The following is a 219,072-nucleotide window of genomic DNA, read 5'->3' on the forward strand; positions in this document are numbered from 1 at the left end:
GATCATGGGCGCATGAGATGACAGAAGAGCTTCAAAAGACAGCTTCATGGAGAGCTGCTTTGATGTAGCTGGTGCAGGCGTGCTGAACCCCTCCTGCAGCACTGCCAGGGGATCTGTTCTGCCTGCAAATGGTACATCACCACTGAACAGACAGCTTCTCGAAATCCTGGTGATAACATGCTAGCTAGGAAGAGGAATAAGAAATTGAAGTGCAAGTAGATCTGAAATATCCTATCTGAATGTGTGGTTTTGCACAAACAACAGAAATTAGCTGAGTGGTTGCTTTTAGGAAGATTTGTTCCACTAGTGCTGCTGGAGGGATCAGTGTAACAGGTCTGAGCCCATGTAATGTAGCTCTTTAGCAAGAAGAAGAAAGTTTACGGATGGCTTTTGGCAGAGTCTATGATTTCTTACAGCAAAACAAATGCTGTGGTGGAGTGCCTGGGTCCCAGGAAGCCTCCTGGCAGTCCCTGAGGGGCCTCGCTGCCCTGTCGGCCCCAGGAGCAGCGAGTAGCTCTCCAAAAAAGACAGGTTGTTCCCATTCCTGAGGGGCATTTCTGAAGCTGTCTCTGGTTCAGGCTGAGAGAGAGCTTAAGTGTCTTCAGCTCTTCAGGAGAACTTGGGCCCCTGCTGACCTTTCCAATAACCCCTAAGGAAAGGTGGTGTCCCCCCTGCATCTTTCTGGGATGAAGAGGCCACCAGGAGCAGGAGCTGCGAGGCTGGTACATGCATGATAAGGCTGAGCACCCCAGATCCATGCGAGCTTGTGCTACTTCATCAACACAAACTAGCAGGGGCTCTTGTTTTGCACTTCCCACACGCCACCTCATCTTTCCTTCTAGCCAAGTCATTTTCCTCAAATGCTCTGTGGATGTCTGCAGGATGGGCTGCTTTTAAGGACATTGTAAAAATGAACAAAGAAATTCAGCCTATTGTTTAATGAGCCTAGAAGTCACTCCCCAGGTCTGCATGGACATCAAAAAGATTTTAAGGGTCTGTAAAATGAAAACCTGTGTTCTGCTTTCAATATGTATCATTGCTAAAACTGTCATGGTACAGGGCCGATGATTCATTCTGACTGTGGTGACTGTGGAGTGAGTTCCCTGGCTTTAACAGTGATGCTATTGTGAGGGATTGGGCTCTGGCTGCCTGGGCCCCCAGTCTGCTTTCCACTGTCGGGCACCAGCAATGACATGGAGCTGGTCCATGTGTGGGCTATTAAAATCTGCAGGGTATTTGGATGAGTTTTGTATGTTTTCCACATTTTCAAAAGTACTTTCCATCTGAAGAGTTGACAGAAATAACTTGCCACAAAAATATAAAAAGCAGCAAGTGTTTGTATTATGTGGAAATGTTAATTTAAACTTACTGGAGCTAGACCACATAGTTTACTTACTAGCACATACTGCATGGGTAGTGACATTTCTGAAGCACCAGGAGTCAATAAGGGCTGAAAGTCAGCCCAGCCACCTTTGGTCCCCTCACAGGTGTGACTGCAGGCAGCAAGATGCTGTGGCTGGGTGTAGGCAGCTCAGTGCCACGTATGCTGGGACAGCATGAAGCAGGGTAACAGCAGACCTGAACGCATCCTGACTAACTGCAGAAACTCAAATGAAGTCCACATAAGGAACCGAGCAAATGAGATCTGAGGGGGCTGCTTTATTCTCATGCAACGTCTCTTTGATTCTTGCAGTTCTGTGGGCCTCTGTAAAACCCAGACACAATGGGTATCTAGCGGTTAATTCCAGCCACAGATAGAAATTAGCACACTTCAGTTGCTAATTCCTTGAAGGTATGAGCTACTTCTGATATAAATATGAGCATGTGGCTCACTGCAAGGACTACCCACAAAATTACCCTTTTCAGTTATATTAAGCCAAAGCAAAGAAAAATGAAATCTGCAGAGGCAAAGATGCATCAGAAATTCACTGGAACTACCCCAAAGATGTATCCTGCATAAACAGCCTTAACAAACACTAATTAACACAGCCAGCATGTTTCATCATATTGTTAAAGAGAATAGAAATGGAGTTAGTTAATCCCATCTGAATTGTAATGTAATGCCATAAATCATGATGCAGTGTTCTTTCTTTGGACTGCTGGTTTTGTTTTAAATAACAGAATGCCTTCAGAGAGTCTAAATTAACTATTCACAGTGAAGCTGGATGATTCCTCCAGCACGTGATAGGATCATAATCTAATGAGGTTTTAATTAATAATAGAGTAAATCCTTAGTGAGTTTCTGAAATGTGAGACATGCTCTACACGTGCATGATGCCAGGAGATCTGTGAGAATACTGAGCTGTTTCTGATTAGGAAAGCAAGTAGGAGTCCTTGAATCCAGACCAACGATGATGGACTGAGCTCTTCTCTTGAGTCTACCCTTAGTGCACAGCTCTGGAAGTTCATAGCAATCCTAGAGCAGAAACGTAAATTCAGTGCAGCTTTGATGAAAGAAATACCGGTCTCCTTCACTAGCTGACTTTTGTCCCTTACTTGATATGATTAAATATAGAGCAGTAAAAAAAACCCCAAACCCAAAACTAGCAGAGGTTTTCGTTTGTTCCCTCCCATTCACCTTACAGCAGAGGGAGAATATCTAGTGTTTTGCTGTGCTAGAGATGTCCTCAGCTATCAGAATAATCCTCAGGACTCCTGGCTTTCATCAGCTTGTTATCTTGAAGCTGCTGTACGTACCAACACTGTCCAGACCACCTACCACAGGGCCCCAGAAATGTCAAGAATGAAAGCACAAAAGGAACTGTACATGAGAGAGAATTTACTGGAGTAAAGCAAAACCAAAATTTACATCTCTGTACACTGTTTCCCCTCAATATAAAGCCATTTCGATGCAGATGCAGTCCAAATTTTCCTGTGAAATTTGTTTTTCTATTTAAATACATGGTGCAGTCTGTGAGTGTCCAAGGTGAAAGGCACCAAGCCTCTGGGATATGGAATTGAAGGACACCACATCCACTTAGAGAGCAACATTTTACGGAGTTCAGTCTGCCATGATGTGTGACTTCATCAAGCCTCACCTTGAAACCAGCTCAGTGACTTGTTTGCGCTCTTCCAGTTAGGAAGCAGCTCCGAACCTCACTGCTCTTGTCCCAGGAAGCTTTCTGGGGGAACCTTGTTCTTTTTCCTCAATAGCCCTGCTGACCTGAGGGTGTCCTCTGAGTCTCCCTGCTCCAGTCATCACCCTAGAAGCCCTCCTCTGCTGCTTTCTAGTGCAAATTTACCTTCATTGAACACAGATGGTCATGGTTATGTATTGCTCTAGGTGAGGTCTCACTAGTCTTTCGTACAGGACTATTAGGATGTCCCTACCTGCTGAAAATCTCTCTCCTGCAGCCTGCATCAATCATCTTCCCTTTTCATGGTCACATCTCAGTAAGGGCTCACAGCCATCCTGTGTTGAATACCTGCAGTCTTGCCTCTCCCTCCTGCCTGGTGTGACTTTGATCTCTACACTATCCAACTTCACAGAATTTCTTCTGCTGTAGTTCTTCATGTCACCCCATGCTGCTTCTATAAGTCTGTCTCCACAGAGTGTAAAACATTTACTGATGACAGAAAAAAGAATTCTACCTTTAAGTCCTAAACCATATGGTCTCTGCAACCAAAAATAAAAAAAGCTGCTTTCAGCATTAAGCAAACACATAAATATAAACTGTTCCAGAAGAGGGGCCTGCACCTCACCAAGTTAATGCTTTCTTCTGCCACATTCCTAAATTGTCAGGGAAATGGGACAAGAACTGCAAGCATACACCTGTCTTCGAATTTTTCTTGTCTTTACGAGTCAATCTTTGTATCAGACAAACCAGTTACTCAATGTGCTCTGCTGTTGCAATAGCGTAGATCTGAGAAGGAATGTGGCACGGCCTCTGGCGATATCACTTTTTACCTTGCAAAAACCACAGCTGTGGTTAGTGGAAGATCCCCCACCTCCCCACCCCATAATGAAAATCTGAAAGATTATTTCCAGAAATTTTGTATTTTGAGAACAAAAAGCAAATGGAAGGAACAGAAGCACTGGAATAACAGTAGTAAATAGTCTTATGGTGTCTCTGAGCATGTATGTTTGCCTATTGCAGTCAGCTTCCCTGGAGCTTTCTGGAGCATATAGCAATCCTTGGACCCAGCTGGAGAAGCTGGCTGTCCATGCAAGCCTTTGCCAACAGCAGCGAAAGGCTTAGATCAGTGTGTTCAGAAGTAGTTCTGATTCTTAGAATCTCATACAAGCTCCTTGGGAACTTGCCATCAGAAAGTGTTAAAATTTCCACTGACCTCAACGTGCAATAGCATTTGATCAGGGAATTGGGGCAAGATAAGTGATATGCAGGCTACAAAGCTTGAATTGAGCTATCTATCACAGAAGATTTACTGAAAGGACAAACTGGAATCTGCATGCAAATCTTTTAACAGGTTCCTTTGGACTCTGAGGACCTCTTGTATTCAGTAAGAGAAGACACAATACAACTGGGATTTAAAGGGTGCTTTTTACAAAGCCCAAACGTGGACTGTCTTCAAAGTCCTTTCTTGAAAAGAGCAGGTTTACAAGGACTTTCTGCGCCTAAAGACACATTGAAATATAAAAGAAAAGCTGTTTGGGCACAGCAGGATGCTTGCTGTTAACAGGACCTCAGCACCACTGAGTGCTCACTTCAGCGGGAGCGAAGGGCAGGGTGCATTAACTGTGGGCAACCTCTGCTGCTGCCCTACGTCCTCTTCATCAGTAGATCCCTGCATAGCTGGATACACTTTTCCAGGTTTCCTCACGGCTCACCCAGAGTTGCTCCAACAGCTCTGTAGTTGTTCCGTGGGACACCAGAGGACTCACCCCTCAGCTTCAGCCACTGGCAGCCTCTCCCCCCTAGAATGTAAGTTGTTCATATATCCTCCCAAAGCTCTACACAAACAAGGAGGAAGACAACTCACTCAAGGGAAGGTGTACCTGATAATTCAGCTACCTGCTCACCGCGGGGGCAGCCCTGAGGGCCAGCTGAGCACGCTGGCTCCAGGAACTGCTCTCAGCTGATCTTGCAGAAAACTACAATCCTGAGTGGCAGGAGAAGGGAAGCTTGGCACTTGGGTACTCACAGCGTAGCCCGTAGCTAGTAGCAGGCAGAACCCTATAGAAGGAGCTGTTTGTGAAGGGCAAACCAGCAGTCTGCTGTCTGTGCTCTCACTAATAGCTCTTAGATATGTATTTTTCCAATTATCTGGTGAGTTCAAGAGGTAGGTGTTAGCATAGGAAGAGGGAATTTTAAACAAACTGTCTGTCATCCCAGGAGAGAGAGGTGTTACTATAAGAGCTCTACATGTTCGAGGTGTTCCTGCAGTGTTCAGAAATACTCAGAGGTTGGTGTGAATTAGAATGCCTTAATACCTTGCAAGAAAAGTGTTTATTTGGAGAGTGATTCTTAGCTTTTAAAAGAAGGTACTTTCTGACAAGTACGATTTTGATGCCTATAAAAATCACTGCCAAACTCCCTTTCCCTTTTTTCCACTCACCTAATCCAGCTATGTGTGTCTGTAATCCCAAAATACAAAGACTGTGTGCTTCTTCAGGTGCATGTGATGGACAATGTGATGCAATCAGAGGTACGTAGATCTCACCCTGTGTAAGAGGCATAAAGCTGGGCACAATTCCATGCTCTCTGCTACAAATACTACATTGTTTGGGCTGGGAAAACAAAGGTATCTTGACGTGATATGCTGTGATGTCATTTTGCTGTGTGCTACTTGGATCGCGTGGTTCAGGCACACCACTTTCTGTACTCCAGGGGTGGCTGGGCTTGTACAGATGTCTGAGCTGGCGCTAGGACAGCACAAGGACTCTGGCCGAGGTAGCTCCTCCAGAAAGCAGGTGCCTGAAAATCAGCACAGAGTAAACGGAGCCACAGCTAGAAGCTCCACTTCGAGGCATGCTGTAGACTGTCCCACAGAAATAAGGAATAAGCACGTCCTGGTTTCAGCTGGGATAGAGTTAATTTTCTTTTTAGTAGCTGGTGCAGTGATGTGTTTTGATTTGGTGTGAGAATAATATTGGTAACAGATGTTTTCAGTTGTTGCTGTGTATATTTATACCAAGTCAAGGATTTTTCAGTCTCTTGGGCCCTGCTAGCGGGAAGGCTGAAGGGGCATAAGAATTGGGAAAGAATACAACCAAGACAGCTGGCCTGAACTAGCAAAGGGATATTCCATAACATAGAACATCATGCTTGGTATATAAACGGGGGGGGGAAGTTGGCCAGGGACTGACTGGGCATCAGTCAGTGGGTGGTGAGCAACTGTATTGTACATTACTTGTTTTCTTTTTTCCCTTCCCTTTGGATTTAGTTCCTCACCCCTTCTCCCTCCTTTGCATTACAATTGTTATAGTTGTTATAATTATTATTGTTTTATTTCAATTATTAAATTGTTGTTATCTCAATCCTTCAGTTTTACATTCCTTCTTGATTCTTGTCCCCATCCCTCTGTGGGGGCAGGGAGTGAGCAAGCAGCTGCGTGGTACTTAGTTACCAGCTGGGGTTAAACCGTGACAAGCACTAGAGTAAAAGTGGCTTCTGTGCTTTCTGGGAGAAGGTGCTACTTTGCATAGCCGATGTCTGAATGTCCCACAGTGATCTTTAATAGTACTTCCTTGTGTTTTGTCTGGATTGGATAACCTTGCTGTTTTTGGGGGGATTTCTTATATGTTCATGTGATGTGAGGAGTTAAATTTATTTTGAATGATTTTTGTTTTAATTGGGTAACACTTGATCATAGAAAAATTCCCAAATTAACTTTCTAAACACACCTGTTAGCATTTGATCAGGCAAAACCCCAGAGCAACCACTGCGCTCCTTACAGGAAAACACTGCTGAAGAGCATCTAACCTGCTCTTTGAGGGTTTACTCCTTGGGTCACGTTTTCATACAGACAAACTAATTCCGTACAATATACCAACCTCTCTGCTTAATTTGACTGTGAAAGTTAAAATAGACAGGTTATATAATGATGTTTATCTTTACATCAGGAAGTCAACTAAGAAGCTGTTAAGCTGATATTATATAACACAGTCCTGATTATAGAAAGTGTGGAGGAAGACGATCTAGGTTGATGCACATCATATTGCCAGTAATTGTTAATAGTTATAATTAAAATTGGTTTGTGTGCTTTTGTTTTTGATGTTTTGCATCCTTCCAGAAGGCATCGGAGCATTAGCAGCCAGACGCTGCCCTTTGATTGTTTATAGAAATTCCAATTACACTATCCTCTACATTAGGTAAATGTATTTATATAGAACTTTCTAATAATGAAATAGAAGTCTCATAGCATTTCCTATAATGCTGTAGTTCCTGAAGTTGCTAGAGTAACAAAACTCATTCTTTTGTAGGATTGTGAACTCTCCCAAAATGAATAGATGTACCTTATTACAAGAGCAAAAGAAAGATGAGATGATTTTATACACATGGCATACAATCCCCAATTGAACAAGAGCTCAAACAACTTCAGGGCACACAAACTGCACAATGATAGGGGAAAAAAAACATAGGTTTTTTTTTAGTTTAGAAAAAAAGGCCAGTTTTCTCTTACTCTCCCCGTAAACAGGAACACGTCCGTCTACTAGTCATACTAGTCAGCTGAACTCCCTAACCCTAAGAATAAAGATGTCCTTAACATAAGACAAGTTTCAGTTATGAGGACAAACACTGTATACAGAGTTCACAAATTAAAAATATGAAGCTTGTATTACTGGGGAAACTGTCTTCTCTGTATAAGAAAGATTAAAATCAAAGAGAGGTGTGTAAGATGATCCCATAAGAATTCTGTTGAGGAGGCTTAATTAAAAAAGCTAAACTGTGACTTTTAATAAAACTTTGATTTTAAAGACTGGAATAAGATTGGCTCCTTCTGTGTGTGATAGGCAACAACTTATTTCACCCACAAGAATGAAGATGATAGAAAAGAGTGATCTGGTACTTTGTTAACAGTATATATGACAGGCACGTGACTCATTGGGTTGCGTGACACAGAAACTGCACAATATAATGAAAAGAGTAGCTCTACTCTTCAGTAGTCTCCTGAAAATTAACTATATGTAGTAGCTTTTCCAGAAAAAAGACATACGCTACCATGCCATGTTTTCATTCAAGCAGAATGCTTTTATAAATGGTTTGCATCTCTTATAACCCACAAAATTACAGATGATAGAGAAAAGGCACTCTCCTGAAAAGAAGGCTCCTGAAAGGTAAGGCTGTGGCGTGTGAGCCAATGATATCAGACATCAGAGAATACAGATGAGTGGAGGCATAATGAACAAGCTAACTTCACTCAGGCTTCATTCCTTATTATCCAGGGGAAATTAGGCTTCATTAGTTTCATTGCTTCCCCAGTTAGCTGTGAAGCATTGCACTGAGTTTGCAGGGGAAGTGAAGGTTTTTCTGCAGCTGTCAGAGGACCTCGTACAAGTAACAAACCCCAGTTGTCTATGAAAAAGGGAAATCACCTGCTCTGTATACTCTGTGGTGACTGCTATATTATACAGTGACTCTGGGCATTAAAACAGATGACAAACATCAGATAGAATCAGTTTTCTTGTTTATTGGTAACCCCGATATAAAAAGCTCTGGAGTTTTACTTGTTCTTCAACAGGCAGTAATTCCTTCTGCTGAAGTTAATATTATTGATTCTAGCAATATGCCACCTTACACACCAGTGTCCAACTTGAAAAGAATATGAATACATTTACCAGTATTTATTGAGTTTGTCTAACCCACCTTCTGCTGTAATGGAGTTTATCTGAGCTCGTTATAATTGTGTTTTCTTGGCCATACTAAAGACTGTAAACTCTTGCAATGTGGTGATATCTGCTGTCCTTTTTGTCTTGGCTTTCACATGGTTGTTGCTGTGTTATGTGTGGATCTAGTGAATGTTTATTGAAGGTTCCTGTTCTGAGTTCATCGTAACTCTCCAGTTACTGTGTGGGGTGCTACCTGCAACACCTCTACTTTTATTGATACTTTGAGGAGTCCATGTGGTTGTCAACTTGTTCCAGTGGGTCTTAAGGGGTCTGTCTACCAGGTAGCTGGCATGAAGTCAGACCCCTCCACGTCATGCTGCCCTGCCTGTGGCCAAAGTGTGACTGCTGCAAGACATAAGAAGCCTGATAGCATTCCTGTTCCCCATGCAGTGAGGTGCCAGCTGTGCAGGTGATGTTTCTAGAGTAGAAAGAGCTGTTTTTAAAGTGGCATCTGGCACCTGGCCTGGCTTGAGGAGGTAGGAGCTGTTATATGATCGGATACAAACCCCTGGCAGGGGTCACTACTGTAATCGTTTTCAGTGCAGGCAGGTGCCAGCCAGCTCTGGCATAGTTTCTGAAAATGGGAAAGCATTGTCTGTTTTGCTATGGGTTTGAAAACTAGGTTTATTAACTTCTCACACAGGGCCTGCTCTTCTCCATACGCACAAATGGCAAGATCTAGGATCAGGTGGCTGCTATGGAAGTTCCTCCACATCTGGGCAACACGCTTGTGTTGTGCTGGCCTCCTTGCCACCAAAAGCTGCCTGCTCCCACATTGCACATACCCCCTGAGCCCCGTGTTCTTCAACAGGCAGAGCAATACATGTATTGTAGCAAGCTGCCTGCCCCTGCCAGAGGTATGGCCCCACGCAGAGCATCCCACGCAGGCTGCTGGCAAGCAGTTGCAAAAGTAGGGTTTTTAACAGTGAGATCTGAGGGTGGGGAGGGGAGAGGAGGTCATCTGTCAGATCCTCAGCTGCTTCGGGGGCCAAGAAGGCTACAACAGAGACAGGCTGCTGCTTCGTGTAATTGTGTAGGAGTTCCTACGCCAAGGGTCATTCTGGAGCACAGCCAGGATGTGTTGAGCGCAGCATAATGCTGACTTGTATGCTGACCACACCAGTCACAATTTAAGTACAAGCCTTTCTGTATGCTGCCTATAATGGTTTGATTTAAATTATATTGCTTTAGCTGTGGCATAAACGATGCTCTGGTTCATACCCAGTTTTCCCCTCCTCCAAGGGAACTACACAATTTCCTGAAAACTGGAGCCTGAAAAACACCATGTGTAATACAGGACAGTTTTGCAACACTGACTCTTACTGCAATGTGCTAGTAAAAATGCCATTTTCCATTCACGGGTTATTTTCTATATGCACTGGAATTTCAAAACAACTTCATATACTGAAGTTTAATATGGTGCTTTCAGATTCAACCACTTTCAATCAACAAATATACTCCCAGAACTGAAACAGAAGTGCCAGGAACCAACATAGCTCTCTGAGGTACAATAAGGCTCACCTAATTGCTTCCTGGCTTGCTGATCCGTCATCCTGACCCCCTCTTTGATGTTTTCTTTTTTTTTCCTGGAGCATTAGTAACAAGTCAGAAATGCTGTCTCAGGGTATTATATATGGGTTTATTTCTCTGTCCCCAGTACAATGACCATATGTAATGGGATTATCTCTTATTTAAAATAAAAAAGCCTCGGAAACATCAAATCTTGTTTATGAAGAAGTAGTTTCTTTATGGTGGTTCCTTTAATTGCAAATTTCCTTTTCTTGCTTTGTAATAATACATTTTTGTCAGTCAGCAAAACCAACCTAACTGCTGCAGATGTCTCCTTTCTGCTAGCTAAATTTAGGCTGTTTCTTCCTCTCCTTCTGTATATATATTCCTCTGACATCAAGAGAACTATGGCCCCTTTAGAGTACATTTATTGCTGTTGTAAACAGTGAAAACTGATGAGGCCAGATGACGGCGGCTTCTGCCAACGTTCCTTCTTAGCATGCTTTCATTTCAAAATACATGAACTGGTACCAGTTAGTGCCAAAACTCTGAAAGTATGAAAATACAACTAGAGAAGAGGAAAATGGGAAATGTGCATCAGCACTAAATGTATATTCTGTTTTCTTCAATGAGATGTGAACTGTTTCACAGTACGTAGCTGTGGGAGGAAGGGAAACTCTTGGTGCAAACTGAAGTACAAAACATGGGAGTATTGGGGAGGGGGGAACAGAGAGAGAGGGGAGAGGCCTTTTCTAGGTCTGGGTTAGATTTGATGCAGTGTAAGCTTTCTTTAAGATTAGGACTTTTGCCACAGCCAAATCTAGTCCTGATTTTTAGACTGAGGATTTGCAGGAGTTGCCCAGGAGAATTTTTTATGGTACCTGGGGCAAGCTCTTGTACATTTTCAGCTGTTTCTAAAACAAACAAGTGTAAATGGAGATGCAAACTTGGATTGAAGAAAAATCACATCAGCAGGATTTGCTTTGAACTTCCTAGTGTCTCTCTGCCTCTCATATGCACATATGTACAGGGTTTGAAGTGTTTCAGATCTGAGGTTCTGGTTGATTGTCCATCTGATTGAGAAATAAGTGTTATTCCCCCTCAGTACAAGCGTTTGAGTTGCCTCTAAGTTCACCGGTTTTCCTGTATGTTTTCCCTTTAATGGGCACCTGGAATATACTGCAAAGACCTTTTACCTCATGCATGTTTCTGCCCCAGTCATCTGTTTCTATGCTTTGTCTCCTCTCCCTCACGCGGAGCAGCTGTTGGCTCCAATCCGTCCGGGCTGCCAGCCTATATGGCCCGTTTCTTGAACTTCCAAATCAGCAAGGCTTTCCATGCTTTTGCCCGGGATGTCCTCACGTTAACCTTATGTCCTCTGTTAACCGCGGCAAAGCTATTTCTTTATCCTCCTTCAAGTAAGCCCTTCCTCTCCTTCTCACACGTCCTTTGCCAGGATGACTGGAGGGAAGCAAACCCCAGCCACAGGTGGATGCCGGGGCGCGGTGCTGCCGCGCCGGCCGGGGCGGGCTGCCAGGTATCCCCCGCCCGCCCCGTGACCGTGCCTCACGTACTGGGGCTGCCGGCTTCCCGGAGCCAGGGGCAGCCCCGGCTGCAGCCGGCAGCGCAGCGGGAGCCGATCCGGCCGGGGCTCGCTGTGCCGGGGCTAACGCGGTCACTCAGTCCGGTGTTGCCCACTGGCTCCCGCCAGCGGCGCGAATACCGGGTAAGCGGCACCTGAGGCGAGATCACCGCCACGGCCCGGCAGCCCCGCGGTACACCTGTAGCTGTCCCGCCCGCCCCCGCCAGCCGTGCGCCCGGGAGAGCGGCCCCGCCGCGCCGGGGGGCGCCTCACGCCGGGGGACGCTCGAGGGCGGGTGTCGCCACTGGGACCGTCCCAGCCCGGTTCCCGTCTCGGTCGGCGGGAGGGGGCGCGCCGCTGCGCCGGCGGCCGCCGAGGGGCTGGGCGGGGCGGGACGCCCCGGCCTCGGCCCTCTGCAGGGCTCGCTCCGCTCCCGGGGCCGTCCCGCGGCGGCGGCACCTCGCGGGCGTCCTGAGGGCCGGGCCGGGCCGAGCCGCGCGGGCCTGGGCGGGGCCAGGTCGCCGCGCGCCGGCCCCTTTAAGGCGGGCGGCGAGCGCTCACCTTGCCTCCTCCCCCCCGGCCCCGCCGACTAGGTACCGGCCCCGAGCCGAGCCCTGATTGGACGGCCGCCGGGCCCGGTCACGTGGGGGGGGGGGCGCGCTCCCCACAGCCTCCAGGCCGCCATTTTGGCTAGAAAGTTTGGAATTCCCGAGCAGTGCGAGCGGGAGGCGGCGGGCGGCGCGAGCGCCTCAGCTCTGCCCGCCCCGGCCCCGTCCCGCCGCACCGCCCGGCCCGGCCCGTCTCGTCTCTCGCGGAGGCGACGCGGCGGTTGCCAGCGGCGGAGCCCCGAGCGGAGCCGCTTTGCTCGCCGGCTGGCCGGCGGGTGCGCGGGCGGGTCGGTCGGTGGGTCGGTCAGGCGGGGCGGCCGCCGCCGCCGCTGCCGCCCCCCCCCCTCCCCCGCCCCGCGCCCGGGTGGCACCGTGATCCGCCCCGCCGCCCCCGCCGCGCCGCCCTGAGTCGGGCTCAAAGTTTGTGAGGCGGAGTCCCCGCCGCCGGGGGAGCGGCGCGGCTGCGGAGCGCCATGCCCGTCAGGAAGCAAGGTGAGCGCCGCACGCCCGGGGCCCGGCGGCTGCCGGCTGCCGTTGCCTGACGGCCGCCGCGGCGGCGGGACGGGCGCGGAGGGGCGGCTGCCGGGCGGTGCGAGGGGCACGGTCCCGCCCGCGCTCCCCCGGCTGCGAACGAAGGAGCTGCCGGGCTGGGCTGGGGCGGTCCCGACCGCGGGGGCTTGTGGCGTCCCCGGCGTGTGCATCCCCCCTGCTCCTACCTGCTGCGCCGGGGTCATCGGTGTCTCTGGTCTCCGCTTGCAGATACCCAGCGAGCCCTGCGCCTCCTGGAGGAATACCGCTCCAAGCTGAGCCAGGCGGAGGACCGGCAGCTGCGAAACTCCATAGAGCGGGTCATCAGCATCTTCCAAAGTAACCTTTTCCAGGCTTTGATAGGTAAAGGCTGGCTTCTTTCAGTTTGCGCTCAAGCCTGTCAGTTCTTGCTTATGCTGTCACTTGCAGTGTTAAGAAGAGGTATTTTGTCCTTGCGTTAGAAGCCATGTGCTTTTTGCCATTGTGTCTCTGTTTTGCATAGTAACACACGTGCTGTTACAGATCAGCAGTTCACTTGTATCATATGCTTACTTTACTTGACGCTTCTGACTGGCCCAAACCGCTTAAAACTGCCGTACAATTTTTCCTTTTGTGGCATGTTATTGTAGATTACTTTAGACTGGTTTTCCACATATTTTTATTCACCTGAACAGTTTCTAAGGAGCAGGGTTTTATTTCTTTTCGTGAGTTGTAACAGGTTAATGAATGAATTGAAATGGTGTTAGTGTAAGGTAGGATTCAGGTGAATGTTCCTGCTGAAGAATTGCTAAAAACATCATAAAGCGTATATCTGAAGTGCAAAGTTAATGAGAAGAAGCCTTTAATGCTTCAGGGAATACTACAGTGATTTCTCCGTTGTTGCATATTAAAGTGTAGTGAAAGCATTACTGATTCTTAGCTTAGAGTATTTGTAATGCTTCACTTAAAATGTTCCCATCAGTATTGTTGAACTACTCATATATGATTTTGAATTTCCTGCGCTTCTGTTTGGGAAAAAAACCCCCAGCATAAATACAACTTGCAGAATGCTGACTTTATTTGGAAATGTCTGCAGGGAGGTAGTGAGATGTGGCTTCTCTTTGATTGATTGTCACTATATGACAGCTAATGAATGAAAGAGTTTTGTTAGTTTACCTTCAAGAGTAAAACTTGTGAAGTTCTGCATCCTTGTCTTGATAGCAAGGTAACCTATGCCTGAACTGTATTAATAAAAAGCACTGTAGCTAAATTTGTGATCTTACTGTATGGTTAGTGTACCTCTTACTTTATAGTACCACAGTTTCTTTGAATCTGTGTTGTGGTGGAAACACAGGGACAGGCAAAGCATAAACATGCATCGCTCCATGTGGAGCATTTTTTTCATCTTCTTATGTAGGTTTTCAGAAGATAGTAATATTGTGGTGGTGGTTTCTTTATCATGCGAGTTCATGAAAGTTAGCGATGAGAATAGGTCAGTTACAGAAATATTTTTCTTACAGGAACTGTGCATTTCTCTTCAATACTCACTTGATGGTAGTCAATTCCATAGTGAAAAGCCAGCCATGATCTTTTTGGGACGTGCGAATGGGATTCATTCATTTGTGGATCAGAATATGGAAGTTTTACATTAGAAGCACTGCAGTTGCACTTCATTTTCATCTGGAAAAATTTGATGTTGACTATTTTTCTGGTTCTGGATGCGTGTATATGTGTGGTTTCTTTTTAAAACTGTCTTGAAGTACTCTTGTTTTCTCCCCTTCATTGAGTAAGATAGCCTTTGATATTCTAACATGCAAGACAGTTTCTTCTCTTATCCACATATGGATCTTCATTGCTTTAATAACTACACCTAGTAGTAGTAAACTTGAAACAGCAGGCAACCTCATGTCTGCTGGCTTCATTCTGTAAGAGCAGAAAGCAGGAACGTATTGTTGTCTGGTTGGGCACCGTGGCCTGTTTTTTGGTCTTGCAAGAAGTTGTCCATTGCAGCCATATGACCCTAGTTTTTGTTGAGTTCAGTTCACCAATGCGTGCACAATAGGTGCCCTGCTTCTTGGGCTGCATTAACTTTGCATTTACCGGTTCGCTGTATGATTATTACAGAGTGTATGCGTATGTTCCCAAAGTGTGTGAAAGGTGGAAACAGAGAAGGCTAGTACTTTCCAAGCAATTTATGCTAGCAACTTAAGTCGTTAACCTGTTTCTTTCTGCTTGGGGGGGGTGTTCTTGTTCCTGGCAGGCTGCTCCTGGCTATTGTTTTCCTGGAAACATCTTTTTATGGTGTGATTACTGTATGGTGGGGGTAAAGAGTAGGGGGACTCACTGGAGTAGGTGTGATCTGGAGGATGGCTGAAGTTACTGGGATGACCTGGAGGCTGCTCCTGCCTGTCCTCTTTCCATGAGGACCTGGGAGCAGGCTGGATGAAGCATTCAGTTGTGCTTCAGGTTAGGCTTACCTGGAATACTGCGTTTCACATTGCTTGACGGCTGACTAAGTGTGTCTTTTAGAGAAGTTGTGATCTGTTGCCAACTTAAATAGCCAATGCTGTTCTGACAGAAAGTTTCAAGCTCAGCTACCAAGTTATTTCTCCTATAGACACTTCTTCCAGAAAGCGTGCTGCTTTTAGTTTCTGTTTTTATTATAAAAAAAATACTAAAAAAGAAAAAAAATTCATTTATTTTCTGCTTTTTCTGCCAAGTTACTGCACTATATCCAAGACCTGCCTGTCCATGGTAGGTGAGAATTTTTGTGAAGGCTGCAGTCAGAATCTGCTGTCAACTTCATGTATCTTGTTTTAGTATAATTTTTAACTTGGCAATCAAATTCTGTTCTTTCAAGCAATAAATAGACATTACGCACAGAAATATTTCTTTGGGTTTATAATGGGGACAATTAATTGTTCCCCAAAACTACAGAATTTATCAGTACTTCATGTATTTAGATACACATGAAGGAATTAAAAGTAATTTTTTTTCCTGAATTTCCATTTGGATGCTGAAGAATAAATGGTATTTTCTCATTTGAGCCTATTTTATGTTGTCCTCTCCTCTTACTTCTATCAATAAAATTTTAGTCCAGTAATCTACAAACATGACCTGGTTCTTATATAATTATTGCTTTAAATTATTTCAATTAGAGCAGTAACTAGTCAGTGTGAACAACCAGTGTTAGGAAATTGACATTGCAACAGTCAGTGTTACATTTTAAGTGAAATAACTCTAAGAACAACACATTAGTAACAGAATTGGTAACCAAATGTGACCTCCTTAAAAGAGTCTGTGGAAAAATCCCATTTTTTATTTTCTACGTCTTCTGTAATGTGGTATTTTCCCATTGCAGTTCCTTCAACCAGCCAAGTGTAATGATGTCTGGTACTTGAATTAAATGAATACCAAGAGCCTGTAATTAAAACCAGCTTGAGAATAGTGTCAGTTTTAAGTAAATTTCCTATTGTAGAGTCTCAGAATTGTGTGGTATCTTTTCTGGCTTATGATGTCTTGGCTGTAGGTAAAATGGCTTGTTATTGATATTCTGATAATTAGTGAGTCAGTTTATTAAGAGACCAACGTAACATATCCACATATGGAAGCATAAAATAGGCTTAATTTCACTGTGGTAAAGAATATGATACTTATTTTCAAATAGCATAGTAATAATTCTGCAGATAAGTCCTACTTGTAATTTAAGCACACTTTTACCACCGTGAAGGTACAGGTTAGATAAAGGTGCAGATAGATGATGTATTTATCTTACTGAAAATGTCAGAGGAGTAACACTCGCAAGCAGAAGTCTAACAATGGAGGGGAAAAACATGTGAAACAGACATGTTTATATACAGAATCTGTTTGTTTTAATTAAAGTCTGTTTTTAATGTGTTGCATGCTGTAGTCGACCATATTAAAATAGTCTTCTGAAATTAAAAATATTACTAGTTATAGCTAGAAACATGAAGTAGCTTACTACTTCAAAAAATATTCCTTTTCCTGACAATAACTAACTCCTTTTGTGCAGGTGTCAGAAAAAGGGAATTCTAAAAGACTCCCTACTTACTCTGGCAATGGAATTGGCTGTACTGCCTTTCTTGTCTTCTTTCTTGCCTTGTCAGTCTCAAGTGGTTTTCTTTTATTTTAAATATATATTATTTTATAACTGTGTATATAAAAGCTTTTTGGTATAAAATGACAAATTTGGTTAGGGAAGGTTGAAAGTGTTGAATTCATGTGTGTAAGCAGTCTCATTTCTTTCACTTGGAGTCCTTTTGCATGAAGATCCACCTTGAGAGTTTGGTTGTGCACTGGCTAGTCCTTATACACTAAATATTCAGTGTAGGAAATTTTGAAGAAAAATAATGTTGTTGTTTCAGTAATCCTTACTGAACCAGATAACAGGCTCCATCCTGGTAATCATTAAGGGTTTTTTAACTGTAGTTTGGATTCGTGAGCTTTATGAATTGGACAGAATATATTAAAAATGCTGTTACACACCAGAAAAAGAAGTCCTGTCTCTGAAATTTTGATAAAATCCATGGTTGCATTAAGGTAAACTCTGTTCAGGTGTATATCAGCAGTCTGACCAGGGCTATAACTTCTGGGAACATAAAACATATGCTGCAGCTTTCTCAGCTCTGTCCACACTGGCTTTCTGAACTGAACTGGGAAAACAACCCTAGATTTTAGACTGCAGTAGACTGGATTGGGTCAGCATTCCTACAAGTTGTTACCTTTCAGAGTGGACTGACCACATTGCTGCTAGATGGCATGTGGCTCCAGTTCTCTGAGCTGTGTGTGGCATCTCTGTAGACACTCTTGCTCTCTTAGCTCCCTCTCAATTAGCTAGCATTGACATATTTTCTGTGCTTGCCTGATAAATTAAAATCAAGCAGTTAAAGCAGAAGCTGCTCTTCATAACTAAAACTAAAAGTACTTGCTTTTGGGGAAGCATCAATATCAGCTTTTATTTCAGTGGTTTAGTTAGTTAATAGTGCAGATGGCATGTGACAGTTAACTTTTCAAATCAGCTCAAGCCTAGAGAATTTTTAGTTGCGGATATTTGTCAGGACTGCTCTTCAGTTAACTTAAGGAAGGCTACTTTGTGAACTGCTTCCCATTTTCCAAATGTTACTGAAGCCCCACTACAAGTTCTTTCAGACTCATAGAATAATGTTTACTTTAAGAATCCAGAAATTCTTGACAGTAAGTTGAGGATCTGGTTAGACAGTGAATATTATTTTGGGGTTTGGTTATTTTTTTGTTATTAGAGGAGAGTTTAGAGAGAATTGGTTCTTCTGTTGTATTGGATACCGCTGAAATTGTTGCAGATGCTTGACAGGGTATTTTCACATTGAAGCCTTACTGTTGCTACATTTTTGCGACTTTTCCACACCACCCCCCTCGCCCCCCCCGGATTGGAAATTCTGTAATACAACCTCTTTGCACATATTTGAGACTGAAACATCTGTGAATATAATTCTTGCAACTTTCAGGTGTGTGTTTGTTTTTCACTATGTTTATGTTTACTATATGGTCTTCTGAAACATGCAAAGGTTAGTCAGTTTCAGAGAGATTTGACCTAGGGTTGTGTTTACAAAGGTGTTTAAGTACTTGATTATTTTCATGTACTTTTGTTTTTCCAGGGTGGGGGGAAGGTAAAACATTTTAGTTGGTGTCCAGGTGGTTGCAGTGTGAACCCAGTCATTGTTAGTATGCTTCTGCTGTGTAGTCTGTGGTTGCTTCAGAATGTCCCAGCTTTTGGAAGAACTTCACATCTTCCTTTTCAAGGAACATAATAATGAGTGAAATGGTCTTATTGCCTCTCCTTTTTAAAGAATGACTTGCGGTTTTGTATGTATGTAGTGGAGTTTGGTAGTGTAGAAAGTTTTGGGGTTGTGTGCTTGCTTTTTGAACTGTTTTCTATGCTGCATTGCATGTCTGCCTGACAGTGCAATGTATTGAATTTTTGGGATTAGGTGCTGCTTTTGGTAGCCTAAAATAGCAAGTAAGACTCATGTAAGTTGAGTAGCTACTGGTATGCAGATAGTATTGTGGCAAAAGATTATCCTTGTGGTCTATATACTGACTGTATGCAGTGTTGAGTAGCTGCACTACAGAATTTATCAGTTACAGTATTCTCTTCAAAGGGTTATCATTAAAAGGGGCTATTGGCAAGAAAACTTTGTCAGTGAATTCATCCAGGAGCTGACAAGAATGTTGAAGTTTGGAATAATTGGTGTAGTTTTCAGGTTCTGGAAAAGTTTGTCTTTTGTCCTGTCCTTGCTTCACTTTATTTCCTGTGTTCTTACACTTGTGTTCCTTAGTTCTGATGCCTATATTCTCTTATGCTGCTGTGCACCTGACTTTGCTCCTAATCTCCCTCAACCTTTGTTTTAGTGCTTGGGTAGTGTGGAGGAAGGGGGAAAGCACAAGAGAGGATATTTGGTCTTAATCTTCAATGGTGATCCCAGCAGCAAGGGTGGAATGCTTTGTCCAGCTCTGCAGCTGGAATGCCATGTGCCTGCTGTGCATCTGGTTGCCTGCATTTTGAAGAATGGTGCTTGTTTTGGTGCAGGTGGAACAAATCTTCAAAGAAATGGAACTCTAGCAGCTGATTAGAAGTCTCCTTGCACAGATGGCTTCCTGAATTATAACTAGGCCAAATCTGCAGTAGTGTAAGAGACCACAGAAGGTGTAGGGCTCGCACTAGAATAACCTCCTTAGCTTCATGTTCCCTCTCCAAATTAGGGGAGGCTTTAGAGCTCTTTGGTAAAGCCTTTGTAGGAATCTTTTGATGTGCGAGTGTCTTCCCAGCCATGTCCTCAAAAAAGATGACTGACTTGGGCTTGAAATTAAAAGGTTGGTCTAAGACAGAGATGCAGTAAGGAAAACTTGTGGACACATTGTAGAAGCCTTGCAAATTTTAAGTCCTGTTTTGAGAAACTTGCATTAAAATTTGGCTGCAGGAAATGTGAAAGTGTTATCGCTGGTGGAGATGCTGGTATGTTGTGCCACCCATCCTTGTGTTGCCACTCGTGCAGATAATTACCCTGGAGAATATGAGTTTACCTTTGGTAAAAGAAACCAGTGCTTGTACTGTCTCGTCTAAGAGCTATGCACCTGTATGAAAGCTCAACTTTGAGTGCTAAGTGAACTCATCCCAAAAATAGTTATTGGATGTTTGGGTGTGGATTTTTTTGTTGTTTTGGTTTTAGTGCATTTGTCTGAAGACAAACCTCATCAGTCCTGTACTAACACTGTTTAGGGGACATCCTACAAATAAGACTTAACAGTAACACTTCCTTTGTCCCCAGCAGCTTTTTGTTACCACTAAAGACAGTAGTAAATACATCCTTTTAAGAAAAAAAAAAATAGTAGTACGTTGTTATACTGGCTGTTGATTTGGAACTGGGGTTGAGATATTTGGAGGGGGTGGATAGCTGGGAGTTTTTAGTTTGGGTTTGTTTTGTGTGTGGTGGTGGTGTGTTTTTTTTTTTTTTTTAAGGCTTAGGTTGATGACTTAAGAGTGCATGAGGTGGTATTAAATCCAAGAGTTTGGACAGCAGAAGATTGTTATGTCAGTTTTTGGCTGTGTGATGACAACTTTAATTTTTTGTAAAGTTTTTCCTACCTTAGCTCTGAACATAGAGGAGAAGATGACTCTGTGGGTTTCTGAAAGAGAATTGGGAAGAGGCAAAATAAAGATATGGTCAAGGAGTGATTAGTAAGCAAAGGGGAAAACATGAATGAACACTTTGGAAAGCATAAGTGGACACGCTGACAAGGAGTTAAACATGTCTGACTGTAAAAAGCAGCTATTGGAAGAAAAGCAAACAGCAAGATCCAAGGTTAGATGAGGGCAGTTTCAGCTGAGCACAAATCAAGGAACATTTGTGTTAGAAGTGGAAACTAGCATTTTTGGAACTTGAGTTAAGCAAAGAAGTGTGTGCAGAAGGGAGGTTTAAAGGGTAGGACACAGTTACTGAAATAAGTGGAAGGGCTGAGGATGAGCTGTTGGATGCTGCAGCTTATAGAAAAGGACCTTGTAGAAGAGAAGATGTGTGGTGAGAAAGTTGCACTGCAGCTTGTACCTTTCATTTTTAAGAAATTTTGATTGTGTGCCCCCCCCTCCCCCCCCCTTTAAAAACCTAAACCAACCAACACTGAAAGGGGCTTACATGGGTTCTGAATGAAGCTGCGTTTCACTTTTCATAGTATGAATGCAAACATTTATTTTTGACTGGATGCACATGCTGTGACATGAAACAACCAATAAACACACAAAGCAAATGCTTAGTTGACTCTTGTCATGGGCTTGGTAAATTACTATGAAGCTTTTCTTTGTGTTTGTATTTTCTTGTTGATCACTAACCTTACACTTTTCAAGTCTTGGTTTACTTGTGTTAAATGGATATTCTTAGCTTGATATAGCAGGTGAAGCAAGCTTGCAGGATTGAAACTTAGAATTAGTAGGATTTGCTTTACACCCGAAGAGTGCAAGTCTGTAGCATTGGCAGACTCTTTTGCTAGTTCTGACAGTGCTAGTGATCTACTCATGTTCTGTCTATACATTCATTATGCAGGGCTGCTAAGAATTTGGCGTATGCCATATATATCTGAAACTGCCCTGCACTGAAATAACATGTTGACCTTCGTTTTCCTTCCTAGTAGTTTTAAGACTTAAATTTTCAGTGCTTCAGGTGCTTTGGCAGGAAGCCCGAAGAAGGGCAGATTCTGCTCCCCCCCCTCCCCTGAATTAGAGAAGTTAAGTTTTAATGGCATTACACATATTCCTGGACAATGTACAAGTAGTCAAATTCCTAACAGACCTGTTTGTTTATGAAGTTACCCATATTTGAAAAAACAGGCATTTGCATGTGCTGTATTTGGATGAGCAAACGCCTGAGAAGAGGCAGACCAGATGGATCTTCAAGTGAAATACCAAGCTGAAATAAGTCATTTTCTGAAAGAATTCATAAGCTCCTTGGTTGCTTGTAAGCCTGAGAGAGCATGGGGTTGCACTGAAAGGTTCTGCTGAACAAAGCTGGTATTGAAATCTCTGTGCAGTTACACCTGTATGTTGATGCAAATATATCTAGTGGTTTGCTGACTCTGACATTGGATGAAATTGTTTTATTCTGCCGTTGAACATCTGTTAGAAGGGAATACCTGATCAATGTCAGTGCAGAATTAGCTGTACAGCTGGAGCACGTAAATCCTGGTTATGCTGTCATGCAGAGGGACCTTGACAGTCTGGAGAAATGGCCTGACAGGAACTTTATAGAGTTCAACGAGAACTGCAGAGTCCGGCACCTGGGGAGGAACAACCCCACGTACTGAGAGATGCTGTGTGCCACCCAGCTGGAAAGCAGGTGTGCAGGAAAGGACCTGAGGGTCCTGGTGGACACCCAAGTTGAACATGAACAAGCAGTGTGCCCTTGCGGCAAAGGCATTAATAGTGTCCTGGGCTGTGTTAGACAACGTGTTGTCAGCAGGTTGAGGGAGGTGACCCCCTTTGCATCCTAGAGCGCAAAATAGGAATTTAGAGTTTATAAAAAATGAGCAAACAAAACAAACATGGCGTTCCTAAATTAACTCCTGCTCATGCACAAAGCTGTTAAATACATTAAAACTGAAACTCTTCAAATGAGGATACAATCAATACAGCATATACACATGTGGTTGTTAATTTCATGTGTATTGTGGTAGCAGTTTACAACTTTCTATAGTGTACGGTGTAAGGGCAACAGTTCGCTCTTTCACATGCACAGTGTCCAGTGTGGTCTGTTGTAGTAAATGTGTGTGTTTTAGTCCATGAATTGTTAAGCTTGTCTGGAATTTCCTGGCATTTATTTTAGAAAAACTACCTATAACCCACAAATGGTCAAGATGCTTAAAGTGTGAAAAATGCAAAGCCAAAGAAGAGTATGTTACTGTGATCATCAAACGACTTCTTTTAATTAAAAGAAAAAAAAAGTCATGGGAGCATAGAATCATTTAGGTTGGAAAGCACTTTTAAGATTGAGTCCAGCTGTTAACCTAGCACTGCCAAGTCCACCACTGACCATGTTCCTAAGCACCACATCTATATGACTTTTAAATATCTCCAGGGATGGTGACTCAGCCACTTCGCTGGGCAGCCTTTTCCAATGCTTAATAACCCTTTTGGTGAAGAAATTTTTCCTAATAGCCAATCTAAACCTCCCTTGGCGCAACTTGAAGATGGTTCCTCTTGTCCTGTTGCTACTTACTTGAAAGAAGAGACCAACACCCACCTCACTACAACCTCCTTTCAGGTTGATAAGTAGTAAAAGCCAATGAAATTTTAGTGATTAACCTTCTACACCACAACATTAAAGCTCCAATATCAAAACCAAAGAACAACAACATGTAAAAAAAATTACAGCGAGTTGCTTAATACTTGTTAGAAAGTCAAAACATATTAAAATATGGGCAGGGAGGAGCAGGGAATGGGGGATTGAGTGGTACAGGGAATTGTTCCTGTGGAGTTGTACGGTGTTGATGGTTTCTTCCTCCTCACTGAGGAAGAAAACTGTGTTTTCCTGAGGTTATTTTTGTTTGCTAACATATTCTGTACTTCGTTCTTTCTTTATTTGCAGTTCTGTGTTACATTTGAATTTCTTGTATATTCGGTGTGTTTTACAGGTGCTGGATGCTTGTTCTTAGTACTGTTAATTCCCCAAACTGTTTTTGCCCAGTTCTGAAAGTTGGCTTCCTTTGACCAGTAATTAGCAGTTGGTGAATTGTTTATAGGCTTGAGAACTCTGATATCACTCTGTGCCTTTATTTTCTAGGCCTCTGCTGCCATTCAGTGCTTGTGCTCCTCTATGCAGCTTTTTATTTTGAGGTCATAGGTGATTAATTCCCTATAGAATAACTGTTTATTATTGATATCTATTAGCTACAGAAATACATATGCACATAGTCTCTTATTTGTATATACAAATAAGCGTGTGTGCATGTACTTATGTATAGTTTTTACTTAGCTTTGGACAATTGCTTTTACACATATTATTTATAATGTGTATGGAATATATATAACATTTATATATTTAAATATTACTTAGGTATAAGCTGTGTGTATGTTATAGGTAAATATTTGTAAAAATAGGTGTTACATCACACAATTGTCCAAAGCTAAGTAAAAGCTATACAAATTTGGTAAGTCACACGGTCTTTAGATAATTGCTGTTAGAGTTGTACAAACTAAAACAAAGCTCCAGACAGGCCAAGACAAGCCTAGAGGCCTGGTTGTTAGCTTAATATGAGGCCTGTGGCCTGTTACGAGCAATGTCAACTCCTTGTTTATGGTGTTACACTGTTCCCCTAAGAAAATGCAATTACAGATATCCCATCTCTGACTTACAGAGTTACAGTTATCAAAAGGTTCATGCGTAAGTGAATGTAGAGAATAGTTCTGCTCAGCTTTATTTTACTAGCTGACTACTAAAATTGCATATTCCTTTCAGTAGGAAAGGTGTATGTGCAGAGCTTGGCTTGACACTGAATCTTTCTAGAACATGCACTGATCTTAAGTTGTCCTGATTACAAGCGTCCTTTCTGTTGAATATGTAGCAAACTGTATCAGACACTCCACATACCAGTAGAAATGGCAAGCAGAGGTCTTATGTCTGATTTCTAAGGAGCAGGGAAGAAATCTATCTGGAGGAATGGTGTCATGTTGCTAGTAGGAATCCTTGTCCTCAAAGGCAGATTCTGTAGCCAGAAGTGATGTAGGCTCTTGAAGTGCCATCAAATATACTTAATTTAGGAGATGTAAGAATTCGCTTGCTTCTGCTGATCTAATTACTGTGTTGTGGTTTTTCTTGAGCCTGGAACTCCCTTGTGAAACTCATTTGGATTTCAGTTTATATTTGGTAGACAACTCTTGTTTGCTTTAAGAATGAGCAGTTTTAGCTTCTAGTATATCACTTCATTGGTGACTGAGTCTGTTCAAAGAACAAAACTAAGATGAATGGAGAATATGAGAAGGGGGGAGAAGAATAATATGTGAGCAAACTGCATGTAGTTGGCTGACTTCTGCTGTAATGAATACTGAAAAAACCACTGTATTTGTCACCATGGCTTAGCTTTTCACACTACTACTAAATTAAGAAGAATAATTTTGTAGAGTCCTCTTTTTCAAAACTCTTGGTCTGTCACTTGCTTTGTATAGACTTTTCTTGTTGCCATCAAACATATTCCTGATTTGGCTATTTAATGTGGTTTTACTTGTAAGCAGACAGGATGATTTTTCTTGTTGCCTACCATTCATTTTTTTGTCACTTCGGCTTCCCTGAAACTTTGCTCCTGTTTAAGTAATCAGTCAGCTGTTTTTTTAATGTTTTTCTTCTAGTTAGAAATGTTTCCCGTCTGTGTTTTCTTTTACTGTTGTGTGACAGCTGATTTGAATTATTTTTCTGTAACTTGGTTTGGGATATTATCTGTCTTGGAATTAATATGGGAGGAAGGGGCTGAGACATGAAAAAAGCACATCTAGCATGAAGAGGGAATCTACAACAAGTATAACTAAAAAATTAGTTTTTTACTGCCTGCTATTTGTAAGAATTGGGAAAATATTAGAACTTTTCATATGCTAATAATGCATCCACAGATTAATAAGACTTCAGTAGATATTTGGGTTCATATAACGAAATATTTTTCTGAGCTGATACTTAGCAGTAGACCAGAAGAAGAATTTTTTTAGGTTAAATTTACTATGGCCTTGGTTTCTGGCTTTAAAAAATGCAGATGGACAGCACTCACTTTTTGTGGACCTAATGCATTCAGGGTGCATAAAGTGCCTGTCTGTACTCAGAAATATTAATGTTTGTGTTCTGTATAGTAAAAATGTAAATGAATGTGGTTTTTTTTGTTTGTTTGGTTTTGGTCGGTTTCTTTTTTTTTTTTCTAAAAGTAGATGTTACAATATAGGTACCAAGTTCCTAGTTCCTAGAGATGTTTTTTGTGGATTCGGAACAAGTTCAGGATAAACAGAAACAAATTCCCATATTATGTGGTGTATATATTTCTGACATCTCAATAGTAAGTCTGTTGTGGTGTCCTTCATAGAGAAGTGGAGAAAGATGTATGGGAAATAATACGCTTCTTGAAAGAAGTGATTCTGCAGTATGAATAAATGGCTACCTCCGCTGGCAGGGACTTAGAAGAATAGTAGCAGAATTGAGAATTGGTGCCCTAGATTTCTGTTGCAAAACAGTTGCACAAACAACCCCTTCCCATAAATAATACAGTGATCTTCCTGGCTTGGTTGCTGTGGATTGCAGCTGTAGAATCAACTTAAACCACTGCCTATTTTAATATACAAAGTACTCTATCAGGAGTGGGGGGAAGCGGAATCTTTACTTGGTGTGCTTGATTGATGTATTAATGTTAATGCAGCTAAAGACAAATTTGCAACTGAGGGAGCTAATGTGAAAGATAGATTTAAAGGCAATTTGTATCTCTTAGGTTGCTTTGCTCCTGTGTATCTAGGTCACTTAACATCTTCTGCAGCCCTCACTGCTATTTCTTCCAATCAGGAGCGCTAAGAGCAAGTATAACTTTAAAAATTAATGTAAGCAGTTGATAGGAATTTGACTCTTGCTCAGAGAAAAGACACAAATGGAATTTAAGAATTGTAGTTTTCTGAACTGGTAGAAAGCAGGAGTGCAATGTCTATATATAAAAAAATTACCTTAAGACTGGAACACCAGCAACAGTAAGACTTTTCTTATTTGCATGGTCTTTTGTGGTGCAGCTCTATAAAGGAATTAGTTACTGTGCTCTATTACTGACTCTGAGCAGCTACTGAAAAGCTAGAGGTTTCTGCAGATTAGTCCTCCTTATTCATGGCAGGGTCTTACTTCTCGGGCTCACTGTGTCTTATGTTTGTCTTCTGTGAAGTTGGTGTAACTAAAAACGGAGTTTACAACTCCTGTTTAGCAGATTTTTACTTAGAAGAGAGTAAAAGCTTTACAAGGCAACTTCTTAATTTGTCTGCCCTTCCCCTAGCCTATGCCTTTTCCCAGTTTTTATTTTTTTTTTTTAGTGTGAATGTTTATGGATGTGATTACAATTGTGGTAGCAAGTTTGATGTGCTTATACTATCAGAGATGCTTTTTTAGGTTGGGTTATTTTTATTAGTCCTTCATGTAGAGGATAGGATGTCAATAAAAAAAACCAATGCAGCTAGATTCTTGTTACCCAGAAGTTTCCAGCTGAGTCCTCAGACTTACAGAAAACACTGTTTATTAGTTCATAAGTATGACTTGCAATTCATACTGGTAAGTTTCATCCTATTTCTGTTATTTAGACTGAAAAAGCAGGGTATGACCCATCCTGATCAATCGCCTTTTTCTTAACTCCTTAAAACTTCTGTCTCTTGCTGATTTCATCAGTGTACTTCTGTTTCTGTCCTGATTTAATTAAAATATATACCACAAAAAAGACCTTGAACAGTAGATTTCAGATAACCAAAGGCTACGTTAGCTGAAATTATGTATACCATAGCTTGAAGTATAGGCACCCATCCCTTCCACTATTCCACTGCAGTTATTCCATATGCTTCTGCTGTTCCTGCTGCAGATCATGCTACGGGGGTCAGTGGCAGAAGCCCAAAGTGGGTGGGGACACACAGGCTCTGAGATACTGGGTGCAGCGAGAGGGCTGTGTATCCTGTGGGGAGAGGTTCTTCTCATATAGTTATACAGCTTCATTTGTAATAGGTAGATATAGTAAGTATCTTACTTGTTTTGCAGGAGGAAGATGTTGTTAAAATCAGAATGTTATAGTATAGTAACTATAAAGCCTAACTTTTAATTTTTTTTCACATCTTTAGATATTCAAGAATTTTATGAAGTGACCTTATTGGACAATCCAAAATGCATTGATCACTCTCAGCCATCTGAACCAATACAGCCTGTGAACACCTGGGACTTCTCCAGCCTTCCAAGCACAACAGTGACATCAGAAACACTGCCAAGCAGCCTTAGCCCAAGTGTAGAGGTATGACAGAAATGTCTGTTTTGTTTTTCTTGTTGAGACTATTAGCTCAACATTGTTTTCTACCCTTCCTTAATTTTATAAAATATTTATTTACATAGAAAACTTAGCATTATTAAGATCAATAGTCATAGGGGATTTAATTATTGAAATGTTTAATAACAGATATGTCCATTTTGCTTAGTCAAAAATTTATAAACTTGTTTGTCAAATGTACCGTTAAGTGACCATTAAATTGGATTTATGCTCTGAATTTGAAACCTTGCTGACAGGCTTAGTATGCTTGTACTCATCCATACTGATGACTCTTCAGTCACTACTTCATTAATAATTTGGGAAATCTGAAGCTACGTCTTTCTGATCGTAAACTCTTTGGTCTGTTCATGAGAAACTCTCTGCTACTTATACAGCCATGTTCTTGAAGGACTTTTTTTTGGAAAACTACATGAATCCAGTTGTCATGAGTGAGTGGTGAGAAAACTGAACAGAGTAATGCACGTTGATGTATATTTTTGTTAAATTAAGATCTCCTTGCCTAAGTTAGGTACAACGTTGCTTGAACTTTTTTTGCATCAAACCTATTATTTGTCCTTGAAGAGGTGAACTTTGCTTCAAGTGTGCCCTCAATACTGACAGCATTTGAAAAGGTTTGAGTTCTCAGTAATGTGAAAGAAGTGTGCTGTGGGGACCCGTGTTCATGCAACGGCAATAGAACTCGGGAAGAGTGCTCGTGGACATCAGCCAAAGGACTAGTGCTACAGCCTGTAGGGAAGCTTGAAAGTCTGTACTATGCAGCCAAGATAAAGTGATTAGAATGCCTTACTGAGTGAACTCTATCACAGGCTGTTTTGTTTGGACTGTGTAAGAAAGTCCACCTAGCTGCAGAATGTAAGCGTGTGATGTGCTAGTGAGTTTGTGCAATTAAAAAAAAAATAAATCTTGTGCTTATTGTAGCTGTTCTGAGATTTGTCATATTGAAGCTAGTATGAAATATGTCAGAAATGCCGTAAAGGAAATTATAGAAGAAATCAAAGAGTTGCATTGTGTTCTCTCAGAAAATAGAAAATGGCTAGTAGATAAAAGATCAGCCTAGCCAGGGACAAGAGTTCTATATTGCTACGAACAGTCATTAAAATCTCTTTATGTGAAAAAAATGAGCAGCCTAGGTATACCATATTTTTCAGGGTTTTTTTTTCAGGTAATTGAACACTGAGGGCTTAAAAGTCTGGTTGAATGTGCAGTGTAGAAATAGATTATTTTCCTTTGACTTTTGTGAATCTTGATTGTACACTAGAAAACATAAATTGCAAATCTCTTTTGAATCTTAGTTGCCTGAAATTACATAGAGAAGGCCACTGTCACCATAGTCATCTTAATGAAAATTTTCTCAAAGAATTGTCCTCTTTGGAGAAAACAGAGTAACACTAGGATATATAAAAAATAGTATGGAAAACACCATTGTGCTATTTACTTGTATGCCATCATCTAAATCTTAGGCTTAGAGCTGTAGAACTTTACTTTCTGAAGGTATGGTGGAAATGGGAGTCTCTCAGAGGCAGGAGCAAAATGACCTGTAGGCATGGATAGGCAAAATTTATTTTGCCTGTTGAGGTGTTTTGAAATAAGCTGGTGCTAATACATTTCGTGTTTGCATGGGCAAAGAACTTAATGAGGCAATTTGAGTCATTACAGATGCCCTTAGTCAGGGAGGACAGATGAAGGTCCAGAAAACTGCAGATGGGCAAACGCTGTCTTTTAAAAAGGGTGCGTAAAGAAGTAGGGCAGGAAAGGAAGATCCAGGTTTAACAGGTACAGGGAATGATTCTGCAGTATTTTTGTAGCTCATTGAAAGTGATGAAGGAGCCAAATAATAGCCAGCTTAGTTGTTGATAACAGTTTTGTCAAGCAGTTTGTTTCTAAGGTGGTAATAGTTGTGGTAGGAAGAAGCAGTGAATGTGATAAATTCTGACTTCAGTAAAACTTTTGGCATGGTTTAACAGGCTGCTTTTTGAGATAACGATTCAGTTGAAGTTTCTAAAAAATGCATCCTAGTTTGAGCAGTTAGTGAAAATACCCTGATTAAATTAGAAATTAAACCATGGGAGGAGAATGGTGGTGTGTTGCTGCTTAAGAATCTAAGACTGGAACCAAGCCTTGAGCAGTTAAATTACTTAATGGGCAGGCTGTAGTTCAGCAGGACCAAAGTGCATCCTGCACTTTGTACTAAAATAGCGCCAATAGAAGCTGAATGATTAAGAAGAGGTTTCCCAGGAAAGATCTGGGTCATTTTTAGATCTCAAGGTGAGTCAACCAACTTACACTAATACACAAAAAGAAACACCTTATTGATATAGGGGTGTGCCGTAAAACTGTTCTGTTCTACTTAGTCTGCATAAGGCATTGCTGGAGATACTGTCAAATTTAGAGGTAGTATGGTGCAAAAAAGATGTATAAAAATTTAAGTGCCTAGAAGAGATTTCAAGCTTTACATCTGCCTTGTCAAAGAAATGAAGACGGATGGAAAGATTTGGTGCTGCTTAATTAAAAGAATTGTACACTTGACTGGGGAACAGATTTCCTGTACTTGCAGGCAAACGTAAAAAAAAAAAGATAATATTTTGTGCCTATACAACATATATTAGACCTTTGTTATAGTAATAGGGTTAGCAAAACCGTAAGTGTTTTACTAAGCACCAGAATAGTTGTACATGGGCAGTCTCCCTTATTGAAAGTCTTTAAAAGCAGCATAACTGTCTTAAACGTTGGTGTTTTTTTCCCCCTCTAATACACCTTGGTACAGTGTAGTGGGCTTGAGGATTTGTTTCTACCAAACCATTTTGTTAAACATGTTCCTAATTCTAGCAGTTGGGGTTGCAAAGCAAGTGTCTACTGTTAGCAGGTTTGTGTTACCATGATCCAGCTGCAGCAAATGTTTTGTGCTTCCCCTATAGGGGAAACCTGCTGAAATCTGAAGTGCAGAACGGTGCATACTGTTAAATCCAAGCTTAGTGATTATTCTCCTCCTGGCCCCCTCCAGAACCTGGAAAGTTTATCCTGTAAAAGTTTGCTTATTTTGTGGCCAAATGTCCACAATAAGAAACACTAACTTACCAGATAAAGGGTCATGTTGTCCCTGGATCTTTCTACATTTTACGTAAAGATGCATATAAGGGCGTAATTTAATTATGAAGTTGTGTCTTTAGTTTTTAGTCTTGTGCTATAGACTGCCAGTAATACAAGGGCTTGGCCAACCCAATGTACCAATGACAACAGGCACATTGTTAGTGACTTTGCCATGACATATTGAAAGGAAGAATGGCCTGATTTGAGAAGTCTCACCATAGACAAAAGTGTATGTTCTCAGCTGAACTACTTGCTAGATAACGCAGCTACCTCTCCAGTAGTCTGGTGGTTATGGTATGCAGTGTTACCTGATAGAACCTGATACAGTGTGGATTACTTTGTTATTTTTCTAAGTGGTCCAGATTTGAACATTTATGAAGAAGCCAGCTGTCTTCAGATTTTGTCTTGAGTATCATGTGAAAGTCAGTCAGTTGTTTGACATTCAGTATATGAAGGTCAGATTTTAAATCTACTGCCAGTATTTAAAAGCGCAGTTGCATGTATTTGCGTTGATCCTAGTTTATGTGAAACTGAAACCAAACTTGCCTCACAGTCACCTACAGTAAATGTTAAAAGCTATTTCATTAGAAACTGCTTCTGCATTATGGTTGTAAAGGTGGACAATTTTGAAGAGTGGTAGTTTTCATTTGCTTTTTCTAGTATACCTGAATGACTTAGTTTAGCTTTCAGATATATATGAAAATTGGTATGTAAACATAGAATCTTGTACATTTTATCAACCTTAATTCTTTCTTCTAAAGTGACTTTTTTTTTTTTCATATACCTGCAAGGCAATACTTTTCCCTCAATGTTTTGAAATTTAATAAAAAATAGGAGGAGAAATACTTACATATTGCCAGTTTATATTCCATGTACTTGCTTTGTGTAGTACATGAAAATGAATGTTTTTATCCTGTAAAACTTAATGCGTTTTGGTTTCAATAATATGCTTCTTTTTTAGGTAGTTTAGAGATTATTTTTTTTATATTTGGTTTTGTTCAGCGCAAGGGCGTAACAGCTTTGATATAGCATGTGTGTGATGATTTATTTTGCTTGTTGAAATTTACTAGAGATTGGAGTAAACTTGAATTTAGTGTGTAATGGGTTTTGTTCACTAGTTTTTTTTTTTTAATAGAAAATGCCTCTTCTTAGACGTGCAAGGCTGCTGCCTAGTTCAATATTAGTTCATTAACCAGGTGCATCTGATATGCCAACTTGGTTGTACTTTGAGATTGTTTTAGCTTTATTCTGTTGCTTGCCAGGCTGATAGGACTGTAGGTGATAAGAATAGCACAGGGTTTTTTTCTTGCTTGCAAATTGTTAGTCTTGGAAGTAATACCTTTCTGCCCTGTTTCTTTTATGTTAATATTTTGCTGTAGTTTCTCTGGGCCAAATGAGTATTCTTCCAGCTGACACTTTGATGGTACATGTGAGAGTTGCTTGAGAGTGGGAATATAATGCTCCCCTAAAGTGATTTAAGGATTGTATTACAAGAACTTTCTACACAGCTGACTTTGGGAATGACTTTTTAGCAATGTGTGCTTGTGTATATACATAGAATAGTGGTATACAAGCTTAGGTTGCCTGAGGACTTTTAATGGGACATAGCCTAGTTCTGCTTTTGCCTTTCTACTTCTTGATCAGAAGACTACAGTTTGTAATCCCTACGGGTATTGTATTGGAGAAAGTTAGAGCTATAGATTGCAGTTTTTCTGTTCACAGCAATCTGCTTTCCCCCCCCCATACTTTATATTTCCTGGAACCTTATTTGAAAGTTTTATTTGTTTTAATCTCCAGTACAAAAAGGTGATGAGGCAGGGGGAAAAAAAAAAGATTCAAGAGAGTGATAAGCAGGAAAGGAATGTTAATCCTTTCAGTACTAGGAACTGGCAAAAGAAAAGAATACAGATAAAATCTGAAAAGGGCAAAAGGTGCATACCTTTTTCTTATGTGCATTAAATACTGAGTTTTAGGTTTGCAGTGGCCAAGTAGCTAACAAATCTAAAGCAAGATCTTTTAAAGTTAGTAATCGTGTAAGAAGTATGTGTACAGGAGGGAGCAGTCTTTTTAAGCAATTAGCTGTGATCTGTAGTGCCATCTGTAGGTAGGATAGCTTGTGTTTGAGAAATGGGTGCTGAAACTTGAATCACTGGTAGAAATCTCATTTGGCCTAATTAAGTAGTGTATTGCTAAGGAAATAGTTGTGACATTCTTCTTCCCCCCCCCTTTATTCTGTAGGGTGTGTTTTAATATTGTAATAATTTTAAATCTGAGAAGTTAAGCAGTGTTTGCTGTTTAGCTTGAACTGGAAGTAGCCACAATAATTTCATTTTAGATGTTGAAACACACCACCACCACCCCCACCCCCCACCCCCCCCGAACACTGTCTCATAATAGATGTTTTGTCTTTGGAGGTGGAATTCAATCTGGAGCATCTTACTGTTACAGTTGGGCTAACAGATCAGATCTCTGTACTTAGCGAGTAATGGTAGCTGGAATACTTTGGTCTGATCTGTGGTTTCCCCACTTATCTGCACATGCCCATGTGCTTAGTGTCTTGTATGTAGACAGACTGGTTTGCTGTCCTCTAAGGCCTTTTGCCAATTTATTTTATTAAAAAGAAAGCAAAAGAGGAAGTAAGAATAATAGCTGTAATTATAGATGTCAGCTAAACTTGATGCCAAGGCAGGGTGGAAATTAAACTCTAAGCATCTTGAAATCATAAAATAATTCAGGCTTACCTGTGAGGTCAGTGAAAGAGTTCCAACCGGCTAAGCCTTGAAAACCTCCAAGGGTGACAACTGCAAAACTTCTCTGGCTGATCTGTTCCAGTGCTTGACTATCCTCATGGTGAAAATTTTTTCTTTTTCTGATTGAAATCCGTGTTTTAATTTATTTCAGTTTCTTATGTCTTGGATCTGTCTTATGGGTGACCTCATTGTAGGTACCAGAAAGCTGCTTTTAGGTTCCACTAAACTTTTTTTCTCAAAGCAAAACAAGCCCTGTGCCCTTTAAGGGGCAAATCTTCCAGCCCCCTCACCATCTTAATGGACCTCTGTAGAACTTGCTCTAGGTTATCAACATCCTTGTCATGTTGGGAGCCCCAAAACTGAATGTGGTATTCCAAATGCCTTATTAGAAGTGCCAGGAAAAGGGTAATAATAGTTTTGCTTGATACTACTGACTGTGATTCTGCTAATGCAGCTCCTGTTAACCTCCTTTGCTGTCAAGGCATTCTGCAGGCTCATGTTTGGTTTGCTCACTATCTGCAAAAAGGCAAATAATAGTCCATGTGAATATTTTGAAAAGGGTTAGAGTTAAGCTAACCTAATGTTCACCTACAACAAGGGAATTTGTTTTGTTTACAAAGCAAGCGGTAATGTCTTTTTAACCTTTGTAAGATTTTGATAGTTTTGTGTGACTTCTTAATATGATGAGCTGACACAGTCTAGATGAAGGAACTTTGGATGTATGGTTTTTAGTGGAATGAAAAAGTTTGTGTTTAATCGGTAGCAGTTTGTATTCAAAATGGAATGGAGCATCAAACAGTTAATGAGCATCTTGGAGGAAATCTCGGAAAGAGATCTCTGCGTATGTAGAGTGCATTATTAAAGCAGCAGGATACTCTAGTTCTGTTTTTCTGTTTCTCAATTTTAACTGTGATATCCTCACCTGGCCTTTACAAATGCAGTCGTACTTGTCGTAATAATAAGCTGTTCCTGGGAAAATTCCAGACCTCTTGCGCTGTCTTCAAATACCTTCTTTGCCTTAATATTTATAAAGGTTCAGTACTGGTAAGCTTGATGATATGCTGTGTCTCCCTGTTGTTGCACTGTTATCATACTGGTCCTTTACGCTTTTATGTATAGCCCATTGTTTACATCAGCTCCTTTTCTGCAGAAATGGTGTGCCTGTTTTATTTGAGCATCTAATAGTGTATAGTCTGGGGTCACTCCGGAGCTTCATTGCTTTCTCTGTGTTAACTTTACAACGGGGAAATGATACTTGGCTTGCTATGTATTTTGCCTTTAATTCTTGACATCCAGGCTGTTCATACAAATAAAAGAAGGGAAGTCTTGAACCAAAGCCTCAAAGGTGTTCCAGAGGCAGGCTTCTGGTCAAACTGAATGCAAAAGCAAACAAACAAAACCGCTGTGCTCGGTTCAGGATGCATACACAAGCAGGACAGATCTGCTGTTTCTAAAAACTTAACTTTCTCAATTCAGACGTAAATAGAGAACTTGGAAAAAATGACGTGAATGTGATCTCTAATTGTGGTGCGTTTTTAAAAATTGTAATAATTGCATCTTGCAGCCAGATTCAAAGGTAGCTGCATAAATTAGGTTATGGCGTCTTTAGAACTTTAATGCTTTCTTTACTAAAAGAGCTGAGAAAATGCTTGCAGTGATGACAGTGCTTGATCTTTACTGAGTCTTTGAAATGTCGCCTCAAATATTCTGAGGCTGGGCAATTGACAAACCCTTGCAAAACTGAGCTGAGCCTGCTTCTCTGGTTACACCTGTGACAGCTGTGTGTTACACAGGTTTTCTCATAGAATCTGAGTGCAAATTAGCATTTAAATAGCCATATGCATTTTTAAATTTGTGGATAGATGAAGAAATTACTAATCTGCAAAATCAGTATTTTCCAAAGCATTGTTTTAATTTCCATGGCATATCTGTCCATTAATTTTTCTTTAGTTATCTGGTGACTTTGTAGATGGAATCTCTCATGCTGGAAGAATAGGCCTGCAAAGGCACAAAAAGTGACTGCCAAAAGCAACATGAAAGAATTAATAGATAATTCAAGGCAAGAAGAAAACCATCTCTTCCCATTGTTTCTCACATGAGAATCATCCTTTGTTTTTGAATATTAATGCCGCATAGTGGTGAATGGAAATGCACTTTTTTCCTCTGGCCAGATTGTATGGAGTAGTTGTTGCTGTTACTGAGATCACTTGGAGCTGACGGGACAGAAAGGTTTATTTTCAGTAAGTATGAATGACATGAACATATCACAATGATTCTCACTAATTCAGTAGAATAATAGTGATTTTATTGGCTAACAGTACTATGTGGAAATGCCTTACTCTTCTGTGAATTAAAAATTAGGGTTTTCATGCATTTCGTGATTCTGATTCAAGTTTTGTTGTGTCCTTTAATATCTTGTTCCTCACAATACAACTTAAAGGAAAGAAGGTTTTAAATTACTTTATTGAATTTTTTAATTTGAGTAGTTTTAGTTCCAGCCTCATTCTTATTTTGAAAAAACTGTTTCTTCTGAGCTCCAAAATGTAACACATGCTTGCTCGTTCAAGGATTGTTAAAATTTGTCTTCAAGAAGCTCTATGACTGTTTCTTATGACAAGGCTAACCCTCATGCATGCTTGAGTCTTAGTCAATCTTTTTTGAATATTTATTTCTATGTGCAGTATTTCTAACGAAAAGTCTGCAAAAACTGCATTTGGGCTTAGGAAATACTTTTTTTAATGTACAGTGCTGTCAATTTGAGTGCTTATCCATCTGTGTACTATATTTACAAAAACGTGTATTACTGTTACAAAATTTTTTGCTCTACCGGTATGGTATGTGGGATTGGTGTCTGGTGGTTTTTTTTTTTTTCCCCTGTGTGTTTTTTTTTTTTTTTTTTTTTCTTTCCCCACCAGTGTGGACATTCTGTTGTTTGTGCTTAGCTGAAGATGGGTCTTGAGAACTGTGCAGATAGTTACCAGAAGGGCCTTTTAATCTGTTGTAGTGGTGCAGTGATTGGTACAGGGCTCTAATGTAGCTTGGTTGTACATGCTATTCTGATATATACAGTGGGTGAGTTACTACTTCTCAAACACGCTTGTTATGAGATGACTTTCTTTTTGTGCCCCTTGCTCTGAAGTTTTTAGTGTGCCTGTTCACGGTGAGCACTCTGATCTACAAATCCTCAGCAAAGAAATGCCTTTTCCCATCTCTGGATATGTCTCTTTTCCACATCTCATAGTCTGCGTCAACAACGTGAAAGACGTTACGTGCTTTCTATGACAAGATTAATGGGCCTCAGGTCTTGTTAAAGAATGATAGTGGAGGAAAAATGACATCATGATGATCCTTAGCTCTGAAAGAGTCCCGAAGAAGGCAAGAGGATAAAAAATTGAGGGAAGAGAAGAAAGTGATTGACCCTGAATGTAAGCTGGTTATAGCCAGGATTAGTCTGCAGAAGCTTAATCTTGAACCAAGGTGGCTGAGAGAAATTTGACTTTATAGTCAATATAAAGCTCTGGCTTGACTCGAATGCACAAGGTAAAAATCCTGGTCTTGGTGACTGAATGGTGTAAGATTTACCTTGACATTCCATTCAACGTGACTGGAGGGTTTTTTACTAGCATGCAATCAAGGTTTTCTTCTTTAGTGGTTGGGGATTTCTGGGGTGTAGTGATGTGTATTTTCTGTGTTTTTGTTTTTAAATCGGACAAGGATTTTGTCATGTCCTCTTTTCACTGTTTGTCCTGTAAAGGTACCACTTGCCCACAAAATAAAATGTGTAATTTTAGGAAGAATAGTTTCCCTATTTCTTAACTTTGCCTTTTCTAGCCTCCCCCTGCCCCTGCCACCCCTCTAATATACATGTGGCAGAGTCAGGAAATCGGGTGGAGTAAGTCGCAAAATCTTAAAGGGAATGCTGAGAATGCTCTAGATACATACTTAGTATATTCTAGAGTTCTTTGCTTATGCAAAATATAAGATTGGCTAGTTGTACATCTTAGGCTAAAAGCAAAAGGATGCAGATAAGTTTTAATAGTTTGAAATTATTTACTGAATTTTTTCAATATACTTCATTGTGTCTGCAGCAAAGGTGTTAGTGGGAGACCTAATAGGACAAGATAGCAGAAACAGAGTGAACTAGTTGCTTTTAGTGTCTCTTGTGGGAAATTAATGTAATAAGGTTCTTACCAAGGTATAAAACTGTCAGTTTAGTATTTCATAGTATGTAGAAGGTGGGTTTTGTGCCCAAGTGTTTGACTTTTCCCAGCTGTGCTAAATTAGGCTTAGAAGACAATGCCTGTGCATATAAACTTTGCCTTGTCACTGCATCACAGCCTTACAAAAGGAAATGAAATTCTAGGTTAATTTGAGGCTCAAAATAGCGTTTCTCTTGCAATATGCATTACTCTTTCCTTGCTGCTTTATTCTCTCCCTGTTCTACATGGAATATTCCATTCATTACTGCCTGAGAAATCAGTTATTTTGCAGTCTGCAAATGCTGAAATGACGTTAGAGGAGAAATACTTGCTGGCAACCAAAAATATTTTAGAACAAACACTTCATTTTAGAAATTGTAACCAGCTAAGGAAAGCTGAATTGAGATTTTTTTATCTGTAAAATAATTTTGTATTGCATTTCATCAAATGATTCCCTGTGATGCTCATGCGTTAGGTAATCCTCAAAGAGGAGTATATGAAATAGAATACGAGGAGGTACTTAACTGGCATGGAACAGCATTTGACATCTTTTGTAGGATATTTTCAAGGATAAATTTAAGTTTTTCAGACATAGATAATCAAAATAGGCTAAGAATTTTTCATGAAACTTAAAGCATTTGTATTTTAGCCTGCCTCATTTTCTCCACGGTCTTTCTACCTCTGAATGAATCCAAAGGGAAACCTGGCACACATTCTACTGTTTTGACTATTAAATAAGTGTGCTCTTTCTCATTCTGTTGAGATGGTATTTAGCTGTGATTGAAAAAAAACCTTTTACATGTTTGGAAAGATACCTGCTATGGTGAAACGATGGACTGCTTATGCATTGTGACAACAAAGGTAAGATGATAAAGCTTTTGATTAATGCTTACAATCTTGGAAGTTCTTGTTGAATCTGTCTTCTACTTTTCATCTACCTGTAACAAAAACATTTTGATGATTTTCTAGTGTTGAATTTTTTGAACTTAAAGTACACAGATTGCCAAAATAAATCATGTAGCTGTTGCTAAGATCAATCATAGATGTTAATTCTTCGAAGAGCTAATTATGCACATATCGAAAAACTGAAGTATAGGTAGAAAGATGAATTTTTTTTGTCATTCTGCAGTAAAACTCTCTTCTATAAAAATTCACTCTCTTTAAATGGGCTAAAATAGTAGTTTGCTTTTTTATTCCAGAATGAGGAATTACAAATGATGTTTATGTAAGTTTTATCAGGACATATTTAAAATAATTATCAAAGACAAGAAGATGAATCTGGGGAGTCCTGTTAGGGGTGAATGTGTTTCAAGATGCTTTGTTACTTTGACATCTTGCTGCTTTGATATGAAGACGCCCAGATAGTTTAGTGTTATTACTTCTGTACTAGTATAAAGCTTTATGTATGATTTTTTTAATACAGCCCATTTGTAACTGCTAAAGATAAAATCTGATGCATAACCAAACTGCATTAGTACTGTGCTTGTGAAAGACTGACTTCGTGAGCTGGGTATTTTGGAAGCTTTTTATTTTCCTGCAAATGGGTAAACTGTTGTTCTTTATCGTTACCTTTTCCCTGGATGTTCAGATAGTAGCAGGTTTCATTTTTTGTCGCTACTTTGTTTTCTGGCATTCTTCTGGATAATTTGAAACCATAAAACTTGCTCATACAAATGTTGTTCTCAAGAAGTATAATAGAACTGAACATATTTGAGAAGCTTATATGGGTTTAGTGGCAGCTTTTATAAAAGAAAAGGGTTAAGATGCTTATCAGTGTATTTGACACAAGGAAGCATAGGCTGAATTGGAAGGGTGTCTCTTGTCTCTCACCAGTAAAGGAGCCTTTCTGCTGTCTGAACTGTGGGTTGATTTTTTTGGTTTGTGGTTCTTTTTTTAAGTGAAATATACCTTTTTAAATCATGTTTGACTCATAACATTCATTTGTAGTATTTGTTTTATTTCTTTTACAGTATTCACTTTTGTACAGTGATATTAAGATTGGATATTAACTCCTCCACTTTGGTTATATTGATATGTACATTAATCTTGTACGCATTTTAAAAAAAGGAGGGGCAGTGCTATCATTTTTATAATTGAACTTTTCAAGTTCAGTTTTATTTTATGCATTTGTTTACCTTCCCAAATCTACTTATCTAAGCGTGGGACAGAAAGTTAAGTCAACAGAAAACATAATCTGGGGGGGGGAAAAAAAGTATTGTGTTTTAGTATGATTAGCCTAGCTCTATTAGTGCTAAGCAAGTGAGACTGCTCACAGAAGTGCTGCACGGGAGAGGAGGAGATAATCCTTTCTGCACAGCATAGTCTTGGATGGGCTTAGGCTGAACCTGCCGTTTTCAGTACTTAATCTTTCCTGCCTGTTTCACGTTAAGTTTTGGCCTCATTTAACTAAATGCTGCTGTAGTACCTTGTACCTTCAACTAAAGCTGCTTATTAAAAGTGGCACCTGTAAAAGAACTGTTTGCTTCCTTATGAACATGTGTGCATGGGATGGTTTGAAAGTTGTACTTTAATAAAAATACATTCCTTGGTTTTGTGCATAAACCTATTTCTCAGATGTAAAGGAAAATGAATGCATGTAAGAAAGACAATTTTGAAATCAGCATTAAAGAAATGTGCGATAGGATCAGTAATAGTGTTGAACGCTTCTCCTTTCTCCACCTTGAGTGGAGGAGTATTTGAAACAAGTCATTGTTACTTTTTATATCTGGCTAGGGAAGAGAAGAATTTGGTCAGTAAGATGAGTTTTCTAATGAATTTGAGAAATCCTTCATAACTGGATCTTTGATAATTGTTTTACTTAACTCGGAATTAAGATCTAGTCATGATGGGGCAAACAAGTCCTTAAACTACTTTCTGTACTGTCTTCTAAGGTCTAGCTCGTTTACTTTGCCCTAATCTAGTGCAAAGATACTGATTAATATGGTATTTTTTTTCTCCTTATGTGGGCACATTTGGTTTGATGTAGGTAGGCAAATTTGCATCACTGCAACCATGGATACTATTAAGAGCAGGCACGTGGGCTGAGCTTACGGTAATGATTTTTATTTAAGTAACATTTTTAAATGAATTCATGGCACTGAAAAATAGAGGATATGAAAAATACATTAACTTTTCCAGAAAAGCAACTTTTGAACAGTCATTCTTAGCTTGCTTGTTCAGTAGTATACTTTCAGTAAAACAGTTGAATTGGAAGTGATGTAAAATTTCTTCAAATAATTATTTTATAAGACTAGTGCAAAAGAATGACTGTTTTGTACTATTTTTATTTCAAAATACTAAGATACATGCTGCTTGGACTATACCAGAGCATATCGGTCTAGTCCAGTACCTTGTTTCTGACAGTAGCCAAAACATGGTATTTTGGGAGTGGGGAAGCACGTATAATGCATTAGCTTATTACCGAGGGAGAAAGATCAAGGCTTTTTCCAAAGTTGTTAGTCTTAAGTCATGAGTTCTTATAAATCCTGGGTCACCTCTGTTCCGGGTGAGCGCAGTGATGTGGGTGTGCAAGGTTGGAGGCTGCATGGTGCCTGAACACAGGAGCACAGCTACTGCCAGTGTGGCTGAAGTTGGAAAGATGACACTGAACTTGTGTGATTACTCAGATTTCCTCACTTGGTTGTGCAGTGTACTGTACTTCAGAGAGTCCATTGTTGTTACCAGATTTTGGAATTTCCCTCAAGTTCAGTTAATTGTGCCTCCTCACCTACCAGTTGCAAGTGCAAAAGGGAATGACAGAATCTCTTGCACTGGAAGTGATCTAGTCCAACTAGCTGCTTATGGAAGGGTCTCCACCAACTTCAGACCAGGTTACTTAGGGCTTTGTGAACCCACTTGCCCTGTCTCAGTTTAAGGTTCCTCTCTTGCTGTGCAGAAGGGCCAAGCTTTGTTTTTTTGCTAGTCTTCTCTTAGATATTAGAAGGCTGCTACTAGGTCCTGCAGAGCCTGCTTTTCTCCAGGTTGAACAAGCCCAGTTCCCTGAACTTTTCTGCGTTGTGCTTCAGCCACTTGAAGTCATTGTGTTGGCTTTCCACTCTGTACTTGGTTTCTATGTTCCAGATATGATCCAACAAGTGTTTGAAAAAAGCATAAGGAGAGGTTACAATACAAGTTTTAACCTTCCATTAAAACAGAAGTACTGTTTGCATAAAACCTGAAAAATTTGATTGGTAGGAAATAAAATGTGGTAGAGGCAATTGTGTGAAAATGGAAACAATATCTAAGCTTTTATGTATAAACTTGATGCAGGAATTACTTGGTGTACCCAAAGGAGGATAGTTTATTTAAGTGGAGGAACAAAGTATAGAATTTTGTGGGTTTAAAATTGTAGAAGAGATGGGAACACAGTTATATGGGAAATTATTATGCTAAAAGCTTAAGAAATACCTTGAGTGCTAAATAGTCCACAACAGCCCTTCCAAGTTGGCACATGTGAATGATGTGTCATGATGGGTTTTAGCAAAGAACTTCATTTTGCCAACATTCCATATCTGTACTAAAAAGCAAATTGCTTTCCAAACATATTTGAGTGGATTACATGTAAATTGTAGTTATCTGGTGAGCCAATTGACTAGTGCTAATAATACACTGCTTCGCTTTGGTATGCCATCTGGTTATAGTGTTGAAGAAATGCGTGCAGAATCAGTCATCATAAAAATTTTGGAAGTGAAAAAAAATGGTGCATCACTAATGTTGGCAGTGTCAGCAGATGGTATGGAATAGCTTTTGCATGTAATCTTGAAGTATAATGCAATGCCAAAGAAACAGCTGACTACTAACTAGATTGTTGGTAAGTTTCAAAATCAAAGATGGTTGTCTGCAGGCTAAAGGATTGACTAGCTTTCATTTGGAGTAGGGGTGTATGAGTAATGTATGCCACAGGTGGGTTTAAAGGGTATTTGAGGAAAATCAATGAGGAATACAAGCGGACAATACTGATCTTTTGGTCATGCAGTTGGGACAGCATTTCTGCTGGGCTGTATTTGGTCATGAACAAGCCTTTAAAATGGACAAAATGTCTCAATACACAGGATGGACTTTAGCAGGGGGTCATGCTTCTAACCTCTGCATGACAAATGAAGAAGCCCAGTGCAACACAAGATAGCATGAGGTTGGTTAAATCCAGAGGCTGTAGGTAAAGAACTTAAGAAGTACTGTATTTTGAATTCCATGGGTGGAACTGAAGGTAGCTTGTCTTGAGTTTTGAAGATGAATAGGTTTGAAGGTGATGAGTGAGTACACCAAGAGTGATGAAGTTGAAGGTGGCAGAAGGTGACAAGTGGTGGAAATGATAAAGGGACCTGATATGCAAAAATCTGGAAAGCTGTACTAAGAAAGCATGAGAAAATAGACTGTCTTAAGGCAAATCATTACTAAAGGTTTATGTTCTTACATATGTGTAAGATGTGTAATGTATTGATTACAAGTATATAATAAGCTTTCTGCATTTAACTTCTTTTTAAGGGGATTCTCTTAAATTCAGACTTCTCTTTATCTTAACATGTAATTTGATATTCTCCCAACCACCAATGGTTTGGGGACTCAAGGACTTCCTGGGCCAGAGCAATTGCTCTTGTAATCTTTGGCTTTCTTTTTACGTGAGTTAGTCTCACCAAAATGCACATAAAATACACACACACACACAAAAGTATAAATTTGTAGCACGTGCTTCATATACAGAGCATCTCTGGACATCATCTTTTATTTAGAAAGAGCAAGGAAATACATCTAAATGTCTGCAAGTATGCAGGGTCATTTCCTTAATAAATCAAATGTTATTAGGATTACATAGTTTTACTGGCAGAGACATCAGTAAAGCTTGTATTTGAGTTGGTTTGAAGAAACTGGATACCACATACCCGAGGTGTTGATATGAGGCTGATGAATTTTGGGTGAAGTTCTTGAGTGTTTGTGTTTAAGTTTGTACTTTCCCCCCCATTGTAAAAGTAAAAGCTGCTAATTAATACTAGTAAGTGACAAATGAATTGTATTTAGTTATTGTATGAGTTCTGGGCATGTTTGGTTAGGAATTGAGCAGTTAAAAATGCCTGTAAAATATCAGTATTTTTAGCAGTTGAGTTATACAACTTGTGGACTCACTTTGAGAACATGGTATGGAATATGTTTAGGTTGGAGATGCTGAATAGAGTGGTAAAAAAGGAAAATAACTCTCTGAAATCATTCCTATAAATAAGATGCCTTCAAAGCATTTTCACAACTCCATTTGCCTGCCTGGAATTGTGTGGGTTTATTTCAGAAGAACTGATGATCACAACCTGAGTAATTGTAGGATTAATGGGAGCAGGGCAGTGAAACATTCATTTCTGTTTGATTTTCCTTTGCTGTCCTTATTTGCTATAGGAGAAGAATTCAATCTGTGGCTTCATGGGTGATGGTGAACTGATCTGTCAGGTTGCTGCTACTGAGAATGCTTCTACCTCCTTTTCTTTACTGCTCACCTGCTAGGATCCTAGTAAAACTTTGTGTACTTTTCTGCAGGCTGGAGAGTGAAACCAGCTTGTGGAAAAGTGTAACGAGCACTACAGTTATTAAAATGGAGATGCTGGGATGGAGAGTTGGAAAGCATTGGACAGTTAAATTGACTTAGCTGCCCGTGAAAAGGCAGGTAAAATGATAAGACTTAACAACTCAAGAAGGAGAAGGGGAGGAGAGCAGTGATTCTCTCTGCAGCAGAATCAAAATGTTTGCTCTCACTGCTGCTCCTGAAACTGGACCCTCAGAGTGAACAGCTTTGCCATAGTTTCCTGTTGTAATGAAAACAGTGGGAGAAAACAGTGGGTGAATAGATGTAGGGTTGTTCCCAGTTGGACATATGGTCTCCAACACGATTCCTTCAGTAGGCAGAGGTATTTAGACTTCTTGATGACAAAAAAAAGCCAGCCCCAAAAGGCTTCGTCTCTTACTTGAAGTGAGATTTCAGGATGACTGAGCTCATGGCTGATCATCTGGTATGCCACTAGGCAGTTTTGTTTTACTAGCTTGCACTGCGCTTGATCACTTGTCTTCTGTGAATGCAGTAAGTTGCACCAAGGCTTTGTTAACATGGGGTGTGTTTTTACACTTTATTCAAGGCTTAATCATAGCCTGATTTATTGTCAGTGGGTATTACTCATACTTTTGTAAGTGTTAATAGAATCGCTTGAGTCTTATTCCTAGGACTGGTATTTACCAGACAAAAAAAAGTTAAACGTTGAAGACACATTCAGGTGAAGACTATCACTTGTTTGTGATACTCAGTCTTGCTAGGTTTTGCTGTTTGGTGAGGGTTTTTTTTTTTTTTTTTTTGTGGGGGGGAGGAGATGGTTCTTTGAAGACCGTATGCTGCTGCATCTTGGGTTTGGAGGTGGGAAGGACACACTTTAATGAAATTCTAATACATACTAAAAGTGTAACTGAGGGCAGCTGTCTTAAAGGTCAATGTGGGCAGGGATCATCAGCATTTTCTGAACTCATGTAAATGCCCAACAGAGAATGAACAGTCCTTAGGGTGTTTTAGGGACAAACCCATATTGACTGGAAGAATGATTCCTTCCCCTCCGTTCTATGAAAACATTGAGAACAGTAATTGCTTCCTTCTTTCGGTCTTTGTGTGTATGCTAACAGTGGGTTTATTTGTGCCCACGTATATTGAAGACATTTTTGCTTCTTCCTTGTCTTGGAGGAGCAGAGTATGCCCCCCGTTCAGGTTTCTCTCAAATATGCCATAGAGATGGAGCACTCCATTGCAGTGAATTTTCAACTCCGTTGTGGTCTATTCTTCCTCTCCTATTGGAAAAACAGTGTGATAGTTGCATTTAGCTGCCTGCATTTGGTGTGCCTTTGTTACCTAGTGAAGATACCACCACTGAGGAGTGCTTTTGTTTGCGTGTTGTATATGTGGTAGATGATGTGCAAGTGGCATAGCTCAAGATCCAGAGATTTTCTCTTAAGCAGACCCCAAGGGCTCTCCTGACTTGGGCTCTCGCAACTGCTGGGGGTGGTGGGTTAGCCATACCTGTAGTGGTGGATCTGGAACTGAACAGTCACGCTTCCTGCATTCTTCCACTTGGGGTTTTTTTTTTTTTTATCTTTGTAATAACTCTTGTTAGAAAGTGGAAGAGCTTGTCTTGATGATGTAGGGAATATGTTTCCAAAATCGAAAGGTGGCAATGACTTCTCAAATGATACAATGTTTAAAAGGGAACATAAGAGTTAAATCAAAATAAATCACAGCTGGAAATCAAAAGATGCCTTGTTGTTAAAGTGGTTCAACAAAAGCCTTTTGTAGCAGTAATGTAGGTAACACAAGATCATTATGATGTAGCTGGATGATTTTAAAGATTTTATTGTTGTTTATTAGGGGTTTAGGTTGCTTGAGAGACCTAGCAGAAAAATCTGTTTCCCTCTGCCTGATTTTGATGGAAAAGCATCAGATTGGGTCAGATCCAAAAAATGCGGATTGTTAGTAATCTAAAATTGTGTAAGCACTGTTTGTAGCTTATTCTAATGTAACTCTCCTGGTAAAAGGATTGTAAAACTACATATCTGATAATGTTAAATAGGTAAGTTAATTTCAAAATAAGACTGTTTCAAGTTCCTAAGTACTCACAATCTAAAAAACTTTATTTTTTATCCCATTAATTAAAAAGCTTCTTCATGTATTGATTCAGAGAACAAACTCAAACTGATTTTTTTTGTGCATCATTTCATCAATGCACCAGAATTTTATAAACAGCTTGTTGGAACAACTTTGGTAGCAGATTGTGACTATAATGAAAGAAATCAAAAACTTTCTGGCAGAATCAACTTGTATTTTCTCTGGCTTTGTCTCGAGTTCAGTTCTGATGCTTGGATATCAGAGTGGATTTTTGATTTGTCGGCTGTGAAGTGTATGTTTGTAAAATGAAGACTTTGGGAAAAGGCATGCCACTTACTCCAGGCTCTCGCACGTTAGTGCGGTCTGGGTGCCTCTGGCTGCGGGGGACGCGGGGCGCTGCTGCCCTCTGCTGTTGCCGAGCCGTTTCTCTCGGGTGAACCGTGCGGGTTTCTGTACTTTCTCGAGAACTTGGCAAAGCTTTCTCAGCCCTCCGAAGTTCGAAATATGTGAGGATGTCCTTTTGAAAGGCAGAGAAGATGACAGAATTTGCAGTATTAGCTTAGATGTTACAGAGCTAGAAATAAGTTGTTGGTTTGCTGATAATGAAAGTGTGAAATCTTGGTTGATACTATTGTGTTTTTCTTAGACCTGTATCATTTTGGGAATTCCTTTACGCAGTTAATATCCATCCGTATCCAGTATAAAAAATAAATACATGTAGTAATTTTTGTTAAAATTGGATTATCCCAGCCCTCATTAGCCTAGGTTATGATTTCCTGTAATATAAGAACTGGCAACACTAAACCATTTTTGTTCTGGTGTTCTGTGTTTTTTCTATGAAATGTTTTAAAAGGCATTTGCAAACTTTGGCAAGTAGTGTTTGTATCCTTTTCCTTTCTTAGTTTAAATTTTTGTGTCCTCAGTGACCCAAGTACTATGTAAGTGTCCACAACTCTATATGATGACTTCTCTTACAGCGTCAAATGAAGATACTAGAAATGTGAAAACTGTCTGACCTGCTTTTTGTGTTGTATGGCTTATGTAGACTCTACAATGCACAAGTGTGTTAAACCTTTTGTAGTTTTCTTTCCCTTTTCCCTTTTTGTTGTTTCTGTTTGTCATTGTATTAGCATCTCTTTAACCAATGCTCAAGATACCCAGTGGAAGCCTTGAGTTGATTAGAGTCTGATGTTCTGCCACTAGTAGGTGATGCAAATTGAATCCTTTTGAGTACAGATACTCTCTAAAAATGAAGTGCTGTCAAATGTCAAATACCATGAACCAAGAGTTCAACTGGCAAGGGTCTCGTCTTGAGCTTTGACTCCCCCAACTGATTTGGTGTTGTGAAGTGACTGAGTGTGCTGTTGCCCATCATGTATACAGCAATAATTACACCTTAGTTAACACTTTCTGCTTTCTTCATGCTGGATTGATCTCCAGAAACCACTGATAAATCCCGTCTCTCATGTGCAACAATACTTTTCCTCCTCTTCACTGCTTCCTGTTGGTTTAGTTCAGTTGTACCTTGACTTGGTTTCAGACAATGTGTATCAGAATTTTCAGAAATGAAGTCTTGGCTGATTTCACAACAGATGGCTTGTACAGGTTTAAAATATGCTTCCAACAAACTACTTGATTTTTTTTTTTTTTTTCTGAGTTACTGCTTTCTTAGCACAGGTTTAGTTGACAGAAGTCCTTACATCTTGGCTTTCATGCTTTTGGTCAAGTGCCAAGCATTCATAAGACTGCTTTGACTACTAGAGTTGGAGGAAATAGTTTGAAAATAAAGTTACAGGACTCTACTGGACACGAATTTTCCAGGTTCAAAGTTGCTCTTGAAAGATTATGATTTTTTTAAACCTCTTAAAGATACTATCCTTATTCCAGATTGAGCTCCTTGACTACCTCACACAGCCTCTTTTTGGTGTGGCAGTGGCGTAAGTGAAAGGAACCGAAGTCTGCTTTGTTGTGACCAGACTGTGTTATTGATGGATCAGATTGTGATGCTGTGGAGAGAGAGCGAGATAAGTGCTCTTATGTACTACCTGAAGTCACATATAGACAACCTCTGGTTAATGACTAAAAAGGAATTCTTCTGACAAAATAACAATAATGCAAAATTTTTCTTTTCTTCTGAACAGTTGGTTCATAGAAACTGAGTACAATGTATGGGAAAACATATAGGATGAGACCAAAAACTTCACATAGCCCAGGACGCTGTTTTTGATTGTGACTTAAGAAAAACATCATATGTAAAGGACTGATACCCACTTCAGCAGGCAGCATCTTAAAGATTTCCTGAGACAGTGATTAGACTTGCACATTTTTATTAGACCTTGGTCTACATTTGGTACACTATTTTTGTAGTTCCTTTTTGAACATTTCTTATCTTTGGCAATGAGTTCTACAGTAGTTTTTGTTTGCTTTAAAACATCTGCTGGATAATTTAATTGTCTGCTAATGCCTGTGTTGTCTTAAAGGCATATAAACAGAAATTATTAACTATTTTCTATGCCATTTATCTTTTTAAAGGTCTCTTATGTTCCTGTGCTCAGCTGCTTGCTTTAGAAGGTGCTTTGTCAGTTTAATCTTCTCAAATGGAAGCCACTGAGTATCTTCCCTCAGATAACAGTATCTTTGCTGTTATTCTCTTTACTTCAATTTGTGTTGCTACTTTTCTCAGATGGGATGATCAGAAATGTTTTCAATAGGCAAGATTTGTGAACACCTCAAAATTATACAGAGAAGTAATACTTTCTGGTTTTCTCCAAGTTTCTTTTTTGAAAATTGGAACTCTGTTCTTCTGTGCTAATAGCTTTCCTCCACTTGGTGATTTAAAAACTCCCCTATCTTTTTAGTTAAGGTACTATTTTCTAGGTGTTTTAAAGGCAACAGAGGGAAGGGGAGAATGACCTGCACTTGCTATAACATGCTGTCACGTTCATTCAGGTATTTGGGCCCAACTCTGAATTAATTTCAAAGCTGAAGTGAGGTACTACTTTCTGTAGCAAAGTATTGCATTTTGCTAAAATATACTAAGAAGAAATACTCAGTTGTGAAGAGTTGTTTTGTTTGCCAACAGCTGCTGGTGTTTCTTAAGGACTGGTGCGTGTGTTGTCCTAGATTTCTGCTGAAGTACTGTGATTTAGAAATAAGTTTTAATATGCAGAGGCTCTAGGGTTGTTAAGTAGGATTGAGTCTAGGATCAGTATATTGAAAGTTTGCTTCATAAACTGGATACAAATCGAAACCAAAGGTAAGTTTGATTTAAGCTACATTGCATATGTTTTAGTGAAGCTTAAAAACGATGATTTAATATTCATATGCTTTTAATAGTTGTATTTTGTACAAATGTTACCTGCTTTTGAAGATTACTTTCAGCAGGTTCAGGCCTAATGGCAAAAGTACCTACTGTTATGTTTTTGCTATAGGAAGGGGTGTTCTCCCTCTTCTGTGCCTTCTCTCAAACGGTGAGATTTTGGAGGGGGCCGGAAGCAGGATTTGAAAGCATTAGTGAGTGAAGTATAACCAAGGTAGACTGGAGTAAGCTTGTGGTCAGGTTAATGGCACTTGGTAATAGTAAAGTATGTAAAACATCCCTGTTTGAATTCATGGCAAAGTTGGTCTTTAATTTGACAGCAATTTTTACTGTGAGAATAAGTGTTAGCCTGCATTAAGTCAACCTGTTATAAGAAAATGTTATTTGAGGTTCCTTTGTGGAGCTCACGTTCAGCGCAAGTAACAGTCCTCATACTTCTCGCTTAAGCTGTTTTGTAGTGGTGATTAAGTTGAAACTTGCCTTTTCAGTTTTCGAAAGGCATAATGTCACCCCTCAACTCTTTTTTTTTTTTTCAGCTTGTTAATTGGTTATTTCCTCCTTATTTGCAAGCTCTGAGTGTGTTACTGCACTGGCTACCATATTAATGACCACCGCACGAGAGAATGAATCTGCTAATAATGGCAGAAATATTTGGAAAAATACTTTTTAAAAACAGGAGAGAATTGATACTTTTAACGGTATTGGCTCTGCCCTAAAATGCTTATAGCTTGCACTGTCTGTTACTCAGCCTGCTGTCCCCCATAACTGTTAGATGCTTCTTGGTACAGCTGTTGTTCCCAGTACCGATGCATGGGTTTGTTCTGTCCTTGCTGCAGAACTTGGCACATCTTTGTTGAGCTTCATGAACTGCCCTCTGACCCAGTCCTCCAGGTCAGAGGTCGGGGTTAAGGTCTTGCAGTTTCTTGTATTAACCACTTGAGCTAGCAGATCATCACCTGTGGGTTTTGTTGGGGTGTGCTGTGTGTAGTCATGCTAGCAACTAGTGAAAACGTTGAGCAATATGGGCCCCAGCATCTGTCTTCGGGGTGCTCTGCTTGTTGCAGCTGCTAGCCAGGTAACATGCTATCAGCAGTTTGAGCCTGGGGGTTCAGCAAATTTGCAACCTATGTAACAGTCTGTCTGTCCTGCCTGAGAGTCCTTAATTTGTGGATGAGAAAGCTTCAAGAGGACCTGTTAGAAGCCTTTCAAAGCCTTGGTCTCTACCTGTTTTTTCTGTGCCGCCTTGTAGTTCTCCCCTTTACCATTTTTCCCAGAAAATGGCAGGAGGGTCAGTGGTCTGCAGGCAATAACAGTTTTCCTTATATGTTCTCACTTAATAAAGCGTAAATCGCCAGTATCTTTCCTGTCTGGATTGAGATGGCAATCTTAGTCCTTTCCTGTAAGCAGATTTGCATTTTAAGGTGGAGAAAGTGATGGAGCTGCAATGAATGGAAACTGTAGGCCAGCAAATTCTTTTATCCATTAGAGTCGAATAGTAACATTATGGATCTTTTTCTTTTTAGAGGAAGGAGTCATCTCTGTTTTTGAAATGTTCAAATCTATTAGAATGACAAGAAGAAATGTACTACGGGAATTTCTCCTTTAAGCATTGTACCAACTTCGTTGTATGAAGAAGTCTTTTTGAAAACAGTTATTTCTTACAGAACCTAGCGACAATCCTCTGTGTACTCGGAAATGTATGGCAGATACTTGAACATGCACAAAACAGTATTGCTGCCTTGATTCTGTCCTGCTCTCTGTAAAGTATTTTATAGTTGAGACATGATCTGTTTTCACTGTCTTTAAAGCAGCAGGACTGGAGGAGTGATGTGTGTTTGTCATTGGGAACAACCTTCTGACTGCCTGCAGAGGAGGAAAAAACCACAGTTATCAGTATTGTGCTTCATTTCCACTGGCTATCTCTTGGCCTCTACTGTGTTGGTGCTACATCAAAGCAGTAGAGCAGAAACATGTCAAATGGCAGTCTTTTCTCGGTGTTGTGTTAAGGCAGCATGAATGGCTATTGAAGTGAAACTGGTGTAGTATGAAGCTTCAACAGATAAAAGGCATGTATTAGTGTATTTCCTCTCCCTCATTTTCACTTGTTTTTTACCTGTGCCCTTATTTTTCCAGTGGAGGCACAGGTGCTTGATTAATACTTTGAGAATTACTCAGAAGCAGAGCTACTTTTCTTGGCTGTGTTTCATTGATTGTTTAAAGGTATTCCACTACTGAAAACTGCTGCTGCAAAAGGAGTTCTTTCAAAAAGATAGAATGGATCAAACTGGACTTCTGTCTCACCCTGGTAAATGCTTCACGAAAATGATGTTTTGGAGGATATGCTAAGCCGCCTAGTCAGCCTGGGTCCTACAGGGAATGATCAAGGGTGATGAACAAGATCCTTGCTCCAGCCTGGTCTTTACACTGGGGAGAGCACTCCCAGATAATCCCGTGCTGCTGGATTCAATCTTTCCCACTGACTGTTGCCTTGAAAGTATAACCTCTCTTGGCTAATAATCTATCACTTGAGTTTATAGTCTATCCACTTCAAATACAAGTTGGGTGGAAGCTTCGTTGAGGTTGTGGGAGGCGATGAGACAATGGTGTAAAGCTTTTGCATCTTTCAGAAGGTCTGTTACTTACTGGGTTTTTATAGTTTATCAGTTTTATCTTTGGAATTTGATGGCTGTTGTTCACTAGAAATCTCATTGAGGGTTGGGTGGAACTATCGAGGGCTAAATATGTATACTTTTTTCTCCTCTGTGGACAGATGGGAGCAACACATCAAAGGCAACTTCAGAATAATCACATACTTCTATTTTAAGAGTGTTTTCAGCGGTGTTTTTTGAATGCAAAGATCTCTCAGTTGTTAATTATAAAGGGCTTTTCAGGTCAGACTGGTACTGGATTTGGGTGGGATGGAGTTAATTTTCTTCACAGCAGCCCATATGGTACTGTGTTTCAGATTGTGACAAACTGTTGATTAACACAGCAGTGTTAATTTAGCTGTTGCTGAATAGTGCTCACAGTGTCAAGGCTGCCTCTGTTTCTCACTCTGCTGCCCTAGCAAGTAGGCTGGGGGGGAGGTGGGCAAAAGGTTGTGAGGGGACGCAACTGGGGTGTCTGACCCAAAGTGACTGAAGAGGTACTCTATATTTTTTAACATCATGCTTGGCAATAAAACTGGAGGGAAGTCTTTCCAAAGTAGCTGTTGCTCAGGTTGGCTGTGAGTCTGCTGGTAGGAGATGGTTAGTGATGTGCCTTGCCTCACTTGTATGTGTGGTTGCTTTTTTTTCCCTTCACTTGTTTATCTCTACCTGTGAGGTTTCTCCCCTTGCTTTTGCCTTTCTGATTCTCTCCCTCATCCCTTGGGGTGGGGTGGGGGGGAGTGAGTGAGTGACTGGGTGGGTGCTTACTTGCCATCCAGACTCCAACCCACCAGACTGTTTCTAGACATGTTAAATATGTTTGAAGAAATGTAGTACTTCTTGGGTCTTAAGGATTTCCTAGTTGAGTTGTATTCTAATCACAGTATAGTCTATTCAGAATACAGTCACCTTCCCCCCCCCCCCCCCCCCCGAGATGTTGTCAATATAATGAAATTAATTTTCTGCAGTGTATTTAACAGACTGAAGCCTACCTGACCTCCTCGATCTGCTGCATTTACATCCTCTTTATTGGGTCAAACTTGAAGTCTTGCAAAAGGAACCATTTATTTTCAGTCCTTTCCTAGTCTGTTTTGAAGAATTTCTCCCAATTTTTGGTGGTTTCCAGCTAGGGAAAAGGTAGTGTTGGATTCCAGATTTCATAGTAGTCATACTAGCCAATTCGGTAACCCCCTTAATTCTTAGCAACTTATTGTGTGGAAACTAAATATGTAAAGGCATACTCTAGTAGTGCTAAAATATTTTCAAAACATCAGGAGAAGGGGAGGAGGTTCCACTCTGGGCCTTTTTAATTCCAAAACATGAAATGGCCTTGTACCTGCCTTACAAAGCATGACTTCCTGTAACTTTTTGTCAAGGTGTGCTACTGCTTTAATATAAGCTACTATATATATATATAGAGAGAGTTTTACTGTACACCCCCCAATATTCTTCCTATCTTTCTTGTTATATAAGTTCTGCCTGTTGCTGCTTAGGCAGCTGTACACCCTTCCTGCTCTCCCTTCCTTTATTGGAGATTTTTTGATGTTTATTCCCTTGCCTGCTACTTCTGAAAGTGATATTCTCAGACATCTCTATCCCTCCAGTCAGTTTGGCTGAAATGAACCTAGAGTGTTAGAATTACTAAGAGGCAGGGGGTGACAGATGAATGATATGATTAAATATCTTTGAAATCACACTCGGAATACATTGGGCCTCTATCCAGTGGTAATTGTCAGGAACGTCTGTGAAGTTTTGCTTCTGAATGCTCTTCAGTCTGTCATTATTTTGTATCTTGTATTTTGAAGCCTGACTATTTTTTGCATTTAGAGGACATCATAACACAGACCCCTCTGTTATATTTTCCTTCTCTGTTTTGGACTGAAGAGAACTCCAAAAGCAAGTTTCTCAAAATGCCCAGAGTGATGGTCACTCACTTGGGAAAGAAAGTTTTCATGTCTGTTTTTCAGCTTGACTTACCAAAGTTTATGATGGGCTTCATCGGAGTGATGTCCCAGATCTGTCTTATGCTTAACAGTTTAAGACTTGGAATAAACTGGGAGAAAAATCACAAACACCCACTGAAAAGTTTCTATTCCTAGGACCTATTCTAGGCTTAAATGCCATTGCAGGGCAAGTCTTAAAAAATGGAACTATTAATCAAAATTTCTCTTTCCAAAGTAACATTTCACCTTCTTTCTGAAGTTAACGAGACTGTGATATTACTCAAGATTTTGAAAAGACAGACAGCCATATTTACAACATGCTAATTATCCCAGAAAATATTTTTCTGTCGTTGATGTCAAAACAATAGAAAGGATTCTCTCAATTTTTGAGAGTTTGATGATGATTATTTTCAGCACATATAGGTCAGGTTGAGTGGGCACTGTAAACTTTGTATAGGAAAGTATTAAGCTTCTTAATAAGGGGCATATGCATATCAGCATTCTGAACTGGAGGTGCAACAGTGACTACTGGTTTAACTCCTGCAAACAAACAGGTTTACCTGCTAAGCTGACAAAAAGGTGCTTCTAAGGTATGTATAACTGTTAAAGATACCCTTTAGAAGGGGAATTTTCAACTCATAGTGTTTTTAGTAAATAAACCTGTTGGCCTCAAAGTACTGTGCAAACAATTTTTCTGGCAATTTAGGAACATGCAGGAACAAGAAGTACTCTTTTTTTTTTTTTTTTTTTCCCTCTTTTTTTTTCTTTTGGCTGCTTTCTCAAAATTGGCTTGGATGGTCATCTTGATACTTCAGGGAGCAAGAACCGCAAAGCCAAGGAGAGCTTCATGGGTGTGCTGATGGATGCAGCTTGCACCAGACGCTAATTGTATTGAAACTAGTGTTCAAATTTCAGTTACATTATAGAAAATGGTTATAAAATTACTAGTGCTGGAGCAAGGAATCATTACAGCCATTACATAAGAGCTCTCTGTTAGTAAGAGGTAATCCTAAACCAGCATTCAAGCTTCTTTACAGAGACTGATTTTGGAATTATGTATATTCTTTCAAGACCATGCAGACTAAGATTATGCAGAGCAGAGATTAAAATATATTTATTCAATTTAAATAATTCTGATGCTGAAAAGCATCTTTTCTTTTTTCTTTTGGATTGTATTAAGTATCCTGGAAGTGTACCGGTTCAGGCTTCTGGGGAAGAGGGATCTACACTAGTGTCCCATAGCTTGACTGGTATCTGCAGCGATACTACTTAAGGGACATGTTCTGTCTGAAGAAATAGAAAAGTTACTGTAGTCTTTTCCCCTTGGGTTTGGCAGTCTGAACAGCTGACACATTTGTCAAGTTAGACCTTCACTTAGTCATTTCTTTAAAAGCTCCAGGTCTTACTACTGATGAGATTGCTGTTTCCTAACCTGTCTTGTATTGATGATGTAGGTGAACACATGGATTGATGAAACAGGTACGATGTGTGTTCAGTCAAGAATAGCTGGCAAGTGCTGAACAGAAGCAGCATTCAGTTTCTGAAAGTGCTGTAGTGTGGTTTTTTGATGCTGCATAGCTCTTGCTTCTCTGTCCGATATTCATACTGCTCGAGGAGACTTGGAAGTAAGGGCTGTCTTATTTTATGGTAACAAAATCAGTCTTGCTCACTAATTAAAGATCGTAATGATGTTGATATTTTTATTGAGCACATGGGAGCCATGCATGAAGATGGGTTATTGCCAAGTAAATGTTCAAACAAAGCTTGAAATAAAGGCAAATCACTTCACGTAGTGTTTTCATAAGGATGGAACCGGTCAGCTTTTACTGGTAACACTTCTGAGTAAACACAAATTTTTAAAACTTTTGAATTGGTTTCTTTAGATTATTCTATCTAAAACTGTCATTTTAACATTTGTATAGCATCAGGAGGAAGCAATCCTGTGCAAGAAGTAAATTTAGGTGTGTGTCGTTGTCGTGTGTCGTCCCGTCCCCCCCCCCCATATTTAGTGAATGCTGATGTGTTTTTGGCTATCTATGTGGTGGCAGTAGATGAAGCCCTGGCACTGTGTGTATCTTGCAATCCCAGTTCAAAAATTGTTGCTTCGTGTAAACCAGCATGGAAACAGTGGGCTCTGACTGTAGGAGCTCAAGCTTGTATGTGTTGACACAACATACAGACTGATAAAATTGGGAGGGAGTATTGATTGATAGTTAAGGCCATATTCTTCTTATCAATGACATAGTCCTGTTAATAAATTGGTTTTTGTGTTTTGAAAGGCAACCTTCAATGTGAAACAGCAATAGTTAAATAAATGGGGGATATGCCTCTTCAGAGCTCAAAAGTAGGTTTCCAAATATTCTGTTGTTCTGTATGTTTCTTGATAACATATTATAAATTTGTATTTCGGAAAGCTTTAAGAAGGCCTTGAGTACCAATAATAGTACAAGTAGAACAAGTGAAATCTTCATTACAGTTAAATCTCTGGATTTACTCAGCAAAATATATGAGGATATATTTTAATTCTACAAGCTTAAGAGTTGTATTTTTAAGCTTGTGGGCAGCAAGCTGTGTACAAAAAAATAACAAAAAGTTCCATCTTTGTATAAAGATGAAGACAGTTTTGCAGTGTAACCAATTTATTTGTTTCCAGCTGCAAATATATGGCTGAAAGATTTGGATGTTTTCTGTAGTCTTCATCAACAGTGTAGATGTAATTGCCTGAAGTTACTTAAGCTTTCTCTTCTTTACTGATGGAATCTTTTGTAGATGTGTAGTCTATATCTTTCTCTTATTGATTCTTCTATGCCCATGGCACATTAGTTCTTATATTTTCTGCATCACAAAAAGCTATTTCTGCAGCATTCAAGAATTGCTTTTAGCTCTGAGTTTATTTGTTGTCATGAAATTGCCATGCATTTGACTTGTGTATAATTTTAGTGAGAAATTATATTATTACAGTGCGATTAGAGGTGTGGAAGTAAGATCTGTTGATTTGTGCTGCATAGAAAAGGTTGTTTTGTGGGATAGGAACATTTTTGTGTTTGGTAAGACACAGCACTCTTGACTGTGTTCTGTCCCCTTACACATTTTTTTCTTTTTTCATGTGTGGTGTTTCAGTATGTGTTCAGTTGTGCTTTGCCTGATTTCTTTGGACGAGAGGCTATGTACTGTGATCCCCAGCCAGCTGAAGGAAAATAAAGGGGTTCTAGGTTCATCCATCATTCATTCAGTTCTACTTAGGGCTACCATTGGATTTGAATGTTTTTGACAGAAAAACTTAACATGACTTAAAGAAGGTGTATTCTTTTTTTGTTGTTGGGTCTTTATAGCCTTTGTTACTTTTTCCATGATGATTAAGCAGGGTGTTAGTGATTGCTGCATTTGCATGCAGAAGTTGACCTACTGTGGGCAGTGACATCTAAGGCTATTTGGTGAAAAAATGTAGGTCATGGCATGTGGTGGAAATAAAGCTATACTTATTAGTGTGGAAATCCGGTCATCTGCAGTCCTTATTCTGCCTGTTCTACCAAGAAAGAGGTCCTCATGCAAATGAAGTGTATTTTGAGATTTACTGTGGGTTGTTACACACTTTTCTCCAGACATCTTGCTTTAGTTTTGGTTTCATCAATCTGCACATTTACATAAATTTACTGTCTCGGTGTAGTTCATGAAGTTACTAGTTTGAGCTGTACGTGTGGATGCCAGTTTTACACTACATTAAACTTTATGCCTCAAGGGGAGCTTATCAGGTGAACCAGATGAAGTAAAAGGGAGAGGACAGAAGGCTGCTATGGGTGTAAACTTAGGTGAACAGTCACATTCATAAAGAGGGTGTACCTAAAAAGTCTTCTCTTGGAAGTATTAAATGCTTTTTTACAATACTGTTAAGTACAATTAAAACCAGAAGTGATGTCTAACATTATTTCATTGAAGCTTTTTGCAAAGGTTTGTTAGTTTATGGTACAAGAGCAGAGAAATCACAGAGAGCGTGTTTTCGATCAAATTTTGTAATGCAATTTGTTGACATATAGAAATACATTGAAATCCTGCAGGGACCATTGTACTTTTAAAAAAGGAAATAAAGTTTGAATCTTTACGAGGCTTGATTGAAACACAAACCAAAACCCAAACAAACCATTTTAAAAGTAGTTCTGTGCCTTAGACTTGTTAGCACACAATAAAGAACACAAATCTTAAGGAGATGGTGAGTTCATTTTCCTTCAGTTCTGAGGAAAAAAGCTTTTTTGTCTTCAATTTGTTTTAAGTGGTCACATGTACAGTTGCTTGAAATGCTCTGCTGAGAGTTCCTCAACCAAATTGATGCGTAGCCTGGATTATTCATGATTTCCTAGAGATAACTGGGGGTGGGAAGCAGCTTCTGATTTCATTGTATGTCGAAGGTGGAGATTACTTATGTATTTCTGTAGCTGTTCCAGTATTGGTTTTGGTAGACCTTTATGAATTTTACTCAGCAGTTAGAAAACTTGTGGTGTTTTTCTTTTTCTTTTTCTTTTTTTTTAAAGTGTGTCAAATAACCTTGAACGTTTAAGATTTGAAAACGAGGATTAAATATCCCATAGCCATTCATTTTGTGGTCTGCTGACACTTCCTTGGAAAAGCTAGTGCAAACTGCAGATCAGCAAATTCCCTGCTGTTAAGCTTACAACTTCCCTGGTTTTATAATTACGCACAGCTGATTTTAAAACGAGTTTTCACATGCTCATTGGTGCAGTGCGAAAGCACCTTGCAGGAAGCGTTGGGTTTATCTCCATCGGGCCGTGTAACGAGTCCCTTGCTGCAACATCTCGCCCCTCCCCTAAGCAGCCAGCACACTGAGCAGAGTGGCTCTGCTAGAGTTGCTTCTGTTTTCATGGAGGAGATAGCAGCCCTTGCACTGCAGCAGGTGGAGCTGCCTTGGTGGATCTAACCCTGGGCTCTGGCTGAGAGGATCTGGGTATTACTTTGGGCTGTGAGACAGTTGTCACTTCAAGCTGATGCTAACGTAATTAAATGTAAAGCTGACTCGAAAATTTTAAAAATGGACACAGGATTTTTTCTTTGCTCTTTTTTTAAGATCTGGTTTCTAACGTGAAGCAAATTTTTCCTGAAGGATTCAACCTATTTATATAAAGGCTTATTTTTGAACACTATGGACCTAGATTAAATGTCAAAGACAGGCAGCAAGCAGCGCTTACAGAGGCATTTTTCTGGAATCTCAGTCACGGATCGATTGAAGTGCACAGGGTCTGAAAAAATGTCTCCTAGCATAAAAAACTTGGATTGTTTTTCTCCGATGCTATGCCACTGTAAAGTAGCATGTACCAACAACACAATATCTTTAATGTTTGGATGTAAGGTGGGTCTATAGAAGGACTTTCCTAGAAATGTAAGCTGCATTTAATGAATGATTGCCATTATGTCTAATGCAACTGTACCTTGAATTTCTGATTAAATAGTGTGTATTTTGTTCCATGCCTTACTCTGTTATCGGAGCTCTTGGTGATTGTGACAGAAGTAATGAATTATCATGCCTGCTGCTTAAAGATCCCTTTGAACAACATTTGGAATTTACTGAACACCGCATGTAAAATGTCGTCATTCTTCATTAATCAGCATTAATCATCATGTAATCAGTTTATTGCACTTGACTTTCATTTTCTTCAGCTGTAGAGAATTAAATACACAGGAGACTTGCACTGAGATGCAGGGCTGGAAATGCCTCCTGACATCATATTGATGGAAGCAATTGTTAGTGGCAGGTTTGGGTTTAACAGTACCCTCGGGCATTTAGTCATTTTAGGACTACATCAACTGTTTAGGTTTCAGAGTAATAAAACATGTATAATTTGGTAATCCTGACAATAGGAAACAGAATATGTTGTGTAGTGTCAAAAATGCCTTTTTCAGTAAAATTAACATGAAATCTGAAGGATATGAATAGCACACCAAGTACTGGGAGGCCCCTTTAAAATTAAAGGGATATGTATGTGGAGTTACTTTTGAGACAGAGATTCAGAAATCTTTCTCTCCAAAACTTATTTTGCATATTTGGTGTTTCCAAGTATCAATGTTTATTTTTGACAAAAAAAAATTATATTTTATAAACTGGGAACAGTTGTGCATATACACATATGTACATATGTGCGATGCATTTTTAGATAAATATATCTCACAAAATGCTGACGTTGAATAAATGTCAACCAGGTTGGGAGGGAGGAGTCTAAATTTTCATGGATCTTTTGATAGTGTGAGTGATTTGTTATGAAACTTAGTTGAATGCTTTATTTCCAGGAGAGAAGAATTTGCCTTGCTTTGAATCTACTTACCTTTCCTGTGTCCAAAGCATTTTTCAATTGAAAATATGGATATATTTATTGATGCAATTTGGAAACTATTTGCTATAAAATTCAGATTTCTTTCCTCCTTTTTGTGAAACTGCACATCCCTTTTTTATGACATTCTCATGTTTAAATAATGAGCTTGGGAAGAAAGCCGTAGAAGGAAAATGACTATTTTGATTTTAATTTTGCCAGGAGAACAGAGATGCTGTTCACTTTAAGACCAAACTAAAAATATCTAGCAAATATCCAGAATCCACTTTAGGCATTTTGTGTCGGATCTGAGCGATGGCGGCATTTTCTACTGGACTGGCACGTCAGCGGCTCTTTTTGTCTGTCTGAATGCATTAAGGACTCCTTACCTTGCCCTAGTTCAGCCAGCCTGGCCCCGGGGGAAGCCTGCCTGGGGGGGCTGGGGGGCAGCTGGAGGTGCAGGAGGAGGGTGGTTCCGCACCTCGTACAGCGCACAGTTGGCAGAATTCTTTATTACTGGTTTTATTCATGTCGTTTTGGCTGTATGCGAGTAGGAAGTGTGTCTTGCAGACTGACAGTTTAGTAAGCGCAATTAATTTGGTAGTGTTGTATTTTAAAGTACCTTAGACTATCTATGCACAGGCTTTAGTTATCTTGAAATGAAAATGTGTATTGCTGTTAATACAGAGTACTCACTCTATACTATCAGCATCCCAAACAAACAGAAGGATTTATGGTTAAATAGTTGTGACCCTCTGGTAGTGCAGAGAGATTTTGCACTAGGCAGGTGTCAGTCTTTCAAGAAAGATTGCAGGGTTGTATCACATTAAAAATAAAATACTCTGAGAAGATAGCCTTTGAATACTGAAAAAGTCAGTATTTAAATGACAGTGTGAAACAGTAGTACAGGATTACCTGTTCAGTCCTTTACATAAAGAAATGATCCCTCTCACACAAGTAATTCTGTGAAATACAATGTTTTCGTTACTGTTTCCTTTACTGTTTTCTGACCACATATGAAAAGAACATTCACAGTCTGACTGTTCCTTCTTTGGTCTCTTTTCCTTGGCATACTGGAAGAGTTGAACTTCTTCACTATTGAGTATTTTTGGTGTTTTTGTTAAATGTTTATGTGTATCTTACATTGTTTGTATTGTTTCTGGATATCCATAACCTAAAGTATTACATAAGTACTTCCATTTAACACTAGATGTGCATTTTGACATATAATGGAACACTGTGACCTAAATAAATATGTTATAAACAGTTTTATTCAAGATACAATGTCAAACTGAAACTGGTCAAGGGGGGTGAAATTGAAATGCCTTACGTTTTTGTCTTAGCTCTAGCTATTAAAAGCAAACTTGGTGCTTTTGAGTAACTGCTTCATTCTCAAAGTACTGAACTTGTGCTTAAAAATCCCAAGATCATAAAACCTGTTCTAATATTTCAAATCATCTAGCTTATTGTATCTTGAGGCCTAAACTGAAAATACTACTGAATGTCCTATCCCATGATAAGTGCAGAAGTTTTGAAAATACAGAACCACATATCTTTTCTTAAATTACTGAAGTTTCTTAGGTCCGCCACAGGCTTTCAGCTTTTCAGTGTGTACTGCTGTTCACCTGCAAAGAGGCTTTATTTGGCTTTCATAGTCTTCCTGGGTTTTACAGACAAAAAATTTGCAAGTTAACTTCAGTTCTGTAATAGGGCAGCATACTTTTTGTCTTGTCTTTCTCTCTTTCTGTATGAAGAGAGCACAATGATTTTTCCTAAACTTTAGCTTTTGGTTTAGCACTTTAACTGGACTATAGGGAAGACTTGTACGTAATGTGTTAGCATCTTAATATACTTACTGTTCATTTTGAATTACATTCATTTTAGCAAGATTATACAAAATTTGGTTGTATTGTTGCTTGTGTTGTTAAGAGTCGTTAGAGCTTGTTTTCTGCTGAGTGGTACCTGGAAGTCAGAGATGTGAAGGTTGCTTGTTTTTTTTGGAAGGAAGGCTGTGGTTATTTAGATTATTCTGTCCATCTGCTTTTGACATACTGCATCCTAGTCCTTTTATGCAGGAGTGGAGGTGTTGAATGTCAAATAGTGTTTCTCAACATCTTCAGTTGCTGGAGTGGTCTTTTGAAGGGTCCTTTCAGATTTAGTTTAACTCTTAAACTGGAGCAGTGACTGAACAAGGACAAGTATTTAAACTTTGAGGGTCAGATGCAAATGGTCTAAAGCCACTTTGTTTTATCATGCTGCTGTTCATACAGCATCAGAGAGGGTCGGGCCCAGTAAGCTTCTATACATTTATTGAATTAGAAAGATTAGACTTACTAAAATCCTCACTTATTCTTAATGTCTTTCAAAGCATGGGTTGGCCTTGTACAGTAAAAATTAAAACTTATCCGGGACAGACTGTATCAGTCAGGCTGCATGCTTTTCTGTGTTTCGTTTGTAGTTTTTGTTGTTTGAAGTGTGCACTAACCTGGGAGTGTATTGCTGTGTGGGTAGGGAGGGTTAAAATCTGGAGGAGAAAGGAAGTGAGTATAAGAAGGTAAACTTCTGAACCTTTTCAATGTTTTGTTTTTTTAAGCACTCTTTCACTTTTTCTATATTAAAGCTGTTCTAGCACAGAGTTCTATTTTCCTTTTGTGTAGAGAAGATACATTACTGTGCTTTCACATTTGTTTTCACTTAAGACAGTGGGTTAATGTGTATGTCTAATATGAATTGGATTTTGATACACATGCCATTTGGAAGAGAACTGTAGTTACCGCTTTCTTGTGTTTTGTTATTAAATTCTCTGGTAGTTAAGGGCATTCTTGCATAATTGATTTTTTGTCCATGAACATGACATTCTATATGGCTTGAATCTCTGGAATAACAGAGTTGCATAGTGCTGTGGGTATGGGTCACCGTTTTAGGGCATGGGAATATTTAAGTATTCTTTAAATAATTCCTGTTCACTTCTGTTTCAGTAAGGTTTCTCATAAGAATCTTTTAAAAAAATATAAAACCACAACTTAATTGTCTCTAGGAGGTAGATTATGTATGACTCTGAAATATCATCTTTTAAAAATTTAGGTAAGAGATTAGGCAGACTAAAGTGAACCTTTTTTTAGAATGAACTTTCTAAAGATTTTCTCTGCTTTTTCTGTGAACAGGTGATCTATATTGTGAAAAAGTGCTATAAAATGTCCAGAAAATCCTTGTTTGTCCTGTACGTTGCTGCAGATACTTTGTTCATCCTTATTTTTGTTCAACTCTGTTACGCCTGGGAATTGAAGTAAGGGGGGTTGTGGGACTAAACAACTGACACGAATAAATTCGCTGTGGTGAATTTGGACCATCTTCTTGTGTCATGTAAACTAGCACTGGTTTATTTAAGTAAATGGATTTTTCAGTATTTTACACCAGTAAATAATTTAGTCTGAAGTGTTTAGTGGCAGTTCAAAATTCTTTGCAGGTGTAATCTAGCCTGAAGAAATCTTGTTAACTATGTTGCATCAGAAGAGAAATATTGTCATGTTGGCACACCTATATACCTGCAACTGAATTCTATGAGGCAATATCTCTGTCAGAAGTATATGTTGAATGTCTAGCACTTGGTTGCTTTGGACTTTATGATTATAAATTATACAGCAGTCCATAAACCTTCTTAAAAAATAGTTAAATTGTTTGTCTAATAGTTAATTGAGTGCTGGGAAACTTCTGAGAGATGTGGCCGAGGCAGTTGGTCTGCAGGTTCAGAGTGGCTTTGCCACACCTGCCTTTTTTGCTTCCCTTTGATCTGTCTTGCCCATTGCTTGGCTGGCCCTTCTAAACTAGGGTCTCCTTAGAGCCTGGATTTGGGAGCAAGATTGGATTCTCCTGCTTGTAAGCAGAGAAATGGTTTTCTGCTAGTGACTAGGAAGGATGTTGGTGCAACTCACACCTGCTTTGTTCCCTGGTATGCCAGCGCTGCTGCATGTCTCATCTTGTGAGCTGCTTTAGGGAATTAAAGAAAACTTAATCTTGCTGGAAGAGGGAGCAAATGTTCTGCTGGATTAGCTTGCTGAGCTTGCTTGCCATCTGAAGTCAGATGTGTACTAGCAGCAAGGGAAAGGGACATATAGTTGTACAGCTTGGCCAAGAGAGAGTGAATGGGTCCTGCTCCTTTGGCCAGTAGCTGCCCTTTGAGTGAGCTAGGCTGTATTGTAAATGGTATCTTTGGACTCCGATGGAGGTTGAGTTGCATGGGATTGCACTTCATATGTAGCAGCAGAATTAACTTGACATGAAACAGTTGACTGAGTTCTTGTTCAAGGGATGGCAGCTCCTGGGAGAGGAGAGGAACAGGCAGTTTTGAATAGTGGCTGTTTGACCGTGCCGGATCTCTCGAATGCACAACCTCAGTCAAGGTGCATATTATTTCAGAGGTGATGCTCCATAGTAAAGTAATACAAAATGTTTCCACTTATATGGAGAATTAGCTGTTACAAGATACAGTATTTTGCTTTACTTGAAGTACTTTGCTCAAAAGTAATTTCTGCAAAGGGCAAAGATAGCGTAGTACCTTGCCAAATAGGAAGTATTGTAGATACATTTTCAAGCACTTTGTGTCCTTGTCTTCTGTTAGCTCTTTGAAACATTATTCTGTAAGTATTTCAGTTAGTGTATTTTAAACATTAATTCTGGGGGGTGGGTTTGGTAGTTTTAAGTTTGGAAATATTTTGCAGATAATAAAGTCAATCTTGAATATTGCATCAAAATCCAATTAGCAGTTCACATTCAAGATTTTGATTGAAAAGCTTATAGCCCTTGTCAGTGCCTTGTATGGGAGAGGATCCTTTACCACAACAATTCTTTCATTTTTAATCTACATAATGACATACTGATCTACTAGAACTTCAGATGCATTATGTTACTACGAGTACTGATACATTGTAGAATATAAACATACCTTTCTTAGTGAAATCTAGAGCCTGTTTATGCTTAGGCATGTCCAAATACCTGTTTCTAGTAAGTGTGTCTGGTTTCAGGAAAAAATCAAAGTAATTCTATGCTTTGCCTAAAGGTATTGACTGTTCTGTAAATGAAGTTAATTTTGGTTGATCCATGACTTTTTTTTTATATAATAAAACTGGAATCCACTTCTAGCTTTCTACAGGGTCTTTCTTGTCTGAGATGATCTGGGAACTTCATCCTCTTTCAGGTCCCATTTTTGTGTATTTCATAGTCAAATTAAAGCTTGAGACTGGGCAGGGACATTTTGGATCACAAGTCTAGCCAAATACCTTCACCAGCGGAGCAAGCTCCTTTAAGCTAGCAGAATTCCTACCTTGTCTGATGTTGCAAGACATTTTCTGTGCTTCTTGAAGCTTTAGTATTTGTTTTCTCCGATTTGTAATGTGAACTTATTTATGCTCTGATAATATTCGCTTGTATTTTTGGTCAACACTGTTGTTTAAATGATAATTCTTTACTGTTTCTGATGGCTTCTCTAGAGAGTTAATGTCAACTCCATTCAGAGTTTTGTTCTGATAAGTTAAAAACAAGTCAGTTTCAAAAGATAGATGAATGGCAGGAGTCTGAGGCTGAGCCATCTAGCATTTCACTGCTGCAGGGGAAGGAAGGAAAAAGAACTTTTATCTTCTGCTAGTAATGAGCTATTAAGTTGGCTTGGTCATCTCATGAAACTTCTCTGTTTAAGTTTTGAAAAATAAGGGCTTTTGAGAAACCATTGCCATTTTTCACAACTATGGGCATTCACCAGCTCTCCCTTGCCATCCAGTTGAGGAGGAGGTATGGAAGTGTTTGGAGGTTGGCTGTTGTAATAATGGAAGTCTTAATGCTCTTTGCTTTCCTCTTTGGAATTATTTCTTCTGCCTTGTGCTTCTCTGTTAATCATTGGTAGAGACAATACACTTGCATTGCTTCTACTTTATGATACTTCAAAAGCATTTTCTCTCAAATAGTCAAAGTTGATCTCATATGGTCTCAACAATGAAGGGCTGAATAGAGTAGGGTGAATAATTTTTTTTTTTATTTATTTTATTTTAAAGTACAAAAATCAGAGTTATAACTGCAAAGATCTCTGAATCTCATCGGTTGCTGGCTAAAAAATACTGCACCTTTAGTGTCTGCCTGTATGTGTGCTTGTTGCTGCTGTTTTGGGGTTTGGAGGCAGGGGTGGGGATGGTGTACTGTAGGGCAGGCTGTGACTGGGTACAACGGGCCATGGAAATGTGAAGCTGCAAGTTGTTCCTTCTAAGTAAGGGAACTTAGCTTGTCTCCCAGAGAACTCTAGTGTTGGCAGAATGATGTAGAACAGGGAAGAGAAGAGCAAACAAATCCTTCCTCTTTCAACATGAGTCAGCTGCCCCATTGAACACTTTTTTTTATTGGCAAAAGTGCAGTATTGCCAAACAATAAGTCTACAGAAGACAGAATAGGTGGATGTATAGCTTGCTTCCAAAAGAGAAAGATCCTGTTCTGATTTTCTGCCTCCTTTTGCACTCTGATGTTGATTGAGCTCCTGCCTGAATCGGGGTCAGTAATCCAGTACACATCTAACCCTGCAAAGGAGAAGAAAGGGGGCAATTTTCTCTTCATTTGCGTGCCAGAACCAAAGAATGGAAGGGGATTGTGGTACCTTCCCCCAGGTTTGGGAGACAGGGAAGCGTTAGATATTCCTGTTGTTAGGGGTTTACCTGTCTTATTTGACGTGCCTAGAGACTGTTCTGGAGGATAAGCAAAAAATTAAGTCTGTCTGTAAGACAGGCACAGAGTTGGGTGGGCAGGAAACGAATGGGTTGACCATTACAGGAACTGGTAACTGATGGATCATTTCCAGTACTTTTTGTAGTTTATCCTGCAGACTTTATAACTTCGTAATATTGCAGGACTTTTCTGTGAAGATCATGGATCTTTGTGGTAGTCTGAAATCACACTTTTTGTAACTGTTAAAAGGGTTAGTTATTATGTGCTGTTTATCAGGTGCTGCCTTATAGACAAATGGGTTACTTCCAGTGACCTACTGGATTGCAAGGTATAAATGACTTCAGAAGATGGCTATCTCTGACTTAAACTGTAGTACGTAGGTCTTAGAATTTTGTTAGAAGACACTTCCGTAGGTTTTTCTATCCTAAATATTTAAATAATAGGAGTGTCTTTTTCCAAGTTTAAAATGATTCCCTGTTTAGAAGGTTTTTCTGTGCTTTTAATGATGTGACATGCTTTCCTTGTAAAATAGTAACAACTCTATTTGTACTCCAGAGTATAGCAGTAGTGTGTGAAAGTAAATGTGGTTATAACATGTGGGGATGTTTCTTACTGACACAGTAAACCCTGCTGGAAAAAAGTTATGGACTTCAGCTGTAGTTTTAACTGTCAATAAAAATGCATGGGCTACCTGGAGTGCCTCAGAACTGGCTGGGACTGCCAAGGTGAAACTGGGGCTGAGGCTTATATTGAAGTGTTTGTCATGTGAGCCCCGGTTAGCTCTGCAGCTGGGAGGTGTGGGATAAGCAGTTAACTCTGCAGTCCACATAACATATGAATACTATATATGCTCCTGACATCATTAATAGCTTTTAGTAGGGTGGATACTGCACAGTGACTAGAATGTATCCCTGGTGGCGAAGTAATAGGTTCTGTTTTTTTAAATTGAATGCAAATTAATAAGACCGAGACTGCATAGTGTCTTGTGTTTTTTTTGAAGACTTGTTGGGGAAGCTTCATCTGTCTAGTAGCAAAACCACATTTTATTGTTTCATAATGAAGTTGGTGGTGAATTGCTATATTGATACCCCAGTATAAAAGCTGAAATTGTAGCTGAGAAAAACACATGTCTTTGGCAGATGGGGAAAAAAGATTTTGAAGACTATAGTTTTCAAAGGCAGAACAAGGTAATAAATCCAGTTGGTACTGAGAGTTTCTGCTAGTAGTGAATAGTGTAGTGTTAAAAATGTTGGTAAGAAAAAAAAAAAACTAGTTAAGGGAAAAGTTCTTTGGAAGAGGGTTTGGGGATATGTTACTGTATGCAAATAAGCAAAAGAAAATTAGTTAAATTTGTAGTAGTTCTAGGTGAGACTGAAAAGGCTGGAACACTTTTGGACAGGATCAGTCTTAAACTGGAAATACTAATTAAAACTTTTATATCTAGATTTTATTGCCTTGAAGTCAGCAGGGTCAGAACAATAACTATTTCTGTTTGACCTAGGTTTTCTGGATAAACTTTTCATATTTTTTTGGTGGACTGATCTTTCTCTATAATGGTTTCTTTCAGAAATACCGCTACCAGGATGAAGATACACCTCCACAGGAGCACAGCTCTCCACACATTACCAGTGAGGTCACGGGTCCAGAGCTGGTTCATGTATCGGAGAAGAATCTGTCACAGATTGAGAATGTCCATGGATTTGTTTCCCATTCTCATATTTCACCAGTAAAGGTAAGCATTTTTAAAGTTATAGTAAGAATGAACTGTGCTGATGTACTCCTCAGGGATATAATTCTGTGGGGGAAAAAAATGCATGAGATAAACCCACTTCTGTTATTTCATCTAACTGCTCATTTCTAAAATTCATTTTGTAGACGTTAAGGCATTGAGTTAGTTGCACATGGTCTGACTAAATATGTGTGATGGTAAAGTTCCTAGATAACAAATGTAGGTAATTTAAGGTCCCAGGTGTAGTTTTGAGGGGCACTATAGTTACTGCTTCAGTTATGTTTTGGGTTTTCTATCAGGATCCTTTAGAATCGATTCTGAGTGTGTTTCTAGTGAGTATTTTAATTGGGGACCCATGTGGAAACATAATAAGCCAAATGTAATGTATGTCTCTGGAGTTTCTCCGGATAAAGCACCATTATTCTCAAGACAGGTCCAGTAACTTCAAGACAGATTTAAAACTTTAGAGGAAAAACTGAGTGTGAGGTTGTGGAGGGGTTTGTAGCAGGCAGGTTTTATTTACTGGGTTAGTAGGGAGATATAGCTTAATAATTTTCTGAATAGCATAAGATTTTAGTGTGCCAGACTAAATGCTATTTTCTGTAACACCTTGGAATCTATTACTTATTTTGAGGAAAAAGTGGAGAAGTTACTTTATACTGGTGAGTATTTGGGCTTTAGAATGATCTTACATTGTGATTGGCAGTGTATTGTAACAAGTCACACTATATTTTAAGAAAAAAGTTGTTTTGAAACTAGTTATATTCTCAGGGTTTTCTAATGAAGAAAAATGTTGAACATATCAGCTCCTTATAATTGATTTGTAAGGATTCTATAGAGTAAGCAACTGCAGTGAATGTGTTTGTGTTCCAGATTTTAAAGATTTTTTTTTTTAAAAATGTGTATGTTGGCGTTGAGCACAGTTATTTATTTCTACCTAAACTCCATAATGAACTCTAGCTCCTGTTTCCATAGTCTTCAGGAGCTGGACAAGCTGAATTCTTTTGAGCCTTAATGAATAACCTTTTCGAAGCAGGCTATGTTAAACTCTGGAGAGCCTTCTAAGAGTAGTAATATGACAAACCTTTCATTTTGAGAATGACTGGAACCTCAGTCTTCTGTTGCTTATGAAGGTAGACACACAGTAACAAATCTTCACATGTCTAATTATATGAACTTCTTGATATTCAGAAAATAATACAATACATTTTGTGTGTCACCATTAGAAATAAAAAAAAAATCCTCTGCCTCTGGGGATGTAAGGTCAACTCTTGTTTGTTCACAAGCTTTTCCTAATTCATAGCGCAGTTAGTCTTGCATTTCAGAAAAAAGGCCAAGAGGCAAAGTGTAAAACTATCTGTAACAAGTGATCAAGTAGAATGTGTTTCAGAATCCAGAAACTCATAGAAATAAAAAATAAAATTCTGGAATGGCTGCATGAGACTGAAGATTTGTTTCTTGGAAACGACTAGGCGTTACTTCATTGTACTTGAGACTGTTCGAAGGGCTGTCATTACCTTGGTTTCCTCCTGGCTGCCTGGATCTAAGGGAAACCCAACTACTCAGAATAGTTCCTGTGTTTGACTTTGTTTCAGATTATTTTTGCAAATAGCCAACTACAGGAATATAGAAGTGAGCATTTGGTATTGGCAACATTAACGTTCCATGGAAGATGACTTAATTTCTTACTTTCTACAGGAGCGTGAGTGATCTCTACCTTACAGAGATCCTACCAGGCAGTCTCCACAAAGAACTGAGGCTTGTGTTTGGAGGGTTTTATGGGAACCTTAATTGCCTGTTTTAATTGAGTTTTGTCTAACTACTGTAACTTTCTGTAAAGATACTGATGTAAAACTCTTCTGAGTTTTACAGGAATAGATATGAATGATTATACACTGCCTTCTTCTGCTCAGGTATGATCTAAGCTGAAAATATTTTAGTTTTCTTGATGTGTTGAATATACAATTCTGCTGCACTGTTCTGGAAGAAAGAAACCATGTTTCATTTAAACTGTTGTGGAAATAGAGATAAGTAGCGTGTAGGTATAATTACAAAATATGGTGAGGCCTTTTCAAAATACTGTATATCTTAGGTCTCTGAGGAGGTTTACTATTGTCTTTCTCAACTTGTAAGTGCTGGGAAATGGCCACTTGATGGGAAAGAATGTGTGTAAGGAGTATCATCGTGCAACTCATTACCATATATTCGGTTATTTTCAGGTGACTATTAATTTCAAACCATTGTATGGTAGAACATTTGAAACTTCTGAGCTTTGTTCATCTGACAGGTGGTCAGTTGTTTACCAGCATTTTGTGGAACTTTGAGTTCTGATGTGAAGTTGGGTGCTGGCTTGCTTCTCTCCTGAAGAAATTAACTTCTTTGCATAAATTATTTACAATCACAGTCTGAGGCCTTGAGGTATTTGGAGTGAGGGGTGCATCCATAGTTTCATAGGTCCTGAGTGTCTTTATGGGACCTTTTAGTGTAAAATGCCTCTGAGATCACAAAATTTCTTTTCAGTCAGGAGGTAGTTTGCTAAAGTTACTGGAATAAATGCTGTTAAAATTTGGTCTTGAGTATGTCAGGAAAAGAAAGGTTGCTAAATGTATTGTTAGCATAGCAGGTCCTCTCTTCTTTTGGCCTGATGATCTGCAAGACATTCATTGTTTTGGCATAGCTCATGCTGAAGATCAATTTGGCAACAGCAGCTCTGAGTTAAGAGCACTTTGTGTAATTTATTTGGTAGGTTGGCTTGACGCACTGTGTAGCAAGACCAGGGCTTGGCTAATATACAATATCTTGATTAGCTGTTCAGTAGTACATTTGCTTAAGGAAACTAAATGTAATAGATGTTGTTGTGTTTATTACACTAATAAAATATTAATATAAGATTTAAAAAAATATAAATATTAAATACACTTAAAATTGCAAAGACAGAGTTGTTAGTTTGAAGAACAAATGTAGGCAGTGGTTTTATCATCATGTGAGGGGAGTAGAATCAGATTTTGAGGAATATCTTCTATAGCAAGCCCTCTGCAGTCTAGAGCAATAATATAGAACATGAGTAGAAGATAGTGAAGAAGTGAGATGCCTAATTTTAACTAGTTTACATTTTTTTTCCTCAAGAAGAGCTTTCAAATTTTCTAGGACTTGAAGCAGCTTTTGCAATTTGCTTGAACAGACGGATGGTGTTCAAAGAGCAGCTTTCCATGACTGAAAGAACAAATGTGTATCCCAAATTTTTAGAGGATGAGCATGTGACTCCTACTTAGCAAATATTCCACATTAAGTACTGTAGTAACTCAAGGTGCTTTTACCTTTTTGACAGAGAGGTGGGCTACCTCAGATTCAGGTTGAGTTAAGCTATTGCGTGTTTGCAATTAGCATGAAATAACTGATACTAGCTGTACTGATAAGTTTAAATGTGAGACAGGGATGACAGGTTTTTTTTTTGTTAGGGTGAAGTCCTTCAGTTTAAGAAGAAACATATACTTTATATGTCTTGAGTGTCAAGGATGCAAACTTGACCCAGGACGTTTCGTGTCCGCTGTTCTCTATTTAATATTGTGTGAAGTGGAACTCTAAAATTCTGTAAAACAGCTTTCCCCCCCCCCCCCCCCCCAGTGTTTCATGGTAGAGAATCATGACGAGATAGTGAAAATGGTCAGACTTCAAACCCTTGACAAATATTCTGTCCCAAACATTTGAAAGAATATTTTCAAGGAGGTAAGCAGATAGTACCAGAATTTCTTCAGTGTGAGGCTTCCAGGTTTCCCATAGAAACTTGTGATTACAACGCAAGGTTCCTCGAGTTATGAAATAAGGTGAGATCAAGTTGAATTGCCTTTGATGCAATTGAAGAAATACGTTGCTACCAAGGTTGTCCACTAGATGGTGATGCTACAGAAGGATTTATTTCAATTACAAAACTGAATTTACTTTCCCTATCATACCTTCAGATTGACATTTTTTGATTTAACATTTGTTTTTATTAAATAGCTCCAACCAAGTGAAACCTGTTATAGATATAATACCAAACAAGTTTTTAAACGTTGGAGTGGAAGTTGGAGTTTTCTACCAAGGAAAAAAGCTTAGAGGAATAGATTATTAAAAGACTTTAAAATAATGGGTCATGATATTGTAAGACAAAAAATAATCTATCCTAAATCACAATACTTCCCTTTCATACACAGATTATTTTAAATGACAAACATCTTATTTATAGCTCCATATTTATGATGTAACATGGCAATTCAGTATTTAGGTGTAGGTCCTGACTACAGTTGTATATATTTCTGTATTATGTTTGTGTAGTGTATGTGGGTATTTGGGCCTTTTATTTCACTGGTAATACAGAAGTTCCAAGAAAACATACGCTAATTTGTAAACTACTAAATAGATCTTGTGCCAGAAAGATACACCATGACTAGTGGGATAATTGTTACTCTTTATCCAGCTCTGTAAGAAATTCTTAGTATTACAGTATTCACCACAGTTTCACTGTATCCACAATTCCCATTCAAAATTTGCACATCGCTGTTCTTAGACAGTTGTTCAAGTATTTGATAAGTTTAAAAATGGTGCTGTGATGTGACTGCCTGCAGCAGCAGGAAGCTATAATTACTGATTCAGAAAAGTCTCTTCAGTTCTTTTTTCTTTAACCAAATCTCTTTTGCTGTTTTCTCTGGAGACTTTCACCATAATACCAGTCTTCAAAGGGTGTGAGGAAAAATGCTTGCAACTTGGTTTCTTTCTTACACACATAGCAGACATTGACAGCTGAACATAAATGTTTTTGCTGGAACATTATACTTTATTGGTCTAGTAAGGTATCTAAAATTGGTTATGCATGCTATAAGTAAAATTTTAATTACTAACTGAATAGCACAGCCATAAGAAACTAAAGGTGTTCTACTGGCTGAGTATCTTTAGAATAGCTTTGTGCAATCATCAGTGAAGTAGCAGAGCCATCCAGGAATAATGAGTAATGGGGGTGGGGTGGGCAGGGAAGTACGTTAATCTTTTAACTTCTGGTTACATCATTATAGTCTCTTGCACATATTTCATGCAACACAGTTTGGCTACTGTACCGTTACCATGGGTTAATAGAAATTACCGTCTTTGTACAAGTGATGCTGGGAAAAGACAATACTGAGCAGATCAGGCAGCAGTGATTGATTGGCCTTTTTCATTGCTGGCTGCCTGTTTGATCTCACACAAAGACCTGTCATTCCAGCTGAGTGCTGTTATGTTTTGCTAGAATACTTGAGCTTCAGATAATGCAGTAAAAATCCCTACTTCTCTATACGAAAGATAGTTTTAAAAAAATCATAGAATCATTTAGGTTGGAAAAGACCTTTGAGATCATAGACTCTGACTGTTAACCAACCGAGGGCTGACAAGTCCATCACTACACCATGTCCCCAAGCACTGCATATGCATGATTTTTAAAGGCCTCCAGGGATGGTGATTCCACCACTGCCCTGGGCAGCCTGCTGCAATGCTTGACCACCCTTTCAGTGAAGAAGTTTTTCCTTATGTCCAACCTAAACCTCCCCTGGCATAACTTGAAGCTGTTTCATCTTGCCCTGTCATTTGTTATCTGGGAGAAGAGACCAACCCCCACCTGCCTACAGCCTCCTGTCAGAGAGTTGCAGAGGGCAATATGGTCCCCTCTGAGTCTCCTCCTCTCCCCACTAAACAACCCCAGTTCCGTCAGCTGCTCCTCATAAAGAGTTATGATCCAGCCCCTTCCCCATCCCCGCTGCCCGTCTCTGGACACGCTCCAGCCCCTCTACGTCCCTCCTGCAGCGAGGGGCCCAGAACTGAACCCAGGATTCGAGGTGCGGCCTCACCAGTGCTGAGTGCAGGGGGACAGTCACTGCCCTGGTCCCGCTGGCCACACTGTTTCGGATACAAGCCAGGATGCTGTTGGCCTCCTTGGCCACCTGGGCACACTGCTGGCTCATGCCCAGCCAGCTGTCACCCAGCACCCCGGGCCCTTTCCCACCAGGCACTTCCCAGCCGCTCTGCCCCAGCCTGTAGCGCTGTGTGGGGCTGGTGTGACCCCAGCGCAGGACCTGGCACTGAGCTGTGTTGGACCTCATACAGTTGGCCTCAGCCCATGGATCCAGCCTGCCCTGCAGCAGATGAACATCCACCCCCACCCCTCCACTCCTCCAACTTGGTGTCATCAGATATCAGTCTAGGTATCAGTGGTCAGAGGCAGAGGGCAGCTACTGTACAATGAAAGATGGACCTGTTTGACGACTCGGTTTGGGGAAGAGCTGAGTCAGGAGATTTCAATAAAGTTAGTCAGTAAGGTTGAGTCACTAAAACTGTAAAAATGACTAGGGAATGGCTATCTCAAAAATACAAGTTTATATTTGGAAATACAGATTAGCAGGTAATAGTTGTCTTATAGTCCCTAAACACAGATATCTACAGCCAGCCTCTGACTTTAGAACAATCTTTCAGCTGCTGACAGTCTTTTTGTTTCTGGCTACACCAGTAAGGGTATTACAGCATACATTGCTTGTCTCTTCTGCCCTTTTTCTTGAACTGGAAGCAGACGCCTTTATTTAACTCATTCTCGTTAATCTGTATGGGAAATAACTGCTATGTAAATATACACACGTGCTTCCTTTAATGCAGGACAATGTTCTTTCCCTGTGAACCCAAATCTTGTGCTGATAAGCTTAGTAGGTTCCCTTCTTTTTATCTCCGGGTGTGCCTTCCCTGTAGTGCCCTCTGTTCCCATGAGTGCTTGATATCTTTTAAAAGATATCTTTTAAAGCTTGGTGAGCTTCTGTTAAAATAGACTTCTGTGTTCATTGGGAGAGTTTTTCTGCTCTCAGGAGGAACTGTTGGCCTTTATGACTTCAACTATGTGTGTTCAAGGCTAGCCAACAGTCAAAGTAATTGTAACTCTTATTTGTCCCAGTATGTTTTCTTGCTTCTGTTATTTCTTGAGAGTTGCTCCTGTCTGAGCAGGTAGGTTAGATTACTCTCAAGGTGAAGATGCTGTTTGCATTTAGAAATTAAAGATCGGTTGACATATAATTTGCAAGATTGGTTATGAATTTGAGAAAGTTGCACTCTGTTACCTTTTCTAAATGGAGACCTTTCTAAAGCTTTATGACAGCTTCAGCAGGAAGACAGTACTTCTGGAGTTAGGAACATACCTAGAATATCCTCAGTGTGGATCTCCTCAACAAATTCTTGTCAACAGAGACAAGAAAGAAAAACTGTAACAGATGGACCATGGATTAATCCAAACATTAGAAGAACCTAAGATACAGTAATCAACATCAAGTCGTCTTAATAACTGTTTATACTCTTTCTCCTGTGATTTCTTGTGAGCTCTCAGTGCGTTTGGGCTCATTTTGATGAGTGAAGAAAGCCTAAAGACACTTGCATTAAACACAGGATGTTTTTATCAGTCTGGCATGCCAAAAAGATGGGCAGGAGATTCATGAACAGGGTATGGAAGACCAGGCAGTTTAATCTGCACAGATTGGTAGGTTGTCTGAGGTGTAGTATGAATAATAATGCAATTATATTTTATGCTCAATATTTAAACTAAAAAGTATCATTACAGAAAATTGTGTTGAGGTGTTTACTTTTAAGGTAGTTTCAGCAGTAAAATACCTACTTTTATTGACTGTGTAAATCACACTTGATCAAGGGCTATCCTTTCAATCTTGTCTCAACTAAAAGCTAAGATAGGCTTTCTAACTTAGCAGAAAGGGTTAACAGTTCCTTTTTCCACAGTATCCAGTTTGACTGCTGTACTCCTGTGCTTAGAGTATTGCGTGTACTTGTTAATGAGACTTACATTTGTTGTATGCCTGTAGAAATTTATTTAACATAGAATTCTGAAAAGTGTAAAAAGTGAATGTGAATTTGTATATACATTTTCAGTGGTATTTTCTGTTCCCCAACCTGGACGGTTAAAGTTGTATAGTCTATATTTGAGTGTTCAAACTGAGTTTCTGCACATTTCTTTTGTGTGTGTGCGTGTTTGGTTTTTTTTTGTAAAAACCTTACTGATACTGAAAAAACTAAGTCCTGATGTTGTTTTAGCTGGTTCTTGAATTTTCTCTCTCAAGTATATCAGTTTATTCCTTTAGGGTCTGTGCTTATTTTAGCCAATGTTCTGTTCAGCAGGATGGTAACAAGACCAAAACAAGATACTTTCCAAATGCTTCAGAGGTTTTGTTGTTATTGTTTAAAAGGGTGATTGAGATAGCACTGCTCTGTGCATATACAATTTTTGTTGCTGTGCATTTTCAGTTTAAAGGTGTGCATGCTGCTTATAAAGGTATGTCTAGGAAAACTTTATCTTTGAGATTAAATATGGCATTATATCATGTTCTAACTGTTCCAGCAAGCTAGTAAGAATTGGCTCAGGTACAAAGTCAGAGGAACTTTATTCCAAGTATTCGATGTTAATTATTAAACGCAGTAACCACTGTCTTTACTGTTATCTTCTTAATTGGCAATAGAACAAGTGATGTTACTCTGCATATGCTAAAAATGCAGATGTGTCTTCTGTTAAGCTGTAGAAAGGTATGTGCACTCACTTACAAATCTTAATTGTGCTATTTTGTGTGTGTTGCTTTTTTTTTTTTTTTTCCTTTTAATCTGCAAATTTTCAATTCTTGCCTTACAGTAAGTAGGGGCTGTTTTTGTTTTGCTCTGGTGTCTGGTTTTGGTGTCTGGTTTTGGGTGGGTTTTTTTGTGATGGTAATTTTTTTAAATTTTATACTCAGTTCAATATACAGAATATAAAAAAGGGATGACAGAAGCTCTCAGCTCCCTTTAGGACTTTCTGAGATTTTCTGGTGAGCCACCCTGTTCTGCTTTCTGACTCTAGAGGCAGTCATTCACAGATGCAATTTCAGCTACCACCTCTGTGTTGATGATTCTGAGGTTGTCTCCTTTCTCTGGATACTTCTTTTTCTGTACAAATAGCACTTTCTGTGCTTTCTACTTGTAAGTGTTTGACCCTCTCTTGAAATGTTCTTTGACCAAAACAAGTGCTGGTTTTTACTCCCATCCTTTGTTTTTTCAACTGTATAAGCAGCAGTTCTAGTCTGGACTCCTTCGCATTATCCTGATGTTGTACCATCTGTAGAGTTATGCCATGCCTTTATCTTCAGGTTGCTTTGTAACTTGTAAAAATCAGGATTTGTCTCATCACCACAGTACAGGCTCCTTCCACAAATAACTGCATCTCTATCTTCTTAGGCATCGGCAGATCTTGCTCAATATCATTAAGATCCATATGGAGTGTAGGTGACACAGATTGCTGTCTTGTATCACCAGCATTATTGCATAACCTCTTCCTGAAGTACTTTGCTGGATTTCTGTCTCCAGTGAAATTAAATCATCGTAGCTTCACTTGCAGGATTATTTTTTTTTTTGTGTGTGTGTGTGTCCGTCCATATGAGCCTTTCTTGAAATGCTGATCTCTAAAGTCTCTTTGTCAGTGATGCCACAGTTGATTGTTAGCTGGGTGGGAATCATCCTTGAAAGAAACTGCCTCAAAACACAGCAAACCTGTCTCATCTTCAGACAGACTGATACAACAGCAAAACATATAGGTACTTGGTTCCTTGTTTGTCTGTGGATTGTGGTGTTTCTTTTCAGAATTCTAAACAGTATCCTCCCATGTGACTCTTGGTTTGGAGCCTGTGGAGACAGATATACACATACACATATATAAAAAGAATTCTTAAGGAAGCTTTTTTGCAAGTTATGCTAATGTTCTTGTACTCTTCAAATCTTTTAAAAATGCACAGTAGCATCAAAATTCAAGGCCATATGTAGAAAAACGTAAAAAAATATTTTCACTTTGACTCTTTATAAAAAAAGACTCAGAATTCAAAGCCTGTAATTTGTAGTTTGTTCCAAACATCTTCAGTCATAGCCGGGGAAAAATAAATTTCTCCAGTAATAAATACATAGAAATTTTGCAGATTAGGTGTTTTCTTTGAGTCTGGAAAAAGGGCTCAGGCAGGGCTGCAATCTTCCTGTGAAAAGAATTCACACTGTAAAAAGCTTGTCCGTTTACAGGATTCATTGCATCTGCTATGTCCCAGGCATTTCTTTACCTCAGTTATCTGTCTTATGAACATAGCTTTGAGGACACTGCACAAGTCAGACCATGTTTCATATGAATTACACTAATAAGCCATTGTATTTTCTGAATATTAATAAAGTCTGAGAGATGTACTTGGAATATTTGTATGTGATATGTTACTGAGCTGTACTAGTGACTAAAGTAAATGGTGCATTGATCTTATTACCACAGCTTTCAATTAATGTACTTATTATTTCTGCTTGTAATGTAAGCTGTCAGGAAAAAATTGTTACACGGGATAGGATAGCTGTCGGTAAGGATTTGTTTAGCAGAAGAGTATATTCCACCAAAAGAAAGTATACGGGGGAATTTGGTAATCCCCACTAAAATGCACGTTATGAGTCAGTGGATTTGTAGAATCATGTTGCTGTAAGTTGTGGCAGTGTTGTGATGAACAAAGGCAGAAAAGTTCCTTATATGGAGAGTCGTCTTCTTTTTGAAGATGTTTGCCCTGTTACGATTATGACTGTTAGAGCATTTGGTATAGAAATATACCACAAACAGATTTAATAACTTTGTCCTGGATTTCTGGAGGCAAGCATGTACTGAAAGCCTTGGCACTTAACTGATTTCGTAAGTAAACTCTTTGTGAGCTGGGGGATATTTTTAAGAATAGTTGACTATCAAAATTTGAATGATGAGTTCTTTAAGGTAGCTTGAATGCTGTATAATCTTTCAGATAAATACTGTATGAATTCTTTTTTACTGTGAAGTAAGCAGAGAAAATGCGTACATGTAGCAGTAATATTTTACTTTGATTTCCAATGCAAATCACAAATGTTACTGAAAATTCATTAGTGCATAATAAATATTTTTCATTTTTTGCCAGTTCTTGTACTTTTGAGAAGTAATGTTGGGTCACAAATGTGTGTGTATATATATTCGTATTATGCTTATAGTAGTCACAGAATTTTGGAAATGGGTGTTATGATAATGATACATTAATCATAGATTAAGAATAAGTGTTGACTTCCAGTGTTTAATTTTAGTATCTCTAATCTTCTTGCTGATTTAAAAAAACCCACAGCAAAACAACCCCACTAGGCATCCATTGATAAGCAACACAAAATGACTGTTTTGTGGCACTATGATTTGTTCCCTCTGTAGCCATTTTATGCACTAAGGAGTAGAAAAGAAGAAGAAACCAGCAAACAGTTTGTTCTTGAATGTTTTTTTCTCAACATGGTGTTAAGGTGTTTTTGCTCTGTGGAGCGCTTTCAGAAAGACAGGACCAGTGAACAAGTGCAGTTATGCTGCATGCTCCCTGTTTTGTTCGGTTCAGGTTTATAATTTATGCGAGCAAGGAAGTGAAAAGATGCTATTGGATCTTACTACAGGCAGTGATTGAAACTTGGTTATTTTTGATCCATGCTTTCTCCACCCAGTAGCTGCTGTTACCATCCACCACCATCCTCATAGCTGTGAATTTGTAACATTGTACTGTACCTGCTACCCAGTTTCTTTTAGATGTCTGTTGTCAGCTAGGAAGAGAAAACAGGCTCTTGATCCTGTGGGTTCTGAAAAAGGAAAAATAAGAAAAACATTTGGCTGCTTTTTTTTTTTTTTTTAAAAAAATTGCTCAAGATCATGCTCATCATTGTAATCACAGGTAGAGAAGGGATGTAGGGGATGGAAAAGCTTGGAAGAAAAATAGCATCAGCTATCAAGAATTTTGTTTTCCTGGTTTGTAAATGATGCTGCTGTAATTCTATCTGCATTTTTTTTTTTTTTTCCCCTGCTCATTCACCACTCAGCAGCTGGTAGGGGAAGTAAGACTGCCTGGCAACCACCTGCAGAGCTGCAGAGATGAATTACATTTTCGGAAATAACACACTCCTCTATTCTCGCGCCAATCGAGGCAACACTAGCTCAAGCCACAGTTCTGTAGGCCCAAAGCACAAGCAGTGGGCAAAGAAAGGCTCAACAGATGAGTTACGGAATGAGCCTTCCCGATGGCAGCAGATAGTTGCATTTTTCACTCGGAGACATGGTTTCATTGACTGCATTTCTGTTGCTGCCAGCTCCACCCAGGTAATATGTCACTTGTTGAAATTGTTGTGTCTGCATGTTTTCTGGTTACTTGCTAGTCAGAAATAGCAATTATTTATATATGCATGCTTTCATATAATCTCTGATTTATGAATGGTGTTTTCTGTCTGCTTTCATTTTCATATTTTACAGACCTCTGTAAAATTTAGCCTTAAAGCATGAAAATGAAAACACTAAATGAGGTCTGATTTTTATTTCAGTTATTTTGCAAGTGATGAGCCACATTTAAATATGAGATATTCTAATGGAATTGTGAAATACTGAAAAATGTAGCTTGCATTCTATTTCCTAGCTCTGGAGGGGAATAACATAGTTAAGAAATACCAGTTCCATAGCTGCAGTAAGATGACAAGTCAAATAAAGACAATATATTTCCTGGTTAAGGAATTTTATTTAAAGGATGAAATAATTTAAATTTTTAATTAAATGTAGAGCAACGTATTCTAATCTGTATCAGTATCCTGGGTTTTTTGGCTGCTAATAATCTATAAACAATGCCTTCTTACATAAAGAATACATATTTAATAATGCAGTCTGTGAGAAAGACATTGACATTTTTCTTGACGTAAGAATGACAGTTATCAACCTCACTGTCAATCTAGGTGATGGTTTTGTTAATCATCATTGAAAGTCAGGTAAAAGGAGGTGAGCCAGATTTTAAGTGTGTGGATTTGGGGTGAGTTCTTAAGGCTGATATTGAGAGAAGTTAAAACTTATTTTAGTTAGCAAATGTTATACCTTTGGATAATATGATAAAGATCGATCTTTGATCGATGGAACAGTGCTGAGATGTCAGCATTACTTAAAAATGTAAGATTAGGTTTGTTTTGCTTGCTGTCAATGTAAATTCAGTTTTAGTTGCAATGTCATTTAACCTGAAGTACTACAAAAACTTGTAAGAAAAGGAACGATCTGTTACCCTGAGACACTATTATTAACATAATTTGTATCTGTTGGTAATTGTTTCAAAGGTGATAAAGTGGCACTTCCTCTGAAATCTGCTTATTGTTACCTGTTTTTTGCTGCTGAATTTGGAATAAACAACAAATAGGAGATCTTAGGGGGGGGGGGGGGTTCACTTCCCTGTTGAAAACGTACCTGGATGTTGAAGAGGGATCCTGTCGATTTTGTAAAGGGGTCATTATACAGCTCTAAGTGATGCATTAGGTAGGCATAATAGCTTTTAAGTACTGTTGTTTGGGGTTTTTTTTCAGTCAAAAGATACATTGTTAAAGTTTTGAATAAATAGTATGGTTACTCTTGTTTGTTTAATGCTTGAACAAGAAATGGTGGAATGCTTGAAACTTGCGAACGTTGCTGGTAAATAGAATACCAGATAGCCTCTGCTTTGAGTGTGGGCTGGACTGGATAAAGATCCTGAAGATCCCTTCAAACCAAAGCTGTGATTCTGTGAATATCCCAGTGTTTGTTCTGTTTTTCTGCTATGAAAAAGATAGCATCTCTCTGTGAAAGCCTGCCAGGTTTTTTTTTTTCATAAGTCTGACAGTTCTTCTGTTAAAAGGAACTGCTTATACATGTTGATGGCCAGGAGGGAAAAAAACATAAAATATTTTGAAGTGGTTGTAAAAAAACTTAATGAGCATATTCAGAAGTAATGCGCTGAAAACATTAGAGCTTGTTGAAGCCTCTTTCTCTGAAAAGGTGTTGTACTACCCTCATACCTTATCCACCCATTGCAGCTGTTCTAGCCTCAGGGAGGGAAGAAGACATTTGGAGATTGCTCATTGTGGTGCAATTTTGGTTTTCAGTTCTTTTCGGGTTTTATTCTACATTTCAGTATTCTGAAAATTCTTGACAACTTTTATTTGTTCATTTGAGATACATCCCCATCACTTGAATATATTTCTGAATGAAACATTTACAGAGTCCAAATAAATAATGGGATGTACTTCTCTAATCTTGTCTGTTGAAATTCTGCTTGTGATGTCGGGCTTTATATAGTCTGATTGTTCTGACATAATGATTTATAACATACACAAAATGTTAACAGATACAAAAATTTAACTGTCCCTTTATTTGCTTGGCTTTCTTGGATGGGGTAGGATGGCATGGACTGAGGGTGCTTGTTTAGTTCCCTCTATTATCAGTGGAAGAAAAAATGACTGCTGGAGGTTGGGCTGCATGCCCCTGTCTTTCTCTGGGGCTTGCAACAGGCCTTCTCCCTAGCAAGGTGGTAAGAGACTTTTGCTGAAGAAGGGGCTTCAGATTTTGGGGTAGGGTATTTTTTTAGTAGGCGGGTCTTGTACCTTAAAGAAGCAAAGTAGTTGGTGATGGATACTGTAGCACTGTTTCTTGCTGTAGTTATGGCTAGGTTTAATCCCAGAAGAATGCATGTGTGCGTAAACACATAGTGGCATGGAGGACTAGTCTGGAGTGAAAAGCTACTGTAAAAAGTCACAGCACCCTGAAGGCTACCAATTCATTTTCAAATGTTAAAGGTGCCTAATTTACTAGTATTGCCACTTTTTAATGTTATTAGAAGATTCAAATCACCCACTTCTTGTAGGAAAAAGGCAGTGGTGGAAACGGATGATGTGAACAGATATGAAGAAACACTACAGTGGTCATTCTGATCCTGTTTGTGTCCTGCCCAAGCCAAGGTCTCCAGAGTGCTTTGCATGGAACTTGAGGTGGTTGTAGTGATTTGTAGACTTTGCATTACTTTAGTAACAGGGAGTTTAGTGGTCAGGTGTTGCAGTCTGTCCATAAAGCAATAGTACTTCCCACTGGGTTAATATCTGTCCATTTGCAGTGGTGAACTGCTGTGGAGGTAGCAGTGCCTTCTTGGTCTGCTAACCACACTGGTCTCCTTTGAGTCTAGGGATGCTGATTTAACATACTCAGGCACTTGAGGCCATTTTTGTTTCTTCCTTCTGCATTCGTTCTGCTATGAGCGGTCAGTTGTTCCTCAGTAACTGAGAAGTAACTGGAAGAATTAGGGAATTTGATTAGAAGCTGGTCTTTCAATTTTTATCAGCAAATTTATTAGTTTCCTCAAAAAACCCCACATCTGTGGCATAAAATGGAAGATAAGGATAAAAATAAACATACAGCAAATTGCTGTCACAAGGGTGAGTAACTAAGCCATGACCTTAATAAATACATGGTTATGCAAATGAAAAATACTGGGTAATTTGAAGTGCTGTCCTAACAAGAGATATACATATTGCATCAACAAAGGTGACTGTTCAGGGCAGTTCTTTGCCCCAAAGCCTTTCTGTAGTGAGAAGCACTTCTTCCCAACAGTGGGTACAGCTGTCATGCTTCAGAGTGCATTGTAGCAGCAGCAGCAGCAAAACATTGTAGCAGTGTAACCAAATACAAAGTATTTGGCCCATGTTCTGCTACAAAATTCAGAAACTCATTTCTCTGGAACTCGTATGGCATTAGACCGGTTCTAACAGCAATGCGTTTAGGCTATTCTTAGCATGTAACACAGTATAATATGCTTCCGGCATTTGATACTGAAAAATTGTTTAGCTCTTTGAATATGCTGTGCCAATTTATACTTCTGGTTTTTAGGACATGTTCTAGGAAAGGGGGAGAAAAAAGAGGGAGGGAGTCAGAAAACCCTTCCTAATTCCATGTATTAATTTTAAACACTTTAAATTTTAGAGCCTGTCAAATCCTGTGAGTTGTTTGAGCCCAGTGATTTCTTGTCTTCGTATCTCTTTTTAAGATCTTGATAATAGTTTTACTGTTTGTCACTGCTCCTAGAATATTGCTTTCAAGTTCATTAGCATTTATCAAATGCTATATGTAATCAGACAACATAGAGGTGTTGTAAGGTGCATTTAAAAGAATATTATTAAAAAAACCCTAGGTCTCTACCCTAACTCCTTTTTTATTTTACTACTTACGGTTCAGAAATTGCAAAAGTGGCTTTCTTACAGTGATATTTACCATCCTTCTTATAATTTTAGTATATTTAAATATATTTTTTGACATACAGATCAGAACAACAAGGCACATCCTAAAAATACGTGAGATGAGGAAAAGATAAAATAGTTCTGATACAGTATGTGGAGGTTTAATTAAACAAGCAGAAGTTGGAAAGAAAAAAAGGGCGGTGGTGGTGGAGGTTCCAAATCTGGAACTTGCAGCAGGAAAATCCTGCAGCTAAAAGTTCAGATGATTTGATAGCATTTTAACTCTTAAATATCTTGGGCATATCAGAATCTGTTGCAGGGGGTGGTAAGTTTCATGAGCAGTATTAAACTGCAGTGTGCATGTGTGACTGTTCTAGCATCGCCTCAAGTTTACCAGTGAAACTAGGACTTCATTATGCCAGTCACTGCATAACGTGAAGTTTTTTACTCAGGGAATTTGTTTTATTCAATACATTTTTTGGATTTAAAGAGGAGATACAGTAGAGAAGAAAGGAGTTACAGGAGTAACTGTAGGGAAGTTTAATAGAATACATGGAAGAACTGTTGTCATTGTTAGATTTTTAATGCAGACATTTCCCCGAGTTAAAAATTTAATTTGCCTGGAAATTGCTGCTGCTAATATGAACACATAAGAAAGCAGCTTTGATTTGCTTTAGATGATCTTAACTATAAGAAAGGACCTTCTGAAATGCAGACGTGGATTTTATTGTACTAAGTTTCCTTTTTTCTCTTTTATTTTTAGGTATGTAGTATCACGCAGTTTTAATGTTAGGAATTTATTTTGCAAATTTTAATTATCCCACTGGTTGCATTTTCCATAAGAGGGCATTATGGCAGAGGTAAAAATGGGATGAATTTTTTTTGGTAAAAGGAATGCATTAAAATGTGTTCTGATCAGTAGACTGAGAAATAGGAAATTCTTGACAGTTTAAACTCCAGCATTAAGGGACTGTCTCTGGAACCTTTGGTTCATTCTGTAAACACTTTCTAACTGTGTACAGTGGAGATGGAACCTTCCCAAGACTGTGAAGTTTGCTTGACATTTTAAAAAGAGATATGCAGTTTTAAAAACATAATCGGATCAATAAATCTTAAGAATATATATCATGAATCATGTAATGTCAGGTAGATTGTGTTAGCATCGTGCTGGTCCCCTGCTGTAGCCAATTATCTCTCCTCTCACGAAGTCAATCAGTAGGCCTGTAGTGTAATGAGGTTGTGCTGCTTCCTTCCCAAACCCAATCGTGGGACCGTAATGTTGGCATGTGATGGTGTTACTTCAGTTAATCACTTGCAGCGTGGCAGTGATGATAAGAACTGAACTGGTGCTCCAGCTACCTGGAGGCACTGCTTGCTGCCAGAGTTTTAGGTTCCACTTTCTCTCCCCTATTCTTTCACAGCAGTTCTGTCTCACTCAGAGCTCACAACAGAATTTCTTCATGTATTTGTTCCATTGTATCTCCAGAAAATTACTTTTTTTCCAGAGGGAGTCAGAAATCTGGTAAGCAAAGGAGAAGGGGACACAGAATGTTTTGCTTTTGGGGTACTACTGCTACTGCAGGGGCTTTCTGTCTACACTGCCCAAGGCTCTGAACCTTCAGGCATGCAGGCACTGGATACCCTCTTAATCCTTTGTCTTCAACTGGTAACTCAGGTGGACTAACAGGGTCTTGCTGTATAAAGCCACGTGCATGGAAGCCTGTGAAAGAGGTAGGACTCTTTAGGTCTGTTATATAATTTTGCTAATTTATTTTATATTGTGATAATTGCCTTCTCAGTTGAGGCTCATATTGATTGACAAACGGTTTTGAAAGTCAAATACTGGCCAGTCTGTCTTTCACCAGCTGTCAGCTTACTAAACAGCTCTAGGACAGCTCCTGTGGTATGGCATTTCTGTTTTGCTGCCAAAGCTACTGTGTATTTCAGTTAGTCATTTACTTAATAATTGTATTGACAGAGTTGCTGAATCTAAAGTGAACACCATCTTCTTCCTGTTCCTCTATTTTGGTCTGCAGCATCAAGAGCACTCTCAATTATGATTAAGAGTGTGCAGGATGTTTCTTTTAGTTTGAAGAAGCTAATGCAACAAAAACGTCTTAGATGTTTTTAGACAACATGACTTTGTCTTTTAGAATGATCTGCATCTGTGTTTGACAGCTGACATGATATCGTGTTGTGCAACTTAAGAGACTTTTAGTTATACCCAGCTTAGAGTCTTGGTAAACTTCATGTCCACAGCCTTTCTGGGATTTACAGTAATTGAAGGAGAGAAATTGTTGTCTTGTTAAACCAGATAAATTGAAATCTTTATGCGCACACTAGCTATGCAGTCTCTCTTGAGAAGAAATAGAACCTCTATGGGGGCCAGTGCTTTCCCCTGTACTCCAAAGCAGAGGAGGTACTTCAATTTGTGTTTTTGAGTAACAATTAATTACTAAAATTTTTAACAGGTAGGCTCTTGAGCTCCTCTGCTTTGTTTCCTCCTCTTTGTTTCCTTCTTATTTGTTTTTTTTCTTTACCGTGATAAGTAATTTGTATTTCTCTGTTCCTTCCCTATCCTCATCTGAGTTTCATAGTGATTTTTTTTTTTACTGTCACATAATATCACTAGTGATTCCTATTTCATATATACTATTCTACCATCTCTTGAGACCCATTCTCTTTATTCTATTGGTACATTTTGAGACCTACATAGTGCAGTGTATTGTTGTTGCTTACATGTTGCCACTGAGCCAGCCTTCCGAGTATTTTAGTGCATGGGAGCAAGCATGCATTTCGGAGCTGTTGTAAAATGCCAGATGTGTGTATCTGTAGATTCGTTTATAAAAGATGTCTTTGCGAGGCATGAACTCTTTTTGACCAGGCCTGCCTGTTTGGGCTATGCACACTTATGCCATCTCAGGGGCATGACAGTCTGAGTGAAAAATGTATCTTTCACTATTCTCCCTGGGAGTGAGTTCAAGCTAATGTTTGACATGGTAGTGTTTGCTGAACTTCAAGCACAAGCATATTGTGAAGCATTTCCAGTACAGTTCATGTTTTGTATTACTTTGGCAGATCCATAAAAGATGAAAATGTCAGGAAAACATCCGCCTCTTCATCTGATGCATCTTGTGCAATTAAAATGAAGTACCTCATCCCTGTTTATTAGTGTAACCGCATCATTCACACTTTGCTTATCATGTAATGGCTGTGTAACAGATGGGTCCCAGTGGATGCTTTCTTCCCTTGAGGAAGGATATTTCCTTTAATGCTATTTCTAATGTGCCTTCCTGAATTTAATTCAAGTGATGATTGCATAGTTCTGTAATACGATTTCAGGAATGCTTAAAGGTTTCTCCAGTTAGACGACAGGAGTAATCCTTCTGATCAGTTGGGACTATTCCTGCAACAGATGCTTTGCTAACTAAGTGCAGTAATGAAATTCTAGCAGGTATAAGTCTAAAAGGGCACCATAGTTGCAATGCTGGTCTCAGGGACATAAACAACAACAATAGTATCAAATACATAGTGAACTTTGAGAAGGGTATATGCGCCTTGTCAGGTGTCATGTTCATGTTAAGCCAGCACACTCAGCCCCTCCATTTTCTTCGTTACAAAACAGACAGGAGCATTCCTGCTTCACATTAAAGACTAGTAACCTTGGGTCATCTGTCAGGAAAGCTCAGAAAACTGTAATACAGAAGCCAAATTCAGTACTGAGACTGACTTGTTAATACTACCACTGCCTGCTGAGTCTTCCCTGAATCCTGAATATACCTTTTGAGGAGCAGACTTTTCTGGTTTTGCCCAAAGTAGCATTAGCAACAGTCATTTCTATACCATTCAAAATTAATTAGGTCAGTATTCTCTGTGAAAGTAGTCAGTCGTGACCAAAAATTAAAAAGTTGTTTACTTTTTGATATACTTGGAAAGTTGTAGTATCTTTTAAACTACAGCTTTGTTTACTTGGCATCATCACTGGCCACTTCAAGCAGTCACCTCTAGCTACCAGCTTGAGTTTATTGCAGGAACTGCTTGAAGAGCAAGCCCAGTGGTGCTTCCTGACTCTCCTCAGCTGCATACATTCCCTGTACCTCATTCATGTTTTACAAATGTTACCTACTGGAAGCTGCTGCTAGAGTAGATGTTAAGTTGTTAAAGTTATGTTCTAACCTCCACTTGACCAAGATGGCTGGTTCTTATCTTCTGCTGTGTAGAAGCCACCTGTTCCACACTGACAGGCATAGTAACACATTTTTGTTTGGGGAGGTGGGGTAGGAAGAGGTACTTGTTTTGGTGGACTGTGATAGGTCCTTCCCCGCCCCCCCCCCAGGTCATCTCGTGTCATGACCATGTGGTTGTTTTATCCCCTGAAAAACTTGTGTCCAAATCCCAAAAGGAATCCCAAAGCTTGTACAGTTCTGTCACTTGCTTTTTTGAAAGACTTAAGGCTTCCTTCCACGTACCAGGTTTTTGTGCACACATACACATACAAGGCTCAGTCAGTATCAAAAAAGCACTCTGAAGGACTGCAATGTAAAGCAAGGATTCCTTTCTGTGTCTGTCTTTGATAATTCAGAAAAATCTTTGCTACCAACCAAAGCACTACTGGACATGTTTTCCAGTTTGGTATTCCTCAGGGTGTCTCTGTGCTGTTTATTGCTATGCCATGTGACTTCAGTTGTCAGTATTGAATTTCATCTCGCTGCCTGTAACCCACTTCTCTAATATATCAGGCTTGCTCTACAGCTTGTTTCTGTTGTGCATTTACTGCTCTTCATAATTTTTTTGTTTTTAGCTCCACATTAGGATATAGTTGAGCTGATGTGTTCTCCAGACAGATAACAGACATTTATGACTAATTTTGTCTCTCTTCTAAGCTGATCTTGGTATTTATGAATTTTCAGTCTTTTGTTCCATTAAACTGTTTCCAATGCATATTCTAGTTCCTTGCAACAGTTTGTTTTGTGTAAAGATACATCTAAGCAATGATTGAAATAAAACCAGATCACCTTCTCCATATTTTTCATAGAAATGATGAAAGGTCCAGGAGACAATAGTTCAAATTTTACCAGGACACTGCTAAAATAGAAATGCTTATTCATTTTTTTAAATGTTTTTATAATTGGCCTAAGAATTTTTAAGTTACTATTGTTTTTTAAACTGTGTGGAAGTTAGTATTATTGTTATTGGAGACTAGTGTCTATGTAATTGTGTTGTTCTTCTAATATGACTTCAGGTATTTTACGGGAGGCAGGTATAGTGCAGGATTTTTCTTTGACCATGGAATCTTCAATTTTTTCCCACTGTTTTATGTGGTATTTGCTGGAAACTGCCATACCATGGGAATGTTATGGAGCAGTCTTCTAGCCTCTCTTCCTTTATTCTCTTTATCAGCGCTGCCTCACAGTGTGTATATTTGCTTATTTAAAATCCTTTTGGCGAGACCAATGCCTGTGGAAGTTAGTCGAGCAGCCCCTATTATGTGCCTCCCAGGTAATAGTGTTTGGTTTTCGTAACAGAGTAGAGAGCAAAGATTTCTTGTGCTTGTAGTGTACAGTTGTACTTCAAAGCAAATTTGATTTAGTAAGTAAATTTTAGTTGTTTTTCATAGATAACTAACTGTATATGACTACATAGTGTGATGTAGCAGGTGGGAAGGGAGTCAGCTTTCCCTTTGGAGAAGGAGAGAGAAGGAATTCTGGATTCTGTCTGTAATATGTACAGTCTCTGGTCTGAAATCCTGGCCTGAAAAGAGATCCTGATAAACTGGGAGTGTTCAGAAACAGGATTATACCTGTAGGCTGTGTTCAGGAAGACCTGCTTTAAAATGAGAAATTTAAGAAGCTCTGTTTAGTTCATCCAGAGGGAAGTCAGGAGATGATTTAGTCATAGACTATAAATATATAGGGGTAGATTTTGGAAACCAGAAAGCCTGTTTATTTAGTAGAAAAACGCATCTGTTTTCCAAGTCACACAACTGAAGCTAAACAAATGTAGATAGAAAACTTAATTCTAAAGAGTGATATTAATATAATAAGCATTTTAAAAGCATAGTGGGACATGATGTGATTGCCAAACCAGGGTAATAAATTAGTATTTCCTATGTAAGAAGCAGAATGACAAATACAATTTGTACTTGAAAATGTCAAAATACATCACAGAATCTGTGATTCAATATATGATATAATGACTTTAAATTGCTATTTGGAAGCTGTAAACTGCTGCAAAACAGTTTATATTTTTTTGAAAACCCTTTTATTAAATCTCTTTACTACTGCTTTTAATTTTTTTATTTTTACTCTAATTTTTGTTACTTTTTAAAAAAGATTAACAGTGTGGGGGAAAATTCTGTGTACAGCTTTTTAGAATTTGAGCACGTTAAGCCTCATTACAGAGCAGCACTTCAGTAGTTAGATGCTAAATCAAAGTAGTATGTAAATTGACTGCTGATCAAGATGGTGATAATACAGACCTAAGACTATATTCCCAGATAAGTGTGGAACACTAAAGTAGATACCTGCCTATCTCCAAGCGAAAAACCAGCTAGGGCTGGCCCACTTTTGAGGTTGGAGTAGTTCCTATGACTGAGTTTACTGTATTAAATATGAGTCAGGTGCCAATAGAAGAGAATTTAAATTAATGTGTTGAGGCACAGGTGATCAAAAGGAGATGACATTTATTTAGAATTTCTTAAGGAACCTGTGTTTAATATGGCTGAACTGGCAGTGATGTGTGTGACTTTATTTTGTTTGAACTCTCTGGGTATTCCTGGAATAAAAATGGGAAGGGTGTGTGTTTGTGTGAAGAGAAATATTATGCCCTTTCTAAAAAGCGCTAAGCTGTACTCTGAGACTACAGCTGAGCAGGCTTGACTGACTTATTGTATAAACTTTGAGAAATTCTTTATTATTAAAAAAGAATTAAGAGATGGATAAGCAGATATTTTGAAGATAAGTCAGCTTGTCTTTGTAAGGGGAAAATAAGGACTAGCAGATTTGCCAGGCTTCTTTGAAAAGAGGGAACATGTAGATAAAATTCTGTGTGGGAACACGTGGTCATCAGGTCATTATAATTACAAAAGTATTTGAAAATAATGTTTCTTGGATCAAGGGCTGTTAAAATGAATGGTGCCTTGAGATACAGGGGAAGGATGTTTTGTAGATCTTTGAATTGATTAAAACAGGTCCATTCAACTTGGACTGGATTCCCATAAGGTTGTGTTTGTGAATGATTGGGGTGGGAAGGAGAAGCTATGAGGTGGAGTCATAGGACTGATTTTAATTTTTTAAAATTATTTCTATTTTCAGGTTAGCTAGACTGGCTACAGAGAATAGCAGATTAAAGTGAATGGGCAGGAGAAGAGCTGGCGACATTCATTGTACAGTAGTGAGTAAGCAACAGGCTTAGAAGGTTAATTCCATGTGTGTACATATAGTGATAGGTTACAAATGAAGTATTTCTATTCCAGAAAGAGACTTCGGAATTGTCACTGATCGTTCTCCGAAAATGTCACCTTAGTGCTCTGCAATAGTGAAAAAAGGGTAAATGAAATGTCAGGTATTACTAAAGAAGTAGTAGAGAGGAACACAGAACATGACACTGAGTATATTTCTTGTGTATCTGTATTTTGAATTTTCTGTGGGGTTCTGTTTGCCTTGTCTTAGAAAGGATATAGCATAAGTAACAAGGAAAAGAGTAGTGAAGTGTTAAAAAGAATCTAGTTATCTATAGGGACAGTTAATTTAAAAATAACACAATAAAAACCCTGAGGGAGAATATGATAAAGACTTAGAAAAAATGAAATTAGACAGGTTCTTAAATAGAAATGATTCAATAGTTCTCTAATTTTAAATGTGTCACAGCTGTCCTGTAAAACTTCTGCTAAAATTGTGAAAGTCACTGTCACAATGCTCTGGAGAAGAGAAGGTTCAAAAAGAGAATGATGTCTAAAAGGAGTTACATGGATTTGCAAAGGGCAGGTGGCTGTTACAGACAGTGGTTCAGGAAGACCTCGAGTGTCAGATTCAGAGATGGTTTTCTGGAAGAATTACTGGGCGTATGTCTAACTCCTACTGGCCGACTGTCAGTTTTTGCTATTAGTAAGACTCTTGACCAGTGGTGCCTTTCCTCTCATCTAGTATGGCAGTTTTTACTGTTTGTGTGGAGTGCATTTTTTTAATGGAGAGGGACATGAACTATCAGAATAACTTATTTGTGTCTCTAGTGCATTGTGTCATTTGATGTTTCTGAACAAATTACACTAGGAAAAAAAACCTGGATAAATTTTTAGAGGATGTTCTAAAGCTTGGCAATAAGGTGAGTTAAATGCGGGGAACTGCATCTCAGTTTCTGGCCTTTGTGTGTCACTCAGCCGTCAAGATCATTTGACCTAGAAATCTGCAAGTCTCCTAAGAATGCTATTTGATAGATTCATCCCCTGAGTGATGCATCAGTCATGAGATGATCAGAGTGGCAGGAATTAGTCTTGAAATGTATCTGAGAGGACTACTTGGTCAGCTTGGTTTCAGGGAATGTGATTAAGGAAACAAGTAACAGGTGAATTCTACTTTGTCCTTAAACATGTCTAAATTGGAAACATTTCATTGTGTCTTTCTATGCCGCCTTCTAAGTACAGTAGATATGTAATTGGGAGGTGGCAGGAGTGCTGGCATGTTGGTTTTTGTCTGGTGTTTTTATACCATACGTCATTACTTGTAGCTAATTTCTTGCAGTGCAGGAGTTGGAAAATGTATTTGATAGCTGCTAATTTGGGTTTGACCTTCAGTAACCAGCATAAAGGACACATTTTGTTTTCTGGTTCTTAAAATTTAAAACAATGAAGTAGTTATCTATTTATAGCATTACCACTTAATATTTTGTTTTTACATATCCATTAGTCCACTTTCTTCTTTCATAGTTTTCAGTGTTAATTTTTTTTTTCACCCCTGTTTCTTTATCTGCTCACTTTTACCGAAGTTGTGCTTCTCAAGTTTTATCGATGTTAGTCGTTCAAGTTCAGCAACCGTAATCAGATGAAGTAGAATGTACTGTAAAATACCATTTCCTACTGATGTTTTTGCTTGCTGGAAAAGAAAAACTGCAAAAGAAAAATATTAGGATGTCCGTCAAGCTGGTCCCCTGCTTCCAGCAGCAGCCAGAGCAGAGGGTTAGGGGAGAGTATAAACCCAGGAGAAAGAGGAATGATGTTTCCTCTGAGGGTTTTCAGAGCTTTCTGCCTGTTCCTGTGTAGGGACTCCAAGAGCTGGGGGTGACTTACGTGTTTAATAACCGTGAGTCCATGAGTTTTCATGGACTTGGCCAGCCTTCTTGTGGTGGCAAGGATTCAACAGTGAAAGAACAGCTTCTGCTTGTTTGCAGCCTAGTGAGTGAGTTGAGGAGGGTCAGGGTTATGGGAGCTGTTCTTGCATTCTGTTCGAAGATTTTTTTTTTTTTTTTTTTTTTAATGCAAAACAGTGCTGGAAACAGAATTCAGGTAGTTTTTTAAGGAAATAGCCTTTACTTGAACTGAAGAGTCAGAGTAGTCTTTTGTGATGGTGTTGGCCCTATTTTGTTTTAGTTCATTTCTGCCTGAAGGTAGACAGGGGCTGGGCCAGGGCTGTGGGGCAGTCTGTGTGAGAAGGTGGTGGGACACTGGCCTGGGAAGTGGAAACTTGAACCTCATACATCAAAGTCAGCCTGAAACCCAGAACTTCACCCATAGCCTGACCACTGTTATAAAAGTGTTGGCTGAAAGTGCATTTAGGCCTCTTGTTGTTCTGAGAATGTAAGAAAGAAGGAAGCGGCTTTTGAATAATTGTGGTAGGGCCATAAATAAATGCAGGCTGTGACCTCACTTCTTTTTTCCTTTGAACTGTTTAATATCCAAATATTTTATTGATGTCTTCTCAATGTTTAAGGGCTTGAATCATTATTAGAATTGTGTTTTTTAGTATAGCTGGCGTTAGATAGTGATTATGTAAAATAAAACTGCAAGATTCTTGAAGTAGCTTGTAGTCTTGAGGGTCTGATTAATCCTGTTTTGTTTTTCCTGAATTGTAAATTCAGAAGTCAGAACCCTTGTCTTAGCTCTTCCTATGATTTTATTTTTGTAGTGAAGAATTTAAGTATTTGTATCCTAAAGACTTCAAACATTTTATTGTAGATTAGGCGTTTTAATTATCTAAACTAAATGGAAACTGGCAAAAATGATTGTGTAAACTAGTATCCTGTCACAGTTAGACCAAAAAAAATTAATGGGATTGAAGTCATAATTTAAGAAAAGGTTACATTGTTTCATATATTTTATAAAGTATTCTGAAAAACTTAAGCTACTTCCTGTAATATTTATCGCTACCCACTTCTTTTGGGTCAGTATAGGTAATGATCTTTTATCCAAAGTAAGTGAGGTGAGGATGTGCCGCACAAAATACGGCTGCTGGACGTTTTGGACAGCATGTTACCAACACAAAATGTTGGCTTTCTGACATCCCAGGTCTTTACTGCCACTGATACGGAATGGCAGATCTTGCATGTTAGAGCTGACTTCTGCAGAGCCATGTGGTTGTCACTGCAGAGTCTTCTTCCTAGATGCGTTTTACCACCCGATCTTAGGGCTGAACCTCATCCTCTGGCCCCTCTGTCTTTGTCCTGAGCAGGGGAGTCCTCACGGAAACTGCAGGGAACTTTTGAAATGACTTCTGCACTCAGTTTGGGTACATGAGGGCTTAGCTCCATTTCGGTTCCAGTTTTAGCTGACTTGCCCTAGTTCTGGTTCATGAGACAGGCTGCTTTGTATGGAGCGCCACAGGACTTGGCTTTCCTGCTCCGCTTGAGAGGTTAAGCACCTTCTGCGCTGGGTGCGGGTGCACCGTAGCTGTGTTTGTCCAGCATTGATCATAAACTGATCAAATCTAACTTGTGTTTCTCTGGTGCAATTAAGCTGAAATCCAGGTAAAATGCCTATGGATGATTATGGACAAAAAGTCAGTTTATCTGTAAACCTTGTTTTTGAAAACACACTGGTTTTAGTCAACACTGTAAACTTAAAAAGTATATATATATGTTTGTCTTCCCATTGCGAGGTTGCATAAGGCTCTATTCTTTCCTAAGCTATACTGAAAAGTGCCAGAATCTTTAGGAATTTTTGTCAAACAGCATTGTAAGAAAAAAATAATTCTTTATTTACTTGTGGAGTGAAAGTTTGCTCAAGTAATGCTAGGCATTAAATCTGTTAAAACTTCCGTAGTATTTTAATTTGCTGAAGACAATGAACATTTGACACTATGGAAGAGATGCCTACTTTGCTGAAATGTTGCAGGGCTCCTATGACTCATTCTAGAGCCTGGATGTGTTGTATAATGGTACTTATTTTGAGATTGTGTTATAACTCCATGTTGTCATGGAAGCAAGTCTGAGGAACTTCGTGTTTCCATGGTATAAGAATGAATAAAATCAGATGAGGTACCTAGCTAGTAATTGCATGGTAAAGATTTTAGCCTTAGCTCTGAGCAATGAGAAGGCAAAGCATCTGGATAGCAATATAAAGCTATCAAAACAGTAGTGAAAGTAATATTATATGTTTGGGAAGAATTCAGCATGTGTAAAGATAAAATGCCAATGCCACTTATGTGTATGAAGCCTTTTGTCAATGAAGTATGGAGTGGCTTTAGTATAAAGCCACTGTATGTGTAAAGAAAGTCATGAATTTTCCAAAATCTTGTAACATGTCCTGGAAAAGCTAATGGATTTTAATTAATGGGTTGTTATAAATGTTTTTTCTTGTCTTTTTTTGTTTTTTTTTTGTTTGCTTGCTGTTCATTAATGTGTGAGGAAAATGACTTTCTGCTCATACTCAAATGCTTCAGGGCAAACTTGTTCATTTTTATAAAGAGATTTTTTGACAGATAATAACAGATTGTTCACAGAATAATACAATTGCCAATAATAACTACTTGTCTTAGAATTGGAAGCTCTAGCTTCAATTCACTAACTTTGTTCAGATCACTTTGTTACTCGTTGTTTTAAGACTGTACCTTAAGTACTTTGAGGGTGCTATAAGTAGGTGAACCTGAATGTTTCTTAGCCTGAAGAAAAAACAGATTATGCTTTAGATAAGATGATACACCTGCCTCACTCCCATATTTTATGAAACTTTTTTTATAGATTGACTCGAAAACCTCAACCAAAAAATTTTGGAGGTAGAGAGTAGTGCTGTAGCTTTGAGAGTTAACTGATGCATTTCTAGTATTGAGAGAGATCATTTTGTAGTATCAAAGATAGATAGATGTAGGACATCTTTGCTATTTGCATGAATTAAAAAGAACAAAGTAAGTGTGCTGTCTCAGAGGGTTTAATTATTCCCTCAATAGTTTACAAATGATGGAAAATTATGTATTTGAGAGCTTACATGAAGTGTCATATCTATTAAAGCAGGTAAACACTATCCAAGCTTTATTATTGTATTTTGATTTAGTGGTGTTCTCAGCAGTGAACAGTGTCTGTCATGTCTCGGTTTTCTATTACAGCATTCACTTTCTACTGTGAGTGTCAAAACCTAAATATTGACACCCTACAGCTGACATTATTTTTCTATAATAAAGTCTTAGAACACATTTTCTCTTTGGCTGCTGTCTTTCTGATGTTGCAAACTGACATCAGTTTCTTTGTGGACTATTTAGCATTATAATGAAAGCTACTGTTCTTAAGGCTGATGTTATTTAAACGGAGCTTTCTAGGCCTTGCTTTAAGTTGCAAATTAAATGCTTTAAATTCATTCTCAATAGCACTTATGAACCTAAATGAGGAGCCTTGTCTGTTTTGAGCTTAGAGTGCCAGGTTGCTGGGTGAATACAGATGACTAACCTGCTGCATAGGGCTCAGTGCTAGACATTAGTTTAGTATTAAAAAAACAAAAGTCACCAATTACCTTTATTAAAACCAGGATTAACTTTGTGTACGTTTTGTATATTATGGATTTGGAATATGACTGAGATTCAATCATTTAAGCAGCCCCTGAGAGATTTGGCAGGAGAAATTAATTAGAGCTAAGTAAATCTTTCTGAATACTAGACATAAGTGGACAGTGATGGTCTCCTTTGCGTGAAACTTTCTGTGATGTTAAGTCTGTACGGGTCTGTTTTTAGATCCTAACAGAGAGGACAGGTTGGGTGCTGGAAATGTTGTTCTGTTGAGACTATTGTTCATATTTGAATGAGATTCTTAGCACCTGAATGTTTTACTAACCAAACAGCTACTAGGTACTGTGTGAGAGTACTGGTGACAGTTCTGTAGTTCCAAGTTCCTCGTTTCTGCTTTATGAGTGTCCATTTATCTCATATACAAAACTTTACTTTTGCTACAGAGTAGAACTTTATCTCACAAATGGCTGGGCAGTCTGTCCTATATTATTACTTAGAGTTATAGCATTCCTTTTTTTTAAAATTGTCTCACTAAAAAATAGTTTACTAGGCCCTAGCAAGTAAGAGTGTTTCTGTCACTGCCTTTGCTACTTTACTTCTGCTTGGGTAATCATGGTGTAAATTGTTCCTCGCTGAGTTGTTTTTGTAGATGAAGATTACAACGAAGAGTTGACAGTGAATTAATTGCATATTTGTCTTAAAATCAGTTCAGGTCATCATCACAGTCTGTGATTTTACTGATAATCTGGCTGTCACTGTTTTTCCCCTTCAAAGCTATTTATTTAAGTTCAGAGTTTTAAGTTCATTTGAGTTCATTCTAAAATGCTGTGGGGTTTGAGGAAGAAACTAGGTTAGAGGATCAATTTGTTGACTGAGTTAAAAACAAAACAAAACCACCAACAAACAACCAGATAACCCCTACAGTTTGGACATAGCTAGCATGCTAGCTGTGTGTCTTCACGAAAATAGAGTACTTGCATAGATGAGACTTTCAAGAGCAGGAAACATGGGTTACTCTGAAAAAAGTGAGATCTAAAGTAAAGTCACAGGCTTTCACACTAGTCCCTTCAATCTGCAAGGGCTGGGTGAGAAACATTTTCCTTCCTGGGATCCAGAAAAACTTTCCTATTTTTCTTACAGTTTTTACATGTACTGATGTTACAGCTCCAAGATAGTTCGCCAGTCCTCAAAATTTCTTAGTAAAACTGTTAGGTACTAAGCTACCCATCTTCATGTAGACATACCCTGACAAGCTTCAGACTCAGCTACTTTGTTTCTGTGCTTTCTGTTCAAACTCTCCTTGGAGAGACCTGGATAGCATCTGAGTGGAGATCTAGGTATTTTTATTCCTTCATCTTTGGGAGACCATGGGAATTTTTTTTGATCCATCATTGCAATGAACAGGGAGAGAGCCCTTAAAGGGGTAGGAGGGTTAGAAATCCAAAAGTTCTGAAGCCAAAAGTTCTTCCTGCTCAGATCAGTGCAGAATGGTAGGCAGGCTTAATTGTAACCACCCATTTATTGAGGTCATCATAATTACGCTTCTCGTTTACCTTAGCCAGTCTCTTTTAAGGTTTTGTTTGCGGTAAATCAGTTTACTGTTGGAAAACAATATAGAGTATGCTGACTTGGATAGGACAATCTGCGCCCTCTCCTCCCCCCCCCCCAGTATATGTGATAGAAACATTGTGGTAACATTTGTAAGCATGAGTGCTTAGAAAGCTGAAAAAGTTCATGTATTTTAAATAATTTGGTTTTTAGCCACTGTCTATGAAATAGTCAGATATTATGTCCATATCAAAACTGGAGAGTTACTCTACTGACATGTTGAGCGAGTAGACATGTGAGTTTGAGTTCATTGGGTGTGAAGCACATCTTTAAAGCAAAGTAATGGTGTGCTGATAAGAGAGAACCTTCTCACATGAAAAAGCAAAACTTACAGAGAGGGAAAATCTTGAGTCGTACTTGTATTCTTGATATTCTCTTTTTTGGTGGTTTTGCTTCCCATCCTCTGTATTCGGCATATTTTAACCTCTGGATTAGCTCATCACCAGTGGCAGTACTCATGCCTGGGTAGAGCTGGGTCTTCTATCTTTGCAGTTCTCAAAATTCAGAAATGTGCAGCATATTAGCATGTCCGATTGTGTTATGCGCTGTTTTGATATATGAATGTTGTTTGGGATTTCAAGTCAATACTGACTGCTTTTGTTCAGATAGTTCTGTACTTCCCCCCCCCCCCCTTGCAAAACTTGGTAAATTTTTATTTGATTTCTGTAAAACTTTGTTCTGGTGGTGTACTTGCGGTATGTTTTTTTTCCAGCTGCCTTTGATGCTATATTTTGTTTAAAGTCCTGGAGAAATACACTCAGGAAAAATGCGCATGTCTTAAATTTCTTGCTTAACAACTCAAGTCACAGACGTTGTGGTACTAAGGACCAGCCCAGGCCACAGGATGGACTTAAGGAGGAATATGGCAGAGATGTGTGTCGGTGTCTATGCCAGCTGTATGCTCAGATTTAGATGCTCTGGGCAGCATACGGCTAACACGGATTATGAATTAGGATGGCTGGCTGTTGTGCTTTTATTCTTACCACAACTGGACTCACCAAACAGCCTATAAATCCCCAAAGGTATGGTTAGATGATTATTGACTTGTGATTTTGAGGAAGATGGATGCAAAATTCCTAAAAAAAAAAAAAAAGACTTCACAAGTGAGACATCCTGTGGCATTCCAGGATGTTCAGTGAAAATATAGAAAAACTACACTGTCAGACCTTAAGTTAGTTATCTCTCGAAAGAAAATGTGTCTTTTACATTCAGCTTTGTCACTAGGTATTGAATCAAAATTGTTTCTTATTACTGTTAAAATTTTATTCACTTTGGAAGATATTTCCTACTTTCAAGAAGAGGTAATGAATATGGGCTTGTTGTCATCAGTCAAGTCATATTAGCAGAAGTTGCTGATTTTGTGGTATCTGCTTGAAGGCGAAGGAAAGGGTTAAGTACAGAATTATTTTGGGAGGATTCTCCCAGCTGAATTGCTTTTTGAAGTAATGAAAGTTGGTTATTGAAGCTTTGAGAAAGACCTTTGCAGTAGACATTGCTGGTCAAATATTAGTACTATTTGCCCTTTCCACAGGTATTGTTGTTACCCAGCTATTGAGTAGGCATTAGAGAATGTGCAAAGAAAACAATTCTTGAAGAAATACTACTTGTGAAAGATTACTGGCACTTCAACAGATTGCTGCAAAGTGTGCACTGTACATTTGATGTGGTAATTTAAAAGAATGAAATATTGATGATTCAGCTTTGTGTTAGCAACTAATTGTTCAGATTTGATATGTAATACAAAAACACAACTCAATCCTGAACCCCGTCTGGTTATGAAAAATCACTTAGCACTTGATATTAGAGTAGTTCTTGATAGTAATTAATACAGTCTGCAGAGAACACTTGCAGGTTCAGCCTTTCTGCAGTCAAAAGATGATCTGCCAAACCTGTGCAGCTTTAGTTACATAATTGCTTTTTCTTGCTTTGAATTATGCATATGTCCCACTGCTTCACCAGAGCTTTTTTTTTCTTCTGCCAGTGTGACTGCAAGGCATGCTCTGCCTTACCTCACATGTGTGAATATAATTGAGCAAAATGATCTTTGTGACTATCAAATATCTGATTAATCTCTTTTAATAGCATTCTTCTTGCCTTCTCTATTTTTTTCCTTTTTTTTTCCTGTTTCAATTTTGTTTATACCATGACTGTTTTAGATAAGCCTTACTGCACTTTGATTATATATTCCTTTCCTCCTCTTCCCATGTGTTTTTACCAACATGCTACATTCACTTTCCATACTTGCATAACACTAGATTTCAATGCGGCCAAAGCTTGTTTTTACTGGAGAAAGCCGTGGCACACTGTGCAGCCCTGGACGCGTTGGGCATTCTGCCTGTACCTCTTGTTCCTTGGCTGTGTTTTGGTGTTTGGACTGTTGCTCTTGGAACTACAAGTGCTTTCAAGTTGGTTTTTTTTCTTTTAATTATTGATAACTTATTGATACCATCTCAGGGACCAAAGGCATGAAGACTTCGAGTAAAAAACCTTGTGCTGTTACTGTTACCTGCCACATAATCTTTGTTCTTTTGCCACTGAAGTCAGCATGTCTGAAAGCACACTGGAGCAATGTGAATTCCTTTGTCTCATCTTTTGCATTGTCTTCCCCTTTTTTATTTGGGGGAGAATATAGGAAGCCAGACAACTGGGTTTCCAAGAATATCATGTCCAGCTTCTCCTCCCCTTGCCCTCACTTTCTCACCTAGCATGCTTCAAAGCTGTTTTTTGTTTGGTTGGTTTTTTTTTTTTTTTTTTTGAGAGGCAGCTTGGTCTATGTGTTTTCAATAAAGTTGATGCCTCCAGGAATAAGATGTTCCTTTTGAATCTGGAACATCACCTATTTTGGGATTTATTATGTATGCAAGAGAAAAGCCTTATACCCCAAACCTCTTGCTTCTTCCTTTCTACATTTTCGTAATTAGACAATGTCATGCTGGGTTAGAAAATAGAGAGTACTGATATGCAAGTAAAATGGGTGGTATGAATGCAGCCTGCTAAACCTCAAGCAATCTTGATAACATCTTTGAGGAAAATAATCTTTATTTATGGTCTACAAAAGCAGCCATTTGGCACACTATTGCCAAAGAGGATACACATACAGAGGTTTCCACACAAGAAACTTCAGTCCAGATAATCCCTGCAGGCTGGGGAATGTGCCCCAGGGTTACTCAGTATTGATGCATCTGTGGAAAATTCTTGAAGGGGAAAAAGTTAGTTGTGATGTACTGGTTTTGAACTGTTTACCCATAGGCACATTCACAACATGCATATCTTCTTCTCTGCCTCTGCCCTTCAATAACAAAATTGAGAGCTTCTTAGGTTGTCCAGAACAGAGCAACCTGGGTGCATCTGCCCATCTCTGTTAGTGGGGCACAGTCCTCCAGCTCCCTGATGCTTTGAAGGCAAAAGACATACCTACCATACGTGTGTGCAAGTCTGTGAATGTTTCTATGACCAATGTACTTACAGCTCCCTGTCACTGGCCAGAAACCTTTCTGTCTCTCCATTTCTGAATATTGCATTAATGATATGTTATGTGGTTCTTGATTATGTCCATTCTGAGTAGAAGATGAGACATGGCAGCTCTTGGTGATTAGAGGAGGATCTGTCAGTTCCTATTTATCTCTTAATATCAATGCTATAAAAATAACTGGAAATGTGTGGACTTAGGTCTGTATTCCTAGTTTTTTAGTCTGTGTGTAAAACTCATGCTGACTCAGATACTCAGATTTACGGTAGGAAGGTGTACAGTGAGAGGGAGAATAATCATGTTTTAATGCTATGAACTGATGAAATCTCGCTATTTATCAAAATACAGTACAGCTGAGCTAATCAAGCTTTGTTTCCTATGTGCTGATGTCCTTCATTCTTATCATACCCAGCACCAGATATTCAGATTCACAGCATATTCTGAGAACAGACCCATGAGGCAAGAGGCAGATGGTGCGTGCTGTGGCTGGCCCAGAGCTGCAAATGCTGGTTGTGTGTCTGCTGTCGACAAGACTGCGTGACCACTGACATAATCCTGCACCTTCCTTCTGTAAAGCTAGGAATATAGGTGTCTCTGTTTAGCTGTCAAATTTCATGTAGACTCTGGGAAATTAACTTCCGATCCTTACCTACTTTTAGAATGATTACTTTAAAATTGGCTAGTAAAGTTAAATATTCAACAGCACAACTAAATCAAGTTAGCTCCTCATTGTGTACTTTTTCCTTGGGGGTGGTGGTAGGAGTTGTTTTGGAGCTTTTTTTGTTATGAAAATTGGGGTAAATTGTAGTAGATAGATCATGCATCCTTGGCATTCAAATCTGAGTGAATAAAATAAAGAATTCCATATTTGTTTAATCACTTTTTAAAAAAAAGTCTTAATTTAAACAATATACACCTTAAAATTGTGGTCTTACAGTGCTGCTATTTTTCATGGAAATGCAGCTCATAAAATTATTAACACAAAGTAATTCTTGTTATGATTTGAACAAATCTGTTTTCTTTGATGGAAGTTTCGTGTTGAAATCTTGTACAATGTGTCTGCCTGTTCACAATTCATATATTTTCCATCATAAGCTTCTTTAAATTCATTAGTTTTCAGCCCCCATAAAGTGTTCGGAACAGTTGGAGGAATTTTAAAATTTTCTAGAAGTAAATCTTGGAGAAGTTCTGAGGTGGTAAAAGACAACAAAGTTTAAGGATAGTAGGAACTTACGGGAGAAAGAAGATAACTGTAACCTTTCATAGCTTCTTCTTAATAAATAGTCAGATGACTTTTGCCATCTATTCAATAATTTGTGCATTGCATTGATTATTTATGCCCAGCAAATTGACTCTTGTGTGGTGGTTCAATGGTGCTCTTTAAATAGAGTGAGAGAGTACACAACATGCAGTACTAGCTAAAAGAGCATTTAGTGTTTCTTCTGACGACCATACTCTAGAAAACAATCATATTTTTAACTTTCTGAGGAAGCAATATTTTGTTTTATTTTCTCTACATTTTTTTTGCAAAAAGGACTATTCGTGTTGCTAGTTTCATGGCTACTCACTATCACAACTACAATTACTGTGGTGCTACAGATGATGGTGAAATGGGAATGCTCAAGCTCACTGATTTAACGAGGAGCCCAAGAATGGAAATACATCAAAATCTTCATATGCAGCCAAAGCAGCCTTTCCGGCATCAGCAGCAGGCACTGAGCATTCATACATCTTTTAGTTCATCCACGCTGCCAGTGTCTTCCAAACACAGAGGAAAATTTATAAACCTACGTGATAGTGTAAAAAAGAGTCCTACCAAAAGCACAGCAAAAGTAAAAGCTGCTAGTGGTTGGGTGTCTGATGGCTCATGTTCTAATTGTTCTTTAGAAAAGGTATGTATTGCACTAAGTACTTATAGATGAGCATTTTTGATGCAAACTGTAGAAATGTCACGCTTTTTTTTTCTTTCTGTAGTTTTACCCCTGCTGTTTCTAGCAACTTTGTAACTTTATTTTGTATGTTGTTGTTAGTAGTCAAAGTAGCAATAATTTAAATTGGGCTGGCAAAGAAATACTTGTGCTCAATGTTTTCCCATTAAGATTGTTACACTGTATACAGTGTGGGTTTTTTACAGTAATTTCTTAAAAATGAGGAAAGTCTGCTTTGATTACTTGTTCTCCAAAATGTATCCTTTAGTCTTCATAAAGAGTAGCATTATGGAATTGGCTGTTTTAGTTGATCTGCTTCAGGATGTGTATGGTGCCGGGATTTAATTTCAGGTTAGTTGGTATTTGCTCACAGAAGGAGTCACTGTGTGTTGGTTAAATGTGAGAAAATGGGTGTGTTCTTCCTTTTCGCAACATCTGGACTTGGTGTTAGGTTTGGAGGCACTCATTGTAATTGATCCCTTAAAGGTATCATCATCTTAGCTTTTTTTAATGATTATTTTTTTGTATATAAATACTTAAGTCCAACCTTAGGCTTTAAAAAAACCAACTACTTGAGTTATATCATAGTATTATAACAGAATGGCTTCTTGTTGTAGGTGTTAGCACGTTTATTTAGGCAGACAGCCTCTGTTAAAGTGAGTTATTGTTCAATCATGCATTCCTATATACAATAGTCTGTCATAATCCTGTGCTATAGTTCATATATATTCAAAACAAAGTTTTTATTTGGTCCACTACTTTTTTTTTGTGTTTGGTTTAGTTCGTGTCCACTCAAACTAAGGTCATTAAATGCTTTAGTCAGACGTCATTATTTAAAGTTACTTTGAGCATAAGCTTTTGTTTTTCTGAATACTTTAGTGTATTTTTTGAGATTTCATAAAAGTTACAAATGTTTCTTGAAAATTCCTGGGAGCTTATTTAGGTGCTGTCACAGATACTGTATCATATAATAATTTTCAGACTGATTGTGTGCCATACTAAAATAAAATTAGCGTTCTAGCATTATAAGGAAGTTCCAGGTTATCTTTCACTGATGATGAAAAATCTTTTAATTTCTTGCATTGTCTTTCTTGGTGGTAGCCATAGTGCCTGCATCACTGCACTGTATTCCATGAAATAGTCAAGTGAAGACAGTCTTGTATTCCATTTGGATTTGCACATTCTTTGAAAGGGATTGCAAGTGTCATCTTTTTCCTCACCCACATGGTAGCGGAGGAGATTCAACAGGAACATTTCCAGGACGATTGGAGGAGCAGAGAGTGGCTTTTAAGAGTTAGTGGATACTAAATGAACAGCACAGAGGGAAAATACAGTGATGGTACTAATAGCTTATGAGACTGGAACCTGAAAGAATTACAGTTACACACTGAACAATGTCAGTTTTAAAATAATGATAAAAATTGGAACTGGTTAGGAGGGTTTCTTGAAGCATTTGGGATTGAGAAGCCCAGAAAGATGTGGGAGTTCATTATTGAACTGAGAAAAGAAAAGCAGCGGGAAAATCAAGCAGCTGTTTGGTGCAGATTGTTTGGGCCATAAGGAAATCAGCTGAAACTTGGTCAGATATTTTGCTAAGTCAAAGGGCAGTGAAGGGTATGGTCAGTATCTAAGCATAACTTCAGTTTGTTTTCAACCTTCTGTTGTTGCAGGAGTTGCAACTGTAAAGTTGGATTTTTTTTCTGATATGCTACTGCTTAGCTTTTCAGCCTTCATGTGTGTATATGTGTATATCTGAAATTTTGGTTAACAGGATTTTTGCTGTGTACGTACATGGGAAGCTGCTTACTTTGGAACAAGGCAGACTTGAAGATGTGGCTTATTTTTTGCATTTGTAGGGCTGAGTGATTGCCCAAGCTATTTAATTTGATTGGCCTTTAAAGGTTGCATCATTCTTCCAGTAACTGGAGGTTTGTTGCATTGACCATTTCCTGCATCCTTTGCAAAATACTTATTATAATTTTTCTAGACTAATTTAGAGTCTCAGTCACTCTCATTTAACACTTGAAAGATAGTGCTGTTGTCCGTAGATGTAAGAATGTTTAAATGACATTAATAATAATCTCTCAAGATAACAAATTCACTTATTCTTACGTTGTTCAACAACTGCAACATTTTTCACCAGCTGTTCATTTTGGGTACCTTGACTTTGAGCTGTAAAAACCTGTAGAAATACTGTATGTGCATTTAATAATGGTTGCTGCTCTTGGGCTGTTTCAGGTTTCTTTAATATTTGCTTTTACTCTTTAATTTGGCGTATGCTACTGGTGCATATTGCTTTGTGTTTTAAAATATCTCAAACTTTCAAAATAATGTTTAATACTGTTATGTTCTGGGGTTTTGGTTCATTTTCAGGATTTAGTATTTTCTGTTGTCATTATGCTTCATTATATTTAAAGATCACAAGATTGTCTTGGAACAACTAAGTTGCAAGAGCTTTGATCTGCTGTTCAGCTTGTAATTTTGATGATAGTTGCCAGTAGTTTATGTTGCTGACAGCTCATTGACAATCAGTACATTGATATCTCCAAATGACTTGAGTCAGTGTTTTGCTCAAAATGCTCTTTCTAATCTGTTCCGTTGCAGCTTGTCAGTAGCTTTCCTGGTTATTATTTTAATGAAAATTTCTAAGACCAAAATTCTACTAGTCTGAAGGTGTATGGTAAACCTCTATGAAGATCTTAGAAGTAGATTGCATTAGTTTTAAGATCTTCCACCCATATGACTAAGATATTTTCTTTGATTTTGCCCACTTTAGAAACCTTACTGTATTGTTGGTTTTCCCCTTTATCAAAGAGGTATATTGGCTTTGTTCAATGGTATCAACTTTAACCACTGTTTCCCTGCTTTTCCACACCGTTGTATATTGGTGAAGGGCTTCTGTTGTAAAACCACCCCACAAAGAGCCTGACTCTGTCCATTGACATTCTGTTGGACCCCAAAGGCTCGTTATTCTGTACTGCAAGGTGAGTAACTTGGTATGAATAAGCAATCCCGGTATGCCTTGTTACTCTGGGTTCCTTGACATTAGCACGTTGCTGAGGATGCACTGCCATGTACAGCATGATTAAAGGTGGCTGTTTGTTTTCAGTTGTAATTAAGTCTCCAAATCTATATGCTATTTCAGGGTTTTTTAAGCTGTTAAATTTGAATCTTGTTTGTTTTAAAATGCTTTTCTAGTTGCTGTTATTTTTGACATTTTGTTGGTAATTTTTAGCCCACAGAAGCTGTTCCTTCCTCTTCTCCCATTGTCCCTGTGATCCCTGTCCCACCAGTCCCTGCTGAGACCACTGTCATCCCATCTACCATACCACAGGTTTTTATTCTTTTTTTTTTGTGTGTGTGTGCGTGTTAAATTTATTCAACTTTTATTTGTTCGATTTGTTTCATTGCTTTGTTTAAATTCACCTTTTGGTACTCTCACACACAGGTTTGAGATGAACTGTCACATAGCTGCATTAGTAATGCACTAAAGTTTCATTCTAATTTTTGGGTGTTTTTATAGCAGCTTTTAGTCCATTTAAAATATCTTTATTTTCATATGGAAGTGAAATAAGTTGTGAAATAACTGAAGAAAAAACCCCATAAGAATGGAAAGAAGCAATAGGATATTTTGTGTTCATGTAATGATTTTAGAGCCATTTCACCCTTATTAAAGTGTTATTGCTTGATTTATTTATAGAAAATTGTCTCATTTCATATACAATCGTGTCAGTGATTGCACTTGCATGACATTTCTAATGTTCTCCAGTTGGTATTAGTGTCCTTGGGGGCATTTAGAATACAAAAGTGTTTTGGGTTTTTTTGTGTGTGGTTGTTTGTGGTGGTTCTTTTTTTTTTTTATCCTTCATCCTTCTATTCCTATTCCTTCTATTCCCAATATATTTGAGTTGTAAGATGTGCTTCCCTTCTGGACCGTCATCCTTTAGGTCATGTAATGTCAACACACAAAAATACCCCAACACTGTCAAGATGAGTGAAAGCAGTAAATACGAGTTAACATGAATATCTTGCGTATAGCTTGCCACGCTGCAGTCACACATTGCAAGTTATGGAATAATTTGGGATAGGTAGCAGTTATGTTTTTGCATACAGAATAGCATTCTGCTTTTATTTTTTTTGTAACTTTCAATGCAAAAATCTTGAATGATGAGTGCATGCCTTCTGAAAAGATAGGTTACTTATTGGAATTGTTTGGTGACAGATATTTATTAACTTTAAAAGGGAATTAAGCTATCCAGAATATTGCCGTAGTATTTTTGCTGTATACATGTCAATATTTACTTTTCTTAAGGTCTGCTTTCAAGCTAGGCAGCTGAACTGGCAACAGGTGGTAATCTTTTTTATTTTGCTACATTGTTAAATTTTACAAAATCCAATAATTATCACAAGTTTTTACAGTTGGTGGTTTTATAGTGCAGTTTCTAGTGGATGTGTGTTTACATGCATCTGTCACCCGTGCTTTTCCCAACAGACAGACGAGAGTTTTGATTAGTTTCAGAAACACTTATTTCTTATATAGAGAGATTCTGCCCACATCAGGAAGGCAGGCAGGCAGACTAGTGCAGCCAGTAGACTTTTGTTGTCATCCTTGATGGATAAAGATAACTGAGTCTCCAGTAGCATTTACTTTCAGGGAATTGCCAGCAGGCTAAACTTAATTTAAAATAAAATAATTACTGCAATATGTGTTTATATTTTCTTTGACTGCCATTGCTGTGACAGCGTTACTGTTCATTGATGATGCTGGATTACAAGCAGAAGAGTAAGAATTGAACGGTCTGTGCCTCTGTCCTCTGAAAGCATATAAATGTCTGCAGGAGTTAGCTATATAATTCTGCATAATTTGTGATTCTAAGCAATTAGAAAATACCATAGAAAGTTATAATCTACTTTGGATTTGGCAGATGCATTTTTGTACAGCAGATAGATCTCTCTGTTTTGTTAATCTCTTTATCCCTTAGGCAAGTCCGTAGTCTGCTTGTACACAAATTTGTGAAATAGCTTTTAAATATTTGAACAAGCCCTGGCACCGAAGCTTGAAAGTGTTAGGTAATTTGGACAACTCTTGTAAAACGGACTGAAATACCAGGTCTTGCTTCCAAAAACATTGGACGTTTTGAGTGAGATGTTGCCCTGTGTCATTGCTGTGTCCAGGCATACCTTGCACAAAGCTTTTCTCCTTCCTGCTGGGAAATGACGGTAAATTACTGCTTCTTGATGCAGTAATCCAGATAAATGCAGAAGGACTGTTAGGAACAACCACTTAATTTATGGAAGATCTTTTGCATAGGTTGGCTGGTTTGTGTCTCAAACATACTCTTCACATAGAAACCTCACCTACTAATAGCAATTTGCTTTTAGCTAGTTCTCGTCTTTTTTTAAGATGTTAAAAGAACACTTGTCAGCCTCAAGAAAAAGATTCATGGGAAACCAGCTTTCATAGGCACTTCTGTTGAATATACTTGGATATTACAGAAACTTAATATTAAAGAAAAACAAATTAGAAAAATTAAATGAAATTTAAGCAATGTGACTGAACTTTCAAAGTTAATCCTTGTTTTATTTTCTGTTTATAAAATAAAAATCTTCTCATATTTGATACACAAATAGAATAATAAATGTATGCTGGTCTCTTATAGATCCAGCGGAGATTATACTCCTAATGCCTCATATTCAGTGAGGTTCTTAATACAATATATTGTTTTGTTTTTCTGACTACCATGTTAATTGTAGAACTTTAACAGGGATGGTGATACATAATTTCATTGATTGGTATTTTTAGTACAGGATTTTAATTTTGGTTTTATTTTAATAGAACTTGCACTTGAATAAGAAGCAGAAATTGGAATGTAACGTAATGGCAGAAAATGGTTGTGAGGGGTAGCATTGTTTCTGTCTGATATCTGTCTCATTAACAGATTTTTGTTATGACACTAGTAAGTAGTACTTGGTATCTGTACTGCATAAAGTGTGCCTGTGCTTCTGCTGAGAGAATTGCTGGGTGAGAAGGGTGTTTGGCATTTTGACAGTCATCAGTGTCATCCTTCTTGTTTCCTTTTTTTTAATAGTCTGTTCTGTTAACTTGTGTAGATACCATCTGATTTTAGCACTTAGTAGATGATACAGGCCTAATTTCTGACAAAGCGAACTGATAGCAGGTTGATGATTCCTGTCTAGTGATGGTAGGTTATTCATCTCGGTCTTTTGTTAAGGACGTTCTGAGTCATCGCTTACTTCCCAGCTTTTGGGAGCTTTTAAAAATCATCAATTCCTCAAAAGTACATTGTTGTCATGATAATGAAACTAAAATGCAGAATATGAATAGATTAATTTGTCTTTTTTTTTTTTTGATCTTCAGCTCATCTTTGAATGAGTTTAATACTAGCTTCTATTGCAGCCTGTTACAACTGTCCCTGTATTTCTTTCTGCACACATACACACATGTAAGAGATTTTTTTTTTAAAAAGGATAAAGAATATCTTAATTTTTAAGATAATGGATTTTTTTTATACATACCCCCCCTCAGCTTCATTAAAACAGTAAGGAGATGAACTTTGTTTTGTTCCACTGAGTTTGTAGGTTCTGTTGAACTTAATACCACAACAGTATTGAGGAGTCTGGAATATATCTGCATTGCACTTACACCCTTAGAGCAGCCTAGATGCTGCCTATTTTAAATGCAGATAATTGATGTAAAAATAGGAAATCTGTTTATTTGAAATAGTTTCAGATAAATCTGTATAGACTGGTGGCATTTGCAACCTCAGTAACATCAGAGAGTAAGAGCTTTAGCTTATTCTACAAGTTCCTGACCAGCAAGAACGCTATACTGTTTCGATAGTTCTGTAGCAGTAATCTCTGCTTGTGGCTTGTGAATCCATGACAATTTTCTGATAGAAGCACAAGCTGCTGTGCAGTAGATGAATGTCTGCTGTGGTTTTTCTTTCACAAGTCAGTTTTGTAGATCCTTTCATCCATAACTTCTCTTAAGTTTCTGTATTGTATGTTGAAGGGCTGTGTATGTGTGTGTATCTTCCTAGCAGGGAGAAAGAAGAATCAAACATGGTTTTAAGATAAAGCACCTTCTGAATGTCATACCACAAGTACTAGAGTGACTGACATCATGTCAAATGATAGCATGACCCAGTTTTCCTTTGAAATGCAACATAATAAATGACAAAACTTGCATATAAAATATGAGCTCAGAGTTTTGGAAGAGTGTGGTTTTGTGGTGTGAAAGCAATTTGTTCAGGGTAGAAACAAGTGTTCTGAAGGTGAATTTCTGAGATTCTCAGGTGGAGGCTACCTTTTAACAGAACTTTGAGAAACACAGCAAATTAAGTCTTGTACAATTATCACTAGTATTGCTTTCTATGATGCTGTATAATTTTTTGAATTATTCTTTTATTAAAGGCAAATCCCCCTCCAGTGCTGGTGAATACAGATTCTTTGGAGACTCCAACATACGTAAGCCTATACTTGCTTTAAATTATAACTGTAGATAACGTTTTATGTATGTAGTTGTGTAGGTCTGTTGTTATTTAGTAAAACCTATTTTACCTCTTTGAAGGTACTTGATTTTGTCAGCTGTCCTGATGGTTATTTGATGTCCTTGTCCTTAAATAGCTGTTTCATGAAAAGAAGTTGTAGATTGCAGGTGCAAGGTTCTGTGTTAAGGACCGGTGTGTGACAGTGCAAAACACCACTGAGGTTTCAGTGGTTCAGTGTTCAGAGGACAATCTGTTTCTTCAACTGTGCAGGCAGATGCTTTAATATTTAATGTGCTGTTTCTGTTGCACATCTCATAAAAACACTTCTTCATGCAGTGGCTATACTTAAGATTTTAGTGCCTGAATGTTCATAAAAATGGGTTGGTTCTGTTTGAAACATTAAGGTAATAAGTGTAGTTATAGGGAGGCTAAAATTTGTATTTGGCAGTGTGTGTTTTGTGATATGAATACCACTGACTGATAGACTTCAGAGGCTTTGGGACGTATGTAAGTTTGGCATAGTTCCAGGTCTGAATTTTCCCCTACCTTCCTCCTGTAATTACTTTAGTAACTACAAAAAGTAGTAATTTTCCTGAACAGTCTTAATGCCTGTACTAGTTGGTTTTACTTTGTTTAAGTACCGATATTGGCAAGTGAGGAGTAAATCCTGTCCTTGTCAAAAGCATTCATAACTTAGCAAAACTGCTAGACAGCCGCTGTAATAAGACAAACAAAAGTGTGAATTAACACTTCGAGCAGAAGACAAAAGATCTGTACTGTGACATAATTGGCTCATAAATGAGTCCCAAGTGTAATAATGATGCCTCTGACTAAAAGATCACAGCAGTAGCCTGAAGTTTGTGGCCCTCTTATTGATGTGATGCAGATACAGTGTAGAAAATCTTGCTGAAGGTGAGGTGTCTCCCTGCACACACAAACTAAACCAAGAAGAAAAGTGATTAGTAAATATGTATTCACATTTCAGAAGGCTCTGTCTGATAAGGTCACATGGAGAACAGTAGATAGTAGAAATAAGAAGAGAAAGTAGCATTAACAGAAAAAACTGACACTCAAAAGCTATCTAAATTACCAGTTTTCCCGTAATTATCTGTAATCTAATCTAGTCTGTAAGCATAGGAATTTGAGTAAGGGAATGTCTTTCTAGGTTCCCAAGTAGCTAATGGTATTGTTAAGCAATAAGTATGTAAAAAAATGTAAAATTGTACTTGTTAGGTAACTGCATCAATAATCTACAAAAACCTTAACAATTAAAGCTTTTTCTATTGGAAAAAAAAAGGCAAAATACTAATCTAGAAAGTTATCAAGGAACAAGTGGTGAAGAACATAGCTCTTATTACCTAAATCATAAAGCTGCGGAGGAAGTGCCCCCTCTTAGAACTCAAACTGGGATGGGGGGAAAAAAAACCCAAACCACCACAAAGAAGCATATTTTTTTATTCTTGGCAAGAGCCCAAGGAAATACAGACAAAACTGAAGATGGTGGCATGTGGAAAGCTTAACCATACCAAACTAACTTCAGTACAGCCAAAAATCTCTAACCAGATTCTGCTGAACTTCTAATAGGTTTTCAGATTCAAGGAAGATTGCTGTAGTTAATTACAGTATTGAACTTCCTTCATCCAGGAGAAGTCCCTGCAAATAGAGGTTAGCTTAGCGGATCTGAGATCACTTCAAAACTTGCAAAAAGTAGAATAGGACAGTGATTTTTATCATTTGATGTTTTCTTGCTCCTGTCTCTGTTAATGCTCAGTTTGTTAGATAAAATCAAAGGTAAATTAAAAAAAAGGAAGAAAAAAAAGGGACTACAGAACTGAGCTAAAGTAGCAGATAAAAATAGAGGTTCTTATTTGCTCCTCTTTGTGTAGATGGTAGTTTAAAACTGTATTACAGAGCTTTGTACATGGAAATAAACAAGAAGAGACTTTAGGAATGGCTTTGTTTTGCTTAATGGTAATGGATAGGGAAATTTTTGCTTGTCCTTATGATTTCTTTAAAAGAAAAAAAAAAAAGCCACATATTGATTGGTCATCAAGAACAGTTTCCCAGGTACTGTAGTGCTGGATGACTGGTGCAGTTAGCACATATTGTCATTCTTGTGGATAATAGCACAAGCACTAAGCTAACATAAGAACTTCTTGATCACAGTTGGTGCAGCAATGGATACAGTTTCATGTATTCAGAAGGTCAAGACCTTTTCCTTTTTTAATGGAGAAATATCACGTGGTAAAACCACGGTATCTTTTGTATCTTTTCCATTGAACAAACTACTAAGGACATAATAATTTTTGAGGTACTGCACAAAGATAATCTGTTATGTCTGGAGTGGACATGGCCTCTATTGTATTGTATGGAGATATAATTACAGATTGAGGGAAAAAACTACTGAGGGATAAATGAGCTTGAGATTAGACAGCCTGTGAAAGTTGTGGCATCTTCAATTTTTGGACCTTTTAAATTTTTCAAATAAACATATAAGGAATTAAGTATATGTGATCTTAATTTTGTTTAGGGTGAATTTAACGTCCCTTTTAAAATTATCTGCTAGAAAATTGTGCAGATGTTAAAATACTTCCTTATATAAATATAGTTTTTATCTTTATAAAATTTTCAATAGTATGTTAAGAGTACAGAAGATTACCAGATATAGAATATCTTAGGAATAGACAAGATGATGTGTAAAATAATACTATAAATGTGATTTCTTATCTTGTTAAATATTTCATCCAAAAAGGCTTGAAATAGAAAATTGCCTGTAGCTGCATGTTGTATGTGCTGCTGTAGGTACCTGTGAAGGAAAGAATTTGAGTTCCAAGATACCTTAGTAACTAAAAAAAAAAACCCAGTTAATGGTACTTTTAGGTATTTGTTTTAATTTAATGTAGCTATTTGCTATTTCTGTTACTTGATTCTCTATTAGTTCTATAGACAGCAAAGAATGTGGGTGTAATTTCTAACTTACTTCCAGTATTTGGCGTTTTTATCTACCTTTATAAAATATTCTTCTAAACTCTTCTGGTTTTGATCCTGTTTTAATATGTTGATCTTGTATGTGTCACATAAATAGTAATATAAACATTCTAGTGAGAAATGGTATAAAGCATCAATCTTTGATTTTTCTCTGCTCTGTGAGGAACCACAGTTTGAAAATACTGCTCTGTTTTTCTGTACAATTTCCTGTCTACCTCATGACTCCTTCCTTTTTTTCTCAGTTTCAACTTGCTGTATGGCCTGAGGAACATCTGAGGATCCTAAAAGCAACTATTTTTTTCTGGCAATCAGAAGCAGAGGGCCTCTGTTCTACAGTTTCTGTGTAGCATAGTCTGCTCTCTGAAATTAAATGAGTTTAACTTTTAACCTCATACAAAAGGAGTGTCTGATTCATGCACAGAGCAGTGTGAGAAATCACACGTCCCCTCTGAGCTCAGTGGTCACTATGAATCACCTGAGATTTGGTGGGAGTAAACCGCCAGCTGAGCAAACAGTCATGTAAAGTGTAAAATTCTCAGTAAGTCTCACTTTTTTTTCTTTATAGGTCAATGGCACAGATGCAGATTACGAGTATGAAGAAATTACGCTTGAAAGGGTAACATGATAAATGTATTTCTGTACTCTGTTTTAGATGGGGCTTGTGGAACTTAAAGAAGAAATAATAACATCTTCATACTGCTAGATGGCAATCCAAAAATCCAAACCAATTCTTACTGTTTTTTTGTTTTTGGGGTTTTTTTTTTTATTTTCTTTAGGTAGATTATTTAACCTAAAGAAAGAAAAATACACAACCAGTTCCTGAAGCAGGAATAGGAGCTTTTATTATTATCTTTGACCATTAAGAGTAAAATGGGGGAAGGATCTCCCTGAGACATGCTGCATGCATTTAATTATCTAGGCTCATAGAGAGTAACAGCACAAATTATGGTTTCATTTCCTATATTGCCATTTATGAGAGGCTTTTGTTTATACCATTAAGTTTTATGTTGATGTTCAGGTTTCCAGTTGAGATTGCAAGTGACGCCTTGTCATATACCTTGCTTTGTTAGGTGTACAATGTTGAGATCCGTCTTGGCGCTTGAGCTACACTGTTATGGTTGTGTTTGATACTTGTGCAGTTCTGGCAGTTACTGCGAGGGTGAAGTGGTCTTGCAGGTGACAGTAAGGTCAAGAAACCTTAAAGAGAAAATCTCACTCTGAATCTCTGCATCTGTTAAGATGGTATTACATACGTGACACAAATGACTTGGGGACTTCTCTGGAAAAAATAATTTAGCACTAGTAATTTAATGAGGAACAAATATTTGTACGAATATCTCAAAGATCTAGCTCACGAGAGAGGGAAGCTTTTATCTAGTTTATCCAGCTCGCTTCAATGAGAGTGCTGTGGGGTTGGAACTGTATCTCACAGTTACACAATGATTTTATGTTCTATGAAAAAAAGTATAATTACATCTTACATATGGTTATGTGTAGTATACTGCTTAAATTGTCTTTTAATATTTTTTATCAGTGAAAATTATATAGATTTGGTTCTATATACTAGAATATCTTTTCCCCCCAAAAGAAATGTGTAAATTTTTTTTCCCCTCTACCTTTAGGGAAATTCAGGACTTGGCTTTAGCATTGCAGGTGGTACAGACAACCCACATATTGGGGATGATTCAAGTATTTTCATTACAAAAATTATAGCCGGGGGTGCAGCTGCACAAGATGGAAGATTACGGTATGATGACTTTCTGTGTTGGGTTGCTAAATGTTTATTATTATGTTTTCAAACAGTGGATAGCAAACTTTCTGTTACTTTTAGTAGTTTTATCATGCTACATTACGTGTTAAGTAAATTTTTCTTGCAGAAGTATTTCTAAATAATGAAAAATATTTGAGTGGACCATTTTTATTTTTTCCCCAACCAATAAAATATATAGTTAAGTGAAATTAAGTGAACTTTATCTTTTCTATTCAGTGTTATAAATTGATTATGCTGTATATTCTATAACAGGATAGGTAGCTCTTCATTATCCATGTGCAGATTTTCTGATCTGTAAGACAGTTGAGCTTAGTAACAACCCTCTTTTATGCTTGGTATAATTCTGTGTCTTAAATTTTCAAAGATACTACACAGCTTCAAAAGCAGTACTTTTTGTTTAAACTAATAGAGTACTCCTTCTCCAGTATACCCCATTTTCTTATTTAATTGTTGACTGATACTACTATTTATTCCTAGTGAGGAAATGTTGGCGTATTACTAGGTGGTAGCAAGTGATATTTTCAACTTCCTTTGAAGAGTACTGTTAGGAGTTAACAACAAATTGCACTAATGAGTTACTTTTCTAATCCAGAACAGTCTTTTAAGTCTCCTGTATCACTGTGTGGAAAAACCCCACATCTGATTGTAGGACCAGCTTTTTTTCTATTGTGTTGTCAAGAAGTTGCCCTATCATTTTTGGTGCAAATGCCTGATGCGTTATGGTTTTTAGTCCTAATAAGCTTATTTCATGGCTTTATTTTAGCTTGTTGGCCATTGCCAGAGCTACATCTGGCAGGACATGGTGACAGGTGGGTCAGGCATTGTACTTAGTGTAATGAGAGCTTAGTGTTACTACAGCAACTTGTTAAATGGAGTGGAATGCCAGCACTGAAATGGCTTGTGAAAAGCAGGAACGGAGGTTGGCTTATTCATATCATGGCTTAAAACCAGTGTGTTTTCATTGTGTGCCTCCTAGTCTCTGATTCCTTTTTTTTAGTTCTTGTAGCTCTAAATGAAAGGTAGTTTGTACAAAGCTCTGTTCAAAATGCTGCTTGAATGAAACATATATAAAATGGTGTCCTCTTAGGCTGTGAACAAAGTATTTCCATTAAATGTTTTCTAGTGGTCCTTGTTTTACTTTTAAGCGCTAATAATGAATTTTAGAACATTGTCTTGAATCAGTATAATTTTGGAGCAAAATCTTTGTATCTTAATGTGTTAACATGTATGTTAGCATATTGTAGATAAAATTAGACTCCTAATGTGTGCGCTCTGCTGTAACACAACAGCTGAACATGAATGTTGCTGTCTCTAGGGTTAATGATTGTATTCTACGAGTAAATGAAGTGGATGTTCGTGATGTGACACACAGCAAAGCAGTAGAAGCATTGAAAGAAGCGGGATCAATTGTGCGATTGTATGTCAAAAGAAGAAAACCAGTCACAGAAAAAATAGTGGAAATCAAACTTGTAAAAGGTCCTAAAGGTACGTAGGAAGTATAAAGCTTCTTTTTCACAAAGAAAGAGTTGATGATAGACTTCTGCATTTATTTTTCAAAATAAAATAGTACCTTGCATGTGAAGTTGTGGGAAATGCAGAATAATGAAAAATAAGATAATGGCCTCTCAAATGCTTCTGCATTTTCATCCGTGTGTCTTGAAACTGTTCTTGTAGAATGCATATTTGTCTTTCAAATGATAAAAAAAATGTGTTTCTGATAGTATCTACTAAATAAGTACGTTATATACAAGAGTAAAATATTTAATTGAATTACTGAGAAAGGATCTTTGAGAGATTAAAAACCATTTAGAGGAAGTATTATTTGGTTCTGTAAGGGTAAATGTTGGACAGTGGTTCTTTAAGTATCAGTGGTGATGATATAGCTCTGCTGTGTACATCTTTCACAGGGCACGAACTAAATAATTTAGCTTTTAATTTTCAGAACTTCTGTAAATGTTAGGTCTTTTCCAGAACTTTCTGGAAAACTATGAGTTCACTTGGAAAGGCATCCAGTATTGCTTCAGCCAGAGCCTAATATTTTTACATATGTGTATGAGTATGCGTGATACAAATAGCATTATTATTTATATAATAATTCAAATGTTATGAATGCTAAAAGGTTTGTTGAGTAATGACTTTATCTTCAAGCAGGTCTTGGTTTCAGTATTGCTGGTGGTGTAGGAAATCAGCATATACCTGGAGACAACAGCATCTATGTAACCAAAATCATTGAAGGTGGGGCAGCACATAAAGATGGCAAACTTCAGATTGGGGACAAACTCTTAGCTGTAAGTAAGAGCTGCATTTTTCTAATAGTCATTCACTTTTAGGCCCAGTAAGGGCATGGTTCACTTTGTGGCTGAGCTGCATGCCAGTGGAATGTGATTTCATAGAAATGAGTAAAAAAAATTGGTATTGCCAGAAAATCAGTGATAAAAATGAAATCTGCAATGTTCACCACCATCTCATCAGAAAATCTGAAATCTGTTCCTCAGCCCAATGTTTCATGCAAACCCTGTATTAATCAGAATGTTTATTTCTCATGCCTGCTGCTATTTTTCTGGGAGCTGAGTGATGGGACTGTAAACCAGCATACAATGGGATTGTTTCTCTTCTCAGAAAAGAATGGAAAGGAACTCCACGGACTGGTGGCTGGCCAGCCTGTAGTGAAACTGCTGCTTATGCTGGATTTCAGTGTTTGTAATGCTTTTGAAAGTTGAATTTTCTGTTCACGAAGTAAAAACAAATTTCAACTTCCTTAAATTCCGTCTGTAAATCTAGTTGTCCAGCTAGAAGAACAAGAACCAGAGCCAGGAAATTCTGAATGAATTTGAATTGTGAACTCAGCACCTTGTAAGGTCTAATTGCTCTGCCCTCATACCTCTGCCAGGCAGCATCTGCTTCTGTAAGAGCTCTGAGTACATCTGTACTCAGGAGTACAGGAGAACAGAATATGTGCTTTGATTGCTCTTCGAACAGTAAGAAACTGCCTAAACATCCTAAACATTTAGTGCAGAGAATCCCATCTGTAAAAAGCGTTTTCGGATAAGTTAGTTACAAATACAGAGTTGGGAGAACTTAAAGAATCCTGGGCTTATCCCTTTATCTAAAAAAAAAATCCTGCTTTTTTTAAGTATTAGGAATGATATATTGGTGTTACAATGGATAGTTCTGTGAAATCAGCTCAAGACATGAGCAAATCCTTACATGAGAACTAGGAGGAAAAAAGAGAGATAACGTATTGTTTACTATTAGCTGCACAATAAATACACACCTTCATATGCCATGCGAATTCAAAAACCCAAATATCCAGCTGCTTGATGATAGTGCTGTTAATAGTTGATGTTTTTAAGTTTTAAAATCAGCGTGATAGGAAGTGTTTGGATTATAGGACTTTCTCACAATGCAAAGGCACTGGCAAGCTTTCTTTTAATGGCAAACTGCTTTCCAGTGTTAAAATTTGTCACATGTACAAAAAATTGCATGCGAACTTGCTTATAACATATGCAAGATTTTAAGGAATTTTTGTTAGAAATATCAAACTTGTGCAACAGTTAAATTTGTTCAGTATGACTTAATTTAATTTCATCAGGCAAATTTTTTTAATGGATAAAGTAGCTCTTGATTAATACCAGACACTTCAGAGACGCAAGGAGCATAGGCACTGTGCTATTTCATACAGTAAATACAACGTCCTGGTTTATTGAATCTGTAGTCATTCCCTCAGTTAATTAGTTTAGGAAAGAAGTGAGTAAAATGTCATCTATAATATATTCTGATTAGTTGAATTTCACTTTAGTCGAAGCTATAGTCACTAATGTAGAGATAAGCTCCCATATTCTGCAGAATGTAACTTTCTGCCTGTGTCTTCAGGCGGCACTGCAATTACCAGTGCACTGCAAAATGACTTTTCGGTCATCAGGAGTGGCAGAAATTTAAATCTGTGTTTTGTTTTGGTTTTGTTTTGTTTTTGTTTTTTGTTTTTTGTTTTTTTTTTAAAAAAACACCACAAAAAAACGGGCTTTTAAAGCTTTTTAAGGGCTTTTAGAAAACTTTAAGGAAACTTTTAGAAAATACAGATAAAAAGAATATATTTAAGCAGTAGAGCTTTTTCTCCACAAAATACAATTGATAGACCCAATTGTTTTTGCACGGTTTATTAAGTTAAGTAATCAAACAGAGGAAAGTGTCTTTGGTCCCTCAGGTTCAGTGCCGTACAGGCCTTATTTCCCATTTTGGCTGGATTTATCTGCAGAAGTTACTTCCTTCTTCAGAATATGGAAGAGAGGGTCAGCAACGCAATGTACTAAGGCTTTATATGAGATACTAACTGTTAAAGGATTTTTAAAATTATTTTTTAAACTGAAGTGCTAGTGTTTCACTTTAATAGCAATAGTTAAAAAAATTACCTGTAAACTAGTTCTTGTTACTTGACATGTAAATCAGTTACTTTGGGATTTTCTCCAATTTTGATCCCTACTTTTGACCTCTTGCAAGAATATGTTGTCCCATTATAATGCCTAGAACTTAATTATGTCATGACAAGATCACGTAGGATTTATTCTTGCTAGAAGAAACTTTCTTCTCTTGGATGCTTGCAGTAACACACTGTCTCAGTGCTGTGATTGTGCATGCACAGCACTACAAAGCATCTCATATAACTTTCATATAGCTTGTTATGTCTGTGGTGCACGAATCCTAATAAGTTTAATGCCAGAGTGCTCCAAAAGCTTTCAGTGAGTGTCCTATGAAAATTTTAATTTTTTTCTCTTTAGGTGAACAGTGTTTGCTTAGAAGAAGTTACTCATGAAGAAGCAGTGACTGCCTTAAAAAACACATCAGACTTTGTTTATCTGAAAGTTGCAAAACCCACCAGCATGTTCATGAATGATAGTTATGCCCCTCCTGACATCACAAACTGTAAGTTCAGCTTATCTTTGTGATTTAATGTTTTTTTTTTTTCTTTAAGGCTTCAACATGCTCCATTTTTAGTATTTTAACAGTTTCAAACTTTTAAAATTATGCAGTGTGAAAATGTGATACGAGAAAGTTGATTAATTAGGAAAACTATATACTGCAGTTTGTGTACTGAAAAAACAGCAACAATGGGGCTTTTAGTATGTTTCCGTGACTGATGGGGCCTAGTCCTAGTGACTTGATGTTTCTGATCTTGCTGATGAGTACGAGAACATGTGCCTCATCGTCCTGGTGGCTGTGAAGAGTAACAGACAAATGCACTGCGTGGATGATGCGTCCTGTGAAATGAGCACCGAGTTTATCGGAAACATCCAAAAGCACAGCGCACAGTATTAACTGGCTTGCTATCTGTGCTGTCTGCAGAACATGAAGTGGATTGCTCACTATGCTAACTTTTGTGAGCATGGTGGTTCATTCAAAAGTCCACAAAACACCAAATTCAGAATTTGGTTGTCTTCAAGACTTTCTGTCTGGAACTGGTCTAGTTTAGTTGTAGGGCTGCCTTACTTTCCCTGGTGATGGGGATTTAAAATTTAGAGCTTAAGGATACTGAAGAACTGTTTAAAAAACCTGGTTCACAGATTTCAGTATCTAGGTTTTCTGCAAAATCTGTTTTTTTTAGTACTCCTGTAATAAGAGTACTAGCCACACAGTAATACGTCTTGTCAGGTGGTCTGATGGTGCAAAAGATGGGACACAATAAGTTAGCATCCATGTAGATAATTGAATCATTTGATATTTCTTTGGGGTTAGTGTCTGAATCAAGGAACATTTGATCAAGAGGTTTCTGAGATTCTGATTTATGGCAGTATTTATTGAGGAGAGTACACATCCTGCCAACGATGTGCACTTAGTGCTGACAATTGACCTTGGTCATTTGATATTTATCAGAGTGAGTGAACAGTTTCTGGCTGCCTGTGGGGGAAGTTGATGTTGAAAATCTTGTTAAAGAAGAGTTGGGGCTGTCTGAGACCAGAGCATTTAGCAGGGAATGAATGTGGAAAAAATAGCTCAGGGTTGCGTGCAGTAGCTCTGGAGACTGGTATGTGTATGGGCGATCAGAGTTTGACCGCAGCCCTTGACAGTCCAGAATCGTTGATTGCTATGCCTGTTCTGTTGCTTCTGTGGGTTTTTTTTCCTTTTAACCCTTGAGGTGCAGATTGCTAATTTAAACAGTTACTCTACGCTGATCTCTATTTTCTGACTCAGGAAGAATGCAATTATGAAAGATTGATCTTTCTGAACGCGTTCCCTTTTGCGTACTGTTCTCTTATGTGGCATCCAGACTCTGAGACATGGAACTTACAGTATAGGAAACATGGAAATTCAACAAAAAAATCCCTGTGTTCATGGTATGCAGAGGAACAGCAGCACTGTAGGTGGGATGGTCCTGTGGACTGAAGCCACCCAGCTGGCTAGCACCATTGGCAGCTAAACAGATTTGTGCATTTGTTAATCATAGGTATTAGTCTTCTGTAGTAGGTCATATGTCAGAGGGGAGTTTAAAATGGCCCAGTAATCTATATGTAAATGTTGGTCATTAAATGGTTCCTGGAACAAATGTCCAGTAACTTCTTGGTATAAATGCTTTTTATTCAGTTGAAATATCGCTAAGATCTAGAACTTGCTATTTAAAAACACCGGTGTTACCTTTTACAGTGCGTATTGTAGAATATCAGAATCGGCAAAGTGACTACACAGTTTTTGAGAGACAGAGGACGTGCTGCTTATACAGCCTTCCTTTCAAGACGTTATTAATGATGTATTTTTGACTCCTAGTCAGTTCTAAAGTATTTTTCCATTGTGTGTATGTGCATGCATTGGTACAGTATTTTCACCCTGAGAACTAAAATACTGCAAAGTAGGAAACAATCAGTTTCCTCACTGGAGACATAAATGCCTTATTGTTCCTTCAATGGCATAAGTATAAGAAGAGAAGAATACAGAATAACAGTAAATGATAATAAAGTTTTAATTTTATTTCCCATTTTACAGTCTGTACTTGTGATTGGTGTCTTCAGTTTGCAGATAACAGGGAAATAATAGGAATTCTTCCATTTCCTTTTTTTGTAGAACTTGTGTTATGTCAAGGGGGGAGAGGGGTGGATTTGGAGATGGAATTTCTCCTTGACAGTCTTCGACTTTTCCTGTCAAAACAAGTTCATTTTAGGCATGTAATTTTCCATTCATCCTATCAGTTACATCAGTAATAATACTTACTTGGACCTAGAAATAAAAGGCAAATTAATCCTAAATCAGGTCTAAACTTCTATCGTGTTCCTCATGAATACTTGTCAGGTATAATCTCCAGGTAAGACAGTTTTAGGAAAGACACAGGCACGTGGCTTTGTGGGAGCTCCATATGCCTTTTAGGTTTGCTTCCGTAGCGCCGAGAATACCACCAGTCTTGAGAAAGGACCTGACCTCTCTGAGCAAATAGCATATGCAGAACTTTATTAATGTAGTCAGTGCTGACGTGGAGCTCTCTACATGTCTGAAATAATAAACTGTTATATTGCTTGATAGCTTGGGTTTTAGTTATACGGTGAAAGGATACAAAATCTAAAAAATAAGAGTATGTGACACTATTGGATGGTATGTGTGTTTCTGAACATGATGTGGTTAAAAGATTTAGGAACCTTAAAAACAATCAAATTAAAAGTAATGCAAGTCAATAAATGTAGAATTTGTTATGAAAAATATAATTGCTTCCTGTAAAATATGCATCATTATAGCTGCCACTGACTTGTTAAAACCAATTGGAAATTCATTTTGTGAAATGAGAATATTTAGTGCATGAACAGAATGTACAGAGCTGCTATACTGTGCTACAGTTGTTAGCTTTTTTCAATCAAAATCCATTTTCCACTACTTGGAAAAGAACTCGTAAAGCTGCGTTCCATTTTTTTGTGCTTTAGCTGTAAAATTTTTTGAGGAAAACCAAATTAACTATATGTACAGTAGTCATTTTTTAAAGTATCACTTGCTTTAAACAAAAAGTACGTACAAGGACATGGAAATGTACAGTTACATTAAAAGATATATTTTTTCCATTAAAAAGTAAATATTGCTGTATGGTTTGGTGATCATTGTGAAAATCTGTTGCCAAAACTCCAGTGTGGCTAAAAACCAACTTTTGAAATTGACGTAAACTGTCCAAATCTTGTTACCAGTGCCAGGGAAGACAGAGAGAATTAAATAGTGGGATCTGTAGTCTTCAAATCCCTGCAGGGATGCAGGTGCAATGTACATGATTTTACAGCTGTTCTGAAAAATGGTTTTAGGAGTCATGTGTCTTGAACAGCTCCTAATTAGGGAATTCTCAGATATGAATGCTTTTGTTGATCATTTGGTTTTAGCAAAAGCAGTGTTCTCTTTGCTGTAGACCTCATGCAGCTAACTTGAGGAAGCTTCTTTTTGCCTGTGATGTAGAAGGGGACAGGCTGCCTCTTGCACCCAGATTCTGAATTTTGCTGAAACTGCTTGTGAATCCAGAGTTGCAATTTCCAAAAGTTCTGCAGAGTCCCAGACCAGAGCATGCAACTCGCTGAGGGCTGGTGTGTCAGACTAACACACTTAATTACTTTATCAGCTTACTGCTTTTGAACTACGTAAACGGTTAGCAGTAGATTTTAATGCTTGCTGAAAACACTTTAGAAAACTGAAAAATTCTAATACTGTGACAAAGCTTTAAAGAATAAGAAGCAATCCGGCTAATCAGGTATGATACCAGATGTTTAGGTTGTTCCCTGTCTGGCTTGGTATGTCTTTTATTAGACCATTGATCAGGGTAAGGCAATGTTGATGTGATATATGTATGGAATTTACTGCACACAGGCTTACTAGGAATCCAGAATAATACAGAAGCAATCCAGCACAGATTGGGTGGTTTGAAAGCTGGCTATTTAGTAAGTCTTTCACATAAAAATACTCTTGAAATTTGTATATGATGCAAATGTTCTGCCAGTGGTTTAAAAAGAAAAAGAAAAAAGGAGAATATACAGGTCTCTTCTACAATCTGTGTCATGGCTATTCAGTTAAAAAGCTTTGGGTTTAGCGTAACTTCACAAAGTTCAGGTACCACATCATGCAGTAAGCAAGTAAGAGCAAAGAGAGACTGGCAAATCTAAATAATTGTGAAGTGTCCCCGTCCTCCATGTTTAAGCCTCAAATGTTGAAGCACCTATAGCAGCAAAAAGATTTTCGGTTTTAGAATATGCTTTGTAATAGGAGACAGTGGGTATGACTACATCTGGTGAATAAACACTTAAAATTGATGTGCTTAACTTGGAAATCTAATGCACCCTCTTAATTATTTATTGGAACAGCTGTACTGGAATTGTAGAATATTTTCCATCAATAGAAATCACTAAGATGCTAGATTTTTCTAGCATGTGTGTTGTGGCTTAGGTAAAACATACGCACTTCATGCACAGGATAAATCCTTTTTTAATACTTCTTTCTAGTTTTAATGAATGAACCTGTGAATAAGGCAACTGGCAATTACAGTACAGTTGAGATTTTTTTGGCACTGGCTTGTTTACTCCTTTCAGTAAATTGATGCCTCTTACCTTGAATAATGGGAGGTAGACTAATTCTACCTTTGTTTCCTAATGTGTGCTGTCGGCTGAGCCCAGAGTAGCCTCACTACCAGCACCTGTGCTATTAAAGATGGGTTTGTTCAGTGTCTAAGAAATGTTAACATTCCATTTTGTTCAGACCTGTTAGTCAGAATGGCCTGGAGTATTCTGGAGATGCTAGGATGCTCTGCATCAAAGCATTGAATAGAAAGAGGTAGGCAGCTTGGCAGTTTGGAAGTGTAACATTAAAATGTTTTATTTTTCACTGGTGCTTCAACATAGCGATTTTAAGAAACTGAAATTCTTAATTGACTTAAGTCAAGTTAAAGACAACTTTAAAAACAGATGAATCTCCAGAGTGCCCTTATGGGCTTCAGCTATCCACAGTGTCTGTTTTAAAAAAAGGTTTATGTGAGACACAAACTAAAAATATTGTTTACTTAGTGTGAGTAAACTGGGGAATGTGTAGTTGTGACACAGTATTTTAGAACTATGTTATTTATAATGTATCATTTGAACTGTTACATTTTGGTTTTAGAAGAGGTCTCTAATTGCAATATTTCATTTCATCCAGCTCTTTTTCCTTATTGCCTTAATGCTTATTTTTTTTTCCCCTCCCTCTATGAAGCTTATTCTCAGCCAGTGGATAACCATATCACTCCATCTGCCTATTTGGGACAGTCCCTGCCCCCAGCATCACCAGGGCGATATTCACCAATTCCCAAGGGAATGCTTGGAGATGATGAGATTACCAGGTAATGAATAAAAAAGCTGCATGTCAAAGTAGTTAACCAGGGAAGCAGTAGGAGGCATTTGTGGGCAAAATACTGTTGAATACTGTGGTTTATTTCAAGAAATAAACGTTACTTTCTTAACACTTGTAAGCATTGTTGTAAGGAGAAAACTAGATCTATTTGTGTGTGTGTGTAGTGTGTGTATACACACACATGCACTCGTGCACATGATATATCAGTCCAGGAGTAGCATTACAATCAGAATGCCCTGCTAAGAGCTCCATGAGTTGACTGAGCTTTTTATAGGATGTAGTATGAGCAGACAAAAAAATTGTCTTATTTTAAAGCCAACGATGTTTTTTCTCCCCCAACCCCCACCCAGACAAGGGTTTGTTTTGATGGATTTGTGAATCCAGAAAGGCTAGAAAGATTTTTATCCTTTCCCATTAACAGAGCTTTCATTCCTTCACAGATTCAGTAGATTGCATTAATCCTTTGTTCATCATTGCTGATAAAGGGAAACTTCTAGTTTTGTTACCTTCTGTTCTGCAAGTATAAGGGTGTTATACTGCATTTTCAGTATGTTGTTGCTGAATTGTGTCACACCGTCAGCTGATACAGATAATGTCACTCAGTTTCTGAGGGAGGGTCTACCCAGGATTGAAATTTAAGTGGTGTAAAATGGAGAATGAATTTTAGTGAATTGCAAGGTAGGATATGTTTTTCTTGTTATTTTTAACTTATGGTTAGTTAGACATACAAGCCAAAGCGATTCTGTCCTGCTGATAGCATTGCTGAACTTCTGGTTTTACAGCTTTCCTTTAAAATTACTGTAAAAGGAAGTTTTTAGGTTTCTTCTGAAATGCGAAGGCTATTCAGAGAAGTCTTGATATGATACTCTTTATATTACCTTCCATCTTCCACTCCATCTCAAAAAGAGGTTTAGAAATTTTGAGTAGTATTGTAAGAGACTGCATATTTATGTTCTCTAACTGCAGCATTTTTGTTAATATATTAGTGTGATCCAGAGCAATATATGTAGGTGTTCACAATGTAATGTATTTGTAATAAAACAGTACTCTGAAAAAAATGAGTATATTAGTTGATAAGGAGTGACATTTAAGAATTTGACACTAAGTTGATTTAAGAATTGGTGCAAATAATGTGTGATTTCTAAAGAATGGACCAGATGATACTTTTTGTTTTGGAAAAAATACAGCTTCTTGGTTTGTTCTGTAAATTAATAATTAATGTCTCCAAATACTTAAGAATGTCCATTAATTGTTCTTTAGTGCTCTCTAGTGATTTTTCAAATGCAGTGCACAGTTGCTCTGCTTTATTAGAAATGTCTGTTTCTGAAATAATTTATGATTTTCTCATATTGGGTCAATTAGCCGGTTAGTAGAGTTTTGGAAGGAGTGTTTCTGCGTTAGAAGTTGATTTGCCTTATTTTAACTGGATCAGTGTTTCTTCTTTCCTCTCTTCATTCAAGTCAGGAGGGGATCCTATAAAAAGAATGTAACAACTTGGTTCAGATTTAACTTTTTAAGTTGCAGTTGCTGCAAATAAATTGCAAATGTATTTGGGAGTGTCATAAATTCTGATTATTATTTTTTAAAAATGTTATGCATACTGCTTGAATTATTCTTTGCTCTATTTATTGCTTGAGCAATTGGAGTGAAGTTAAAGCCGTGAGGACGTATTTTTTTCATTACTGGTGCTTCCATTAGTATTTGTTCTTTAAGTTTCAGAAAGGGAAAATAGTATTTTGTTGCTTGCTATTACTATTAGAATAAGACTGTGAGCTATATTGAGACTCTTGAACAATATAGGAAGTGTTAAATAATGACATTTAGTGCTGAATGGGATTGTAGCATAATAGGAATTTAGAGTATATATATGGCTATGGAGTGGTCAATTCACCTAACAACAGGGAGGGCGATTTTGTGTTGCATCTAGAAGCAGAATTGAAAGCATACAAATAATAGAAGCTATTATTTGGAAGTCTAAGCTTTGTAGGGGGAGGGTTGGAGTGGGGAGTGTGTGTTGGAACACATATCATTGTTGCTTTGAAGAATGTCTAACTTCTAATACCTAAATTTTCAACAGTACTTCTCTCGGAAAATTTAGCTTTTCTAGTTGTTTATTTTACTTACATCTAATGACCAAGATTTTGTATTCCTCTCTTTCATTCAGAGAGCCTAGAAAGGTCGTCCTGCATCGAGGATCTACAGGGCTTGGTTTCAACATTGTTGGAGGAGAAGATGGAGAAGGAATTTTCATCTCTTTCATCCTTGCAGGAGGGCCCGCTGACCTGAGTGGAGAGCTTAGGAAAGGAGATCGTATTATTTCTGTAGGATTCCTTCTTCTATTTAAACAGCAGCAAAAGTTTTCCCCTCCCTGGATATTAATGCCAGTTAATGATTTAAATGCAATGAGTATCATTTTAACTGAGCTAAATTTGAGACAATGGAACAGATGCCAATATTCTTCCAAAGTATCTTGGGGAACTTTAGTTTGCCTCAGTTTCTCATCTGTAACCTGATTAAAATGGCACTTTCTCGGAGATACTCAGTGACAATATTCAGTGAAGACATTAACTTATCTTAGTCTGGTAGCTGGGGCGTGTGTATGTCTAAATTGAAAGAATGCAGGTGTCAGAAATGAGATGAGGAGGAGACACTTGGCAGTAGTGTCTGAAATTGGTTACTTCCTGGAGTAACTGCTAAACTTCACATCAGTCTTAAGTAGATCCATCTCATACCTCTCTAAGGGCTTTTTCTGTGTTAGTACTAAGGTCATAAGGATTTTGTGCATTTCTTTGTGAAATGCCTTAATTTATGGAAAATAATGTCTTTGGACAATTACAATGTAATTTGATAGTTATTGAAGAGGATTTTTTTTCCTGTTTAAATTTTGGCTCTGCTGTTACTAAAATCCTGATACTGAAGTGCATCTTTAGTTTGAACTGTGAAAAATGCTTTTGGTCTAAAATGTGACACATACATTCTCTGCTTCCATTTTTTTCTAACACTGTTTTAAAATGTGCTGCATTGAAAACAAGGCCAGACCCACAGAGGGTGTAGTCTGTCCCTAGATGTTAAACATAATGGTCTGCAAGCATGCTTTGGCTAAGGAGATCCCGGAAGCCTTGTTGTAGAAAGGTGAGGTGAACCATCACACAAAGTAACATTCTCTGTGTCTCCTTAAAAAGAAAGAAGGTAGTCTCAAACAAGGATAAAATTGACCTGGCAAATACAAGTTCATGAAGTGATGCACTATGATGATTACAGTATTTCTTAAGAGGGGTGTATGTGAAAGAGGATTTATTGTCTTGAAATTCAGTAAGGATCAGTAACCTTTGTATTAACTAGCTTGTGCGTTTTTCCCATTTCCAATATTACGTCATGGAAACTAGTTTGTGTCCACTTTTTTTTTTTTTTTTTATGTTCTGTGGTGATAAACACAAACATTTATTTTGATAAAGAGCTTTGTTGTATTTCTCGTAGGTAAATGGAGTAGATCTAAAAGCAGCAACCCATGAACAGGCAGCAGCAGCCCTCAAGAATGCAGGCCAAGCAGTAACTATTGTAGCTCAGTACCGTCCAGAAGGTAAGGGTTGCCTCACATGTTGAAGTTCACTTGTACAATTTGAAACTCGGAGAAATACAATATCCAATGTCCCCCCACCCCACACCTAACCCCTCTTTTGAGGAGAGGAGAAATAAATAAAGCAATAGATGTTGACACATAACCTTTTAGCATAATTTCAAGTGACCAGATAGGAATATGTGTAAGCATTGGTGCCATGGCTTGGTATGTTTTTCGCTGTGATCATGTTCAGAATTTTGATTTCTTCAGTAAATATTAACTCTGCCATAACACGAAAATTAAGCTGGTAAATCCAGAACTTAGTAGAAATACCACATTATTACTTTTGTATTTGACAGTTGTCTTGACTCTTTAATATGATTGTTTTCTTTTTCTTAGTGGTAGGAGGATAAAAGACTAATCCGTTCTCTGTTATGATGATTCAGATGAACTAAAGAGACTATCAGGTTTTCATTCCTCTGTTTCATACTGAGCTGGTATTTCTGTTTATCCAGCAATTTCTTTTGGTCCAGATTAGACTGCAGCTGATGCTGATTAACCATCCTTGTGTGTTCTGCAGAAACCAAGTAATAGTATATCATCACAACACACATATTTGTCCTCTTGTATTTCTACAGCATGTTTGAAATGCCTTTGTTTAAAAAATTCAGTAGTCTGAAATTATATGCTTACCTTGAATCTGTAAACCCATGTATTATTGTTTATCTATATAATAAGGCATTTTTGATGTTTTATGGTGAACTGTGGTGATCAATGGCTTTGTCCAATTTTAGTAAATTGGATGGCCCATCACTAAATCTTCCTTGCAGTGACTTGTCTGCTTAAATCTTTCCTTTAACAGTACTGGCAAGGGGTAAGTGTAGGTGTTTTTTCAGGACTGGACATCGAGCAGGACTGCTTCCTTCATCTCAAATTGTTAGGTGACTGATGGTAGCACACTTTTCAGTCTTTATTTCTGCTCTTCTGTCATGTTTCTTTTATCCTGTCTTCCCCAAGTCTTTGAAACATTAGCTTTCACATTCGCTTCCCTGTACCCCTGCATCAACACCCTCTATCTCCACTGACCCAGGAACTCTTGTCAGTAATAAATAAAACTGATTTGTTTGTGTCTGGTTCATGGTCAAATCCCTGCAGCCAGCCCATGCTGTCAATGTCTGTATTGTGGTGAGGGGGTGTGCATCCTGCTCACATTGAATGTGTAGATTGCTCTGTTCTGGGATTTGTTTTCTAGCAGTGCTCACTCTGAGACTTCCTTTTAGAAAGAAGAGTAAGGTCAGCATTGTTTCTGGAATATTTGCTTTGGCTTTGTGTCAGAGTTGTCAAATATTTCTGTTGATACATATTTGACCTATTCTCTGCTTTGGGTCAAATTGTTACACCTTTTTGATCCTTGCATAGGGATCCCTCACCTTAGTGAGAAACAAAACTTGTGCTTTTATTTGCCCATGAGTTGTCCTTTGTGGCATCTGGCCACTTTTTTTTGTTCAAGTGGGTATTCTTGGTCACTGTTTCTTCTGCCAGGAAGATACGTTGGGATGTGGCTCCTAGTAGCAGAACAAATGTTTCTCTGGTAGATTATATCCAGGACAAAGAAGTATTTTTTTTTATCCCCCCCCCCCTTGTCCTTGCCAAAAAATGTATCCAAACTTCACACAAAAGCAGCAGGTTTTCAGTCTTCTCTTTCTGGGATTCAGGCTTTAAAAAGAAAGGAATCCCTTCACGTTCTGAAAGCCAGAATTCTTTTTCTTTTAGATTAAGAGAAAGCTTTTTGGATGTTTCCTGCTCTTTTTGCATTGGAAGTAACAGCTTTCTTCATTACCACTTGTCCAAGTAGATAACTTACTTACTTGAAACATGTATTGAGGTGCTTGGCTGACTGATGGGTTTTTGTGTCATTGCAGAGATTTGCCCAGAGCAACATATGCTGCCTTTTAGAAATTTCTCAGTGACTGTCGCCTGTAGACTTCAAACCTAGAGCTGTACTCATTCCTTTGTGATTACTGAAGCATTCAGCACTAGACTGTAGTTGAGCTGTGCTGAGAATGCAGTTCTCAAAGAATTATAGGGTCCATTTGAGAGGATGCATGTGGGAGATGTTACTTGAATTATTCTACATTACAGGCAGACATCTGACAAGTTAATGAAAGAACACTTTTAAGATGTTTGGCCTTCCTGACTTTATGAAATAGCACTTAAAATATCTATTTGGAGTGAAGATGCTGAAAGCTTGTTAGGGCTTACTCTACCCTTTTGAAGTATGCCATGAAGGGAAAATGTAACTAGGAGATCGAGATCCGTTGTAGTTTGGAGGCAAAGGATGAATTGACACGTGGCCAACCTACCTCAGAGAGCTTTAGTTACTAATGTCTTGACTTTGTTTGACATCTCTGCTTGCATTTTTCTTACTCCTTGTAAAAAGGGGTTGAATGGAACTCCAGCTTCTTTCAGATCTGGTGTGGGAGGTAAGTTGTATCAGAAACTCACTGTTTACATGTTAGAGATTAGTAAAAAAAATATTCCCTTAAAGGTCACTGTTTGTTTATTATCATAGGAAGGCAGTCTGAGATTTGACTTTCCAAATAGAAAATATCATCCATGTGATTGAGTGTGCTTGATAAAAGTGCGTATGTTCTTTGGTTCTCTTCATATTTCCTAAATTGTAGCTGCAGATAGTCTTCTTTTCCCCTCATTTCATTTAATTTGGGAATTTTTTATATAGATACATATATATGTATTTATCTCCACTTTTTGTTTATGCCATTCAAATAAAAGGCTAACAATTATTAAAATTAAGAGTTCATAAAATCATTGTTCATCATTGGTATGTCTCATGTCTTTGTGAAGGTGAAGAGCATCAGTTGTAACTGCTCGTATTGCATGTGTATTTTATTTATATTTATAAATCCAGCAGGATTTTGTAAAGATGTTGACAGCTAGGACAGATCAAGGAGATTTTAGACATCCATCAGGGTTCATTATAACCGCGTAAATAGATTCAGTATGATAGGAGTATTTGGAAGACACTTGGGACCAGCTCACTTCACTCTCTGTAATTGTATATGACAGTTTGTATGTTCATAGATTTGGTGGGCAATGCTAATTTATATTTTAAATCCTACCACATTAGCTGTATCAGAAATTCCTCATTTGTCTGTCTTCTCAGATTTGGGAAAAGAGGATTTTTGCAAGAAGTTCTCTCATAGAAAAGTCTGAGCAGGCTGTGGAAACATTAATCTTTGGAAATATCCTATCATGGAAAGGGTTGGATTTTCCATATCTGTCTCTTCAATATCTGTCCCTTCAAATCTATGGTTTATCAAACACTAGTTAGTGGACTTGGGGTAGGCTAATGTGTTTGAATGATACTGCTTATATTATAGCCAGGCTCAAATTACGTAATTGCTGACTTCCCTCCCCGCTTAAATTTCCAAAATATTCCTTCGTTATAGAATCAGGTGAAAACAGATATAGTGTCATTCTTAAAAATATCTTCTGGGCATTCATTTATTTTCCAGCAGTGTTCAGTAAATTTGAGAGATTACTCTAAAAAAATTTCTTATTATACTGAATCAACTTTCAGCAACTTACCAGCGCTCTTTGGGATAGCTAAAAGCCAGATAGGGTCTGCAGAGGTATTCTCCTGTTCATAAAAGTGACTGGTACATCAGGCACCACTTCTGTAGTGTCACTACTGTAGCCAATTGACTTACTCCTCATAGATTCCATGCTTTATCTTGCAACTTATCTAGGAGCTACTTTTGTAATCTATTGAGTCACCTATTGGGTTGTACTTCTACATACTTTTGTGGTACATACACGCACACGTGTGTACACGATCTCCCTAGTTGCAGAGATCAGTGGCTTTGAACCTGCTGGGGCTGGATGCTGCAGCGGAGGGGTCCATGGTGGGAGAAGAGCAGAAGTTTGGGAAATGGGAATTACCCTGTAGAAGTGTGGTGGGGAAGTCGGTATATTGTTCTCATTTTCCTCTTCATTTGGAAGCTTCTCCTATTCTCCCACTTGTACTACAGATTTCTATCTCCTTGCAAGACATCACTGATTAATAAAAAGGGCTTTTGCTTTACTGTGAGTTCCGCTGGAAATGAAGTACCATGACCTGTAGCAGTTTCAAAGAAAGTAATGTTGCTGTAGTACACAAAAGCGTTCTGATAAGCTGTTTTCATTTGTAGAGGTTTCTGAGCCATTTAATTTTCCTGTTGCTCCCTGATTCTGCAGACACCTCAGTACTACACTGCCATTTCCCTTCTTGAGGTTTCTTACAGGTGTAAGGTGGCAAGGAAAAATTGAGATACTGGCGTGGAAGAATGAGTTGAAGCTCTAGGCAGTCTTGATATATGTGTATCTCCTGGGAGTGGGGATTCAGAGATGGTCAGAATTATGATCATGTTATGTAGCAGGGATAGAGGAACATGAGACTCTCAGTGCTTGAAGGGAATGTAGTGATGAAAGGAACAGCAGGTGGGAAGTGTAGGACTGTCCAGAGGTGTACAGCCCTTGGTGGGCTCTCCCCTCATTTCACATTGACATTTCCATTGTTATGTCCAGTCAAATTAAAATTTTAAATTTATAATTTTCTTATGTGTTTTGAGGCTGACAATAATAATGTTACCTCAAAATCCACAATTTCTGGAAGATAAGATTTTGCCATGCTGAAAAGGTATGAGGTGCCAGTAGGCTACTATAACTGTATTAGAGCTTAAATGCATGTAAGTGTTTAAAAATAAGAAAAATAGCCGAGGAAATACATTTAAAATATGAAAATATATTGGGTTGAAATTGGATAGAAAATAATTTTGTGTAATAGAAGTTTTTTTCCTAGTTATCTACTAGATCAGAACTGTGCAATTAAGCATGTGTATAACGTTAACCACAGTTTCATATGCATTATCTGTGAAGCCTGCTCATGGAAGCAGGCAAAGTGTATTGGCATCAGCAGTCATTCACTGGTCACCTGAGCATTCCCCCAAAACAGGGGCAAAATTCAGATAAGCCTGTTGTGACAGAAAAGGGTAGAAGCGCTTTGTTTCCCAAGGATCCACCTAATACACAAAAAAATACAATTATAATTTTAACTAATACAGGATTCCTTTTTTTTATGAGTTACCAGCTGCCTGTTATTTAGAATCTAGAATTTACATTGGTCTTCTCTTTGTAATTCTGCTGATCAAGTCCATCTCTATATACCCAGTTCTTTTCTGAAGGAGTAGTAAGATGGTTAAGTGATCAGATTAGCTTTGTGTTCTTAGGTGATTGGGTGGATCAGTGTAAGATTAGGAGAAGGTGGAGCCAAAACCTCAAGAGAAGATTTCAAGGTATTTTTTTGTAAAACCCCTGCTTCGGACTAATAATGTTCTTGTAGATAGCTAACACACATTTTTTTTTTAGCTTTATTAAAGGAAATAAGGAATCTGTCTTGCAAAATGTGTTCAAGATTTATAGTTCAATCAAAACTTCTCATAATTTGTTAGCCAGATGTTTAGGTGGATTTTTGTGGGTGGTTTTTTTTGTTTTGAAGGAATGTATTCGTCTACTGAAAATAAGATCCAAGTATGACAACTTGTATTTTTTAATCTCTCTTGTCTTTAAAACATTTAATGAGTCAGAGAAAAAAAAGAGAAGGGGAGAGGTTTTTTAGAGCTCAAGTTTTCCATGCCCAGTATTTGGCCAATTTTTCTGTTTGTGACGCTTCGTGTATACGCTGTTTTCTAGTGGAATTCAAAATAGAATAACTAAGCTCTGGGAAATGGTAGCACTCTCATGTATATAAGCTAAGATTATTTTCTGAGCATTTGTCTTCAAATGTATTTTAAATCTTCTATTTGTTAAAGTCCAGCTGGGGTAACACAAAGCCAATAATCCTTTGCAAAACTTAGTTTTCAGTATTTATTTTGTATCAAAAGGATGAGCTTCCCTTGTTTTCTAGCTGAGAACATTGATTGTTTTAACCAAACATTGTTTAAAAGATCAGTACATCCCAATTTCATAAAATAAAAATATTTGACAAAATAATTCAAAAAAGGGAAGTTTATCCTGTTTTGGGGTATGTGGTCTCTAGTCTTCCAGACTTTTATTCCTGCTTGTTTTGTACCTGGTTCTACTAATTTGCAAGTAAACCAGATTAGCCAATTAAAGTACCTTGAAAATCAGACCCATTAAGATTAGAAGGAGGGTTCTGCTATATATAGTCCTGATAGATACTATAAGGCGGCTTACACATGTTTTAATCCTTTAAAACCTTACTCCTGCTCTTTAATAAATAAAATTGTTTGTCTTTCTTTAAGAGCAGTTCAGCCTTTTACAAGTTGTGTGTGCATGGTAAACCTTCCACATTTTTGGTGAATTCACTTCAGCATTGACTGGACCTAGTCTCTTTCTAAGTTTTGCAGGCTCTGAGGGAGATGTTCTTAACTAAATACAAATGCAATTTTCCTAATCTGTTTTGAAATTCCATGGCCTAGTCTTTCAAGTGATTAATGAGGTACAAGCTCATTACACATTAGAGTGCATGAACGCCACCAATAGCATGTGGAATGCATCAAGTCTCTCTCAGGTCGTCTGGATATAAAATGACAAGCATTGAAGCAAAGTAATAGCTCTTAAAAAATGATTTATGTTTTTGTTGTGGTCCATCCATTTTATAGGTAATCTCTTTGCTAGTGTTTTTTGAGTGGTTGTGTTAACATGCTACTATACTCCACCAACTGAAATTTATGTTGCAGTCTGTAACAAGAAAAGATGTGCAGAACATGAATAGTACCTATGAATTTATAAAATACCAATTTAGATAATCAAGGGATGGTAGTAGTACCTGACTAGAACTCATACATACGGCTTCAGTTATCTACATGCTGTAGCAGTCCTGCCTCACAAGCTTAGAATTGAAAACAAATGGAAGGTCAATACAAGATCAATGTGATGGTGGTCATCCTACCAGGCTTCGTTTCTCTGTTTGGAGGCATCATGAAGAGGAAAAATGAGTATTCTGAGAGTGGAGAAAAGATTACGAAACAGTATTTATATAAAATTGTCAGCACAAGAGTCCAGCTGTGACAGATCCAATGGGCCCTGCAAAAGGAGGGCTTTTTCTAGACAGATGGGAAGAGGCAAGCAAGGGGCATACTTTTTTTAATTACAGTGAACTTTTTCAGCTCTTTGTGTGTTCAGTATATGTAAGAATCTCTGCCTTTCAGTGCTGTGCTGCCATCTGTTCCCTGAACACACATCCATGCTTCTTCGAGTTGCTTTTCCTTTTGTGCTGTTTGATGAATTTTCCATCCCTTGTCTTCCATTCTTTTGCCCCATTTACATCTGGAACCTGTGTTCCAGACCAGATTAATTTTCCTTGTGGCCTCTTTTTCTCTTCCTCTGCCTGTGTAGACTCTTCACTATATATCTGTGTGTCTCACTATCCTCTTGTTCTGCACCAGATATGCAGTCCAGGAGAATTTCACTGGTCAGACCCTTTCTCTAAAGTTTTGATTTCTGTTAAAGTAAATGTTGATATGGGAAACATTACTGGAGCACCTCTTCTATGAAAACGGGATGAGAGAGTTGAGGTGATTCAGCCTGGAGAAGGCTCCAGGAAACATCATAGCAGCCTTCTAGTACCTAAAGGGAGCCTACAGGAAAGCTGGAGAAGGACTTTTTACAAGGGCGTGTAGTGATAGGACAAATGGTAATGGCTTTAAGCTGAAAGAGGATAGATTTAGATTCGATTTTAGGATGAAATTCTTTACTGTGAGGGTGGTGAGGCACTGGAACAAGTTGCCAATGGAAGTTGTGGGTGCCCTATCCCTGGCAGTGTTCAAGGCCAGGCTGGATGGGGCTTTGATCAGCCTGGTGTAGTGACAGGTGTCCCTGCCCATGGCAGGGAGGTTGGAACCAGATGATCTTTAAGGTCCTTTCCAACCTGAACCTTTCTATGATTCCATTATTACAGTTTTCTAGGTAATATCACTTTAGGAGCTTGGGAGCAGAAGAATCTTCCAGGATTTCCTAATCTCCCTGCTCCCCCCCGTTTTTTGTTTGTTGCTGTGCAATACATGCAGACATGAAATAGAGCAGATTTAGTCTAGTTTTGCACCATCTGCTTATCCAGTATAATTTTAAACTTTAAAATTGAGCCCAGATGTATCTATCCAATGTTCTTAACAACTGATTATGTAAACCTGAGTAGGCTTTAGGTTCCTTTTTCTTTGGTGAAGGTGGGATACTGTTGGATAAATGCCATGGATTGAAGCAGCAGATGCTTGCACTTCCTCAAGCTCTATGTTACGATAGCAGGCACTGCTCCTCCTTGCCCCTAAACTTATTGCAAACTTTGAGAAAATTCTAGCCAAGAAGAGATACTGTTATTCTTATGTTCTTATTTTATTGCATTTCATGTTAGTCCCACAGCCTATTACCCTTTATTTGATGTATAGCATCAGCAGCTTTCCTAAAATTCAGAACATTAGAAGATATCCTAAGTGTCATTCACTGCTGTTGCATAAACATCAGGTTTCGGATCCTGGTGAAATTCTTACCTGAAAGGATTGGAGGTTTGGATTGTGTGTGGTTGGTTTTTTTGTGTGGTCTTTTTTTTTTTTTTTTTTTTTTTTTTAAATTTCATTGGAGGGTGTTTCTTGTGCCACCATAGTTCTTAATAAAATGCTATTTCAGAATGTGTGTTGTGATGGCTGTAGAAACTAAGCATATCTGTAGGTGGAGTTCCTACGAACAAACTACTCTGTTTGAGTTAGTCAGTTTTGCTTTTTCATTCAATAGCATATGTCCTTTCTGTCTGCTTACCCTGATCATGTAAGATCAGAGATCAATCATATTCCTTCTCAGCAGAGCTCTTAATTTCCTCTTAACCAAGAAAGCAGCGTTTCCTATTTTATCTTGTTCACTGTGCCTGTTTCAGCTCCAAATTTCTGGAATGTTGAAGTGGCGGCAGTGTTGCATTGTATGGCTTTGTCACATTTACGTGGAAGTTTATTGTGCTGTTCATTATGATTTAGTGGAAAAATGTGATCAATTTTGTCATACGCTATATGTGTAATATTATGCATAACCCATAAGAAAGAATGGAATTGTAAGGGAAATTGTTCGCTAACATTTTGGAGAATCTAGTGATAAGCTGCATGAAATCTGTAGTTTAAACATACAATGGTATTCTTTAAGCATTGAAAATACTGGAGCATAGGAGAGTACTTGAAGGGAAGGTATCCCTCTGTGCTTGCATAGGTCTCATCCCTAACTACGTGCTTTCTAATCAGTGAGACGCAAGTTCCTGCTTTTGGTTTTATCTAGTACTTCTGCTTTCATGTTATTTTAGCTAAGAGGTTTTGTACAAAATCATCTCTCTCTGGTACATTCATTATATGAAGTCTTTTGTTAGTGTAAATATGATGCTACTTCTCTGTAGTTTGCTGCTTTTTTAATTGCATTTAAAAAGTAGTAAGGTATTATTGCAGGGATTGATTAAAAACATAGGGGTGTGTAGGTAGTTTTCTTGTTTCTGTAATAAAATGGAATTGCATTTTGTATGGATCACATGTGATACGCATGCACCTCAAATTTGAGTCGCTGGTCTTGCTACCAGCTGTTGGCTATTGATGTTCCCCTTTCATAGAGCATGTAAGGTGGAGCAGCTGTGGGCAGTTTTTGGACTGCTATCCTGCAGCTACTTTTCTACATTTCCTGAACTATCAGGTGACATTTGGTGGTGTTCAGTTTAATAAGAGATTGAAAGCGTTAAAGACAGTTGATGTCCAGCTCTTCTTAATCACACAGATAGAAATATACGACCTCTCCTAGACAAGTTAGCAGAGCTCATATTTTGCTTTATGATGCCAAAGTTGAACCAAGCCTACTTAGTCAGTAAGGGGATGCGTGCTGATCCTTTGGGTACCAAACTGGTACTGCTTTTCTGATGCTGTCTAGAGTCCTGCTGTTGTCTTGCTTTCCGTCTCCAGCCTTAGTTTCAGTACCACTGAACTCTTAATACTAAGCTTTCTTTTTTAGAAACCAAAATCCTGTCTACTTTTCAGCTCTAAGCCCGATGATTTTGACATTTCTATGCATCCTGTTCCTCCCAAAACCTTCTGTAAGAGGAATATAACTCAAATTTTTAGCTTGCTCTACATCAGGAGCTTCCATCTGATTCCATCTGCACAGAGTGTTTAAGCTTTCCCTAAATATGACATTTCTTGGCACCCTTCTTTTTGAGCATAGAGCCTTCTCAGTCCTAGCCCATTAGTTTCCTTTTTTGCTTTATTGGTATAGCAGGAGCTTCTGTGTAGGAATTACTCTCTCTCTTACTCCTGCAGATGTCCTTGTCACTCAGTCAGCACTTACTTTATAGGAGTTTCAATGAGAAAAACTAAATTACTCCAGGACACTGCAAGACCAGCAACCTGAAGATAATACACAAGATAAAGTAGAGTTAAGCAATAGTAAGGAATAGCCTCCCCTGTTAACTCTCTTACATACTACATGATACGTAGAAGGAAATCTGGTTCTTCGAACAGATAACACATGAGGCTTTCTTAACAGAAATTTGTAGTTTTTTCCAGTAGCTCTTGCAAAGAGCTGCAGATATTTTCAGTATTGAGCAGGCTGTAGCACAAGAAAATGTTTCAGTTACCTGGTCTTTTCCATGCTTACTTTGCTTTCACACAGGGAGCATTAAAAACCCCAATACTCTTATGTCAGAAATCTCAGCTACCATTTGTGTAGTATGTTTGGAGTTTAGAGCTTTAATCTTCCAAACACCCAAGAAACAGGTGAGAGGCTTAAAGATAATTTTTCAGGTATAAATGAATAAAATGAGGTGAATTACCAAAGGCCATGCAGTGCAGCAGTGGCACAGCAGCAGCAGACTGTTCTTTTTCTGCATCTGGGCCCTTCCCATAAGGTATAGTACTTTCTAAAAAGTGTAATTTTCTCACATTCCTCTTAAGTTACCTTCCTGTCATCTTAAATTCTTTTGCTGTTAGTGATAGCATCGGTAGGGGTGGAAATAATGTTTCTGTTGTCAAATCAGCTCATCAGTCTGATTTAGTGCTGGTAAATTATTTAATCTTTATTTGTAAGAAGGCACTCAATGCTGTTTTTTAAAAACTACAAACTACTAGCATTTGGTTTTAAAGGACAAAAGTCAGGGTTATTTAAGAGACTGGTCATGTTGTAATAATCTGGATAGGGTTAATTATAGTTGCTATTGCTAGAGCATCAGATTAGTAGTATCAGATTTGATATACCAGAAACTGGCTCACAGAATATACTTCTGTAACTTAATATTTTTTCTTCTTCTCCAGTTAGTCTGTAAGCTTTGATGCTTGCTGTCTCATGGGGAGAAAGTGCTAGAGAATGTAATATGATAAATCATTCATAGTACTTAGGTGACTGTTGAAGGAGCCTTAGTTTTCCTCAAGCTTTTTGCATTTTAGAGCCCTCTCTATCAATCTTGCATTTCCTGCGTACATTTGATGCCTGCAGGGATAAGGGTGCAGTTAGGAAGAGCAACACATTACCCAGTTCAGCAGCTGCTTGCTGCACACACCCTGGCTCTCCTGGTGTTGACTTGTTATAATCTGGCATCACGTGGTGTCCTGGCGAAGGTGGTGGCCGCAGAACATTTCCTTGAACTAGGAAGGTTTTACAAGTGGATCTGTTGATCCTGAAGTCCAAACTGTTCAACTGAAGGAAAAACTTACTTGTTTTGAGGTCATATTTTATGCTGGCAGCATGTAAGTATCTTATTTCAGTAAGTGTTTGTCCTGAAGAAGCTATTAATATTTTACTGCCTGCCTTTGTAGCTAAAATCAAATGCATTTAGCTTAGTTTTATTAGTACACAGTGCTGCTTAAGAACAGTCTGTTTTTCCAGGACTAACATTGTACATATCTATAGAGGGCATTTGTATCTCTAATGCCATTTATAAGTGGATTAAGATTCATGCCAGAATTCTGGATTTTTGTTTTTCTTTTCCTTTCCTGAGCTCCCATGGGGACATTATCTTATTCAGAAGATGTTTTGCATATTTCCCACCTTGTAGTGCTAAATTCTTTACCCTAATTCAAGTCCAGTAACTTTAAAGTACAGATACTTTTCATTCCCATTTCTTAATGTTTAAAATGTAAAATTTATAGTTCTTGATTATAAACTTACATATTTCATATGTATGTTCTGAAGTTTTCTTTTTGTCATGGGTTAGAATTTATCTGTGTCAGTCTTTTTATAACTATAATAATGATAATTATTAGTAGAAATGTTTGTCTTAATTAGAAAAAATAGTTACTGTGAACTATAGATTAAAACCATGAATTTTCAAAGTATAGTTTGCTTATTTATTTGCTTTGTCTAATCACAACTATTTCAAATTTTATTTCAGTTAATTGCTGAAGTTCAGGGGAAACTAATTGCAGAGGTTCTCTTTTTTTACAGAATACAGTCGTTTTGAAGCTAAAATACATGATTTACGGGAACAGATGATGAACAGTAGCATTAGTTCAGGATCAGGATCTTTGCGAACCAGCCAGAAGAGATCCCTATATGTCAGGTAATAATCTTTTTCCCAGGATTGCTAGTATGTTTTTCTGCTTTTCTGTAGACTTCATATTTCTGTGTGTGTATTCTTGCACAATTAATCATTATGGAACTTATCAAATTGATGTTTATATGCAAAATGTATTAAAAATAAAGCTTAATTTAGATTGATTAGTGTAATATAGCTGAAAAGAAGCCCTGAGAACCTTGTATGAACTGTGAAGCATGGTGCTTTTGCTTTTTGTCCTGCCTCTCAGAGATGATAATCCTTCAGCAAAAATGTATGTATTCTTTTTCTCAGTGTATGTGATAATAATTCAGTTTGTGTTTTTATGACAGTAGTCTTCATATTCTCTTGTGTTCGGTTCTTCAGTTCAAATTTATAGTCTCCCTTAACTTAAGCTTTGACGGATTTCCATCTTCTTCCAGCTTACTTTAGTTGTATTCTCAGCTTGTATTAAGAACTCTTACTTCTATATCCAATAGCATTTTGTCATAGAATATTTTTCATGCTAACTAAGAGAGAAAATACATCAAAGAAAATGGACTGAATATTGTTCATTCATTTATTCATATAGAATTAAATATAAAGGAGGCTAAGTGGAAGTGGGAAATAAAAAAGAGCATGAAGAATTTAAGAAAATAGGTGGTTTCACTGGGAAGTTGTGGCAAGGTGCAGCTCATTAATGTGCCTGCTAACTCCTACATCAGATATCGTATACTGATGAAGCACAATATTTCAAGTATGCAATGTGGGTAAAAGGACTGCATTTTAAAAAATGAATTTATTTTTGAGTTCCTCAAACCAGCTCATCTTTGGATTGAGTAAGGGTCTGCAGTCATTTTAGTACAGCAGGTAAGACTCCAGTAGTGCTGGTGCTGGGGTTAAACTTGTTCTAAACTGTTGTAGGACCTCACTGGCTTACCTGTTAAAATGCTAGGCTCAGGTACTACTGACTTTTCAAATCCAAGCAGAGACTGTTTTGTTCATGTTGCTTTATCTGTTGAGCTATGGGAAAGGAAGCAAGTCTTGCACAAGGTAGTGTGCACATCTTACATGCTTACCTGAGTAATTGCATCTGTGCTTAGAAAAGTCTCAGTCCTTTGCAAGCTATTTCTGAAACAAACGTAGCAATTTACTTACACAGAGCTTCTATTTAGATTGACCGTAACATGTAGCCCTTATGTTTTGACCTGTTATTTTAGTAGATTTATCTGGATTCTATTTTTGCAGAGCTGACCTTGTTCCTTTTTTGTACTTTGCCTGCCTTAAATATTTTTGGGGGTCAAAATGTAAATCTCTAAGGATAGGTGCTTAATATCACAGCTATTCATGTCTAAAGAGTTTCCACAGGTAGGGATATTGTGGTGAGATCTTCTGCCTTTCCATAATCCCAAGATTTTTTGCTTTAGCTCTCATCAATATAACTAAGCTTAAACAATTCTAAATGCTTTTGTTTGCTTGGTTAGCTGTAGCCTGATTAGGTTCTCAAACACTCACGCTCATGTTCACACATTGGTCTGATATTTTAAGCCACTGACAAACATTTTGTGTTTATGTAGCTTTTATTCCCCCGATGGGAGTTGTTGAGCTTTTCACTTTGCCAGTTGCTGCAGAAAGTGCAGCCTTCTCCAGGCTGTTGGGAGAAGCCTTGTGGAGACTGGTGGTTCCCTTTCCAAGAAAGGTTTTTGAGACTTGATATTCAGTTTTGTTATAGGTCAGGAAAAAAAAGCTAAAATGCAAAAATTGCTCAGGCAAAGTACTTTTCCACCCACATCTCTTAACAGAGGGTTCTGCTAGGGCTTTTGAGATCTGCTCTTGTCATCACACCAAAAGATGCCAAAGCCTGGTAGGCAACTTGGTATACACAGGATGGGTTCACATCTGTTCTGTCTGGTTTTTGATGTAATTTTGACCTCACTGAAGTAAGTTTTATGAATCTTTTTACATATTGCTAGATACTGACAGAACATGTTAGTTATCCAGCTTATGCCTTATTATTAGTTACTCTGGCGTGAGCATTCTATACTTGTACCAATTCAAAGCAAATTTTAATAACTGAAGCTATCTTTTCTGTAATCCTTGGTTTTGGATACGCCTTAAAGGATTCCAGTTATATGATACAATGCTGAATTGGACGGTAAATCCAACAGTAAAATGTTTATGGGTATTCAACCACAATTGTGGGAAGCCTATCAAATAAAAATACTCTAAATATAATGATCTCTGGTGATTTCTCAAAATCGTGGTAACAAAATAGCAGATAAAATCTGATATGTCATTGTTTCCCCATAACTGAAACTTGATGTCTTTATTAATAATCTGCCTGTGAACAGCATTTTGGGGGTGTATGTAATACTAAGAAAAGACAGTTGTGTTTGCCTGAAAACAGAATTTGAAGTAAAATGGCAGATTTTTCTTAATTGTATGTATATCAGTATATGATGAATAACAATATAACCGACAGTCCTTGGAGGGCTATATGAATATAGCAATTCAGCAGCAGCTAACTATTCATTTGCATATCTAATTCTCTATCTCTCCCCCCGACTAATTAAGATTTACTGATTTAATAGCCTTCTCTTACTTTTGCTTTATATTTCTTTCGATCTTTATTCTAAGAGGAGAAAGGTGATTTTTTTTTTTTTTTTCATACAATGTTTCTGGTTTTGCATCTGAACTGTATCTATACACTCTCTTCCTTCATCTGCAGATTTCACATCTGAAAGGGTGAGATACCTTCCATGGTATCAAGTTTTTATGATAATATGTTGACAGGGTTTAAATTTGTTCCATGTATTATCTTATCTTGTATGCCAAATCTCAGCCTGTGCAATGTGTGTAGAATTCAAAAATGAAAATTACTTTTACATCTGTATTTTTCTGAACAGCATGATACATTTCAAATTCAAACAGTGTTGTTTTTTTTTCTGCTGGAATTGGAACAGAAAATAGTTACATCGCTTAGAAGAAACTTCTCAGTTTTGAAATCCTTAGGAAATTTTAACTAAATCCATTGGAAAGTAAGATCTAGCATTAGCACCAGACCTGAAAACTGTACTTGCCTGTGGGAGGAGTTTTTAATCTGGCATCCCTGTGTTATTCTGATAGTTTAAAAATGTAGTTTCAAATAGTTTTTGCAAAAACGCAGAGAGAAAGAGAGAGCCTCCTTTAAAAGCTGACCTTCATTCATTCTGAAGTGGTAAGATTACTTCATGTTTCATGAAATAAAGAGCTGGAGATGCTTTTGATGCAGGAATTCCTAGTAGCTTTGTTCAGCAAGAAAACCCTAAAAGAAGAAATGCTTTAGTAAAACTTGATCAATAGCCTGTTGATATTGAAAGTAATGAGCATGGCCAGGTAAAAAGACGTTCTGAAAATTTGGCACTGTTAACACAACCATTAAATTTTTGGCTTTGAAGCATAAACTATCATGAAACATGCAACTTCAGTTTCTGTGGACTTGTAAACTAAGGAGCCAAGTTACCTTTTTTAGTGCTGTTTAGTTGCTCAGTAATACAGGGTGAAATAAAAGGGAAGATTTGGTGCTTTCTCTATGAAATAATTTTTAGGAACTCTCATGTAAATATAACTTAAGAGTAAAAAATATCATGGGACTGCTTTAAAGCAGTAATTAAATCAGGAATACTAGACTTATTTTTGTGTTTATAACTTTACACTAAATAAATGTATACATGGAATTGTTAATCTCTTACAAAAGTCTCCATACAGGAAGTTAATAACAGAGATATTTTTTATGTACCAGTCTGTAGATATGTCATCTTGGCTGTGAAATGATTTCTTGTTTGATGACTTGCCAGGCATACAGGAGAAACCATGTTAATCACTTGGAATCGGAAGAGATTTTTGTTAATTCTGTTCCCCTTTTGGCTCATTCATTTGATTGTTACTAGTTCCTGGTGTTCCTATACATTTTAGCTGCATAATTTTGTTACTGCTATGTGACATCCTGATTCATTTTATTACAAAACTGTCTTGGTCAATAAAATTATTCTTCTTGAAGTGACCTCACCAGAAGAAAAGTATTTGAAACTTCTTTTAATTGTGCAAAACCTACTCTGTGTAACCATTTATCTAGTTTAAGAACACATGTTGATAAAACATATTTTTATCCTTTTGTGCTTCAATTTTACTTATCTGTTGCTTTTTCTCGTGCAGTCAACATGTTAATGCTGTTTAGGGCCAGCTCATTGCTCATAGAAGTTTGAATAGAAACTAAATCTTAGAAGTTAAAAGTAGTGCTGGTAGAAATCATTGCTTGAATGCTAACAAGAATTCACAAGAAATAAATTTTGTTATGCATTTAATTAATTCAGTGAAAATGTATACAACTTGAATCTGCATTAAAAGTTTATAATCAATTATATGCAGTTTATTTTGAGATACGGAATGGTATTTGTCCAGAGTACTTCGTGAGCAAACACATGCAGAATAAATCTGGAGGAATAACTGTGAAGTGTGTAATTTACTTTCCTGCAGTATTTAGGCTATTTCAAAGAAAAGAAAAAAAAAAAAAGGATTCCAATTTTTTGAAAAGAATCAGAGTATCTCAAGGGTGTTGTGGAATTCAAATGAAAGATCTTACAGTTAAGGTTTTACTGCTGAAGGAAAGTGGTATTTCAACCTTCAAGCTCTTTAAAAGTTGAAAGCCTAAATTTTATTATAGATTTAACAATTGAAAAGTATTGTATATTTAAATGTAGAGCTTTGTATATCATGAGAGTAAATATTGAAGCTGTTTTAAAATTTGTCTTGTTCTAGACATTTTAGAAAATATTTAGTGAAATTTTTAGCCCTTTTATGAAAAGTTTTTGATACTTTTCGTGGTCCAAGAAAGGCATGGTGTCTCAAACAACTCTGATTTTGCTAAAGATTAATGGATCTGACAGAAAAAAATTAATTTTTCCCCTATAAGCAATTTGTTATTCGTTATGAACAAATACAGTTCAAACCCAAAGAAATACAATCGGTGCTTTAGAGAAGCAAAATTCACAAAACTAAAATACATTTTGGAGCAAAGAGTTATGACTTGTACATACTTACATGGGTTAAAAAAATTCCAAAGCATTAAAAATCTAGCAGAAAAAAGTATATAAGATTTGTGTTTGGGATGAAGAACTGGATTTGGAGGAGAAAAAGGACACTGTTTAAAATCATCACGTTATAATCTATTGGTGCTACTTTGTGATGGACTTGGTATCAAGTATCTAATTCGAGACAGGGTATCATTTAGGAAGTGCATCACTGACAAACATATGAGCTTGCAGATGAAATGAAGTTGAGGTTTTTTTGGCCTGTGTCGTGCAGGCAGTCTCGCTTTACACAGGTGAGGTTCATACACCTTTTTCAATTGTAAAATAAGAGCCTTTATAAGGCATAATCTTAGGAGTATCTCTTACAGTTTGCTAAGGGGCTTCTGTCACTATTCATTTCCACATCCTCACTAAACCCCCAGTTGTGCTGGGAGAGACATACTGCAGGTCTCTCCAGTGCCTCAGGGAACTGATCCAGATATAAAATGATCCAACAGGGAGAAAAGAAATTAATTTTAACCCAGATCAGTTCTGCAGTGTGGTGCACCATGTGCCTTTCCAGACAATTATGCCTTCATAAGCAGGGGTGGGGAAAAAAGTCAGTACAAAGCAGACGTGAATGTGGGTATGGATAATAGTGAACTTGCATGAACCAACCTTGCTGGCAAAGGGAATGTTAATAAAACTGTAGCCGTGCAGTTGGTGCTCAGGTATTGCTGGTGTCTATTATTTGAAAACAGGCTTACCTTAGAAAAAAGGATGAGATTCACTTGAAATGGTTGGGAATTTTCCAAAAGAATGCTCGTAAAGTTTTTTGCCTTCAGGTACTACAGTAGCAAAGTTGTGTTCAGATCATATTTCAGAGTGTTTTTTTCCCTGCAACCCTGTAAGCACGATATTGACTTTTATTTTAAAGACAGACAGTGAGTTTTAGTTAGTAAAATAACACCAATTTATAACTTGATATAGAACAACGTACATTACGGAACTTTCGACAGTGCTGTATGCTTCAAGTAGTCGCTTGCCTTTTTTGTTCTAGGTTGCCATGTTACTTGCAGAGTACTTACTGAAAAGCAGGAGGTATCTTCTGTGGGTCTTCTATAAAGCACTAGAGTTTTGCTCTGGATGACAAGTTTCTTCTAATTCGTTAAAACTTATAAGCGTGTGTGTGTGTTGATACGATACTACATGTTCTCTCTGTGTATATATGAGTGTGTTCAGCGTTCTTCTTTAAAGCAACTGTCAGAACGATGCAATCATTTACAATCATTTATGACCAACATGGGCAGCTTGCTTCATATTTTGTGCTGTTATACCCCCCTGTTGTTTGCTTGCGTTTTTAATGTGTAATTTTTTCTTTTCAATGTAGAGCTCTTTTTGATTATGACAAGACTAAAGATAGCGGCCTTCCAAGTCAAGGGTTGAACTTCAAGTTTGGCGATATTCTCCATGTCATTAATGCTTCTGATGATGAATGGTGGCAAGCACGGCAGGTAACGCCAGATGGAGAAAGTGATGAAATTGGAGTTATCCCAAGCAAACGCAGGTATGTCATATTTTATTGACTTTGAGATGTTTGCTATTAAATGTCTGATATGATTAAAACATACATTGCATATGCTTTGCTCTTTGTTGTTAATTCTGTACCACATCAGTCACTTGTTTGGCTTTTTTAAAAAAAAGTTACCGGTAGTGGGCTTTTGACAAACTCAATGAGAAGTTTGTTAAAATCCTGTTTAGCCTTAGGAGTCGTGTGATGAAGTTGATAAAGGTGGTCCAAGTCTATTCCTCTGTTCTCACTGTAAGCAAATTATGAGTTTAATAACATTACACCATATATATGAAAAGGTGCAAATTGAATTTTATTTGAATTATGACCCTATTATGAATTCTTTCTACCCAGAATGTGGAAAACTGGCAAATCTTTTTTTGGTGGCCAGAGTAAATGGAGACGAGGTGGTGGTTGGCACACTAGAGATCCAAGTAAGAGATTAGGTGCTCTGCATTTTAATATCGCTGTTGACTAATCAAGGCTGTTTGCTTACTCTGTTGTGTTTTCTCTTTGTGCCCTGTGGATCACCAAATACTCGGTACCCTCACAGCTCATCACATGAGAAATAATACCCTACTTTTCCAATATAGTTTGCCATTAACAGGCTTCCATTTTCTGGAGGTGTCACCAGCAGTAAAAATCTGTGCTACAAAAGGTACACCTATATGCTTATGTTGTAACAAGTAGTAACTTGAAGTTCTGGAATTTTGCTGATTTACCATTTTTGTCTATGTTTTTGTGGTAGAGTTGAGAAAAAAGAACGAGCCCGTTTAAAGACAGTGAAATTCAATTCCAAAACAAGAGGAGATAAAGGGGTGAGTTAATGAAGTGCTAATTATACCTGGCATCATGAATGGTAACGTTTTTCAGTGGTTTATATATGCAGACTGCATTTCAGATTTTAGTGAAAAGATTAAATTCTGTCAAATAGAAATAAAATCCTTCTGAGCACTAAAGCAAACTTTATTTGCCAAAACATGGCAAATTGTTTAAAGAATTAACTTAGAAATACATGTTATCAGTAATACTGTAAAATAATAGTAGTTGTAGATACTAATCAAGTATTGAATAGTGCCATTTCTAACAACTCTGCAAGGGATTTATAAAGCAGTTTAGTCCTTTAATATGGATTGTATTCCTGGACTCCCTTTTCTGGGGAAGGGGCTTACTACCAGTTTTCAGAAAATGTTTCTTTCTTCAAGGTTTTTTTAATGCATCTATGAAACAAGGAAGTAAAGCTCAACAGGCTCCCTGTGATGAGGTTTTACAATGTACACAGTTATGCAGGCAGCTTAAAGTGAGTTCTTTCTTACAACTAAAGAATTTCATGTGAAGGCACAGGCGAACAAGAACTTGAGGCTGGTGCCATTGCTGACCAAATCAGTCTCCATCTCACAGCTGTTATTTTCTGACTGCAGCTGATGTGGTTGTGCTCAAATATTATAAAATAGCCCATGCAGATGAAAACTCAATCTAAAAGAAATCCTGGTTTTAATTTTAGTCCCTTAGTGTAGTTCACTGCATGATATGCAATCCCTGTCCCAGTACACATGACCTGAATCTGTGGTGAGAAAGCAGTGTAACTACCTAAGTAGCAATAGGAATGTTTGTAGCTGAAATTATAGCAATTTCATAATGGTACAGCAGCCAAATCTTTTTATATTTTGAGGGTGAGGCTTTTTTGCAATGTTTTGGTCATTTTGAAATTTGAGAAACCATTTCAGAACCTTATGATTTCTACCAATAGCATATAACTAGTAATTTCAAGACTTAGATATATGCATTTTAGATGTAAGAGCCTTCTAAAGTAATAATATATTGGCATATTTGAAAATCTGAAACACGCTTTAAGCTCCTGAGGAAGCTATTTCTTAAACAGTAATTATTTTTTTAATAACATTAATACTTTAACATTAGTCAGTCATTATGGTAAATCCCCAAAATTCCTTTTAGTAATTTATCTCATTTACAATGTTTTCATAACTTCAGAAATCGCATATAAAATATCAAAGCTTCAATACTTTATCCTGATAGTGTAGGACTTTATGCTTCAAAGAGTGGCAAATCCTTCTGCTACATGACAAAAGTTTCAGTTTAGTTTATTAATACAAAAGTGTCATGTCTTTTCTAGAAGTGTTTCTTTAAAAGGAAATCGGCATCTCTAATTATTTTCTGATGAACAATTTTGGTACTGCCTTGAGGATTCACTGGATTATTTGTAGGTTTTTTTGTTTGTTTGGTGCTTTCATATTTTAGCATTGAAATAAAATGTTGTCAACTGATGTAGTGATTTTTAATCTGATGATTTTTATAATTTGAGTTCACTTTTTTGAAGTCACATAAACAAAATGGCTTAAATACTTAAGATTATTGTAAATATATTAATTTTTCAAATGTTACCATGTTCTTTGGAAGATAACTGTGTGCGTTTGTAGTTTGTCTACCAATAAACTGCAAATATTTAACTTAATTAACGATGTATTTGAAGTAACATTTTGACAATAGCAGAGTTAGTACACAGTCACTGTGTACTAGCATAGCACCAAAGATATGCATGGAATACTGAGTGGAAAAGCAACTACGCTTGCCATTGATATAAAACTGCAGTTCTTTTTCTTTAGTAACATTTCATTTTGCAAACATGCTTATACTGTTCACAATCTTTTGCTTCAGCTGTAAATGTTTTAACATTAGAAGTTTCTCCTTAAAGTATTCTTCCTGTATTTGCCATGGTGATACTTTTCCCAGTAAGCTCCCTGTACCATACGTGTCCTCATGGACTGTGTGCCTTCCTGTGTCTGTATATGATATGGCCAGGATGAAATACAAACTTTGTACAATTCTTCAAAATTTCTACATGAAATGGTTAAAGAATAATCCTAGTGATGGCAAACATTAAAATCCATGTTCCTTTCATTTTAAGGAAAGCTAAAAAATCTGGAGCAGAAACGGTTATTATTTTCCCCTTGTTTGTTCATTTCATATATGCATTTATCTCACTTTCTGTGCTGCTTCTGTTTTAATATATTCTTGCTTATGATGCCTGTTTGATTTGCAGTGGGCTTACGAAAAATTTAATACAATTACTATGCATTTTCAACTAATAAGCAACTCTCTTTAGCTTTTTATAATCATGGTATCTTAAAAATAATCTTTTGGCTAATCTTTTATGCAAAATCAGTATAATATTACTTTTATTTTCTCTTTTTTTTTTTGGCAATGGAACTGACTCTGACCATTATACATGCAGTATATAAAAATACTAGTTCACTGTAATTTACTGTACAGAAAGTTAAAATAATTATTGTTATGAAATATTTTCGAAACTTAAGTGAAGAAACCTGACTATGTTTTATAAAGTACAGTAAATCAGTCACTCCTTTTCTTTTAACTATACAAATTGCTAAGTCTCACGACCTCAGTCAAACTGCACCATTTTAGCTTTGTTATGTTTATTTCCCCTGTTATTTTGCCCAAACTGAGGGACTTGTCCTAATGGAACAATAATATAGACGTGACACTTCCACTTCTTGAAATTCGTGTTACGGTATTTTTCAGTATACTCGGAAAAGATCTCCTCTGGCCGTATTTCTTTGTTGACCTTGTTCTGTAGATTACATGATCTTGTCTGGTTATGAGAAATTAATAGCAATGACTTGTTGACTTCAGATAAAGAAAGTCAGGAGGACCATAACCTAAAACCTTGCCCATGCCAGCGACGGTTCCTGCAAGCATATGACTGGCTTGCAACCAGTTCTTTTGCCCATATGTCAGGTTGGTAATTTACCAGTTCTTACAGTGGAACGGCAGTTTTAGTTGAACACAGATGCCAGCCAGTTAAAGGTTTTATGGATTTCCTACTTAACACAGTATTGCTGTTTCCAGAGCTCAGTGTCACTGATTGTGCTCCTGTGGCACTGTATGCTGCTTTAACACCTGGCAATTTTAGAGTAAATGTTTTTTTAAAACAATGGTAATGAAAGTATCACTCCATGTTTCAGTATCTGACGTTGCCAAGCAAGCCTGTATTAAAACAGATGGCCAGAAGGATTGTTAATGCTGTAGCAGGATGCAGCTTTTGTGTGGCTCTATAGGCATTCTCTTTACTAAGGCCAAATGCTAGTTTTGTAATTGTACCAAAGAAGGTGGCCCACTGTTTGAAAAAGCTCTGTCCTATCTGACCCCTAGTCGTTGCTATATTTCAGTCCATACCTAATGCTGGTAGGAAAGTTAATACATCTTTTTGCAACTCTTGCATTTAAAGGAGGAAGATGAGCTCACAGTGGCTGCAGACAGACAATCACTTGAAAATTAATGTGCTCCAAATTTTAGAAATAGATGTTGAGTCTTCAATGTCTGAATTGAAAGTATCTTTGTTTTTTAAAGAAGCTTTTAAAAAATAGTTCTTCAGAAGTCTTACTGCTTCCTACTGCACATGGGCTCTGCTTGGCTTTAGAAATAAACAGTACCCGGTGCAGCACAGGGTCTCGACACTCTCAAAACCAAGCTGGGCATTTTCTTACTTTTGCCATCCTTCCCATAATAGAGTTTCTGCAAACCAAATGATAAAAACAAGGCAAATATCATGTCTTGGCAGAACTGATCAGGTGACTCACTTATGCCCAAAGATGAAAAGAAATTTCAGCTGGCTTCAAGCTAGCTGTATTCATTCTAGTTCTGGGCATAATTGCAATAAAAATGTTACTGATTTATTTGTACATTGAGTTTATTGACTTTGAACAGTAATTTAAAGGTGCTTTAGTCACATCATATCTTCAGCAGAAGACTTGGCAGATATTACTACATTGTGTGTTAATTATACCCATAGATGTACGGATATATGAATGAAAATAGGTTGACGCTTTCCATACCTTAGAAAAGGAGCACAATAATACTTTTAATTCAAATGGGTAGATATGTATATGTCTGTGTAGGTAACTAGAAATTTGCATAGCAACTAAGATGCAGAAATTGTTCAACATGAGCAGTTAATGTAAAAAGATGCTGACAGGGTTTTTCATGTGGTAATTCTCCATAAATGCACCCTTGAAAAAATAATTGCCACAGTAAACAAATGAGTTTCTTATCTCTTGAAAGTTAGTCTTGGTATTGGGATGCAGATTTGCACAGAGCAAGGTCATTTTTTTCGGGAAACTTGCAATGAATCACAATTGTGAAAGACTGAAGCAAATACAAGTTTGGAGGTTTTAATTATTTTTTTTAAAATATTTTAGCTAGACACATTTCTTCTTTTTTCATATTTCACTGTTACTTAGTTTTATTGTAAGAGCATTTGATACAATGCCAGCTCTTAACTTCCATTTTTCTTTACTGTATAGGATGTTTGGCAGTTGTCCCCATAGTATTTATGGTTTTGCCTTTGCAGAGGGGTTACAGTGGCAAATACTTCTGGTGTGCTGTTATGATGTCAGTTGTTTGCAAAAGCATGTGTAAAACCTCAGTGGTTTTGTTTCTGTTTTTGTTGTTTGGTTGTTTTTTTTTAAATACTGTAACCCCTATATTAGATAATATCAGTGATTTAATTGACTTCAAGTTTGTTGTGGTTTGGCCATCTTACAGCAGCCTAGTTTTTCACATCTTTTCACACTCCCAGCAAACCTAAATTTGTGAAATACAGGTCAGGTCATATAGGGTGACCCAGCCTGCCAGTTCTCTCAGTAGTAAGTGTGTGAAATATGGAGATTGTGAGCAAAGCCACGATCCTCATCTCTATTTTTGATGAGCTGAGAAGATAGTGTTAAACGGAAATATGCACTGCATAATGTGGTTATAGGAGTCAGCTTCCACAAAGCTGCTGGTCTGGGCCTTTGTTCACACAGACATTAGACATCCTTTGTTTTGCCCCTCCTTCTCTTCTTCAGCAGTCATTCAATGACAAGCGTAAAAAGAACCTCTTTTCCCGAAAATTTCCCTTCTACAAGAACAAGGACCAGAGTGAGCAGGAAACCAGTGATATTGACCGTAAGTATGTGGCATTCGATGGAGAGCGAAGCACACGTAGAAGGGCCTGCTAGATTGCAGTAGGGTGTTACCATGGAGACAGTTTCATGAGCTGCAACAGGATAACCAGCTTGAGGTGCCGACAGCAAACCAGCCTACAAAATCAATACAACCCTGTGTTTGCTGTTAAAAGTAAAATTTAACCCAGGAGTTCCCCAGTTGGGAGTAAACTGGGTAATACTGTTGAGTAACAGCATGTACATAGCTGGAGGAGATAGCAGCCTTCCAGCGCTGTCGGTGATGCTTCCTCATTCCTGACTTGAGGCAGAGGGCACAACAGCGAGGAAAGCGTAATGGAGCTTACCAGCTTCTCGAATCAGTCCCTTTAGACTGGTTTCTTCCAAGTCATTCATTCCAATTTGGTCTTCCTAATGAAGAGAAGTTACTTTGATTTTCGTCATCATTGCCAGCACTAAAACAGTGTCTTCTCAAAAACCAGTTGCATAAGTTTGCTAATTCGGACTAGTTCTGCTACAAACTGCATCCTCTGCCATTTGCATCACTGATTATTTATGTGTTGCTCAGGTCAAATCCTACAGACTTGCCTTCCCCTGTGATGTTCTGGGAACTGTCTCCTGTCGTAGCGCCAATTTTATCTATTACTGACAATTATTTTCTTTGTGATTGTCTTTTTATTGCTTGCCCTCTGGGGACTACTCTGCAGGAGGTCCCTGACGACATGGGATCAAAAGGCCTGAGTAAGTGATCAAAATACTCCCAAGTTACTTTAACCTCCATCTGAAAAATTACTATTTTTTTTTTTTTAAACAGATCTCTTTGAGACTGGCGCTCTACTGGCATAAGGAGGTTGACTCTAAAATGTTCATAAGCTTTTCCTAGTTTGTAATGTTCTGAGCATTTTTGCTTTCAGGAACATGTTGCTTTCAGTTCATGTGACTATCTCATTAGGTTGTTTTGGTTTTTTTTTGTTATTCAGATGCTTACCAGCGCTTACTTGTTTGTCCTTAATAGTACTGTGTTTTTAAATTTAGTGATTTTTTTTTTTTACGTCACTTTTATCTTGTCTTTGTTTTTTTGTTTATTTAAAAATAACCTACGGCTTTCTGTAGTAATAGTACAACTATTGTCACAATACTTTAACTAGTTACAGTTTTCAATCCTCTCTCTAGGCGACTGACGTTTACAGCTACTTAAAACAAACAACAAACTTTGCTTAAAATTGTCATGAGAGTTTGTCTGACTTCATTGAACCCTTATGATGCTTTTAGATCAGGTAGAGGGGTAGCTAATAGAGCAGATACAGAAGCATTTGTTGTATTTCTTGCAGAAATGTTATCTACCTGAGTACAGTAAGATTCAAGAGTTGCCAAGTACGCTTATCAGATATTTGTGTACACAGACATCACCACTGTACTAAAATGAGCCCCCCCCCCCCCCCCCCCCAAAGAGTCAAACCCTGCTTTCATCACAGATACTCAACACATACATTGTGTGTCCATAGAATAGCAAAATTAGTCACTAAAGATATGTGACTAAAGGTCGTGAAGAATAACCTTTCTTCCCAGGCCATAACCGCTATGCATAGTGTTCCTGAAATTAGGTGTAAGTAGCACTGTACTTGCTCATAATACTTGGCCTCAGTCACAAAATAAAAATTCTAGTAGCTGTAACATTGATTTTCCATTGCTGAAATGGCTAGTTTCAAGGAAATCCTTTGTTTAGGGCAGAAGACCTTAGCAACCCTGATGGCCTTATGGTTTAGAGCAGAAGATCACAAGCAGCCTTTGCGGCCTTATGATCATACCTCGTTTAAACTATGTAATATGGTCCAGAAATGTTACTAGGTGATTCTGTTATAAAACCAGTGGTTTCTCGCCTGTTTTTCAGCACAGTCAGGCTTTTTGAAACTGCCTTACCATGCTTAATGCAAAACGTGTTACTTGGGCTCTGCAAGACTGCTGTTCTTGCTGGCATTTTAGGCTTTACATCCCACCAGTTGTGCCCATTATCAGACTGTCACAACACTTGTATTCTCAATTGACATGTCTCGCTTTCATGTTCTCCCACATCCATGCCAATGCGGGCGTTCTTTTTCCAAGACAAGAAAAGGAAATGGAAATAGATCCAAATTGCTGGTACTCACAAACATTAGGAAGTATGTGTCTGTTTTTCCTGTGCAGAAACGAAATGAGGGAGTTCAGTCTAGCCAGAAATTTGTGGATTAAAGATGTTAAATCACTTTATCCAAAAACATTTTAAAAGGTTTATTAGTTTACAAGGGATGATTTAACTTTTTAAAATGTTTATTAATCACTAGAAGCATGCTTGCTTCGTAACTGTATTCTTACCTTTGCAATCCCTTTTCTTCCTTCTCTTCAGTCTTATAAAGGAGGAACCACAGTGGATTTACTGTATTAAAAAGGATCCTCATGGCAACAATATGTATTATTGTATGGACACTGTTCGGTACATAATTTCAAATTAGTTTTGTTTAATTTGTATAGGTCAAACACAGGCTTCTTCATGCAGACTTAGTGTAATGTAAAACACTAACATTCACACAAATAGGCACACTCATTGGGTGGCATGAAAATTGATTCTTTAATAAAGTTCAGCAATATCGAAATTTGTATTTGTTCACTAGATTTGTAAAACTTTGAGGTAACGGAATAGATTGATACCTAAAGTTCTTCAGTTGCTTAAATTTTTATCATAAATATTTAACACAATTACATAGCTTAAAAAAATAATATAAACACCTTGTAGCTACTGAAGTATTTTGATTACTCTGCAAAAGGCATGAAAATAATATTGATAGTCCAGAATAAGTCAGGACCTTTTGAAAATTAAAGCATTACTGGGGGGGTGGGAGGGGGGGTGGCGGGGAGGAATCTTAATTCTGCATCACACTTCAAGTAAACTATTTAATGTACCATAGGAAAGTGTCTATTATTGAATGTCCTACACTATATTTCCTGTAATATAGTCCATTATTTTCTGCTACAAGACTCTTAATGTAATCAATAAATGGCCTGCGTAAAAGTTGAAATGCCTAATTCCATAGTTTTTGCACAACAAAATTAATTTTGAAGTGAAAACATAAAAATTGCAGGGTTACATGTGAACTATGAATTGGTGTACTTTTCGTAAACTTACTTTGATATGCTATTTAATGTTTTTCTTTTTATTAACATCAATTCCTTTCGTATGAAATTAAGCTTGATCCTGAGAGCTATGAGAAGTACCTTAAAACTTTTATATGCAGTATGTATTGATTTCAGCATTTTGATATCGGTATTGTCTTTCATCTGGATTATTTTGTGTCAATTTGCTTTCTTTTGGACTCATGCCATTTGTGTATGTTCCTTATTTTTTTTCCCATTGTGTTGCAATTTCAGAGCATGTAACCTCTAATGCCAGCGATAGTGAAAGTAGTTACCGTAAGTGTTTTTAAGTTCTTTGTTTATTTAGAACTTTTATTTAGTAGCTCTTTGGTTTTGTTTGTCTGTGTTTTCTGGGTATTTACATGTTAAATAGAACTTCCCAGTCACCTTCAGGTGAAATCCATATTTATGTGTTTGGAGTACTGCAAATTGTGCTATGTTGTTGTTGGTTTTTAAAAAACTGACTAGAGAGAATCATTGCAAACCTTCTTTATGGATATTCCTATTGTGATATGTGATTTTCGTAATTCAGCTTATTTTGAATATATTGCTCTTTTATTTTTTATTTCTGCGAGGTAACTAGGCCTATTAAAAATCTAAATGTAAAGCTAATGCTGCCAAATATAATTATATGTAGTTGAGCTTAATACTTGAAGTGTAAATAAACTGTGTAATCTGTTACAGTGCAATGACTATTTGCAATTTTCCACAACTAATACTCAGATTTAATATGTATATACTTTTGAATGAAAGTAAAGATAAGCAAACATGTATTTACCCTTGCTTTCAGCTTTCATTGACCTATTTTGTCAAGTGTGGGTGCTTAGTATGAATTGTCTTCAAAGCATACGACACACATTCAGTGCTGGAGTCAGTTACGATAAATTGCCATGCTAGGCATGCCTACGTGTTCTCTCTCTGTCTCTGAGGACATAGTATCTTTTACATACTAGCCTGCATTAGCTTTTTTACTAGCCCAAGCTACAATACTGTTTAGTATTACCCAAGCTACAGTAGTACTGTGTTCACAGTGGGGAACATGCTGCATGATGCTACACAACAATGCTTTAAAATGTCTTAAACCAGAGCCAGAACTTCAACCCCACTGGTCATCTCCAGTGAACCACTCCTCAGTAAGGTGCACGGTCCAGATCTGGAACCCAGGATAGAGTAGAGCAGCCAGATGAAAAAGCTGAGGTTTTGCAGACGAATATAAAAAGAAGGAATAGTAAAAGTCACGCAGTGTGACGCCGAGTGGCTGCCTGATCAGCTCCTGGTTGCCTGCTAACTGTACAATGGGCGCTTCAGAAACAGATATGATTTATGTTAGGGTAATAAGGAAAGTGGTTCATCAACAGGTATATTTGTTTGGAAGCTGTAGATCTTATCAAAGGTGATGATCCACATTTTTTTTCCAGATGATTACACTCAAGATACTTGTATATAAAATGCTAACAGTGTCATAGACTGTAATTAGAAAGAAACCAGCTGGGGGAGGCATTCATGGTCCCTGAATAACACAAAATTGAGCATGTATGGAAGTTGCCTTTGACAAACTTACAAGTTTTAACCATTTTTAATGACACACTATTAAAAATATCTAACCATGACTGTTTCTCCATAAATCTGCTGCTTTCCACTCCACACCACATACCTCCCTCTGCCTTTTTTTTTCTTGGAGCTTGCTTTATTTATGTTTAAAGTTCATTATTGGTACTACTAGTTAGTTTTTTACTCTGTTGTTACTTGAGAAGTCCAGCTTTTATGACTGTCATGGATTTGCTTATCTGAATGTGTAATTCCAAGCACTTTTAATTAAATTTTTTTAATTTCTTCTTACTGCTGTCTAATATGAAAGTTATCTTGATTACAGATGAGTACGGTTGTTCAAAAGGTTCATTCTATTAATATTCATTTTTTCGAAGTAAAGCAAAGCAGTGACAATATATACTTTTTGCCCTCAGTCAGGGGGATGATTTTTAGTTGTTATTATCTCTTCAGTAATTTGCTTAACTATTTTTTTACCTTATAGCAATGAGACTTCTCCAAAGAAGTATCAATTATTTGTGAGCTGGGTCTTTCATAGCTAAGTTGATAGTTGGTGATTCCCTATACCTCTCCCTAGCCTAAAAGGGGTTCTGAAAGTATATACTGTCCTTCTAAAATCCATTTGCATGAGTAATTTTTGAGATACTAAAATATACAGGTTGCATGTTTTTGTTTCTATCTTAAGGTATTCCTCACTTGCAATAACTTACAAAATTAAAATGTTCATTCATGTATTGCTGTAGTGCAGGTTGAATGCAAATTTTTTGCAAATAAGAGAAATACTTCTTGTAATGACACTGTAAATTCTAGATTTAAAAGATCAATGGCATTTGCTATGAAGTAAAGAATAGATACATGGAAGCAATATATGAATTTACAAAAGCCTTCATCACCCATCTGTTTGCATATAACTGTGGTATAGCATCAGTATGTTCCTCTGCTTGTCATAAGTATGGCTTATGAACTCCAAAGAATGTCCCAAAATTATACAAGTGAATTATTGAAGAACTGTATTTTATTCAAAGTTCACGTAATGTCTTATAATTTGAGCTTGTCTCTTCAGAATTATAAATTCTGTGCTGTCATGCAGGTAATTTTTAGCGATTTCATTGCAACACATCTTACGTGGCAATGTTTTATTACACTAGAAATGATCTTTTTAGAGAGATGGCAACTGAGGTATATTTCAGATGCTTCACTAACTTTTAAAAAGCCTGCAGCTGTCAAAGGTCAAAATTTAGTTATTTTAGTTTCATTCACTGCTGATGTGCTTTCTGGAGCTGAGAACAATAGAAAGCATTCTTTGTTTTCAACTTATTCTTTAAGAATTCATTAATAAAATAATAGTTATTTAGTATATACAATCATATATATATATTTTTTAGAATTAGATTGGTTGAAGATGTTTATATAAATGCCACTTCATGATAAAATTAATGGAAGATACATACACCCTGACATACATGGTTGTCAGCCCTGCATAAATATAGAAATGTGTTATTGTAAATACTGGCTTGAAAGTACGGAGGATGTTCACGTTGAAGGTGGCATTGCCTCTAGCAGTGAATGATAGCATGTGTGCATTTTGTTCAGGGAAACGTGTATCAGAGCATTTCAGTAATGCTTTAAAATTCTTCTTGTGCTTGATGTCAGTTTGATGTGCTAACATAAATCAGGAAATTATTTATACTGTATGTGTCTTATGCTTTAAAATTTTGTGTTTGGCCTATCTTTGTGATTTTTATAATTCATCACTCTTGAAAAATGTCCATCAGTGTCATTGTAATGCATATTACTGAGGAATGTCTGTATCATTGTAGTTCATTGAGTTGACTCAGTTTAAATGTTAGTTTAGAAAAAAATACATAGATCTGTCTTTGCATTTACATTTCAGGTGGCCAAGAGGAATACGTCTTGTCATACGAACCAGTCAATCAACAAGAAGGTTTGTAGATCTCAGTATAAAATAAATATCTTTTGAATTATTAGAATGCTTTGTGTGCCCTTGTGTATTGAGCCCCATGATAAACTTCTTCACTGTTTGAACTTGTTACCGTTATTCAAATGAATAAAACATAAAGGCATAAATTATTAAATGCAATTGCTAAATTATTTAGTGCAAAATCCAAAGGTGTGCTACTTAAAATAACTCTCTCTGTTGTTTACTTTGCTTAAGGAAATTGTGGTATGTTTACCAGTTTGATCAGTGTGACCCTCAGAAATTATGGTTTTCTTCTGTTTCTTATTGCTTTAGCATTCTCACTGTTGTGTTTCCTTTTTTCTGCCACAGCAAAAAGTGTGTCAATAGATCATTTGTCTATTTCAGTAAGTTTTAATTGAAATTTCTCTAAAACATGGCAGTCTTATTTCTGTATGGGCTTTTTATATGCCTAATTTGGTTAGCAATTACCAGGTGATTTTTGTCTCCACCCACCCCCGGAAAAAATATTTTTAATTAAATGGAAATTGATAGGAGAAAATATTTTCTCACAGTTGCATTTAAAATAAAATGCTTTTCACTGATCCCCAGTGGGATGCTGTACTTCCCTTTTCGCCTTGGTCCTGATCTGGCTCCACTGTGTATAACAGATACAGAATGTGTAGTGTTTCCATCCACCACCACAAGTGCTAATGGTTGATGTGCATCATCTGATATATAGCTCATATCAGTCTGTTAAAGGGATTGTCCTTTGGGAACACTTGATATCTGTTACCTATCAAAGAAGTGGCAGTTGGAGTAAATATAAATCGTGTTTTTACCTGTATTTTGAGTGTCCAGATTTCATTTTTGGTTTGATGCGCTGAGTGGTGCAGGCCAGTTGCTTTTAATCGCATTGTGGAACACCTGTGCCTGTAGAGACTTGCCACTCTGACTTGTTGATCATGGCATATGGGCTCCATTTCCTCAGTAAGCTTCCAAAAGTCATAGAAGTTGTGATACAAGACTGACACAAACTACATGATTTATGTCATGCATTTTGTAATTTTGGTAGGCTCCAAATAAATTAATGGATGAGAAATGCATGAGTTAAGACCCTGCTAAACACGGGGAATTAGTAGGTCCTCCTTGACGTGCTAGGTAAGCTGTGCTTCAGCTATAGGGAGCTGGAGGTTTGTTATCCTCAAATGAGCAGTTGCTGGGTCTGTGTATGTAGGCACGCCAGAGGGTCTTGCAAAATGAGAAACATCTTTTTAGCTGGCATTAGCTTCCCAGAGTCTGATAGCTTAATGGTTTAGTGAGAACGATAGTAATATTGAGTGAATTAACACAGAGGTTGAAAAGATGTGAATGAGACTTTGCACAAGTCAGTGGTTTAGTAACTATCATACTGTAAAACTAAAGCTTTGAGAGCTATGTCCTTTGGTGTTTAAATACATGACTGTAATTCCCTTTAGCATCTTAACATAGCGTATGGGGAAGGCCATAAAAGAACCGGCACCTCATTCCTTTGCTTAGGAGCAGTAATACATTCCCTGCATATGTTATCTGTATTTGTCCTCTTAATTCATCGCCACAGCAATTTTTAAACTGTTTTTAAGAAGCCCAGAGGAATAAAGAGCTGTAATGACCAAAACAGATTGCAAGGTGCTCAGATGTGAGACACAGTGGGACTTGAGACGTGGGTGGGCCACCGTTAATCTTTAAGCAAAGATGTTTGTTGTTAAATTAACAGGTTAACAGTTACTGGATCCAGGACATTCTTTTTATGAATATATTAATACCCTGGAAAGGAAATAGTTCTGAGAGTCAAATTAAAATATATTTTATACGTTAGACTTTATTTAATTTGGACTTACTGGTGCAGTAAAGATAGGTTGAATCTAAAACTAAAATTTATACAGTTGAAATGATATAATGCCTAAGTATCTTGGCATTAGCATTGTCTCTCATTATTCCTGCAGTATAATCGGATACTTCCTGCTTAAACTTCATTTCCAACCAAAAGCCCTTTGTAACTTTATAAAAATGTTAAGCTGCTTTTAAAAGATGCTACACTTCATGTTATAAGTGTATAATAAGTTTTAATGTTACAGAAGCTATATATAGTCAAGTATTTTCATACATGAGTATTTAATTGTGGTCTTGGAGGAAAAGAAGCTTCTGCCAACACAAATCTAGAATTTCATGCACTCTGCTACTGCTTAGGCACCTCTTTGAATTAAAAAGATTTTCAGACTTCCCCCTTTTGCTTTTTTTATTAGAATGAAGGATGTTATTTTGTGAAAAGATACTGTTTTTTCCCCCAAGACTTCATAATTTAAGACTCATCTTCAGTCACCCAGGATAGTGATTTGAGAGTGAAGATCTAACATCTTCATATGACCATGGAATTAATTAATTTACATTCTTCAACACATTTTTCTTGTCCTTAGGTATTAAAGTTATTACCATGTGATAAAGCTTATTTTACTGAGCTTTGAGAGTTTGCAGTCATACTGAAATGTAACTGGCGTTATTGCTTTCTGTTTAATAGTTAGTTACACTCGACCTGTGATTGTTTTGGGACCCATGAAGGACAGAATAAATGATGATCTGATCTCGGAATTTCCAGACAAATTTGGCTCTTGTGTTCCACGTAAGTCTCAGCAAATACTAAGACAATTCTAAATTACTCTTTTTCTGTTAATTTTCTTAATAGACATCCTCTGTGGTGAGTTAAAAAATTAACATGTTGTCTAAACTTTATAGACCCGTCTTAATTGTCAGTCATCTCTTTGAGAAAATTTTTCAGTATAAATGGGATACTGTTTTTGGATATTATAGGGAAAAAAGTCACTGTTTTTTGTTTTGCTTTAAAAATTACTGGTTTATATTTAAAGATACTACTAGACCAAAACGAGATTATGAGGTGGATGGACGTGATTACCATTTTGTCACTTCTCGAGAGCAAATGGAGAAGGATATTCAGGATCACAAATTCATTGAAGCTGGCCAGTACAATAATCATCTTTATGGAACAAGTGTCCAATCAGTGCGAGAAGTAGCAGAAAAGGTAAATCAGTGCCAGTTACTTTCATTTACTGAGGTGATTATCTGACTGTGCTGACAGGGGAAAAGAGAGGGATGGCAAGAAGCCATCAGGAACCGTCTGACTTTAAAAGGAATTTGTATAAAACCAGAAACGAAGTGTGGTGTTCACCAATGCATTTAGGGAAATAATGAATCTTTGGAATAATGAAAGTATTGTGATTAAATTATGGGAAAAGAGCAACCATAGTTTGTGCCCTCTATAAAAAGAGGATAGAGAAGAAATAATTGGAATTACAGGCTAATTAGCCTAGCTCACATACACAGATCATTAACTAAGAATAGTAGTGGTGGAGTCGATTAATATGTGATCCATTTGATATAGACCTGTGCAGAAGAAAACTTGGAAAAATGTTATTCTTTGTGCCCTTTAGGGATTTAGCTGACAAAGGGAAAAGAGTAAATACAAGAAACTGAATTTTAGAAAGACTTTTTTCATAACTACCACTACATTTTGAAGACTGACCTTAACTGTTTTTGTCCTGAACAGATTTTAGTTAACTATTTTCGCAAAACCTAAATATTTCTAAATTTAAACTGAAGTTTACTTGAGCTCTTTGAAAAAGAATGGGAAGACGGAAGCATATAGAGTAAGATGCATGCTGTAAAGAAATTTTATTGGTAACAATTCTTGGTAAATGTTCCATGTTAGGTTGATGAGTGTTCTACTGCTTACACATACGGTGCGTTTACGGTAGGCAGTGTTATCTGATCTGTATGAGAGAAGAAACAGCTATTTTCTAGGTGGGAACTCACAAGCATGAGCACTTTCAGTCTGGACATGCAGAGGGTAAGTGTGGTTAACTCATGTGACACAGGAGTGTACCTGCTCCTCTGGAAAACAGTGTAGACCGTTGTGGCCAAATGGCTGAGTATTGCTGTTTCTGGCAATTTCATTTACTGGAGTCAAAAACAGGGCAAACATGGTGAGATTGTGAGATTTTATGGTCTGTGTGATGAAGTTTTCTTCTGCTGTCTTTCTCATCCTGTGGAATAGAACTTGGCCCTGTGGTATATAGCGAGAAAGGTAAATAAAGTTAATTACAAAATTGTTAAATGAGCAGTACTTTGTATGGGAGGCTGAATAAGTTGTGAAACTATCATATTTGGTGAAGTGATGAAACTATTTATTAAACAGCTTAAACGTTACAGACCTGTCAGCAATTGCTTCACCTGGTAGCACAGATACAATTCTTCAGTTCCATCCTAGACCTGAAATTGGATGTGTTCTTTTGTCCGTCTAGTGGGATTAGTAAGGTCCAAAACTACTGTGAACCTTTTATAAACTGACATGAAGAACAAAGTACTATCAGCTGTCTCCATGCTATGAAATCTCTTGTATAGGCACCGTGGGGCTTCAGGTAGATGCAGCAATTTCTCAGCTCCAGCTAACATTATTTTTCTAGGAAACAATGGCCTGTCCTTCAGAACCTGACTTCAAAATCATGACAAGGTTGCAAACTCGTTGATCTGGATCTACTCCCTCCTTGTATTTCTCTCCATCTCACCTAAGAGATGAGTCTTTGCACTGGGTCTTACTACTGAGATACAACAGACAATTTCAAAGTTTTCTATGATGAATTTGGGGGAAGGCATAACAGAAGTGACTGCCATTATCCCAAAAGTACCAGAAATAGTATTTTTCCAGTAGCTTCAAATTGTGTTCGTAGGCCCATGCTTTCAGCTGATTCCTCTCTCTGTCATTTTCTTACCTATAATGGACACAGCTAAAGATGCTTTTTGATGTCATTGTGTTTCTCCATCGGATGCAGTGCAAGTAAAAAAATATGGAAAATAGCTTCCCTGGATGAAAACGTGATAATTGTGTCATGAAGTACTTGCATTTCTCTTCCTTGTCTTCCAAGTGTTCACTTGAAAGGAATTTTCCTGTCCTCTCTTCTTTGGAATCACTAGCTTGCAAGTCTCTTGTGTCTGAGGCCACTCTTAATACATGTTCATTATTGATTTGGAATAAACTGTCACAGTTATATTCCATAAGGTCCAGCACAGCTACTGTGCTGGGATTCTAGTCCTCCACCCTTGGCCCAAAACCCTTGGTAACTGGCACAAGTTATTGGACTAAACAGAGAAATTACTAAGTGTCTTATCCCAGAAAGGAAAATGGACCAGGTAATGCTCTTTATTCTCAATTCCCAGAGCATGTGCCACATTTAAAGAGAAATCATTTAAAAGATGTGGACAGGTCAACACGTGTAGTATAGTACTCTGTTGAACACCAGTCAGCATCCAGATCCATGGACTGGATCTGGGAAACAGCTGCCACCAGCTGAAAGCAAGCAGATTTGTATTGTTCATGTGGGAAGAATACTTCTGTCCTCCTTAAGAATTCCTGAAATAAAATTCTGTGGTTTTGTTGTGCAGGAGATCAAACGTAAGTGATCCTTGTAATATCTTCTGCCAGGAAGCAGAAAAGTGTCAGTCATTTCAGACTGCAGTCACTTTGCTCTTCAGTGTGCTCTGCAGGAGTGATCTCCCAGGAGTTCAGCAAGTGCATTGTGTGATATGAGCGACCTTTGGTTTTATGGTCCTTACGAGTTGGTACCCTGGCTCACAGAATTCTGCCATTCACATTGGTCTTCTGCTAAAGAAAAAGCTTTTCATATTTTAGTCACCTGACAGTGGCTTTCTGTTCCTTTCCCCACCATCCCTTTCTAAAATGGTGGTATGCCAAATTACTCCTATACTACTCAGAAAGGCAAGAAATAAAATTGTGTGAGGTGGAAATGAGTGTATCAGAGATGAGAGGAGCTGAGGTACAGGAAGAGCCTTTGAGATGAGATATCCCAAAGAGCTGGAAAATTGCTTGTAGTGGGACAATAGAGGTGGGGAGAGAAGCAGCCCTACCACCTTGTCTTCCAGCTACCCAAGGAATGGTTAAGTTAGATTTGTTTCTCAAGAGATGTAAACAAAAATCAGCCCAAATAAATAGCATACACCATCTCAAACTTGTGGTACCTGGGGGGAGGAGAGTGCTGTATTCAGTTCCATCTGATGATTCTGATGGTGGAGTTCTTACCTGCCATTGGGGGTGGTTACTCCCTCCGCTGTGCCAGTTGTCATCTGTCTCCTCTCTAAACTGCATCTGTGTCTTGGCCACCTTCCTAAAGGATCCTCAAATTATTTAAAAAAAAAAAATAAAAAATCATTTTGGTGGTATGGGTGAAGTACAGCCATTCCAATAAAAAAATAAACCGTTTTGGTGGTGTGGGTGAAATACAGCTGTTCCACTAGATGATTCTGCATTGCTGATTGGGTTGCAGCCTCTGGTGGAGAAAGGAAGGAAGAATGGTCAGGAACATCTCAAATGACTTATGATCCCAACAGAGGAACATTGTGGGACCGTCTGTCAAAGTGTGAAATGATGATATGACGGATGCAAATGCTCTAATTTTGTTGGCTCTGCAGTAGAGACATGTTTTCTGTCTTAAATTATTACACTATGCATACCTGTGACTTAAACTTTGCTTATTACCATTTTCCCTTCTCTCTCACTTCTTAGGGTAAACATTGCATTCTTGATGTTTCTGGTAATGCCATCAAAAGGTTGCAGATTGCCCAGCTGTACCCAATCTCCATTTTTATTAAACCCAAAACAGTGGAAAATATCATGTGAGTAAAAGTAAAATACTTCAGGCTAAACTGTTTGAGACTGTCATTGTATTTCAAAAGCCACCTCTAGGTTATCTGAAGACAATTATAATATTTGCTTTTTAAATAGTATTTAATTTCCCGAGTTTAACTTCTAGGGACTTCTAGTCAGGGCTTCTAATCCAAATTAAAGTGCTTAAGAATGAATGTCATTGTGCTAAATTCCATGCAACAGTGTCAGAACAGCTCATTCCCACTATAGTTTTTGCTTAGGTGAATCATTTAGGAGACTGCCTCTTATTAGGACTAATATTCAGACAACAGTTTAAAACCTTATTTCAAAAGACTCTAAGTAGTTGATAGTAGTTTTCAAATGTATAATGTTTTCAATTTCAGGGAAATGAATAAACGCTTAACAGAAGAGCAAGCCAGGAAGACATTTGAGAGAGCCATGAAACTGGAGCAAGAATTTACTGAACACTTCACAGGTGTGTTTTGCTTGGGACTGTTCCCTTGCCAGAGTTGAAATGTTATTGCTTGCTGTAAAACAGTAATTGCCTCACTGCTGAGATAAGGTTGAACTTTGTTTTCTGGCTGATCTGTGATTGTTTTGAGGCATAGGCTCAGTTTAGTGCCTCTACACTGTTTTCAGCTTGATCATTTAATTCAATGTATACAGCAATTTACTGGAAACTTACTTTAGGTTTTAAAAACTGAGACTTTCTACCGTTTTCCTAGGTATAGTATTGCAGATGTTTGCTGTGTTGGTATTTTATGCGTAAAGCTTTTTATTTGCAGAGCTGAAATTGCTGAGCAAAGCTCCCTGTAGAAAATTATTATGTCTTTTTTTTTCTTTTTTTTTAAAATCAGAAAGATGATCAAGAATGATGGTAATTAATTAAGTCTCCAGAAATCGGGCACTACAACATTATGGTACTTAGCAAATCGAATTTGTTTATGCCATGGACCAAACTGTAACAGCAAGGAGTGGGCTGCAAGCACTCGCTGTGCTAATTGTTTGCATTGTGGCTTGCAGCAGGGGGAGATTAATCGGTTCAGGAGTTCAGGATCTTCAGGACTTAAATGAGTCTTCCCTGTTCCTGTACTAGATAGACACTCGCTCGTTTCCTTCCAGTTATGCTCTCTTTTGCAGTGTTACAGTGTTTGCTGCCCCATTCACCTCCTTTCTGTGGCATGACTTTGCCCAGGTTCCTCCTTCCACATCTTACGTGGGCAGAGCTGTGAATGCAGCAGTGTGCTGCTCCGCCTGGGCAGAGACCTGGGGGGGTGGCTTCACATGGGAGGAAGACAGAGGAATCAGTAGACCCCCTGCCCCAGTCTTCCTGCTGCTGCCTTGCTGTCTACGCTGTGCTACCCAGACAGCGAACAGCTTGAGTCCATCCCTTTTTGTCTGCTCGCCTCCCCCTCTGCTGCCTCCCTGCTGTCAGTTTATCCCAATATTGCATCTAACTCTTCCCGTAGCTCTCTGTCTGCGCCCAGAAAGTTATGGGACTCCCAACATATATTGCAGATTCTTCTTATTATAGATTCCCTTAGAAAATGACTTGTAAATGTGTCAGGTTTGTTGTTTAGGAAATGAGTGAGTTTATTTTAATAGATATTAATTAAATATTTAGTTAGTAGCTGGTATTGTCCCAGGCTGTCTCAGGGCGTTACATAGAACACTTTTTCAGGGAAACTAAGGGACATAATTCAAGATGTTTCAAAACACTGTGGGCCTTCTAAAGTTCTCTAGTCTCAGGGCCCTGTCTTCTCTCAGTTGTATAAGGCTTGTTGATGAAGGAAGATAGCAATCTGTCCTTGATAATCCAGTTCAGGCCAGAAATCCTTTTTTGAATCTGTTTGAGATACTTGAAGACATTACAAATCCCGTTACTACTTACAATTTGGAGGCTGCTACTCAAATGACTCAGGTGGTAAAACAGAATGTGCGGGTATTCCCTAATCTGTGAAAAAATACTGTATCAGGTGGGGCAACTGAAATCAACTTCATCATCAAGTTAAGTTTAAACAGACTTAAACTTTGCACCAAAGCACATGAGCACGTCCATCGTCTGTTTTGAGGGTACTGAGCTTTGGAAGAGGGTGGTTAAACATAGCTGGAGAGAAGTAAGATGCTGAAGCTTGTGGCTATTTGCATTGCAAAGAAATTTCTAAATGCACTTCTAAATAATCTACTGTTGTGCTGTGAACATTATACTTGACGTATAATAATAGAATAGCCGCCTCCCCCGGGCACTGTGACAATGGGCTGCAGATGGGAGCAAGTTTTTAAGGGGTGGGAATGATAAGTAGGAATAAAAAGGAAGTAGTTTGTATGAAAGCAAAGCTCGGAAGCAGCAGTAATATGTTAATGCACAAAAGAGTGAGTCTGGCCTGCCTCCAAGATTATCTTCCATATTAAACTTTGTCTCTTGGATTGTCAACACTGAGGTGGTGATCCTAATTAAAAAGAGGTTGTTATCTCACGGTGATTGCTTTTTCAGTCTGAAGTATCATAAGAACAGCTCAAGCTTCATTCTTATTTTCACCAGACAGTGCTTTACTCTGATACATCAGAACACATCCATGTTGGCTCATTTCTAAATGTTTTCTAGCCTTGGAGAAAATATAACTAACTTACACCATCTGAATATAAATTGCACTCTTTAACTATATAAGGAAGCTGGTTGTCTATAAAACTTGTATCTCTTGGCTGGGCCACAGGCTCCATGAGTTCCTCCTCTTGCTGGCCAAAAGCAGAGGTGGTGCTAGCAGGTAGAAATCCCAGAGCCAGCCAGCCTCGGGATCCAGCTGAGGAGCTCACCAGTCTGCATTACACCAAGCCCAACTCAGACCGACTGCGTGAGGACACAGCCCTGTACTCTGTCTTGCTTTGTTGTTTTGGAAACACATATGAACCTTGGGATGAAAAAGAATAGGGTATGTGAAATGACTCAGGTTAACTCTAAAACGTGGTCAGGAAAAGCAGAAGACTCAACTGCCGTGGTTTAACTCCAGTCAGCAACTAAGTACCACGCAGCCACTGACTCCCCTCCCTGCCATCCTCCAGCAGGATGAGGAGGAGAACTGGGAAAAAGGTAAAACTCCTGGGTTGAGATAAGAATAATTTGCTAATTGAAATAAAATAAAATAACAACAATTGTGATGAGAAGGAGAAAGGAATAAATCTCAAAAGGATAAAAACCCCCAAGTGATGCACAGTACAATTGCTCACCTGCTGACCGATGCCCAGCCAGTCCCTGAGCAGTGATTAACCCCTCCTGGCCACCCCCTCCTCCCTCCCCCCCAGCGGATATAGTGGTATGGCTATAAGGGCATGGAATATCCCTCTGGCTAGTTCAGGTCAGCTGTCCTGGCTGTGCTCCCTCCCGGCTTCCTGTGCACCTTCCTTGTTGGCAGAGCATGGGAAACTGGAAAGTCCTTGACTTCGAGTAAGCCCTACTTAGCAACAGCTAAACTATCAGTTATCAACTCTAATCCCACACTAAACCCAAACCCACAGCACTGTACCAGCTACTAGGAAGAAAATAAACTCTGTCCCAGCTGGAACCAGGACACCACCTCATTTGTACGTGTATAGTTGTAGTAAAGCGAAAACCACTTGCTAACCCCAAGCAAGCCTCTTGAGCGAGTCAGATGGTGCTTTGTGTGTCCTACTGTGCCATCAGTGATGTGCTTCGCTCCAGCACAAAACCAGAAATCTCAGCGGGTGTCCATTCCTTCAGTAATCTAAAATCCTCTTGCCGTTCTGAGAGAAAAGAACAGCTTGGCTTGGAACATCTTGGTTTCTGTGCAGAGCTAGGAAGGATGGTTGCTGATTGCCACATTATGTTTTGCAGCTATTGTCCAAGGAGACACACTGGAAGAAATCTACAACCAAGTGAAACAGATCATAGAGGAACAGTCTGGGCCTTACATCTGGGTTCCGGCAAAGGAAAAATTATGAAAACAAGTTTTTATTTTTCATTTTCTAACTGACATCACCTACTACATCTGACGACTCTTAAGCCCTTCCAGTGGAGCCTGCCTCTAGTTCTTTCCAGCGTGGTTCATACCCTAACCATCACATTCTGCAGTTCCCATAAGCTTTACATTTGGTGTCTCTCTTAGTTTAAATAATTTGTATTATTGTGTGTTGTTGGTTTGCCATTTTTCAAACATGACAGTGGAATGGCCTGACCAGCTATTAGTTTGGGGTGGGGGTGGGAGGGAATTGCTTGGTAAAATTCCTTAATGTTTAAGGGAAAGTAACTTTCAAAGATTTTTCAAAAAAGCTTTATAGACATTCTTTTAAAATTTCATAACAATTGAAAGAAAAATTGTATTCAAGGAAGTTGTAAATCATAAGTAACTTTGCACGCTTAACTTTAATAGCATGGTTTGGTCAGGGCAATCAATTTCAGGTTTTATTTTCTGAGTTAAATTCTATTCTCACAGTATTTTTTTTTTCTTTCCAGGCAGTTAGAAAGAAACTCTCAAATTTTGAGTTAACATTTTCATTAAGTCCCATTACTATTGCTCAAGGGATATTCATTTTCATAATTTCATATGGATATTCTTATAATCTATTTTTTCATTTTTTGCCAATAAAATTGCTAGGGACAAAGATGCGTAATGTTTTTAATCTTCCTGGTGAAACACTATTTATAGTGTCTTACAGAAATTGTTTATAGATAATGGTCCTCACACTTTTTGAGCCTAAAATATGTTTAGGTGCTAGGAAACCTTGTATTTTTCAGAGGAATGCCAAATTTCCGTTGGCAGTAATACAGAAAACAGCTGCAGAGATGGTCATTAGGGCAATGAGAGAAAGATTCGTAGCCTAAAATGTGTGTGTTCTTAGGGGTCAGATTTTAATAGATATTTTACCCACAATAACTGCCTATTTTGTTATAATAAATATATATATATTAAACTTTCTTTAACTAAACTCTGTAACTATGGGAATTATTTTCTTTACATAGTTGCGCACACGTATAAATATATATATAAAATATATATATTTTTCTTTTATCACCTACTCCTAGCTTTTTGTTTTGAATAAAAATACAAATTAGAATTTACCTTCCTTAAACATAAGAAATCAATTGGGCTATGGTGGCTGGGCATAAAGTCCAGGGAATATTAGTTACAAAAAACCAAAACCAAACATGCAAGTTCTCCTCTTTTCTATGGGATTTCAGGGGTTTGTCTCCCCCCCCTCCCCCGCTCCTTGTAATATGCATGTCTTAACCAAAGGGAGAATTCGGGTCAATGATACATTTTATTTTTCTGTACATGTTCATCTTGGATTGCGTAGGCACAAGATTTTCCATTTGCAACGCACAAACTTCTGTGCTGAATGTTAGAAATACGTTGTACCAAAACATGGAACTCCCTTCAGTAATGAAATTCTCTAATTGCCATATTATTTGGTACCTGCCATTGCTTGTTTGCAACTGATTGTTTATAAGAGGGATGTACTTAACGACAGTCACGGTGCAGTCACACAACCAAATTTGGTTTGTAAAGAATTATCAACACTATCCATTCCATTTGTTAGAAAGAGGAGAACAGCTAATAAACTTTGTTGTACAATATATTTGTCAAGTGTGTTTTTAATCCAAAGAAATACAGGTGTTGTAGCATTTCAAAATAATTGACTCAGAGTGTAGATGAAAACAACGTGTTAGAGGAACACCGGTGACCAGACTGGGGCTAGTGAAGTTAAAAGCAGGTTTGAACTTGGGACACCAATGTTACTGGTGTTGTGTGGAATGCTTATAAGACTTACAGTAAGTGTAAGCTGCTCGTGTATGGCCTAAAATAATTTTTGGTTTTCTAGATTTATGAAGTAGATGTGCTGTCTTTCTGAGACTCCTGTCTGTGGAAGTGCAAGGTGTAGAAGATTGATGCAACTTTTGACAAGTAATGTCATGAATTTTTGAAGGAGCTAAAAGTGTACTACAGTTTGCCTCTTTGAAAGTGACTGATTATCTGAAGTGTATAGTAAGACATCTTAAGACAGAATAACTAAAAAAATATAAATCTAAATCTCAGCTATTGAATCTGCAAATAGCAATAACACCTGAGAACTCTATATTGTATGTACTTTTTTTGCCTTTTTTTTTTTTTTTAACTCATCGGAAAGAGATGTGGTTCAGCTGAATAGATATGTGAGGAATCACTCTTTCATATATTGGAGTGACTGAATAACTTTCACAGAACTTTTCTGCCAGGCATTTGTTGTGTACTAGCCAGGTGTCACCAAATCCTACACTGAAGTCTGCAGGACTTACCTTGCATGGTTGTCATGCTAGAGTGAAAACAAGTCTTGTATCAAGAAAACCCAAAGGACTCTGGCATATTTTCTTTGCACTTTTTGTTTTGCTTGTTTCAGATGTTGCCCTTGAGCCCTCGCAGAGAAGTTGATTCTGACAGCCCTGATGCTCCTAGTTGACTTGTTTTATCTGGTAATTTTTAAGATTTTGTGTTAATTAGTGTTTCTCTGGATCTCATTTTTCCAGTATCAGTCCCTGCTGTGTCTTTGATTCTTGGTTAAACTTTACTTTCTCTATTTTAAAGATGTATTTTACAATACCTGTACTTCTCTTAAGGCTTCCAATTTAACAACTAGAATAATTAGAAAATCTAGATAGTGCCGTACTGATGCGTTACTACCCTATTTTTCCTGGCTCAGTGAAGGCACCATGGGTTTTTTTCCCAGCCTGCTAACCCGACTTTTTGTAGATGCTACACACAAGCATGTTTGATGAAGTATTTGCTTCTCTCTATTATTTTAAGTTACATTAATATATTTTCTTTGCAGGCATTTTTGCTAAATTGTGCTGAAAATTAGGTTAAGAAATTCAGTATCTCCTTAAAATATAGTTATTCGTAGGGTTAGGAATAAAATAGGAAAATTAGCTAAATTATCATGAACTGTGCTGGTGTGGTGGTTTAGAGGGGGTTGTGTTCAGAACAGGCTTCCCGTACAAGGCTGCTCCCCTACCTTCTGAACCTTTCCCGTAGAGGATCAGAAGAACCTCAGGAGTGGTGTGGTGCCAAATTAATCTCTTATTATTTTGCCTTGCAGTCTTCAGAACTGGTGCTAGGACTGTGCATCAGCCTTATCACCTATATATGTACAAAAGCATTGCTGCAAGCATCAGAGGGCTTGAGAGGTTAATCTGGCCGGTGGGAAGGGCACAGAAAGGATCAGAATAATGGATCCTTCCAGAAATTTGGAAGGACTTCAGTGGTGTCAGGTCATTCTTCATCACTTCAGACAACAAAGGAATGACTGAATTCCAGATGGTCTAGGCAGCCAAGAATCACAGTTCAGCCATAAGGTTTTAAGAGGAAGGTCTGGAGGAGTCTTTTTTTTTTTTTTTTTTTTTTTTTTTTTTTTTTTTTTTTTTTTAGTTCTAAACTTGAAATAGCGATTACCTGACTCAGCCATTGTCTTACGGGTGCTAGTAGGTGTTACAGCCAGCAGCCTTGCCAAATTGCAGTCAAGTAGCTAAGTAACTTATGAAAGCATCCGTGCACCACTGCCGGGTGTATAAAGACTGAAGAATGCATACAGCTGTGCTGTCCGTGCATGCTCTCCGTAGAGGATGGTAAAGACGTGCATGGGGTTCTGTGGTGGTACACAGCCGTTCTTTTTCTGGTAGCTGGGTGCTGACCCAGAGCAAAGCAGTGTTAAATGGCTTTTGTCTAAACAAAGTGCTACAGGCAGCTGCAGTTCATTGACTAATGAGAAACAAAGAGAAGGGCAGCACAAATGAGTGTTGCTCTGTGAAAGCTACTCTAAAAGTCACAGCAGCGTTTAACAGAGTTTTTACTCTTTCTGGGAGAGAGAAGCCTTCCTGGACCTTCTCTAAAACGCTTAAAAAATTGAACCTACTTCAGCTATTTCATAGCGTTTGCTATTAAATTTCAGGAGATGTGCGCTTGGCACACACTGTACCACTGGTAGAGCGTACAGGCTTCACTGTGTAAAAGCCTGGGTTTCGTGTTAGGGCTTTATGAAATTCACGATGATGCTGAGGATGTGGCAAAAAGAAGTGACCGTCGGCTCTGTCAGATAAAGTGCTTAGCCTGAAGCTACTTTTGCTTCCTTAGCCTTAACACGTAGGGAATACACAGAACTCAAAGTGAGGGTTTCTTTACACAGCCCTGCCTTACCCCTGTGAGCCGGGGTGCAGCTGTTTATCTGAGTATATAGGTGGTGCCAAAGCAGCAGCAACCTCATTGGTGCCTCAGATATTTTGCAATGTCCTGGTCTCATTTTTTTTGCAAGTGTAGAGGCGGTGTGAAGAGGTAGGCTTTTTTCCCCCTGTAGTCATTATGAGCTGATGTGTGCCAAGGTAGGTAAGATAAATTGTTGAACAAAGTGCACCTGCAATTGAATGCTGCCAGTTTTCACCGAAGAGCAGGCTGGGGAGAACACACTTGCAGAAACCTTGATCTCTGGGGATTCTGAAGGCTGGAAAAAGCACAAATCCCAACATTTTCATCATGAAGAGCTCTAGAAATGTCTTCTATCTTCTTTTCTTTCATGCTGGTAAGTGCCTTCCAAAAACTTCTGCTGTGGCATGGTGTACTTGTGGTTGACTTCTATGATGTGAGAGCAGAGGGCAACTAGAACCATTTCAGAACCAATCTCATATGGCCAGGAAAAGAAATAGAAGAATAGGAAAAAATTACAAAAGGAGTAGAAAAACCTGTATTGAACACCATGTACGTCTTGACTCATTGGTGTCAAACGTATTTCCTCAGCACCCGAATCAGTTTCTTTTGGTTCGATGGTGTCTATTTCTCACAAGCGTGAACAGTTCTACGATACTTACTTTGTAAAAATAGAAGTAATTGCCTTATTCTTTTTACCATGCTCTGTGTGACATGTTGGCTTTCTGTAATTCCTGAATTCTAATGACGAATGCTTTTAATTTCGGTGGAGATGTAGATGCTGTTTCTGAAGCACTCTGCAGTTCATCAAAAGGGAATGGATCTTAGTTTGTTTTTGGGGTTTTTTTTAACTGTTGTTTCTGTTGAAAGCTCTTGATAGTGTATTAATAGCTGTATTAATGGCCATTTGATGTTACACAATGTAATAGTGTTACTTTCAGCAAAGGAGTTAATTGGAAGTTTGCCAGTGATAGTTACGTGTGTCTTTAGGACCTTGAGTGTTATGTCAAATAAATGCAAGTTGCCAGCTCCTGCCACTTCGTGCTTTATGTATGTCTACAGATACACAGGAGGGCCAACATTCTGAATAAGCATGGATTTGGAAACTGACCTGCTGTTTTAAGATAGACTTAGTTGGCAACGGAAAGAGAGGCTCACTGCAGATCTGGTTTGTGCTCAAGCCCGCTTCAAATGGGTTAACTTGCAAGGAAGGCGGTTGCCCAGGATCTGGCTTTCCTGGAACAACCAAGTGATCAGCAGTTTGGAAGGGGGCAAATTAATTACCTCTTAGATGAGTGAGGATAAAAGCAACAGATTCATGCTGTTTCACTCTTTTGGCTGTATGGAGCCAGATGAGCTTTGTTTCGTGTTTCAGGTGTATATGGCTAATGATTTCTTCATACAATTCATGCATTATCTCCTGTGTGTTTATATCGTAACACAAAAATGCTGAGGCTGAAGAATGGCACATACATACTGAAATGCTGAGTCTTAATTTCTATATGCTTGTGTTTAGGAGAAATAAAAGCCTTTATCAATGAAAACCTAGCTGCTTCTTCCTGCCCCAAGAAAGTAATGGTGAAGAACTCGCCCAGGTAGATAAGGTAGACGTTAAGTTTCTGTGAGGTGCCGTCTTACGACCCTGTTGTGCCTTTCTTCTAACCATCTTGGTTCTCAGAATTCCTGCATCTCAGAGATGGGCGGTTGTTTCTCCCTCTACTAGCACTTGCTCCCATGAAAACTTCCTCTGAGCTTTCCAAGTCTGACTTTGTGTTTGTTCATAGCAGTGGCGTTGGCTCTGAGCTGCCCTGGAACCGCAAGCCAAACCCTCTGCTTCAGTATCGGCTGCAAAACAAGCTTTATGGCATCAACAACCTTGTTTAGTCTACAGCCGCTGAGTCAAAAATTGTGTGTGGCTACTGCTGAGCACTAGTGGAGGGATTTTAGCTTGTGAAGTTGGATATGGTATCAACTGCGTGACAGTGGTGGGGAAGGAGAGGGCCAGTTAGAGTTTTTAGATCACCATGAGAAATGATTTAACGGCAGACTCCAACTTAAAAATTGACGTTGTAGAAAAGCAATGGAGTGTGCTTACAAAAATGATCTGTGCTTGTTTATGAGCATAAACCATACTTGCATATGTATTTTATGTACAGCTGCACCATTTCCACATGGTGACATGTCCTTACAGAAGCAACAAAGTGTGTGTAGCTTTGGCACTTTGGAAGGGTGGTGTTTGGGCCCGTGGAAAGACACCCTCCTCCACTGATTGATGGGATCTCCACTACTAAACCTGAGTCTTTTCATTCATGGAGTTGCCCTCCCCTTTTAGTCACTGTGGAAAAACAGCCTCTTACGAAAGAGTGTTTTGAAGGGACGAGTTTATTTTCCTATTTTTTTGTACCAAGCCTAGTGGCAAGGCTTTTGAGCACCTAAGATTGCTTTTTTTTTTTCTTCAGACCAGAAAGGGCTGGGGCAGGACTCCAGGTACTAACTGGCAATGCTTGAGACAGAGTTGTCTTTGGACAGTGCCTTTGGTTTTGTAGCGTGTCATTTTAAATAATAATTTTAAATGCTTTGGACTTGAGAAAAGGATGATGTATTCTGCAAGGTTTTAAGAACAGTCTGTACGCCTGACCTATTCCACGGTACCCGTGTTACTTATGTCAGAAACAAATGCCATCGCATTTCGGTATCTGAGCTGAGCCTGTCCGGTTTCCAGTCCAGACGACTTCAGTATTCATGTTAATCTAAACGAAAGTAGGAGCAGTCTCTAAGGATTCAGTGTTGAAAGAGCCCTGATTTCTTTCTGGTTTGGGAGGAGGAATGGAATGAAAGATTGGCTCTTTGGGAACCTTTAAATGGTAAGCTCTGTTACAAAGGCACTGATGTGTTTTAGAATACTTTCTCTTGGTGTTTGCAGCACTCAGCCTGGAACGTATCCGGTGGTGCACCGTCTCTGAGCAAGAACTTTCCAAGTGTAATGACATGAGTAAGGCCTTTGGTGGGGCTGGCATCCTTCCCCGTCTGGAGTGCACAGCAGGGGGGTCAGCTGCCAACTGCACCCAGATGATCAAGGTGAGTGAGCAGTGTTGTCGATTTAATTGCCCCATGTGCCAAATAATAATCCAGTGGTGATGTCCACAGCTCTGCCATCAGTATCTGATGATCCGGGCAGCTGACCATGTGCTTCCCTGCATGCGTGTCTCTGAAAAACAAAAGCATATGTATTTTATTTTTTTTAAAGATATAAAATTATACATGTGAACCTGAATGTCAGAATGGCCCTGTCTTGTCCGTTCAGCTAGTCACATATGGCCAGTTATTAGGAACACAGCAAAGGTCTTAAATATTTCCTCCCAAATGCTAATCTTTGAGTTGGGAACTGTCAGATTTATTTAGCAGATATTTAAGAAGGGATGGAGCTATAAGATGCAGACAGTAGTTAAAGCTGTGCTGCTGAGCCTATAAGTAGATTGTATTTCAATAAACTCTGGATCAAACTCCCGTTTCAGGGTCCCACCATGGAAATTGCTGTATATACAGATGAGATCAGTGTAAAGCCAAATTAAATCTCCCAATACCAGAGTACAAGAGAGACACAAAGCAGCAAGTAGTGAGCAAAGGGCACGCAAACCCACCCGTAGCAGTTCAGCTGTCCTGAGCGTGCTGAGCTTCCAAAAGAAGCACGGCTCTGGGGAGGGTTTTACAGGCTGTAAACATGTGGCTTTGCAAAATGCTGTGTGGAAAATAATTCCCTCCTTAGGAGGCAACAAGTCGATACTGGAGGGAATGCGGAGGTAGGTGGTCATGGTCGTCTTCACTGGCAGAGTGTGAGTGAAAGGGAAGACTTCTGCTGTGTTAAGAAAAATACTCTGTGCGTATCCTATGTAGACGTGCTCAAAAATCAGGGTTTTGTGTGGGAGATGCAGCTTGTCAAGGACAAGAGGTTCAGAGCCAGGACACAGGGCCCGGCAGAGCAGTTTGCAGGGAGACGAGGCAGGGGCTTGTGTGGCCAGAAAAAAGGAACAAATTTCAGAAGTTCGTATCTTGTAATTTTTTTTGTCAACAGAAGCAGAAGGGTTGTCCGACTACTAAACCCACCTCATTGCCCCTTGATAAGTACTGTTCTTGAGCAAGGGAATCAAGACTGTACTGAGGAATGTTAGGAGCAGGTATTGAAACAAAGGTGGATCTTGCCTCAGGATGAGACAGAAAATACTTTCTAATGCCAGCTTTTCCTACAACTGCTTGGCTGACTGCTGCGTTCCACAGAGGAGCCTGCAGAGCAGGTTATTAAAAGGGCTGATGAGTGTCCGCTTCTGAAATGCAGTGCGCGCAGAACTGCGTGTGTACGCCCCTGCGGGCAGCAGGCACTTATCTGGAACCTTGGATTCCTGTCGAACTTGGTCAGCTGCACTCGGGAACCTGCAGGTGGATAGCGTAAGTAGCTTTCTGATACAAATGAGTCTTCGTTGCAAGGCTCCGGATGAGGCTCTGTCCTTGAGACCTCTCTTTTTCTTGTGCTAATAATCTACTCGGTGTTAGGCTGGCCTCCTCTGCCTGGGACTGCGTGGAACGCCTGACTCTGCATCCGCACCGAACTCTGCTCTCTGAGGCCAAAAAGGGAGCGGGACGCAGTGGCCGAGGGGGCAGAGATAACGCCACGTAACTTGGACTTAGTCCTGCGAACGTGTTAGCACATGGATAAAGCAAAATAACTTCTTCTTTGAAGGTGTTTAAAAATTGAGAAATGTCTAAATATTAAGCTGGGGAACCTGACAATATTTAATGTGGCCTGAGCTATCAGCCGGTCTGTAAACACTTCTTTAGGTAATTCTCAAATGTGGTGACACACAGGAATTAAGTCCCTCTGAAAATAATTAACATGGTATTACCATCACAGATACACTTACAAAAAAATCATGTGTGGAATAATGCCATGCTTCTGCTAAATGTACTGGAAATGCTTGCAACAAAAAAAACCCAATACCCACACTGTTGTATGCATTTAAAGGAGGGGTCTGCAGCCTGTAAACTACTTCAATTGAAGTACAACGGTAGGCATTTTTGTGTCTTGTTCTGTTATTATTCATGAGAAGCAACTCTCAAGGCATTTATTTTTTCAGCTAATTAATGGATATCGACTTTTTTTTCCATTGAGCCAACTAAGTAAAGTGCTTCGAATGATGTGGCAACTTCAAATCTGATTTAGGTGTCAACATCAATGTATTACCTGTGCTCGCACATGGTCCCTTAAAAAATGTTCAGATTTTTCACGTGGCTCAGCCTGTGGGAAATTACTGTGGTATACCAGGCAGCATAGTCCTAGCCCTGCCCCAGCCATGCTCAGCAAACTGCCAAGGGATCGGTAAACTGAATCACCCCCTCCAGTGCCAAACCAGCGGTTAAGAAACTGATAAGAATCTTGGAATCAGCTTAGAAATATAAAATGTCAAGCTGCTGATTATTTTCTCAGCAGTATCTTGTCTCTGAGCGAGATGCCCTTTCCTGGCTTGCGCTAGGCTCAGTACACAGTGAGAGCCCGGTTCAGCTGATCCGAGGTGCTGCGTAGCGGTTCTCTAGTCCCTGCTGCTGTGGGAAGCCCTGTCCTGTGCTATCCAGAGCAACAGGATTCCAGCCAGCTTGCTGTTAGTCAGCTGAAAAGATCTGGTGGTGTTGGACACCTTCCCAGAAGTGGATGCCCCATATTTGTATTCCCCTGCTTTGGACAGTCTTTTTAGGTGCTTTCCTCCTTCGTTGAGATGCACTGCCACCTGCTCCCCCTCGCCCCAAACGTTTGGCTGTTTGTCTGCTGAGGTACAAGCCAGTATGCCTCAAGGTTGCTTTTGAGTACGCTTTGGCATTCAGATTCTGCAGCCCCAGAAGACATAACGTCAAACCATCTGTCTGTGACCTCAAAAATATATTTTATTTAAATCTTCAAGATTTGGGGCACTAGCTATAGCAATTTGAAATTCCAAATTGATGCACTTTAAGACTCATCACAGAGCTGCAGGATCCATGGACCACGAAGACTAGTGAGGCCATCATGGTCCAGGGCTGGTTTCTGCATTGTTTCCGAAGGAAGGTGGTTTTGAAGTTCTAGAATTCCTCTTGGTGATTGTTCTTCAGAAATTTGGGTGGCCTTAAAAACTTTTTTAAGAAAAGATGACTCACAAATGCAGATTAAGGGGCCTCTTCTCCTAAATTCATGGGTACTCTGCCTCTGGCTGTTGAGAAATAGTGATAATTAAGCTTCAGCGTGTATTCTGCCCTTCTGCCTGCACAGGATGGTTTGGCAGATGCGGTGACACTGGATGGCCGTTTGATTTACCAGGCTGGAAAGGAGCATGGTCTGAAACCTGTGGTTGGGGAAGTATATGATCAAGGTATATTCTGACTAAATAACTTTTAGATTACTTAATACAAGCTTTCTCTTGTGCATTTTTACCGTGTCCATTTTATTTTGGGGTGGTCCTCTTGAAAACTCTTAACAGTAAGTAATGGTCAGGTTCCCTCTTGGATGTTCCTGCCTGTAACAGAATGTGGGGGGAACAGGAGATGCAAGTCTAGGGCAGAGTCTGTCCTGAAAAACTTGGGTCAAAATAGCTGTTCCTGTCATGTGTGTGTTGAGTTGTTTTTTTGTTTGGTGTTTTTTTGGTGTTTTTTTGTTTTGTTTTTTACTCTCTCGTTGCTTATTGCCTTCTCTATTCCATACTTTGCAGATATATTAACAAATTGCAAAGCATATATAGTTGTTAGGTTTATCTCTCAATCCCATCCATTAGAATAATTAGTTGTCCTTTTAATAGTGCTTATGATTACCTGCTGGAAGAAAGGAGGTGATAGATTCCGCTCCTTACCTGGGTGTCCCTAAGCTTTGAGTTTCTTTCAAGACAGAGGCAATAAATCCAGTGGTGACTTGTCATCCAAAGGGCTCAGTATCACGTTTGTGTAGGTCAGAGCTGGAAGATGTCCCCCCTAACTTTCAGAGACCCAAAGAAGGAACAGCTCTGGAAGCAGTCTGCAGGCAGGGGTGTCCCACCACGCTGTTGTGAGATGGAGCTGGATTTGGTTTGCAACTGGGGCTTAGTGTGATCTGGCCAAGGTGTCCTCAGAGGTACCTGCTGGGCTCAGTCCACAGGGACTTGGACCATCTGTAGCAGCCCACTCCACCACCGTTAACCACATCATGACCCTGGTGAGGGACCTGTACTTCAGCTTCTCAAAACCAAGTGGGCCTCATGAGCCAGAGACTGCCTGTCTCCATTAGTCAGGTTATGAGCTTAAATCAGAGAAAAGTGAGTGAAATTTAGTCATTTCTGATCTAAAGTAAGTCAGATTGAATGACCTTATGGTCACACTTCAGACTCTAAACTCTTGACTGAGTTATATCAAATGGTAAACCAAAGAGAATGAAATCATCTGTGATGCTCCAGTGACATCAACTTGCTGTACTGTGTCCAAATTAACATCAAATTAGTAGACAACTGGAGAATATTTTTTTTTACTATTATATCAGTTTAAATTCAATCCAAATATATTTGAAATGTTAGAAGAAATTTCTTTTCTTGGGAAGAACTCCTGGGATGTCTTTTGATCCCACCTCCCTTTCAAAGCACAATTACCTTCAAAGTTGGAGCAGGTTGCCTGTGGCCTTTGAATAAGGCTTCTCCCACTGAAAAGGTAATGGAGAACATTCACAGTCAGCAGGTTCTCACTGATGATGCGAACAGCGTGACTTCTCTGTGGGTAGGGAGCCACAAGAGGCTGCAGATCAGTGTATCTCCCTGCAATGCTGCTGCGAGGCTACCTTGCTGCTTCTCTCTCTTCCTACGCTGCAGAGATTGGAACTTCCTACTATGCCGTGGCAGTGGTGAGGAAGAATTCCAACATCACCATCAACAGCTTGAAGGGAGTCAGTTCATGTCACACAGGCATCAACAGAACTGCAGGCTGGGATGTGCCAGTGGGTTATCTAATTGACAGTGGACGACTGGCAGCGATGGGATGTGACCTTCCAAAAGGTGAGAGATCTGTTCTGCCGCGACGCCTTTCCATACGGTCTTGGGACCTTGTGTGTGGCAGAAATGTGTGGTCCTGGCTGCTGTCTTGTTCCTTGGCTTTGATGCTCTTTGTAAGATGGAATGGACCTAACTTAGGTCTGATGAAGCCTGCAGAGTTGGGGTTTTTAAAAACTTGAAACCCATCTTTTAAGAACAAAATGACTTATCCCTTCTAAATGGTTTTAGGGATGTACTGTGTAGATGTGTTAAAATGAGATTGTAGAATCTTGTTTATTAGTTGCTAAAAATTTCTCATTCTAATTTCACATTTAGCTGTAAGAGATTGTAGAATCTTGTTTGTTAGTTGCTAAAAATTTCTCATTCTAATTTCACATTTAGCTGTAAGAGATTGTAGAATCTTGTTTGTTAGTTGCTAAAAATTTCTCATTCTAATTTCACATTTAGCTGTAAGCGACTATTTCAATGCAAGCTGTATTCCTGGAGCAAATGGCATGAAGTATCCCAAATCCCTCTGTCAGCTCTGCAAAGGGGATTTGGCTGGGCAGAACAAATGTGAACAAAATTCCCAAGAACGATACTATGGCTACAGTGGGGCTTTCAGGTAAAAATCATCTTTGTTGGTTTTTATTTATTGCTGTGCTTTATCCATAGCATCATGCCCAGGCCTGGAAACTGAACCGACAGGAAACTGAAGCCAGAGAGCTTCCAGCTGATGCTGTTGGAAAATTTGCTGTTGTTTTAGGACGACCGTGCTTCTAAACCCAGTATTTCAGGCATTAATACCGAAGTATTAAAACCAAATGGGTATTTAGCACTTACTCTGGGTAGGGAAATCCCATTGCTGTTTGCTTTGTGCGGCAGCTGTTGACACGAGTCTGGGTATTTGTTTTAGCAGGCTGTATCTTTCCCAGTAAAACCTGATGACCCTTGGAGTCTGAGAGCTGAATTGCCACCCTGCTCAGTAATTTCAGTCATCCCACCTCCATTGCACTGAATTAGTGAGTTCCTCTGCCCTCTGTTTTTGCATGCCAATCTTTTCCTTATTTTCCTTCCTCCTGCCTGTGTGCTGCGTGGCAGCGCCCAGTCCCTGAGTAACAGCACTAACCAAGCAAGGGCAGAATTCGCTTGTGTGAGACAGATGCCTCCTCTCTCTGTATTCCCCAAAGGATTATGTGACTGCCTTAGACTGAGAACTCTCCTGGAAAAAGGTCGTGGTGTTTGTCCAGGCAGCATTGAACATGTTGTCGATGTTCACCAAATGACAGTGATAGTTTTAATTCATGCTCCAACAGCCACTCGTCTCTGCCTTGAGCAAAACTCTCAGCACAAGGAAATAGGTCAGCGTCCCTGGCTGAGGGGATGTAGCATGAAGCCCCCTGGCTGTCAGCCAGCAGTGCCCAGTGCAGGGAGCTGTGCTTTGTAATGCATCTTTGTGGTTGGATTCACGTTTATTAGGTGTTTGGCTGAAGGAGCAGGACAAGTCGCTTTCGTGAAGCACAGCACAGTGCCTGAAAACACAGACGGTGAGTAATCCAGAAGTTTGTTGAGTAGTCAGAGCTGCAAGGTCTGAAGTACGGTGTCTGTAATGACAGTGTGATGTTAAGTGATTTAGTGTGAATCGAGGAATCGGCAAAAAATGTTCCAATAGTGAAAACAGATGTACCCACAGATGTATGTACCAGGAGATAGAGCAGTCCGTGTGGTGATTTTTTTTTTTTTTAATGCTCGATAGTTTCAGAAAAGGTTAGGAGTGGAATTTTAAGGAGCTTGAACAGCGCTAAACTATTCATTTTATACAGACCTGGGCTGTTACATTGCTGCTGCCTACCCAGGGATTTCAGTAGAGACTAGCAGCAAGTCAACAAGATGTGACCTGCCCTATCTGGCACTTTGTGAAATCTACCTTGAGCCTAACATTAATATCATGGGCCTGTCTGACCATCATTTACAGGGAAAAAAACCCCAAAAATGTTGCATGTCATCCTAGACTTAGGGGTGCTCTTGATACTGCTGCAGACCCCTGTACAGTTCAGTGCAGTGTCACAAGTGTTAAGCCGTTTGTCTTATCAGAGATACCAGACTAAAGGACCATGTAGATGCATGGGATATATTGGGCAGTCAAGAACAACAGTTCAGAGATGCTCAGGAGATGTGTGTTCTGCTCTGCATGCGATGCTTAGAGCAGACATGGACCCAGAAGCCCCAGCCCCACCTGATCTCTGTTCCATAAGCATGTTCTGTCTGATTTCAGGAAGAAGTCTTTCTTCATGGGCTCAGTGGCTTCGCTCCCAGGACTTTGAGCTTCTGTGCCGCAATGGCAACACAGCTGACGTGATGCAGTGGAGAACCTGCCACCTGGCCCGAATTCCCGCTCGTGCCGTGGTTGTGCGGCCTGATACAGACGGAACGGTTGTCTTCCACCTCCTGAACCAGGGACAAGTAGGGCACCATTTTTTCAGTGTTGCATTTTAGAGGGGGCTCTCCCACCATCTAGCTGAATTGTGAAGACAGGTTATCTGGGCATCTTCAGCTCTGTGGGGTTTGAAGGGGTATGGGATGTCACACATCCCAGGCAGCAGGAGGTGTCACAGGTGATTTTTTTCCTTTGTTTAACATTACAGCAAAGATTTAATGAGGTAGGCACCAAGTTTCAGATGTTTGACTCTGCAGCCTACCGTGCCCAGAACCTTCTGTTCAGAGACTCCACCACAGAGCTCGTTGCAATCACAGCTCAGAATTACCGGGCATGGCTAGGTGATGAGTATCTTCATGCCATGCAAGCTCTGAGCTGCAACCCCAACAGTAAGTTGCCTTTAGATTCCTATTCATAACCAAGAACCAAGACAGCTGGTAACAGAGGCCACCTTTATTCCGTTTTGTTTTGTTCTGACTCTTGGAGGGTTATGGCAAGGTGCCAGTCTAATCTTTGAGCATGGAGAAAGGTCACTTTTTGACTTAGAAATCACTTTTTGACCTAGAAACAGTATCACATTGCAGAATACTTTCCTGTGCAAATTGGCTCTTTGTGTTAAGAGATCATTGTGGTTTAACCCCAGCGGACAACTAAGTACCATGCAGCTGCTTGCCCACACACCCACCCCACCCTGCCATCCCCGGGAAAAAGGTAAAACCCCTGGGCTGAGATAAGAACAGTTTAATAATTGAAATAAAATAAAATATCATCATAATAGCAGTGAAAAGGGAGACAACAGAGAGAGAAATAAAACCCAAGACAGACAAATGATGCACAGTACAATTGCTCACCTGCTGACTGATGCCCAGCCAGTATCTCAGCAGCAATCAGCCCCTCCTGGCCAGCTCTCCCCAGTTTATATACTGAGCATAACGTTCTATGGTATGGAATATCCCTCTGGCTAGTTCAGGTCAGCTGTCCTGGCTCTGCTCCCTCCCGGCTTCTTGTGCACCTTCCTTGTTGGCAGAGCATGGGAAACTGGAAAGTCCTTGACTTCGAGTAAGCCCTACTTAGCAACAGCTAAACCATCAGTTATCAACTCTGATCCCACACTAAACCCAAACCCACAGCACTGTACCAGCTACTAGGAAGAAAATTAACTCTGTCCCAGCTGAAACCAGGACAAAGATGCAGGCATTTCCTACTCTTTCTGGTATGTGAGAAACAGTAATCTGCTAAGCTGCTACTGCTACCTGGTGCTCCATTTCTTACCTGCTAACAAGAGGAAATAGTAATGTCTTACTGTGTAAATCCTCAGGGAGTCTATAAAGAATGGATGAATGTGTTCCTAGCAGAGAATTTCCTCCAGAAGCTGAAGAAACCCTCAGTTGCTCCTTATTGAAGTGTTATGATCTTTTGTGCTATCAGAAGACTGTAAAAATTAACTTGATGTGCATTCTGGCCAAGTCAGAAACACAGCTTGTAAGAATTCCTACCTTAAGAATTAATAATCTTTGCAACTGGGCTCCCAGACACGCTCTGTGCTGTTGCAGAGCCCCTCACCTCCTGGACTTGTCTCATCTGGGCGTTTCTCAGTGCCTGCCAGGGATGAGGAAACGTGTTCAGGGTGGGTTTTTGCTGCACTCAACTAACACCTTATGCCTGCGCTTAATGGTCAGCAATCATGGGAGGATCTCCTTTGCTGTGGATAGTTTGGAGTGTGGACATACCACTAATCTGGAGAGCTCTGTGGTTCCTAATCGGGTATAAATCTGAGATGGAGAGATGGATAGAAACACAGACGCAAACATTTCTAATAACGTGTGGCACATATGTGACAGTGGGCAACCTGTGTCCCTCACTGTCTGTTACAACAAAAGTGAGCTGTAGTATTTGCTTTCCAATTTTCTGCAGCATTGCCAGAAAGCCTGAACTGGTGTGTTGTATCCACTGAGGAGATTTGGAAATGTGGTGAAATGGCCACTGCCTTTAGGGAAAAGAATTTGAAACCAGCAATTCAGTGTGTTTCAGCCAAGACAAAGGAGCAGTGCATGGAGCTGATCCAGGTAGGCTGCTACAATCCTTGTGTAATTAAGCAAATTAGCACAAGCTGCTCTCTGCGGAGTAGGCAGGATCAGAGATACGGACACTTACGTGACCGGTAGGAATACTGGATTTCAAGGAGGTGGTCTATAGCTCATATGGTATGGATGGGCCTGAGCCCTGATGACCTTCAGTTGTGATGAGGGCATTGTTGCCCATCTAGCTCAAGCCTGTATATGCGAAATCTTCTGTCCCCATTTCACTGATGATGCTTTGTGCAGGTTTTGGGGGTTGTCTTTAGCAGTACATTGTTCTTGTGCTGTCAGGCTTGCCGTTTGATGTGCAACAGGTGTGATGCTAGAGGTGTCATCATTGTAGCAGTGAAGGTATCTATTGGTTTTTTCCCCTAAAAATCCTAATTTTTATTTTTCAGAAAAAGGAAAGTGATGCTGTAGTTCTGGGTGGAGCTGATATTTATACAGCTGGGAAGACATATGGCCTTGTACCAGCTGCTGGAGAAGGTTACTCTGGTAAGGTCAGGAAACATAAATATGGACCTTATTTTTCCATGTTATTTGAGAAAAGCTCTAAAAGCACAGCGTCTGTTCCCTAGCCCTGCTGGGAAAGCTGTTTCCAAAGGAAATGTGAGTTATTATCCTCACATCATGGATACAGGAGGGAATAAGTATGGGACAGGCTCCTACAGTGAGTTTGTGGCAACTTCTATCTGTTCTGCTGCAGGACCAGGTTGAGTCTCTGGTAGTTCTGAGTCTTGTACCTCTTTATTTGTCTTTTCAATTCTGGAAAAAAAATATTATTATGGAAAAAATAAGTATTCACAAAATCAAAGTATTTTTAACAGAAGTAAAAATACAGAAATTACACAGTAGATTCTAGTTAGAAACAAATTATTCCTGTCATTGTGGCTGCTTCGGAGTCACGGATGAAAAGAAGAATTGTCCACTGTGCTAAGGCAGAATTTCAATATGCTGCAAAACTAATGGAAATTTTAATACAAGTTTGAGGTTTTCACATAAAAATAACTTCTTAAAGAAGTTTTGCTAAGTAACTAATGATCCAAATGTTGTTTTTCAGAGGGATGTATTTATAAGAGCTGGTGTTAACAAGAACACTTTCATGTTTGTCTCTAGATTATTCAGTTCAGGTGCATAGTGGTACCGATATACAGGCTGTAAGTGAATGCAACATTGTGAAGTAGTAGAAGTGAAGAGTAACTATGTGTACGTTCGTATTTCCTGACTAGCCGATTGTTGGTGCAACTGAAGTTGGCACCAGATAAGTGTAACAGATCTGTAGGTGATCATTAAGTAGTGGGAACGCTTAAGGGAAGCTGTAACGTGGGTTGTTTTGTTTTGTTTTGTTTTTTTCCTGCAAGCTGATGACAACAGCAATGCATACTATGCTGTGGCATTAGTGAAGCGAAATCTGTCCAATGCATTCACCATCAATGACCTGAAAGGAAAGAAGTCCTGCCACACAGGACTGGGGAGAAATGCTGGATGGAATATCCCCATTGGTATTCTAATTAAGAGGGGCATTATTAAGACCAGAGCCTGTAGTGATATTCCTCAAGGTGAGACAACAGTACTGCATATCAAAAATACGGTAACAGTCTAATGATGAACTTTCATTAGGAAAGTAATTTTGGTATTTCATAGCTCTATATTAAGCTTATCTGTTTGTGAAGGGGTGTTTTGTTTTTAATGTAATGATTTGAAATTTTAAGTTTGCCACCAGAGTACAACAATGGAGGGGTCATACTGAGGATGTTACATCTAACACAAAAGTATTCTTTTCCTTTATCATAAAATCATTAGCTAATTTAGGTTGGAAGCAACCTTCGGAGGTCACCAAGTCCAACCATTTGCTCAAAGCAGGTCCAGGTAAATCAGATTGTCCAGGGCCATGTCCAGGCAGGTTCTGAGTAACTCTTAGGATGGAGATCATACACAGTCTCTCGGGACTCCTGTCCCAGTGTTTGACCATCCTTGGTATAAAGGAATTTTTTTCCTCTGTCTAATCAGAATTTTCCTTCTTGTAGCTTCCGTCTGTTGCTTCTCACCCTTTTGCTCTGCCGTCTCTGAGAAGCATCTGATTCTGTCTTCTGGAAGAAACTGCTATGTAAATGAAGACAGTGATACATTGTTAATTGTCTTATCTCCAGGCTGACCAAACCCAGCTCTCAGCCCGCTAAGTGCAGAGTCATGCTCCAGCCCTCTGAGCATCCTACTTTCCTTCCACTGCACTTGCTCTAGAATGTCAATGTCTTTCTACTGCTGGGAGCTCAAAACTTGGCACAGATGTCAGAGGAGAATCATCACTTCCCCTGACTGCTTCACTAACGTGACCCAGTACGCCATTGGCCTTCATTGGCACAAAAGCACACTGTTGACTCTTGGTCAACTTGATGTCCATCAGGATGCCCAGGTCCTTTTTTTACAGATCTGGTTTTCAGCCTGCCAGCCCCCAGCCTTTCATGGTCTTACTCCATCCTAAAAGCAGGATCCTGCATTTGCTGTTGTTGAACTTTGAGGTTCCTGTCAGCCTGTTTCTCCAGCCTGTCGAGATCCATCTCAATGGCAGTCTTGGCCTCCTGCAGTGTCTCAGACTGCCAGAGTAAATGATGTATCCCTGTCCTGAATTCTATCGCATTTATTTTCAAACTGTATTTCATAATGGAGCAGCGTAGCACAACGAGCAAAGGATCCATGACCATAGGACTCCAGATTTGAATTTGGTTTGTCTATTTCCTATCTGCCAGAAAGCTATTTGGTTTATTACAGAGTAATAATCAGCTAATTAGTGCTTTGAAAATGTTTGAAAAGTTGTAGTTTGTGAATTCCAGTAAGGCAGCTGTAACTCATGCTTCTAGTGTTCTACTGGAACCTGCATTGGTTATAACTTCATGACAGCGTAACTACCTTTCTTGTACAGCGCTCAAGCTTTTCACTCTGTATACTGGTTTGTCTGTCTTTCCCCAGCTGTGAGTGAGTTTTTCTCTGCCAGCTGTGTGCCTTCAGCTAAGCAGGACCACTACCCATCAAAACTCTGTCAACTATGTATTGGAGATGATAGTGGAAACAATAAATGCAGTGCAAGTAGCCAAGAACGTTATTACAGCTACAGTGGAGCCTTCAGGTAATTAATACATATTATTGTTATTTAGTCTGTCAGCTTGTCAGAATGCAAGGAGGAACAATTTTCCATCCCAGTCAGCAAAAACTGTTTATTGCTACAGTTAGATAGCATGTGCTATAAATTAAGTGGGACGTGTCCCCAGATGCCTTCAGCAATACAGGTATGTCTTAAGGCATTACATCAGGTCATAGCAAAGCCTTTTGCCAGCGTCCTGGCCTGCAGCCATCCAGGTGACCAACAGCCAAATCTGTACGTCCGTTCACAGAGCAATAGGCGCCCACCTAGTGAGGACCAAGTTGGATTGTCATCAGTCTCCAGTCTTGCTTTAATCTAATGTGACAGACAGTCTGCCCCTCTGAATGGTCAGGCTTTAGCAGGGAAGCAGGCAAATAGTAGCCAGAATGTGGCTGCTGTAAGTCCATGGCAGGCAAGTGATGGGGAGCCAGGAGTGGATCTTCACTACCCTTACTCATCGGTGGCTGTATTTGAAGGTAAGTTTCTGAACAGCACAAATACCTACGGCCAACGTTCAGATATCAGATCCTCTTCAAAACAAGATGCGTTAAAGGTACAGGGGGAAAATAGTATAAAAGAAGAAGGAAAAAAAGGAAGAGTGGACATCTACATACAGGGCCATACTCAAAGACTGTGAAACTCTTAGATGGAAGAAACACTTCCTTTTCCTGGCCATCTCTGGAGGTAGTGGTGCATGTAACAGCTGGCAGCAAGCAGGTTTTTTCCTTCAGGGAAAAAACTTCAACAGCAGCTGCCTGGTAAATACCGAAGTGCTGGACTTCAATAACTGATTTTTGCAAATCTATTTAGTTGTGTCCAGCTACTCTGTTGTGGTGCGTGCCTTGCAGGCAAACTCCAGATCCTCTGCTGTACTTCACAGATTAACAGGGCTAGCTACCAGGCACCAAATAAATTAGTAGTAAGCGCTGTTACAGGCTCTGAGCCTTGCTCACATTCTAAGGTTGTGCATTTTATAATGCCCATACAGCCCAAACTTCATTTTAATATAATAGATATGTTTTAATTCATTGAGTGGAAAGTTTTACATATTTAAAAGGTTAGGATTTGGGTCAAAAATGCAGAGTCACAATCCTTTAGAAGGGAGGGATAGGTGTGGCTGTGATGCTCAGGTGATCCTCTCTGAAAGCAGAATGAGTTATAGGAGGTGACTGGCATGAGCTTAAAATTCAGCCTCAGATTTCCAGATTCCTTCTAGATATCTTCAGACTAATCTGACTAGAAGCATGACAGGTCATTCAGTTTATGTATATCCCACTGCCTGGGGCAAATTGGACTCTGCAGAGTACTGAAGAATCCGTTGGGATCAGCCTTTTCTGATGGGGAATGCACTGAACAGCACCTACCGAGTTCTTCGTTCTCTGCCCGACAAGTGTCAGGCACATCATAAGACCTCTGATTATAACTGCTCATGTTAAACCAGGTACAACTGAAATACATATATTTTTGGTAACTGTTAGCAGTAGTAATTTCCCCCTCACATTGTGCACTACATAAACCATGCTCAGTTACAGCTTTACATCTTTTCGCTTGGTGGATTTAACGATCTTGTTCTAGAAAATGGTTCTTGAAAGCACTTGTAGAATAAACAACAAGGTACCACCACTAAACTCTTATTACCCGCAGATCCTCCGTCAGCACACACTAGCCGAAATACGTGGAAAGTTGGATCTTTTTGCTGGCTCACCCAGCTCACTGATTTGAGGTTGATTTTACTCGTGTATTGGTGTCTGAAGCAAGTGCCGTGCATGTCTTCCATTTGCTGACTTCGTATTTCAGGCCCAGCAATCATCTCCTAACAGTCTGTGATGCCTGTTGGGGTGTTGTCCAGCACACGATGCAATCTAACATGGGAAGTAGCAAATGGTGGTAACGGTGTGGTGTTCTGCAGCTTTACCCTGAAACTCTCTATAATGGGATACCACTTATAGAAGAGGAGATTTTAGGCGCCCTTAGCATGTTGGGCTGCTGCTGCTTCAGAAAGTTAGAGGAAATGGAATGTAGTTCTGGAACAGTGCCCTTAGAAACTGCCGTTAGATTAGCTGGGTATCTGCAGTGTGTACAGGGCTGTAAAAGCACTGTTTGAGCACCAAGGTCATTCTGACTTGGAAAGGAAAGAGAAAAAAAAAAAAAAGGGTATATACGGAGTGTGCACACATGCGTGTGTGCAGAATCTGATGAACTCTTGGGTTAGGCACCCAAATTATTTTATTCAAAAAAGTCTTAATGACATATACTTTGTGCATGTTGTAAAATGGAGTGAAAGTGACTTGACAGATGGGGAATACTGCGCTGAATATCACCTAATATATCTTCTGTTTCTTTGCTCATCTAATATTGGCCTTTTCTGTTGTTTCTCACACTGTTTTTAATCAAAATTTTTACTATATTCCTCTCTTTAAAAATTCAGAATATTTTTTAATACTTTGCAAAAATGTTGGCTTTCTCTCCTTTCAAGATGCTTAATTACTCTGTTTTTACTTACTTAGGGTCCAGCGCGTTTGTTTGCAGGAATGTATTTAAGAAAAAATTAATTATAAACCTCTCTGTTGTAAGAAAAAAATGTGGTTCACATAAAAATTCAGTTCAAAGCATCTTTATCTCTCATTTCCTAAAGGTGCCTGGCACAGGACTCCGGGGATGTGGCCTTTGTGAAGCATTCAACAGTGTTTGAGAACACAGATGGTACTTGGTTTTATGTATCTCTTTATTATAATTCGGGGGGGTGGGGGTTGAAACTTTTTTGCTCTAAAGCATTCAGTAAGTGACAACAAACAGGTGTTTTTTTTTTTTTTCAGGTAAAAACACTGATAGTTGGGCCCAAAACTTGAAGTCCAGTGATTTCCAGTTACTGTGTCCAAATGGTGCCCGTGCTGAAGTCACCCAGTTTGCTGAGTGTCACCTGGCTCAGGTGCCAGCTCAGGCCATTATGGTTCACCCAGATACCAGTGTTTTTGCTCTATATGGACTACTGGACAAAGCCCAGGTATTAAAAATCTTCTGGGGTGGGGTTACATACGGTCTAACACAGACCAAGGATAAAGACAACAGGACCTTCCTGCCATATTATGAGCCCTGCATCATGGGCTGGCAGCATGTGCGGTGTGCAGAGCCCTGTTGTTGGAGTGGGATGGAGAAGGTACAATACAACCCATGTAATTCTCCTAGTAAAACCACCCTGATGCACAAGGGATTTCAACGTTTTGCCCAGCCACTGGTTTCAGTAGTAGTTTTCCTAGAGCTTAAGGTGTTTTTCCAAACTGCAAGACTTCGAAGTCTACCAGAAGCAGAGTACATGCTAATGCTTTTCCTTTTTTTAGGAATGCAACAGAACATTCCTGGGTCTATTTATGCTGCAGCCATGTACATGTAAACGATCTAGGCAGACCATGCCTGGCTGCCACAGCTAGGTTCCTGTCAGAACTGAAGTTAACTGGTTTAAAAGCCATACTGAGTTTCTCCGTGCTAGGCTTCAGTCATTCCTGGAACTCCTGTGTAGCCAAACCCTATATTACACAACAGTAGTTAGTCAGAAGAATGTTTTAAAAACACAGCTCTTTCCAGTTGATAACTGAAGAAACCAAAACCACAAATGCCATTTTTATAATTGCCAATTGCAGAATTCTGTATCTAGCAGTGTCTAAAAGCAAATGTATAAGAAAGAGTCTGCAATTGTGTATGCACTTTTGATGTACAAAGCAGTTCCTATAGTCTTTAATGTTGTACAAGAGGAATGTGGCACAATCTTGCAAAATACTGAAAATTTTGCATTTTTTTCAGGTCTACTTTGGAAAGAGCAGCAATGGGAATGGATTCAAAATGTTTGATTCTTCAGCTTTTCAAGGAAAAGACTTAATCTTTAAGGATTCTGCTGTTGAGATCATGCCAGTAAAAGAGAGGAGGACATATGCAGAATGGCTGGGGAGTGAATATATTGCGTCCCTTGAAGGGATGCAAACACCAGAGTGCTCTGGGGCAGGTAATAAGATAAGCCAATACCTACTCGTGACTGCTGTCATTCCCCTTCTTATTTTATGTCAGACACAAGGCTTGGACTAGCACGGTCCAAATGGCAACTTCCAGGCCACCTCTGCCCTACCACCTTTTCTTCAGATCAGCTGCTATTTGGATAACATGCTGTGCTCATATTTGAATACCTCTTCCTGCCTTTTTGCAAGGCAAGTGCTAACAGCACCTACTTGTCAGGGGAGTGGAGGGGGTCTGGAAGCTGCCCCTGCCCATGTGGATGGGGTGGAATTCGGGGCAGAAGCCAGCAATAGTGTCAGCATAGTTTGCAAGATAAGTCCAAAACTGGAGCTTCTCTGCCATCACTGCTGATGTTGAAGCACCCTGGGCTGGAGGATTCCTAGGTGCTGTTAGATGGATACTGGGTTTCTGACTTGCAGAATTTCTGTGTCTTGGAAGGCAGTATCAAAAATCTTGTCTAGTGAATCCTCTTTGGCCTCCTGGCTGGTTACGTTCAGACTCCTACATCCCTGCTTATCCCATCCAACTCTAGCTAGGGGAACTGGTTTCTTCTGAGCTTTGCTGCCAGAAGAGGTAAGTGCACAGAGGATGGACGGGCTGTGGACAGAGGGAGACAGTCTGCAGTCCAAGAATACGCTTTTGCCATGGGCAAGGTCCTCCACCTTCCAGCAGAAGAAAACGGGGAATCTCCAAAGTGACCGGATGATAAAGAAGGCTGGAGACACTTGGAGGGAACTACCTGTTGGCAGAGAAAAGAACAAAGGCAAATGTGCACATCCACTGAGCTTGTTGACTTTCCACAGCCAGTACTGTCACTGCTGGAGAGATGTCATCTGCCCCGTGGTCTTTAATTTGATACGATCTCCATCAAGAAACTTGTGGCTGCCCTCCTCCCACATGGGGTTATACGAGTACCCATGCATCAAGCTTGCGTTTGCTGCTAGTGAAACACAGCAGCTCACTTCTAATTAATCGTTTCTGTATCTACTGGCTTGTAGCATTCAGTTTTTATTTTTATCCATAGCTGCAATAACAGCAAATGTTGCCGTGCTGCTGGCAGGCAGTGTCCTCCTGACCGCAGCTACCGCGTCATGATCCTGGGATGAAAGGACCAGCCGGCGTTACAAAGAAGTGCTGAAACCTGGTAGCAATAACGTCAATAAGTGAAAATAACAAATAAACAGGGGAAGTAAAATGACAGTTTGTGCAGACTTTGGCCTGACAGCTAAAATACCTTTCTCCCTGTTGTGGGAGATGGACGCTTGCCCCCGGTTACCCGGTTACTCGGCGGGGCGAGGCGGCGCGGGGCCTGGAGCTTCGGTGCAGGTTTGCGCGCTGCCTGTGCAGCACCCGCAGCGACTCGGTGCCGCAAACCCTGTCCCTGGCAAGCGGCCAGCCGCGGCGGTGATGACGGCGTGCCCCGATCGCCGGGGGATCGCCGCTCACCGGGTAATGGGCGCGTGGGGCGCGCTCGGTGCCGCTGTGCAGCCGGGCCTTGCGCATGCGCGCCGTGCTCCCGCTGCGGCGGCTGGGCCCGGGCCGGCGGGCGCGCCCCCTGGCGGGGCGGGGGGGGCGGGCGGGCGGGCGCGGCGGGGCCGGTGGCGACATGCGGGCCCGGCGGCTGTGGGCGCTGCTGGCCGCGCTGCGGGCGGGCTGGTGCCTGCTGCCGCAGGCCGGCTACCTGCACCCCGACGAGTTCTTCCAGTCACCCGAGGTGATGGCAGGTAAGGCGGCGGGCGGGGGCCCGGCCGCGACCCCCGAGCGGGCAGCGGCGGGAGGGCGAGGGGCCTGGTCCCGGTCCCGGCCGGTGCAGTTCGCCTGCGGCATGGCGGGGGGGGACCCCGGGGCGCGGCTCCGCGGGGCTGGGGGGACCCCGGGGCGCAGGGCTGCGCTGCCCGCGGCGGGCGCCGAGCGGTGCCGGGCGCCGAGCGGTGCCGGGCCGCCTCCCCGCGGTGCCGCGGCTGTGCAGGCGGGTACCCAGCGGCGGGCGCTCCTGCTCCGCGCGCAGCGAGTGGCGCCGGGACACAGCCGCCCTCACAGGCTGGTTTTGCTTTTTCCCACACCCCGCCCCCCCCCCCCTTTTTTTTTTTATATTTTTTTCCTTTGAAGCGTTGTAAAAATCAACGGTATGCTCCTAAAAATTTCAAAAGTGGACACCGGTCTCACAAGTTTAGGGACTGCTCTGCATCGTGATGCCTCTTGGCACTATGCTGTATCCTTAACGCTGAATTACTGAATAAAATAAATTACGTATGTATGTATTTTTTTCTTTTTGTTTTCCCTTATAGGAGATATTTTAAACCTACAGGTCTATTATCCTTGGGAGTTCCTTTCCAGCTCTCCTTGCAGAACAGTTGTTTTCCCATTAATGACATCTGGAGTTACCTACTGGGTGATCAAGTCTTTGCAGCAGCTGGACATATGTTCAAGTTGCATCACCAGCTACACCCTTCTTGTATCACCTCGCTTTCTCTTTACCATCTTTTCTTTCATACTTGACTACAGTGTTTATCAATTAGCTCCTCTCTGGGAAGCAGATCCATGGAAAGCTCTGGTACTTCTTGCTGGATCGTATGTCACACTGGTATTTTATACAAGAACGTTTACCAACGCGCTTGAAGGACTTCTCTTTGCTCTTCTCATGGTATTGGTTTCCTCAAGGAAGGCTGATGGCAGCTTGGCAGAGCCAACAAGCAGCCCTCTCATAGGTGTTATAACAACTGCTGGGTTTTTCAATAGGCCAACCTTTCTGGCATTTGCTCTAATGCCCCTGCTTTACTGGGCAGGTTTAATTGTTGATTCTCAAAAGAGCATTAAAACTGTCATAAACCACTTCTTGAAGCTTGTCCTATGCGCATGTTTTACTGCCATTGTTTTCATAACAGCCGACACCTTCTATTTTACCTCCATGGGCTTAAACAACCTCTACAGCATTAAAAAGAGCAGCCTATTTGATGTAATAGGTCATTTAAATGAGAAAATGATAGTAACTCCTTTCAATTTTCTCAGCTACAATCTTAATCCCCGTAATCTTGCACTGCACGGGAGTCACCCACGGGTTACACACGTTACAGTCAACGGAATAATGCTCTTTGGGATCTTACATATTCTGGCCATTGTTGCTGGTTTTAAAATGTTAAAGAAATATATCCATCAATTAATACGGGTCAGATCTTATTACCATGGGTCATCTGGGCTATTGGTGCATTCTGAGGGCAGTCCAACATTACTGCTGTTTTATTTTGTTCCTTTGGCATTTCTCTCCCTCTTCAGTCACCAAGAACCTCGTTTTCTCATTCCCCTCATCTTGCCATTGGTCCTGTTCAGTGCATCACAGAACAGAGCTATGAAGTGGAAACACGTCATTATTATTTTCAATATTCTTGGGGCTTTGCTGTTTGGGTGCTTACACCAGGGAGGACTGATACCATGTTTGTTTCACTTGGAGAGACTCATTCATTCTCCAGAGTCCTCACACCATCCAGGACACTATACTCTACTCTTTGCTCACACCTACATGCCTCCTAGGTCTCTGCTTAATATCAAGAAGAGAAACACGCATATAGAAGTCATTGATATGGCTGGGTCTGAAGAAGAAACCCTCTGCCAGACACTAGAGCAGCGAGCAAACCATTTTACCTGCAATGACTGTCATGTTTTTGTTATAATCCCCGGTACAGTCAGAGCCACAATTACGAAATGTGGCGTCTCGTTCAAGAATGAGACTTTGATTTTTCCACACTTATCAATGGAAGACCCACCACAAATGCCCTTCCTATTCAGCGGGGACTGGAGAAGTCAGTTGGGACTATACATCCTACAGCTAGACAGAAGGCAGCAGAGCCTTTAGATTTTGGGAGAACAGGGTTTTCATTTCTCAGTTCACTTGTGTGCTGCCCAAAGGTGCTGTGAGACCTTCCTCTTCACAGACCCACCTTCAGCACAAGTAGTGGCACTGGGAGCTCCCCCTGAGTCTCTATTCCCTTTCTTCGTGCTCTTACGCTCACAAGTATAGGCAGTTCTGAACGGAACCTCCTTATAATTTGAGTTATTCAGCCCCTGTGGTGTTTCATGTGACCTTGTGTAATTTTCCTAATGAGGAAGGATAAAATTGGAGCACACCAAAACTGTGATTCAAGCTTAGCTCTTTCCATGTGAGATTTATTTTTGAAAGTTCTTATAATCTCTGACAGAGGATTTATGGATTGTGTGGTTTTTACTGATAATAGGCATTAACTCAGCAGCTGGAGAGAGGTTACAGGACTAGACAAAAGCTGGTTTGACTCAATAAGGTTTTATTTTTATGCTCCTAGAAATTCAGAGCCTCCTCTCAGTCATTAGACAAGATTGCAGTCACCATATAGGCACCAGCACTGTAATACTGTCTTGGGTGGTTCTGTCTTGAAAAATCCTCAGTGTTGATCAGACAGAACATAGAACACGCTTCAGCTTTAAGTACTTGTGCTAAATCCTACAATCCAACATTTGCCTCTTTAGCGTTACTTGCCACAGTTCCATTCCTGTAGACGTGCTACATACATATTATATACAACAGCTTCAGAATGCTGCGCTTTGATGGCATTAAACCTGTCTGTTGTTTAGCTACTGCAAATGGGGCAGTCCTTCCCTCATGCGCTCCTGCTGCACATCTCACAGCTTTCATTGCTCTGTCACGGCTCTAACACGGACAGCGGTGCACAGCAGCCACCCCCAGGTGAGCTGGTTCAAGGAGCTGCGCAGACAGAAAACAGGTAATGGGAGGGATTTGATCCTTTGTACGTGTTTGACCAGCTGGATTTCTGAGCTGGCTTACTGCAGGGTTAGATTCACCCTACCAGCGCTGCTGCAGGGGAGCGTGTGAGGATCTGCGGGAGAGGCTGCATCCCCTGCGCCACCCCTCCCTTTCAGTAACCGCTCCCCATTAAATCAGCTTAGTGAGAACGACAGATCACATCTGGCTCTCTACTGGACAGCAGTCTGATTTTTAAAGCAGGCTACAAGTAACTCTTGAGCTTCAGCTAAAGATGACATAAATGCTTAACAGTGTTGCAGAAATAACCATTTCTGGTTTTGCCTGCATGAACTCCTGCAACCAAAACATCCTGACACGGATGAAGAGATTAATTGGGCACATGCATTGTAGGTCAAACCTCTCTCCATGAAACTAATCTGACACTTGAATTTTTTCTGCTCACAAAGGCAGGAATGCTTTTTGCAGTTCTTCAGCCACACAGCTTTACATAAGGTATTATGAGCCAGGTTTTTAACAAAGACAAGAATAATGTAGGTTGATGCCAGGCTCTAAAAGGAAGCTAGGCAAAATCCCTGTGTGAAGGATTTGCCTGTATCTTCCAAACTATACACATGATCTAGATTTTTAAGGAACATAGCTCTTGCACTCTTGTAAAGCATTTTGTGTCGTCTCCCCCACACGTTCATCCCACACCCTTCATCCCTCATTGACAGTCTGTAAATTAAAGGTGCATGTTCTGGGGGGAGGTAGGGGGAGAAGGGGGTGCATGTAAGTTTCTACTGATGACTCATGAAGTAGTGGACATAGTTATGAAAGCATCATGGTACCAAATATATCTTCCAAGTTCATTTCCTTTTTTTTCCTCTTACATTGGGATGACAGCCACATGCCACTGCTTGTACTCCATGTCCTGCTTACTGTTTTCAGCTTTCTTGAACAGTTTAAGTTTTGACAATTCTTTTCATAAAACTTACGATCTCTGGCAATCTCAGTGAGGTAGATACTGAAACTCTTCAGGGACGTGATGGAGCACCATTCCCACAGCACGACGACTTCTCTACTGCTGCACAGGTAACCTGTGACAGAGCCAGGAAGAGAACCTGGACTACGAATACTCAGACTGAAAATACACTGCTTTTGTCTCACCAGCTAGCCCTTCATCATTTACACTGTAGATGGGCTTTTTTCCATCCGTGCACACCGAAGTCTTTGTTGGTAGGGGGTTTAACTTTACCAGCAATGCTGGAAATTGCATCTCAGGTAATTTGCAAGGTTCTTTTCATCTGGGGTGACACAAAGAATGGAAATCATCTCCCCCAGTTAACTAAGCATCTAGTCAGATGGACTAAATAGTGAAACGTGCTATGAAGGAAGGTTAACTTCTATAGTCTTGTATATGTTCTTAGATACAGCAATTTATGTAAACCAGCCAGTGCATCACATATGGTGGACATCTCCCTCCGTATTTATATTTAGGATGGCTCTATTTGTCATTTCCCCCCCACCCCAAACCCTTCTTGCCACCATAGACTTCAGGTGTGCTTTCAGGATAGCTACTGAATCTCTTTTGCCTACCTGTAAAATGGGCGATTATCCCATCCATCACCATCATCATCAACCTTTAGAGCTCTCTTTGTATCAAAACTGTATCACATCTAGAATATTACTGTTATATAGACAGAAAGTGTTAAAGGAACTCTAGTGAGAAATCTGGTTTTATTTCAAGTTTCTTATCAAACACTTAAAGCGACAATCTTGACCGTTTTCTGGATGATGTTTAATGTGAGTCTGCCTTCTGCCTGTTACCGAGTGTTGTGGAAAGTGTTGGAAAGTGTAAACCGACTTTGAAATGAAAAGCCGTCATACCGATAAGCAGAGCGTTTCACGTTTTCATGCCTGGACTGGGGAACGACCCGCACACGCCGTGGAAGGGCAGCCCACGCCGGCGACCCTTCGTCCCTTTGCGCCGTCCGGGGTAACGCCAGATCCTCCGCGGCTGGCGCGGCTCGGCAGAGGCTGCCAGGGCCCGGTCCGTCGCCGAGGGCCCTGGGGCCCGTTCACCCGCCGGCTCCGGCGCACTCGTCCTGCCGCGCCCGGCGCAGGGTCGCGGGTGCCTTCTCTCCGCCAGCGGTATCCCACGACGGCTGCGGCCCCGCAGCTGCCTCCGGCTCGGCGCGGCGGTCAGGGCGCTGCTCCGGGGCGGCCGCCTCGGCCCGGCCCCCGCCCGGGCGGCCGCGGCCAGCCCTGCGCCCGGGCGCCGTCCTTGAGCTCCCCGAGGAAGGCGTCGCGCAGACGGAGCAGGCGGGGGCCCAGGCCCCGCGCCGCCTGACGGGCGCTGAGCTGCCCGCGGGTGATGGCGGCGGCGGTGAGGCGGGCGGCGGCGCGGATGGGCCGCGACTCGGAGAGCTTCTCCACCAGCCGCGGGCTGCTGAGGAGCGCGAACAGCACCCGCCGCAGCACCATCCTCTGCGAGCTCTCGCGAGAGCCGCTACCGCCCCCCGCCGCCTCTCGCGAGAGCCGGGCCCGCCTCGCTATTGGCTGCTCGCCGGGCGGCCGCAGGTCGCGTGCGCGGGGGCGCCGCGGGGCGGGAAGCCGCCGAGGGGCGGGAGCTCGCTGAGGCGCGGTCGCCTGGTCTCCGCCGGTACCGGCGCTTCTGAATGAGCGGGGTACCGCCGCTGCTGCCGGGGGCCGCGCGGTCCGCCCAGGCCCAGGTGCGGGCCTGCCGTGGAGTAACGATGTCGTCGCGGCTCAGGGGACGCGCTACGACCGGGATCAGCTGTTGCCGCCCGTAGGGAGCCTCACCTGCACCGCGGAGGAGCAGATCCACGAGCTCTTCGGCAAGAGTGGCGGCATCGGGAAGGCCATGGTGGGGCTGGAAAAAGCGAAGAAAACTGTCTGCAGCTTCTGCTTCGGGGAGTATCCTTCTGTAGATAGATAGCTGCCCTGGGCCACCGCAGCTGGGTAGGGCGAGCCGGGCCCCGCAGGAGCCGCGGCGGGCAGGAACGGGCAGGGCCGGGCAGGGCGTGGGTGAACAGGAGCGGAGGCTCTGAGTCCTGGAAAAATTATCCGAGGATAAATTTATTCGGTTGCTAAAGTGCCTGTGGGAGGCCTGGACGAGGGAGGGTAGCGCCAGGCTAACGGTTGGACTCGATGTTCTTGAAGGTTTTTTCCAGCCTAAATGACTCTATGATTCTAATATACGCTAATATAAGCCAGTCACTTTCAAGATAGTTGGTCTCTACAGTAAAAGCGTATTCTCCGTGTCCGGGTAGCGAGGTGTTTCTTTTCGTGAAAGTATAGCTATAAAGTTTCTGTTGGCATCTTGCATCCCTGTCATGTGTTGACGTCATTACATGCAAGTCTGCTTGAAGATCGTTCTGTTACTGGTTCCAGCGAACTCACTGAAATGGTGAAAGCTTGCAACGTGAACAGACTATGTGTGGGGCTGTCATTCGTTCTTCAGTGCCACAGCTTTATGGTTTTAGGGGTGATTGTGGCCAAAGAACTTGATCCAATATAAATGCGTTTTTAATATGCTTGAATTGCTGCACATTGCTCTGTTTCCCAAGCTGTTTTCTCAGCCCATATAGCTTCAGAAATGCAGTCGCTTTTAAAAGTAAAAGGAGCCCAATTCAGGCAAATACTTGGTTTAGTAGCCTGTTGTTCGTTCTTTCATGTGTTCAAAGTAGAAGCCTGTTTTTTTTTCATTAACCTATTTCTAAGGTATCATGCAGGAGGAAATACTGAAAATGCAATGCATCAGTGGAACCAGAGCTGATGATAGGATCATAAGGGTGGACTGGGATGCAGGATTTAAGGGGGCTAGACATTGAAGATCAGGGGGCCAGGCAGGTTGTTGTACAGTCTAGTTTTCAAGGGACTAGTGACTTGCCAGATTACAGCTTTTTGAAGGAAGACACTCGGAACAACTTCAGAAATAGCAACTTGGGTATTATTTTTTAAGATAGCACTATACATTAGTCTTTAAGTTGTCTTGTCAGTGATGATGTCATTATCCCTTGAGAATAAATGACTTTTTCATAGATTTCACTGAAAGTACTTTCAGAAAGTTCTTGGCTGTTTTGTGAGATAATATATAATTTATATATATGATATATATAAAATAAATTAAAAATAAGTCTAGAAAATTTGAGGCTGTGAAGAACGTAAAAGGACAGTGCTTAGCTTGCCTAAAGTTGAGTATGTAGCAGATGCTTCTACTGCTGAAGCGTGAGGCTAGCCATCCTCACTTCGTCTGTCTTGATTAAAGAGTCCCCCTGGGTGTTATTAGGAAGGAAGTTAGTTTATGCTGTATTCTGGGTTTCTGTATGATGCGCTTTGCCTTCTGTTTTGTCAGTCAACTCCCTGTGGCCACTTACATGCGGTTAACTCAGTTTGACTATGTTCTGATGGTGTGATAGTTTTTAAGAAATTATTTTTCTCTGTCTTTACTGGACTTCCCTCTTTTTCCTCCTTTGTAAGGTCCAAGATGAATATCAGCAAGACTGTGATGCTGGAAGGTATAGCTATGGTAAAACTGTTCAATGCCAGTGAATAGTGACTCATCAGCCTTACAGGAGAACCAGATCTAGATTGTGAATGTCACTAGGCACAAAGGTCTGTTGCACACAAATTCATGTAGCTAGAAATTCACAGAAACTACTATCCATGTTCCTGTGACCACATACTGTGTTCAGTATCTCTTCCATTTAATACCAGGATTTAAAGCATTGCAGAGTACGTTAGTACAGAGGATCTGGGAGCAAGGTTTTAAGGACTAGTATGCTTTCGTCTCTAAATGCTGCTGTAACTCTACTAAAAGGAATAAAGGTTTAATGGTATGGTGCTTTTTTTCACTGGCAAAACTTGATTATTCTGTCACTGGGTTTTGTTTACATTGGATTCACAGGGTGAAGAGCAGCAATAAAGGAGGATTGGGGTGTGTTGCAGAGATGAAAGAAAAAGGCAAAAGGCTGTAAAGGAAGTGGAATTTCTGGGGAAATTTTCCAGTTTCTAGGGAAGACTGAAAGTTGCAGGTTTTCTGGAGTTACTGGATTAGCATCCTTCTACACTGATGTTGTTCCTCGCGCACCTACATGAATGGCCAAAATAAAACAAGTCGGAGCCCAGGAGTCATAAAGTGGGAAACAAGCCTAGCAGAGAGCAGAAAACAGACCCTTGCAGTGTTCTACAAAGTGTAATGTGATTGCACAACATTGCGTGATTCAGAATTGTTTTGTTTTGTGCAATACAGAGAACAGCAAGTGTAAGAATTGCAGTAGCAGTTATTTTCACAGTTGGAGTAGCAGTATTTTGCTCCTGTCTGGTAGCTCTCTACAGCCTTAATATTTGAGGAAAAAATTCTTTCCTGTATCTACAAGAGTGGCGTGAAACCAATTGTACAGTTACCCCCCAAAATGGGATGTCTGAGGAACTGTGGGTATAATGAGAAAGTTTGTTCTCAGAATAGATTTTCTGTTTGAAAAACTTTATTTCAGACAAAGGAAAAAAAATATGACTTTTGGGAGGAGCCTTACTTTCTACAGAGCATGTGGTAAGAATACTAAAAGAATTGTAGGACTCTATAGATTCCCCACCACCCCTGTATCCTATAAATACTGCTGGTTTATGTGATGGGATTTTGATGTACTGTACACGTAGGAATAAAAGTGGTTAGTGATCCCAAGATATATGTGAAATTGACCTGCTGAAATTTAAAAGGGACCATGACAGTGCTTTGGATTTTATTGGTTTTTTTTTTTATATGGACTTGTGAATTCTTTGGAAGTGGCAGTGCATAAAGTTTTGTCCAAATACCTTGTGGTCAATGAATCCTTAAAATCTTTAAAATACCAGGTATATAAAAGTTGGATCTTTACTCACTGAAGATAGTGTTGGAAATCTTACTGTGTTTCTTGTGTACAGTTAGTCACAACTATTACTGTAAATTGCAAATACAGTGAAGTAGAACAACTGCAATGAGACTTAATTAGGAAGTGAGGGTTTGGATGTGGGGGTTTTGGCACATACAGTAAAACTAGATTTTCAGGATCACTTGGTGCTGATCTGCAAACAAGACTTTGAACAAAGTTACCTTTTTCTTCATAGTACATTTAATTATGAGTCTACAGCCTGTAATTTCTCTAGGAAACCTCTGAAGTTTATATTTCATTGTAAGAATTTTGTATGAAGAATTATGTTACTCGTAAGCCACTTTCAAATAAAGCTGCAACATTAAAATGGTCTCTTTTGTTTTGTTTTTTAAACGGAATCGGTGAGAGAAAGGAGCTATATTCACTGTTGTCCGCATCCTTTACTGTAGAGTCTTTTAAGATGGAGAGAGTGAATAATCCTTCCCTTTGACTAGATTTTCAGTCTTGTTCAGTTCTTAACTGAATGCTGAAAGATGTTTGGTTAATGCTCTTCGTTCTGAAAATTTTTTGGATTACAGAACAAATTAAATTATGCACTGATACTGGAGTGGACAAGAAAGTCCTTGGTGTGTAACAAGTAGTTTTCAAGGTACACTGCCTTATACAAATGAGGTTTAAAGTTAGTTTTTATTGTAAGTGATGCAAGACAGTCATTCTGAAATGAAGTGAAGGTGATAATAAGATTTTCCCTCAAAACCATCACTGCCTTTTGCTGCATTTGTGCAATGTGTATGGAAGGATTTTGTTTTAAGTGAGATTTTCTATTCTGAGAGAAATTTCAATCAAAATGGGATTTAAAAGCACATGATATATCATGTGAAGTCTTAGTATCTCAAAAGTGCATATAGAGGAAATTGATTGAACATGGTTTGATTTTTGCCTTCCCTGATTGAAATCAGGCACGGCTCTGCTGAAGCTAGTGTTTAACAAAAGTAACTGAATTAAGTCTTTAAAACTTCACTGGGGGGCTTCTTTAGCTTTCTTACATGCCAGCTTGTTGTGATTATCTTGGAAGTATAGATCTCCTGTGATTTTTTGATGTGCCAGTTCATTATGATTATATACATTTTCCTAGAAGTTTAAGCTGTATATTAGCTTTTCTAAATACTTGTTCATCATAATTAAAGTACTTTTATGGAATTGGATCCATAAAGTAATGCAGAAGCTGATAATATGAACGGAAGCTTAGATATGGTGGGTTGATTTACACACTTCTCTTTGGCACCAATAGCTGCAGATAGGGTTTGTATTCATAGCATTTGGGTCTCCGTGTTACAGCATAAAATCAGTAGAGTGTAGATTGGAGCATTAAAGGCCTTCATTTTCAATGACTGACAAAATAATCCCAGTTGCCAGTGTACCCCTGCAGGGTAGTTTCAAGATGATCTTTATATTAGTCAGGTTACTACCCTGTGCAGCAGGAAAATTCCTGCTCGGGTTGGTGCCAGTGCGACCACCGTTGGTGTTGAAGTAATGGTTCTTTCTACTCAGATGATTCTGAAAGACAAAATGATTAAAGTATTTGAGATAATCCAGCTTCTTTTCTTCCGTATCTTGTTGGATTAAGCTTCTTGCGAAGGTAAAAATTGATGCAGGACTGCTAAAATCAACGTGGTTTGTACAAAGGATTCTATCTATAGAGTCAAAGACAATACTAGTCAAGGGAAAGCAGTCCACAGGGACTGAGCATCTAATAGATTGTTGTCCGTTTGAGTTTCTAAAGCACAGATTGTACCATACACTACAGCATATAAATGAAGAAGAATTAGAGTGGGCGTTTCTTTTTAATCTCTGGGATTTCTGCTACTAGCCAAGTATATCTGGTACTTTCAGGTAAGTGTAGGACCTGATGTAACTACAGGTGAAGTACCAGACAATTGGTGAAGACTGCAGAGAGAAGCGTCCTGGGCTTCAAAACTTCTATCATGTTTGGGAAGTAATGGGAACTAATTAATTGTCTGCTTTCATAGGTCTCCTGCCTGTTCCTATCTAAGCTTTTGCACAAGGGGTTGGAGGTACTCAGAGGTGTTCTGTAGAAATGCACCCAAGTCCTCTGCTCTTTTGGGGTAACTAGATGGTGTAAATGTTTCTTAAGGCTTGGGGGAGGAGGCCTCCCTGCCCTTGTCTGGCTAAGACCAGTGTTGAGTTTGTGACTGACGGGTGTTATCTCCATTACTGCTTCATCTCCTTCTGCCCTAGGTAGACAGAGGAAGGTTGGCTGTGTTTGTCTCCCAAGGTTTTAGTAATGGTGCAAACTGAAAACAGGCCTTGCCTCTCAAAAACATGCTCTATCCAGGCTGGATGAGAAGCCATAGTAAAGAAAAGGGCCAATTTCTTTTTCAGGGTCATCTACTCATTTTTTAAGAATTAATTTAGGATTTGTATGCTGAGGTAAAAGGCTTCAAGCATAAAGTTCCTTTGAGGTTCGTTTTCAGACCTTAAACTGATTGAACTATTTAAGACTTCTTTCTTCCACCCCCAGACGCAGCCATCAGCACTGCACAAGGAGACACCATAGAAGTTTAAGTTAAGCAAATTGGTCATCGTGTTGTCTGTTCCAGAGACTTGTACAACCCGGAAGAGGTGTGTACACACAAATTTAGGACTGTGAGCTTCAAGCATCTGAAGTTCCCAGTATAGCCTTAACTATAGTCATGATCAATTCTAGAAAAGAGAATCTGAGAGAAAAATAGATCAGAAAAATCTTTCATTATCACCTACATTTACTCTAAACTTGGCCCAGTGAGGTCTTCTGCAAGCCCTACTTTCTTAGTGCTTCACAATTAAATTTTGTTTTCTATAGTACATTCTGGATCAAGATTGAGCACAGTCTTCTATGTTCCATTCTAATTTCTGAGCAAATGATCTACGTCTGGAGAACCCATAAAAATAGAATATTTGCACGTTAAGACCGCGTAACTTCACCCAGTGTCTGTACCACAAAGGTAGGAAGCGTGTATATCCCTATCAGTTGAAGACAGTTAATGTGAAGAAGATTTGCTGACCTTCAGCAGCTGTTTTCTGAGAGCAGAAGAAATCAGTTCTTGTGTCAGGGTTCCACAGTTCCGCTCTGCTTCCCAACCTGCTTTCAAAGAACTTTACTTCAGTGAGGTAATACTTCTCCAAGATTGTTTTAGCTTCTGCCTGAAGGTGATTTGAATGTCTGTTAGGGCTCCCTACGGAAGAAGAAGGAAACAAAGAGGTGAACAGGTAGCCAAACGCCTTTTTGCAAAACTTACTAATTAGTATGTTTAGGTCTGACACAAGTAATCTTTCCCTTCAGCAGAGCCGTGAAATCTCGAGTTTCTGGGGAGCAGCACAAGCAAAACGCCAGAGGACTCCCTCTAGTGACTACAGAATTGCGTGATTTTCGTATTCTGACGGCGAAGGCGGTTGCTGAAGCTGTTTCGTGCAGCACGCTCTATGTTGTACTGTCTCAAGATTTTGCTTTGGTTTGTGTTGTAAAAAAAGAAAAAAAATCTGATTTTCATCTGTGGACCATTTTTCAGAGTGGAGGCAACTAGAGATCAGGATTTGTGGGTTTGTAGCCTGTCACTGTTTCTCTTTAGCAGCTGCTTAGATGTCTTTTGTACTGGATATTGTTATACACAATATGCTGTGTCTGCGGTGACTTCTTTCCCTGCCCCCAGAAACCTCTTCAGATTTTGCTAAAAAGCTAACCTGTGATATTGAAGGAGGGCTTGAATCTTAGATGCCCAATCCATGCTTTATAACGTCCCCTTAATTATATTTTGTGTAACCGTGCCAGTAAATCTTGAGCCAAAAATCTGTTTTTCAGTCTCTAGCAGGTTATGAAATCAAGTTCTGTATTACACATGAAATAAATGCATGCAGCTTGCCGAGGCAGTAGGCAGGGTCTTAAATGTCTGATTTGTTTCTGTGGAGTTACAGTAGTCCTTCAGGCACTTCGCAGACTTCAGTGTCTGTTGCTTCAGAGGATCTCTGTGGGAAAGTGCCCTTTTTTTAATGTTACAGATTTTTGATTGGAGGTGTAAGGGGGCTTATGCTGTATGCGACAAGCCTGTGGTGGGTAAGGAGTTGAGCCTCTTGGTCTCCTCAATCCCAGCTCTGGCAAGACTGCCTTTCCTGTCTGTGCTAATGTATTTCATGACACAGTAATGTGTAAGGAAGACACAAGTACACTTCTCACACATGGTTTGGAGAGATGAGTAGTACCTGTGGGATATAGATCAGATGTTTTAAACCATGTTTACAAAATAATCATATCTTAAGAACAGAGTAGGGATCTAGTGGAAAGAATCCTCTCCATGTGGGGCTGATGTTAGTTACTTCATTTTAATACCTTCCAAAAGCAGATGCAGGCATCTTTGCTTAAGTCTTCCAGCTGTCTGACAGTATTGCTGTACCATTTTACAGCTCGGGAACAGCTGAGTGAAGACTGTTTAAAATTTTCATTTCCTTCCCAGGAGCACCTTTGCCTGGATTTACAGAGGGCGCTTCTCAATGGGAACAGGACTGCATGGAATGGCTTTTCACATTAATCCCTCTGAAGGATGGAAGCTCTTAGTTGTTCTTTGCACCTTTGTGCTGTGGCTAAATTGGGCCGAAGCAGCAATCTAAGAGTATGTGACCTAAATGAAATGTAGATTTTATTATTTCCCTACACACACATTTGAAGGCAAAATACCAGTTATTACTGGTGTAGGATTTTATTGATTTGAAGGTGCTACAGTAGACATTTGCTTTTGAAAACCTTCTCTTGACTGTTTCATAAGAGCTGCAGTTCTGGTTGAATGTTCTTCCCAGAAGCCTTCTCTGTGTTTTCCAGTGGTTGTTTCTGACTACGTAAAACCTGCATGTATGTTATTCTGTTATCCTTCAGCAAAGTCTAGACAAAGCCAGTTGCTTCTCCCTGACAGGAAAATCTACCACTGTTCCAGCAGCTGTATGAGGGGCTGAGTCAGGACTGCAGATGCTAAGTTGCATAGAAACTGATGTACCTTCCATCAAAAAACAGCGTGAATTAAGCATTACTCAGTTAATGCCTGGGAATACATCTTTCTTGAGTGCCTTGAGGATGAGTAAGTTTCTGAAAGTAAGACTATATGTTAAGTAATTTTGTTGGCTTTAATTTTACTGATTAGAGCTACCTCTGCTTTTCTTTTTGAGGTGAGCCATTTATTGATTCCTCTGGGACTGATATTTTTCAACTAGGATGGTATTGAACCACAATTTGTGTTATTTCAAGTCTAATTAAAAGACATCTTTTCACAGAATACAATTTGAAAACAAATGGAAAATAAAATTTGCTATTTTGGTATTTCTCTGGTTACATGCAACATAAATATCAGTATAAATTAGCCTAACTGAGTCAGATTGTAATTAAGTTGCTGAACAATGAAGCTTTTCCCTTCCATACTAACCTCTCCCTGCAAGCCACGATTTGAAAAGGAGATTCTGATTTTATTTAGTTATAATAGGTAAGAATATATTAAGTATTAATAATACATATTGGGTTTAGATCTGTAGCTCACATGCAGTTTGAATTGCTTCAAACTGAACTTGTTTCAATTTTTTGACTCTATTAATGGTCTTATTGTTTTATACTTCCTGTCTTAAAATATTTTTTGTGGGAAATTTTTCTAACTTAAAGTGTTGCTAGTCTGTTCAGCTTAATTATAAGTGGGTGCTTTTTTTGTTGTGTGTGTTTGGTTTTCTGTAATATGGCTGTTTTGCAACATCTTAAATTGCTTTTTGTGAAAACAAACCCCCTGTCAGCTTGTCACACTGCCACAAGATGTCATGAGAAGCCGTGTCTCGCTTGAAGATGAGTGTGTTCTGCAAGTCCTCGCAGTCAGCTGAGTCGAGTAGTTGTTCTGGAATGATGTGTTCTGGAAGCATCTCATCTCACCATACAGCTAATGCAGTGTATCAGTTTCTTGAAGAAACTTTCGTATTGGGATTCCGCTTGAAAGTGACTAGTGACTGATTAAACCAACTCCTATGGTACCCTGAAGCAGCGGAGGTAGGAGCCTTCAGGCTGCTGGGATGCAGCAAGCCTGCTAATACTAACTACTGTAGAACTGAAAGGTTCTGTATGTTGTAACCACGACTGTGCAGGCTGGCAAAGGACTGGTTTGTGGTTTGGTTTTTGCAAGATTTTATTTTTTTCCCCTGTCTGGATTTACTCCAGTAAGAGGAGAAATGTGTTTCCAGGAACTGGAAAGGACTTTTTCCCATAAAGTCCAGGAATTCCCCGAAGTCTCTGCACTTTTTCTTCTGATTTTAAGTTCCCAGCTGAATTTCCTCTTTTGAAATATGCATATTAGCCTGAAAAAGCCTTCAGGCAGCAGCTTTGTAATGTTCCGTCCTGCACAACTGTAAGGAGAAGGTGTTTGGTTTTGTCTAAGCTTGCCAGAGGGAAGCTCAGCAGACAGTTTGTGAGTTGCTCAGATCTCACACACGCCCCCCTTGACTCACGGTGGACTTTTTGATGAATCGTTTTATGGAGTGCAGTCCTCTCAGGAACTTAATTTTTTCTCCTGTTGAGTTCAGTGAGAGCTGTGTGCATAGTGCTAGAGTACCGAATGTTCTTTAATGAGCTTTATTTAACTTATTTCTCCATAAACTAAACATGTAACATGCTAACATGCCAGGAGAATTCTTGAAAGGTCATGTGGGAGCAATATTGACTCCTCAGTTGTATATTAAAGTGAGTCAGGGAAGCGGTGCAAAACAGCGTCACCGAAAGTATCCATTTTGGTTTTTTTGGTAGGAGATACTCAAAGTCCCTCAGGGCAGGTGTCCAAAATCAGTTGCAGGACAGGGTTTTTTCTCAGAATGCAAGGCCATAAAGGCCAACAAATATTACTTAGTCTACAGTTTGACAAAGAAAGACCTTGCTTCAGAAAAACGCAGAAAGCTGGCAAGATATGAAAAGTGAGGGAAGAATCCAGCTGATTTGTGCTAATCCAGTAATTTGGATTCTAGACACAAAAATGGTCACCAAGGCAAAGTTAATAAAACGTTAAAAGAGGCCCGGTAGCCTGAATAAATACATGATGTCTATCAGCAGTCCCTGGATACGGTGCTGATATGGTGTTGATTCTGTGTTTGATCATGTATTTTCCCCTAAAGATATTTAATTGAACTAAAACTGGCATGACACTGAGCGTGTTACGATTGATCCATTCCCTATTAGAAAACAAAATGACTTTGTACATGAGCGAGTGGTGCTGTTTCTCGTGCTCTGCGAATTGTCTTCCCGGCTGAGCCGATTGCTTCACAGGCTGGAGTGCTCCATGAGCCGAGCACGCCTCGGCAGGCACCGCACATTTGTTGTCAATATGGAGATGAATAGAACTGAGAACTAAATAATTTTAATCGCTTTCTAGGAAAGAATGACCCAGGGCTCCAACTTCAGACAAAGCCGAAGGTAATTAACTATTCCCAGACTCAGCTGTCCTGAGAGGGGAGAGAACATACCCTACAAAGCTGTATGCTTGAAGTACCAAAAGTCTATGGTACAATCTGAGGATTGTGATGGACTCTCAGACTGCAGAGTTTGATGGGCGGCACTGGAGAGCGCGCATTTTCACTGGATATTTGCAGAAGGACGTGTCTGTCCCACCCGTCGAAAGACAATCTCTTTATCTGCTAAAGGCTTCAGAGCGTACAGACAGCTGTGACCGCCTTCCGCATAGAGGGTCAGGGTGCTTTCCCTGCATGTGTGGCACTGTAACAAAGCTCATCGTTTTCCTTTTTTTTAATGGTTATGGCAGACGCCTGCACTGTTCAGGAGGAGCATCATTACAGCTGTTAAGTCTGGGAGAATTTAATCTGTTCTGTGGGTATACAGATGGAACTACATGGGGTTTAGTCTGGGTTGAAGTTAATGTGAGGATTCTGGCATCTTTATTTCAGGTTTTGGTATTTCAGCTTTTAATAAATTTGAAGTTAATATTTTAGTGCACATAAAATGCAGAATAGCTTCTCAGTAATTATTTTTTCACTGTTAGTCAGAAGTTTATACTGGGCTATGCAATTTCACAATGAAGTTCTCCTCTGTTAGCTGCTATCATTACAATCCCAAGAAATTAACTTCTTCGTGATTTCCAAAATACACAGGTACCTGAACAAAGTCCAGTGTAAGTATAGTGTAATAGGGCTTTTTTAAAAAGCAAGTTTTAATTAATTTTTTTAAATAATTCTGACCTGTAATGTATTATCTCATTTAGAAAGCATTCAATTCAAATTCAATTTGTGTTGAGGACCTTTTAAAATAATACATTATTTCTACACATTTTTTATTGCTGAATATGCTGTTGCCACAACTGATGTCAGTGACAGTATAACTTACAGCAGAGACGGGAGACTGAAACTGCAAAGGAATAGTGGTGACAAAAGGTAGAAATAAAGTATCGTTTTCTATTCAGCCTTCCTTTTAAATGGAGGAAAGGTATTCCACATTTATAAGGATTATATTGTTGCTTTTCAGACGTGATTCAAAGATACATATTGAGAGAAGGAAAGTATAAAACATAGTTGTGTCATTAGGAATTCTAGTTCCATTCAAATAGGAAATGTTCTATTTATGATCCTTAGAGAGAGCCTTCAGGTCATGAACAGCATTTCCATTTGTGGAGAAAAATGTAAGAATAGTTTTCTGAAGGTCTGTATAAAAGGAACATTCTTTTTTGAACCCTTTATTCATTCGATTTTGGGGCACATTTAAAAAATCATTGAAGAATTAATAGAAGCTCTGTGAAAAATAACATTTAAAACCCTCAGTGAAATTCCAATGTTTTTTTGCAGTATTCACAGTTTCATTTTTAAGTGAAATAAGTTGATTTCAATAGGTCTGAACTCATTAGTTACATATACCACAAGAAGGACCCGCTTTTCCTTTCATTCACTCCAGGGTGGATGAAGAGTGAATTCACAGACCTTGGTGGCATTACTGTGCATAGACCTGGGAAGGGAATGGGTGAGCAGAGTATCTGCTGTCATGTGCAAGGGATATTTTTTTAAGAGACAAGGATCTCAGTTTCTGGATTTGAATGTACTCTAAACCTGGATATTAGAATATTTCTAAGTGTTTTGAACACTTGAACTTCTAAAACATTACATGTGTGAGGTTATTATCTTTATGCATGCTCATCCTATGGACAGGGGCATGAAAATATCAGTGAAAAGTAGGCTTTTTGCATCTCCTACTGTATTTACAGTTTCATAATCTGAGGATGTTGCACCTTTGCACTGGTGGAAAAGGGACCACACTGATGAGTGATGATGATGATGCAACAAACATGTCAACAATGATGTCAATGCTGCATCACAGCATATTTGTCTTTTGAAGTCTTTGAAATATACTAGCATATCTTGATTTTTGTAGCAGGTTGATTAGATTATGGACTAACTCTGGTAGGAACAGAGATGCTCTGACCTGTATCACTTCTGGATGTGAACTGGTTGATCATTGTGACACTGAACTGTACTTTGTGGCCTCACTCACTCATGTCAGCAGCAGCACAGGGATCTGCAGGGATGACACCTGGTTACTCCTCAGCTGTTTTCCATTTTTCATCATTACAGTCTTTATGCTGGTGCTCATGGCCTAATGTATCAGTGTATTAAAAAGAAATGTGGATATTTGATTTTTCCCCATGAAGCTAGGGGAATTCGGAGTTTATTTAAAGCAATGTACTTCATACTTTTTTTAAGAATTGCAGGGTTAAGCATCTTAGGTCTTCTGTTAAACATAGAAAGAAAACACTTAATTGTTTGCCAATAAACTGGTATGCTTTGTTCTAAAAAGATTCGAAGAAAAATTTTTAGGTGTTTTGCAATATTTCCCTATTTCCTGGCTAAGCTGCATATATTAATTTATTAATAGCAAATTCCCTGTTTTCTGTGGTTGCAAAATTTACTGTGAGTAGCCTAGCATCCTTCCTGTAAAGGACAGGGATGCAGTCCCATTCTCAAAAGTGGCGTTCGGCTGTTTCCTCTCCTCTTGTGGTAAAAAACTATGCAGCTGTAATGCAGCTGTTGTGACTGCAATGGGGAGCACAGAGACAACCTGCTTCAATGCACAGCCCACATCTGTCCTTGGAAAAATTCAAAGTGACAGGAAGCATGCTGAGGCCATATGTCAGCAAAGCCGAGTTCGGAACAGGCTGCGTTGTAAGCAGAGGTTTAATTTCTAGCACAGTTTTTGAGGCACTTGAGTCCACAACATTAAGAACAAGTTTCCTTCTCTGAATTACCACTATGTGTCAGCAGTTGGTTGAAAACTTTGAGCAGAATCTTCCCCAGAAGTGCATGTTTAACTCTCTCACAGCTGTCAGGACTTACGGTACTTCATTCATTTTTGTGTACAAGTTACCTGCCTTGTATGTTAAAGAATCCGGAATGTCTAAGTGCTGCCTTTGCTGGGCCTTTGGAGCTGTGATATGCACTGAAGGGACATTCCTCTGTGAGGGGTCT

The 219,072-nt window shown here is 39.1% G+C and overlaps 3 protein-coding genes and 1 long non-coding RNA gene across 25 annotated transcripts; all 4 read left to right on the forward strand.

Annotated features, from left to right (window-relative positions):
* The first annotated feature begins 12,575 nt into the window (after positions 1 to 12,575).
* Positions 12,576 to 175,661, forward strand: DLG1 (discs large MAGUK scaffold protein 1). Of its 19 annotated transcripts, none has more exons than XM_056358051.1 (25): positions 12,577 to 12,982; positions 13,250 to 13,381; positions 27,870 to 28,036; positions 69,216 to 69,380; positions 108,627 to 108,725; positions 112,826 to 112,879; positions 116,456 to 116,506; positions 117,513 to 117,637; positions 118,977 to 119,146; positions 119,810 to 119,949; positions 122,437 to 122,581; positions 127,847 to 127,973; positions 130,149 to 130,305; positions 131,462 to 131,564; positions 144,018 to 144,132; positions 150,544 to 150,720; positions 151,472 to 151,541; positions 156,612 to 156,708; positions 160,107 to 160,148; positions 163,315 to 163,365; positions 165,896 to 165,997; positions 166,242 to 166,414; positions 169,970 to 170,079; positions 170,455 to 170,546; positions 173,922 to 175,661. In XM_056358051.1, exons 1-25 carry the CDS (start codon positions 12,964 to 12,966, stop codon positions 174,026 to 174,028), a joined length of 2,790 nt encoding a protein of 929 aa, XP_056214026.1. In that variant the 5' UTR covers positions 12,577 to 12,963; the 3' UTR covers positions 174,029 to 175,661. The 19 variants fall into 19 exon arrangements, with proteins under 19 accessions (XP_056214030.1, XP_056214026.1, XP_056214023.1 ...); XM_056358048.1 differs by having other exon boundaries at positions 12,578 to 12,982; positions 156,609 to 156,708; XM_056358053.1 differs by lacking the exon at positions 156,612 to 156,708 and adding an exon at positions 157,412 to 157,445 and having other exon boundaries at positions 12,578 to 12,982.
* Positions 175,662 to 178,371: 2,710 nt separating this feature from the next.
* On the forward strand, positions 178,372 to 199,119 carry MELTF (melanotransferrin). 3 transcript variants are annotated; one of them, XM_056358296.1, is made up of 16 exons: positions 178,372 to 178,630; positions 181,178 to 181,332; positions 184,547 to 184,646; positions 186,102 to 186,284; positions 186,729 to 186,885; positions 187,740 to 187,807; positions 188,536 to 188,723; positions 188,906 to 189,086; positions 190,612 to 190,763; positions 191,174 to 191,270; positions 192,137 to 192,334; positions 193,743 to 193,899; positions 196,550 to 196,617; positions 196,731 to 196,918; positions 197,713 to 197,911; positions 198,452 to 199,119. In XM_056358296.1, the coding sequence occupies exons 1-16, from the start codon at positions 178,585 to 178,587 to the stop codon at positions 198,472 to 198,474; spliced, it is 2,160 nt and encodes a 719-aa protein (XP_056214271.1). In that variant the 5' UTR covers positions 178,372 to 178,584; the 3' UTR covers positions 198,475 to 199,119. The 3 variants fall into 3 exon arrangements, with proteins under 3 accessions (XP_056214271.1, XP_056214269.1, XP_056214268.1); XM_056358294.1 differs by having other exon boundaries at positions 198,944 to 199,119; XM_056358293.1 differs by having other exon boundaries at positions 197,713 to 199,119.
* A 106-nt stretch (positions 199,120 to 199,225) lies between these two features.
* PIGZ (phosphatidylinositol glycan anchor biosynthesis class Z) lies at positions 199,226 to 204,528 on the forward strand. Of its 2 annotated transcripts, none has more exons than XM_056358297.1 (2): positions 199,226 to 199,643; positions 200,208 to 204,528. In XM_056358297.1, exons 1-2 carry the CDS (start codon positions 199,421 to 199,423, stop codon positions 201,767 to 201,769), a joined length of 1,785 nt encoding a protein of 594 aa, XP_056214272.1. In that variant the 5' UTR covers positions 199,226 to 199,420; the 3' UTR covers positions 201,770 to 204,528. The 2 variants fall into 2 exon arrangements, with proteins under 2 accessions (XP_056214272.1, XP_056214273.1); XM_056358298.1 differs by having other exon boundaries at positions 200,228 to 204,528.
* A 735-nt stretch (positions 204,529 to 205,263) lies between these two features.
* LOC130158031 (uncharacterized) lies at positions 205,264 to 208,916 on the forward strand. Its single transcript, XR_008825137.1, has 2 exons — positions 205,264 to 205,588; positions 208,529 to 208,916. It is a non-coding gene; the product is annotated as an uncharacterized LOC130158031 (long non-coding RNA).
* Positions 208,917 to 219,072: the final 10,156 nt, after the last annotated feature.

This window comes from Falco biarmicus, chromosome 13, assembly GCF_023638135.1.
Source record: "Falco biarmicus isolate bFalBia1 chromosome 13, bFalBia1.pri, whole genome shotgun sequence".
NCBI lineage: Eukaryota > Metazoa > Chordata > Aves > Falconiformes > Falconidae > Falco > Falco biarmicus.

Excerpts from the sequence above, each read along its gene's own strand:
- PIGZ (XM_056358297.1), top strand. The coding sequence starts at position 199,421 with ATGCGCGCCGTGCTCCCGCTGCGGCGGCTGGGCCCGGGCCGGCGGGCG. Across the intron at positions 199,644-200,207 it reads GTCACCCGAGGTGATGGCAG|GAGATATTTTAAACCTACAG; the intron begins GTAAGGCGGCGG and ends TTTCCCTTATAG.
- MELTF (XM_056358293.1), top strand. The coding sequence starts at position 178,585 with ATGAAGAGCTCTAGAAATGTCTTCTATCTTCTTTTCTTTCATGCTG. Across the intron at positions 191,271-192,136 it reads TGCTGGAGAAGGTTACTCTG|CTGATGACAACAGCAATGCA; the intron begins GTAAGGTCAGGA and ends TTTTCCTGCAAG. Across the intron at positions 196,618-196,730 it reads AGTGTTTGAGAACACAGATG|GTAAAAACACTGATAGTTGG; the intron begins GTACTTGGTTTT and ends TTTTTTTTTCAG.
- DLG1 (XM_056358048.1), top strand. Across the intron at positions 108,726-112,825 it reads TCCCATCTACCATACCACAG|GCAAATCCCCCTCCAGTGCT; the intron begins GTTTTTATTCTT and ends CTTTTATTAAAG. Across the intron at positions 131,565-144,017 it reads AGCTCAGTACCGTCCAGAAG|AATACAGTCGTTTTGAAGCT; the intron begins GTAAGGGTTGCC and ends CTTTTTTTACAG.